Consider the following 288,358-nt stretch of genomic DNA (forward strand, 5'->3'; position numbering starts at 1 on the left):
TCGTGTCAATACATGCCAAAAATCTTTTGACAAAATTCAACACCCATTTATGATAAAAATGCTCTAGAATGTGGGCGTAGAGGGAACATACCTCAACACAATAAAGGCCATATATGACAAACCCACAGCAAACATCATTCTCAATGGTGAAAAAGTAAAAGCACTTCCTTTAAGATCAGAAACAAGAAAAGGATGTCCACTCTTGCCACTATTATTTAATACAGTTTTGGAAGTCCTAGCTGTGGCAATCAGAGAAGAAAAAGAGATCAAATGAATCCAATTTGGAAAAGAAGAAGTAAAACTTTTACTCTTTGCAGATGACATGATACTATACATAGAAAATCCTAAAGATACCACCAGAAAAAAACTAGAGCTAAACAATGAATTTGGTAAAGTTGCAGGATACAAAATTAATGCACAGAAATCTCTTGCATTCTATACACTAACAATGAAAGATCAGAGAGAGCAATTAAGGAAACAATCCCATTCACCATTGCAACAAAAAGAATAAAATACTTAGGAATAAACCTACCTAAGTTGGTAAAAGTCCTGTACTCAGAAAACTATAAAACACTGTTGAAAGAAATGAAACATGACACAAACAGATGGAGAGATATAACCATGTTCTTGGATTGAAAGACTCAATATTGCAAAAATTACTTTACTACCCAAAGCAATCTACATATTCAGTGCCATCTCTACCAAATTACCAATGGCATTTTTCATAGAACTAGAACAAAAAATCTTAAAATTTGTATGGAGACACTGAAGACCCAGAATAGCCTAAGCAATATTGAGAATATAAAACAGAGCTGGAGGAATCAGGCTCTGTGACTTCAGAGTATAATACAAAGCTACAGTAAACAAGTCAGTATGGTACTGGCACAAAAACAGAAATATAGATGAATGGAATAGGATATAAACCTCAGAGATAAACCTACACACCTATGGTCAACTAATCTATGACAAAGGAAGCAAGAGTAAACAATGGAGAAAAGACATCCTCTTCAGTAAGTGGTGCTGGGAAAACTGGACAGCTACATGTAAAAGAATGAAATTAGAACAGTCCCTAATTCTGTACACAAAATCAACTTAAAATAGATTAAAGACCTAAATGTAAGACCAGACATTATAAAACTCTTGGAGGAAAACATAGGAAGAACACTCTTTGACATAAATCACAGGAAGATCTCTTTTGACCCACCTCCTAGAGAAATTGAAATAAAATACTAATTAAACAAATGGGACATAATGAAACTTAAAAGCTTTTGAACAGCAAAGGTAACCATAAACAAGATGAAAAGACAACCTTCAGAATGGGAGAAAATATTTGCAAATGAAGCAACTGACAAATAATTAATCTCCAAAATATACAAACAGCACATGCAGCTCAGCATCAAAAAAAGTAACAACCCAATCCAAAAGTGGGAAGAAGACCTAAATAGATATTTCTCCAAAGAAGACATACAAATGTCCAAGAGGCACATGAAAAGATGCACAACATTACTAATTATTAGAGAAATGCAAATCAAAACTACAGTGAGGTATCATCTCACACCAGTCAAAATGGCCATCATCAAAATAATCTAGATAAATGCTGAAGAGGGTGTGGAGAAAATGGAACCCTCGTGCACTGTTAGTAAGAATGTAAATTGATACAGCCACTATGGAGAACAGTATGGAAGTTCCTTAAAAAACTAAAAATAGAATTACCATATGACCCAGCAACCTCACTGCTGAGCATATACCCTGAGAAAACCATAATTTGAAAAGACACATGGATCCCTATGTTCATTGCAGCCCTATTTACAATAGATGGGTCATGGAAGCAACCTAAATGCCCATCAACATACGAATGGATAAAGAAGATGTGGTACATGTTTACTATGGAATATTACTCAGCCAGAAAAAGGGGATGAAATTCGGTTATTTGTAGAGAAGTGGATGGACCTAGAGGCTGTCATACAGAGTGAAGTAAGTCAGAAAGAGAAAAAACAATACTGTATATTAACGCATATATGTGGAATCTAGAATAATGGTACAGATGAACTGCTTTTCAAGGCAGAAATAGAGACACAGTTGTAGAGAACAAAAGTATGGACACCAAGGGGGAAAAGGGAGGTGGGATGAATTGGGAGATTGGAATTGACGTATATACACTAATATGTATAAAGTAGATAACTAATGTGAACCTGCTGTATAGCACAGGGAACTCTACATTGCTGTACAGCAGAAACTAACACAACCTTGTAAAACAACTACACTCCAATTAAAAAAAAATAACCATACTTAGTAAAACTTTTTTGCCATGTGTTTTAAAACTGAGCAAACTTGTGCACCTACTTATGAAATTATAGTCAAAATAAAGAAGGTAATGAATATTGAATGCATATGTTAAATATTTGATGTAATAATTTTATGCATGTATTTTTTAAACTCTCTGGAGAAATTTATGTTATTATATTTTATTTTTCTATTGGAGAATAGTTATTTACAGTGTTATATTAATTTCAGGTATATAATTTAGTAATTCAATATTTTTATAGATTATACTCCATTTAAAGTTGTTACAAAATATTGGTTATATTTTCTGTGCTTTACATTACATACTTGTTTCTTACTTATTTTATACTTAGTGTTTTTTACCTCTTAATTACCTTCCCTTTCCTTGCAATTCTCCCCACCCCACTCTCCACTGGTAACCACTACTTTGTTTTCTGTATGTATGAGTCTGTTTCTGTTTTGTTATATTTATTCTTTTGTTTTATTTTTTAGATTCCACATATAAGTGAAAACATACAGCATTTGACTTTCTCTGTCTGAATGACTTAACAAGCATAATAACCCCCAGGTCCATCCATATTGTTGCAAATAACAAAAGTTCATTCTTTTTTTTTTTTTTTTGCGGTATGCGGGCCTCTCACTGTTGTGGCCTCTCCTGTTGTGGAGCACAGGCTCAGGACACGCAGGCTCAGTGGCCATGGCTCATGGGCCTAGCCGCTCTGCGGCATGTGGGATCTTGCTGGACTGGGGCACGAATCTGTGTCCCCTGCATTGGCAGGTGGACTCACAACCACTGTGCCACCAGGAAAGCACCAAAAGTTCATTCATTTTTATGGCTGAGTAAATTTCCATTGTATATATATATACCACATCTTATTTATCCATTTATCTGTTGAGGGACACAGGGTGCTTTCATAACTCGACTATTGCAAATAATGCTACTATGGACATTGGGGTACATATATCTTGTCAAATTAGTGTTTTTGTTTTCTTTGGATATATACGCAGGAATGAAATTGTGGTATCATATGGTAGTTCTATTTTTCATTTTTTGAGGAATATCCATACCATTTCTATGGTGGCTGTAAGAATTTTCAACCCACCACCACTGAACTAGGGTTCCCTTTTCTCCACATCGTTTCCAACATTTCTTATCTGTGGTCTTTTTGAAAATAGCCATTCTGACCGATGTGAGGTGATATGTCATTGTGGTTTTGATTTTCATTACCCTGGTAATGAAAGATGTTGAGCATATTTTCATGTGGCTGTTAGCCATCTGTATGTGTTCTTTGGAAAATATCTATTCAGGTCTTCTGCTCCTTTTTTAACTGGGTTATTTTTAATTTTTTGATATTGAGTTGTATGAGCTGTTTAAATATCTTTGATATTAAGCAATTATTGTTCACATAATTTGCAAATATTTTCTCCTATTCCATAGGTTGGCTTTTTGTTTTCTCAATGATTTCCTTTGCTGTGCAAAACCTTTTAAGTTTAATTAAGTCGCATTTGATTATTTTTCCTTTTGTTTCACTTGCCTGAGGAGACAGATCCAAAAAAAATATCGCTAAGACATGTCAAAAAGTGAACTATGTTTTATTCTAGGAGTACTATGGTTTCTGGTCTTACATTTAGGCCTTTAATCCATTTTGAATTTGTTTTTGTATATAGTAGAGAAATTTTTCTAATTTTATTCTTTTACATGTAGCTGTTCAGTTTTTCCAGCACAACTTATTGAAGAAACTGTCTCTGCCCATTGTATATTTTTGTCTCCTTTGTTGTAGATTAATTGACCATATGCACATGGGTTTTTTTCTGGGCTGTCTATCCTGTTCCATTGATCCGTGTGTCTTTTTTTTTTTTTTTTTGCATGTAACATAGTGTTTTGATTACTGCAGATTTATGGTATAGTATGAAGTCAGGGACTGTGATGCCTCCAGCTTTGTTTTTTTCCTCAAGACTGCTTGGCTATTCATGATCTTTTGTAGTTCCATATAAATTTTAGGATTATTTGTTCTAGTTCTATGAAAAATGTCATGGGTATTTTGACAGGGATTTAATTAACATGTAAATTGTTTTGCAAGTATGTACATTTTAACAATATTAACTCTTCCAATCCATGAACACAAGATATCTTTCCATTTTTCTGTATCATCTGTTTCTTTCATCAGTGTCTTATAGATTTGAGAATATAGGTCTTACACCTCTTTTGTTAAGTTTATTCCTAAGTATAATATTCTTATTGATATGATGGTAAATGGGATTGTTGACTGTGCTTTCTCTTTATGATAGTTCATTATTATTGCACAGAAAAGCAACAAAGTTCTGTATATTAATCTTCTATCCTGCCACTTTAGTGAATTCATGGATCAGTTCTAATAGAGTTTCAGTGGAAACTCTAGGGTTTTCTATATATAGCATCATGTTATCTGTAAATATAACAGTTTACATATTCCATCCAATTCTGATGCTTTTCATTTTTTTTTCTTGTATGATTGCTCTAGCTAGGACTTCCAATACTATGTTAAATGGAAGTGGCGAGAGTGGGCATCTTTGTCTTGTTTCTGATTTTAGAGGAATACTTTTCAGGTTTTCACCATTGAGTATGATGTTAGTTGCAGTTTGGCATAAATGACCTTTATTATGCTGAGATATATTCTCTCTATACTAACTTTGTTGAGCGTTTTATCATGAACAGGTGTTTGATTTTGTTAAATGCTCTTTCTGCATCTACTGAGATGAACATGTGATTCTTATCCTTTGTTTTGTTAATGTGATATATCACAATTATTGAATTGTAGATATTGAGCCATCCTTGCATCCCTGGAATAAATCCCACTTGGTCATGGTGTATGATCCTTTTTATATATTATTGAATTTGGTTTGCTAATATTTTGTTTAAGATGTTTACATCTATATTCATCAGGGATATTGGCCTGAAAATTTCTTGCTTTTTAGTGTCTTTGTATGATTTTGATATCAGAGTAAGGGTGGCCTCATAGAATGAATTTGGGAGTGTTCCCTCCTCTTCAATTTTTTGGAATATTTTGAGAAGTATAGAAATGCACTCTTCTTAATGTTTGGTAGAATTCACCTGTGAATCTATCTAGTCGTGGACTTTTGTTTTTTGGGAGTTTTTAAATTGCTGATTCAATTTCAGTAGCAGTAATTGGTCTGCTCAGATTATCTATTACTTCCTTATTCAGTATTGAAAGATTGTTTCTAGACATGCATCCATTTCTCCTAGGTTGTCCAATTTGTCTGAATTTAACTGTTCATAGGTTTCTCTTGTGATTGTTTGTATTTCTGTGATATTGTCCATAATTTCTCTTATTTCATTTCTTATTTTGTTTATTTCAGCCCTTTCTCTTATTTTCTTAATGAGCCCAGTTAAAGGCTTATCAATAATGTTTATGTTTTTAAAGATACAGCTCTTTGGTTTCATTGACCTTTTCTATTTTTGTAGGGTCTCTATTTTGTTTATTTTCCCTCTCATATTTATTAATTATATCCTTCTGCTGAATATGATCTTTGTTTTTTTTTCTTTTTCTCATTCTTTTAATTGGTAGTTTCGGTTGCTTGAGATTTTTCTTGTTTCTTGAGGTAGGCCTGCCTCACTACAAACTTCCCTCTTAGAAGTACTTTTGCTATGTCACATAGATTTTGGAAAGTTGCACTTTTATTTTCATTGGCCCCAAGACCTTTTCTGATTTCCTCTATGATTTCTTTGTTGACCTATTGGTTTGTTAGTAGCATGCTGTTTGTTCTCCACATATTTACTTCTTTTTTCCATTTTTCTTCCTGTAATTTATTTCTAGTTTTATTCCATTGTGGTTGGAAAAAAATGCTTGATATAATTTCTATGACCTTAAATTTGTTGAGACTTGTTTTTTTTGGACTAGCATATAATCTGTCATGGAAAATGTTCCATGTTAACTTGAAAAGAATGTGTTTTCAGCTGTTTTTGAATGCAATGTCCTGTAGATATCTATTACGTCCAACTGGTCTATTCTGTCATTTAAGACCATTGTTGCCTTATTCATTTTCTGTCTGGATTATCTGTCCTTTGATGTCAGTGAGGTGTTAAAGTTTCCTACTATTATTGTATTTTCAATTTCTCCCTTTACGTCTGTTAATATTTGTTTTATGTATTTAGGTTCTCCTATAGTAGGCACATACATGTTAATGAATGTTATAGCCACTTCTTGTACTGATCCCTTTATCATTACATAACGTCCTTTGTTTTTTGTTATAGGCTTTCTTTTCAATGCTACTTTGCACTTCTTTTTCACCTCCATTTGCATGGAATATCATTTTCTATCCCCTCACTTTCACTCTGTCTGCATCTTTAGGTCTGAATTACATCTCTTGTAGACAACATATGGATGGGTCATCCATCCATATGTTGCTTACAAGAGACATATGGTCACCCACCCTATGTCTTTCGGTTGGGCATTTTGTTCATTCACATTTAATGCAGTTATTGATATGTATGTACTTATTGCCATTTTGTTATTTGCTTTCTGGGTGTTTTTGTAGTTATTTTTTTCTTTTAATCTATCCCTTTGTAGTTTGATTATTACCTTTACTGTTATGTTTTTGTTCCTTTCTCTCTAGTTTTTGTATATCTATTGTGGTTTTTTTTTTACATCTTTATTTGAGTATAATTGCTTTACAACGGTGTGTTAGTTTCTGCTTTATAACCAAGTGAATCAGTTATACATATACATATGTTCCCATATCTCTTCCCTCTTGTGTCTCCCTCCCTCCCACCCTCCCTATCCCACCCCTGCAGGCGGTCACAAAGCACGGAGCTGATCTCCCTGTGCTATGCGGCTGCTTCCCACTAGCTATCTACCTTACGTTTGGTAGTGTATATGTGTCCATGACTCTGTCTCTTGCTTTGTCACAGCTTACCCTTCCCCCTCCCCATATCCTCAAGTCCATTCTCTAGTAGGTCTGTGTCTTTATTCCTGTCTTACCCTTAGGTTCTTCATGACATTTTTTTCTTAAATTCCATATATATGTGTTAGCATATGGTATTTGTCTTTCTCTTTCTGACATACTTCACTCTGTATGACAGATTCTAGGTCTATCCACCTCATTACAAATAGCTCAATTTTGTTTCTTTTTATTCCATTGTATATATGTGCCACATCTTCTTTATCCATTCATCTGATGATGGACACTTAGGTTGTTTCCGTCTCCGGGCTATTGTAAATAGAGCTGCAATGAACATTTTCATACATGACTCTTTTTGAATTATGGTTTTCTCAAGGTATCTGCCCAGTAGTGGGATTGCTGGGTCATATGGTAGTTCTATTTGTAGTTTTTTAAGGAACCTCCATACTGTTCTCCATAGTGGCTGTACCAATTCACATTCCCACCAGCAGTGCAAGAGTGTTCCCTTTTGTCCACATCCTCTCCAGCATTTATTGTTTCTAGATTTTTTGATGATGGCCATTCTGACTGGTGTGAGATGATATCTCATTGTAGTTTTGATTTGCATTTCTCTAATGATTAATGATTTTGAGCATTCTTTCATGTGTTTGTTGGCATCCTGTATATCTTTGGAGAAATGTTGATTTAGGTCTTCTGCCCATTTTTGGATATTGTAGGTTTTTGATTTGTGGTTACCATAAAGTTCATATATGTTGACCTAAAGCTATATCTACTCTTTTAAATTTATAGTCATTTAAGTTCAAACACATTCTAAAAGCTCTATTTTTTTACCCCCCCCCCAACTTTTGTGGTTTTTATGTTATACTTTACATCTTTATGTCTACCCCTTAAGTGTTTATTTTAGTTATAGTTGATTTTAAAATTTTTGTCTTTTAACCTTCGTATGATCTTATTTAAGTGGTTGATTCACAGCCTTTTCTATGTATTTGCTTTTACCAGTGGGATTTTTGCTACAGTTTTACCTGTTATTTCTTATTGCTTGTTGTAGCACTTTCCACTTAAAGAAGACCCTTTAACACTTCATGTAAGGTTGCTTTAGTATGGATGAACTCTTAAGTTTTGGTGGTCTGAGGTTTTTTTTTTTAATCTCTCCTTCAACTGAATGGTAATCTTTCTGTGTAGAGTATCCTAAGTTTAATTTTTTTCCGTTTCAGTGCTTTAAATAAAACATGCCAGTTCCTCCTGGCTTGCAAAGTTTTCTGCTGAAAAATCAGCTGATAGCCTTATGGGTTTTTTTTCTTGTATGTGACATTTTTTTTTCTCTTGCTGTCTTTAAAATTCTCTCTTTAACTTTTGCCATTTTTTTTATGATATATCTTGGTGTGGGTCTCTTTGGGTTCATCTTGTTTACAACTTTCTGTGCTTCCTATTTCTGGATATTTGTTTCCTTCTTCAGGTTCAGGAAGTTTTCAGCCATAATTTCTTCAAACACATTTTCTACTCTTTTCTCCTTCTCTTCTCCTTCTGGGACCCCTATAGTGCAATGTTAGTATGCTTGATATTGTCCCAGATTTCCTTAAACTATTCTAATTTTTTAAATAATTTGTTTTCCTTTTTTGCTGTTCAGATTGTGTGATTTACCTCATTGTATCTTCCAGATCACTTATGCTTTCTTGTTTATCACCTAATCTGCTGCTATCAATCTGGTGTATTTTTTCTTTTCAGTTATTGTATTCTTCAGCTCTGACTGGTTCTTTTTTATATTTTCTAGATCTTTGTTAAAATTCTCACTGAGATTATCTATTCTTTTCCCTAGTTCAGTTGGCATTCTTAGTACCATTGCTTTGAAGTCTTTATCAGTCAACTTATTTATTTCTGTTTTATTAAGTTTTTTTTTCTTTTTCAGTTCTTTTCTTGTCCCTTAACTTGAAACATATTTCTTTGTCTTCTCATTTTGTTTAATTTTCTCTATCTCTATGAAATTAGGTGAAGCAGTTACCTATCCATCCCACTCTTGAATATGTCCTTGTGTAGGAGCATCCCTATGCAGTCTGCATGTGAGCATGGACCATGTCTTCCTCCAGGGTGTGTTGACAGACACTGTCTTAGTAGGAGGAAGGGCTGGAGATGGAGATGCTAGTGCCAGAGCCAGATGCAAACCAATCTTTCTTCTATGATAATTAACCATCATTCACACCCCATCAGTAGTGTGGTCTTGGTCCATGGGGCTGGAGCAAGAGCCTTAAGGAATTGTAGTTTCTCCTGGCTGAATGGCAGTCTCCTCTTTATTTTGTGATATTGCTGAGGCCGGAGGGCTTGGGGCTGCACCTGTGCTGGTTTCACTTTTTTCCAGGTGTTTTTGCCTTGGTTAGAGACTGGGTCAGGGCTGGAGAGGTTGTTGCTATTTCACTGAGCTGGCCCCACCCTCTCCCATATGTACACAGGGATGCGTGCTCTGAATATGGAAGTCTCCAACCTGGATCTAGTCTCACTCCCTTCTGATAGTGTGCAGGGTTGTGTGATCTGGCAGTTGTGGTCTCCACCCTTTAGCTTGCCTTGCTCCCTTCCAAGTGTGTGCACCAATGTGAGTACTGGCAATGGCTGCTTCCACCCTGGTCAGTGTCCAAGCCAGCTATATTCCATCCATATGTGCACTGTCTCATTGGCAATGGAAGCCACTGCCTTAGTGGGGAGCAGCACCAGAGCAAGAGGGCCTGGAGCAAGAGGCTGGTGCAGTCAGAGCGGGTGTGCTGGGAGGTTCTGGCATACTAGCCAGAGCCCCAGGCAGTTTTCCATTTGCTGCCCCCATGTTATGGCTGAGAGTAAGCAAGTCTCTGTGTTCTTTCAGGGTGGAAGTTAGCTTTCTTACAGACCTCTGGTAAGCCCCACTGGTTTTCACACCAGCTAAGGGGGCTCATATTTCTCATCAGCGCATCTCAGGGCTGAGGTGCCCAATATGTGGCTTGAACCTCTTGCTCTCCAGGGAGAATCCCCAAGCCTGTGATATCCTCCTCCTCTTCTGTGTCCTCTGTGAGGAGTGCAGGTCTTGACCAGATTGCTTCTTTACCCTTCCCATCAGACTCCGTGTGGATCTTTCATTATAGTCTTGGTTGTAGAAGAGCTGGTCTGCTAGTCCCCAGGTTGACTTCAGTGAGAGTTGTTTTACATGTAGTTGCACTTTTGATGTTTTCATGAGGGAGGTGAGCCCAGCATTCTCCTACTCTGCCATCTTGATCTCTTCATTGGTGTACTTAAACGATTGATGTTCAAAAAGGTTATTGATATAGTTGGATTAATTCTTTAATATTCTTTACTGTTTTCTAATTGTTGCCTTTATAGTTTGAACCTATGTTTGTTTTCCCCTCCTTTTCTTCATCTTACGGTTTTAAACTCACCATTTAATATGATTCCATTTTTCTACTTTCTTAGTGTATAAGTTGTACTTATTTTTTTAACTTTTCTTAGTGATTACCATAGAATCTGCATTATACATCACACCTAATCCAAGTTCAAATAACACTATTACCACCTCATGGGTAGTGTGTGTACCTTACAACACCAAAATAATTCTAATTCCTCCCTCTTTTTCCTTGTACCATTGCTGTCATTTGTTTCACTTATTATAAACATGCACAAGAACACATAATCAAATATATTATTTTTTTCAACAAACTGCTTCTGTTAGATAAATTAAGAGTAAGAAAAATAAAATTTTTATTTTACCTTCACTTATTCCTTCTTTGATTCCCTTCTTTACTTCATGTAGATCCAAGTTTCTGACCTATATATTTTTTTCTTCTCTGTAAAGAACTTATTTTAACATTATTTTGCAAGTCATCTCTACTGGCAACAAATTCCCTCAATTTTTTATATGTCTGAAAAAGTCTTTATTTCTCCTTCACTTTTGAATGATAATTTCTCAGGGTAGAGAATTCTAGCTTGACAGTTTCTTTCTTTCTCTCTCTCAACACTAAGTATTTCTCTCCGTTCTCTTTTTGCTTATATAGCCTCTGAGAATTTGGATGTGATTCTAATCTTTTACATTTATAGTTGAAGTGTTGTTTTTCCTGTAGCTTCCTTCAGGATTTTTCTTTATCTTTGATTTTCTGTAATTTCAAAATGGTATGGCTCAGTGCAGTTTTGTGGCATTTATCTTAATTTGTGTCCTCTGAGCTTCCTGAGTCTGTAATTTGTTGTCTGATATTAAGGAATTTTTCATTCATTATTGTTTCAAATATTTCTTTTCTTTCTTTCTTTCTTCTCTTTCTGATATTCCCATTACACGAATGTTACATTTTTTTTTTTTTAGTTTTCCCATAGTCCTAAATGTTCTTTTCTTTTCAGTCTTTGTTCTCTTTGCTTTTCAGTTTTTGAGGATTCTATTGCATTATTTTCCACCTCAGAGATCCTTTATTCAGTTGTATCCAGTCTACTAGTGAGCTCATCAAAGCCATTCTTCATTTTGTTTGTAGTGTTTTATTTATTTATTTTTAAACTCTAGCATGTCTGTTTTGGTTCTGTCGTAGGATTTTCATCTCTTTGCTTACATTTACTATCTACTCTTACATGCAGTATACTTTACCACTAGAGCACTGAGCATATTTATCATTGTTGTTTTAAATTCCCAGACTAATTCCAACATTCCTGCTATGACCTGTCCTGATGCTTTTGCGTGTGTGTTTGCAGGGGAGAAATGTTTGCCTTGGTACATCTTATAATTTTTTCCTTAATAGCCAGACTTGTACTGGGTAAAAAGAACTGGGTAAAATGTAAATAGGCCTTTAGTAAAGTGGTGTAAGGTGTGGGGGTAGGGAAAGTATTCTGTAGTCCTAAAATTACATATTAGTTTTTTAGTGAGCCTATGCCTATGCTTTTAGACTGTTAAATTCACAAATGTTTCTCAGGTTTTTTATTTCCCCTTAGTTGAGTGAGAATGGCTTAGAATGGGCTGGAATTGGGTATTTTCCTTATTTCATGTGGAAAGCTAGATTCAGCTATAGTTGGGTATTTCCCTTCTCCCAGATCAGTTAGGTTCTGATAATACCCCAGCAGGTTAGATTCTCATTAACTAATTTGCTCTGGTGGCAGGCTTTTTTTTAGAAGAACAGATTGTTCTGGCATATTTCAAAATGATTCATTTTTCCTGTCCCCTACTATAAGCAAGATTATATTTTTCTCCAATATTTACTGTTAGAACTTTGTTGAGTTACTGGAGTTAAATCTCACAGTATTGTAAAGGACCCCGTCTGATTTTGTCCCAATTGAGTTTTCAATTTCAGAGTTGTCCACACTGAGCTTCCAGCGATTCATCAATTACAGTTCAGGTAATTGGTTCCCAAGTGGATTCTGCTCATGAGTCTCTGCTCAGGCAAATCATGACTCCCTGTATGTGCCTCCAGTCTTGGGTACAAGCAGCTTGCCCAGTGCTCTCCCATTCTAATAGATCCAAGAAGAGTTGTTGATTTTTCAGTCTGTTCAGCTTTTTACTTGTTGATAGGATAGAGTGGTGATCTCTAAGCTACTTATATGAGGAACTGGGACCAGAAGTTTGATATTTTGACTCCCTCCCAGCTTTTTTGATGTATTACAAATAAAATTTGTACAGATCAAGATGGTGACATAGTTTCCCTCATGGGAAGACCAACTAGCAACTATCCATCGAAAAGGCACAAGAGTGAAAATCCTGGAACCCAGGGGTGAGGCTGAGGAAACCCCAGGACCACAGAGACTGAGAAGGACTGCTTTGGAAGGGTAAGAGGGGTGGCTACACTCTGACCACATCACCTCCCCCAAACCCCAGGCCAGCACAGAAACATACCAAGAGGGCTCTACTGAGCCTATGGGTTTCTCCAGTGGGAAATAAAGAGCCCAAAGTGGACATAGAGCTTTCCCAGCATTGTGGGTCACTTCCTAGGAGGCCCACTCATGTCTAACCTCATGGGGTGGCAGTAAAATTTTCAGGGCTTGACCACTGTAGATAAGACTGTGACAGAGAAGTGAGTGGAGCTTACAGCAACCACCCTTCATATGTTGGCAGCTATGTCCCATGGATGCTGCTGGTTCCACAGTCAGGTCTGCATTTGGTAGGTCTGTTACCAAGGGTGTTTAAGGGTTTGGCTTCCACTGGGTCCCTTATTGTTCTCCTGGTGGGTCTCTAGGTGGGCAGGCCTTCCTTAGGACTACAGTAGAGCATGGCTAGAGGTGGGTCACAGGACTACTTCAGGAATGACAGTCAGTCCAAGGTCAGAGGCATGTGTTACCAGGGGCACAGAAGAACATCTATTCTCATGGGTCCCTTGGAAGAAGGGGCTGATGGCAGGCTCATGGAAAAGCAGACTGGAGCCAAGTCTACAGGAGGACAGAGAATTTCACATTTGCAATGACCCATTGTTTTTCCACCTCTGCACTTGTTGAGGGGGCCAAAAGTCACCCAGAGCAGCGCTCAACTTTAACATTCACATGAATCTCCTGAGTGACTTGTTAATGTGCAGGTTCTGATTCAGTAGGTCTTGAGATGATCCTTGAGATTCTGCATTTCTAACAATCTTCCAGATGACATTGTTGCTGCTGGTCCACAGATCACCCTTTTATTAACAAGATTCTAGGACAATGGCCTTGGACCCTGACCCTGATATTTAGAGGCTTCTCTACTAAATGCCCCAAGGAGGTCCTCAGTAGCTACAACATGGAGGTGACTGCAGCAACCACTCATTATTCACCCAATGGGGCATTAGCACACCAACAGCCTTATAGCCCCTTATTGTGCCTAGATCCTGTTGGAATTTGAGAGAAAGGTGAGCTCTGTAGGGCAGATCAGTCTAACCATTTTCCAGGAAGGTCTCACTTCACCCACATTGGTTTCCCCATATCTCAGCTTTGTATGATTTGTCCATCAATCCAATCCCATATGCCTACTGTCTTCCAAAAAATCCTCAAACTTCCTGGTTTGTTCTTTGTACCCTTCCTTGTTGTCCAGCACTGCTATAGACTATTTTAAATTTTACACTGTTTTTGTCATTTCAGTGAGATCTGAGAAGGGTAGGAGAGAAGAATGTATGGGATCAGTTTGTCATCTCAGAGCAGAAGTCCTACTTTTGATTTCATAGTAATTGAAGTCTCTTCTCCCACCTACTATTTGAGGCCTGATTTGTTCCGATAGAAAAAACAATGTGGCTAGTTCCCGTTCTGAGCCATTTTCAGGAAAACAACAACAACAAAAAAAACAAAAAACCTGAGAGCAGATACAAATGGAGAAGGTTATAGGAGAAAGCCACTTCCCTTCATAAAAATCAACTCAGAATCTTTAATTGCAGGCCTTGGCAGGGAAATGGCTGCTTATGAAGTGGCCCAAATCTACCCACCCCGTTTTACTTTACTTCCAGGGCATGTTTATTTCAATTTCCATTGTCATCACCATACCTGACCCCAGGGTGACATTGATTCTCCTTGGACACTCTGATCCAAGTATAGACAAATTCCTATGCCTTGGTTTCCTCAGTAAGTAGTAGTATCAATAGCAATAACAGTAATTATGACAACAGTTTCTCTTCTTTACCTTTCTTATATGCCAGGTACTGTGCTAGGAACTTGAGATGAATTTTCTAATTACTTCCTCTTAGTTATCCTGGAAGGTAGCTAAGGTTATTATCTCCATTTTGATGAAACTAAGGTACCATGAGGTTAAGTAGCCTACTCAGGTAGCAACTCGCACAGCCAGAGTTAGAACCCAGGTCTCTGTGAGCCCAGAGTCACAAACTTAATCATTTTGCTAAACTGAATATTAAAATATCCCAGCTCACCTGTATGTAAATATATTACCATTAGCTCCTGGATTCCCACTTGACGGGCTGACATCCTCCCCAGTGACTGAGGCCAGCCAAAGCCTCTACCTCCAGGAATAGAGGATCTGTGACTCTAAGAGAAATAGTGGAAAGACCCCATTTGCCAAATGGATTCAACTCAAATACTAGACATACCTGATAAAAATGTATCAGCCTAAAAAATATAGACATGATGTGGGACTTTGTGGATGACAATCCTCTATTTTACATTCAATCAGCAGATTTATATTCTTCATTATTCTTAAAAGTCCATCTTTTGCTTCCAAACAAGTAAAAAGCATATTAAAGAAACCCAAAGTTCACAGGTTACTAACTCAGCACTCAATCTGTTGTGTTCACTGTTTTGTAAATTAACCATGACACTAAAATCTCTCTATGCACTGGTTGAATCACTTTTAATTAATATGACAGCAGTAGGTTCTTCAGAAAAACAATACCTCCACTTATCAAAATGTGGTATTCTTCCAAAGGAAGTGAATATCATGTTCAAGGCATCTGTTCTCTTCACAAAACAAAACATTTTGAGGGAGCTGTTTTTCCCATAGTGACAACATGAAGATTTGAATAACTTCATCAGAGCAGGACTTCTCCTGATCAGCTAACCTAAAACCACTCAGAGAAGGCTGTGATGAATTTTCACAATGGATCCACTTTTCCAGATATTTGAGTTTGCTTTGTGTGAACAATCAGAGCCTCTGAGGTGAATGCATAGATCACATGAACCAGTAAACGGACTTTGCAACGTGAATGCTATTCCCACACTGAAAAACTTAGCAATTTTTGTTTTTGTTTTTTTCTTGTGGAGTTTTGGTAGGAAATGAGATGAAGTAACTATAATAGGAAAAAATTCATGATATATAACTGCCATATTTTTTGACAGAAATCTGCCAAATATTCTTTACCTTAAAAGGACACTATAAAATGCCATAATCATTTTTTAAATTGACTTAATTAGAAAAGACCAAATGTATATACAAAGGATAATGCATGGATCCATCAATTTGTTTTCTGACGCCTGCTGGCAAGGAAGACAACAGAGGGTTGATGGAGAGAAGGCTGGAGGCCAGGCAGAGGAAAGAGGAAGGTCACTGTCATTTATTTGAGAAAATTCTTTCATATAGGCATGGGGTTGGGGGCAGTGGAACAAGGGTTTCTCCTTGAGGCAAATTTGGAGAGCTGTGTTGTGGAATTCTTCAATAGCATAGGAGGAGGAAAGTGTTGCATTAAGGCCACCTTCTTTTTATCTGTAACAGCTTTATTGTGATATAATTCACATAACATAAATTTCAAACTTTAAAAAGTATACAATTCAGTGCTTTTAGTATATTCACAGAATTATGTAATCACTAACACAATCAATTTTAGATAATTTTTATTACCCCAAAGGAAATCCATTAGCAGTCACTCCCGTCTACTTCCCAGCCCTTGGCAACCAGTAATTCACTTTCTGTCTCTATGGATTTGCTTATTTTTGATATTTCATATAAATGGAACCATAAAAAAGCCTTTTGAGTTTGGCTTCTTTCACATAGCATAATGTTTCATCCATTGTAGTATCAGTATCATATCAGTATTTCATTTCTTTTTATGGTTGAATAATATTCTGTTATAGAGATATAACACATTTTATCTATCCATCACTTGATGGACATTTGGTTATTTCCACCTTTGGCAATTATGAATAAAGCTTCTATGAACATTTATGTACAAGGTTTTGTGTAGACAAGTTTTCATTTCTTTTGGGTATATCGCTAGGAATGGAATTGATGTTGATATGGTAACTGCATGTCAAACTTTTTGAGAAACTGTAAGGCCCCACTTTTAACAATTTGAGTGTTTACTATGTCTTAGGCATTGTGGTATTTTCCATGTTAGCTGTAAACTGATTTACTCCTTATAACACTTGTGCAAAGTAATTACTAACTACTCTTATTCCCATATGACAGGTGAGGAAAATGAGGCTCAGAGAGGGGATGCCATCTGTTTATGATCCCACAGCTAGGAAGTGGATGATGGAGCTGGGATTCGAACTCAGGCAGTTTGGCTCCAGAGTTTTTGGAGGAGGACATGGCCAGACAGAAATAAAAATTCTTGCTCTGAAAAAAAATGATGATTTCAGATTAGCATATTTGTTTTATAGCAGAGGTTTGGAATTTGGCTTTCACTGACTAATCTTTTTAGTTTAACCAAGTGGTTAAAAGTGCAAACCCTACAGCCAGATGGCTTGGGCTTGAGTCCAAACTCTGTCACTCACTACTTGTATGACTTTGGACAATTTACTTAACCAATATGTGCCTCAGTTACCTCATATGCAAAATAGTTAAATAATGGTATTTTTCTTATAGGGCTACTGTGAGGATTAAATTGATTTAATACATGTAATGCACTTAGAATAGGGCTTGTGTATATGGTAAGTGCTCAGTAAATATTAATGAAATATGGACAAGCATTTCCAAACTTTTTTGATCCTGTACCCCATCAGTAAAACATTTCTGAGCACAATTTCCCAATATAGGTGTATTTATTATAAGCATGTGCTACTGACAGTCCATTTTAATTATTGGGACAGATTAAGTTCCTTCTGATTTTTTAAATAATAGAGAAGTTTTAATATTTTCTTCTGTATTCCTCATGGATGATCTTGTGTCCTTTACTCTGACCATGTACCCTGTCCCAGATGGAGTACCCAGGTCTGGAGTGAGAGAAGAACTGACTTATCCCAGGTTTTTAAATATTGCTATGATACAGGGTTTCTGGACCTGTGTCTCTACGTATGTGGGTAGGGGAAGGGATAGGAGCAAGCAAGATGAAGAAGGAACTTCTAAGGGTTACAAGAATGAGCTCTTTCTATTAGGGGTTTCCTCTGGGAGAAGGGGAGTGTCTGGTTACCTATAAAACAATGAGAGGTTTCCATTTTATAGACAAGTACACCCTACCAGGTAAACGGAATGACCTCAATCTCTCTCTGGGCAGGTATAAAATTCAGGTGAGTACTTGCTGTGTTGGGCTCCTTTTAGTCCTCAGAACTGAGGACAGCAGAAGAGGCCAGAAAGGCTCCCTGTCTCAGCTATGTTGGGCTTCTGGTCTCAGTGAGCACAGAGGACATGCTGAACCCAGAAAGAACAGAGTGAAACTTTCAAGATTCCTCTAGACCATTCTGCCTCTCCTTTCAGGGAAAAGGGAGCTGGACAGGGATTTAGCAGAATTTGAGTCACCCCTCTCCTTCAGTTTAGAGAAGAGGAAACTATGATCCTGGAAAACCTCCTTCACTCTTTCCCTTCTCTGAACCTCACAGTGATTTAGTGTAATAATAATAATAATAATAACAGCCTTCATTTTACTGAGCTACTACTGTTGTAGTTGCTTTACATGTATTAACTTATTTTATCATCATAACAAATTCCTATGAGCAACAGACATGCTTTTGGCCTCAAGTGAAATCAAACTTATCTAACTGTAATCTAATTCAATGGGCGTTTCTTTTCTTCACATAATAATCCAGAGGTAGGTGGTTGCTGAATATTTCTGTAATTTACTAATGTCATCAGGGACCCAGTCTCTTATCTTTTTTTGCTACCATCCTTAGTATGTATAGATCTTTAGCCTCATGCTTGTTACTTCATGGTCACAGATGGCCACCCTATCTCAAGGTATCACATCTGCATTCAAAATAGGGAAAAGAAAAGAGGTGTTGGTGCCAGCTGTATTTCATCCCTTTATCAGGAGACAAAAGATTTATCAGAAACCAGCCCCCTATCAGCAGACTTTCGCTAACATTTCCTTAGTTAGGTGTTGGTCACATGGTTACCTTTTGCTGCAGGAGAGGCTGGAAAAATATTTAACTGAGCACATTGTTGCCTCAAAATTGGGGTTTGAGTTGCAAGTAAGAAAGGATAAATGGATACTAGAAAGGTAATCAACAATTTTCAGTAATATATAAGTACTATTAGAATCCCTATTTTACAGATAGGGAAACTAAGGCATGGAGTAGTTAAGTAACTACCCAAGGTCACACAGCCAATTAACAGTAGAGCTATGATTTGAACGCAGGCAGTCTGGCTCCATACCAGTGTTTCTGGAACATTCTTTGTGACAACCTACCTTTAATATTGACAAGCTACCTTTAATATTTAATACCTTTAATATTGCATCCCAGTATACATACCTTTCAAATTCAAAACACTACATACATTTTCTATCTACAATATTCTATTCTATTTTCTATTCTATTCTATTCTATTCTATTCTATTCTATTCCATTTCATTCTATTATTTCATTTTTTAAAATGCTGGTCATGTTCAACTAAACTGATTTCTTGACCTGCAATTTGAAAATAATTTTACTGCATTGCTCTTCCAAAACCACCATTTCCCTAATGGGATTTCTGGGGTACCAAGAAAAACTTCCTGGTGCTATGTCACTCTCTCAAGTCCTGCCTGAAATGCCACTATTTCTTTTTTCCCCTAGATATTTGCCTCTTATTGAGTCTGATCCAAGAAGGGGATGTTTTGAGGGTTCCTGTTTTATACAGCCAGACACAATTCTGAAATCATAAAATCACCAATGCTTCAGTGAGAATGGTAGCACTTCACATGATACACAGTGAGCACTAATTCATGTGTATTAGCTGAATCTCCCCAAGAAGCATATCCCCTGATACAAGGGGATTAGGGAAGTGATGCAGGGAGGTGAAAGCAGGAAATATGGGGTGTGTTATTAAACCAGCTGCTACAGTGGGCAACTGAAGCTTAATCCCTGGGGAAACTCTGGGGAAAAGTGTCAAATAAAATTTTCAATTATCATCCCTGAGGAGCAAGGGAACCAGGACATTTATACCCTTCCCCCATCAGTCATTGGTTAAGGGCTATTCCCAGTTCCCAGGTACTTCTGGCCTGCTATATTCTGGACAAAGTGGGTTCTATCAGCCTGAGGGACGCCTTCCAACAAAGACACAGGTTCTGGATATTGAAAGTTAGGTTGGTGTGTAAGGAAATGGTAAGGGAGATAGATGGAACAGCAACAGCATCTGCTACAACATGTTAGCTTGCATCCTTATCAATATTATCCTCAGTTCTCATATATATTCAACAGTTCTTGAGTGTTTGGTCTATTGCCATGTTGCTGCAGTAATGGATGACACGGTGTTGTAAGAACCTCAAGTGGGGCAAGTCTGAGTTTTAAGCCCAGCTCATGTGCTGTGACCCTGATCAGTAAAATAGGGAAAATATTTATACCTACCCCTTAGGATTATGGTGAGAGCCTATCACAAAGCTTAGCATATTAGCAAGTGCTCCATAAGTGCTAGCTAGTATTTATTAATAATAAAAAGGATTTTCAGTTGATCATGTTGTTTAACCTATGAAATGGGGACAGTACATATACCTATAGGTATGGGGCTGGAAATAAATGTGGACTGCCTTAGCTAAGGCTGAACAGGAGACAGAGGGTATGGAATCTGGTGACCAGGAAGCTGGACAGCTAGGAGGTGTCTCGTTGAAGCTATACTTGTGGTTGGTTTGCTACCAGAGCTTGGAAGTTCCCATCTCTCTCCCCAGGAATACACACTTACAAAGGAATTTGTACTTATGATTTACCACTCCATAAGCACCATGCAGATAGGAATACTATCTAATTTGTTCACCTCAAGCATGCAAGTAAATATTTGTTGGATTAATAAACAAATGGGGCTTCCCTGGTGGCGCAGTGGTTGAGAGTCCGCCTGCCGATGCAGGGGACATGGGTTCGTGCCCTGGTCCGGGAAGATCCCACATGCCGCGGAGCGGCTGGGCCCGTGAGCCATGGCGGCTGAGCCTGCTCGTCCGGAGCCTGTGCTCCGCAACGGGAGAGGCCACAACCGTGAGAGGCCCACGTACCGCAAAATAAATAAATAAATTAAAAAATAAACAAATGAATACAAAGTCATATACAGAGACTCTGACCTTATCTACCAGGATTTTAGTTGTGCTATTCCCTCCACTTTGGCATACCCTCGATTCCTCTTCCCAGTCCCTGCCCCGTGCCTTTTCCACATGTGTGTAGTAAAAACTTTATCCTAGCCCAAAGACAGGTCTGACCTTTGCCCTCAGCTTCTGGGAAGTAATCTCTTAGCCCTTGAAATGTCATGTCTGATAGGAGTATTTTTGTTTGCCTGGGGGCCTTGGGTCAACTAATAGTCTAACAATGTTATTTAGGATGGGGTTTTGGGCCACATCAACAATGTGATTTAGGGTGGGGGCTCTGAGTTACCTGGTATCAGCTCATCTTCTGAGAAGACTGGAGATGGGGATCAGCCAGAGGGGCAGTGATGGAGCCCCAACAAAATCTTTAGAAGCTTGGGTGTGCTTTCCTGGTTGGCAATACTCCATGAATATTGTCACATATTTATGCTGAAAAGTAACATTGTCCTGACTCCACAGGGATAGGAAAACTGAAGCTCCCTGTTTGGTACTTTCTTATACTCTGCTCTGTGAGCCTTTCTGGTGGATTATCGAAGCTAAGGGTGTTATTTGGGACTCCTGGACTTTCAGTTGGTGTCAGAAGGGAGGGTTGTCTTGTGTGAACTGTTTCCCTTAACTTCACAGTTGCTCAAACGTTAACATGGTAGAAATTTCCCTGTCTTCTGAGACTTAGTTCAAACATTTCCTTCTTTGGTAGAGATTTCTAATGTTCATCCATATCTAGTTCTCCTGCCCTTCTGAGTTCATAGGACTTTTAGTTTTCTGTTCCCTTGAAGTTGGATGAAGCCATGTGATCAGTTCTGGCTAGAGAATTTACCTGTAAGTGAGAAACAATCTAGGGCTCTCTTTCCAGCTGTGATGATTATGGAAATATGTCTTGAGATGGAGTTGTAGTAAGGCAGAAGCAGCCCAGATTGTGTACTATCACATAGGTGATAGCTGCCCCAGAGAGTCACCTGGACTCACAGCAGGATTTGTATGAGCAAGAAATAAGTTCTTGTATGTTAAAGCCATTAAGATTTGGGGAAAAATCTGTTACTGCAGCACAACTAAACTTATCCTGATTGCAAAGATCTTCCTCAATCACAATTAACCACTCCATTTTTTGAGTGCTTCCAGGCCCACATCCATCCTTGTTATGGTCCATGCTTATATGTTCTCACTAAATTCTGAGTGACTGTAGATATTTTATTTTAGTCATCTTGGTATTTCTTGTGTACCTGGCCCAGATTACATATTCAGGATATGCAAGTTGAATCTAATTCAGCTGGTTGGCAGCATGGCTGTTGTGGAGATGGACATAAACCTGCCTAAACAATCTGCCTTAAATGATGTACTGGTGAGCTAAACAGAAGTAATAGAGGCTTCTGAAGAACACAGGAACACTCTATGGCCATGTACCATTCCTTTCTTCCTCTTCCCCAACTATATGAGAAAACAGTGTCCATGTGATACTCATGGCCTACTGGAGAAGGAAGTCACAGTTCAAGAGAGAAATGGGAGAGATGGAATCAGAATAGAGTGCTTCCAGGGAACATGAATTTTACCTCCCAACACCCCCTCTAACTGTGTTGCAAACCCAGATGGTCTAATCTACCTATGGTCAGGCTGAACTGTTGCCCTGCAGGTGGTTGGACTTGGTGGAATGCTGAGGTCTCATTTTGTTATCTTGGGCCTGGTAGGTAAAGGCCTGGGCAAGCAAGATTTACCTCACCAGTCCCGTATCCTATTCAGGACAGAAGTCTCTGGGAGCCAGGGGTAAGAAGGTCATCATAAATAAGGAAATCCCAAAAGGTCTAAAAGTTAAGTGGGTCAAGCAGCAGAGTGGTGGTCTCTGTGACTGAAACACTGAAGTAAGCCAAAGCCCACAGCAGAGACCTTAGGCCTCCTCCCCCTTGCTCTTGGTACTAGAGACAAAAGGACCTATGGCTGTAGTCACCTGTTGGAAGCCTAGGTTAGAAAACTTAAGATACAGGGCTCTCAAGGAGATTATAGAGAGTGATACATTCATGTGCTAGTATCAACCTATTCCATATTCTTGCTTCCAACCCCCCTCAACCCATGCTGCACCCAGGAACTCTCTGATAGTAGGCAACTCTGAGATCAATTTGAAGGGGGTTGGGAGATGGGTGAAGAATAAGTATTTTATTAAGGTCAGTGTTTATTTCTTCTGGAGAAAGGCAGGTTAAGTAGTATCAGAACATACAAACTATTGTGTCTCTAATGGGCAGCATAAGATACCACATGGGAGCCTTGTGGGCAGCAAGGAGCATGTATGTGCAGGAGACACCATGATGAAAGAAACAGTAAGGTCACTCCATCCACTTTGGGGGATGGATAAAGAATATGTCTACCTCTGAGGAGACAGGACTGGAAGCATTAGGAAAGAACTGGAGGTGGGGGATTCCTAAGTGATATGGATTCTGGTTAGGTCCCAAAAGCAGCTTTTAAGCTCATGTGAGAGTACACAGGGCAGGTGCTGGACTTACAGCTGCAAGGAAAAGGAGCAAGGTCAGGAATGGGCCTTCAAGTCTTGTGAAAGAGCCAAGTGACATGAAGGATAGTCCCACCCATGAAGACATTTGAAGCACCCCTGGTTACAGGATCAAACTTGATTCTTGTGGCCCACTCTTCCAGAAAAGACATGGAAGGCCACAGACAGACCATGGAAAGCCTGGCAATAGAACAGCAGGGCTGGCAGGCCAAGACTAGGCTGGTGTAAGCTGTCCCTGCCAGGCAAATTCCCTTTATTTCACAATTGGTAAAACACACACACAAACACACACACAAAATGGCATGAGAGCTATGCCTGGAGGTGTCTTTTTACTTCTTTTATTGAACTCCATAAATATTTTCATAAGGCTTTGTGTCATTACAACATCATATTTTTGTTAAACATTTTTTTTTAAACACACAACTTTGACACTTGTTTGACAGGGTCAAACAGTCAGATAGAAGAAATGAAATAATAAACTGGCAAGTGCAGAGCAGCAGGGGTAATCAAAATCACTGTTGCCCATCCATCCACCCCAGCCCACCCCATCCCCAAAACACTAAAAATCACTATTTGGCTTCACACTAGAATTGTTAGAACTCTCTTGTTGCTGTCCTTATAAATCCTTTAGAGATATACACATAGAAGGGACAAGAGGGAGAGAGAGAAAGAGGAGGTGGATTTCTGGGTTAGGACCATCCCACAAGAGGGCCCATAGAATATATTAGCAAAGCCTTTTTGAGCAAATCCAGGTCTCATTGAGTTGAGGAAAGGGGATCTCTGGGCCATGCAGAAACAGAGATTTACAGAGTTCTTGTGGATAGCATCGCTATGGGAACACAGAATAGGCTTGGATCCTAAGCCCAGGTAATGGGGTTCCCCTTGGGGCTGTTGGCCACCGGTCTGCTTTTCTGTCATAGACTGGGGGAATATTCCAAGCAATGGTGAACAGATTTCTTGTTGTTTTCATAAATTATTGGCATCTGATGAGGCCAGTGGGTTGGGTGGATGAGAGGTGGGTGGAAAGAGGTGATAATCCCTGATTCTGGAGCTCTGGGCACAGCCCCAGGGGAGCAGGAAGTGGGAGTGTGAGTGAGCTTGGCCAAGAGAAGTTGTAGGTCCAGGGACCTGTCCATGCATCCCCACTTGGTGTGCCCCCAGGCCCTGGAGAAACAAGTCAAGGCCAAGCCTAGTGAGAAGGAATTGAAAGTAGGAAAATAATGTACACTCAAGGGAGGCCTACACAGCCAGACATTCTGTTTGCCAGGGAAGCCACTTTAGCTTAGGCACTGGGTACCAGGCTCCTTGTCAAGTGGGCTTAAGTAGCTGGGTCAGGTGCTGAGCAGTTGTGGCCAGTCCCGAGCCCTGGCCTTCTGCCCAGCTCACACTTATCCTTGGCTAACTCCTCAAGTCTCATTTGGGTGTGGTGGAATGGGAGCTTAAACAGCTTGTAATTTGATTCCCATAGAAGAAAAATTCCCAGGCTGGGCAGGGCCTGGTCTGGGTCAGGAGGCGTAAGAGCAGCAATCAAGCCAGCTATGCTGTGTCCCATGCAGCCATGAGTCCTTTCATGATTAAGTCTTCTCCCACAGGGTCCAGGATAGACTCAAAATCTCCAGATTCCTCACTAGAATGGCTCTCCATAGTAGGGCCCATTCTTACTCCTTTGTACTCCATTCTCCTTGCTGTTCAAGGTCTATCTATCTGAGGGGCTATGTGGAGAGGAGGAATAGGGAGTACTCATAGGGAGTCTGTCTCTTTGTGTGGAAAGTTAGTTTTTCCTAAGTGTAAAGCCTACCAAAAATGAGCCTGAGGGTAGCATCTCTGCCTCAGATCCTTTCTCCACAGGGAAAAGTCCCCTAGGCTCCTCGCTTGCTTACTTCAAATGTTGTGGGATGGGAGAATGTTGGAAACAGGGCAGTCTTTGAGTGCTAGAAGTGCTTTAACTATGCCCATACCAGCAACCCTCCTGTGCAGGGGAGAGCAGGAGAAAGAAGGAAGACAGGAAGAGGGGAAGGAAGGAGCCATGGAAGATTATCCATGCAATCGGCTAACAATGGGGGAAGTTTCACATAAGTTAGGAACTGTAAGTACATATCTTGGGCTGAGGTTGTCTCTTTCATGCCCATCTTTGTTCTTTCTTATAAGAGGTTACTATCAGCCTTTGATTCTGTCCAGGTCAATAATTTGAATACAGTTGATGATCTTGGTGAGGTGGGCTCTGTCTTGACCTCTCACAGATTCCAGCAATGCTGCCTAAACAATCTGCCAATGGGGAGCAGGTACAACCAGGTCCCCGATTGCAGTGGGGAGTCCTACTCTGAACCTGCTTGGTACTGGAGGCAGTTGAATCCCTCCTCCAGGAGGCAGAGTCTCAGCCTCTTTACTTCTAGTTCAGATTTTTTAGTTTAGGGGAGGGACAAGCCTAGAAGAAACACCATAACCAAAGTGGCATGAAGAAGAGAAAAACTGACCCAAAAACCCCAGATACAAAACTGGCATGACCCAGCAGTGCTGCAACATGGGAATCCCCAGTGCTAGCAGAAGAAATAGCCCAAATGCAGAATGCTCCCTGAACAGAAGTCTTCTCCAGCATCATTACTCTGACATTCCCTTGCTTCTGTTTAGTTTCGATCCCTCTACAACACCTAAAACACAGTGAAAGCAATAGAAATATTGAGCACTTATGTCACAGGGCACAACAGAGCATGTCCAGACTGGCATGACTGAGGACAGAAGATGCAGGGAAAAGGCTATTTGGGGCAACTGCAGGGCTGCAGAAATAATTCGCAGATGATCAGTTGAGGGAGTGGAGGAAGGGGATCCTCCCTTTACCCAGTGAAAAGGAAAAGGAAAAAAAGAAATTCAAAACTCCCAAACTCCACCACATCAAATTAAATTCAAAAGTCATCAGCATCAGTATCATCAGGTAACTAAAAAACAATACAAACACATCTATGTTAATAATGACAAGTCAATGAATCACTCACAGGAGAGCAAAAAGATTATCTCAACAAGAAAAGGAACAAATAGAAATGTCATTTTCTGAAAGTAAAGGGGAGGGGGACAGGGTAAGAATGGAAAACATTTTAAGAAGGGATCATGTGTTTGGAATTCATTGGTACTTCTTCCTACCAACTACAGATTTTACTTCCCCAAAACAACAGAAAACATTTTTGGTCCTTCTGCGTGTGTGTGTGTGTGTGTGTGTGTGTGTGTGTGTGTGTGTGTATGTGTGTGTGTGTGTGTACACTCAAGGTCCTGTGTGCGTCTGTGTATGCGTGTGTGTGTATGTGTGTGTGTGTGTGTGTATATATATATATATATATATATATATATATATATATATATAAATTTCAACAGTGCTTCTCCGAAAAAAGGTCCATCTATAAATATAATTTTATTTACTTTATTTTAAAATTATCTGCCTCCCTGTTGGTATTATTTTTTGAAGGGGGTTAACCTGCTGAAGTTTTGCCAGAATGGTGACTGGCTGCGCTTGGGTTCGGTGAACTCAAAGACCTGCGACTGAGCGATGCCATCAGGGACCAGGTACTGGCCCTGGTTTAACGGGTCCTGCGGTGGTGGGTAGGAAGGAGGAACTGAGCGAGCAGAGGTGACACCTAGAGTAGACGGGAGATCAAAGGGAAATGGTATAAATTAAGTAGTAAGGGGATTCTAAAAGCACCTAGTGCCCACTTTTAATCCTTATCTCTATTCAGAACAGAATAGGCTGAGGAACACAGCATATGATTCAGAATGCAAGGGTGATCTCTCTGCTGCTCCCAAATACCTTTCTCATCTGCTGGTCAGTGTCTGAAATTTCAACATTATAGTTTCTCTGTTTGCCTTTGTTTGATGACTTGATCCCATTACTCTGGAAGTAGTATCATATTAAGCCATCATATAACATATTAAGACATTCACACTTCAGTGGGAAGGAACCACTTCTTTTCTAAAAGCCAGTATTTTGTTGTTTTGTTTTTGTTCTTGTTATTGTTTTCCAGCTTTATTGAGATGTAACTGACATACAATGTTGTGTAAGTTTAAGGTATGCAATGTGATAATTCATTATACATATATATTGTGAAATAATTACCACAATAAGGTTAGTTAGCACATCCATCACCTCACACAATTACCTTAAGTATACAATAGCGTATTGTTAACTACATTAACCATACTGTACATTATATCTCCAAAACTATTTCATCATATAACTAGAAGCTTGTGCCCTTTGACCAACATCACCCCACTTTCCCCAACCCCAACCCCTGGCAACCTACTTTCTGTTTCTATAATTTTGCCTTTTTCAGATTGCTTATATAAATGACATATTGTATTTGTATTTTTCTGTCTGACATTTCACACAGCATAACTCCCTAAAGACCATCCATATTTCCATAAATGGCAGGATTTCCTTCTTTTTATGGTTGAATAGTATTCCACAGTGTGTATGTGTGTGTGTGCGTGTGTGTGTGTCTTTTTTGGGTGTATGGTTTATAAAAAAGTTTCTCCCATTGCATAGGTAGCCTTTTCATTTTGTTGATTGTCTTTTGCTATGCAGAAGCTTTCTAGTTTGATGTAGTCCCACTTGCTCATTTTTGATTTAGGTGTCATATTCAAAAACTCATTGCCAAGATCAATGTTGAGGAGTACAGGGAAAACCCTGTTTTCTTCTAGGAATTTTATAGATGTGGGTCTTACACTTAAGTCTTTAATCAGTTTTGAGTTAATTTTTGTGAGTGGTGTTATATAGGAGTCCAATACAGTCCTTTGCATGTAAACATTCAATTTTCCCAATACCATTAATAAAAGAGACTATCTTTCCCCCACTAAATATTCTTGGCCTCCTGACAAATATTAGTTGACCATAAGTGTGGGTTTATAATTGGGCTCTTGATTCTGTTCCATTGATCTATATGCTGTTTTTTATGCTAGTACCATACTTTTTTGATTATTATAGCTTTGTAATATAGTTTGAAATTGGGATGCATGATTGCCCCAGCTTTGTTCTTCTTTAACAGAACTGCTTTGGTAAATTGGGGTCTTTTGTGGTTCCATATGAATTTTAGGAGTGTTTTGTCTCCTTCTATGAAAAATGCCATGGAATTTGAGATAAGGATTACAGCAAGTATACAGATGGCTTTATATAGTAAGGACATTTTCACAATATTAATTCTTATCATCCATGAATATGGAATATCTTTCCATTTATTTGTGTCTTCTTCAATTTCTTTCATAAATGTCTACTAGATTTCAATGTGCAGATCTTTAACCTTCTTGGTTAAACCTATTCCTAAGTACTTTACTATTTTGTGCTATTGCAAAGGGGATCATGTCCTTAATTTCTCCTTTGGATGTTTGTTGTTAGTGAAACACAACTGATTTCTGTACACTGATTTTGTATCCTGAAACATTACTGAATTCCTCTATTATTCTAATATTATTATTTCTTGGGATAGTCTTTAGAGTTTTCTATGTATGAAATCATATCATCTGTAAACAGAGACAATTTGACTTCTCACTTTCTGACTTTAATTGCTTTTTATTGCCTGACTGCTCTGGCTAGGACTTCAAGAGCTATGCTGAATAGGAGTGGTGAGGTTTGGAATCCTTGTCTTATTCCTGAACTTAGAGGAAAAGCTTTCAAACTTTCACCTCTGAGTATTGTTATTAGCGGTGAGCTTGTCATAAAAGGCATTGATTATATTGAGATATGTTCTTTGTATACCCAATTTATTGAGAATTTTTATCACGAAAGATGTTGAATTTTGTAAAATGCTTTTTCTGCATCTATTGAGGTGATCATGTGATTTTTATCTTTCATTCTATAAATGTGGTGTGTCACATTTATTGATTTGCATATGTAGACCATGCCTGCATCCTAGAGATGAATCCCACTTGATGATGATGCATGATCCTTTTATGTGCTGTTGAATTTGGTTTGCTAGTATTTTGTTGAGAATTTTTACATCTATATTCATCAAGGATATCTAGTAATATCTTTATCCAGCTTTGGTATTGGGGAAATGCTAGCTTCATAAAATGAGTTTGAGAGTGTTCCTTTTAGGTTTTTGACTAGTTTGAGAAGGACTGTTGTTAATTCTTTTTAAAATGTTTCATGTAATTCACCAGTGAAACCATCTATCTGTTCCTGGGCTTTCCTTTGTTGGGAGGTTTGACTACTGATTCAACCTTCTCACTTGTTATTTGTCTGCTCAGATTTTGTATTTTTCCCTAATTTGAGACAATAATAGACATATTACATTGTATAAGATTAAGGTGTACAACATAATGATTTGATATATGTATATACTGCAAAAAGATAAGCACATTAAGGTCACTTAACATCCATCACTTCACATAGTTACACGTTTTTTCTTTTGATGAGAACTTTTACAATCTACTCTCTTAGCAACTTTCAAATATACAATACAGTTTTGCTAACTTTAGTCTTCATGCCGTATGTTACTTCCTCAACCTCATTTATTTTATAACTGAAACTCTACCTTTTGACCACATTCACCTATTTCCCCAACCCAAAACCCCTTGCATGTGGCAAACATCAATCTTCTCTGTTTCTACAAATTCGGTTTTATTAGATTCCCCATATGAGTGATATCATACAGTATTTGTCTTTCTTTGTCTGAATTATTTCATTTAGCATAACACCTTCCAGGTTAGTCCACAATGTGGAAAAGACAAGATTTCCCTCTTTCTACAGCTGAATAATATTCCATTGTGTGTGTTTGTATATATTTATTTTATCTATTTATCTGTCAAAGGACACTTAGGTTGTTTCTATGTCTTGGCTATTATGAATAATGCAGTAACAAATATGGGGTACAGATAGCTCTTCAAGATAGTTATTTCTTTTCTTTAGATATATACCCAGAACTGGAATTGAATTATACGGTAGCTCTATTTTTAATTTTTTAATGAACCTCCATACTGTTTTCCATAGCAGCTGTACCAACTTACACTCCCACCAACAGTATAAAAGGGTCTCCTTTCTCTACATCCTTCCCAGCACTTGTCTTTTGATAACAGCCTTTCTGAAAGGTGTGAGGTAATATCTCATAGTGGTTTTGATTTGCATTTCCTGATGATGAATGATGCTGAGGTACTTTTCGTGTACCTGTTGGCTGTTGGAATATTTTCTTTGAAAAATGTCTACTTAGGTCTTTGGCTTATTTTTTTTTTTTTACATCTTTATTGGAGTATAATCGCTTTACAATGGTGTGTTAGTTTCTGCTTTAATAACAAAGTGAATCAGTTATACATACACATATGTTCCCATATCTCTTCCCTCTTGTGTCTCCCTCCCTCCCATCCTCCCTATCCCACCCCTCTAGGTGGTCACAAAGCACCAAGCTGATCTCCCTGTGCTATGCGGCTGCTTCCCACTAGCTATTTTACATTTGGTAGTGTATATATGTCCATGCCACCCTCTCACTTTGTCACAGCTTACCCTTCCTCCTCCCCATATCCTCAAGTCCATTCTCTAGTAGGTCTGTGTCTTTATTCCTGTCTTACCCCTAGGTTCTTCACATTTTTTTCCCTTAAATTCCATATATATGTGTTAGCATACGGTATTTGTCTTTCTCTTTCTGACTTACTTCACTTTTATTGGAATATAGTTGATTTACAATATTTTGTTAGTTCCTGTTGTATAGCAAAGTGAATCAGTTAAACATATACATATATCTGCTCTTTTTTAGATTCTTTTCCCATAAAGGTCATTACAGAGTATTGAGCAGAGTTCCCTGTACTATACAGTAGGTTCTTATTAGTTATTTATTTTATATATAGTAGTGTGTATATGTCAGTCCCAATCTCCCAATTTATCTCTCTCTCCCTTTCCACTTTGGTAATCATAAGTTTGTTTTCTATATCTGTGACTCTATTTTTGTTTTGTAAATAAGTTCATTTGTACCATTTTTTAGATTACACATATAATCAATACCATATGATATATGACTTACTCTGTCGGACTTACTTCACTCAGTATGACAATCACTAGGTCCATCCATGTAGCTTCAAATAGCATTATTTTGTTCTTTTTTATGGCTGAGTAATATCCCATTGTATATATGTACCACATCTTTATCCATTCATCCATTGATGAACATTTAGGTTCCTTCCATGTCCTGGCTATTGTAAATAGCACTGCGATGAACATTGGGGTGAATGTTTCTTTTTTATTTTTTTAACATATTTATTGGAGTATAATTACTTTACAATGGTGTGTTAATTTCAGCTTTATAACAAAGTGAATCAGCTATACGTAAACATATATTCCCATCTCTCCTCCCTCTTGCATCTCCCCCCCACCTCTCCACTAACAAATGTAAAATAGATAGCTAGTGGGAAGCAGCTGAATAGCACAGGGAGATCAGCTCGGTGCTTCATGTATCTTTTTGATTTATGGTTTTCTCTGGATATATGCCTAGGAGAAGGATTGCTGGATCATATGGTAGCTCTATTTTTAGTTTTTTAAAGAACTTCCATACTGTTCTCCATAGTGGCTGTACCAATTTACATTCCCACCAACAGTGTGGGAGGGTTCCCTTTACTCCACACCCTCTCCAGCATTTGTTTGCAGACTTTATGATGATGGCCATTCTGACCGGTCTGTGGTAATACCTCATTGTAGTTTTGATTTGCATTTCTCTAATAATTAGCAATGTTGAGCATCTTTTCATGTGATTTTGGCCATCTATATGTCTTCTTTGGAGGGATGTCTATTAGATCTTCTGCCCACTTTTTGATTGGGTTGTTTGTTTGTTTATTTTTTTTGATAGTGAGCTGCATGAGCTGTTTGTATATTTGGAGTTTATTCCCTTGTCAGTTGCTTCATTTGCAAATATTTTCTACCATTCTGTGGGTTGTCTTTTTTTTTATGGTTTTCCTTGCTGTGCAAAAGCTTGTAAGTTTAATTAGGTCCCATTTGTTTATTTTTGTTTTTATTTTCAGTACTCTAGGAGGTGGATCCAAAAAGATATTGCTGAAACTTATGTCAAAGAATCTTGTGCCTATGTTTTCCTCAAAGAGTTTTATAGTATCTGGTCTTACATTTAGGTCATTAATCCACTTTGAGTTTACTTTTGTGTGTGGTGTTAGAGAATGTTCTAGTTTTATTCTTGTACATGTAGCTGTCCAGTTTCCCCAGCACCATTCATTGAAGAGACTGTCTTTTGTCCACTGTATTTCCTTGCCTCCTTTGTCGTAGATTAATTGACCATAGGTGCATGGGTTTATTTCTGGGCTTTCTATTCTGTTCCACTGATCTATATTTCTGTTTTTGTGCCACTACCATACATTTTTGGAAATGATTTTTTAACTTTTTGTTTTATATCGGAGTTGATTAACAATTTTGTGTTAGTTTCCGGTGTACAGCAGAGTGATTCAGTTATACACACAGATGTATCTATCCTTTTGCAGATTCATTTCCCATTTAGATTATTACAGAGTATTGATCAGATTTCCCTGAGCTATACAGTAGGTCTTTTTGATAACTTTAGTTTTGTAGTATAGTCTGAAGTCAGGGAGCCTGATACCTCCAGCTCCATTTTTCTTTCTCAGGATTACTTTGGCTATACAGAGCCTTTTGTTTCCATATAAATTAAAAAAAATTGTTCTAGTTCTGTGAAAAATGTTATTGGTAAATTAATAGGGATTGCATTGAATCTGTAGATTGCCTTGGGTAGTATAGTCATTTTGACAATATTGATTCTTCCAAACCAAGAACATGGTATATCTTTCCATCTGTGTCACCTTCAATTTCTTTCATCAGAGTCTTATAGTTTTCAGAGTACAGGTCTTTTGTCTCGTTAGGTAGGTTTATTCCTAGGTATTTTATTCTTTTTGATGAGATGGTAAATGGGATTGTTTCCTTATTTTCTTTCTGATTTTTGCTGTTAGTGTACACAAATACAAGTGATTTCTGAGTGTTAATTTTGTATCCTGCAACTTTATTAAATTCATTGATATGCTCTAGTAGTTTTCTGGTAATGTCTTCAGAATCATCAATGTATAGTACCACGTCATCTGAAAACAGTGACAGTTTTACTTCTTTTCCAGTTTAGATCCTGCTCATTTCTTTTTCTTCTCTGGTTGCTGTGGCTAGGACTCCCAGAACTTGAATAAAAGTGGTGAGAGTGGACATCCTTTTCTTGTTCCTGATCTTAGAGGAAATACTTTCAGCTTTTACCATTGAGTGTGATGTTAGCTGTGGGTTTGTTGTATATGGCCTTTATTATGTTGAGGTAGGTTCCATTTATGACCACTTTCTGGACAGCTTTTATCATAAATGGGTGTTGGAATTGTAAAAAGCCTTTCTGCATCTATTGAGATAATCATATTTTTTTATACTTTTTAATTTGTTAATGTGGTATATCACAGTGACTAATTTGGGGATAATGAAAAATCCTTGTATCCCTGGGATAAATCCCACTTGATTGTAGTGGTTGATCCTTTTAACATATTGTTGGATTTGTTTTGCTAGTATTTTGTTGAGGATTTTTCCATCTATGTTCTTCAGTGATATTGGCCTATAATTTTATTTTTTTGTGGTATCTGCATCTGGTTTTGGTATTAGGGTGATGGTGGCCTCGTAGAATGAGTTAGGGAGTGTCCCTCCTTGCTATATTTTGGAAGAGTTTGAGAAGGATAGGTGTTAACTCTTCTCTAAATGTTTGACAGAATTTGCCTGTGAAGCCATCTGATGTTGGACTTTTGTGTGAAGTTTTTTTTTTTTTTTTTCAGTACGCGGGCCTCTCACTGTTGTGGCCTCTCCTGTTGCAGCGCACAGGCTCCAGATGCACAGGTTCAGCGGCCATGGCTCACAGGCCCAGCCGCTCCGCAGCATGTGGGATCCTCCCGGACCAGGGCACGAACTCGCTTCCCTGCATTGGCAGGCGGACTCTCAACCACTGTGCCACCAGGGAAGCCCTGAATTTTTAAAAATAAGTTTCAATTTCAGTACTTGTGATTGCTCTATTCATATTTTCTATTTCTTCCTGGTTCAGTCTTGGGAGGTTTTACCTTTCTAAGGATTTGTCCATTTCTTCTAGGTTGTCCATTTTATTGGCATGTAGTTGCCTGTAGTAGTCTCTTATGATCCTTTGTATTTCTGTGTTGTCCAAAGTAACTTCTTTTTCATATCTAATTTTAGTGATCTGAGCCCTATCCCTTTTTTTCTTGATGGGGCTGGCTTAAAGTTTATCAATGTTGTTTATCTTTTCAAAGAACCAGCTTTTAGTTTCACTGTCTTTTCTCTTGTTTTCATCATCTCTATTGCATTTGTTTCTGTTCTGATGTTTATGATTTCTTTCCTTGTACTAACTTTGGGTTTTGTTTGTTCTTATTTCTCTAGTTGCTTACGGTGTAAATTTTTGTTGTTTATTTGTGATTTTTCTTGGTTCCTAAGGTAAGACTGCATTGCTACAAACTTCACTCTTAGAACTGCTTTTGCTGCATCCCATACGTTTTGGATCATCGTGTTTTCATTTTCGTCTGTCTCTAGGTAGTTTTGAATTTCCTCTTTGATTTCTTCAGTGATCCATTTGTTGTTCAGTAACATATAGTTAGCCTCCACATGTTTCTGCTTTTTGCAGTTTTTTTTTCATGTAGTTGATTCCTAATCTCAACATTGCAGTTGGAGTGCTGGCTTGATATAATTTCAATTTTCTTAAATATAATGAGGCTTACTGTATGGTACACCATGTTATCTGTCCTGGAAAATGTTCTATGTGCACTTGAGAAGAATGTGCATCTTCTCCTTTTAAATGGAATATTCTATAAATATCAATTAAGTCCATTTGTCTAATGTGTCATTTAAGCTTTTGTTTCCTTATTGATTTTCTGTCTGAATGATCTGTCCATTGATGAAAATGGGGTGTTAAATTGCCCCGATATTATTGTGTTACTGTCAATTTCTCATTTTATGGCTGTAAGAATTTGCCTTATATATTGAGGTGCTCCTATGTTGGGTGCATAAATATTTACAATTGTTATATCTTCTTCTTGGATTGATGCTTTGCTCATTATGTGGTATCCTTTTTGTCTCTTGTAACAGTCTTTATTTTAAACTCTATTTTGTCTGATATGAGTATCACTACTCCAGCTTTCTTTTGATTTCCATTTGCATGGAATACCTTTTTCCATCCCCTCATTTTCAGTCTGTATGTGTCTCTAGATTTCATGTGGGTCTCTTGTAGACAGCATATATGTGTCTTTTTTTTTTTAATTTGGATATAGTTGTTTTACAATGTCATGTTAGTTTCTACTGCACAGCGAAGTGGAGTTCCCTTTGTTATACAACAGGTTCTTGATAGTTTTCTATTTTATACATATTAGTGTATATATGTCAATCCCATTCTCCCAATTCATGCAACCCCCATTCCCCCTTGGTGTCCATACATTTGTTCTCTACACCTATGTCTCTATTTCTGCCTTGCAAACTGGTTCATCTGTACTATTTTTCTAGATTCCACATATATGTGTTAATATATGATATTTGTTTTTCTCTTTCTGACATACTTCACTCTGTATGACAGTCTCTAGGTCCATCCATGTCTCTACAAATGACCCAATTTTGTTCCTTTTTATGGCTGAGTAATATTCCATTGCATATATATACCACATCTTCTTTTTCTTTTTTAAATCAATTATGCCAGTCTATGGCTTTTTGTTTGAGGATTTAATCCATTTACATTTAAGATAATTACTGATCTGTATGTTCTTATTGCTATTTTGTTAATTGTTTTGGATTAGTTTCTGTAGTCCTTTTTTCTTCCCTTCCCTTTTTGTTCTCTTCTCTTGTGATTTGATGACTATGTTTATTGTTGTGTTTGGATTGCTTTTTCTTTTTTTGTGTGTTTGTATCTGTTCTAGATTTTTGCTTTCCGCTTACCATGAGGTTTTGATATAGCAGACTACATATATACAAGGTTTTTTAAAGTTGCTGGTCTCTTAATTTTAAATGGATTTCCAATATCCTGCATTTGTATGCTCCTCTTCTCACTATTGCTGTTTTTGTTATCATATTTTGTGTGGATGCTTGCCTACCTTTACTGTATGTTTGCCTTTACTGTTGCACTTTCCCATTCATAATTTTCTTGTTTCTAGTTGTGGTCTTTTCTTTTCCATCTAGAGAATTCCCCTTAGCATTTGTTGTACAGCTGGTTTGGTGGTGGTGAATTTTCTTAGCTTTTTTTTGTAAAGCATTTGTTTTACCATGGAATCTGTATGAGAGCTTTGCTTGGTAGAGTATTCTTGGTTGTGTTTTTTCCCTTTCATGGCTTTAGATATATCATGCCACTCCCTTTGGGGCTGCAGAGCTATTGTTGAACAATCAGCTGATAACTTTATGGAAATTCCCTTGTGTGTTATTTGTTGCTTTTCCTTTGTTGCTTTTAATATTTTCTCTGCCTTTTTTGTCAATTTTATTAATATGTGCCTCAGTATGTCCCTCCTTGGGTTTATCCTGTATGGGACTCTCTGCACTTCCTGGTCTTGAGTGGGTGTTTCCTTTCCCATGTAAGGGAAGTTTTTGGCTATTATCTCTTTAAATATTTTCTCAGGACCTTTCTCTCTCTCTTCTCCTTCTGGGACCCCTATAATGCAAATGTTTTCGCATTTAATGTTGTCCCAGATGTCTCTGAGTCTGTCCTCATTTCTTTTCATTCTTTTTTTCTTTATTCTGTTTTGCAGCAGCAATTTCCCCCAATCTGTCTTCCAGCTCACTTATTTGTTCTTCTGCCTCACTTTTTCTATTGATTCCTTCTAGTGCATTTTTCATTGCAGTTATTGTATTGTTTAATCTTTGTTCTTTTAAGCTTCTAGCGCTTTATTAAACATTTCTTGTATCCTATTGGTCTGTGCTCCATTTTTTTTTCTGACATCTTGAATCATCTTTACTCTCATTACTCTGGATTCTTTTCCAGATAGGTTGCCTATCTCCACTTCACTTAGCTGTTCTTCTGGGGTTTTATCTTGTTCTTTCCTCTGGAACATATTTCTCTGCCATCTCATTTTGTTTAGATTTCTGTCTTTGTGGTCTCTGTTCCTCACACTACAGGATTGTAGCTTTTCTTGCTTCTGGTGTCTGCACCTTGCTGGGTGAGGTGGGACCAGTGGCTTATACAGGCTTCCTGGTGGGAGAGACTGGTGTCTGCCCACTGGTGGGTGGAGCTAGATCTTGTCCCTCTGGGGGTAAGGCCATGGCAAATGGTGTGTTTATAGGTGGTTGTTGGCTCAGGACAACTTTAGGCAGCCTGTCTGCTGATGGGTGGGGCTGTGTTCTCACCATGTTCATTGTTTGGTCTGAGGCATTCAAGTGCTGGATCCTACAGGCTGTTGTCCAGGTCTTGGTGTCAATATGATGACCTCTGGGAGAGCTCATGATGATCAATATTCCTTGGAGACCCCACCACCAGTGTCCTTGTCCCCACAGTGACCCACAGCCGACCCCTGCCTCCCTAGGATACTCTCCAAGGCCCGCAGGTAGGTCTGACCCAGGATCCTATGGAGTCACTGCTTTGCCCTGGGTACCAGTGCATGTGAAACCTTGTGTGCTCCCTCCAAGGGTGTAGTCTGTTTCCACCAGTCCTGTGGAACTCCTAGACTCAAGCCCACTGGCCTTCAAAGCCAAATGTTTTGTGTGCTCCTCTTCCCATTGCCAGACCCCCAGGCTGGGGAGACTGATGTGGGGCTCAGAACTCTCACTCCTGTAGGAGAACCTCTGTGATATATTAATTTTCCAGTTTGTGGGTTGCCCAGTTGGTGGGTATAGGATTTGATTATATTGCAGAAGCACCCCTCCTACCATCTCGTTGTGGCTTCCTCTTTGTCTTTGGGTGTAGAGTGCATATTTTGGTAGGTTGGGGTCTTTTTTGTCGGTGGTTATTCAGCAGTTAATTTTGATTTTGTTGTTTTTGTGAGAGGAGATAAGCTCAAGTCCTTCTACTCTGCCATCTTGTCTCCTGCCCCTGTCATATTTTCTTCTTCACGTTTTCGTGTTACTAATTAGCATACTTTCATTTCAGCTTGAAGAACCTTCAGCATTTATTGTAAGACAAATCTAGTGGTGATTAACTCTTTCAGCTTTTTTTTTTTTTTTTTTTTTTTTGGTCTGGAAAATTCTTTTTCTCTCCTTTATTTCTGAAGACAACTTTTCTGGGTACAGCATTCTTGGTTGGGTGTTATTTTCTTTCAGTACTTTGAATATATCATTCCACTCTCTCCTTGCCTGCTAGGTTTCTGTTGAGAAATCTGCTGATAGCCTTATGCAGGTTCCCATGCATATGAGATTCGTTTTTTTCTCTTGCTGCTCTTAACCTTCTCTTTTTGTCTTTGATTTTAGACAGCTTTATTATAATGTATCTTAGAGAAGACCATTTTGGGTTGAATTGTTTGGAGACCAGTGAGCCACATGAACTTAGATATTCAAATATCTACCCAGAATTGGGAAGTCCTAGTCATTATTTATTTAAATGATCTTTCTTCCCCTTTCTCCCTCTCTTCTTCTGGGACTCCAATATTTTGTAGATTGTTAATCTTAATTTTATCCTATAAGTCACACAGGCATACTTCACTCTTTTAGATTCTTTTTTTTTTCCTACTCTGACTAGTCAATTTCAAATGATCTTTCTTTGACTTCACAGATACTTTCTGCTGGCTCATCAGGTCTGCTATTGATGCTGTCTACTGTATTTTTCATTTCATACATTGTATTCTTCAGCTCTATAACTTGTTTGGTTCTTTTTATGATTTCTACTCTGTTAAATTTCTTATTTTGTTCATGATGTTTTCCTGATGTTGTTGAATTGTTTCTATTGTAGCTCATTGAGCTTCCTTAAAACAATGATTTTGAATTGTTTATCATGCAAATCACAGATCTCCTGGTCTTTGTGTGTCAGCTTCTGGAAATTATTGCATTCCATTGATGATGTCTTGTTTCCTTGATTTTTCATATTCCTTCTAGTCTTGTGTTGCTGTCACCTCCTCCAGTTTTTATTGACTGGCCTCATCTATACATCCAATCATAGATTATTTGGTCTGGAACTTCTCCACTGGACTCCCAGACTTTTACAAAAAAACTCTCATCTGTTGGTGAAAATCTGTGTTCTTTAGGGAGATGACAGTAGAAAACTATTTTGTCATTTTGAGGATGTTGTCAGTTTTCAAAGGTGGTAAGTGTCAAAAATACAAGTGTTCCAGAGGCCAAACAATTATATGTAGATATTAGGGAGGGAATTTGGGGAGTGCTCATTTTATTTCTTAAATTAAGCTTTTTATTTTGAGATCATTGTAGATTCACATGCAGTTGTAAGAGAAAATATAGAGATATACCTTGCACCCTTTACTCAATTTCTCCAATGATAGCATTTTGCAAAACTATATTACAATATTACAGCTAGGATATTAACATTGTTACAGGATACAGTCAAGAGTCATAACATTTCTATCATCACAAGGATTACTCGTGTTATTCTTTTATAACCACACTCACTTCTTTCCTTTCCCTACTCCCTCCTTAACCCCTGGCAAGCACTAATATGTTCCCTATTTCCAAATTATATCATCTGAAGAACGTTATATAAATGGAGTTATACCATATGTAACCTTTGGATGTTGGCTTTTCTCAATCAGCATGAATCCTTAGAAATTCTCCCAAGTTGGTTTATGTACCAATAGTTGGCTCCTTTTTATTGATGTGTTATATTCCATGGTATAGATGTACCAGAATCTGCTTAATTACACCCATTGAAAGACATCTACGTTGTTTCTAGTTTGGGCTATTATGAAAAAGCTGCTATGGGTATTTGTTTAGAAGTTTTTAAGTGACAATAAGTTTTTGTTTCTCTGGGATAAATGCCCAGATGTGTCATTGCTGGGTCATTTGGTAGTTGTATGTTTTATGTCTTAAGAAACTACCAAACTATTACATAAAATAGTGGCTGTACTGTTTTACATTCTCACAAGCAAGGTATGAATGATTCTGTTTCCATGCACCCTTGCCAACATTTGGTGTTTTCACAATTTTTTTCTATTTTAGCCTTTGTAATAGATATGTAATGACATCTCATTGTGGTTTTAATTTACATATTTCCAATGATTAATAATGTTGAACATCTTTTCATGTGTGTAACTGATATCCATATATCCTCTTCAGTGAATTATCTGTCTTGCCCATTTTCTAATTGAAGTGTGTAGTTTTGTTTGTTTGTTTTTACTATTGAGTTTTTAAAATTTTATTTATTTATTTATGGCTGTGTTGGGTCTTAGTTTCTGTGCAAGGGCTTTCTCTAGTTGCGGCGAGTGGGGGCCACTCTTCATCACGGTGCATGGGCCTCTCACTGTCGTGGCCTCTCTTGTGGAGCACAAGCTCCAGATGCACAGGATCAGTAGTTGTGGCTCATGGGCCTAGTTGCTCCGCGACATGTGGGATCTTCCCAGACCAGGGCTCAAACCCGTGTCCCTTGTATTGGCATGCAGATTCTCAACGACTGTGCCACCAGGGAAGCCCTTACTATTGAGGTTTGAGAGTTCTTTATATATTCTAGATACCAATGTTTTGTCAGATACGTGGTTCGCAAATATATTCCCTAGCCTGTAGCTTGTTTTTTCATCCTCTTTACATGGTCTTTCATGGGGCAAAATTTTCTATTTTGATGAGGTTAATTTTATCAATTTTTTATTTTATAGTTCAAGCTTTTGGTGTCAGTTCTAAGAACTTCTTTGCCTAGACCTAAATCCTGATGATCTTCTCCTACTGTTTTCTAAAAGTTTTGTAGCTTTAAATTTAAGTTCATTATCTATTTTGAGTTAATTTTTATAGGGTGTGAAATTAGGTTGAGATTATTTTTACTTTCGGCCTGTGGAAGCCCAATTGCTTCAGTGCCATTTGTTTAAAAGGCATCCTTCCTCCACTGAATTGCTTTTGTACCTTTGTGAAAAATCAGTTGGGCATATTTGTGTAGGTCTGTTTTTGGTTTCTCTATTCTGTTCCATTGATCTAACATGTCTATCCCTCTACGAACACCAAACTGTCTTGGTTATTGTAGCTATATAATTAGTTTTCAAATCAGGGTAGACTTATTATTCAAACTTTATTCTATTTCAAGTTTATTTTAGTTATTCTGGGGTACTCATTTGATTTTGAGCTGGCCCTAAAGCCTCTGGAGATTGGGACTGTACTCATGGCCCTAGGGAGCTCCATGATGACAAACTGAAATGGGTTGATGAACCAGGAATTAGCAACCAACTCTCAAGAAGTTATATATCAATTCTTAAAAACAATGCAGTGTAAAAAGGCAAATGTAAAGTGAAAAGGCCTCCCTTGGAGCTAGGCTCTGTCCTCTCTGCTTTTCTTCCAGCCAGGCTTCCCCTTCTCTAGAAGAGTAGACTGAGTTAATAAGGTCCCATGGCATTACAGATTGTGTTGGAATCTGTATTAAATCTGAACTAGAGAAATCCTAACAACAATGCTCCCCATCACTTCCAGGAAGGAGTTATTGGCAGGATTAAGAAAGCTGGCTTTCTCAGGTATCTGAGAGAACTCCCTTCTTGCTCTTCCTATGTATATGATAAAACTATTGTACTACTAAGCTGTACAATCACTTCTACATGTGTAGTGCCCTTGAGTCTCAAAATATATCAGTTACCACAGCCCTGGACTAGGAGAGCCTTGAAAACTCGAAATAGAAATAAGGGAATCAATTTTTAGGAATTCTGTGAAGTTTGAGACTAGATAAGTTTCTTTGAAGACTTCAGGATTGCTATTAAACATGGAAAGCTGTTTAGGTGAACCATTGTTTAAATATTGGGAGACAAGAGGAGACATGCAAGGGATAGCCTTGAGACAAGGCAGAGAAGGAACCTGACACAAAGGTTTGGTATGAGCGAGTAGGATTGTTTTCTAGTTCGTTGCTTTGTGCATGTTCCTCTGCTTTATGGTTTCTCAGTGAAAAGATAAGCCAGTCTCAGATAGACTTGAGGGAACTTGGGCTGAAGTAAAGGAACACCATCCCATCATGAAGGTTAGTGTGGTAGAGACAGTGGAGGAATTCAGAGTGAGAGAAGCTCAGGAGGTGAGAGCCTCCAGGAGACAGATGTGGGCCAGTAGGACAGTAACCACTTTGTAACCTGAGGACTGTCCAGGTGGCTGGGGCTCATATCTCTAAGGAAGAAGCACATTCTCTCAAAGGATTCTACTATTCATACAGATCATAGACTTACTGTTATGAACTCCAGATTACTTTCTAAATTATCATGTTTTCATGCCTAAGAAGTTAGAAGTGGTTGCCTTTAATTCCCTATCTAAAGTGAATCATATTTCCATGATGAGGGAAAGTGCCAGTGAGGGCCTCCCAAGAGTAAGAAGCAACAAACAGTTGGAAGGAAGGCCATGTCTAGCCAGAGGCCCAAGCCAGGTGCACTCAACTGGAAATCAGATCTTCACAGGCACTCAGCCTCCTCAATGAAAAGGAACCTCATTAGGAATAATTAAGGGTGCTTTATGTGGCTGCTAGAATTTCAGGCAACTTGAATCTGATCATTTTATATGGTGACTCATTCTGGACCAAACAGCCCTTTAAAAGAGCACAAGGGAGGACCTAGGGAAAGTGAAGTCTCATTAAGAGTCATGTACCAAAATGTTCATTGCAGCTCTATTTACAATAGCCCAGAGATGGAAACAACCTAAGTGCCCATCATCAGATGAATGGATAAAGAAGATGTGGCACATATATACAATGGAATATTACTCAGCCATAAAAAGAAATGAAATTGAGCTATTTGTAATGAGGTGCATAGACCTAGAGTCTGCCATACAGAGTGAAGTAAGTCAGAAAGAGAAAGACAAATACCATATGCTAACACATATATATGGAATTTAAGAAAAAAAATGTCATGAAGAACCTAGGGGTAAGACAGGAATAAAGACACAGACTTACTGGAGAACGGACTTGAGGATATGGGGAGGGGGAAGGGTGAGCTGTGACAAAGCAAGAAAGAGGCATGGACATATATACACTACCAAACGTAAGGTAGATAGCTAGTGGGAAGCAGCCACATAGCACAGGGAGATCAGCTCGGTGCTTTGTGACCGTCTGGAGGGATAGGGAGGGTGGGAGGGAGGGAGGTGCAAGAGGGAAGAGATATGGGAACATATGTATATGTATAACTGATTCACTTTGTTATAAAGCAGAAACTAACACACCATTGTAAAGCAATTATACCCCAATAAAGATGTTAAAAAAAAAAGATTGCCTACCCTGGGGACAATGATAGTGGCTGTCAGTAATAGAAAGAGTTGTCAGTAATTGAGGCAAGACAAAAAAGTGAGCTGTGCTTTCCCATCATGGAGGATCATCAGAACCCTGAGATGGAGAGGAGAGATCAGAGGACTTGGAGTCAAGCTGACTTAAGTTCAGAGTCACTTTATCCCAAAGATCCTCAGTTTCTTCATCTGGAAAATGGGGCTAATAATGCCTGCCTTTTCAGGGGTACCATAAAAATGAAATGAAGGAACTTATATAGAATGACTGGTACTGAATAGGTTCTCGAAAAAAAGAAGGGATAGTTCCTAGCTTTTGTTTAATTAAGCATTTTAATTTTTTCTAGTTCAGGAAAATGAGAAAATAAAGCTTCATTTCATATTCAGATTGATCCCCAAGGTATTTTTCTTTTTTAAATACTTTATGGTTCAAAAAGAGAATAACTATCTGAATCTTCTGTCTAGGTTCAGTTTGAAGTTGTCCATTCTGATTTGGGGTTCCTGATTTCACAAATGCTCCCAAACCAATGAAAGAATTGTTATGCACATAACCCTAATATATTTATACATATTAATAAATTCTACAAATTTACTATTGTCCAACTGTTTCAAAATTGTTAGTAAAGTTTAGTTTCTCTCTTTTATTTAAGTGAAAATAAAGGAAACAGAGGTTCTATTTTTACCTGTACCCAATGCACTATCTTTGGACATGACTGTCTTAAATTATTCACTCCTAAACCTTAAGTCTTTTAAGACAATTTGCCAACTGTCATCAGGGACACCTGGGTATCTGGTCATTTCCCACCACCCCAAGTGAACTTTAGCATGGAAACAAGCCTAGGAATATGCAAGCACATAGCCTATGGCTTCTCAGTCTCACAACGAGAGTGGGTGAGGTCAGGGAGTTTGTAGTTAAAGGCAGTTTTACCTTTTTGTTTCGGGACTTTTCTCACAGTCATTGCAGCCTGCCTCTTCTGATTTTCAGAAATTTCAAAGCCTATAACATAAAAAATACATGACTTTGTTATGAGAAACATAGACCTTTCTTAAATGTATAAATTAGTACAAATTTTCTGGAAGAGTAATTTTGCCAAGATATATCAAAAGTTTTGAAAAGCAAAAAAAGGAAAGTGGTCAGAAACTTGGACAAAGACTTACAACAATGCATTTCAATGTATAGAGGGGCAAAAAAAGTGAGATCATGAGTTAAGAGGCTGTTAAATGGAGAATGGTTGAATAAAATATAGTATAAAGTGGAAAGATATTTCACAACCAAAAGCAAAAACACAAAGAAAAGAAAAAAAATGAGTCAAAGATAAGTGATTACAACAGAAAATGTATATAGACTTAACGAAACTTTCAGAAGAAAAAAAATTGAATGGCAAAAAGTAAGTAATTAATGAAATAACCAAGATGTCTGTGCAAGTTCTTTGTGAATTTTTTAATTGAGTTACTTGGTTTTTGGCTAATTGAGTTGTAGGAGATCCTTATATATTTTGGAAATTATCAGATATATGGTTTGCAAATATTTTCTCCCATTTAATAGGTTGTCTTTTTGTTCTGTTGTTTCTTTCCTTTGCTGTGCATAAGCTTTTTCGTTGTATGTAGTCCCACTTGTCTATTTTTGCTTTGCTGTCCATGTTTTTGGTGTCATATTCAAGAAATCATTGCCAAAGAACAATTTCAAGAAGTATTTCTCCAATGTTTTCTTCTAGTATTTTTACAGTCTCCAATCATATGTTTAAGCCTTCAGTTCACTTTGAACTGATTTTCATGTATGGTATAAGGTAGGAGTTCAATTTCATTCTTTTGCATGTGGATATCCAGTTTTCACAACACCATTCATTGAAAAACTATCCTTTCCCAATTGTGTATTCTTGGGACCCTTGTTGAAGATATGTTGAATATATACATGTAGGTTTATTTCTGAGCTCCCTATCCTATTCCATTAGTCTATATGTCTGTCTTTATGCCAGCACCATACTGTTTTAATTACTGTAGCTTTGTAATATATTTAGAATCAGGAATTGTGATGCCTCCAGCTTTGTTCTTCTCTCTCATGGGTGTATTGTGGATCCTCGTGAATTTTAGGATTGTCCTTTTTTTCAATTTCTGTAAAAAATGTCATTGGAGTTTTAATAGGATCATATTGAGTCTACAGATGGCTTTCAGTAAAATGGATATTTTATCAACATTGTCTTCTGTTCCATGAACACAGAATGCCTATTTATTTGTGTCTTCTTTAATTTCTTTCAGCAATATTTTGTAGTTTTCCATGTACCAGTCTTTTACCTCCTTGGTTAAGTTTATTCCTAAGTATTATATTCTTTCTGATGCAACTGTAAATGGGATTGTTTGCTTAATTTCTTTTTCAGAGAGGTTGTTGTTAGTGTATAGAAACACAACTTCTTTTTTGTGTTGACTTTGTATCCTACTAATTTACTGAATTCATTTATTAGATGTAAGAGCTTTTGGTGGAGTCTTTAGGGTTTTCTATACATGAGATGATGTTATCTGGAAACAGGAATAATTTTACTTCTTCCTTCCTGATTTGGAGACATTAATTAATTAATTAAGCCTAATTGCTCTAGCTAGGACTTCCACTACTATTTTGACTAGAAGTGTTGAAAGTGGGCATCCTTCTTGTACCTGATCTTAGAGAAAAAGCTTTCAGCTTCTCCCCATTAACTATGATGTTAGCTGTGAGCCTTCCATACATGGCCTTTATTATGTTGAGGTAATTTCCTTCTATACCTTGATAGTTTTTATCATAAAAGGGTGTTGAATTGTGTCAAATGATTTTTCTGCCTCTATAAAGATGATCGTGTGATTTTTTTCCTTCATTTTGTTAGTGTGGTGTATCACATTAATTGATTTATATATATTGAACAATCCTTGTATCCCAGGGATAAATCCCACTTGGTCATGGTGTATGATCCTTTTATTGTACTGTTGAATTTTGTTTACTAGTGTTTTATTGAGGATTTTCCCATGTATTTTGTTAGGGATATTGGTCTGCAGTTTACTTTTCTTGTAGTGGAAGGCTTAATGTTGTTAAATGCCCATTCACACCCAAAGTCATCTACAGATTCAATGCAATCCAATCAAAACCCCAATGGCATTTTTTAAAGAAACAAAAAAATCAATCCTAGAATTCATGTGGAAACACAAAAGACCCATAATAGCTAAAGCAATCTTGAGGGAGAAGAACAAAGCTGGAGGCATCACAATTCCTGTTTCAAAATATACTATGAAGCTACAGTAATTAAAACAGTATGGTGCTGGCATAAAGACAGACATATAGACCAATTGAACATGAGGGAGAGCCCAGAAGAAACCCACACATATACAGTCAACATATCTTTGACAAGGCTGCCAAGAGTACACAATGGGGAAAATATAGTTTACTCAACAAATGGTTCTGTGAAAAGTGGATATCCACATGAAAAGGAACGAAATTGAACTTCTACCTTACACCATACATGAAAATCAATGCAAAGTGCACTGAAGACTTAAATGTATGACTTGAAACTGTAAAACTCCTAGAAGAAAAGAGGGAAAAATCTTGACAATGATGTTTGGATATGATACCAAAAGCATAGGCAACAAAGCAAAAGTAGAAAAATAGGACTACATCAAACTAAAATGTTTCAGCACAGCAAAGGGAAGAAACAACAGATTAAAAATGCAATCTATGCAATGGGAGAAAATATTTGCAAACTATATATCCGATAAGGGGTTAATTTCCAAAATATATAAGATACTTCTATACTCAATAGCAAAAAAACAAATAACTTGATTAAAAATAATGGGCAAAGGACTTGCATAGACATGTCCTCAAATAAGTCATATAAATGGCCAACAGGTATATAAAAAAGGACATCACTAATCATCAGGGAAATGCAAATCTAAACCATAATAAAATATCACCTCACTCCTGTTTAGAGAGCTATTATCAAAGAAACAAAAGATAATAAGTATTGGCAGGAATGTGGAGAAACTGGAACCACAGTAAACTGTCGGGAATTAAAATGATTTAGTCATTATGGAAAACATTATGGAGGTTCCTCATAAAATTAAAAATAGAACTAACATATGATCCAGTAACCCACTTCTTGGTATATATCCAAAATAACTGAAATCAGGATCTTGAAGAGATATCAGTACTCTTAGCTTCATTGCAGCATTATTCCCAATAGCCATGATATGGAAACAATCTAAATGTCTGAGGATGGATAAAGGGATAAAGAAAATGTGGTATGTATTTTTGTACACACACACACACACACACACACACACACACACACACACACATATAGGAATATTATTCAGCCCTAAAAAGGAAGGGAATTCTGCCATATGTGACAACATGGATGAATCTGGAGGACATTTGCTAATTAAAATAATGCCGTCACAGAAGGACAAATCCTGTATTTGTATGAATATGAAGCATCTAAACTAGTCAAACTCATAGATACAGAGAGCAGAATGGTGATTCTAGAGGCTGGAAGGAGGGGAAAATGGGAAGCTGCTTTTCTATAGCTATAAAGTTCCATTTACACAAGATATGAATAAGTCCTAGAGACTTGTTGTACAACAATGAGCCTATGGCTAACATTACTATATTGTGCCCTTAAAAATTTGTGAAAAGTATAGAGCTCATGGTAAGTGTTTTTGCCACTTAAAAAAAAAAAAAACAAGAAAGGCTGAGGTCTCCCCCAAGAGAAGAAATTTTGCCACACAGCTTCAGACTTACAAGCCCTATAGATGACAGCTTTGGCCTATGCTCATGAGTTCAAGCCTGCCCATGATCTTTGATTCCTGACTGCCTGGAGTTGCTTAGCCAGGCTTCACAATCACATAAGGCAATTCCTTATAATAAATCTCTTAATAATAATACATCTCCTATTGGTTATGCTTCTCTTGTTGAACCCTGACTGATACAATGAGTTATATTAGATTCTGTATTCTTCAACTGGAGAGTTACTTATGATAAATTATGTTTGAAAAAGCAAGTTACAGAGTAATATGTATAAAGATAAGCAAGTTGAAAAAGCAAGTTAAAGAAAAAGCAAGTTACAGAGTAATATGTATAATATAATGTATAGTATAATATAATTTTTCTAAATAAAAATAAAGTCTTATGTGTATATATGTTTATATGAGCTTAAGATTAGTACAGAAAGAGGCACACCTAATTAATACTGATTATCTCACACAGCTTAGGAGCAACAGAGAAGGAAAAAGAGTGCTAAACTTTATTACATTTCCATATGTGTTTAAACATTTATTATGACCATGTATTTATTTTATAATTAAAAAATAAAAAACATAAAAAATTATGGTAAATCCATATGACAACCATAAAACATAATAATTAAAATAGTAAATGATTTAGAGAAATGATAATGATATAATTTTTAGTGAAAAATAAGGACATAAAATTATATCTATCCATCAAGAAGTGGCAGAAGTTGAAGGAGACAGATATAAAGATTCAGCCACCCTAGTTTTTTGTTGTTGTTGTTGTTTTTAGACACATAGAAAAAAAAAGATGGGAAGGAAATATATCAAAATGTTTACAAAAGTTATCTCTGGGTAGTATGTTCATGTGTGATTTTTAGTTTTTTTCTTGTATTTTTTGTGTTTCTTTCCCCAAAATTGCTTACAATGAAAATGATTTACTGTTATAATCAGACCAAAAACCTTAATATTTTTAAAAAGATGAACATAAGCTGTCAGGAAGTAATTTCTGGAAGCTTTTATATTGTGTGGGAACCAGAGGGAATGGTATGAATCTTCAAATTGATCTAGGGTTTGCAAAAAGCACACTAAGGCAATTCCTCTAATAGCACTAACAACCTAGACAGGGTCAGAAGTTGCTGGCGCCTGCCATTGGGAGAAGCAGCCAGTAGCATTTCTGTAATGATTCCACATTATGTCCCAAAGCAGTGCCCATAGACTGAAAGCAAATTGACTCCAATGGGACTTAAAGTGAATTATCAATATGCACTCTACCCTAAACCTGAGAAGACTAGGATAAGACTAAGCAGTGTCTTTCTGATTATCCTTCCTTGCCTCTGGACCATTTCAATCGTTAACACTTCAGATAGGAGAATACATTTGCACAAGGGCTCAAATGGTAGGCCCATTTTTCTAGAGGCAGTTTCTACCAACTTGAACATACAGGTGTTTTAAGGTATAATTCTCCTCCCTTATAAGTGAGTCAAAACCAGAAATTCTAGTGTCTTCTCATGAACTTTCAATGCCTGGCTGTTTGGTATTTTTATGCCAGAAAGGCAGGACCATGAGTAAGAGACCAGATAGTACTTTGTAAACCACAAAGCTAAAGCCTAAATCCCACAGTTGGAAAGCAGCATAAAAAGTATCTCTACCAGCTATATTCCCTTTGGAAAGGAAAACAACTTATTTCAAGCCAAAGAGTATAGTTTAGTATGATTCTAAATCGTGCAAGTGGTCATGGTTTTAGACCCTGTTATATTTTCTATAATTTACTTTAAAAGACTTTCATAAAGAGTGCATGATATACACATGCACATTAATTTTAATCTATACTCTAGGGGCATTTAGTTAACATCTAAAATGCCCTAATCTGGAATATACACTCAAGAGGAGCAGTTCAGTCACCTTAATGCAGGAGGCCTAATTAGCCTAATACATGTTAAAAATGAATTTTCACTGATAAAAAAAGAATGCTGTGCAAGATGTGCCCTGGCCACAAAAGTCTTACAGGCACTTTAGCCCTCACAAGAACTAGGTATAAGAATTCGGTGAACCCTACAGCCTATACATACACTTCAGAAGGAAGCCTGAAGTTTAAGATTGAAAATGGGTACTATATTTTGGCCCTTGTCAGAGGATTTTGTCACTAGACTCTGACTAGGAACTTAGCTGAATCCTATATGTTACCAAATCTGCCTCGACTAACCTAACCCTTTTACAGAAGATGCTGTTTGTTATGTATCTAAGGACAGAGTTGGGACTTCACTGAGAATGCAGAACAGGCTCTATGATTGCTTTTGTGTTTGTTTGCTAATAAATTTTTGTATGTTTGGGAGAATAGAGCCTGAGGTTTTATTTCAGTGTAATAATCTTATCTAGTAATGAGAATGTAGGGGAGACCAACCTCTATCACTTAACCTTGACTAATAGAAACTATTGGTATCTACCAAAAATAACCTAATAATAGGGGACCACCAAAGTGGATTAGGTTAGTTTGCAACAAAAATCTTCTCTGCCTCTGAAAAAATGAAAACTAATTTAACTCACTATGTTCTTCATAGCCATATTCTTCTTTCTCCTCTCAGGTCACTTACCGATTTTTTCATCTTCCTGCACCATTTTCCTCTCTTCTCTGAAAGCCCTGAGCCAGCGTATCTTCTCCTCCAACTTCTTGGCAAAGAATAGGTGAATCTCCTCAGTTTCCTTGTTATGAAGCTTGAAGGCATTTTTCATGCTGACATTGAAGTCATCATCTCTGCCATCTTCAATGTCAACTACCTCATATTTATCCATATCAATGCGGCCTTTGTAGTACAGGATGTCTCTCCGGATCAGGTCCTAGGTAGCAAGAAAGAGAAGGCTTTTTGTTGAAGGTATGTGGAGAGTGGGTACCAGGAGACTCGGCACATGGGTGTAGCAGGATGCTAACGTTGCCATTGTTCTGGAGTATCAATGAGGGGTGGTTTGGTCTAAATTTGGGCAGGTTAGCTTAGTGTATGACACTAATAGTTGGTTAACTAGATGCTCTTAGAGAAAGCCTCTGGCTTACATCCATAGGGTTTGTCTCAGACCTCAGCCTCAATCCATGTATGTGTTTGCAAGACTGCTGATGGGAAGTAGGAAGCAGTAAGTCACACAAGCACAGTTAGCAAGGGCTTTTCCTCTTTCACAATATTTGCAAGCCTTCCAGAAGTATGAAATGAATTGGTTGGTTGCGTGCAGTATACTCAGGAATCCAAGCAAGCCAATGAGACTTACATATCAGAGGGGAGATGAGTGATAATAGTAGCTAGGTGGCCACAGGCTGCTGGCCAGGAAAGATTACTTAGGGAAGGTTGAACATTTAGCACTCTGGGGAGTTTTGGAGAAGGCCTAGTCTAGCAGGAGAAATGGGGGGAAAGTGAATATAAAGCTTCATATATTGGCATGGATGAATCTCACAAATCTTATTCTGTGAGAAAAATAAAAGTTGTAGTTGGATACAAATAGTATATTTCCTATCTGTTATGATTTTTGTTTTGTTCTTGGGTACGCAGAAGTGAATCCCAATTCTCAGTCCATGAGACACTCATCATTACTCAATGCATAGTGCTCTGATTTCTCTATTTATTTATTTACTTACTTACTTTTAATGATGTATTAACTTTTGGTGAACCCACTGCTCATTCCAAAAGCTACGACGCCAAGGCAACCTCCATATTGAATCACATGCTCATCATTCCCCTGGTTTCTTTTCTATATAGCTTTATCTCATCTATATCTATTCCATTTATATAAGGTTTAAAAACATACAAAACAATGCCATCTAATGTTTAGGCATACATACATATGTACAATAATTATGTAAAAATATACAACAATGATACATGCCAAATTCAAGAGAGTACAGAGAGGAGAATGGGGACAAGTGAGAAAGAAGGAAAAGGAAGGGAAGAAAAGAGGGAGAGGATAAAGACTGTATTTGTAATGATTTATTTCTTAAGTTGGATAGTAAGTGCTCATTATATTGTTTTTATATCTTTTTGAATATCAAGAATTTCATAAGTTAAAAAAAGAAAAACAGAGAGGTGGATGAAATGACCTGTGGGTCTGTGGAATGTAAGGTCTGATAAGTAACTGTCTCACAATGGTCTTTCAGCCCCTCCTCCTCTCAGCACTGCCCTCAGCTTCCCTTGAAAACACACCTACTGCTGCATGTGATGTGGCTGAGTCTGTCCAAGGAGGGCCCCAGTGAGCCCTGCTCTGACAGATGTCTTCTACTAGTAGCAGGGGCCCTTTCTGGCCAACTCTCCCTCCTCTCTGCTTATATTTGGCCTTCTAGACTATCTGATAGAGTCAGAAATGTTCATTAATTTTTATTACCATTACATGGTCTGGTTAAACTATTCCCATTTTACTGAATTGTCTGACATGCCTCACAGTCCGCAGCTGCAGGTTACCTGCAAAGAATTTGCCTTTGGCCACTCACATTCCCAGTCCTAACTCTTCACACTGCATGGTAAACTCCACTTTTCTGTAGGGCTGGGGAAGGCTGTCTTTAAGGATTCCCAGCATAGCTCTATCAATCTCAAAGCCCCAGGCTGGGAAATACAGGTGTTGATAAATTACTTTGCAAAAAATAACAATCATGGTGTTCTTCTTCCTTTCATAGTGATTATGCATATAAATAGGCTTTTGAGTACAGATGGGTTCTGATCTGTTGGGTAACCTTGGCATCAAGTTTATAGGAGAGAGAGGTCTGCTGTATGGAGTGGGACAATGTAGCTCCAAGCTTGTTTCAGAGCCTGGATTCCTTTCACCATGCTCAAAGTGGACAAGCTCAGTCCTGCCAAAAGGATGTGGTGGCGCCCATGCGCTGACTTCCATAATCCCCAGGAACACTTTGTGAAACATATGCATAAAAAGTAGGCCCTGTCAGGCTAATATAACTACAAAAGCAGAACAAGCTGAGGAGAATGGATCAATGTAAACTACTTTGATCTTGTAAAGTCTTGAAACCTGCCTTACAATACATAATACAAATACACACAGACCTGGACCACACAGCTAATAGGTGGGTGTCCACCTGGCTAGAACATGGGCAGGCTCAACCTCCCTCTATTCCTAACTTCAGCCTGCAGCTTCCTTTCCCTCTGAGTTGGAACGTCATAATCATTGTTAGCCTTAAAAATCTTTACTAGTTTCCAAAAATGGAAAGAATGTATACGATCTTGGAGGTAAATTTAAAGCATCAACTGAACCTCCTATTGTTTCTTTAGGTATTTAACGATAATAAGGAAAGAGAAAGAATTCAATGTTTGTGGCACGGGAGCAGGGCTAGAGGGATGTGTCATTAAAATTCTCCCTTTGCCTGCCCTTTCTGGCTCCCCAGCGTTGAATGTGAGTTTTCAGGCATCAGATTAGTCATAAAGCCAAGTGTAGAAATGTGATAGGAATGATTAAGAATGATCCACTGTTCAGAAAATCCAACCAGAAAGGGTAGCTAAGGCCACCAAGCAGCATGGAATGGTGGAAATAACATGAGTTAGAGCCTGAAGTTCTGAGTTTGAATCCTAGCTGCTTAACCAACTAGCTGTGTTGTACTGGGCAAATGAATTAACCTCACTGAGCCTCGATTTCCTCAACTATAAAACTAGGAGAGTCATTCTCACCTTGTAAAATTGTAAAGCTCAAATCTAAACATTCAGTTTCCAGGTCATGAGGCCAGCCTTGTCTGATAAACATGGTGCTGAGCTTTCTTTCTTCTAGATCAGTGTTTCATAGCTCTTTAAAACTCCTTTTGATAAATCTAAAAATCCCACTGCCTCCTTTAATTCATTTAAACTTTCAAAATAAGTTAAATATTGTGACTGAAAAAAAAAACAGCAAAAGTAATTCTGAATATTTTAAAATTTACATAGCTACCCCACTGTCTCTGGAAATTCCATATACCCTTTCAGTGTAGGGGTGGTGGTAGTGGTGGATGGCAAATACTGTTTGCCACTCACTCACCAAAATCACAGATCTATACTTAGGTTCACACTAACATCCCCTCTCTGCCCCCAAAGAAGCCTCCTATTTCAATCCTTCCAGCCTTCAAGATCAAAGTCATACATTCTTCTTCCTCAAAGCAGCCTTCCCTGATTGCACCATCCAGCTCAAGTTACTATGGTTTTCCTTTTTTGAATGCTAGCACTGACTATGAAGACCCTTATACAATTGGCACTCAGTTACCACACTAGTGAATTTGCATTAGTTCTGTTTTACAGCTTTTAATTTTTTCTGTCCATTCAGGCTGTGCCCAGCACTGAGCCTTCCTTGGTTTTTCCTCACTTAGGAGTTATCCAGGGAAGGACAGCTGATAAAGTTTCAGAGGTTTTTCTGCTCAGCTTCTACACATAACAAGGGGGCAAAGCCCTCCTGAGCCCTAGTTACCTGTGGTACTACTGGGACCAGAATGCCCAAATGCCAATTGTTAATTGTGGCCTGAGTGCTTTCAAAGGGACATGGTGAATAGGTGCTCATCACAGATGCTATTTGGGTCATCACAAGTTATCTGCCTAAATGGGATTGTTTCTAATAGGATGGCAGCCTTCCTCCATTTCCTTTCCACTCATCCAAGTTGGAGGAGATTAAGGGAGCTAGTGCTTCTCTAGTAGGGCCCTGGCAGTCTGCAGCCAAAGTACTCTGGCCCTGGCCCTGGCCCTGGCCATAGCCCCAACAAGGAGCCCACCCCTGTCCCTCACATTACATGACTGAAACAGCTGGGAGCTGTTTGAATTTGGCCTCACTGGGTATTCATGGGGTTTAATAAAACACTGCAGGACATTTTATACAAATGACAGATGCTACAATCTGGAGAATGCAACTCTTCAGGACTGCAGACTGCCTCACTTGCTTGTCAGTAAGGTTCTCCCTAGCTCTTTAGAGGGGGCCCTGGCTACTCACCCCTAGCCTGACAACCTGGTTTTATCTCAGATACTAGGGAAGGCACATGGTGCTGGGACTGGATTTGTCTTTATCATTATTGTATTCCAGCATCTACAGTACATACTTAATAATAACAAAATAATAACAACAACAATGGCAACAGTGAACACTTAACCAACATATATTATGTGCCAGACATTATTCTAAATGCTTTGCATTTCCCCCCAGCTTTACTGAGGTATAATTGACAAAACTGTATATATTTAAGGAGTAATATGTGATGTTTTGATACATGTATGCATTATGAAATGATCACCACAATCAAGCTAATTAACATATCCATCATCTCACATAGTTACCTTTTTTTTTTGTGATGAGAACACTTCAGATCTATTTTCTTAGCAAATTTCAATTATACAATACAGTGTTGCTAACTATAGTCACCATTTGTACATTAGCTCTCCAGAAGTTATTTGTCCTACATAACCGAAAGTTTTTACCCTTTTTACCCAACATATCCCCATTTCTGCCACCCCCATGAGTCCATGGCAACCACCATTCTACTCTCTACCTTTATGAGTTGGCCTGTTTCAGATTCCATATATAAGTGAGATAATACGGTATTTGTCTTTCTCTGTCTTATTTTATTTAGCATAGTGTCCTCCAGGTTCATCCATGTTGTTGGATATGGCAGACTTTCCTTAGTTTTTAATGCTGAATAATATTACATTGTGCGTGTGTGTGTGTGTGTGTGTGTGTGTGTGTGTGTGTGTATGACGTTTTCTTTATGTGTTCATCCATTGGCAGCTACACTTTGCATTTATTAACTTAAATCATTCTCACAACAATCCTACAAGTTAGATTCTGGTATAACCCGATTTTATGAGGAACTGTGGACATAGAGCAGTTAAGAAACCTGCTGAGGAATAAAAGCTACCATTTATGGCACTGCTGGGCTTTGAGACTAGGCTATCTGGCTCTAAAAATCTGTGCTTGTTTTAACCATTGTGTATACTGCCTCCCGATAAAAATGTGCTGAATGAATGATTAGTAACACTGCATATACAGTAATCAATGGCTAATATTTATTAAGTTTACTGTGTGCCAGGCACTGCAACTGTACTGTCTCATTTACCCCTCACAACCTCCCTTCCATGTAGATACTATTATGGTTCCCACTTTGCAAATGAGGGGATAATAAAAGGCACAGAGAATTTGTCCAAGGTCACACAACTGATGGGAAAAAGGAAATTGGTGGCCTCTTGTCTGGCCCTAGAACCCATGCTCTTGACATTATACTTTACTACTTCCCAATACTTCAGGTGATTCTCCTCAAAGCCTCCTGAGATGAATTCTGTCATCAGCCTGATTTGACACTGATAAAAATAAGGAGTTAAAGAACTGGCCCAAAGTTAGACAAATTAGTAAGAGACAAAGTCTAGGACTCAGGTGTCCTGGTTTTACAACCCCTGGTTTTAAAGCAGAAATCTTCTTTCTGCTCTATTCCGTCACTGATGCTACTGTTGCATTCCTGAGTTGTCCTGAATGGCTCATTCTCCAAGTCTGGCCCTTTAGTGCACAAAGAAATGGTCCAAATGCAGAAAGTTCCATGAATAGAAGAAATCCTCTCTCCAGCATCTTTATACTCTGTTTAGTTCTGATTCTCCCAGTATATGGTGAAAGTGACATAAATACTGAGCAGCTATGACACAGGGGACAACAGAGCATGTCCAGACTGGCACAATTGATGATAAATGGGGAAAAGGCTGTTAGAGGCAACTGCAGTGTTGTAGGAATATTGGCGGATGATTGATTGAAGAGAGGTAAAAGGGGCTCTCCTCTCTTCCTCAGTAAAAAGTGAAAGGGAAGAAATGAAAAAAGAGATAAATTCCCCAAAGCAACAAAGTAATGTTCAATATAATCATCTCAGGAGGAAAATAACAAAATACATTATTAACCAAAATAGCAGGGCAATAAGATTCAGGGGAGCAGAGACATTAAGGACACCATAAAGGACAAGAAGAAAGAGAAAAAAGAGTCTTATCAGGTTTTACAAAAGAAAAGTGACAAACAAAGAGGGAAGCGGCAAAAATTAAAGAAAGGATCACATACTTAGAAGCCACTGGTGTCATTTCACACCTACTATAATGGTCACTTAAAAAGTATCTTCATATATATATTCACACACATACATGCACACTCTGAAACAAGCTACAATTTCTTCAAGCTGTTCTAAGTGGTACATGCAATCCCAACTTCCAATGTGCAAAATGGGGAAGTTTTGGCTTAACTTATTGGGAATTAAGAGAATCTTAAGACTGGATGAGAATTTAGTAACTGGGCCAAATGATCTCAGGGATCAGATGGGTCTATCGCTCTCTCATACTATTTCTGGCAGGAAATCATCTAGCACATTTGGGGTTACATCTAGTGACAGAGACCTCACTATCTTACAAGGCTGCTTAGTTATTTATTGGGGTGGGAGAAGACTAAGATTAACAAGTACCCACTAGGTGTCAGGCCCTCTATCAGGCATTTTACATGCATTGACTTCATTTAATCTTCACAACAATCCTGTAGAGTAGTTATTATCTTCATTTTACAGATGATAAAGTGAAGGTGGAGAAAGTGAAGTCATTTGCTTGAAGTCATGTAGTTAGTGAGCACTGGAACTAATGAGCCCAAAATTGTCTGAACATAAATTTTATGCTTTTCTACCACTCCACATTGCTTCTATCTGCAAGGAAACTGAAGAAAATCTGAAGTGCCAGGGTGAAATCCTGATATCTTCTGTCTAGTGCAACCCTCTCATCAACTAGTCTAGTTACTGGCAAGATAGAAGCTGGATTTTATGTGACATGACCTGCTCTTAGGAAACCAATGGAGAGTCCCTGTCACTGTACCTCCTTTTAAATGTTCACAACTCTTTAATAATCTATTATAGGAGGGACTGTAAAGATGGCAGAGGAGTAAGATGTGGAGATCACCTTCCTTCCCACAAATACATCAAAAATACATCTACATTGTGGAACAACTCCTACAGAACACCAACTGAATGCTGGCAAAAGACCTCAGACTTCCCAAAAGGCAAGGAACTCCCAAGGTACCTGGGTAGGGCAAAAGAAAAAGCAGATACAAAAGAATAGGGATGGGACCTGCACCTCTGTGAAGGAGCTTGAAGGAGGAAAAGTTTCCACACACTAGGAAGTCCCTTCACTAGCTGAGACGGGAGGTGGGTGGGGGGGAAGCTTCAGAGCCATGGAGGAGAACACAGCAACAGGGGTGCGGAGGGCAAGGCAGAGAGAGTCCCACACAGAGGATCGGTGTCGACCAGCACTCACCAGCCTGAGAGGCTTGTCTGTTCACCAGCCAGGGTGGGTGGGGCTGGGAGCTGAGGCTTGGGCTTTGGACATCAGAACCCAGAGAGAGAACTGGGGTTGGCTGCGTGAACACAACGTGAAGGGGGCTGGTGCTCCACAACTAGCCAGGAGGGTGTCTGGGAAAAAGTCTGGAACTGCCTAAGATGCAAGGGAACATTGTTTCAGGATGAGCAAGGAGAAGGGATTCAGAGCACCACCTAAACCAGCTCCAGAGATTGGCGCAAGCCACGGCTATCAGCTCGGACACTAGAGATGGGCATGAAATGCTAAGGCTGCTGCTGTAGCCACCAAGAAACCTATGTGCAAGCACAGGTCACTATCCACACTTCCCCTCAGGGAGCCTGGGCAGCCTGCCACTGCCAGGGTTCTGGGATCCAGAGAAAACTTCCCTGGGGGAACACACAGCATGCATCAGGCTGTTGCCATGTCCCACAAGCCTCTGATGCCACAGGCTTGTGCTGCATTCCGTACCCCTCCCTCCCTTGGCCTGAGTGAGCCAGAGCTCCCTAATAAGCTGCTACTTTAACCCCATCCTGGCTGGGTGGGGAACAGACACCCTCAGGTAACCTATGCGCAGAGGCGGGGCCAAATACAAAGCTGAACCACAGGAGCTGTGCAAACAAAGAAGAGAAAGGGAAATCTCTCCCAGCAGCCTCAGGAGCAGCAGATTAAATCTCCACAATCACCCTCATGTACCCTGCATCTGTGGAACACCTGAATAGACAACAAATCATCCAAAAATTGAGGTGGTGGACTTTGGGAGCAACTGTAGACTTGGGGTTTGCTTTCTGCATCTAATTTGTTTCTGGTTTTATGTTTATTTTAGGTTAGTATTTAGAGCTAATTATCATTGGTAGATTTGTTTATTGATTTGGTTGTTCTCTTCATTTTTTTGCATATATATTTTTTCCTTTTTCTCTTTTTGTGACTATGTATGTGCATGCTTCATTGTGTGATTTTGTCTGTATAGACTTGCTTTTACCATTTGTCCTAGGGTTCTGTCTGTTGGGATATTTTCTTTTTTTGCATAAATTTTAGCACTTGTTATCATTGATGGATTTGTTTTTTGGTTTGCTTGTTCTCTTCTTTCTTTCTTCTTTTATATTACTTTTTAAAATAATATTTTTTATTTTAATAACAATATTTTTTTTCTTTCTTCCTTTTTCTCCCTTTCCTTCTGAGCCAAGTGGCTGACAGGGTCTTGGTGCTCAGGCTGGGTGTCAGGCCTGAGCCTCTGAGGTGGGAGAGCTGAGTTCAGCACACTGGCCCACCAGAGAACTTCCAGCCCCACGTAATATAAAAAAGCGAAAGTGTTCACAGAGATCTCCATCTCAACACTAAGACCCAGATCCACTCAACAACCAGCAAGTTACAGTGCTGGACACTCTATGCCAAACAACTAGTAAGACAGGAACACAACCCCACTCACTAGCAGAGAGGCTGCCTAAAATCATAGTAAGGTCACAGACACCAAAAATCACACCATTGGACGTGGTCTTGCCCACCAGAAAGACAAGATACAGTCTCACCCACCACAAGACACGCACCAGTCCCCTACACCAGGAATCCTACACAACCCACTCAAGCAAACTTACTCACTGAGGGCAGACACCAAAAACAACAGGAACTATGAAACTGCAGCATGCAAAAAAGAGACCCCAAACACACTAAGTTAAGCAAAATGAGAAGACAGAGAAATACACAGCAGATGAAGGAGCAAAGTAAAACCTCACCAGACCAAAAAATGAAGAGGAAATAGGCAGTCTACCTGAAAAAGAATTCAGAGTAATGATAGTAAAGATGATCCAAAAGCTTGAAAATAAAATGGAAAAAATACAAGAAATGTTTACCAAGGACCTAGAAGAACTAAAGAGCTAACAAACAATGATGAACAACACAATAAATGAAATTAAAAATCCTCTAGAAGGAATGAATAGCAGAATAATTGAGGTAGAAGAATGGATAAGTGACCTGGAAGATAAAAGAGTGTAAATAACTACTGCAGAGCAGAATAAAGAAAAAAGAATGAAAAGAATTGAGGACAGGGAACATATGTATATGTATAGCTGATTCACTTTGTTATAAAGCAGAAACTAACACACCACTGTAAAGCAAATATACTCCAATAAAGATGTAAAAAAAAAAAAAGAATTGAGGACAGTCTCAGAGACCTCTGAGACAACATTATCACACCAACTTTTGTATTACAGGGGTCTCAGAAGAAGAGAAAAAGAACGGGACTGAGAAAATATGTGAAGAGATTATAGTTGAAAACTTCCCTAATATGGAAAAGGAAATAGTCAGTCAAGTCCAGGAAATGCATAGAGTCCCATACAGGGTAAATTCAAGAAGAAACACAGCAAGACACATATTAATCAAACTAACGAAAATTAAATACAAAGAAAATATATTAAGATCAGCAAGGGAAAAACAACAAATAACATACAAGGAAACCCCCATAACATTAACAGCTGATCATTCAGCAGAAACTCTGCAAGCCAGAAGGGAGTTGCAGGACATATTTAATAAATTGATGAAAGAGAAAAACCTACAATCAAGATTACTCTACCCACCAAGGATCTCATTCAGATTCAATGGAGAAATTAAAAACTTTACAGAGAGGCAAAAGTGAAGAGAATTCTTCACTAAACCAGCTTTACAAAAATGCTAAAGGAACTTCTCTAGGCAGGAAACACAAAAGAAGGAAAACACCTACAATAACAAAGCCAAAACAATTAAGAAAATGGTAATAGGAGGATACATATAGATAACTACCTTAAATGTACAAGGATTAAATGCTCCAAGGAAAAGACATAGAGTGGATGAATGGATACAAAAACAAGACCCGTATATATGCTGTCTACAAGACACCCACTTCAGACCTAGGGACACATACACCCTGAAAGTGAGGGGATGGAAAAAGATATTCCATGCAAATGCAAATCAAAACAAAGCTGAAGTAGCAATTCTCATATAAGACAAAATAGACTTTAAAATAAAGACTATTACAAGAAACAAGGACACTACATAATGATCAAGGTATTAATCCAAGAAGAAGATATAGCAATTGTAAATACATATGCAGCAAATATAGGAGCACCTCAATACATAAGGCAAATGCTAACAGCCTTAAAAATGGAAACCGACAGTAACACAGTTATAGTGGGGGACTTTAACACCCCACTTTCACCAATGGTCAGATCATGCAAAATGAAAATAAATAAGGAAACACAGCTTTAAATGATACATTAAACAAGATGGACTTAAATTATATTTATAGGACATTCCATCCAAAAACAACAAAACACACTTTCTTCTCAAGTGCTCGTGGAATATTCTCCAGGATAGATCATACCGTGGGTCACAAATCAAGCCTTGATAAATTTCAGAATATTGAAACCGTATCAAGTATCTTTTCCAACAACAGTGCTATGAGACTAGATATTAATTACAGGAAAAAATCTGTAAAAAATATAAACACATGGAGGCTAAACAATACACTACTAAATAACCAAGAGATCACTGAAGAAATCAAAGAGGAAATCAAAAAATACTTAGAAAAAAATGACAATGAAAACATGATGACCCAAAACCTTTGGGATGCAGCAAAAGCAGTCTGAAGAGGGAAGTTTATAGCAATATAATCCTACCTCAAGAAACAAGAAAAAAATCCTCAACAAAACACAAGCAAACAGAATCCAAGAGCACATTAAAGGGACCATACACCATGATCAATGGGGTTCATCTCAGGAATGCAAGGATTCTTCAATATATGCAGATCAATCAATGTGATACACAATATTAAAGAACTGAAGGATAAAAACCATATGATCATCTCAATACATGCAGAAAAAGCTTTTCAGAAATTTCAACACCCATTTAAGATAAAAACACTCCAGAAAGTAGGCATAAAGGGAACTTACCTCAACATATAAAGGCCATATATGAAAAACCTACAGCCAGCATCATTCTCAATGGTAAAAAACTGAAACCATTTCCACTAAGATCAGGAACAAGACAAGGTTGCCCACTCTCACCACTATTATGCAACACAGTATTGGAAGTTTTAGCCACAGCAATCAGTGAAAAAAAAGAAATAAAAGGAATCCAAATCGGAAAAAGAAGAACTAAAACTGTCACTGTTTGCACATGACATGACACTATACATAGAGAATCCTAAAGATGCTACCAGAAAACTACTAGAGCTAGTCAATGAATTTAGTAAAGTAGCAGGATACAATATATATGCACAGTAATCACTTGCATTCCTAGACACTAATGATGAAAAATCTGAAAGAGAAAATAAGGAAACACTCTCATTTCCCACTGCAACAAAACGAATAAAATACCTAGGAATAAGCCTAACTAAGGAGACAAAAGACATGTATGAAGAAAACTATAAGACACTGATGAAATAAATTAAAGATGATACAAACAGATGGAGAGATATACCGTGTTCTTGGATTGGAAGAATCAAAATTGTGAAAACGACTATACTACCCAAAGCAATCTACAGATTCAATGCAATCCCTATCAAACGACCTATGGCATTTTTCACAGAACTGGAACAAAAAATTTCTCAATTTGTATGGAAACACAAAAGACCCCGAATAGCCAAAGCAATCTTGAGAAAGAAAAACAGTGCTGGAAGAATCAGGCTCCCTGGCTTCAGACTATACTACAAAGCTACAATAATCAAGACAGTATGGTACTGGCACAAAAACAGAAAGATAGATCAATGAAACAGGATAGAAATCCCAGAGATAAACCCACGCACATATGGTCACCTCACATTTGATAAAGGAGGCAAGAATATACAATGGAGAAAAGACAGCCTCTTCAATAAGTCGTGCTGGGAAAACTGGACAGCTACATATAAAATAATGAAATTCGAACACTCCCTAACACCATGCACAAAAATAAACACTAAATGGATTAAAGACCTAAATGTAAGAGCAGACACTATAAAACACTTAGAGGAAAACATAGGCAGAACACTCTATGACATAAATCACAGCAACATCCTTTTTGACCCACCTCCTTGAGAAATAGAAATAAAAATAAACAAATGGGACCTAATGAATCTTAAAAGCTTTGCACAGCAAAGGAAACCATAAACAACATGAAAAGACAACCTTCAGAATGGGAGAAAATATTTGCAAATGAAGCAACTGACAAAGGATTAACCTCCAAAATATACAAGCTACTCATGCATCTCAATATCAAAAAACAACCCAATCCAAAAATGGGCAGAAGACCTAACTAGACATTTCTCCAAAGAAGATATACAGATTGCCAACAAACATATGAAAGGATGCTCAACATCACTAATCGTTAGAGAAATGCAAATCAAAAGTACAGTGAGATATCACCTCACACCCGTCAGAATGGCCATCATCAAAAAATCTACAAACAATAAATGCTAGAGAGGGTGTGGAGAAAAGGCAACCCTCTTGCACTGTTTGTGGCAATGTAAATTGATACAACCACTATGGAGAACAGTATGGAGGTTCCTTAAAAAACTGAAAATATTACTACCATATGACCCAGCTATCCCACTACTGGGCATATACTCTGAGAAAACCATAATTCAAAAAGGGTCATGTAGTACAATTCTCATTGCCGCACTATTTACAATAGCCCGGACATGGAAGCAACGTAAGTGTCCATCGACAGATGAATGGATAAAGAAGATGTGGCACATATATACAATGGCATATTACTCAGCAATAGAAAGAAACAAAATCGAGTTATTTGCGGTGAGGTGGATGGACTTAGAGACTGTCATACAGAGTGAAGTAAGTCAGAAAGAGGCAAACAAATACCGTAGGCTAACACATATATGTGGAATAAAAAAAAAATTCGGTTCTGAAGAACTTAGGGGCAGGACAGGAATAAAGACGCAGACATAGAGAATGGAATTAAGGACACGGGGAGTGGGAAAGGTAAGTTGGGACGAAGTGAGGGAGTAGCATTGACATATATACATTACCAAATGTAAAATAGATAGCTAGTGGGAAGCAGCTGCATTGCACAGGGAGATCAGCTTGGTGTTTTGTGTCCCCCTAGAAGGGTGGGATAGGGAGGGTGGGAGGCAGACACAAGAGGGAGGCCATATGGGGATATATGTATACATATAGCTGATTCACTTTGTTATACAGCAGAAACTGACACACCATTGTAAAGCATTTATACTCCAATAAAGATGTTAAAAAGTATCTATTATAGAATTCTGACAAGCTCAATGACAATAATGACATAGAGGTTACTAATGAAGAATTTGGAGTCAGCTTGCCTGGATGCAATTCCTGGCTCCATTGCTCACTAGACATAATATCACCTTGGGCAAATTATATAACTTCTCTGTACCTCACTTTACATATATTTAAAATGGGAAAAATAATAGTACCTACGTCATGGGTTTGTTGTAAGGATTAAATTGAGTTAATGAATGTAAAGGCCTTAGAACAGAATCATAGAGGTGCACAGTAAATGTTGATTCATTATTATTTTATTGTCAATCTGTATTTCCTAGAATCTTTTATATTTTGAAAACTGGTACATTTTCCCATCTATAGTGTTGTCATAGATCTCCTGTAACTCATTACTCCGTTGAGTTTACCTACAGCAATTCTGCTGAGGACATCTGAGTATTATTTCATTGCCCAGTGATGTATGTATTTTTAAATTACATTACACTTAAATTCCATTAGTCTACAAGCTCTAAGAAGGCAGAGCTGACTGGCACAGAGCAGGGGTTCAATAATTATAGCATGAAAGAATGAATTCAGAGCACTGAAGTGCTTTCTTACAACCTCAGATACCTTAGGTTTAAATTGCCCCTCAACAGGTTTATGCTCTTTTTCCCTTGACAGAGGTTTTAAGTTCCTGTGTTAATAGTAAATTATTTGTCCCTAGAAGGGAGTTGCCAGACTACAGTCTCTTTTTCCCTTGACAGAGAGGTTTTAAGTTCCTGTGTTAATAGTAAATTATTTGTCCCTTGAAGAGAGTTGCCAGACTACAGACTATCACTTCTTTTTTCTTCTTTTTTTTGAAAAGATCTTTTTAAATCATTGATATTGTCTTAGAATCTTTAAAAACTAACTTTGACTCATTGTAAGATTCATGAAACTAATCTTTGTCACTCCTATTAAATATCCTATACATATAAAATATTACATATGAATATCCACTTGCTACAGGCCCATGTTTTGTCCTCCTTTTTATATATGAACTCATCAGAAAGCTTTATGCAGCCACATTTGATTACGTAGCTTTCTTGTCCCCTTTCTTCCCTGTAAAAAGGATTACTGTGCTTTGGAGCCTCCTTTTTAACTCTGTGCCTGAGGTGAGTGTCTTACTCGCCCAGCTCTAGTCCTGGCCCTTTTCCTCTGTAGATTTCCTTTGCCAAAGGATTCTTCATATCCAGGAAGATTTATCCATTTCTTCCAGCTCTACCTCAAGAGGAAAGGCTTTTATAGCAATGGCAAGAGGTCCCTCAACCATCCAGCAGACCAAAGACCTTGTCTCTTTCTATACCTTATTTTGGTGCCATGGTCATTTCTCAAACGTTTACTCCCAGGGCTTCCCTGGTGGTTGAGAGTCCACCTGTCGATGCAGGGGACACGGGTTCGTGCCCCGGTCCAGGAAAATCCCACATGCCGCGGAGCGGCTAGGACCGTGAGCAATGGCCGCTGAGCCTGCGCGTCCAGAGCCTGTGCTCTGCAACGGGAGAGGTCACAACAGTGGGAGGCCCGCGTACCGAAAAAAAAAAAATTTACTCCCTATTGCTGAATAGAAAGGCCTATTGCAGGTACCAAATAGAAATCCTCAACCATAGCCTCAACACAAACATCAGATTTAGTTTTAATAGGCTTTGAAAAATCAAACTGTAGCTTCTCATGCTCTGAGAAACCAGAGTCAAGAAGGCCCAGGTATATGGATAGCTTTTTTCTGGAAGGGGAGGCCATGGTTCTTGCTAGAACAAGAAGGCTCCCATTGGAAGAAAGCTATGCTAGCTTCAAGGTTTCTCTTGTTTTTGTCATCCTTTTTGCCTGCTACACCCTGCCCGCTTGGCTGGCTTGGCTTCTGGTTTCTCCTTAATCACTGGCTTCTACTAGCTGGCCTGGAGCTGACTCTCATTCCATTTTAGTTTTCTGCTGTCCCCTGGCTCCTAAAATTAGCTCACTGTCCATGTTGTTTCTTCCCTTTATTTCTAGCCTTTGCCTCACTATTTTGTGTTCTGGCTCCTGGCCGTGTCTCCTATAGCTACTACTTTGCAGAGCTGAGTTTCACATTTTCCTTAAAGTAATCTCAGCCTTGGCTGACAGATGCTTAAATTAACAGGGTGTGAGTGGTGGGCAACGCTAAAATAAACCAGCTTCCTAATCTCTTTTCTGTGTCTCTCTACAACTGGTTGTTCTGAGTGTAAGCATGGCTCAGTGGGAAGAATGAGCACATGCCTATTGGTGACATGACTGATATGCTGAGAATTTCCTTGGCTACATAAGTTAACCCTCAAAAATCCTGCCTCCTGATTTGATGGACGTCTAAGGAAGAGTTGGGGGTAGATAATAAGAAGGCTGGGTGTTTGGCCAATTTCCAGATTCATAAAAGTTCTCTCTTCCAGGGCCAGGTCCAGACCAAGGCAGTAATTTTCTCCATTAACTAGTGTGCTATCAGTTCTAGAGCTGGCACTTAAAGCTTATTCTCAAATATTGAGGCAGTTTGACTTGAAACTCAATTTGTTCCCTCAATCCACTGTCAAAGGCAAATAGCCAGAGATTTAATGCAAGATGTGGTATACACAGAGAACAGGGGGCTTAAAAACAAATGTGTGGTTCCTGTTCCACGCTGGAAAAGATGGCAGTGTTTAACCTGGTGCTTCATGATTTAGTATTCCCTTTCAGAGGTATTTGCTACTTGGTGAGGAAGAGAACAAAGGGAATGGCTTATGGAGAAAGAGCCAAGGGTAGGATGGTGAATTTAAAAAGTCACTTTAGGGCTTCCCTGGTGGCGCAGTTGTTGGGAGTCCGCCTGCAGATGCGGGGACGCGCATTCGTGCCCTGGTCCGGGAAGATCCCACATGCTGCGGAGCGGCTGGGCCTGTGATCCATGGCCGCTGAGCCTGCGCGTCCGGAGCCTGTGCTCCGCAACAGGAGAGGCCACGACAGTGAGAGGCCCACATACCGCAAAATAAATAAATAAATAAAAAGTCACTTTAAGCATTCTTTGGTTTTCCCCTCCTCTTTTATTTTCCCTGGTCCCAAATTCTCCCCAGCCAGTCCCTGGAACTAAAAGTGATCTGAACTCCCTATCCTAAGGGAGGAGGTGGAGGAAACAGTATCCCATCAGGAGGAATCAGGCTGAGAACATATGCCATCCTCCTGCCTGCCAAGGAGAAGATACCAAGAAACAAACACTCATGCTGAGTTAATCACAAGAGCAAGACCTTTTCTCAAATGGATTACAGAGAAGGGAGGGTAAAGAAGAGCACAGCTGAGAGTTATAGGGATGTGACACAACTTGTATAGGAAATGGGTAGGGGAACAGGGAAAATTCCTGTATCACAAAGGTAAGGCACCTTACCTGTAAGAGTAAAGTAGGAGGTCCCTTGTTGGTTCCTAGGGCAGTAAGGGGCCAGATGGTCAAAGCCATTAGAGTAGAAATGAGGGGAGGTGCTCAGGGAAGCCACTTATTCACCAACTGGGATAGAAATATTTCAATATTTTTCACAACTGGTGCAAATCAGCAGGCTATCAGCTCTGGGTCGAAAAGAGTGAGAAAGATCGCCATGAAGGGCAGGAGGGAAAAGTGTATAAAAGATACCAACACAAACTTTACCAATTTCAGAATTTCACTGCCCATAAGCCAGCCCTGCTTGTGATATTCATGCCATACCAGTGATCCTGATATGGAATTGCTGCCAATATATTGTCTTGTTTTTGCCCAGCAGGGTTAGCCCACTTTGTTGGGAACTGGGGATGATGGAGAGGAAGGGTGTGGTGCCCCCTGGGGTGCCCATATCCCTCAGGGAAGAAAGGGGTGGGGTTACCTTCTTGCAGAGGACCATCTGGTGGTCAAACAGGAAGAAGACCCGTTGCTGGTTGCGGCCGTAGGGCTGGTAGATCCACGCCATCTCCCCAGTGTAGATCAGCTCCGAGCTCCTGTCTAGGATGTCCTCGCCCTGGGAAGGACATGTGATAGTGAGAGGCAGCCAGGCAGGAGGGATGGCCCCTTCACTTGCCTGGAGGCACCTAGAGCTCGGCATAGGCTGGGACAGGAGGAGGACAGAAAGGGCCCGGTGAGGAAGAAAGGATGGAGGGAGGGACCTCTGGGAATCTCTGAAAGGCTCCATGAGCTATAAAGACCCATACTCTTGTTTACCCTGAGGCCAAATGAGCCCCACTACCCAGGACTGCTATAGTCCTTCTTTGCCAGTTGCTCTCTGGCCCTAGAGGCACCAGCTGCCATGAGGTGTCTGTCTATCTGTCTCTCTCTCTCTTATTCTCCCTCTCTCTTTTTCTCTAAATCTCTCTTTCTGCCCCAATCTTTCATCCTAGTTCTAGACTTTTAGTCTCTTTCTTGTACCTGAAGAGTAAAGCCTGAGCAGGTGCTAGAAGTCTCTCTGCTTCCCAGACAAGTAAAACAAGACAGGGAAGGACAAGAAGGAGATGATGTTTGAAGGAGAGAAAGAGAATCCATTCACCCTCTCAAAATTGTTTTTCCTTCCTTTCTCAGTTCATTAAAATCACTGATTAAACAGGAAATTTCATCACCTTGGTCTGTTATCCAGAAAGCCTGAATAACTTGCTTATATTTCTTGCTATGTAGAATCAGACACACACACCAAAAACACCGAACATCTAGCTAATTCTATTCTACAGAGTTTCCAAGGGCCTCTTATTTATGGGAACTCTGATATGTGGGGGTCTATGTCAGATGCCAAGCCAGACTTTGCCCTGTTATCGAGGAGCTTACATGTCAGCAAAGGAGTCTAATATAGGTATGCTCAGAACTCATGGAATGCAAGGCAAACCATGGGGACAAAAAGAAGTGGCCCCCTGACTCAGGAGAATTAATACTTATCGAGCACCTACAGGGATCAGACATTGTGCTACATACTTTCACTCTGTCTCTTCTGAGCATCACAGTAGCCCTGGGAGGTAGATAGTCTTGCTGTCATCTTTATAGTCTGAGGTACAAAGAAGTCAAGTGATCAGCCACAGTCACCCAGCTAGTTAGCCAAAGATCCACAATCCAACCACAAGTCTGCAGCTCCAGAGAGTGTGTTCACTTTTGCCACTATGTTATACTGTCTCTAGGCCAAAAAGTCACTGGAGAGTCAGTCCCTTCCTCTCTCTGGGTCTCAGTTTTCCAGCTGTTAAATGAGGTATGTGAGGATGATCTCTAAGGTCTTAGCACTGATACTCTAATGCTAAGGTCTCAGCCTTGTACTGAAAAGCTTCAAGTCAACTTTAGAGATGGGGGTTCCCGCATCTCCCCAGAAACAATCAGAGGTAAACAGTCTAGGCAGGGCAGTGGCCCAAAGAGAAGGGTATCAGGAAATTGTATTCTTGAGCATATCACTTTTTTTTCAGTCTAAGGGATGGAAAGAAAAAGGGGAGCTCAATGGAAATATTTTCTAATAATACAACCTCAAAAAGAAAGCTCAACTTGAGGACACAGGGAGGGGGAAGGGTAAGCTGGGATGAAGTGAGAGAGTGGCATGGACATATATACTCTACCAAATGTAAAATAGCTAGTGGGAAGCAGTCACATAGCACAGGGAGATCAGCTTGGTGCTTTATGACCACCTAGAGGGGTGGGATAGGGAGGGTGGGAGGGAGATGCAAGAGGGAGGAGATATGGGGACATATGTATATGTATAGCTGATTCACTTTGTTATAAAGCAGAAACTAACACACCACTGTAAAGCAATTATACTCCAATAAAGATGTTAAAAAAAAAAAAGAAAGCTCAGAGATACTAGTGTGACTCCAGACTACACCTCAGGGGTTCCCTGGAACTTTGGTAAACACTCCTCCTTGAGGGGCCCACATACTAGCACAGAACTTCTGGAGGCCCAGTGCTAGGAGAAGAATCCCTCAGAGTGTGGGGGTCATGCAAGGTTTTCCTGTTGGAGGGATGGGAAGCTGAACATGGTACCAGTTGGCCATGCCCCACCTTGAGGCAGGCCAGGAAGATGTACTATAGTCCATTTTGAATATGTATGAAGTGAAAGAACGCTATAAAAGGGGCCAATGCTATACAAAGATGGCCAGTATGACTTTTAAAGGCACAACTTGCTAAGCTGAGAATGATCAGACCAGGAGGACTACTCAGTGGCATCTGGTCTACACACTGCACCAGCTAGGAGCAACCCAATTCTATCAATTCTGTTTTAAGTACTTGCCATAAAATGCCACTTGATGCCACTCTACCAAGAAAAAAAAAAAACTTGAAAAAATACACCTCTATGCTCACCAAGGTGATTGTTGTCAGTTAACTCATCTTCTCTGTTCCTCAGTTTCCTCATCTTTAAAATGATGATAACATTACCAACCTCATTTGGCTGTGGTAAGGATTATATAAGTTAACATATATAAAGTGTTTACAAAAGTACACATCACACTGTAAGCTCCATATAGTGATAGTTATTACCTTGATTATTACTGTGTACCCTAAATCCTGTGCCACATATTCCTATTAATACAACCCAATAAGGGATGTAGTGCTATTTGTCCCCAAACCAGTGTCAGAGAAATTGGAAGTAATATGCCGAAAGTGGCAGAATCCAAGAGAGAGTCGCTCAAAAGTCCATGCTCTAAACCATCAAACCACAGCAAAATAATGATCCCTTAATGGAAAAAGCAGCTGCTTTGGAAATTTCTAAGGTAAGAACCTCAAAGACTTCAGTTCTGGGCCCAGTGCTGCCGTCAACTCATTTCCTTCAGAAGTAGCTTAATCACAATCTGTTTCCTCATTTAGACAATGGGGCTAATTCAAAGGTTCCTGTTTGACTCAAATCACATGGCTGCTTGAGAACATGAAATAAGCTCATGTAAGGTAGAGGGACCTCTCAGAGTTTAGAGCAATCAGACTTTGCCCTCTCTGCCCCACTGCACTACACAGTTCTTTGCCTTGACCCCTCAAGTGCAATCTCTTCCCACCTCCCACTCCTCCACATGCCTTCTGTTCTCTTCCATTCTTCCAGAATTTTGCTCACACTGTTTTCTCTGCCTGGAACATACTTGCCCTCACTGGATAGTCAAGGCTACATCTCATTCATTTCAATATCCCAATGCCCAGCACCTCATTCTAATTATAGGCTGATTATCTGATGTAGGGTTGTGCCCTGAGCACATCAAGGGAGAGGACAAAGGAAATGCTACCCTTCTCAGAGTTTATATTCAATTCTGCCTGCTAGGAGGAAAGCAGGGAAATAACAAATCTATCCCTCCACATTTGATCTCCTGGTCCAAAGAGTATGCCTCATCAAGTCATTTAGCTTTAAAAAGATGTTTTTGCTGCTGTCATCACGTTGGGCTTTTGTGTTTTCTCCAACTTCTTTGGATTCAAACGTCCAATGGTAAACTGGAACATGCTATTGAGTATTATACAACCAGGCTATGGGGGAAGGGTGCTATGAGGAGGAAATCACAACAACACACAATCAAGTTCTCAAATATGAGCTGCAAACTTGGGATCCTGGTAAAAATCTCCAGAAAAAAAAAAAGATATAAAAGAAGCTGTCAGGGTTACAGCTACATGTAAAAGAATGAAATTAGAACACTTCCTAACACCATACACAACAATAAACTCAAAATGGATTAAAGACCTAAATGTAAGGCCAGACACTATCAAACTCTTAGAGGAAAACATAGGCAGAACACTCTATGACATAAATCACAGCAAGATCCTTTTTGAACCACCTCCTACAGAAATGGAAATAAAAATAAACAAATGGGACCTAATGAAACTTAAAAGCTTTTGCACATCAAAGGATACCATAAACAAGAGGAAAAGACAACCCTCAGAATGGGAGAAAATATTTGCAAATGAAGCAACTGACAAAGAATTAACCTCCAAAATTTACAAGCAGCACATGCAGCTCAATAACAAAAAAACAAACAACCCAATTCAAAAATGGGCAGAAGACCTAAAGAGACATTTCTCCAAAGAAGATATACAGATTGCCAACAAACACATGAAAGAATACTCAACATCACTAATCATTACAGAAATGCAAATCAAAACTACAATAAGGTATCACCTCACACCAGTCAGAATGGCCATCATCAAAAAATCTACAAACAATAAATGCTGGAGAGGGTGTGGAGAAAAGGGAACCCTCTTGCACTGTTGGTGGGAATGTAAATTGATATAGCCACTATGGAGAACAGTATGCCGGTTCCTTATAAAACTAAAAATAGAACTACCATATGACACAGCAATCCCCCTACTGGGCATATACCCTGAGAAAACCATAATTCCAAAAGAGTCATGTACCACAATGTTCATTGCAGCAATATTTACAATAGCCAAGAAATGGAAGCAACCTAAGTGTCCATCAACAGATGAAGAATGGATGAAGAAGATGTGGCACATATATACAATGCAATATTACTCAGCTATAAGAAGAAATGAAATTGAATTATTTGTAGTGAGGTGGATGGACCTAGAGTCTGTCATACAGAGTGAAGTAAGTCAGAAAGAGAAAAATAAATTCCATATGCTAACACATATATATGGAATCTAAAAAAACCCAAAATGGTTCTGATGAACCTACGGGCAGGACAGGAATACAGAAGCAGATGTAGAGAATGGACTTGAGGACATAGGGAGGGGGAAGAGTAAGCTGGGACAAAGTGAGACAGTAGCACTAACATATATACACTCCCAAATGTAAAATAGATAGCTAGTGGAAAGCAGCTGCATCGTACAGGGAGATCAGCTCGGTGCTTTGTGACCACCTTGAAGCGAGGGATAGAGAGGGCGGTAGGGAGGCAAAAGAGGGTGGGGATATGTGGATATACGTATTCATAGAGCTGATTCACTTTGTTATACACAGAAACTAACACACCATTGTAAAGCAATTATACTCCAATAAATTTGTTTTAAAAAATCTTGCAAAAATAAAAAATAAAGAACAATTAAAGAATGGAAAAAAACAAAATAAGCTGTCAGGGATATGTTCCTTCCCCTTACCTTCAAGTGGATCTAATGCATGTGAAGGGTAGCAATGTGAGAGCATAAACAAACATCAGCATCAGAGAAATTAGAAATTTCCTAGAAACTGCAATTCGTGAGAACATGTTCTTCTTCCTGATGCTCCCCTAAGCTGATTGAAGGCACTTATTATTATTTAGAGGTATAGGTGGTACTTTCACTCATCCACTGATTTTTTAGAAGCCCTAGGGGGTAGGGCAGAGCATGGGGGACTCCATGAACTCTAGTACACATAGGCTGGCAGGGAGCAAGGATGGAAACTGGAGGTGGGCAAATAAATCCAAAATGTTCATTGAATAAACTGAGGGCCGGTAACGTGTGGTTACAGTACAAGGTCTCCTGCTCTCTAGCAAAATGCTCTGATTTACTGAGCAGGCACCAATTGCCGGTGTGGTACTAACTCTCCACCCTCTTTCATAATTCCTTTTCAAGGGAGATTAAGTTGTGAAGGTTTCTTCTATGATTCTTGTTTTTTCTTTAAATTAATTTATGTTTTTAAACATCTTTATTGGAGTATAATTCCTTTACAATGGTGTGTTAGTTTCTGCTGTATAACAAAGTGAATTAGCAATACATATATATATATATATATATATATATATATATATATATATATCCCCATATCTCCTCCCTCTAGCGTCTGGCTCCCACTCTCCCTATCCGACCCCTCTAGGTGGTCACAAAGCACCGAGCTGATCTCCCTGTGCCATGTGGCCACTTCCCACTAACAATCTACTTTATATTTGGTAGTGTATATATGTAAATGCCACTCTCTCACTTCGTCCCAGCTTACCCATCCCCCTTCCCGTGTCCTCAGTCCATTTTCTACATCTGCGTCTTTATTCCTGACCTGTCCCTAGGTTCGTCAGAACAACTTTTCTTCTTATTTTTGGTTTCCATACATATGTGCTAGCATACAGTATTTGTTTTTCTCTTTCTGAGTTACTTCACTCTGTATGACAGACTCTAGGTCCATCCACCTCACTACAAATAACTCAATTTCATTTCTTTTTATGGCTGAGTAATATTCCATTGTATATATGTACCACATCTTCTTTATCCATTCATCTGTTGATGGACACTTACGTTGCTTCCATGTCCTGGCTATTGTAAATAGAGCTGCAATGAACATTGTGGTACATGACTCTTTTGGAATTATGGTTTTCTTAGGGTACATGCCCAGTAGTGGGATTGCTGTATCATAAGGCAGTTCTCTTCTTAGTTTTTTAAGGAACCTCCATACTGTTATCCATAGTGGCTGTATCAATTTACATTCCCACCAACAGTGCAAGAGGGTTCCCTTTTCTCCACACCCTCTCCAGCATTTATTGTTTGTAGATTTTTTGATGATGGCCATTCTGACTGGTGTGAGGTGATACCTCATTGTAGTTTTGATTTGCATTTCTGTAATGATTAGTGATGTTGAGCATTCTTTCATATGTTTGTTGGCAATCTGTATATCTTCTTTGCAGAAATGTCTATTTAGGTCTTCTGCCTATTCTTGGATAGGGTTGTTTGTTTTTTTGATGTTGAGCTGCATGTGCTGCTTGTAAATTTTGGAGGTTAATTCTTTGTCAGTTGCTTCATTTGCAAATATTTTCTCCCATTCTGAGGGTTGTCTTTTCCTCTTGTTTATGGTATCCTTTGATGTGCAAAAGCTTTTAAGTTTCACTAGGTCCCATTTGTTTATTTATTTTTTTATTTCCATTTCTGTAGGAGGTGGCTCAAAAAGGATCTTGCTGTGATTTATGTCATAGAGTGTTCTGCCTATGTTTTCCTCTAAGAATTTTATAGTGTCTGCTCTTATATTTAGGTCTTTAATCCATTTTGAGTTTATTTTTGTGTATGGTGTTAGGGAGTGCTGTAATTTCATTCTTTTACATGTAGCTGTCCAGTTTTCCCAGCACCACTATTGAAGAGGCTGTCTTTTCTCCATTGTATATTCCTGCCTCCTTTATCAAAAATAAGGTGACCATAGGTGCATGGGTTTACCTCTGGCTTTCTATCCTGTTCTATTGAACTATATTTCTGTTTCTGTGCCAGTACTGTGCTGTCTTGATTAGTGTACCTTTGTAGTATTGTCTGAAGTCAAGGAGCCTGATTCCTCCAGCTTCGTTTTTCTTTCTCAAGATTGCTTTGGCTATTCAGGGTCTTTTGTGTTTCCATACAAAGTGAGATTTTTTTTGTCCTACTTCTGTGAAAAGTGCCACTGGTAGTTTCATAGGGATTGCATTGAATCTGTAGATTGCTTTGGGTAGTAGTCATTTTCACAGTATTGATTCTTCCAATCCAAGAACATTGTACATCTCTCCAACTGTTTGTATCATCTTGAATTTCTTTCATCAGTGTCTTATAGTTTTCTGCATACATGTCTTCTGTCTCCTTAGGTAGGTTTATTCCCAGGTATTTATTATTTTTGGTACTATGGTAAGTGGGAGTGTTTCCTCAATTTATCTTTCAGATTTTTCATCATAGTGTATAGGAATGCAAGAGATTTCTGTGCATTAATTTTGTATCCTGCTACTTTACCAAGTTCATTGATTAGCTCTAGTAGTTTTCTGGTAGCATCTTTAGGATTCTCTATGTATAGTATCATGTCATCTGCAAACAGTGACAGTTTTACTTCTTCTTTTCCGATTTGAATTCCTTTTATTTGTTTTTCTTCTGATTGCTGTGGCTAAAACTTCCAAAACTATGTTGAATAACAGTGGTGAGAGTGGAAAACTTTCTCTTGTTCCTGATCTTACAGGAAATGGTTTCAGTGTTTCACCATTGAGAACTATGTTGGCTGTGGGTTTGTCATATATGGCCTTTATTATGTTGAGGTAACTTCCCTATATGCCTACTTTCTGGAAGGTTTTTTATCATAAATGGGTGTTGAATTTTGTGAAAAGCTTTTTCTGCATCTATTGAGATGATCATATGGTTTTTCTCCTTCAAATTGTTAATACAGTTTATCACATTGATTGATTTGTGTATATTGAAGAATCCTTGCATTCCTGGGGTAATGCCCACTTGATCATGGTGTATGAACTTTTTAATGTGCTGTTGGATTCTGCTTGCTAGTATTTTGTTGAGAATTTTTGCATATATATTCATCAGTGATATTGGCCTGAATTTTTATTCTTTGTGACATCTTTGTCTGGTTTTGGTATCAGGGTGACTTTGGGAGTGTTCCTCCATCTTCTATACTTTGGAAGAATTTGAAAAGGATAGGTTTTAGCTGTTCTCTAAATGTTTGATCAAATTTGCCTGTGAAGCCATCTGTTCCTGGGCTTTTGTTTGTTGGAAGATTTTTATTCACCATCTCAATTTTAGTGCTCGTGATTGGTCTGCTTATATTTTCAATTTCTTCCTGGTTCAGCCTCAGAAGGTTGCACTTGTCTAAGGAATTTTCCATATCTTCCTGGTTGTCCATTTTATTGGCATTTAGTGGCCTGCAGTAATCTCTCATGATCCTTTGCATTTCTGCAATGCCAGCTGTTACTTCTCCTTTTTCATTTGTAATTCTGTTGATTTGAGTCTTCTACCTTTTCTTCTTGATGAGTCTGGCTAATTGATTATCAATTTTGTTTATCTTCTGAAAGAACAAGCTTTTAGTTTTACTGATATTTGCTATCATTTCCTTCATTTCTTCTTCATTTATTTCTGACCTAATCTTTATGATTTCTTTACTTCTGCTATCTTTGGGTTATTTTTTTGTTTTTCTTTCTCTAATTGCTTTTTGTGTAAGGTTAGGTTGTTTATTTGAGATGATTCTTGTTTCTTGAGGTAGGATTGTATTGCTATAAACTTCCCTCTTAGAACTGCTTTTGCTGCATCCCAAGAGTTTTGGGTCATTGTGTTTTCATTGTCATCTGTTTCTAGGTATTTTTTGATATTGTCTTTGATTTCTTCAGTGATCTCTTGGTTATTTAGTAGTGTATTGTTTAGCCTCCATGTGTTTGTAGTTTTTATAGGTTTTTTTCCCTGTAATTGATATCTAATCTCATAGCATTGTGGTTGGAAAAGATACTTGATGCAATTTCAATTTTCTTAACTTATCAAGGGTTGATTTGTGACCCAAGATATGATCTATCCTGGAGAATGTTCCATGAGCTCTTGATAAGAAACTGTATTCTGTTGTTTTTCATTGGAATGTCCTATAAATATCAGTTAAGTCTGTCTTGTTTAGAATATCATTTAAAGTTTGTGTTTCCCTATTAATTTTCATTTTGGATGATATGTCCGTTGGTGAAAGTGGGGTGTTAAAGTCCCCTACTATGATTGTGTTACTGTCGATTTCCGGTTTTATGGCTGTTAGCATTTGCCTTATGTATTGAGGTGCTCCTATGTTGGGTGCATCAATATTTACAGTTGTTATACATTCTTTTTGGAATGATCCAATGATCATTATGCAGTGTCCTTCTTTGTCTCTTGTAATAGTCTTTATTTTAAAGTCTATTTTGTCTGATATGAGAATTACTACTCCAGCTTTCTTTTGATTTCCATTTACATGGAATATTTTTTTCCATCCCCTCACTTATTGTCTGTATGAGTCCCTAGGTCTGATGTGGGTCTCTTGTAGACAGCGTATATACGGGTCTTATTTTTGTATCCATTCAGCCAGTCTATGTGTTGTGTTTGGAACATTTAATGCATTTACATTTAAGGTAGTTATCGATATGTATGTTCCTAATAACATTTTCCTAATTGTTTGGGGTTCGTTATTGTATATTTTTCCCTTCTCCTGTGTTTCCTGCATAGAGAATTTCCTTCAGCATTTGTTGTAAATCCAGTTTGCTTGTTCTGAATTCTCTTAAGTTTTGCTTGTCTGTAAAGTTTTTAATTTCTCCTTCAAATCTGAGTGATATCCTTGCTGTGTAATCTTGGTTGTAGGTTTTTCCCTTTCATCACTTTAAATATGTCCTGCCACTCCCTTCTGGCTTGCAGAGTTTCTGCTGAAAGATCAGCTGTTAACTTTATGGGGATTCCCTTGTATGTTATTTGTTGCTTTTGCCTTGCTGCTTTTAATATTTTTCCCTGTATTTAATTTTTGATAGTTTGATTAATATGTGTGTTGGCATGTTTTTCCTTGAATTTATCCTGTATTGGACTCTATGTGCTTCCTGGACTTGATTGACTATTTCCTTTCCCATATTAGGGAAGTTTTCAACTATAATCTCTTCAAAAATTTTCTTAGTCCTGTTCTTTTTCTCTTCTTCTTCTGTGACCCCTATAATTTGAATGTTGGTGCGGTAATGTTGTCCCAGAGGTCTCTGAGACTGTCCTCAGTTCTTTTCATTCTTTTTTCTTTATTCTGCTCTGCAGTAGTTATTTCCACTCTTTCACCTTCCACATCATTTATCCATTCTTCTGCCTCAGTTATTCTGCTACTGATTCCTTCTAGAGAATATTTTTATTTCGTTTATTGTGTTTCTCATCATTGTTTGCTCTTCAGTTCTTCTAGGTTCTTGTTAAATGTTTCTTGTATTTTCTCCATTCCTTTTTCAAGATTTTGGATCATCTTTACTATCATTATGATGAATTCTTTTTCAGCTAGGTTGCCTATTTCCTCTTCATTTGTTTGGTGTGGTGGGTTTTTACCTTGCTCCTTTGTCTGCTGTGTTTTTCCCTGTGTTTTCATTTTGCTTAACTTACTGTGTTTGGGGTCTCCTTTTTGCAGGCTGGAGGTTCGTAGTTCCCACTGTTTTTGTTGTCTGTGCCCAGTGGTTAAGGTTGGTTCAGTGGGTTGTTTCGGCTTCCTGGTAAGGGTCTGGCACCTGTGTTCTGGTGGATGAGACTGGATCTTGTCTTTTGGTGGGCGGGACCATGTCCAGTGGTGGGTTTTGCGGTGTTTTGACATTTGCATGATATTAGGCAGCCTCTTTGCTATTGGGTGGGGTTGTGTTCCTGTCTTGCTAGTTTTTTGGCATAGGTTGTCCAGCACTGTAGCTTGCTGGTCATTGAGTGGAGCTGGGTCTTAGCATTGAGATGGAGATCTATGGGAGAGCTTTTGCTGTTTGATATTATGTGGAGCTAGGAGGTCTCTGGTGGACCAATGTCCTAAACTCAGCTCTCTCTACTCGGAGGTACAGGACTGACATGTGGCTGGAGTACCTAGACTGTTTCAGCCACACATCTAGAAGAAAAGGTAGAGAGAAAGAAAGAAAGAAAGAAAGAAAGAAAGAAAGAAAGAAAGAAAGAAAGGAAGGAAGGAAGGAAGGAAAGAAGAAGGAAATAAAGAGAAAAAAGGGAAAAATAAAATAAAGTTACTAAAATAAAAAATTTAAAAATTATAAAATTTAAAAATTATTAAAATTAAAATAATATAAAAATTATTTAAAAAATGGAGAGACCAAACCCTGGGGAAAATGGTAAAAGCAAAGCTATACACACAAAATCACACAAAGAAGCATACACATACACACTCAGAAAAGGAGAAAAAGAAAAAAAATATAGATATTTATATATATATAAAAAAAGAAGAGAGAAACCAAATCAATAAATGAATCTACCACTGATAATAAACTTTTAATACTAAACTAAGATAAACGTAAAACCAGACACAAATTAGATGTAGGAAGTGAACCCCAAGTTTGCAGTTACTCCCAAAGTCCGGCACTTCAATTTCGGGCTGATTCGTTGTCTATTCAGGTATTCTGTGTATGCAGGGTACATTAAGATGATTGTCGAGATTTAATCCACTGCTCCTGAGGCCGCTGGGAGAAAATTCCCTTTCTCTTCTTTGTTTGCACAGCTCCTGGGGTTCAGCTTTTAATTTGGCCCTGCCTCTGCCTGTATGTCGCCTGAGGGCATCTGTTCTTCGCTCAGACAGGAAGGGGCTAAAGTAGCAGTTGATTAGAAGGCTCTGGCTCACTCAGCCCAGCGGGAGAGGGAGGGGTATGAAATGCAGCGTGAGTCTGCAGCGGCAGAGGCTGGTGTGACATTGCAACAGCCTGAGGCATGCCATGTTTTCTCCCGTGGATGTTGTCCCTGGATCACGGGACCCTGGCAGTGGTGGGCTGCACAGTCTCCTGGGAGGGATTGTGTGGATAGTGACTGGTGCTTGCACACAGGCTTCTTGGTGGCTGCATCAGCAGCCTTAGCATTTCATGCTCATCTCTGGTGTCCATGCTGATAGGCGTGGCTCGCACGCAGCGCTGGAGTTTGTTTAGGCAGTGCTCTGAATCCTCTCTCCTCGTGCACCCTGAAACAATGGTCTCTAGCCTCTTAGGCAGTTCCAGACATTTTCCTGGACTCCCTCCTGGCTAGCTGTGCCGCACTAGCCCCCTTCAGGCTGTGTTCATGCAGCCAACACCAGTCCTCTCCCTGGGATCCGACCTCCGAATCCATAGCCTCAGCTCCCAGCCCCCACCCGCCCTGGCTGGTGAGCAGACAAGCCTCTCAGGCTGGTGCGTGCTGGTTGGCACTGATCCTCTGTGTGGGAATCTCTCCACTTTGCTCTCTGCACCCTTGCTGCTGTGCTCTCCTCCATGGCTCCAAAGCTTCCCCCGCCACACCCCGTCTCCACCAGTAAAGGAGTTTCCTAGTATGTGAAAACTTTTCCTCCTTCACTCCTCCCTCCCAGAGGTGTCGGTCCCATCCCTATTCTTTTGTCTCTGTTTTTTCTGTTTTCTTCTGCCCTACCCAGGTACGTGGGGAATTTCTTTACTTTTGGGAAGTCTGAGGTCTTCTGCTAACATTCAGTAGGAGTTGTTTCACATGTAGATGTATTTCAAATGTATTTGTGGGGAGGAAGGTGATCTCCATGTCTTACTCCTCCGCCATCTTGAAGGTCTCCTGACTCTTCTTTTTCATTTGACAAATCAAACTGAAATTATTATGTAGATGCTTTTGATACCCACCCTGTTTATTCAAACATGTGGAGGAGGCAAGTGAGTGGCAGAGAGAGCAAAGCACTGCTTCATTTTCTTGATTTGCAAGGCTTGTCCACAGCTGCACCCACCAAGCTGGCAGGACTTCTTTCTGAATGTCCAACTGCTTGGGTAGGTGGAACATAGAAAAAACCTATACCAGGGAATCAGTGAGGTTGAGCCACCCAAGCCAATAGCCAACCAGCCATGGAATGGACATATCCTATTGCTTTCTGTGGGAGGCTCCCCAGCACTCATCTACCTTTAGCCTTACCGGGAGTTGGACTTCCCCCCAAGGCAGTCTTACTCTCTTGCTTAGATATGGACACTTTACTGCAGAAACAAGTCCCTGCAATATCATAAAGGGAAGCAACTGGGCTGTAGGAAGCAGAAGGCTGGAAGAGTATGTGGTGCAGCAGTGTAAAGAATATCCCCCAGGGAATCTGGAGACTAGATTCAAGTTTTAGTTTTGTCATTGACTTGCTGTTTGGCCTCAGTCAGGAATAGGCTTCTCAGACTTCCACCATCATTACAAGGTTTGCATGTGTGCACGTGTGTGTGCGCACACACATGTGCATAAACATGGCCAGAGATGTTCTTTGGGGAGTTCCCTAAAAGACCTACTGACTCTGACATTTTAGAAATATTTAAGACTAGATATGGCACACTTGATCGAAACTTTGGTCCTGGCCTCTGAAATGTACCCATCAGGCCTTGCTAAAGAAAATGCTTCATAGAGGGCAAACCTTCTGAAGCTGGTCAGTTGCACAGTGACCTCAGAGTCTGAAAAGTTAACCACAAGGAATTTTTCTTCTTACTAACTTAAATAAAGAAGGACTTTGTCAAGCAGGGTTGTGTGGGCTTGGATGAGATTAGAGGACCAGTCAATCATGCTAACAAAGGAGGCAGAAAGTAACTGCCTCCTATTCGAAAGACTTTCCTTTGTTTCCCAACCCCCAACTATAGACAAACACAAATAAAATTCCTTCTGAGATGCTGAGTCTTTAAATCATAGTTCAGTGCTTTCATGTTAGGTGTTAGTGAAGCTCCCTGAACAGGCCAAAGAATTTTAAGCTATTCTTGGTCTCCCATGGCCCCAGCTGCAGGGACTGGAGGCCAAGAGCCCATGGAGGGATTAGAAGGTCTTCCAGGTATTGGGAAGGGGAAAATTGTTTCAGGGAATAGAAAGACAACTGCTGCTGGGAACATCCTATTACAGAGAATCCCCACAGGGGTAGAGAAAAAGAGGCCTGCTAATCAGCCACAGTTTCAGAGTGCCTGAGAATTAGTGATCTTTCTAGAGGTCATTTGATCCAGCCCTCTTATCAGGAAACTATCCAAAGCAAACCAGACACAGGGGAAGGAAAATCCATGATTTCCTAATAAGTCTGTGCCAGTGCTGTTTTCTTCTTATGAGCAAGAAGATCTCTTTATATAGATTCCTTCCTCTCCTTGCATCTCAAAGAATCACTGCTGTTTTCTACTCTGTATGGGGACATTATCCTTCAAATAAGACTCAAAAATATGCCAGCTGCTCAGAACTGTGGACATTTCCAGCCATGTACATTAAAGAGGAACAGAAGTAGCAGAATAAAGGAAAGATGACTTTTTCTGGACATTGGTTAAGTAACTGTAAGGCTGTTTCATTCCCTTGGAATGTGCTAAACTATATGACAAGTTAGAGAGCTACTAGCTCTCAAATTACAAGAAATTATACCTGTGTGGAGGCCAGAGGAATGGGGAGCTGACTCAACTTCTACACTATGATCATGAAGCTTAAGATTGCCACCTCCTCCCTGGTAGCATGTCCTGCCTCTCCTATCTTGGTTATATTAGCTGTGGACTGTCAGATTTCATAACTTGGGTCTGAGAGATAAATGTGAAATGTCATTACTCCTGGTTCTCTTGATGGGCACAAGAGAGAAACAATAAATAGTGTACTTAACACACAGGTACCTGTGAGGCCTTAAAGTTCACAGCTCTTTTTTCTGTTTAACAGACACCTCAGGAACTTCAACAGAGCAGTGGCATAAGAGGCAAAAGCTCCATTTATTTGTTAGGCTGTGTATATCCTCTGAAAGTTAGCATCTCAGAAGACAATGCTTTAGTGAAGGCTTTCTGAGTTCAGAGAAGTCGTGACCAATTCCAATAGAATGGAAGGCTCAGGGATTATTTTTATAAGCAGATAATTAAAAAATAGAATTTGGCCTGTCAGTTGGGCAGGGATGATAGTTGTGGCCTGAAGTGTGCAGGCTTGGATAGAACTAGTAGATATGTCAGGGTGAGGTGATCTCACCAAGAGGAAAAGAAGAAGTATGTTGGCTGGCCTGCATCAGAGAACCAACCTTGCACTCTGTGTCTGGGAGTGAATTAGTACCTATTACTCCTCATCCAAGTGTTCATCTGGTGGTGATAAAATTCCAGGACTTGAAAGAGCTTTGAAAGGCTACTGAGTCAACCCAATTATTTCTTAGAAACACCCAAATAGATGAATCTTTCCTTTCCTAATGAAATATTGCAACCGAGATTTCTCCAACCTTCTTAGAAAGCTATTCAAGTACACAACACCTCTTATTAGCAGGAAGTTTTGCCTTGGCTCTAATCTAAATCCTTTCTGATGCTCTTCAAATATAATTACTCTTTGCTCATCTTTGGCTAAGATGTGAGGTTCTGGCTAAGGTATTCAGACTCTCCAATGTCCCTGTTAGTAAGGGTCCTACCTCCCAGTCTAGGACAGAGGCCTGCCACTGGGCAATCTTGTCAATATTCTCCAAGCGCCGCTTGCGTTCATTGATCTGCTGAGTCACATTTCTCATGACAGCCAGAGCAGCTGCCACATACCTGTAGTCACTGTGAAGACACAAAATTACAAGTTGGATGAGTCAATGTGCCATTGAACCAATGTGCTGGGTGCCAACACTAACATCCATTCTCCTCTTCCTACTTAGCAAGAGAGCCCGGATTTTAGATAGAATCCATGCCACATGGTACAAAAGACTACATTTTCTATCCTTCTTTACAGTAAGAGGTGACTTATATGATCAAGTTCTGTCCAGTTATATGTAAATAGAAATGTTGGGTAGAACTTTTGAAAAACTACCTTTAAGGAAAACAGCATGTCCTTCTTTGGTCCTTACTTAAACCTGACGCTTAAGAATATTTAGATGTGATGGCTGAAGTTCTAGCAACCATCTTAGACCATAAGGACAAGGTCCATACTCCTAAGGATAGGATAAGAGAAAACTGGAAGGAGTCTCTGATAATCATGGAGCCAGCAAGGCAGCCATAAACTGCCTACCTGCAGGCGTTTTCTCTATGAAAGAGAAACAGACTCATCTTTGCTATGCCATTATTTTTGTACCTATCTGATACAACCAGCCAAGGATGAGGAAGGGAGCCTCACACATGGCATGGTCCAGAGAACTTTACCATCTGTTCTAGCACCTATTTCTAGGGAACTCTGCCCAAAGTCACAGTAAAATAACATCCAAACCTTTCCTCCTATACAATATAGAGATAGGATGTAGCATTGTGGTTAAGAACAGAGACTGGAGCCAGACTCCTTGAACACAAACCCTAGTTTAGTCACTGACTAGTGGTGTGGCCTTTGACAAGTCTCATTCTCCTTCTCAGTGACTCAGTTTCCTCATCTGTAAAATGGGGAGAATTACAGTAGAATTTGCTGAAGTTTTAATAATCCATGAAAACTGTTTTACTCTTGGCTCACAGCAAATGTCTGCAGTATTATTAATATAAAACAAACATTTCTCTAGTATAGACATTATATGGGTTGTCTCTCAAAACCTCTAACTCCAGAAGTACAATCCTAGGCCCCATTTTCCTGGGACTTTGGATGGCCCACTTGTTGAAGGTTATACCATCCTGCCCAGTTTTCTGTTTGTCTGATCTAATTTCCAGTCAAATGGCTCCTGTGAAAAGAAGATTGAAAGTTAGATCCCAGACATTTGGTGGAATAATTAGTTGAGAAGGCAGGAGGATGAGTTACAGTTCAGTCTTAACAAACTTTTCCTTAGAGAAGCTGAACATGCTTTGTGGTCACTAACATGCTCACTGTCCCTGCACCAACTTGAAAGAAGAGAAGAGAAAAAGAAGAGCAGGGCAACTGTCTTTTTCTTCCCTAATACATTGAGGTGTGGGGTGGTGGACCAATCATAGGAACAGAAGAAAGGGAGTTCTAACTGCTAGGGCAGATGAGACACAGCACCTCCTCTTAGCTGGCCTCCCTGGCTCCAGTCTGTTCTCTGCACACCTGCCAGACCATAGTCTTCAAACGTTACTACATTTTATCACCTACAGTGACAGGATACTCAGTACAAATCCTAACCAGTCTATTCTGTCTCAAGACAACTCTGTTAACACACACACACATACACACACACACACACACACACACACACCCCAAAACTTCTTTATCCTGAGCCTTAATGAATGTTAGCTGTTACCAGTTTTTCTTGTGGATCTCACTTCTGACTCATACTGAACTTATGATCAACCAATACTTCTTAAATTTCTTTAAAATATGCTGTCTAGAAGCTGTATGTCTCTCAGTCTGTCCTTGAATTGTTGATTTCTTAGACCAAACTACAGAATATTACATTTGTTTCTGTTACATTTCATTCTTTTACAGTTACTTGCTCCAACCTGTGGGGGAGTTATTGTGCTCTGTAAAACTGTCAAAGTTTTTCCCTGGCAAGACTATCTGAGCTTGCCATTTAGAAGCAAGGTAGGGTAATGACAGAAGGGGTGGTTGCAGTGCAGAAGTTGCTGACGTAAATAAGCACCCCTGTTCTTTAGGTCCTTTTTCTGTCTCCCATGCTATTCCTCCCTGATTTGAGAGCATCAGGAAAATGCCTTAAGCCACTTTCTAGGAGGTAAAGCATAGAGTTACACTGTCAAATATGGTATCCACTAGCCACATTTAATTAGAATTAAATAAAAATTTAGTTCTTTAGTTGCATCAGCTACATTTCTCAGTACTCAATAGCCATATGTGGCCAGTGTCTACTATATTAAACCACAGAGATATGGAACATTTACATCACTGTACAAAGTCCTATTGGAGAGTGCTGGCATGAGAATGCTTATTACCTCTGCCTGACCCCATGTACTACTTAGCCATGAATTTATCACTGCCACTGTGCCATACTGTCAGTCAACCTTTGCCATTTTTAGCTGGCTGCCTTTCTCATGATGGTTAGAGGGGGGTATGTCACCATCTCTAACCTTCCCCACTAGCTTTAGGAGTGGGTGAGAGAAAAAAGTAAATAGCTGTGGTCTAGCCTGAACCCTGCTCAGAGCCCTCAGGCTTCCAGATGAGGTCTGAGCCCAGCACCCTAGTGAGGAGACTGACTGAACCAAGATTGTCTTGTTCCAGGCAGGTCAGCTAACCTCCCTCTCGTAGTCTTTCTTCTTAGCAGCTTAAGCAAGGTTGGGTGGGGGGGTGGGGACATGTCACCCATCTGTAAACAATGGTAGTATTATTCTCCATTTACCACTCTCTATCCACCTAATCTTCTCCCTCAGGGACTACTCTGCCTGCTTGCATTTCAGACCTACCTATCTGAACACCTATCAACCTAAGTCTTCAACCTGGCATTAGCCTCTAATTGCCTTCAAACCCAAGCTACTTTGGCATGCATCACAGGAGCTATCACCTTGATAAAGCTTTCTGAGGCCTGCAAGAAGGAGTGGCCCATGGCCTGGGGATAGTGCTAGGCCCAATGGGTCACCCCAAATGAGGACAGGGATTGATGTAGCCTGCGACTGCCTGAGCCATTCTCTCAGCACCCCTGAGCCTAGGGGTGGAAGGAGAGGGGACCAGAGACCCAGAGGATAAGAAGGCCTTGATGCAGGGGTTCCACTCACAAGGTGAAGGTGCACAGGAATGGGAAATCCCAGGGAGATATGCTATCTTGTTGGCTCCCACTAAACCCAAAAGGCCCTGGGGTTGCTTTGGTCTAAAAGACAAACATAATTTTTGGCTGTGCTTTAAAATCGGTCCTTGGGGGGCTCTTAAAAACATTTATGTAAATACATAATTTACCTAGTTAATATCATCAGTCCACAAGTATAATTTTTAGAGCAGACACTCAGGAGTAGGTGGAGATGAGCTGTGATATAAAAACATTTGAGAATCACTCTTTAAATATACTGGTTTTAAAACCACTGGTCTGAAAGCAGCTCCACTGAGATTTAGGTGCAATAGTGGCTGCTTCTGGTCACTTAGCACCTTGAAGTATTCCTGTGGAGGTCATTTAGATTCATTACAACATGGGATGGCAGAACTAGAAAAGGCCTTCCAGACTGGCTAGTACAATGGCTCACAAATCTTCCTTGGCATGAAAATCACCTGGAGCGCTCTTTAAAAAGTTAGGTTCCCAGACCACTGTCCATACTTTGTGTCCCTGCTTTGCCACAGACTTGCTCTTTGTCATTTTCCCTTTCTGGGACTCAGTCTGTCTAGCCATAGAATGAATAAGTCTGACTAGAAGACCTTCCTCTAAGGCCCTTTCCATTTTAGGTGCCATAAATGTTTTCCATTTTTATTTTTAAAATATTAAGATATTTTAGTTGGGGTTCTTTAACATCCTATTAGCTCTCACAAGTTTTCTCCTTAGAAAACTTGGGACTCAGTTTTGGCAATGGGTTGTATTAAATATTTTAAGTGAGATTTAGCCACCTCCAAATTTCATGTCTAATTAGTACTCCCACTATTCCCCAGCTAGTAAACAGACTCAGGGAGAAGGGAACAGAGTCCTCCTTTGCAAGGTCCTTCTACACCTGCCTCGCTCACAGCCAACAGAACAAGGAAGGCAGAGTTACCACTGGTGGTGTTACTCATACAAAGGGAGAGTCCACTGCTACTACATTTGGTTTCAAATCTGAAATCTGTCCAGGGTTTCAGACCACTGAAGCACATAACCCATGATATGCTAAAGAACAACATCAACTTAAAAATGAACCTAGGGATTGGCCTAGAAGCTTGACATAAAAAAAACCAACCGACGCATACCGATGGCCTTATGCAACTAGGTCTGGAAGTCAGATCCAAGGAAACCAGGCAGTGGAGCCAAATGAAAGTACGAAGCAGGCCTGATGAGAAGCAAGCAGAAACTAAGGGAAATTGAGCAAAGGCCTTCTTTATTCTTATAGTGATCAATCAGGAAGAGAGCTGAGAGCTGGGGCAATAAACCTAAGGTCACGGATTTAATACCAATTAAAAGCAGGCTATAAATAGGCTGGGGGCTCTAGGTTATGAAGCAAAGCACATGAAAAAATAGGGGATGGTTCACTGTAGACCATTCCCATTGTTGGAGATGACTCCCAGAATATACCTTACTAATAGAGGGTTAGGAGTGTCATTTCCATTCAGAGAAAGATAAGCTCCTTCATCCTTTTTGGGTTGGTTTTCTTGAAAATACTGAAAAACTTTGAGAAAACTTCAGGGGAAGTCTCAAGTCTATTTTCCCCCAGTCATGCTGTGTGTCTAAGGGGAAGGTACAGTTGGGATGAGGCAGAGGAGGGTGTAAAAGACTAAAGAAGACCAGGGGTGTAGCCTTTCAGAAGAAATCTAAGGTCAGTACAAGTAGGGCAGTCTGTTACCAGGATATTTGACTCTATTGAGCAGAGTAGAATAAACAGTTGATTCACTTGGCTGAACTCAGGACTAAGGACCAGGCTATAAGCTCCCTGAAGGTAGTGTCTAAGTGGTACAATAATGATGAACACTGATTTTGTGTATATATTGATTTATAAGTTTATAAGCAACTGATAAGCATTGTCTCACTTTATATACACAACAGTCTTCAGAGGTAAGCAAGAATATGTCATCATCCCATTGTGTATATAAGCTAACAGAAATTCAGAAAAGGCAAGAGGACATACATTCTCAATAAGGATTAACATGTAGAGGAGGCTCTCTCCTTCACTCCTGCCTCCCTCAATCCCTTACCTATGGTCCTGGGCGGTATACTTGAGGAGCTCAGCCAACTGTAAGGGATACTTGCAGATCTTCTGCACTGGCGTCAAAAGGAAACCATCAATGGCAATGTCAATCATCTGCTGCAAGAGGCGACAGGCCTCAAAAAAGTGCTGGTAGCGGCTGTCCTTCATCAGTTTGGAGAGCTCCATACAGGCGTCCAGGTGGTTGTTACAGTACTCAGAGTATATCCAGAATCCATCTTGCTGTGAGCAGAGGAAAGATAGAGAGAAAGGGAAAGGCTACTGAGAACTCCAAAAGAAGTTCTGGAGAAATGGGAAAACAGACCCTCTACTTATGTAGAAATATAAAAATGATAATGTCAATCTTTCCTACATTGATTCATAATTTAATAATAAAGAAATTATTTGGGAATTAGACAACCTGTAAAAATTCATATATAAAAATAAATAAAAGAGACCTTCAAGATGGTGGAGGAATGAGACATGGAGATCACCTTCCTCCACACAAATACATCAAAAATACATCTACATGTGAAACAACTCCTACAGAACACCTACTGAATGCTGGCAGAAGAGCTCAGACTTCCCAAAATGCAAAAAATTCCCCATGTTCTTGGGCAGGGCAAAAGAAAAAAGAAAAAACAGAGACAAAAGAATAGGGATGGGACCTGCACCACTGGGAGGGAGCTGTGAATGAGGAAAAGTTTGCACACACTAGGAAGCCCCTTCACTGGTGGGAACAGGTGGGGGAAAAGCTTCAGAGCCATGGAGGAGAGTGCAGAAACAGGGGTGCAGAAGGGAAAGTGGAGAGATTCCCGCACAGAGGATCAGTGCCAACCAGCACTCACCAGCCTAAGATGCTTGTCTGCTCACTCATCGGGGTGGGTGGGAGCTGAGAGCTGAGGTTCAGGCTTTGGAGGTCAGACCTCAGGGAAAGGACTGGGGTTGGCTGTGTGAAGACAGCCTGAAGTGGACTAGTGTACCACAGCTAGCCAGGAAGGAGTCTGGGAAAATGTCTGGATCAGATGGAGAGGCAAGAGACCACTGTTTTGGGGTGTGCGAGGAGAGGGGATTCCTGCTCCTTGTGCCCACAGAGGGCAGAGCACCACCTAAATGAGCTCCAGAGACAGGAGTGAGCCACAGCTATCAGATTGGACCACAGAGATGGGCATGGACCGTTAACACTGCCACCACTGCCACCAAGAATCCTTTGTGTAAGTGCAGGTCACTACCCACACTTCCATGGATACCCATGCAGCAAACCATGGCCAGGGTCCCATGATCCAGGGACAACTTCCCTGGTAGAACACATGGTGCACCACAGGCTGTTGCAATGTCATGTCAGCCTCTGGTGCTGCAGGCTCACCCCCACATTCTAATTCTGACTACCATACTTTTCCCTCTCCCTGGCTGGAGCGAGCAACAGAGCCCTAATCAGCTGCTGCTTGAACTCACTCCTGTCTGGGTGGGGAACAGACACCTGAGGGTGGCCTACATGCAGAGGCAGGGCCAAAACCAAAGCTGAATCCCAGGAGCTGTGCGAACAAAGAAGAGAAAGGGAAATTTCTCCATGCATCCTCAGGAGCAGTGGATTATATCCCCACAATCAACTTGATAAAACCCTGCATCTGTGGAGTAGCTGAATAGACAACAAATGTTCCCAAAATTGAGGTGGTAGACTTTGGGAGAAACTGTAGACTTGGCGTTTGCTTTCTAAGTCTGATTTGTTTTTGGTTTTATGTTTCTCTTAGTTTAGTTTTAAGTGCTTGTTATCACTGGTGGATTTGTTTATTGGTTTGGTTGTTACCTTCCTTTATTTTAAATTTTTAAAATATTTTTATTTTTAATTTTTCCCCCTTTTTCTCTTTTTGTAAATGCATGTATGTATGTATCTTTGTATGATTTGGTCTCTTTAGGTTTGATATCATTTGTCCTAGGGTTCTGTCTGGTAGTTTTGTTTTGTTTTCTTTTTCTGCTCTTGTTGTTTTTTGGTTGTTTGTCTGTTTTTTATGAGTGTGTGTGTGTGTGTGTGTGTGTGTGTGTGTGTGTGTGTGTTTGCGTGCACACATGGGTACGTTTCTTTGTCTGATTTTGTCTGTTTCGTTTTGTTTTTACCATTTGGTTTGGGGTTCTATCTGTTTGTTCTTTTTTTTCCTTCCTTTACTTCCAAGCTGTGTGGCTGGCACGATTTTGGTGCTCCAGCTGGATGACGGGCATGAGCCTCTGAGGTGGGAGAGCCAAGTCCAGGATATTGGACCACCAGAGACCTCCCAGCCCCATGTAATATCAATAAGCAAGAGCTCTCCCAGAGACTTCATCAACACTAAGACCCATTCCACCCAATGGCCAGCAAGCTCTGGTGCTGGATGCCCCACAGCAAACAACTTGCAAGACAGGAACAAAAACCCACCAATTAGCAGAGAGGCTGCCTAAAGTCATGCTAAGTTGACAGACACCACAAAACACCACACCGGATGTGGCCCTGCACACCAGAGAAACAAGATCCATCTCCACCAACCAGAAGAAATGCACCAGTCCCATCCACCAGGAAGCTTACATAAGCAAATAAACCAATCTCACCCACTGGGGGCAAAACAAAAATAATGGGAACTACAAAGCTGAGGAAAAGGAGAGCCAAAACACACTAAGTTAAACAAAATGAGAAGACAGAGAAATATGAAGCAGATGAAGGAGCAAGGCAAAAACCCAGCAGAACAAACAAATGAAGAGGAAATAGGCAGTCTACCTGAAAAACAATTAAGAGTAATGATAGTAAAGATGATCCAAAATCTCAGAAATAGAATAGAGAAAATACAAGAAGTGTTTAACAAGGACCTAGAAGAACTCAAGAGCAAACAAACAGTGATGAAGAACACAAACAAAGAAAGGAAAAATACTCTAGAAGGAATCAATAGCAGAATAACTGAGGCAGAAGAATGGATAGGTGAGCTGGAAGATAGAATACTGCAAATACCTGTGGCAGAGCAAAATAAAGAAAAAAGAATGAATAGACACTTCTGGGGCAACATTAAATGCAACAAAATTCAAATTATAGGGGTCCCAGAAGAAGAACACAAAAAGAAAGTGTCTGAGAAAATATCTGAAGAGACTATAGTCGAAAACTTCCCTAACATGGGAAAGGAAATAGTCAATCAAGTCCTGGAAGAGCAGAGAGTCCCATACAGGATAAATCCAAGAAACATGGCAAGACACATATTAAGGAAACAATCAAAAATTAAATACAAACCAAAAATATGAAAAGCAGCAAGGGAAAAGCAAAAAATAACATACAAGGGAATCCCCATAAGCTTAACAACTGATCTTTCAGCAGAAATTCTGCAAGCCAGAAGGGAGTGGCAGGACATATTAAAAGTGATGAAAGGGAAAAACCTACAACCAAGATTATTCTACCCAGCAAGGATCTCATTCAGATTTGATGGCAAAATTAAAACTTTTACAGACTAGCAAAACTTAAGAGAATTCAGCACAATGAAACCAGCTGTACAAAAAATGCTAAAGCAACTTCTCTAGGCAGGAAACACAAGAGAAGGAAAAGACTTACAAAAAATAATTAAGAAAATGGTAATAGGAACATATATATCGATAATTACCTTAAATGTAAGTGGATTAAATTCTCCAACCAAAGGACACAAAATGGCTGAATGGATACAAGAACAAGACGTGTGTAAATGCTGTCTACAAGCAACCCACTTCAGACCTAGGGACACATACAGACTGAAAGTGATGGGATGGAAAAAGATATTCCATGCAAATAGAAATCAAAGGAAATCTGGCATACCAATACTCATAACAGACAAAATAGACTTTAAAATAAAGACTATTACAAGAGACAAAAAAGGACACTACATAATGATCAAGGGATCAATCCAAGAGAAGATATAACAAGTGTAAATATTTATGCACCCAACATAGGAGCACCTCAATAAATAAGGCAAATGCTAACAGCCATAAAAGGGGAAACTGAAAGTAACACATTCATACTGGGGACTTTAACACCCCACTTTCACAAATGGACAGATAATCCAAACTGAAAATAAATAAGGAAACACAAGCTTTAAATGATACACTTAACAAGATGGAATTAATTGATATTTATAGAACATTCCACCCCAAAACAACAGAATACACTTTCTTTTCAAGTGCTCATGGAACATTCTCCAGGATAGATCATATCTTGGGACACAAATCAAGCCTTGGTAAATTTCAGAAAATTGAAATTGTGTCAAGTATCTTTTCCAACCACAGTGCTATGAGACTAGATATCAATTACAGTGAAAACACTGTAAAAAATACAAACACAGGAAGGCTAAACAATACACTACTAAATAACCAAGAGATCACAGAAGAAATCAAAGAGGAAATCAAAAAATACCTAGAAACAAGTGACAATGAAAACACATTGACCCAAAACCTATGGGATGCCACAAAAGCAGTTTTTAAGAAGGAAGTTTACAGCAATACAATCTTAACTCAAGAAAAAAGAAAATCTCAAATAAACAACCTAACTTTACACCTAAAGCAATGAGAGAAAGAAGAACAACAAAAAAACGTTAGCAGAAGGAAAGAAATCATATAGATCACATGAGAAATAAATGAAAAGGAAATGAAGGAAACTACTGTTTCAATATATGCAAGTCAATCAACGTGATACACCATATTAACAAATTAAAGGATAAAAATCAAATATCAATAAAACTAAAAGCTGATTCTTTGAGAAGGTAAAATTGACATACCAGTAGCCAGACTCATCAAGAAAACAAGAAAGGACAAGACTCAAAGCAACCAAATTAGAAATGAAAAAGAAGTAACAACTGACACTGTGGAAATAAAAGGGATCATGAGATACTACTACAAGCAACTATATGAAAATAAAATACACAGCCTGGAAGAAATGGTAAAATTCTTAGAAAAGTACAAGCTTCCAAGACTGAACTAGGAAGAAATAAAAAACATGAAGAGACAAATCACAAGCACTATAATTGAAATTGTGATTAAAAATCTTCCAACAAACAAAAGCATAGGGCCAAAAGGCTTCACAGGTGAATTCTATCAAATGCTTAGAGAAGAGTTAACACATATTCTTCTCAAACTCTCCCAAAATATAGCAGAGGGAGGAACACTCCCACACTCATTCAATAGGGCACCATCACTCTGACACCAAAAACAGACAAAGATGTCACAAAAAAAGAAAACTACAGGGCAATATCACTGAACAACATAGATGCAAAAATCCACCATAAAATACTAGCAAACAGAATCCAACAGCACATTGAAAGGATCATACACCATGATCAAGTAGGGTTTATCCCTGGAATGCATGGATTCTTCAATATATGCAAATGAATCAATGTTATGCACCATATTAACAAATTGAAGAATAAAAACCATGTAATAATCTCAGTAGATGTAGAAAAGGCTTTTGACAAATATCAACACCCATTTATGGTAAAAATTCTCCAGAAAGTAAGCATAGAGGGAACCAACCTCAACATAATAAAGCCATATATGACAAGCCCACAGCCAACATCGTTCTCAATGGTGAAAAACTGAAACCATTTCTTCTAAGATCTGGAAGAAGACAAGGTTGCCCACTCTCACCACTATTCAACATAGGTTTGGAAGTTTTATGAATGGCAATCAGAGAAGAGAAAGAAATAAAAGGAATCCAAAATGGAAAAGAAGTAAAACAGTCACTGTTTGCAGATGCCATGATACTATACATAGAGCATCCTAAAGATGCTACTAGAAAACTACTAGAGCTAATCAATGAATTTGGTAAAGTGGCATGATACAAAATTAATGCCCAGAAGTCTCTTGTATTCCTATACACTATGATGAAAAAATTGAAAGAGAAATTGAGGAAACACTCCCATTTACCATTGCATCAAAAAGAATAAAATACCTAGGAATAAACCTACCTAAGGAGACAAAATACCTGTATGCAGAAAACTATAAGACACTGATAAAAGAAATTAAAGATGATACAAACAGATGGAGAGATATACCGTGTTCTTGGATTGGAAGAATCCACATTGTGAAAATGACTGTACAACTCAAAGCAATCTACAGATTCAATGCAATCCTTAAACTACCAATGGCATTTTTCACAGAAGTAGAACAAAAAAAATTCTCAATTTGAATGGAAACACAAAAGACCCTGAATAGCCAAAGGAATCTTGAGAAAGAAAAATGGAGCTGGAGGAATCAGGCTCTCCTACTTCAGACTATACTACAAAGCTATAGTAATCAAGACAGTATAGTACTGGCACAAAAACAGAAATATAGATCAAAGGAACAGGATAGAAATCCAGAGATAAACCCATGCATCTATGGTCACCTTATTTTTGATAAAGAAGGCAAGAATATACAGTGCAGAAAAGATAGCCTCTTCAGTAAGTGTTGCTGGGAAAACTGGACAGCTACATGTAAAAGAATGAAATTAGAGCACTCCCCAACACCAGACACAACAATAAACTCAAAATGTATTAAAGACCTATATGTAAGGCCAGACACTATAAAACTCTTAGAGGAAAACATAGGCAGAACACTCTATGACACAAATCACAGCAAGATCCTTTTTGACCCACCTCCTAGGGAAATGTAAATAACAACAAAAATAAAGAAATGGGGCCTAATGAAATTTAGAAGCATTTGCACAGCAAAGGAAAACATAAACAAGACGAAAAGACATCCCTAAGAATGGGAGAAAATATTTGCAAATGAAGCAACTGACAAAGGATTAATCTCCAAAATTTACAAGCAGCTCATGAAGCTCAATAGCAAAGAAACAAAAAACCCAATTCCAAAATGGGCAGAAGAGCTAAGTAGACATTTCTCCAAAGAAGATATACAGATTGCCAACAAACACGTGAAAGAATGCTCAACATCACTAATCATCACAGAAATGTAAATCAAAACTACAATGAGGTATCACCTCACACCAGTCAGAATGGCCATTATCAAAAAATCTACAAACAATAAATGCTGGAGAGGGTGTGGAGAAAAGAGAATCCTCTTGCACTGTTGGTGGGAGTGTGAATTGATACAGCCAGTATGGAGAACAGTATGGAGGTTCCTTAAGAAACTAAAAAGAGAACTACCATATGACCCAGCAATCCCACTACTGGGCATATACCCCGAGAAAACCATAATTCAAAAAGAGTCATGCAGCACAATGTTCATTGCAGCTCTATTTACAATAGCCTGGACATGGAAGCAACCTAAATGTCCATCAACAGATGGATGGATAAAGATGTGGCACAAATATACAATGGAACATTACTCAGCCATAAAAAGAAGCGAAATTGAGTTATTTGTAGGGAGGTGGATGGACCTAGAGTCTGTCATACAGAGTGAAGTAAGTCAGAAAGAGAAAAACAAATACCATGTGCTAACACATATTTGGAATCTAAAAAAAAAAAAAAGAGTCATGAAGAACATAGGGGCAGAACGGGAATAAAGATGCAGACCTACTAGAGAATGGACTTGAGGATACAGGTAGGGGACGGGTAAGCTGGGACAAAGTGAGGGAGTGGCATGGACATATATACACTACCAAATGTAAAACCAATAGGTAGTGGGACGCAGCCGCATAGCACAGGGAGATCTGCTCCGTGCTTTGTGATCACCTAGAGGGGTGGGATAGTGAGGGTGGGAGGGAGGGAGACACAAGAGGGAAGAGATATGGGGTTATATGTATTTGTATAGCTGATTCACTTTGTTATATAGCAGAAACTAACACACCATTGTAAAGCAATTATACACCAATAAAGATGTTTTTAAAAAAATTATATAAACCATAAATGCTGGAGAGGGTGTGGAGAAAAGGAAACCCTCTTGAACTATTGGTGGGAATGTAAATTTATACAGCTACTATGGAAAACAGTAAGGAGGTTCCTTAAGAAACTTAAAATAGAACTACCATATGACCCAGCAATCCTACTACTGGGCATATACCCTGAGAAAACCATAATTCAAAGACTCATGTACCACAATGTTGATTGCAGCTCTATTTACAATAGCCAGGACATGGAAGCAACCTAAGTGTCCATTGGGAGATGAATGGGTAAAGAAGATGTGGCACATATATACAATGGAATATTAATCAGCCATAAGAAGAAACAAAATTGAATTATTTGTAGTGAGGTAGATGGACCTATGGTCTGTCATACAGAGTGAAGTATGTCAGAAAGTGAAAAACAAATACTGTATTCTAACACATATATATGGAATCTAAAGGAAAAAAAAGGTTCTAATGAACCTAGGGGCAGGACAGGAATAAAGATGCAGACATAGAGAATGGACTTGATGATACGTGGTGGGGAAGGTTCAGCTGGGACCAAGTGAGAGTGTAGCATTGACATATATACACTACCAAAAGCAAAATAGGTAGCTAGTGGGAAGCAGCTGCATAGCACAGGGAGATCAGCTCCGTGCTTTGTGACCACCTAGAGGGGTGGGATAGGGAGGGTGGCAGGGAGGCTCAAAAAGGAGGTGATATGGTGATATATGTATACATGTAGCTGATTCACTTTGTTATACAGCAGAAACTAACACACCATTGTAAAGCAATTATACTCCAATAAAGATGTTTAAAAAATAAATATATAAGTAGGAAAAGCTGGTAAATTCTCTAAAGGAAGGGTAATGAGAGATGACTGGCCCTGAAAATAGTAAAACACAAGTGGCAAAAAATTATGGCACTGGATCATAAAAAGTGATAGTCAGAGGTTCTATTTCTGGTAGCGGCAGACTAAATAGTTTTAGAAAATCTTACCACTGAGAATAGTTAGAAAAGATTGAAAAATATAATAAATTTCTGTTTGAAAGAATCACATCATCCAGAGCCTCAAATTGTCTCCATAGAATGTTCCTTAGGAAATACACTTTGGACTATTCAGGGGTAAAGATTACTGATGTATGCAAGTTAAACACAAATGACTGAAGAAAAAACATATACGTGTATATATGTGTACGTGTGTTTGTTTGTGTGTGTGTGTGTATGTGTGTAAATGTAGAGAGAGGGGAGGAGGGGTTAGGAGAGGGTGAGCACATTCAAGTGATTCATCAAAATCAGTAGAATGCTTTTTTTTTTAATTGGGATATAGTTGTTTCACAATGTTCTGTTAGTTTCTACTGCACAGTGGAGTTTCCTGTGATATACAGCAAGTTCTCATTAGTTATCTATTTTATACATATTAGTGTATATATGTCAATCCCAATTTCCCAATTCATCCCACCACCATCTTCCCCCTGCTTTCTCCCCTTGGTGTCCATATGTTTGTTCTCTACATCTGTGTCTCTATTTCTGCCTTGCAAACCGGTTCATCTGTACCATTTTTCTAGATTCCACATATATGTGTTAATATACAGTATTTGTTTTTCCGTTTCTGACTAACTTCACTCTGTATGACAGTCTCTAGGTCCATCCACGTCTCTACAAATGACCCAATTTCCTTCCTTTTTATCGCGAGTAATATTCTGTTGTATATATGTACCATATCTTCTTTATCCATTCGTCTGTTGATGGGCATTTATGTTGCTTCCATGATCTGGTTATTGTAAATAGTGCTGCAAGGAACATTGGGGTGCATGTGTCTTTTTGAGTTATTTTCTCAGGGTATATGCCCAGTTGTGGGATTGCTGGGTCATATGGTATCAAAAAAACAAACAACCCAATCAAAAGATGGGCAGAAGACCTAAGTAGATATTACTCCAAAGAAGACATACAGATGGCCAAAAGGCACATGAAAAGATGCTCAACATCACTAATTATTAGAGAAATGCAAATCAAAATTACAATAAGGTATCACCTCACACCGTTTAGAATGGGCATCATCAGAAAATCTACAATAAATGCTGGAGAGTGTATGGAGAAAAGGGAACCCTCTTGCACTGTTGGTGGGAATGTAAATTGATACAGCCACTATGGAGAACAGTATGGGGGTTCCTTAGAAAACTAAAAAATAGAATGTTAATATTAGGTGAATCTGGGTAAATGGTATACAGGCATCCTTCATTTCATTGCACTTCACTTTACTGCACTTCACATTGTTTTTTACAAGTTGAAGTTTGGGACAATCCTGGTTGAGCAAGTCTATTGGCGCCATTCTTCCAACAGCATTTGCTCACGTCATGTCTCTATGCCACATTTTGGCAATTCTTGGAATGTTTCAAGCTTTTTCACTATTACTATATTTGTTATGGTAATCTGTGATCAATGATCTTTGATGTTAATGTTGTAATTGCTTGAGGGTGATACAAACCTCACCCAGGTAAGAAGGTGAATTCAGTGTATAAATGTTGTGTATTCTGACTGCTCCACTGTTGCTCCATCTCTCTCCCACTCCTTGGGGCTCACTATTACTTGAGACACAATATTGAAGTTAAGCCAATTAATAACATTACAATGGCCTCTAGTGTTCAAGTGAGAGGAAGCGACACATGTCTCGCACTTTAAATCAAAAGCTAGAATAATTAAACTTAGTGAGGAAGGTATGATAAAAGCCGAGATAGGCTAAAAGTTAGGCCTCTTGTGCCAAACAGCCAAGCTGTGAAGGCAAGGGAAAAGTTCTTGAAGGAAATTAAAAGTGCTACTCCAGTTAACACACAAATGATAAGAAATTGAAACAGCCTTATTGCTGATATGGAGAAAGTTTTAGTTGTCTGGATAGAAGATCAAACCAGCCACAATATTCCCCTAAGTCAAAGCCTAATCCAGAACAAGAATCTAACTCTCTTCAATTCTACAAAGGCTGAAAGAGGTGAGGAAGCTGCAGAGAAAAGAGTGAAGCTAGCAGAGGTTGGTTCATGAGGTCTAAGGAAAGAAGCCATCTCCATAACATAAAAGTGCAAGGTGAAGCAGCAAGTGCTAATGTAGAAGCTGCAGCAAGTTATCTAGAAGATCTAGCTAAGATAATAAAGGAAGGTGGCTACACTAAACAACAGATTTTCAGTGTAGGCAAAACAGCCTTCCATAAAAAGAAGATGCCCTCTAGGATGTTCACAGCTAGAGAGGAAGTCAGTGACTGGCTTCAAAGCTTAAAAGGGCAGGCTGGGGCTTCTCTGGTGGCGCAGTGGTTTAGAGTCTGCCTGCTGATGCAGGGGACACGGGTTTGTGCCCCAGTTCAGGAAGATCCCACATGCCGCGGAGCGGCTGGGCCCGTGAGCCGTGGCCGCTGAGCCTGTGCGTCCGGAGCCTGTGCTCCGCAACGGGAGAGGCCACAACAGTGAGAGGCCTGCGTACCACAAAAAAAAAAAAAAAAAAAAAAAAAAAAAAAGGCAGGCTGACTATTTTGTTAGGAGCTAATGCAGCTGGTTGATTTTAAGTTGAAGCTAGTGCTCATTTACCATTCCGAAAATCCTGAGGCCTTTAAGAATTATGTTAAATCTACTCTGCCTGTGCTCTATGGATGACAGCAAATCTGTTTACAACAACATGATTTACTGAAAATTTTAGGTCCCCTGTTGAGACTTACTGCTTAGAAAAAAATTCTTTGCAAAATATTACTGCTCATTGACAATTCACCTGGTCACCCAAGAGCTCTGATGGAGATGTACAATGAGATTAATGTTGTTATCATGCCTGCTAACACAGCCCATGGATCAAAGAGTAATTTTGACTTTTAAGTCTTATGATTAAGAAATACATTTTAAGGCTATAGCTCCCATAGACAGTGATTCCTCTGATGGATCTAGACAAAGCAAATTGAAAACCTTCTGGGAAGGATTCACCATTCTAGGTGCCATTAAGAACATTCGTGATTCATGGGAAGAGGTCAAAATACCAACGTTAACAGGAGTTCAGAAGAAGTTGATTCCAACCCTCATGGATGACTTTGAAAAGTTCAAGATTTCAGTGGAGGAAGTAATTGCAGATGTAGTGGAAATAGCAAGAGAAGTAGAATTAGGAGTGGAGGCTGAAGATGTGACTGAATTGCTGCAATCTCATGGTAAAACTTTAATGGATGAGAAGTTGCTTATTACAGATGAGCAAAGAAAGAGGTTTCTGAAGATGGAATCAACTTCTGGTGAAGATGCTGTGAAGATAGTTGAAATGACAACAAAAGGTTTAGAATATTAAATAAACTCAGTTTCTAAAACAGTGGCAGAGTTTGAGAGAATTTCCATTTTGAAAGAAATTCTGCTGTGGGTAAAGTACTGTCAAACAGCGGTGCATGCTACAGAGAAATCATTCATGAAAGGAAAAATCAATTGACAGCAAACTTCATTGTTTTATTTTAAGAAATTGCCACAGTTACCCCAACCTTCAGCAACTAACACCCATTTCAATAATTTCAATAAGCATTTGATAAAATACATTTATGATAAAAGCCATCAGCAAACCAGGATTAGAAAGAAACTTCCCCAATGTGATAAAGGGTGATCGTGAAAAACTTAAAGTTAATATCATTCTTAATAGTAAATGCTGAATTTTTGTCCCTAAAAATCAGGTACAAAACAAAAGATGCCTGCTCTTACCACTTCTAGTTAACACTGTAGTGAAGGTCTTGGCTAGTCCAATAAGAGAAGCAAAGGAAATAGGAGTCATACAGATTGAAAAAGAATAAATAAAACTGCCTTTATTTAGAAATGACGTGATTGTATATGTATACAATCCTAAGGAATCTAAAAAAAAAAAAAAATAGACCCAATTATTGAATTCAATAATGTGCCAGGATTCAAAGTCAATACAGTTGGCCCTCCATATTGGCAGGTTCTGCATCTGTGGATTCAACCACTGCAGATGGAAAATATTCAGAAAATAAATCTAGAAAGTTCCAAAAAGCAAAACTTTGTTTTGCATGCCAGTAAAAATTTATATAGCATTTACATTTTATTTACAACCATTTACATAGTATTTACATTGTATTAAGTATAATAAGTAATCTAGAGATAATTTAAAGTATATGGGAGTATGTGCATAGGTTATATGCAAATATTATACCATTTTATATAAAGGTCTTGAGCATCTGTGGATTTTGGTATCTGCAGGGTGTCCTGGAACACATCTCCTGCAGATACTGAGGGACAGCTGTAAAAAAAAAATGAGTTGCATTTCTATATCATAGCAACAAACTATAGGAAATTGAAATAAAAATACAATTTATAAAGCAGCAAAAAATTAATTACTTAGAAATCAATTTTAAAAAATAAGATCAAGACCTATACAAGTGAAAACTAGAAACAATGCTGGGAGATTTAATGTAATCCTAATCAAAATGCTGGAAGAATTCTTTTTTGTTGTTGTTATCCTTGCTTTTTGGTAGAACTAAGCAAGCTGATTCTTCCCACCACCCCCCCAGTTTTATCCAGAAATAATTCACAAACATCACTGTATAAGTTTAAGGTGTACAGCAAGATGGCTTGCTTTACATATATTGTGAAATGATTACCACAATGTTTATTTAACTTCCATCATCTCATATAGATAAAATAAAAAGAAGAGAACAAAATTCTCCTTGTGATAAGATAAATTTATATAGAAATAGAAATCACCTAAAATAGCCAAAATTGTTTTGAAAAAGTATGAATTTGAAGAACTTTACCTGCTTTCAAGACTTGCTATGAAGCTACATTATTCAAGACAGTGAGACAAAAAAATTGTAACTATGTATGGTAATAGATGTTAACTAGACTTACTGTGGTGATCATTTCACAATATATATAAATATTAAATTATTATGTTGTACACCTGAAACTGATATAATGCTATATGACAATTATATCTCAATTAAAACAAGAAGAAAACACAGTGTGGTATTACTATATAAATAGTCACATAGATCACTGGAACAGAATAGTGTTCCTAAGAATAGAACTACACATATACGATCAATTGATTTTTGACAAAGATGCCCAGGTAATTCAATGGAGAAATTAATAGTTTTTTCAACAAAGGTGCTGGAATGACTGAATATCCACATGGAAGCAAATTAACCTTGAACCTTATTTTGCACCATATATAAAAAGTACCTCAAAAATGATCATAGCCTAAATATAAGAAATAAAACTACATAATTTCTATAAGAAAACAGTAGAAAAGCTTTGTGACTTTGGGTTAGGCAAAGATTTCTTAAATAAGAAACAAAAAAACATGAATCATGAAAAAGTAATAAATTGAATTTCAACAAAATTAAAAGTTTATGCTTTTCAAAGACAATGTTAAGAAAAAATGAAAGACTAAGCCACGACTGAGAAAACCTTTGAAAATCACATATATGACCAAGGACTTGCAAACAGAATACAGAAATAACGCTTGGAACTAAATAGTAAGAAAACAGACAACCCACATGGGCAAAAGACAAGGACACTTCACCAAAGGTTTTATACAGATGGCAAATAAGCACATGAAAAAAATGCTCAATACCATTAGCCATTAGGGAAATGCAAACTAAACCCACAATGAAATGCCACTATGCACCTATTAGAATGCCTAAAATTAAAAATACTGATAATACCAAGTGCTGACAACCATGTGGAACAACTGCAACCCTTATATATTAGAAGTGAGAATGCAAAATGATACAGTAACTTTGGAAAACAGTTTGGCAGTATCTTATAAAATTAAACAAATACCTACAATGCAACCCAGTAATCCCACAGATGGAAACAACCTAGTAAACAACCCAGATGTCCTGGAATGAACTGGTGAATGAGTGGTATATCCACACAATGGAATTATCGCTAAGCAATAAAAAGAAAAATAACCAACTACTAATACATGCAAAAATATGGATGGATATCAAAGAAATTAAGTGAAAGAAGCTAAACAAAATATCACTATTGCATTATTCCATTTATATGACATTCTAAAAAAACAAAATTATGGTGACAGAATGCAGATCAGTGTTTGCCAAGGGCAAGGGTGAGAGCAAAGACTGACAACAAGGGGAGAACATTAGAACTTGATGAAGTGATAGAGATGTTCCATATCTTGATTACGGTGGTAGTTACACAACTATATGCACCTGTCAAAACCCATCGAAGTAGACATTTGGTGAATTTTATTGTTTGTAAATTATACCTAAACCAAGATGATAAAGAATGAAATCCTAAAAAAAAATAAATCCTAGAACTGAATTAAGAGAGGGTAAACAATCTAATATTTTTTAAAAAGCAAACTAATACATAAAGAAGGATAATACACCATGATTAGGTGGGGTTTATCCCAGCAATACAATGTTCATTTAACATATGAAAATTATTCAAACCAAATTCACCACATTAACAGATTACAGTGTAAAAGTATATGATCATTTTAATAGATTAGTGGTTCTTTTTTGTCCCTCGGTAAAGTTGACAATGTCTGGAGACATTTTGGGTTGTCACAACTAGGAGGTTGCTACTGGCCTCCAGTAGATAGAGACCAGGAATGCTGTTAAACACCCTACAATGCACAGGGTAGACTCCAATTGAGAATCACTATTCCATATTCTACTTTCCCAGCTCAAGACTATATTTATATTTACACACATTGCTATTGGGTACATACAACTAGTCTCTTGTTCCTTGCTATATAATACCTTACAGTAAGCATCCCCCATTATGTTTCTCATCCATACCCTGGTGATAAATACCTAAGCTGTTTCTAACTGCACTCCACCATACACAACACTGCCATGCAATCAACAGCCTTGTAAATGTTCCCTCGTGGACCTCTATGAGAATTTCTCTGTGATATATATTCATGAATGGAACCCAAGATCATACACATGCTTAACTTTGATAAATACTACCCAGGTGCTTTCTGGAATGGCTGAACCAGTTTAATACTGTGCAAAAAAGAGTTAACATATCAGGCCTGAGACTGCTATCCCTAAAAAGGCCTGCTTGAAAGGTTGGCCCTTGGCTGGCATCTTGGAACTTGGATCTCAAGAGATTTTTCACCATTCCCTGACGAGAGTGGCTCACTGTGCCTAAACTATTTGTATGAACAATGTGGTTTATGCAGAATACTTGCTTTCCTTCTGGGAGTCTGGAATTTTGGTACATGCTAGGCAGAGGGTGCCTACATGACCAGCCACCCATAGAAATCTTGGGCACTGAGTCCCTAATAATTTTCCCTGGTGGACAACATTTCAAAAGTGTTGTCACAACTCATTGCAAGGGGAATTAAGTGCATCCTGTATGACTCCACTGGGAGAGGACTCTTGGAAACTTACACTTGGTTTCCTTCACACTTTGCCCCATGTGCCTTTTCCTTTTGCTGATTTTGCTTTGTATCCTTTAGTTGTATTAAATCACAACCATGAGTATGACTATATGCTGAGTCCCGGGACTTGTAGCAAATCACTGAACATATGGGTGGCCTTAGGGTTATCCCCCCACTACACATTCCCATAGTAAAAGCAGGAGAATTTGCAAGAAAACTTACTCTTAGTTGCACACTTTCATGTGTCATTTGAATTTTATACCATGTGCATGTATTATCTCTTTAAAAATAAATACTTTATAAAACGGGGGAGAAGAGTTGTCAAAACAACTAGGTCACCTGTGAATAAGACACAAAAGATATTAGAGAACCACAGAGGTATAAAGTGAAACCTTCTTAAATCCATGTGAGGAAGACCAAAGACGGTAAGGAACTTACCCAAAGTTACCCAGACAATCATTATAGACAGGACTCACATCCTCACTTCCCTGTTTCCTAGTGTTCCTTCCTCTAAATCATGTAGCCCCTTTTCCTACACTTGTCACTTCCCCTACCCTAGTGTTCTCCCTTAAATGCCTTGCAGGGGTCTAGTTTCATGCTGACCATGGTCTCTCCTTTCTCAGATTCCTGGAATATATGAATATGTTCAGAGTCCCTCCCAAAGCACTGGGTCCCATGGAAACTGAGCCCCATAGGAGCAGAGAAGAGAAGTTGAAGAAAAATCCTACTGATAATTATCTGGAAGGAGAAAAAAAAGGCATGGAGAACAGTAAAGAAGAAGAGTCCTTGGACAAATCACAGTACCTTCCTAAGTCCTCATACTCTAGCAAGGGGATGAACATCAGGGTCAGAGAGGAATCCATCCCCTACCATGGGGCAAAGCAACTGAGCAGAACCAAATAGCTCAGAGACTCCTTCCATGGCTTCCAAACATCTCTCAAAACCCTCCCCAAAGGGGAAGATGCTTACGTGCTCCAGGAAGCAGGGTCCTATCTCACTGAGGTGGGGGTCATCATTGTTGTACTGTTTCTCCAGGTCTCTTACGAAGCCCATCTGAAACCTGTAGATGTCTTCAATGTTCCCAAAGATCACCTTCAGTTGCTCATCACTGAACATGTCCCTTCTCTTCCGGCATTGCTTCAGGTAGCCCTGCAGACAAAGCAAAAGCCCAGGTTGAGGATGCCCTTCACTCCCTGGGGGCTTTACCACTTCCTGAGCATTTGGGAGCCTTATTTCAGTATCATGAAGTAGACAGGGAATAACCATTTACACTTTTCATACAAGAAGATTGGAGTTTAAAGAAGGAAGTCACTCCACCAGTGAATAATTAGGAAAGATGGATCTCAAGCAAAGGTCTTCAGACTGCAGACTCCAGAGCATAGAGCCTTTTATGACAAGGACCCCCAAAAGTCATAGGACCCTTTATCAGAATCTGGTTAAACACAAACATTTTCACTTGCTTTAGTAGTGAGTTACTGGTTTAGCTGGATTGATTCACAACTCTAATGTTCTATTTCTTATAGGACCAATCCAAAAGGTCAGGTAGGAAAACTTCCCAAAAGGGAACAGGAATTGACAAAACCAAACCATTCTTTAAAGTGGGTGTCTTAGCCATCTAAGGTAGCTGGCTAGGAGAGAGAGTTTGGATGAGCTTAGCCAGCAAGTTCACAAGTGGCCAGGCATGGTGTTTTTAACAGGGTAAGTATTTAGGACACATTTGTGAATAAATGGATGAATTAATACAGCTAGCCACTGATGAAGGAAGAATCAATGAAAGAGATTCTTGGTCTGATAAGAGAGCACCGAGATAACACAATCAGACTCAGGACACATTGTAAGTCAGGGCAAAAGAAACCAAACACAGTGTTCCGTTCTAAAACTACTGGTGTAGATTTTTAACTAATGGCCACTGTCCTCATTAGAAATCATTAGCATGTGAAAATGTTCTGGTGAGAATGAATTATGGTCAATTGCTTTCATCCAAAAGCTAAATGTGATTATTATAACACTTGTTGGGCCCCTAATGAGGAGCATTTATGGTGAATGACTTATCACTTCTGGTCCTAACTCCATTTTGTCTCCTCTAACACAGCTTGCAATGAAGTCATTTAGGCATACTCCAGGAAGATCCTCATCCCTGGCTTCAATGCCCTTTACCAACCCCTACCAAAATCTCACTTACCTTAGCTCTTCTTACCCTCCAATTCAGCCATCAATGAGTGTCTTTAAAACAGTTTGCAAATTAATAATTTGTGCCAATAATGTGTTGACATTTATTTATACTACTATTTATTGTTTTGATTCGCATTTCTCTAATGATTAGTGATGTTGAGCATTCATTCATGGGTTTGTTGGCAATCTGTACATCTTCTTTTGAGAAATGTCTATTTAGGACTTCTGCCCATTTTTGGATTTTTTTTTTTGATATTGAGTTGCATGAGCTGCCTATAAATTTTGGAGGTTAATCCATTGTCAGTTGCTTCATTTGCAAATATCTTCTCCCATTCTGAGGGTTGTCTTTTCATCTTGTTTCTGGTTTCCTTTGTTGTGCAAATCTTTTAAGTTTCATTAGGTCCCATTTGTTTATTTTTGTTTTTATTTCCGTTTCTCTAGCAGGTGGGTCAAAAAGGTTCTTTCTGTGATTTATGTCATAAAGTGTTCCGCCTATGCTTTGCTCTAAGAGTTTTATACTGTCTGGCCTTACATTTAGGTCTTTAATACATTTTGAGTTTATTTTTCTGTATGGTGTTAGGGAGTGTTCTAATTTCATTCTGTTACATGTAGCTGTCCAGTTTTCTAAGCACCAATTACTGAAGAGGCTGTCTTTTCTCCACTGTATATTCTTGAATCCTTTATCAAAAATAAGGTGACCATAGGTGCGTGGGTTAATCTCTGGGCTTTCTATCCTGTTCTACTGATCTATATAGCTGTTTTACTGCCAGCACCATACTGTCTTGTTTACTGTAGCTTTGTAGTATTGTCTGAAGTCAGGGAGCCTGATTCCTCCAGGTATGTTTTTCGTTCTCAAGATTGCTTTGACTATGTGGAGTTTTTGTGTTTCCACATAAATTGTGAAATTTTTTGTTCTAGTTTTGTGAAAAATGTCATTGGTACTTTGATAGAGATTGCACTGAATCTGTAGATTGCTTTGGGTAGTATAGTCATTTTCACAATGTTGATTCTTCCAATCCAAGAACATGGTATATCTCTCCATCTGTTGGTATCATCTTTAATTTCTTTCATCAGTGTCTTATATTTTTCTGCATACAGGTCTTTTGTCTCCTTAGGTAGGTTCATTCCTAGCTATTTTTTAATTTTCATTGCAATGATATATGGGATTGTTTCCTTAACTTCTCTTTCAGATTTTTCATCATTAGTGTAAAGGAATGCAAGAGATTTCTGTGCATTAATTTTGTATCCTGCTACATTACCAAATTCATTGATTAACTCTAGTAGTTTTCTGGTAGCATCTTTAGGATTCTCTCTATATAGTATCATGTCATCTGCAAAGAGTGACAGCTTTACTTCTTCTTTTCCGATTTGGATTCCTTTTATTTCTTTTTCTTCTCTAACTGCTGTGGGTAAGACTTCCAAAGCTATGTTGAATAATAGTGGTGAGAGTGGAAAACCTTGTCTTCTTCCTCATCTTAATGGAAATGGTTTCAGTTTTCACCATTGAGAATGAAGTTGGCTGTGGGTTTGTCATATACAGCCTTTATTAGGTTGAGATAAGTTACCTCTATGCCTACTTTCTGGAGAATTTTTATCATAAATGGTTGTTGAAGTTTGTTGAAATCGTTTCCTGCATCTATTAAGATAATCACATGGTTTTTCTCCTTCAGTTTTTTAATATGGTTTGTCACACTGATTGATTTGCATATATTGAAGAATCTTTCCATGCCTGGGATAAACCCCACTTGATTATGGTGTATGATCCTTTTAATATGCTGTTAGATTCTGTTTGCTAGTATTTTGTTGTGGATTTTTGCATCTATGTTCATCAGTGATATTGGCCTGTAGTTTTCTTTCCTTGTGACATCTTTCTCTGGTTTCAATATCAGGGTGATGCTGGCCTCATAGCTTGGGAGTGTTCCTCTCTCTGTTATACTTTGGAAGAGTTTGAGAAGGATACGTATTAGCTCTTCTCTAAATGTTTGAATAGATTCTGCCTGTGAAGCCATCTGGTCCTGGGCTTTTGTTTTTCGGAAGATTTTAAATCACAGTCTCCATTTCAGTGCTTGTGATATGTGTTTATATTTTCTATTTCTTCCAGGTTCAGTCTTAGAAGGTTGTGCTTTTCTAAGAAATTGTCCATTTCTTCCAGGCTGTCCATTTTATTGGCATATAGTTGCTTGTAGTAGTCTCTCATAATCCTTTGTATTTCCACAGTGTCAGTTGTTACTTCTCCGTTTTCATTTCTAATTCTATTGCTTTGCATCTTTTCCCTTTTTCCCTTGATGACTCTGGCTAATGGTTTATCAATTTTGCTTATCTTCTCAAAGAACCAGCTTTGGGTTTTATTGATCTTTGCTACTGTTTCCTTCATTTCTTTTTCATTTATTTCTGATCTGATCTTTATGATTTCTTTCCTTCTGCTAACTTTGGGGGTTTTTGTTCTTCTTTCTCTGATTGCTTTAGGTATAAGGGTAGCTTGTTTATTTGAGATGTTTCTTGTTTCTTGAGGTAGGATTGTATGGCTATAAACTCCCCTTTTAGAACTTCTTTTGCTGCATCCCATAGGTTTTGGGTTGTCATGTTTTCATTGTCATTTGTTTCTAGGTATTTTTTGATTTCCTCTTTGATTTCTTCACTGATCTCTTGGTTATTTAGTAGTGTATTGTTTAGCCTCCATGTATTAACAAACTTTTTTCCTGTAATTGATATCTAGTCTCATACCATTGTGGTCAGAAAAGATACTTGATACAATTTCAATTTTTGTAAATGTACCAATGCTTGATTTGTGACCCAAGATATGCTCTATCCTGCAGACTGTTCCATGAGCACATGAGAAGAAAGTTTATTCTGTTGTTGTTGGATGGAATGTCCTATAAATATCAATTAAGTCCATCTTGTTTAATGTATCATTTAAAGTTTGTGTTTCCTTATTTGTTTTCATTTTGGATGATCTGTCCATTGGTGTAAGTGTGGTGTTACAGTCCCCTACTATGATTGCATTACTGTTGATTTCCCCTTTTATGGCTGTTAGCATTTGCCTTACGTATTGATGTGCTCCTATGTTGGGTTCATCAATATTTACAGTTGTTATATCTTCCTCTTGGATTGATCCCTTGATAATTATGTAGTGTTCTTCTTAGTCTCTTGTAATAGTATTTATTTTAAAGCCTATTTTGTCTGACATGAGAATTGCTATACCAGCTTTCTTTTGATTTGCATTTGCATGGAATATCTTTTTCCATCCCCTCACTTTCAGTATGTGTGTGTCCCTAGGTCTGAAGTGGCTCTCTTGTAGACAGTATATATATGGCTCTTGTTTTTGTATCCATTCAGCCAGTCTATGCCTTTTGGTTGGATAATTTAATCCATTTACATTTAAGGTAGCTGTTGGTATGTATGTTCCTATTACCATTTTCTTAATTGCTTTGGGTTTGTTATTGTAGGCCTTTTCTTTCTTTTGTGTTTCCTGCCTAGAGAAGTTCCTTTAGCATTTGTTGTAAACTGGTTTGGTGGTGTTGAATTCTCTTAGCTTTTGCTTGTCTTTAAAGGTTTTAATTTTTTTGTCGAATCTGAATGAGATCCTTGGTGGGTAGACTAATCTTGGTTGTAGGTCTTTCCATTTCATCATTTTAAATATGTCCTGCCACTCCCTTCTGGCTTACAGAGTTTCTGCTGAAAGGTCAGCTGTTAACCTTATGGGGATTCCCTTGTATGTTATTTGCTGTTTTTCCCTTTTAATGTTTTTTCTTTGTATTTAATTTTTGACAGTTTGACTAATATGTTTTTTGGCATGTTGCTCCTTGGATTTATCCTGTATGGGACTCTCTGTGCTTCCGGGACTTGACTGACTATTTCCTTTCCCATATTAGGGAAGTTTTCAACTATAATCTTTTCATATATTTTCTCAGTCCCTTTCTTTTTCTCTTCTTCTGTGACCCCTGTAATTTGAATGTTGTTGCATTTAAAGTTGTCCCAGAGGTCTCTGTGACTGTCTTCAATTCATTTCATTCTTTTTTCTTTATTCTGCTCTGCGGTAGTTATTTCCACTATTCTATCTTCCATGTCACTTATCCGTTCTTCTGCCTCAGTTATTCTGCTATTGCTTCCTTCTAGAGAATTTTTAATTTCATTTATTGTGTTGTTCACCATTGTTTGTTTGCTGTTTAGTTCTTCTAGGTCCTTGTTAAACATTCCTTGTATTTTTTCTATTCTATTTCCAAGATTTTGGATATCTTTACTGTCACTATCCTGAATTCTTTTTCAGGCATACTGTCTATTTCCTCTTCATTTGTTTGGTCTGATGTGTTTTTACCTTGCTCCTTCATCTGCTGTGTGTTTCTCTGTCTTCTCATTTTGCTTATCTTACTATGTTTGGTGTCTCCTTTTCACAGGCTGCAGGTTTGTAGTTCCTGTTGTTTTTGGTGTCTGCCCCCAGTGGCTATGGTTGGTTCAGTGGGTAGTGTAGGCTTACTGGTGGAGGGGCCTAGTGCCTATGTTGTGGTGGATGAGGCTGGATCTTGTCTTTCTGGTGGGCAGATCCACTTCTGGTGGTGTGTTTTGGGGTATCTGTCACCTTTTATGATTTAGGCAGCCTCTCTGCTAATGGGTGGGGTTGTGTTCCTGTCTTGCTAGTTGTGTGGTATAGGGTGCCCAGCAATGTAGCTTGCTGGTCATTGCATGGAGCTGTGTCTTAGCATTGAGATGGATATCTCTGGAAGAACTTTCGCCATTTGATATTACATGGAGCTAGGAGGTCTCTGGTGGACCAATGTCCTGAGCTCAGCTCTCCCACCTCAGAGGTACAGGCCTGACACCCAGCCAGAGCACTAAGACCCTGTCAACCACACAGCTCAGAAGAAAAGGGAGAAAAGAGAAAGAAAGGAAAAAAAGAAAATAAAATGAAATAAAGTTATCACAATAAAAATAAAAAGTAATTAAAAAAAGAAGGAAGAGAGCAACCAAACCAAAAATCACATCCACCAATGATAACAAGTGCTAAAAACTATACTAAAAAAAAGCAGACAGGCAGAACCCTAGGACAAAGGTTAAAAGCAAAGCTATACAGACAAAATCACATAAAGAAGCATATACATACACACTCACAAAAAGTGAAAAAGGAGCAAATTATATATGTGTGTATATATATATATATATATAAAAGGTGGAAGAGAACAACCAAATCAATAAAGAAATCTATCAATGATAATAAACTCTAAATACTAAACTAAGATAAACCTAAAGTCAGGAACAAATTAGATGCAGAAAGCAAACCCCAAGTCTACAGTCGCTCCCAAAGTCCACCGCCTCACTTTTGGGATTATTCATTGTCTATTCAGGTATTCCAGAGATACAGGGTACATCAAGTTGACTGTGGAGATTTAAAGCACTGGTCCTGAGGCTGCTGGGAGAAATAACCATTTCTCTTCTTTGTTCACACAGCTCCTGGGGTGCAGCTTTGGATTTGGCTCCGCCTCTGCATGTAGGTCGCCTGAGGATATCTGTTCTTTGCTCAGACTGGATGGGGTTAAAGTAGTAGCTTATTAGGGGGCTCTGGCTCACTCAAGCTGGGGGGAGGGAGGGGTACGTAATGCGGGGCTAGCCTGCAGCAGCAGAGGCCTGTGTGACGTTGCACCAGCCTGAGGTGTGCCGTGTGTTCTCCCTGGGAAGTCGTCCCTGGATCATGGGACCCTGGCAGCAGTGGGCTGCAAAGGTTCCTGGGAGAGGAGTTGTGGATAGTGACCTTTGCTTGCACACAGGCTTCTTGGTGGCTGCAGTAGCAGGCTTAGAATTTCATGCCCATCTCTGGTGTCTGCACTGATAGCCGTGGCTTGCGCCCGTCTCTGGAGCTCATTTAGGCGGTGCTCTGAATCCCCTCTCCTCGTGCTCCCCGAAACAATGTTCTCTTGCCTCTCAGGCAGTTCCAGACTTTTTCCTGTACTCCAATCAGTCTAGCTGTGGTGCACTAGCCCCCTTCAGGCTGTGTTCATGCAGCCAACCCCAGTTCTCTCCCTGGGATCTGACCTCCGAAGCCCGAGCCTCAGCTCCCAGCCCCCACCAGCTCCAGCGGGTGAGCAGACAAGCCTCTTGGGCTGGTGAGTGCTGGTCAGCACCCATCTTCTTTTCTGGAATCTCTCCACTTGGCCCTCTGCACCCCTGTTGCTGCACTCTCCTCTGTGGCTCCGAAACTTACCCCCCGGCACGCCCTGTCCCCATCAGTGAAGGTGCTTCCTAGTGTGTGGAAACTGTTCCTCCTTCACAGCTCCCTCCAACAGGTGCAGGTCCTGTCCCTATTCTTTTGTCTCTGTTTTTTCTTTTTTCTTTTGCTCTACCCAGGTACGTGGGGAGTTTCTTGCCTTTTGGGAAGTCTGATGTCTTCTGCCAGCGTTCAGTAGGTGTTCTGTAGGAGTTGTTCCACATGTAGATGTATTTCTGATGTATTTGTGGGGAGGAAGGTGATCTCCATGTGTTACTCCTCCACCATCTGAAGGTCTCCCCCCAAGGGCATGTAAGTTAAGATGAGTTGGCAGTAGAATATGACTGCCAAAAAAAAAAAAAAAACTAATGTCATTTTCAGTTAGGGATGAAGAAGAAACAGATTGAGAGGGTGGAATGAGAAGTCATAGGAAGGTAATCACACCCCTGCAGGGGAGCAGCATTCAATTCTGAGCCCTATTTTCAGAGGAACATGGAGTAAAGGATACAGAGACAGTGGGAAGTCAGCAGGGTAGAGAGATCCCTGAAAAGCAACACCATGAAGAATGGTAGAAGGAACCAGGGCTGTTTGTCCTGGAGAAGAGAAGACTCAGAAGACCTCTGAAGGTCTATTACAGGGCATAGGGAGCAGAAGGGGTCTATAGATATTACTGTTAAGCATGCTTCAAATGCCCTCTAACTCCATCTGCACAGTAAAAGAGAATAGGGTGATATGGCAGTGGGTGTGAACTGATTGAACAGAGGTAGTTTTTGAGAGCCTCACCTGTCCTAGGAGTAAAGTGGGCATGAGTATGAAGGCATTACAGTAGGCGTTATCAAATCAATCACAAAAGGCATGAATTAGCCCTGGGACTGCCATGGTAATAGGCAAGGAAGGTTGACTATTTATTTCACTCTGTTTCAAAACCCACGAGGGTTGATTTAAGTCTAGATCTAATGCGTTGAGCTATTGGATTGGCCAAAATGTGCCTTCGGTTTTTAAGTAAAAATAAAAGACACATTTTTCATTTTCCCCAAGAACTATTGAACAATGTATTCACCCTTTTGTTCCACTACCACCTGCCATTTTTCAGACAACTTCGTAATTCTATCTTCCCAAATCTTTTTATCTTTTTGAGCAAAGAACTGTTCCAGGTGCCTCTTACAGTCTTCCAGGGAATTGAAATTTTATCCATTAAGAGAATTTTGTAAAGACAAAAACAAATGCAAATCCAAAGGTGTAATGTCTGGTGAATTTGGCAGATGAATCAGAACTTCCCAGCCAAGCTGTAACAGGTTTTGCCTGGTCATCAAAGAAACAAGAGGTCTTGCATTATCCTGATAGACGATTATGCATTTTCTGTTGACTAATTCTGGATGCTTTTTTGTCGAGCGCTGCTTTCAGTTGGTCTAACTAGGAGCAGTACTTGGAATTAATCGTTTGGCTTTCTGGAAGGAGCTCATAATAGAGGACTCCCTTTTAATCCCACCATATACACAACGTCACCTTCTTTGGATGAAGACCAGCCTTTGGTGTGGTTGGTGGTGTTTCATTTCACTTGCCCCACGATCTCTTTCATTCCACATTATTGTACAGTATCCACTTTTCATTGCCTGTCACAATTTGTTTTAAAAATGGAACATTTTCATTATGTTTAAGTAGAGAATCACAAGCAGAAATATGGTCAAGAAGGTTTTTTTCACTTAACTTATGTGGAACCCAAACATCAAAGCGATTATAACATAACCAAGCTGGTGCAAATGATTTTCAATGCTTGATTTGTATATTTTGAGTATGTCGGCTATCTCCCACGTGGTATAATGTTGATTATTCTCAATTAATGTCTCGATTTGATCGCTATTAACTTCAACTGGTCCACCTGACCATGGAGCTTCATCCAGCAAGAAATCACCAGCACAAAATTTCACAAACCATTTTCGACACGTTCAATCAGTCACAGCAACTTTTCCATACACTGCAAAAATCTTTGCGTGTTTCAGTTGCGTTTTTACCTTTCTTGGAATAATAAAGCATAATATGCCAAAAATGTTGCTTTTTTTCTTCCATCTTCAATATTAAAATGGCCACACAAAAATTCACCAATTTTGATGTCTTTTTTAAAATGTACACTGATATGACAGCTATCACATACATTCTAACAAAATTGTTTCAAATTATGTTAAAGACAACTAAGTGCTACTAGAGCCATCTTATGGATAAAATGAACGAACCTTTTGCCCAAACCAATAGAATTAGTGCCTTGATATGGGATACAAATTGACCCCATGACCTCCAGGGAAGATTCCAAAGATCGCAGGGAAATAAGGTGGATCAAAGAACCTCTGGATCACCTAGGGTTTGAAAAACCCTTTAGGGAAAGGCTCTTGCAAGTCTGGACTTCAGTGTCCCCATCTCTAAAATGCATATATCAGAAAAGATTTCCAGGGCCCCATTCAGCTCTTGACTCTCTAGAGATATCATGTACTGTTTTGCCTGGAAGCCTAAGACCTGACAGGGGACCTGATAAACGTCTTGAAAATAATTTTAATAAAACTAGGGAATGATGACCATGGTTGTTCTGTTCACAGCTGTATCTCTAGAGTTTAATATAGTACCTGGCATATAGTTGCTGCTCAATAGATATATGTTGAATAACTGCAAAATGACTAGCTCTTCTCATGCTAATGATGACAAAAGGTAAGTTAGCAGCAGAATTCTTAAATTGTTAGTTTTCTTTTCTTCTTTTATTCAGGATGTCTTTTTTTCAAATTAAACAAAACCATTAAAAAATAAGAGGATGACAGGAAGAAGACTATTTGCAACTTGGAAAACTGACAAGGGATTAATATCTGGAATATACAAGGAACTCCTATAAATCAGCAAGAAAAATATGAGAAACAATGGGAAAATGGGCAAAGGATGGGAACAGGGCCTTGAATGTCCAGGTGGTATAGATAGGTAGGGCCTAGAGCAGCCAGAAATCCCTGGGCTGGTCACTTCAGGCCAATGAGCTGCCTCATCCTTTTACTTTAGTATGCTATACAAATATTACTGTTTTATACAATGTATTATTTTCGATGTATACACCAAGATGTAAAGACCATTGGAAATCATCAGAATAGGCAATTAACAGAAAGAAAAAAAAACAGTAAGTTTGAAAACTCCAGGCTTAAACATATCAAATGCAAATGTCTTGAAGCTATAGTATGATAAACTCTATTAGACCTAGCAAGAATTTCTTGATGGTGAAGGGTATAAGACAGTAATACGAATGACTGAGGAAAGCTAGTTCCAGCTTTTCTGGACGCATTTGAGGACAGAATTTATTTCATAGATATCAGATGACTGAGATGATCTTCCTCAGAGAGGCAGATGAGGCAACTTTATAAGGCATATTTAACTTTGCTTGCCCTGTGTCTCAGTCTCCCTGATCATAATATTATTTCTAAGATTACAAGAGGTAATATCACCAATCATTGGTCCAGGTGACCTAGAATTAAGCCAGTACTCTTTTATCCCACTGTCTGGATTTAGAAAGAAGAATGTCATCTTTTCAGAGAACTCATTAAAAAATATATTTTCTTTTACTGGCTTCACTGAATAACTTTGATAAAAATAACTCTATTTCCTACTTCCTCATTTGTAAAATGAAGGTATTGTAACTTAAATGTTTGTGAGGCATTTTCTGTTCCCAGGAGTAATTAATAAATGAATGAATGAATAAATAAATAAATTAATAAATATTTTCTAATAGATAGTGGCTTTTTCCTATACTGAATGCAGTATTAAGTGATCTCCCTTAACCTACAGAAAGAGTAGATTATGCCTTGTTAACACATTCATGCCTGAGTAAAACATGCCTCCATGGGTATCAAGGAGGAAATGGCAAAACATGCAGAATCATGGATCACTACCACAGCGTTCTTTAGTGAAAGCATACCTAGATCTCACAGAATCAGAGAAAGTAAGAGTCAGACAACACTTAAAGAGCAACTCTACCAACCTGCTAATTTTAGAGTTGGGGAACAAGGTCCAGGATGGAAAAGATTCACCTGACATTCCTCAGTCAGTTTGTGACTAAGGTGGGACCTGAACCTGGAACTCCCAATTCTGGTTTTGATATTCTTCTTATAAATCATATTGTTCCTCATAGCTTTTGGTTTAGGTAACACAACCCTGAGCTAAAATACTGCCTTCTGGCCCATCAACACACAGCTTTCTTTACCCTTCTTTTGCTCTAGCTAAACGTTCCTTTGACATCTGTGGTTGAAGGATGGGACAAAGAGATACTTCCCATTCCCATTTAAACACTTAGCTTCAGCATCAAGAATAATAAAGAGATATGAAACTTGCAGAACACCAACAAAAGCTTTGCTTAGGTTGGCTGGATTAGGCAATTCCTCAAAACAGGGTCATAGCATTCTCTCTTTTGGAAGGATAAATACTTGCATTGCTGTTCTGAGCCCATGCCCTGTAGGAAGAGGCCAAGATGTTTGGTAGTTGGGAACAAAATCCTTCTAAGACTAAGACTCCCACTGGGTCAGTGCCTGAGAACTCTGGGAAAGTAATTTTGCCTATTAGAGACTCAGACTGTTGATCTAGAAAATAGGAATAACAATAACAACCTATTTCCTGTCTGAAAATCAAATGGCATAAGATGTGAATGTACTTTGCCAAAATAGTACATGCATGTGAGTACTTATATTTAATTCCAACTTCCAAAAGTAGTTATTGAGCATCTACCATCTGCCAAGCACTGTGCTAGATGTTGAGGATGTATCAGTAAATCAATAAAAAAAAACCCTTTCCCTCATGGAATTTACTTTCTAGTAGGGGAGAAAGGCAATAAACAAAACATAAAAGCAAAATATATAATAAGTCAGAAAGCAGTAAGTGCAATGGAGAAAAATAAAACAAGATAGTACATGGTTACAATTTTAGATAGAATAGTCAGGGAAGGTCTCAAGGCGATGATATTTGAGTGAAGCCTTGAAGGAGGTGAGAAATGGAGCCACATAGACATTTGAGGGAATAGTGATTTAGGCAGAAGGGAAAGCCAGTGGAAAGGCTATGAGGGGGGAGTGTGTCAGGCCTTTTTAAGGAACAGCAATTAGGCCATGTGGCTAAAGTAGTGAGAGCATGTGGGAAAAGAGCAAGAGATGAAGTCACAGAGGTAAGGAAGGGTTGATCACACAGGGCTTTGTAAGTAATAATGGGAATTTTGGCTTTTACTCAGGAAGGAAAGGTGAGCCATCGGAAAGTTTTAAGCAGAGGAGTGATATGAAGGACTTAGGTATTGATACCATCCCTTGGCTGCTGGGTAAAGACCAGACTGTACTAACTTGTATTATAGACCTTATGACATTATAAGATAGCTATCATTTAAAAAAGTTTTTTATTGAGGTATAGTTGATTTACAATGTTGTGTTAGTTTCAGGTGTACAGCAAAGTGAATCTGTTATACATATACATATATCCACTCTTTTTCAGCTTCTTTTCCCATATAGGCCATTACAGAATATTGAGTAGAGTTCCCTGTGCTATACAGTAGGTCCTTATTAGTTATCTATTCTATTAGTAGTGTGTATGTGTCAATGCCAATCTTCCAATTTATCCATCCCCTGCCTTACCCTGCAGTAACCATAAATGTATTTTGTACACCTGTAACTCTATTTCTGTTTTATAGATAAGTTCATTTGTAGCCTTTTTTAAGATTCTACATACAAGTGATATCATATGTTGTTTCTCTTTCTCTGTCTGACTTACTTCACTCAGTATGACAATCTCTAGGTCCATCCATGTTGCTGTGAATGGCATTATTTCTTTTCTATGGCTGAGTAATATTCCATTTATATATGTACCACATCTTCTTTATCCATTCCTCTGTTGATGGACATTTAGGTTGCTTCCATGTCCTGCTATTATAAATAGTGTAAGATAGCTACCATTTTACAGCAGTGCTCCTCAAACTTTAATATGTATTGTAAGTCAAATGTGAACCTTGTTAAAATGTAGATTTGAATTCAGGTCTGGAGTGGAATTAAAGATTCTGCATTTCTAACCAGCTCCCAGGTGATTCAGATGCTATTGGTCTAAGGCAGAACAGTTTGAGTGTAGGAGCTATGTCCAAGGCCTAGCATGGAGCAGAACTCCACTAAATGTTTGTGGAATGAATGACATATCAGCGGTTTGATGCCCAATGCCACGTAACATATTCGAGAGGGTAATTAAAAAATATATCAACCATTTGTATGGAGGTAGGAGGAACAGAAAAAGATAAAAGAGAGACAATGATGGATAGGTGAATAGATGAAAAGGGAAGGAAGAAAAGGAAAACTACCTTTTCCCAAATACTTACAATATTAGATTTACTTCATTTCCTCAATAAAGTTAAGAGGTTGGTAAAATGAAGCCTACTGGACAAGTCATAAAATCAAAGGTTAGAGGAGTTAAGAGGCACCTTCAAGGCCACAGGGTTAATTAGTGACTAAGTTAAGATGTGAAAGCCAGCACTCCATGTCCACAGAGCCCTTGTTCTTTCTACCCTACCTTACTGCCTTGGGGAAGGGGGAGGAGATAACCTTTAACCTGTCTGGAAGGGGTGAAAAAATGAATTTAGGTGAAGAAAGTTAAGGCCCAAAGTCCATGGTCTTGATCTTTTCAGAGCTGCACTGTCCGATGTGGTTGCTATTAGTCACGTGTGGCTATTTAAATTAAAATGAAATAAAATTTAAAATTCCATTTCTCAGTCATACTAGCCACATCTCAAGTGCTCAACAGCCACAGATATCTGATCAGTGGCTACTGTAATGGAGACTGCAGATACAGAACATTTTCATCACTGCAGGAAGCACTGCTTCCTATTAGGCAGCACTGCTCTAAAGAAACAAGAACTTTGAAAAATGTCAGAGCTATACCATTGATTACAGAGTGGGTCCTGGACCTAATCAGTAGGTCTGGAGGACAGAAAGTAGGACCTGATCTCTTATCTGGAATAAAGGGGATGAAAATATTCAAGGTAGAGTTTTTCACTGGGTCAAGCATAACGCTATAGTGTGTGTGTGAGAGAGAGAGGGAGGGGGGGAGAGAAATCCTTCTAAAAACATTATTTTCTCTATCTCTCATTGGTTTTCTCATACCGTTTAGTAAAAGGTCCTTTGAAAATGCCAACTTGTCTCTGCTGGACTCAAGGCAGTGTGAGAAAAAAAAGGTTCTCATCCTCACTCAGGTCAGAAAGATGGAAGGGATGGAGTTAGACAATGTGGAGCCACAGTCCCTGGAGGGCAGAGTGGCATAGTGGAAGACAAGTATTACCAGGGATACTTGCAAAACATAGAGATTTCGTGTTTTATCCCAGGCTGAGAATTCACAACTTTGCGTGGGGGGTGGGGTCAAAGAGGGCTGGAATCTGCATGCTTAACAAGCTAGCCCAGGGACTTTGGTGCACACTCAAGTTTGTAAACCACTGGCTTGGCAGGAAATGTGTTTTGCTGTAATGAAGTCAGGCCCTTACATGGGGTGGCAACAACTGGATCAGAAAACAAGAGGATAGGGATAGAGTTTCCGGCAGAGGGGACAGAGGGAGGCAGAGAGAGAGGGTGGGGAGAGGGAATATGAATATGAAAGTTAGACAGACAGGTAGATAGCAAAAAGGGGAGAAATAAACAGAGAGACTGAGAAACCCCAAGGGAGGAGTCTCACCCACAGAACAGAATCTACGAGGTTAGTCAAGCTGTGTTTCCTAATATCTTGGGATTTTCACAGGTACGGCCCAGGAAGCTTGTCATTTCTTCATGGAAGTGCCCTCTACCCCACCCTGAGTGCCCTCACATGCACCATCATAGCTGGGCCTACCTCACAAATGTCCTTTAGGTGCTTGATGTAATGACGCTCGGTGCTCATGATCTCATTGATTACGTTGGCTCGCATCTGGTCCCGGTTTTGGAGTGGCCGGCCCAGACAAAGGCAGTCTGAGTTGGGGTCCAGGTGCCCATTCTGAACGTCACTGGGCCCTTCCTCCACCCCATCCTCCTGGTTCACCCAGAGCTGTAGAGGCAGGCAGAAGAAGAATAACAGGTCAGCTTCCTTCTTTGAGAAGTTTTCAGACAAGAAGAAAAAGGACAAACTAAATTATTCAGGTATTCAGAGAACCTTCAATCAGAGCCCTATTAAACTGAATGCCTGGCCTGGCTCTAGGGTGACTTGCTGGTCCTAGGCATGAGTCTATTCCTCTCTAGGCCTATGGTGACCTATCCATAAAATGGAGGGTGGAGAAGAGTAGGACTAAACCATCTATAAGTGTCTTCCTGGCTAGGAAGGTTTCAGAGGAGAAAAGAGTTATGGCAAGCAGAACTCATTCATGCTGGAGCATATCTAGGCAACACAGCTGTGTCAAAAAATATGTATTAAATTACACATCTTGGGAGGAGAGGTGTCCAAGATAGTGACATAGGAATACCCTTAGCTCACCTCCTACCATAGACACACCAAATCTACACCTATATAGAGAGCAATTCTTGAGGGCTGATTGAACAGCCATTGCACATAAAATGACCAGATAGAAATGAGAGGTAAAGGTGGAGACATGGTATATGTGGGAACCACACCTCTGTAGTAGCAATTTGCAGTAGGGATAGGTATTGCTGGGGGGCATAGGCACAGACTCACCTACCTTGGGAAACAGCAAAAACATAAAACCCAGCAGGTTAAAGAGCAGACTCACAGTCTTAGAAAACAAACTTATGGTTACTGGGGGGAAGCGTTGGGGAGAGGGATAGATTGGGAGTTTGGGATTGACATGTACACAATGCTGTATTTAAAATAGATAACCAACAAGGACCTACTGTATAGCACAGGGAACTCTGCTCAATATTCTGTAATAACTTAAATGGGAAAAGAATTTGGAAAAGAATAGATACATGTTTATGTATAACTCAATCACTTTGCTATATACCTGAAACTAATGCAACACTGTTAATCAAATATACTCCAACATAAAATAAAAATTAAAAAAATAAAAATAAAATAAAGAGCACCTAGACTGTATAGTAATGAAAATTCATTTACTAACACTAGAACTTCTGCCAAATGGGCAAATAACTGTTGGAACCCCCAGAGGCAGTGCAACTAAGGAACACAAACAGAAATCTTTCTGTGCAGCTGCACAAGCCACAGATTAAATCCCCGAGATCAGCTTGGTAAATCCTGTGTCTGTGGAATACCTGAATGGACGAGTGGTCCCACAACAGAGACTGGTCTAGGCTTCCTAGGAGTGGACTATGGGGGGTAAGTAAACGTGGGAGTCGGGCCAGGTCAGAGTGTGAGCTGGCCCCACAGTGCCCACAGCAGGTCCAGAGACCCACCTATAGGTATTGGAGGGCTTCCAGGGGAGGTGGAGATTGGCTCTGGCTCACTGTGGGAGCAAGGACGCTAACAGAGGAGGCCCCAGGAAAATATGATTATTACTATTATTCATTTTTGTTTGTTTCATTTTATTCAGTTGTTGGTGGTGTTGCATTTATTATTTTTTCTTTTATTTTTAATTAAAAAGTTTTAAAGATATATGTTAATTTTTCTATTTTTAATTTACTTTTTTGTTGTGTTAGAGTTTTTTTCTTGTGTTCTTTGTTTTTTATTTATTTTTTTTGGATTGTTTTATGTGTATATTTTATGTTTTTTTGCATTATTTGTTTGCTCTATATTTTTATTTTTAATTTTTTGTTTATGTTAGTCTAGTCCTAACTGTTCTCATTTTTAAATTCTTTTGTTTCTTTGTTCTATTGGTATTTTTATTTATTTTTTTCTTTATTTGTGTGTGTGTGTGTTGTATTGTTGTTGCTCTGCTGTAGGTTCGAGGTAGTTTTTGCTATTATTTTTAACATCTTTATTGGAGTATAATTGCCTTACAATGTTGTATTAGTTTCTACTGTATAACAAAGGGAATCAGCTATATGCATACATATATCCCCATATCCCCTCCCTCTTGCGTCTCCCTCTGTCACTCCCTATCCCACCACTGTAGGCGGTCACAAATCACAGAGCAGATCTCCCTGTGCTATGCGGTGGCTTCCCAATAACTATCAATTTTACATTTGGTAGCATATATATGTCAATGCTACCCTCTCACTTTGTCCCAGCTTACCTTTCCCACTCCCTGTGTCCTCAAGTCCTGTGTCTGCATCTTTATTCCTGTCCTGCCCCTAGGTTCATCAGAATTGTTTTTTTTAAATCCATATATACGTGTTAGCATACGGTACTTGTTTTTCTCTTTCTGACTTACTTCACTCTGTATGACAGACTCTAGGTCCACCCACCTCACTGCAAATAACTCAATTTCATTTCCTTTTATGGCTGAGTAATATTCTATTGTATATATGTGCCACATCTTCTTTATCCATTCACCTGTTGATGGACATTTAGGTTGCTTCCATGTCCTGGCTATTGTAAATAGAGCTGCAATGAACATTGTGGTACATGACTCTTTTTGAATTATGGTATTCTCACAGTGTATGCCCAGTAGTGGGATTGCTGGGTCATATGGTAGTTCTATTTTTAGTTTTTTAAGGAACCTCCATACTGTTCTCCATAGTCATGTATCAATTTACATTCCCACCAACAGTGCAAGAGGCTTCTCTTTTCTCCACACCCTCTCCAGCATTTATTGTTTGTGGATTTTTTGATGATGGCCATTCTGATTGGTGTGAGGTGATACCTCATTGTAGTTTTGATTTGTATTTCTCTAATGATTAGTGATGTTGAGCATTCTTTCATATGTTTGTTGGTAATCTGTATATCTTCTTTGGAGAAACGTCTATTAAGGTCTTCTGCCCATTTTTGGATGGGGTTGTTTTATTGATATTGAGTGGGATGAGCTGCTTGTATATTTCAGAGATTAACCCTTTGTCAGTTGTTTGGTTTGCAACAATTTTCTCCCATTCTAAGGGTTGTCTTTTTGTCTTGTTCATGGTTTCCTCTGCTGTGCAAAAGCTTTTAAGTTTCATTAGGTCCAATTTGTTTATTTTTGTTTCAATTTCCATTTCTCTAGGAGGTGGGGTGGGTCAAAGAGTCTCTTGCTGTGATTTATGTCATAGAGTGTTCTGCCTATGTTTTCCTCTAAGAGTTTGAGAGTGTCTGGCATTACATTTAGGTCTTTAATCCATTTTGAGTTTATTTTTGTGTATGGTGTTAGGAAGTGTTCTAATTTCATTCTTTTACATGTAGTTCTCGAGTTTTCCCAGGGCCACTTAAGGAAGAGGCTGTCTTTTTAACATTGTATATTCTTGCCTCCTTTATCAAAGATAAGGTGACCATATGTGTGTGGGTTTATCTCTGGGCTTTCTATACTGTTCCATTTAACTATATTTCTATTTTTTGTGCCAGTACCATACTGTCTTGATTACCATAGCTTTGTAGGATAGTCTGAAGTCAGGGAGCCTGATTCCTCCAGCTCCATTTTTCTTTCTCAAGATTGCTTTGGCTATTCAGGGTCTTTTTGTTTCCATACAAGTTGCAAAATTTTCCATCCTAGTTCTGTGAAAAATGTTATTCGTATTTTGATAGGGATTGCATTGAATCTGTAGATTGCTTTAGGTAGTACAGTCATTTTCACAATGTTGATTCTTCCAGTGCAAGAATATGGTATATCTCTCCATCTGTTTGTATTATCTTTAATTTCTTTCATCAGTTTTTTACAGTTTCTTTGTATAGGTCATTTGTCTCCTTAGGTAGGTTTATTCCTAGGTATTTTATTCTTTTTGTTGCAGTGGTAAATTGGAGTGTTTTCTTAATTTCTCTTTCAGATTTTTTGTCATTACTGTATAGGAATGCAAGAGACTTCTGTGCATTAATTTCATATTCTTCTACTATACCAAATTCATTGATTAGTTCTAGTAGTTTTCTGGTAGCATCCTTAATATTCTCTAGGTATAGTATCATGTCATCTGCAAACAGTGACGGTTTTACTTCTTTTACGATTTGGAATCCTTTTATTCCTTTTTCTTCTCTGATGGCGGTGCCTAAAACTTCATAAACTATGGTGAATAATAGTGGTGAGAGTGGGCAACCTTGTCTTGTTCCTGATCTCAGGGGAAATTGTTTCAGTTTTTCACCATTGAGAAAGCTGTTTGCTGTGTGTTTGTCATATATAGCCTTTATTATGTTGAGGAGGTTCCCTCTATGCCCACATTCTGGAGAGTTTTTTATCATAAGTGGGTGTTGAATATTGTCGAAAGCTATTTCTACATTTATTGAGATTATCACATGGATTTATCTTTCAATGTGTTAATATGCTGAATCACAATGATTGATTTGCTTATATTGAAGAATCCTTGCATTCCTGGTATAAATGTCACTTGATCCTGCTGTGTGATCCTTCTAATGTGCTGTTGGATTCTGTTTGCTAGTATTGTGTTGAGGATTTCTGAATCTATGTTCATCAGTGATATTGGCCTATAGTTTTCTTTTTTTGTGACATCTTTGTCTGGTTTTGGTATCAGGGTGATGGTGGCCTCATAGAATGAATTTGGGAGGGTTCCTCCCTCTGCTATATTTTACAAGAGTTTGAGAAGGATACGTGTTAGCTCTTCTCTAAATATTCGATAGAATTCACCTGTGAAGCCATCTGGCCTTGGGCTTTTGTTTGTTGGAAGATTTTTGCTCACAGTTTCGATTTCAGCGCTTGTGATCGGTGTGTTCATATTTTCTATTTTTCCTGGTTCAGTCTCGGAAGGTATTACTTTTCTAAGAATTTTTCCATTTCTGCCAGGTTTTTCATTTTATTGGCATATAGTTGCTTGTAGTAATCTCGTGATCCTTTATATTTCTGCAGTGTCAGTTGTTCCTTCATTTTCATTTCTAATTCTGTTGATTTGAGTCTTCTTTTCTGTGTGTGATGAGTCTGGCTATACGTTTATGAATTCTTTTTTTCCCAAAGAATCAGCTTTATGTTTACTGATTTTTGCTATTTTTCCCTTCATTTCTTTTCATTTCTGATCTGATCTTTATGATTTCTTTCCTTCTGCAAACTTTGTTTTTTTTAATTTTTGTTCTTCTTTCTGTAATTGCTTTAGGTGTAAGGTTAGGCTGTTTATTTGAGATTTTTCTTGTTTCTTGAGCTGAGATTTTATTGCTATAATCTTCCCTATAGAACTCTTTTGCTACATCCTGCAGGTTTTGGGTCATCGTGCTTCACTGTTATTTGTTTCTGGGTATTTGTTGATTTCCTCTTTGATTTCTTCAGTGATCTCTTGGTTATTTAGTAGTGTATTTTTAGCCTCCATGTGTTTGTAATTTTTACAGTTTTTTTCTTGCAGTTAATATCTAGTCTCATAGTGTCGTGGGCTGTAAGCATACTTGATACAAATTCAAATTTTCTTAAATTAACCAAGGCTTGATTTGTGATCCAAGATATGATCTATTCTGGACAATATTCCATGACCACTTGACAAAAAAGTGTATTCTGTAATTTTTGTATGGAATGTCTTATAAATATCAATTAAGTCCATCTGGTCTAATGTGTCATTTAAAGCTTGTGTTTCCTTATTTATTTTCATTTTGGATGATCTGTCCACTGTTGAAAGTGGGGTTAAAGTGCCCCACTATTTTTGTGTTACTGTTGATTTCCCCTTTTTGACTGTTAGCATTTGCCTATGTATTGAAGTACTCCTATGTTGAGTGCATAAATATTTACAATGGTTATAACTTCTTCTTGGATTGATCCCTTGATCATTATGTAGTGTCCTTCTTTGTCTATTTAATAGTCTTTATTTTAAAGTCTATTTTGTCTGATATGAGAATTGCTACTCCAGCTTTCTTTTGATTTCCATTTGCATGGAATATCTTTTTCTATCCCCTCGCCGAGTGGTATTACATGGGGCCAGGAGATTAGTGGTGGTCCAATGACCTGGACTCGGCTCCCCACCTCGCAGGTTCAGGCCCAACACCCAGCTGGAGCACCAAGACCCTGCCAGCCACATGGCTCAGAAGAAAAGGAAGAAAAACAAACAAACAGATATAACCCCAAACTACATAGTAATAGCAATACTAAACAGACAAAATCACACAAAGAAACATACACACATGGAATAGCTTCAAGATGGTGGAAGACTAAGACGTGGAAATCACCTTCCTCCCCACAAATACATCAGAAATAAATCTCCATGTGGAATAACTCCTACGGAACACCTACTGAACACTGGCAGAAGTCCTCAGACTTTTCAAAATGCAAGAAACTCCTCACATACCTGGGTAGGGGAAAAGAAAAATGAAAAAAAACAGAGACAAAATAATATGGACAGGACCAGCACCTCTGGGAAGGAGGTTGAAGGAGGAAAAGTTTCCACACACTAGGAAGCTCCTTCACTGACTGAGAATGGGGCTGGGTGGGAGGAGGGGAACTTTGGAGCCAGGGAGGAGAGCTCAGCAACAGGGGTGAAGAGGACAAATTGGAGAGATTCCTGCGCAAATGATCCCTGGTGACCTGCACTCACAAGCCTAAGAGGCTTTTCTGCTCACCCGCCAGGGTAGGTGGGGGCTGGGAGCTGAGGCTCAGGCTTTGGAGGTAGGACCCCAGGGAGAGGACTGGGGTTGGCTGCATGAATACAGCTGGAAGGGGGCTGGTGCTCCACAGTAGGCCAGGAGGGAGTCCGGGGAAAAGTATGGAACTGCCAAAGAGGCAAGGGATCATTGTTTTGCCAGGCGCAAGGAGAGAGGATTCAGAGCACCACCTAAACCAGCTACAGAGTCAGGCACATGCCATGGCTATCAGTGTGGACACCAGAGATTGGCATGAAATGATAAGGCTGCTGCTGCAGCCACCAAGAAGCCTGTGTGCAAGCACTGGTCACTATCCATAGTTCCCCTTCCAGGAGCCTGTGCAGCCCACCACTGCCAGAGTCCCGTGATCCAGAGATGATTTCCCCAGAAAAGCACAGAGTGTGAATTGTCATGCTAGCCTCTGATGCCACAGACTTACACCCAATTTCGTACCCCTCCCTCCCATGGCCTGAGTGAGCCAGACCCCCTAATCAGCTACTATTTTAACCCCGTCCTATCTGTGTGGGGAACAGATGCCTCAGGCGACCTGCATGCAGAGGCAGGACCAAATCCAAAGCTGAACCCCAGGAGCTGTGCTAACAAAGAAGAAAAAGGGAAACCTACCCCAGTAGCCTTTGGAGCAGTGGATTAAAACTCCACAATCACCTTGATGTACCCTGCATCTGTGAAATAACTGAACAGATGATGAATCATCCCAAAATTGAGGCGGTGGACATTGGAAGCAACTGTAGACCTGGAGTTTGCTTTCTCCATCTAATTTGTTTCTGGCTTTATGTTTATTTTAGTTTAGTATTTAGAGTTTATTATCATTGATAGACTGGTTTATTGATCTGGTTGCTCTCTTCCTTTTTTTAAAATATATATATATTTTTTCTTTTTTCTATTTTTGGGAGTGTGTAGGTGCATGCTTCTTCATGTGATTTTGTCTGTATAGCTTTGCTTTTACAATTTGTCCTAGTTTCTGTCTGAAGTGTGTTTTCTTTCTTTTTTTTTTTTTTTTTTTTTTTTTTTTGCTGTACGTGGGCCTCTCACTGCTGTGGCCTCTCCCATTGCAGAGCACAGGCCCCGGACGCACAGGCTCACCGGCCATGGCTCACAGGCCCAGCTGCTCCGCGGCATGTGGGATCCTCCTGGACCGGGGCACAAACCCACTTCCCCTGCATCGGCAGGTGGACTCTCAACCACTGCGCCACCAGGGAAGCCCCTTTCTTTTTTTTAAAAAAATATTTTAGCACTTGTTATCATTGGTGGATTTGTTTTATCGTTTGGTTGTTTTCTTCTTTCTTTTTTTAATATTTTTTATTTTAATAATTTTATTTTACTTCTTTCTTTCTTTCTTTTCTTTTCTTTCTTTCCTTTTATCTCACTTTACTTCTGAGCCATGTGGCTGACAGGGTATTGGTGGTCTGGCCGGGTATCAGGCCTGTGCCTCTGAGGTGGGACAGCCGAGTTCAGGACATTGGTCCACGAGAGACCTCCCATCACCACATAATATCAAACAGCGAAAGCTCTCCCAGAGATATCCACCTCAACGCTAAGACCCCACTCCACTCAATAACCAGCAAGCTACAGGGTTGGACACCCTATGCCAAACAACTAGGAAGCAGGAACACAACCCCACCCATTAGCAGAGAAGCTACCTAAAATCATAATAAGATCAGAGACACGAACACACAAAACCGGATGTGGTCCTACCCACGAGAAAGACAAGATCCAGCCTCATCCACCAGAACACAGGCACCAGGCCCCTCCAATAGGAAGCCTACATAACACACTGAAGCAACATTAGCCACTGGGGGCAGACACCAAAAACAACAATGATTATGAACCTGAAGCCTGAAAAAAGGAGACCACAAACACAGTAAGTTAAGGAAAATAGAAGCCAGAGGAACACACAGCAGATGAAGAACCAAGGTAAAATCCCACCAGACCAAACAAATGAAGGGAAAGTAGTCAGTCTACCTGAAAAGAATTCATGGTAATCATAGTAAAAATGGTTCAAAATCTTGGAAATAGAATGGTGAAAATATAAGAAATGTTTAACGAGAATCTAGAAAAAATAAGGACCAAACAAACAAGGATGAACAACACAATAAAAGAAATTAAAAATCCACTAGAAGGAATCAATAGCAGAATAACTGTGGCAGAAGAATGGATAAGTGACATTGAAGATAAAATAGTAGAAATATATACTGCAGAACAGAATAAAGAAAAAAGCATTGAGGACAGTCTCAGTGACCCCTGGGACAACACGAAATGCACCAACTAGCGAATTATAGGGGTGCCAGAGGAAAAGAAGGGGACTAAGAACATATTGGAAGAGATTATAGTTGAAAACTTCCCTAATATGGGAAGGAAATAATTAATCATGTCCAGGAAGCACAAAGAGTCCCATACAGGATAAATTCAAGAAGAAACACACCAAGACACATAATACTCAAAGTATCAAAAATTAAATACGAAGAAAAACTATGAAAAGCAGCAAGGGAAAAACAATAATAACATACAACGGAATCCCCATAAGGTTAACAGCTGATCTTTCAGCAAAAGCTCTGCAAGCCAGAAGGGAGTGGCAGGACATATTTAAAGTGATGAAATGGAAAAACCTACAACCAAGATTACTCTGCCCACCAAGGATCTCATTCAGATTCAATGGAGAAATTAAAATATTTACAAAGAAGCAAAGCTAAGAGAATTCAGCACCACCAAACCAGCTTTACAACAAATACTAAAGGAACTTCTGTAGGCAGGAAATGCAAGAAAAGGAAAAGACCTACAATAACAAACCCAAAACAATTAAGAAAATGGTAATAGGAACATTCATATTGATAACTACCTTAAATGTAAATAGATGAAATGCTCCAACAAAAAGACATAGACTGGCTAAATGGATACAAGAACAACACCTGTATATATACTGTCTATAAGAGACACACTTCCGACCTAGGGACACACACATACTGAAACTGAGGGGATGGAAAAAGATATTCCATACAAAGGGAAATCAAAAGAAAACAGGTGTAGCAATTCTCACATCAGACAAAATAGACTTTAAAATAAAGTCTACTTCAAGAGACAAAGAAGGACAGTACATAATGATCAAGGGATCAATCCAAGAAGAAGATACACCAATTGTAAATACACATGCACCCAATATAGGAGCACCTGAATACATAAGGCAAATGCTAACAACCAAAAGGGGGAAATGAACAGTAACACAATAATTGTAGGGGACTTTAACACCCCACTTTCACTAATGAACAGATCATCCATAATGAAAATAAATAAGGAAATACAAGCTTTAAATGTTACATTAAACATGCTGAAATTAAGTGATATTTATAGGACATTCCAACCAAAAACAACTGAATACACTTTCTCCTCAAGTGCTCATGGAACATTCTGCAGGATAGATCATATCTTGGGTCACAAAACAAGCCTAGGTAAATTTTAAAAATACTGAAATCTTATCCTGTATCTTTTCTGACCACAGCACTATGAGACTCGATATCAATTACAGGAAAAAAATTGTAAAAAATACAAATACATGGAGGCTAAACAATACACTACTTAATACACAAGAGATCACAAGAAATCAAAGAGGAAATCAAAAAATACCTAGAAACAAATGACAATGAAAACACAATGACCCAAAACTGATGGGACGAAGCAAAAGAAGTTCTAAGAGGGATGTTTATAGAAATACAATCCTACCTCAGAAAACAAGAAACATCTCAAATGAACAACCTAACCTTCACCTCACGCAATTAGAGAAAGTAGAACAAGAAAAACCCAAAGTTAGCAGAAGGAAAGAAATCATAAAGATCAGATGAGAAATAAATGAGAAAGAAATGAAGGAAACAATAGCTAAGATCAATAAAACAAAAAGCTTGTTCTTTGAGAAGATAAACAAACTTAATAAAATATTACCCAGACTCATCAAGAAAAAAGGTAGAAGACTCAAATCAACAGATTTACAAATGAAAAAGGAGAAGTAACAACGAACACTGCAGAAATACAAAGGATCATGAGAGTTTACAACAAGCAACTATATGCCAATAAAATGGAAAAGCTGGAAGAAATGGACAATTTCTTAGAAAAGCACAAACTTCTGAGACTGAATCAGGAAGAAATAGAAAATATAAACAGACCAATCACAAGCACTGCAATTGAGACTTTGATTAAAAATCTTGCAGCAAACAAAAGCCCATGACCAGACGGCTTCACAAGCGAATTCTATCAAACATTTAGAGAAGAGCTAACACCTATACTTCTCAAAATCTTCCAAAATATAGCAGAGGGAGGAACACTCCCAAACACATTCTACGAGGCTACAATCACCCTGATGCCAAAACCAGACAAAGATGTCACAAAGAAAGAAAACTACAGACCAGTATCACTGATGAACATAGATGCAAAAATTGTCAACAAAACCGTAGCAAACAGCATCCAACAGCACATTAAAAGTATCATACACCATGATCAAGTGGGGTTTATCCCAGGAATAAAAGGAGTCTTCAGTATACACAACTCAATTGATGTTATAAGGCACTTTAAACAAATTGAAGGACAAAAACCATATGATCATCCCAATAGATATAGAAAAAGCTTTCGACAAAATTCAACACCCATTTATGATAAAAATCCTCCATAAAGTAGGCATAGTGGGAACTTACCTCAACATAATAAAGACCATGTATGCCAAACCCACAGCCAGCATCATTCTCAATGGTGAAAAAGTGAAACCATTTCCACTAAGATCAGGAATAAGACAAGGTTGCCTATCCTTACTACTATTATTCAGCATAGTTTGGGAAGTTTTAGCCACAGCCATCAGAGAAGAAAAAGAAATAAAAGAATCCAAATTGCAAAAGAAGAAGTAAATCTATCACTATTTGCAGATGACATGATATTATAAATAGAGAGTCCTAAAGATGCTACCAGAAAACCAGTAGAGCTACTCAATGATTTTGGTAAAGTATCAGGATACAAAATTAATACACAGAAATCTCTTGCATTCCTATACACTAATGATGAAAAATATGAAAGAGAAATTAAAGAAACACTCCCATTTACCATCTCAACAAAAAGAATAAAATACCTAGGAATAAACCTACCTATGAATACAACAGATCTTTATACAGAAAACTATAAGACACTGATGAATGAAATTAAATATGATACAAACAGATGGAGAGATATACCATGTTCTTGCATTGGAAAGATCAACATTGTGAAAATGACCATACTACCCAAAACACTCTACAGATTCAATGCAATCCATATCAAATTACCAATGACAGTTTTCACAGAACTAGAACAAAAATTTTCACAATTTCTATGGAAACACCGAAGACACAGAATAGCTGAAGCAATCTTGTGAAAGAAATATGGAGCTGGAAGAATCAGGCTCCCTGACTTCAGACTATACTACAAATCTACAGTAATCAATACAGTATGGTTCTGACACAAAAGCAGATATATAGAGCAATGGAACAGAATAGAAATCCCAGAGATAAACCCATGTACATACGGTCACTTATCTTTGATAAAAGAGGGAAGAATATACAACAGAGAAAAGACAGCCTCTTCAATAATGTGCTTGGACTATGGATAGCTACATGTAAAAGAATGAAAATAGTACACTCCCTAACACCATACAGAAAAATAAAGTCAAGGTGCATTAAAGACATAAATGTAAGGTGAGAAACTATAAAACTCTTAGAGGAAAACATAGGCAGGACACTCTATGACACAAATCACAGCAAGATCCTTTTTGATCCACCTCCTAGAGAAGTGGAAATAAAAACAAAGATAAACAAATTGGACCTAATGAAACTTAAAAGCTTCTGCACAGCAAAGGAAACCATAAAGAAGATGAAAGGACAGCCCTCTGAATGGGAGAAAATATTTGCAAATGAAGCAACTGACAAAGGATTAATCTCCAAATTTTACAAGCAGCTTATGCAGCTCAATATGAAAAAAACAAACAACCCAATCCAAAATGGGCAGAAGACCCAAATAGACATTTCTCCAAAGAAGACGTACAGATTGCCAACAAACACATGAAAGGATGCTCAACATCCCTAATCATTAGAGAAATGCAGATCAAAATTATAATGAGCTATCACCTCACACTAGTCAGAATGGCCATCATCAATAAATCTACAAACAATAAATGCTGGAGAGGGTGTGGAGAAAAGGGAACCCTCTTGCACTGTTGGTGGGAATGTAAATTGATACAGTCACTATGGAGAACAGTAGGGAGGTTCCTTAAAAAACTAAAAATAGAACTACCATACGACCCAGCAATTCAACTACTGAGCATATACACCGAGAAAATCATAATTCAAAAGAGTCATGTACCACAATGTTCATTGCAGCTCTATTTACAATAACCAGGATATGGAAGCAACCTATGTGGCCATTGACAGATGAATGGAAAAACAAGATGTGGCACATATATACAATGGAATGTTTCTCAGCCATAAAAATAAATGAAATTGAGTTATTTGCAGTGAGGTGTATGGACCTAGACTCTGTCATACAGAGTGAAGTAAGTCAGAAACAGAAAGACAAATACCATATGCTAACACATATATATGGAGTTTAAAAAACAAAAAAAAAAGTGGTTTTGAAGAACCTAGGAGCAGGACAGGAATAAAGACGCAGACATAGAGAATGAACTTGATTACATAAGGAGGGGGAAGTGTAAGATGGACGAAGTGAGACAGTGGCATGGACTTATATATACTACCAAATGTAAAATAGATAGCTAGTGGGAAGCAGCTGCATAGCACAGGGAGATCAGCTCAGTGCTTTGTGACCCCCTAGAAGGATGGGATAGGGAGGGTGGGTTGGAGATGCAAGAGGGAGGAAATATGGGGATATATGTTTATGTATAGCTGATTCACTTTGTTATAAAGAAGAAACGAACACACCATTGTTAAGCAATTATACTCCAATAAAGATTTTAAAAAAGAAATATACACACACTCATAAAGCTAAAAAAACCAAACAACTAAAAATTAAAAAATAACTAACAGACAGAACCCTAGGATAAATGGTAAAAGCAAACCTAAACAGAGAAGATCACACAAAGAGACATAAACATACACACTCACAAAAAGAGAATAAAGGTAAAAAATAAAAATATATTTAAAAGATAATAAATTTAAAAAGTAAAATTAAATTTAAAAAAAGGAAGAGAGCAACCAAACCAATAAATAAATCCACAAATTATAACAAGCACTAAAATCTAAACTGTGATAAATGTAAAACCATAAACCAATCAGACGCAGAAAGCAAACCCAAAGGCTAAAGTTGCTCCCAAAGTCAACCGCCTCAATTTTGGGAACATTCTTTGTCTATTCAGGTATTGTTCAAATGCAGCATTTTTCAAGTTGATTGTGGGGATTTAATCTGCTTGTCCTCAGGCTGCACGAAGTAATTCCCCCTTCTTTTCTTTGCACAGCTCCTGGGTTTCAGCTTTCGTTTTGGCCCTGCCTCTGCATTTAGGCTGCCCTCAGGCATCTATTCCCCTCACAGACTGGAGGGATTAAAGCAGCAGCTGATTAGGGCTCTATTGCTCACTCAGGCTGTATTGAGGGAGGGGTATGGTAGTTATAATTAGAATGCAGGGAGAACCTGTGGTGGGAGAAGCCAGCATAACTTCGTCACAGCCTGAGGCACGCAGTGTGTTCTCCAAGGGGAAGTTTCCCTGGATCACGGGACCCTGGCAGTGGCATGCTGCACAGGTTACCAGGGTGATGTGGGTAGTGACCTGTGCTTTCACACAGGATTCTTGGTGGCAGCAGCGGTGGTGTTAGCCATCCATGCTCATCTTTGCAGTCCGAGATGTTAGCCACATCTTGCACCCATCTCTGGAGCTTGCTTAGGTGGTACTCTGCCTTCTGTGGGCACACAGTGGGAATACTCTCTCCTTGCTCACCACTAAACAATGGTCTCTTGCCCCTCCAGCAGGTCCAGACTTTTTCCCGGACTCCCTGCTGGCTAGCTCTAGCACACTAGCCCCCTTCAGGCCATCTTCATGCAACTAACCCTAGTCCTCTCCCTGGGGTTTGACCTGCAAAACTTGAACCTCAGGTCCCAGCCTCCACCTGTGGTGGTTGGTCAGAGATAATCATCTCAGGTTTGTGAGTGCTAGTTAGCACCGATCCTCTGTGAGGGAATCTCTCTGCTTTGCCCTCTGCACCCCTGTTGCTGCACCCTCCTCCATGGCTCCAAAGCTTCCCCCCTGGCCACTCTTCATCCCCGCCACTGAAGGGGCTCCCTAGTGTGTGGAAACTTCTCCTCTTTCACAGCTCCTTCCCAGATGTTCAGGTCCCGTCCCTGTTCTTTTTTCTCTGTTTATTTCTTTTTTCTTTTGCCCTGCCCAGGTATGTGGGGATTTTCCTCTTTTTGGAAGTCTAAGATCTTCTGCCAGCTTTCAGTAGGTGTTCTGTAGGAGTTGTTCCACATGTAGATGTATTTGTGGAGAGGAAGATGATCTCCATGTCTTAACCCTCCACCATCTTGAAGGTCCTCTCTGTTTTTGCTATTTGTCTTGGGTTTCATTTGTTTGTTTTCATTTTTTTTAATTTCATTTTTTTTCTTTTTTCTCTGGCCGCACTGTGCAGCTTATGGGCTCTTGGTTGTAGAGCCTGGGATCAGGCCTGAGCCTCCATGGTGGGAGCACTGAATCCAGGACAGTGGACCACCAAAGAATTCATGGGCACAGAGAATATTAATCAGTGTGCATGCTCCCAGAGGTATCCATATCATCACCAAGACCTGTCCCCACACAGCTGCTTGCAGGTTCCAGTGTTGGACACCTAATGCCAAACAACCAGCAAGACAGGAACACAGACCCATGCATCAGCAGACAGGCTGCATGAAGTGGTATTAAGCTCATAGACACCCCAAAACAGTTCACCTGATGTGGCCCTGGCCTTCAGAGGGAAAAGACTCAGCACCACCCACCAGAGCACAGGTAACAATCCCTCCCACCAAGAAGCCTAAACAAGCCCCTGGACCAACCTCACCCACAAAGGGGCAGATACCAGAAGCAAGAAGAGCTATGACCCTGCAGCCTGATGAAAGGAGACAATAAACACAGTAGCTTAGACAAGATTAGATAACAGAGAAATATGTTGCAAATGAAGGGGCAAGGTAAAATCCCACAAGACCAAATAAATAAAGAAGAAACAGGCAATCTACCTGAAAAAGAATTCAGGGTAATGATAGGAAAGATGATCCAAGATCTCAGAAATAGAATGGAGGTTCGGGTTGAGAAGATACAAGAAATGTTTAACAAGTGCCTAGAAGAACTAAAGGACAAACAATCAGTGGTGAATAGCACAATAACTGAAATGAAAAATAAAATAGAAGGAATCAATAGCAGAAAAACTGAGGTAGAAGAATGGATAAGTGTGTTAGAAGATAGAATGGTGGAAATCACTCCCACAGAACAAAGAAAAAAGAATGAAAAGAATTGGGGACAGTCTCAGAGACCTCTGGGACAACATTAAATGCACCAACATTCGAATTATCGGGGTCCCAGAAGAAGAAGAGAAAAACAGGATCTGAGAAAATATTTGAATAGATTATAGTTGAAAACTTCCCTAACATGGGAAAGGAAATAATCAAGTCCAGAAAGAACAGAGAGTCCCATACAGGATAAACTTAAGGAGAAACATACCAAGACACATATTGATCAAACTAACAAAAAATTAAATACAAAGAAAAAACATAAAAAGCAGCAAGAGAAAAGCAACAAATGACATACATACAAGGGAATCCCCATAAGGTTATCAGCACATTTTTCAGCAGAACCTTTGTAGGGCAGAAGAAAGTTACATAATATACTTAAACTGATGAAAGGGAAAAACCTACAACCAAGATTAATCTACCCAGCAAGGATTTAATTCAGATTTGACAGAGAAATCACACGATATACAGAAAAGCAAAAGCTAAGAGAATTCAGCACCATCATACCAGCTTTACAACAACTGTTAAAGGAAATTCCTTTAGCTCTCCAAGAGCCAAAGGAACTTCTCCAGGAGGGAAACGCAAAAGAATAAAAAGATCTACAAAAATGAAGCCACAATTAAGAAAATGACAATAGGAACATACAAATCAATAAGTACCATAAATGTAATTGGATTAAATGCTCAAACCAAAAGATACAGACTGGATGAATGGATACAAAAACAAGACCCATATATATGCTATCTACAAGAAACCCACTTCAGACCTAGGGACACATACAGACTGAGAGTAAGGGGATGGAAAAAGATATTCCATGCAAATGGGAATCAAAAGAAAGTTGGAGGAGCAATACACATATCAGACAAGATAGACTTTAAAATAAAGACTATTAAAAGAGACAAGGAAGGACACTACATAATGATCATGGGATCAAGCCAAGAAGAAGATATAACCATTGTAAATATTTATGCACCCAAACTAGGAGCACCTCTATAAATGAAGCAAATGCTAACACTTATAAAGGGGAAATCAACAGTAACACAATAATAGTGGGGGGGCATTAACACCCCACTTACACCGATGGACAGATCGTCAAGACAGAAAATGAATAAGGAAACCCAAGCTTTAAATGACACAAGAGACCAAATAGACGTAATTTATATTTATGGGACATTCAAACCAAAAGTGGCAGAACACACTTTATTCTCAAGTGCTCACAGACCATTCTCCAGGATAGATCACATCCTGGGTCACAAATCAAGCCTCAGTAAATTTAAGAAAATTGAAATTGTATAAATCATCTTTTCCTACCACAATCCTATGAGATTATAAATCAATTACAGGAAAAAAAGAACTGTTAAAAATACAAACATATGGAGGCTAAACAATATGCTATGAAATAACCAAGAGATCACTGATGAAATCAAAGAGGAAATGAAAACATACATAGAGACAAATGACAATGAATACATGATGACCTAAAATGTACAGGATGCAGCAAAAGCAGTTCTAATAGGGAAGTTTACAGCAACACAATCCTACCTCAAGAAACAAGAAAAATCTCAAATAAACAACCTAACCTTACACCTAAAGCAATGAGAGAAAGAAGAACAAACAAAACCCAAAGTTAGTAGAAGGAAAGAAATCATTAATATTAGAGCAGAAACAAATGAAATAGAAATGAAGAAAACAATAGCAAAGATCAATGAAACTAAAAGCTGGTTTTTTGAGATGATAAATGAAACTGATAAACATTTAGCCAGACAGACTCATCAGGAAAAAAAAATGGAGAGGACTCAAATCAATAAAATTAGAAATGCAAAAGGAGAAGCTACAATTGACACCACAGAAATGCAAAGGATCATAAGAGACTACTACAAGAAATTATATGGCAGTAAAATGGAAAACCTGGAAGAAATGGACAGTCTTAGAAAAGTACAACCTTCCAAGGCTGAGCCAGGAAGAAATAGGATATATGAAGAGACCAATCACAAATAATGAAATTGAAACTGTGATTAAAAATCTTCAAACAAACAAAAGTCCAGGCCCAGATGGCTTCACAGGAGAATTCTATCAAACATTTAGATAAGAGCTAACACAGAGCCTTTTCAAACTATTTCAAAAATCTGCAGTGGACAGAACACCCCCAATTCATTCTATGAGTCCACCATCACCCTGATACCAAAACCAGACAAGGATATAACAAAAAGAGAAAATTACAGGCCAATATCACTGATGAACATAGATGGAAAAATCCTTAACAAAACACTACCAAACCAAATCCAACAACATATTATAAGGGTCATACACCATGACCAAGTGGGATTTATCCCAGGAATGCAAGAATTCTTCAATATATGCAAATCAATCAATGTGATACACCATATTAACAAATTGACAAATAAAAACCATATGATCACCTCAATAGATGGAGAGAAATATTTTGATAAAATTCAATACACATTTATGATAAAAACTCTCCAGAAAGTGAGCCCAGAGGACATATCATTCCTATAGGTGAAAAACTGAAAGCACTTCCTCTAAGATCAGGAAAAAGACAAGGGTGTCCATTCTCACCACTATTATTCAACATAGTTTTGGAAGTTCTATCCATGGCAATCAGAAAAGGAAAAGAAATAAAAGGAATCCAAATTGGAAAAAACGAAGTAAAACTGTCACTGTTTGCAGATGACATGATACTATACATAGAGAATCCTAAAGATGCCACCAGAAAACTACTAGAGTTAATCAATGAATTTGGTAAAGTAGCAGGATACAAAATTAATGCACAGAAATATGTGACATTCCTATATACTAATGATGAAAAATCTGAAAGTGAAATCAAGAAAACACTCCCATTTACCATTGCAACAAAAATTGTAAAATATCAAGGAATAAACCCACGTAAGGAGGCAAAAGACCTGTATGCAGAAAACTATAAGATACTGATGAAAGAAATGAAAGACAGTACAAACAGATGGAGAGATATACCATGTTCTTGAACTGGAAGAATCGATACTGTGAAAATGACTATACTACCCAAAGCAGTCTACAGATTCAATGCAAACCCTATAAAATTACCAATGGAATTTTTCACAGAACTAGAGCAAAGAAAAATTACATTTTGTATGGTAACACACAACAACCCGAATAGACAAAGGATTCTTGAGAAAAGTGGAGCTGGAGGAACTAGGCTATGTGCCTTCAGACTATATTACAAAGCCAAAGTAATCAAGACAGTATGGTGCTAGCACAAAAACAGAAATATAGATCAATGGAACAGGATAGAAAGCCCCCAGATAAATATACACACCTACTAATCTTTGACAAAGGAGTCAAGAATATACAATGGAGAACAGACAGTCTCTTTAATAAGTGGTGCTGGGAACTCTGGACAGTTACATGTAAAAGAATGAAATTAGAACACTCCATAACGTGATACAAAAAAATGAAAAAAAATGGGTTAAAGACCTATATGTAACACCTGACAGTATTAAACTCTTAGAGGAAAACATTGGCAGAACACTTTATGACATAAATTGCAGCAAGATCTTTTTGACCTACTTCCTAGAGTAATGAAAATAAAAATAATAAATAAACAAATGCAACCGAATTCAACTTAAAAGCTTTTGCACAGCAAAGAAAACCATAAACAAGATGAAAAGACAAGCCTCAGAATGGGAGAAAACAGTTGCAAATGAAGCAACTAACAAAGGATTAATCTCCAAAATATACCAGTGGCTCATGCAGTTCAATATCAAAACAACAAATACAACCCTATCAAAAAATGGGCAGGGGCTTCCCTGGTGACACAGTGGTTGACAGTCTGCCTGCCGATGGAGGGGACACGGGTTTGTGCCCCAGTCAGGGAAGATCCCACATGCCACAGAGTGGCTGGGCCTGTGAGCCATGGCCACTGAGCCTGCACGTCCAGAGCCTGTGCTCCGCAATGGGAGAGGCCACAACAGTGAGATGCCCGTGTACGGCAAAAAAAAAAGAAAAAAGAAAAAAAACACAACATGCAGATGGCCATAAAACACATGAAAATATGCTCAACATCACTCATTATTATAGAAATGCAAATCAAAACTACAATGAGGTGCCACCTCCCACTGGTCAGAACAGCCATTACCAAAAAATCTACAAACAATAAATGTTGGAGAGGGTATGGAGAAATGGGAACACTCATGCACTATTGATGGGAATGTAGACTGAGAGAGCCACAGTGGAAAAGAGTATGGAGGTTCCAAAAAAAAACTAAAAATAGAACTACCATATGACCCAGCAATCCCACTACTGGGAATACACACTGCGAAAACCACAATTCAAAAAGACACATGCATGCCAAAGTTCACTGCAACTCTATTTACAATAACCAGGACATGGAAGCAACCTAAATGTCCATCAACAGAGGAATCAATAAAGAAGATGTGGTACATCTATACAATGGAATATTACTCAGCCATAAAAAGGAACAAAATTTGGTCATTTGTAGAGACATGGATGGACCTAGAGAGGGTCATACAGAGTGAAGTAATTCAGAAAGAGAAAAACAAATATTGTATATTAATGCATATATGTGGAATCTAGAAAAATGGCATAGATGACCCTCTTTGCAAAGTAGAAACAGAGACACAGAGGTAGAGAGCAAATGTATGGACACCGAGGTGGAAAGGGGGATGGGAGGAATTGAGAAATTGAGATTGACACATATACACTATTGATATTATGTATAGAATTGATAATTACAGCCAATATCGTCCTCAATGGTGAAAAACTGAAAGCATTTCCACTAAGATCAGGAACAAGACAAGGTTGCCCACTCTCACCACTCTTATTCAACATAGTTTTGGAAGTTTCAGCCACAGCAATCAGAAAAGAAAAGGAAATAAAAGGAATTCAAATCAGAAAAGAAGAAGTAAAGCTGTCACTGTTTGCAGATGACATGATACTATACATAGAGAATCCTAAAGATGCTACCAGAAAACTACTAGAGCTAATCAATGAATTTGGTAAAGTAGCAGGATACAAAATTAATGCACAGAAATCTCTGGCATTCCTATACACTAATGATGAAAAATCTGAAAGTGAAATCAAGAAAACACTCCCATTTACCACTGCAACAAAAAGAATAAAATATCTAGGAATAAACCAACCTAAGGAGACAAAAGACCTGCATGCAAAAAATTATAAGACATGGATGAAAGAAATTAAAGATGATACAAATAGATGGAGAGATATACCAGGTTGCTGGATTGGAAGAATCAACATTGTGAAAGTGACTATACTACCCAAAGCAGTCTACAGATTCAATGCAATCCGTATCAAACTACCACTGGCATTTTTCACAGAACTAGAACAAAAAATTTCACAATTTGTATGGAAACACAAAAGACCCCGAATAGCCAAAGCAATCTTGAGAACGAAAAGTGGAGCTGGAGGAATCAGGCTCCCTGACTTCAGACTATACTACAAAGCTACAGTAATCAAGACAGTATGGTAGTGGCACAAAAACAGAAAGATAGATCAATGGAACAGGATAGAAAGCCCAGAGATAAACCCACGCACATATGGTCACCTTATCTTTGATAAAGGAAGCAGCAATGTACAGTGGAGAAAGGACAGCCTCTTCAATAAGTGGTGCTGGGAAAACTGGACAGGTACAAGTAAAAGTATGAGATTAGATCACTCCATAACACCATACACAAAAATAAGCTCAAAATGGATTAAAGACCTAAATGTAAGGCCAGAAACTATCAAACTCTTAGAGGAAAACATAGGCAGAACACTCTATGACATAAATCACAGCAAGATCCTTTTTGACCCACCTCCTAGAGAAATGGAAATAAAAACAAAAATAAACAAATTGGACCTAATGAAACTTCAAAGCTTTTGCACAGCAAAGGAAACCATAAACAAGACCAAAAGACAACCCTCAGAATGGGAGAAAATATTTGCAAATGAAGCAACTGACAAAGGGTTAACCTCCAAAATTTATAAGCAGCTCATGCAGCTCAATAACAATAAAACAAACAATCCAATCCAAAAATGGGCAAAAGACTTAAATAGACATTTCTCCAAAGAAGATATACAGACTGCCAACAAACACATGAAAGAATGCTCAACATGGCGTGCACCTGGCGAGCGATGGCGCCGGACGCGGGCGCCCCGGGATAGCGCGGGCTAGGTGGCGGCGCCCGGCTGGGGCAGCAATGGAGCTCCTTCGGCTGCTGCTCCTGGCTGTGTTGGCGTCGGAACCGGCGGCGGCCGCCGGAGCCGAGACCGTTGGGAACTCCAGCGAGGACTCTCCTTCCCAATGCCTCGGGAACAGGCACTGACAAAGGACTGGTTTTCATTCTTAAACCAGAGCAGAGTATATGCACTTGGCACTTGGAGACTTCAGACCCTGAGCCTGTCCAAAATGTGGCCATTCCACTCTCCTACTCGGAAAGCGATCCTATCCCTGGTGGTTGTAATTTGGAGTTTGATTTAGATATCGATTCCAACATTTACCTGGAGTATAATTTCTTTGAAACAACTATCAAATTTGCTCCAGCAAACCTAGGTCATGCGAGAGGCGCAGATGCTCCGCCGTGTGACGTCAAGACGGGCCAGGACTCCAGGTGGAGGTTACAGTATGACGTCTATCAGTATTTTTTGCCGGAGAACGACCTCACTGAAGAGGCATTGCTAAGGCACCTGCAGAGGATGGCCGAGGTGCCTCAGGTGCAGGCCAATGCTCTCAAGGTGGTTACCCTAACAGCTGATCATAAGACAAGTGTTTCTTTCTCCTCCCTCCGTGGACAAGGTGTCATTTACAACGTCATCGTTAGGGATCCATTTCTAAATACGTCTGCAGCTTACGTCCCTGCTCACACGTACGCTTGCAGCTTTGAGGCAGGGGAGGATAATTGTTCTTCCCTTGGAAGAGTATCTACCAAAGTGTTCTTCACTCTTTTTGCCCTGCTTGGTCTCTTCATCTGTTTCTTTGGACACAGATTCTGGAAAACAGAACTATTCTTTATAGGCTTTATCTTCATGGGATTCTTCTTTTATATACTGATTACAAGACTGACACCTATTAAGTATGATGTCCGCCTGGTTCTGACAGCCGTTGCCAGAAGTGTCGGTGGGATTTTCTTGGTCGCTGCTTGGTGGCGATTTGGAATCCTCGTGCTCTGCATGCTGTGTGTTGGACTGGTGCTGGGGTTCCTTGTCTCATCAGTGACTTTCTTCACTCCACTGGGAAACCTAAAGATTTTCCGTGATGACTCAGTGTTCTGGGTGACCTTCTCTTGTATAGCTATTCTCATTCCAGTGGTTTTCATGGGCTGCCTAAGAATACTGAACATACTGAGTTGTGGATTCATTGGCTCCTATTCGGTGGTCTTGGCCGTTGACAGTTACTTGTACACAAGCCTTTCCTACATCACTTTGAACGTACTGAAGAGAGTGCTCCACGTGGATTTCCGCAGAGCTTTCATAAATGTGCCTTTTCAAACGAATGACTTTATTATCCTGGCAGTATGGGGCATGCTGGCTGTAAGTGGAATTACTTTACAGATTCGAAGAGAAAGAGGGCAACCGTTTTTCCCTCCCCACCCATACAAGTTATGGAAGCGAGAGCGTGAGCGCAGAGTGACGAACATCCTGGACCCCAGCTACCACATCCCTCCGCTGAGAGAGAGGCTCTACGGCCGATTAGCCCAGATCAAAGAGCTCTTTCAGAAGGAACAGCCAGCCGGTGAAAGAACGCCCCTGCTTCTGTAGATGCGGAGGGCTTGGTCAGTGCAATCTTGAAGTACAACCCAGGTACCGCCTCAGATTGGGTGTTGCTGCCTTGCTGCTTCAGCAGTCTCTGGGGTAAGTCTGCTAAGAAACCAGCTTCTGTGTCCGTGCTTTGTACAGTATTGTGGTCTCCTTACTGATACAGGGTATACCAGGGAGATGACAGTAATTCTAAGTGAGAGGGAGAAAGATGGCCAAAAAGTTGGTGGTAGGGAGGTTCTTCCTTATCATAAAATACGTAAGGAGTTACCTTTTGGTTTACAAATATATGTCAACTTATTCCATTAAATAGATACACTTAAAAAAAAAAAGGAACTTGAAAACAGTGGTTCTCTTGTAAAGCCCTGGTGTTTTTTTGTTTTTTTTAATAACACCTTGAACAATTCTGTCACCTGAGTCTGTCCAAACTCGGGGGCCAGGACATGGTGAGTGGTTTAATTTAAGGGTTGGATTGAACTTTTATTTGTCACTGTGTTTGGAGCTTTGGGAATTTGAAACTGGGCCTTTGAACTTCGGAGTACAAAACAGGGAAAACTAACTTATTTTCTTACTAATAGCAGTCTGATTACTTAGTTGCATCTTTCTTAGTATTATATATTATCAAAAAGTACCCTTCTTTTGTTTATGGTAAAATACATATTTACTGTATCGATCATTTTTTAAGTATATAGTTCAGTAGGTACCCCTCGTCTTTGCCTTTTATTGCTTAAAATGGTATTTTAAATAGCTAAATTATTCCAATTATTTGAAAGTAGCTCCATTTATATAGACAACAGAGCTTTTATATGGATGATTTATTTATATTCCAGATTAAAAAATGGCCTTTTTTTTTTCTTTCAAGACCTTTTAAAATAGTGTTGACAGCTGATCTCTAATTGAAACGGCATTCAATGACGTATGAATTGTTTTATTTTTAGGAGACAGATTGGCTCCTAGCTTCATCCATAATCCCATTAATAGGGAAACCTTTAAAAATTTGCATTTTGTAGTTCTTTCTGCTAAATTAGTTGTTAGAGCATTGGCACAGTTTCAGAAAATCTGTGCATGAAGCCTTTGTTTGTCCTGTCTGTGTTGTAAAGCACTGAGGAGGGTGTCAGAAAGGACTCAGGTGTTTAATAGAGCTGCTTTCAGTGACTTGGACTCTGTAAGGAGAGTCCCTTCAGTTTTGACTTTGTTCCACCACGAGAAAGTGCCCGATGCCCTGGGCTGCATCCCTTCTCCTCACGGCCTTTTAACTGTCAGAGCCTCTGCTGAGGAGGTTCTGCCTTGCATTTAGAGCTGGGGACTCTGACGTGCCTGAGTGGCCTTGAGGTCGGTTGTGGTTGTTGCATTCCCATTTGTAAGTTAACCGCTGTTTAAATGATGCTGCTTTTCAGAGGTTTTCAATGGACAGTAGGTTTCTGAAGTTTCGGGTAACTGGAAAATTTTCAACTTTCGCTCTTAAAAGTGTTCTGGTAAGGTTGAAACAAAATGAAAAAATGTATGCTAATCATTTCTTGCATTGAAAAGTTATACACAGGTGTTTGTTTACTATTTATTTTGTAATCTTCACTGTTTATATAACTTCAAAAACACTTAAACTTGAAGAAAAATGTGTTTTCTTAATAATTCGCTGTAGGGATTCTGGATTCTGCTGTATTGTTGTAAATTCTAACAAAGTTATATGGAATATGTGTGAATTTTTTCCTATACCATCAAAATGCACTGACAGTAAAGAGTATAAAGACAAAACACACTTTCTTGGAGGGGGGAGACATATTGTTTAAAATTTTTCATGATAATTTTTTTTTGTGAGTAATAAGTCAGTTCGTATAATTTTTTAATAATAAATACCTATTTTGAAAAAAAAAAGAATGCTCAACATCATTAGTCATTAGAGAAATGCAACTCAAAACTACAATGAGATATCATCTCACACCAGTCAGAATGGCCATCATCAAAAAATCTAGAAACAATAAATACTGGAAAGGGTGTGGAGAAAAGGGAACACTCTTGCACTACTGGTGGGAAGGTGAATTGGTACAGCCACTATGGAGAACAGTATGGAGTTTCCTTAAAAAACTACAAATAGAACTACCATATGACCCAGCAATCCCACTACTGGGCATATGCCCTGAGAAAACCATAATTCAAAAAGAGTCATGTACCAAAATGTTCATTGCAGCTCTATTTACAATAGCCTGGAGATGGAAACAACCTAAGTGTCCCTCACTGGATGAATGGATAAAGAAGATGGGGCACATATATACAATGGAATATTACTCAGCCATAAAAAGAAATGAAATTGAGCTATTTGTAATGAGGTGCATAGACCTAGAGTCTGTCATTCAGAGTGAAGTAAGTCAGAAAGAGAAAGACAAATTCTGTATGCTAACACATATATATGGAATTTAAGAAAAAAAAAAGGCATGAAGAACCTAGGGGTAAGACAGGAATAATGACACAGACCTACTAGAGAATGGACTTGAGGATATGTGGAGCGGGAAGGGTGAGCTATGACAAAGTGAGAGAGAGGCATGGATATATATACACTACCAAACATAAAGTAGTTAGCTAGTGGGAAGCAGTCACATAGCACAGGGAGATCAGCTCGGTGCTTTGTGACCACCTGGAGGGATAGGGAGGGTGGGAGGGAGGGAGATGCAAGAGGGAAGAGATATGGGAACATATGTATATGTATAACTGATTCACTTTGTTATAAAGCAGAAACTAACACACCATTGTAAAGCAATTATACTCCAATAAAGATGTAAAAAAAATAATTGATAACTAGTGAGAACATACTGTATGGAACAGAGAACTCTATTTTATGTACAGTGGTGACATAAATGGAAAGGGAATCCAAAAAAGAGCAGCTATATGTATATGTATAGCTGATTCATTTTTCTGTACAGTAGAAACTAACTCAACATTTTAAAGCAACCATACTCCAATAAAAATTAATTAAGAAAAAAGAACCAATGGGCCAATGTAAAAATCAAAGATGAAAATTTAAAAATACCTTGAGGGCTTCCCTGGTGGCACAGTGGTTGAGAGTCTGCCTGCCGATGCAGGGGACATGGTTTCGTGCCCGGGTCTGGGACGATCCCACATGCTGCAGAGCAGCTAGGCCTGTGAGCCATGGCCACTGAGCCTGCGCGTCTGGAGCCTGTGCTCCACAATGGGAGAGGCCACAACAATGAGAGGCCCGTGTACCACAAGAAAAATAATACAATAAGAAAATTATAAAAATACCTTGAAACAAATAAAAATGGAAACACAACTGTACAAAATATATGGGATGAAGCAAAAAAGTGTTCTAAGAGTGAAGTTCATACTGATCCAAGCAATAAATTCTCATATAAACAACCTAACCTACCAGCTAAAGGAATTAGAAAAATAAGAACAAATCCCAAAGTCAGCAGATGGAAGAAAATAATAAAGATCAAGCAGAAATAAATGAAATAGAGATTTAAAAAATAGAAAACATCAATGGAACTAAAAGCTGTTTTTTTGAAAAAATAAACAAAATAGACAAACCTTTAGCCAGAGTGATCAAGAAAAAAAAAGAAGGCACAAATAAATAAAATCATAAATAAAAGAAGAGAAAATACAACTGACATCACAGAAATGCAAAGAATCATATGAGAATACTATGATCAATTATATACCAACAAATTAGACAACCTAGAAGAAATGGATAAATTTCTAGAAACGTATTACCTTTCAAGACAGAATCATAAAGAAATAGAGAATCTGAATAGACTGATTACTAGTAACAAAATTGATTCAGTAATTTTCAAAACTCCCAAAAAGCAACTCCAAATCCAGATGGCTTCACAGGTGATTTCTACAAAACATTTAAGGAAGAGTTAATCACTATCCTTCTCAAATTATTCCAAAAAATTAAAGAGGAAGGATCACATCCAAACTCATTTTCTGCGGCCAGCTTTACCCTGATAGTAAAACCAGACAAAGATACCACACAGACACACGTGTGCATGTGAGCACCCACATCCACACACAAATTACTTGCCCCAATCCCTGGTGAACGTAGATGTAAAAATCCTCTACAAAATATTACAAACTGAATTCAACTTTACATTAGAAGGATTATACACCATGATTAAGTGGAATTCATTCCAGGGATGCAAAAAGGTTTTGAAATTTGTAAATCAATGTGATACATCATATAAACAAAAAGAAAAAGAAAAATTATATGATCATTTCAGTGGATGCAGAAAATCATTTGGGGTACACCTGAAACTACTACAACATTGTTAATCCACTATACTTCAACATAAAATAAAAATGACAAAAAAATTTGGTTTTGATGTTGACAAAATTCATTATCATTTTAACATAAAAACTCTCAACAATGTGGGTATAGAGGGAACATACCTCAACATAATAAAGGCAATATATGACAAACCTACAGCTCACAAAATATTCAATGGTTAAAAGCTGAAAACTTTCCCTCTAAGATCAGGAACACAACCAAAAAAAGCAACACTTGATGTTTTACTCAACATAGTATTGGAAGTCCTAGCTACAGCAGTTAAGCAAGAGAAAGAAATGAAAAGTATCCAAACTGGAAACAAAGAAGTAAAAATATCATTATTTGCAGATGACATGATACTATATATAGAAAACCCCAAAGACTTCAGTAAAAATCTCTTAGAATTAATAAATGAATTCAGTAAAGTTGCAAGATACAAAATTAACACACAGAAATCTGTTGCATTTCTATAAACTAATAACAAATTTTAAGAAAGTGAAATGAAGGAAACAATCCCATTAACAATTCCATCTAAAAGAATAAAATACCTAGGAATAAATTTATCAAAGGAGATGAAAGACCGCCTGTACTCTAAACACTATAAGCCATTGAGGAAACTGAAGACAACACAAATAACTGGAAATATATACTATGCTCATGCATTGAAAGAATCATTATCATTAAAATGCCATACTATCCTAAGCAATCTACAGATTCAGTGCAATCCTTATCACATACCAATGACATTTTTCACAGAACTAGAACAAATAATCCTAAATATTGTATGTAACCACAAAAGACTCCAAATAGCCAAAGCAATCTTGAGAAAGAAGAACAAAGCTCAATGTGTCAAGCTCCCAGACTTGAAACTATACTACAAAGCTATAGTAAACAAAACACTATGATACAGGCATGAAAACAGACACAAAAATCAATAGAACAGAAGTGAGAGTCCAGAAATAAACCCATGCTCATATGGTCCACTAATCTATGACACAAAGTCAAGAATATATAATAAGGAAAAGACAATCTTTTCAATAAATGGTGTTTGGTAAACTGGATGGCTTCATGCAAAAGAATGAAACTGGACCACCTTCTTATAGCATATACAAAAATAAACTCAAAATGGATTAAAGCCTTAAACATTAGACCTAAACCCATAAAACTTCTAGAAGAAAATAGGCAGTACATTCCTTGCATTGGACTTAGAAAGATTTTTTTGGATATGTCTCCTCAGGCAAGGGAAACAAAACCAAAAGTAAACAAATCAGACTACATCAAACTATAAAGCTTTTTCACAGCAAAGGACTCTACCAAAAAAATGAAAAAGGAGAAGGTATCTGCAAACAGTACACCTGATAAAGGGCCAATTTCCAAAATATAAAAAGAACTCATATAAATAAGCAGAATTCAAAGATGGCTGCCCTTCAAGGTTTCCCACATCCATGGTGTACATGCCCTGAATAATCCGTGTGACTCTGAATAGAACAGATTTTGTCACCATGATTAGGTTATGTTATATTACATGGTTGGCTCTAAGAAAGTAAGATTATCCAGTTGGGCCTGACATAATCATATGAGTCTTTAATGGAAGACAGTTTTCCAGCATGAAGTTTCCTCAAACAATTAAAACTAGAACTACCATACAATTCAGCAACTGTGCTTCTGGGTATTTACTGGAAGAAAACAAAAACACTAGTTCAAAAAGATATATGCATCCCTATGTTCACTGCAGCATTATTTACAATAGCCAAGATTTGGAAGCAACCTAAATGGCTGGGTAAACCAGCCTCTGCAGAACATCTGAATGGACAATTAATGTTCCCACAACTGAGACCACTCTAGTTTTAGCAACTGTGGACTTTGGGGGCACGTACATGTGGGAGTTAGGTCAGGTCAGAGTCTCAGGTACTCCACAGTGCTCACTGAGTCCAGAGACCTAACAAGAGGTCTTGGAGGGCCTCCTAGGGAGGCTGGGGATGGCTGTGTCTCAATGTATGGGCAAGGATGCTGATAGCGGAGGCCTCAGGGAAGTTTTGTTTTTTAATTTATTTTTTAAGTTTTAAATATAATTTTTATTCTTTAATTTTTATTTTATTTTGTATTGTTATTTTTATTTTTGTTGTTTTTTAGCTTTTTAAATTTTTTTCTATTTTGTTTTTCTCTTTTTTATGTTTTGTGTCATTTTTGTGTGTTTGCTTTCCGTTTTCATTGCTTCTTTTAGTTTGTTTTTGTTTTATTTTTTGCCTTTTGTTTTAGTTAGTTTTGTTTTTACTGTTTGTTTTGGTTTTTGGATTTTTTGTTTGATTGTTTTCTTGATTTTGGGTTTTCATTTTTTCTTTGATTGTCTTTGTTTTTATTATTTGTCTTTGTTTTTCTGCCTGTTTGTTTTGTTTTCTTTTCTTTATTGGCCATGTCACACAGCTTGCAGGGTCTTGGTTCCCCAGCTGGGGGTCAAGCCTGGGTCCCCGTCGTGGGAGCACCAAGTCCAGGCTGCTGGACCACCAGAGAATTCCCACTCCAGGGAATATTAATCTGCATGAGCTCTCCTGGAGGTACCCATCTTGGCACCAAGACCCGGCTCCACCCACAGCCTGCAAGCTCCAGTGCTGGATGCCTCGGCCCAAACAACCAGCAAGATAGAAACACAACCCCAACCATCAGCAGACAGGCTGTCTAAAGTTGTACTAAGCTTACAGACACCCAAAACACACTCCGTGACATGGCCCTGACTGCTGGAGGGACAAGACCCAGCTCCACCCACCAGAGCACAGGCACCAATCCCTCCCACCAGGAAGCCTACATAAGCCCCTGGACCAACCTCACCCACCAAGGGGCAGACACCAGAAGCAAGAGGAACTACGACCATGCAGCCTGCAGAAAGGAGACCATAAACAGTAAGTTAGACAAAATGGGACAACAGATAAATATGTTGCAGATGAAGGAGCAAGGTAAAAACCTATAAGACCAAATAAATAAAGAGGATATAGACAACCTACCTGAAAAAGAGTTCAGAATAATGATAGTAAAGATGATCTAAGATCTTAGAAATAGAATGGAGGCATGGATCAAGAAGATACAAGAAATGCTTAATAAGGACCTAGAAGAACTAAAGAAAAAACAAAGTGATGAATAATAAAATAACTGAAATGAAAAACACACTAGAAGGAATCAATAGCAGAATAATTGAGGCAGAAGAACAGATAAGTGATGTGGAAATCACTACTACAGAACAGAAAAAAAGAATGAAAAGAAATGAGGACAGTATCAGAGACTTCTAGGACATTAAAGCATCAACATTCAAATTATAGGGGTCCCCAAAGAAGAAGAGAAAGAGAAAGGGTCTGAGAAAATATCTGAAGAGATTACAGTTGAAAACTTCCCTAATGTAGAAAAGGAAATAGTCACCCAAGTCCAGGAAGTGCAGAGTCCCATACAGGATAAACCCAAGGAGAAACACACCAACATACATATTAATCAAACTACCAAAAATTACATACAAAGAAAAAATATTAAAAGCAAAAAGGGAAAAGCAACAAATAACATATAAGGGAATCCCCATAAGTTAACAGCTGATTTATCAGCAGAAACTGCATATCAGAAGGGAGTGGCATGAAATATTTAAAGTGATGAATGGGAGAAACCGACAACAAAGAATACTCTCCCCAACAAGGTTCTCATTCAGATTCGATAGAGAAATCAAAAGCTTTACAGGCAGGTAAAGCCAAGAGAATTCAGCAACACCAAATCAGCTTTGCAACAAATGCTAAGGGAACTTGTCTAGGTGGGAAATACAAGAGAAGAAAAAGAGCTACAGAAAGAAACCCAAAACAATTAAGAAAATGGCAGTAGGAACATATATATCAATAATTACCTTAAATGTAAATGGATTAAATGCTCCAACCAAAAGACACAGACTGGCCAAATGGATACAAAAACATGACCTGTATATATACGGTCTACAAAAGACCCACTTCAGACCTAGGGACACATACAGACTGAAGGTGAAGGGATGGAAAAATTTATTCCATGCAAATAGAAATCAAAAGAAAGGGCTTCCCTGGTGGCGCAGTGGTTGAGAGTCCACCTGCCAATGCAGGGGACATGGGTTTGTGCCCTGGTCCAGGAAGATCCCACATGCCATGGAGCGGCTGGGCCTGTGAGCCATGGCTGCTGAGCCTGCGCATCCGGAGCCTGTTCTCTGTAATGGGAGAGGCCACAACAGTGAGAGGCCCGCATACCGCAAAAAAAAAAAAAAAAAAAAAAAAGCTGGAGTAGCAATATCAGACAAAAATAGACTTTAAAATAAAGACTGTTACAAGAGACAAGGAAGGACACTACATAATGATCAAGTGATCAATCCAAGAAGAAGACATAACAATTGTAAATATATATTCACCCAAAATAGGTGCTCCTCGATATATAAAGCAAATGCTAACAGCCATAAAAGGGAAAATTGACAGTAACACAACAATAGTGGGGGACGTTAATGTCCTACTTACACCAATGGATAGATCATCCAGAGAGAAAATTAATAAGGAAACACAAGCCTTAAATGACACATTAGACCACACAGACTTAACTGATATTTATAGGAAATTCCATCCGAAAGCAGCAGAATGCACTTTCTTCTCAAGTGCACACAAAACATTCACCAGGATAAATCATATCTTGGGTCACAAATTAAGCCTTGGTAAATTTAAGAAAAATTAAAATCATATCAAGGGCTTCCCTGGTGGTATAGTGGTTGAGAGTCCACCTGCCATAGCAGGGGACACGGGTTCGTGCCCCGGTCCGGGAAGACCCCTCATGCCATGAAGCGGCTAGGCCTGTGAGCCATGGCTGCTGAGCCTGTGTGTACAGAGCCTGTGCTCCACAATGGGAGAGGTCACAACAGTGAGAGGCCCGCACACCGCAAAAAAAAAAAAAAAAAAGAAAAGAAATAAAAAGAAAAAAACATCATATCAAGCATCTTTTCTGACCAGAACACTATGAGATTATAGGAAAAAAAAATGTAACAAACACATGGAGGCTGCACAATATGTTACAAAATAATCAATGGATCACTGAAGAAATCAAAAAGGAAAAAAACACCTAGAGAAAGAGAAAAACAAATATTGTATATTAATGCATATATGTGGAATCTAGAAAAATGGTACAGATGAACCAGTTTGCAAGGCAGAAAGCGAGACAGATGTAGAGAACAAATGTATGGACACCAGGGGGGAAAAGGGGGCCTGGAAGTTTTGGGAGATTGGGATTGACATATATACACTAATACACATAAAATAGATAACTAAAGAGTATCTGCTGTATATCACAGGGAACTTTATTTCACTTCGCTGTACAGTAGAAACTAACACAACATTATAAAACAACTATAACCCAATAAAAATAAATAAAATCTCAAATAAACAACCTATCCTTACACCTAAAGAAACTAGAGAAAGAAGAACAAGCAAACCCCAGAGTTAGAAGAAGGAAAGAAATCATGAAGATTAGAGCAGAAATAAATGAAATAGAGATGAAGAAAACAATAGCAAAGATCAATGAAACTAAAAGCTCGTTCTTTGAGAAGATAAACAAAATTGATAAAACTTTAGCCAGAGTCATCAAGAAAAAAAGGGAGAGGATTCAAATCAATAAAATTAGAACTGAAAAAGTAGAAGTTACAATGGACACCACAGAAATACAAAGGATCATAAAAGATTACTACAAGCAACTATATGCTAATAATTGGACAACCTGGAAGAAATGGACAAATTCTTAGAAAAGTACAACCTTCCAAGACTGAACTAGGAAGGAATAGAAAATATGAACAGACCAACAAATTTAAAAACTCCCAACAAACAAAAGCCCAGGACCAGATGGGTTCACAGGAGAATTCTATCAAACATTTTAGAGAAGAGTTAACACCCACCCTTCTGAAACTCTTCCAAAAATTGCAGAGGAAGGAACACTCCTAAGCTCGTTCTATGAGGCCACCATCACCCTGATACCAAAACCAGAAAAAGATATTACAAAAATGCAAAATTACAGGCCAATATCACTGATGAACATAGATGGAAAAATCCTCAACAAAATACTAGCAAACAAAATTGAACAACACATTGAAAGGATCATACACCCTTATCAAGTGGGATTTATCCCAGGGATGGAAGGATTCTTCAATATTCATAAATCATTCAATGTGATACACCACATTATCAAATTGAAAAATTCAAACCATATGATCATCTCAGTAGATGCAGAAAAAGCTTCTGACAAAGTTCAACATCCAGTTCTAATAAAAACCTCTCCAGAAAGTGGGCATAGAGGGAACATATCTCAACATAATAAAGGCCATATATGACAAAACCACAGGTAACATCATACTCAACTGTGAAAAGCTGAAACCATTCCTTCTAAGATCAGGAACAAGAGAAGGATGTCTAGTTTCACCACTTTTAGTCAATGTAGTTTTGGAAGTCCTAGCCATGGCAATCAGAGAAGAAAAGAAATAAAAGTAATCCAAATTGGAAAAGAAGCAAAACTGTCACTGCTTTCAGATGACACGGTACTATTCAGAGAAAATCCTAAAGGTGCCACCAGAAAACTACTAGAGCACATCAATGAATTCAGTAAAGTTGTAGTATACAAAATTAATACACAGAAATCTCTTGCATTCCTATACACTAACAATGAAAGATCAGAAAGAGAAATTAATGAAACAATCCCATTTACCATCCTATCAAAAAAAATATATATACCTCGGAATAAACTTACCTAAGGAAGCAAAATACCTGTACTCTGAAAACTATAAGACACTGGTGAAAGAAATCAAAGATAACACAAACAGATGGAAAGATATACCATGTTCTTGTATTGGAAGAATCAATATTGTCAAAATTACCCTACTACCCAAGGCAATATATAGATGCAATGCCATCCCTCTCAAATTATCAAAGACATTTTTCACAGAACTGGAACAAAATATTTTAAAATTTGTATGGAATCACAGAAGACCCTGAATAGCCAAAGCAATCTTGAGAAAGAAGAACAGAGTAGGAGTAATGAGGCTTCCTTACTTTGGACTATAGTAGAAAACTACAGTCATCAAAACAGTCTGGTACTGGCACAAAGATAGGCTTATAGATCAATGGAACAGGATAGAAACAAACCCATGCTCCTATGGTCAATTTATCTATGACAAAGGGGACAAATATATATGATGGAGAAAAGACAATATCTTCAATAAGTGGTGATGGGAAAACTGGACAGCTCCCTGTAAAGGAATGAAATTAGCACATTCTCTAACACCATACACAAAATAAACTCAAAATGGATTAAAGACTGGAAACCATAAATCTCTTAGAGGAAAGCCTAGGCAGAACAGTCTCTGACATAAATCACAGCAAGATCATTTTTGATCCAGCTCCTACAGTAATGAAAATAAAAACAAAAATAAACAAAAGGGACATAAGTAAACTTAAAACCTCCCTCACAGAAAAGAAAATCATAAACAAAATGAAAAAACAACTCTCAGAATGGGAAAAAATATTTGCAAATGAATCAACTGGACAAGGGATTAATCTCCAAAATATACAAACAGCTCATGTAGCTCAATATCAAAAAAACAAACAAGCCAATCCCAAAATGGGCAGAAGACCTAAATAAACATTTCTCCAAAGAAGATATACAGATTGCCAACAAACACATGAAAGGATGCTCAACATCATTAATCATTAGAGAAATGCAAATCAAAACTACAATGAGTATCACCTCACACTGGTCAGAATGGCCATCATCAAAGAACCTACAAACAATAAATGCTGGAGAGGGTGTGGAGAAAAGGGAACCCTCCTACTCTATTGGTGGGAATGCAAACTGGTGCAGCCACTGTGGAGAACAGTATGAAGATTTCTTCAAAAACTGAAAATATGGGCTTCCCTGGTGGCACAGTGGTTGAGAGTCCGCCTGCCGATGCAGGAGTCGTGGGTTTGTGCCCTGGTCCTGGAAGATCCCACATGCCGCGGAGCGGCTGGGCCCGTGAGCCATGGCCGCTGAGCCTGCACGTCCGGAGCCTGTGCTCCGCAACAGGAGAGGCCACAACAGTGAGTGGCCCACGTACTCAAAAAAAAAAAAAAAAAAAAAAACCTGAAAATAGAGCTACCATATGATCCACCAATCCCACTCCTGGGCATATATCTGAAGGAAACCATAATTCAAAAAGATACATGCACCTCAATGCTCATTGCAGCACTGTTTACAATAGCCAGGACATGGAAGCATCCTAAATGTCCAATAACAGAAGAATGGATAAAGAAGATGTTGTACATATATACAATGGAATATTACTCAGCCATAAAAAAGAGCAAAATAATGCCATTTGTAGTCACATGCATGGACCTAGAGATTCTCATACTGAGTGAAGTAAGTCAGACAGAGAAAGACAAATATCATATGATATCACTTATATGTGGAATATAAAAATGGGGTACAAATGAAGTTATCTGCAAAACAGAAATAGAGTTACTGATGTACAAAGTAAACTTATGGTTACTGGGGGGTAAGTGGGGGAGGGATAAATTGGAAGATTGGGATTGACATATATACACTACTATATATAGAATAGATAACTAATAAAGACCTACTGTATAGCACAGGGAACTCTACTCAATACTCTGTAATGGCCTATATGGGAAAAGCAGCTGAAAAAGAGTGGATATATGTATATGTATAACGGATTCACTTAACTGTACACCTGAAACTAACACAAGGTTGTAAATCAATTATACCCCAATAAAAACTTTTTTTCAAGTCTTGCCATTTGCAACAACATTGATGAACCTAGAAGTTATTATGCTATGTGAAATAAGTCAGACAGAGATAAACAAATACTATATGATTTTACTTATATGTGGAATCTAAAAAACAAATGAACAGACAAAACAAAACAGAAATTGACTAATAAATACAGAGAACATATTGGTGGTTGGCAGAGGGGAGATAGGTGGGGGGGACAGACAAAATTAATAAATAGTATTAAGAAGTACAAACTTCCAACTATAAAGTAAATAAGTCATGGGGATATAATGTACACATAGGGAATATAGTCAATAATAATGTAACAACTTTGTATGGTGATGGACTGTAACTGGTCTTAATGCAGGGATCATTTCATAATGTATAAAAATATAGAATCACTATACTGTACACCTGAAACTTAATAATGTATACTAATTATAATTCAATTTTTGAAAAGCTATACATCTTGGGTTCCACATCTGGATTATTGTCAAACACACCTACATGCTTGGAGACCAAAGTTAGATACTAGAGTGGGCATCTCAATACAGGGCCTTCAGTGTAGATTTCCATCAAATGTAAAAATAATCTTTACATTTTGACCGTAAAACTCCTTGGTTATGTAACGATCTTTACTTCCTGAAAGTTGCAGTGGAGATGGCAGAATGTTCCCACACTACATAATAGCAACAGCTTTTTTGTGTGTGTGTGGTACGCGGGCCTATCACTGTTGTGGCCTCTCCCGTTGTGGAGCACAGGCTCCGGATGCGCAGGCTCAGCGGCCATGGCTCACGGGCCCAGCCGCTCCACGGCATGTGGGATCTTCCCAGACTGGGGCACAAACCCGTGTCCCCTGCATCGGCAGGCGGACTCTCAACCATTGCACCACCAGGGAAGCCCTAGCAACAGCTTTTGACTGAGCACTTACTATATATCAGTCACTATGCTAAGAGCTTTCAATGAACTATATGATTTAGTCCTGCAGGCAGGTACGTTAGTACCACCATTTCACAGAAGAGGAGACTGAGGCTCAGAAAAGTGACAGAATTTGTCCCAAGCCACACAGGTAGGAAGCAGAGGACCTGGAATAGGGGCCAGGCAGTCTGACTCCAGAGCCTGTATTCTTAACCACTGTGCTAGTGCCTTTGTACTTCTGGTTCTAAGGGAGAGAGAATTCGGCCCAAAGTGAACTGAGAATTGTTAGAATTACCAGAAATGGGTATAGTTGATAGAGATTGAGACTGTTCATTCCAAATCATGAAGGTAAAGGGATGCAGGAAAAATCTTTGGCAAGGGTGGTTGAGATTTCTCTGGGTTTATGATGATGACTTCGCTTAAATCTGGGAGATGGCTCATTTCATCCCAGGCTTAGGAAGGAGGAAAACCAGATGCAGGGAGAAAAGGAAGGGTGGGACCCTAGGAAGAATGGTTAAAATCTGCCAGGGGAATTAGCCAAAGAGCTTGTCAGTTGTGTCAATATCCTTAATCAACAATCCATCTATCCCCTCCATACCCCCCCAGCTTTTCCCACACTCCTGCCTCAAGAAGCTGAGATTAAGCAATTTAGATGCATCCCTATTTCTGCCACTAGAAAAGCCTGTTAGTGGGTGGTCTTAGGGGACAGAGGCATTGGATGAAGCTAGAGGGACAGCAGTTACTTCCCTACTCTGTGTATTCTCCCCTCTCCCTCTGCCTCAGAGTAGGGAGCATGGTTACCACCTAGTAACCTAGGGATGTCACTAGCATATAGTCTACTTATTTTCCACAGGCCACAGGAAGTAGGGCTCACTCAACTTTAAAATACATTTTGCATACACAGCTAAGTGTTCAAAACTGTATCTATACCCAGAACCTATCAACTTCTGCAAATGCTCTATTGAAAATCTTTCCAGCTTCCAAAGGTCAGCTTTATATCTTTGAGATGCTAATAGCTTCCATTTAATAAAATCAATAGTCAGTAATGTGGGAGGATTACTTAAGGAACAGGTCTGTTCAAAAGTGATCCTTTTTTGGCATTGAAACAAACACATTATATACATCATGCTACCTACTTATGACAATAAAAGCCTCATCCTCTAATAATCCATTAGCTTTTCCCAGCTTCTCACAAAGCAAGCTAAGTCGTGCTATGAAAAGGGCACCATGGGCAGGCCTTTAAGAGATAAGAATCATTTCTTTTCTTCTCAGAAGTTTAAGAAAAGTCACATAAAAAATGTTGGCTTTTGGATGGTTTGAATGAAGTGACTCTTTGGAACAGTTCAAGTGGGAAGGAGCAGAGGATATTAGCAGGGGAGGGCATGAGGGGAAATCAAGGCAAGATAAAAATCATATTTAGCTTCAAGCCATACTCCAAATAACAATGAGAGGGCAGGAAGGCAACTGCAACCCAGTAGATGCAGATTCCTCACACAGAACTTGGTGGAGGAATCCATTCTGGCTAGATCATTCATAACAATCTTCTCAGAAGACAAAACCTTTATTTACTACATTGCAACAACCCCAGAAGCCCAATACTTGGGTTAAGTTGCTGCCTTAATCTAAAAGGACAACTGGCAGATTCATTCATTCATTAAATCTGTTAAGTGCTTACTGTGTACCAGATACTGGAGATACAGCAGCAACAGAAAAACATCTCTGCCTTTTATGGAGCTGACATTCGAGGGTAGATGTTTCTTAGCCTGGAAAAATGTGTCAGGTAAGACCCAATTATTGTGCCCCCTACCAGGACCAGGGTCTCATCAAAGATCCCCTGAGTGGGAGGCTATGGCTTTCTGGTCTAACCTCTAAGTCCTCTGCTCTTGAAAGCATCCCTGTTCTATGTAGATAAAGGCCCTTTTCTGCTTGCACATCAAAGTCCATTGATGAAGGTCAGCCCATGAGCTCATCTTCTCTGGGTGTGATGAGTAGCCAGAGTATCATATCAATTCGCTGCTCAACAACTTGTGCAGGGTGTTCACAAGTGTGACATCAATACACTATTCATCAACACTGCAATGAGCACACATGGGCTCCTGGGTGACAACTAAGAAGATAGTAAGTAAGTAAGAAGATAGACAATGCCCTGAACCTGGTAAATTGGAAGGCTTTCTTGGAAGTCCTTTCAGAGTACTTGAAGCCTGTTTCCTTCAGCCTTCATTGAACTCTAAGCAAGCCTGTGTGAATGTAATTCAATTTAACAAATATCTATTTTGAACTTATTCTGTGCCTAACCACTATGAGTGACATGGGGTAAGAAAGATAACTGACTCTTCCCTCTTCCCTCAGTTCTAGAGAGTGTTTTCCAAATCAGAAAAGATCTCTGATCCTCATCGCTTCCTTTTCCATTTCCACTGATTTGACCCTCACTTCCTGGGTGATTTCCCTGGGTGATCACCTAGCTCTAATCCCTCCCCACACACCACTATCAGGCCAGATTCCTTGACCAACACTTTGATTGGCTACTCTCACACCCCCAAATTCTCAATAGCTCCCAATTGCCAAGTCCAAATCTCTCACCCTGGAATTCAAACATTACAATAATCTGGCTTCAGTCTACATTTCCGTCCTTACCTTCTACTATGCCCCTTCAGAACTACTGGGTTCTTCTCAAACTGTTCTTTCTGTCCAGAAATATTCCCAACTATGATTTTAATCCCATACTTGAACATGGAAATAATATAGTCCAGAGGCTTTCAACTGCTTCAGCAACTATAGACCAACATCTCAACTTCTTAATAAAGAAACTGGAGCCCATAGAGAAGAAATGACTACCAGGGAGTTAGCAAGATACCTAGATTGCCATTTTTATATGTCTTTTTATTTTTTATGTATCTTCCATTTTTTTCTGTTTTTTTAAGTTATACAGTTGGTAGAGGAATACATTTGTTTTGTAAAAAGTTAAAATAGAAAAAGGGGAGAAGACTCCAATTATTAAAATCAGGAATAAAAGAGGAAATATTAATACCAATCTAGCAGAAATAAAAAATATTCAAGGAAATACTATGAACATACCAACAAATTAGATAACCTGATAAAATGGACAAATTCCTAGAAAGACACAAATGACACAAACTACAGAAACTGACTCAAGAAGAAATAGAAAATCTAAATAGACCTACGACAAGTGAAGAGGTTGCATTAGTAATCAAAAACTTCCCACATGGGAAAAACTCAGGACCAGATGGCATCACTAGTGAATTTTACCAGACATTTATAGAAGAATTAACATCAAACTTTCACAAGCCCTTCCAAAAAATAGAAATGTAGAAATTTTCAAGAAAATACTTTGCAAATCAAATCCATTAGCACTTGAAAAAAATCCTTCACCTTACCAGATGGGATTGATCCCAGAAATGCAAGGTTGGTTCAACATAAAAATCAGTCACTATACTATAACATATTAATGAAATAAATGTTAAAAAAAAACACATGATCATCTCAATAGACATAGAAAAAGCATTTGGCAAAATCCAACACACTTTCATGGTAAAAAAACACACAAAACACTCAACAAATTAGGAATAGAAAAGAACTTCCTCAAACTGATGATGGATATGTATAAAAAAAACATAGTTAATATACTTAATGGTGAAAGACTGAATGGTTTCATCTTACAATCAAGAACGAACATCACTTCTATGTAACATTTGTACTGAAGATTCTGACTAGAGTAATTGGGAAAAAAGAAACAAAAAGGCATTCAGATTAGAAAGCAAAATAAAACTATTCACACATGACATGTTGGTATATAAAAATTCGTAAGGAATCCACACACAAAACAACCCCTTTTATAACTAATAAATGAGTTCAGCAGTGTTACAGGATACAAGATCAATATACAAAAGTCAATTGTATTTCTATACACTGGTGATAAACCATCTGAAAATGAAATTAAGAAAACAATCACATTTAAGTAGCATCAGAAAGAACAAAATACTCAGGAATACATTTAACAAAAGAACAGCAGGACTTGTACACTGAAAACTGCAAAACATTGTTGAAAGAAAGTAAAGGAGACCTAACTAAATAGAAAGATACTTCATATTCATGGATTGAGAGATTTCACATTGTTAAGGTGGTAATACTCTGCAAAATGATTTAGATTCAATACAATCCCTATCAAAAGTCTCAGCTTGCTTCTTTGCAGAAATTGACAAGTTGATTCCAAATTTCATATGGAAATTCAGGAGATCCAAAGTAACCAAAACATTTTGAAAAAGAAGAACAAATTTGGAAGACTCATACTTCCTGGTTTCAAAATTTACCACAAACCCTTAATAACCAAAGAGTGTGGTACTGTCACAAGAATAGACATAAAGATTAATGGAATAGATGAAAGTTCAGAAATATACCATACATTTATACTGAATTAAGATTTTTTCAAAGTTGTCAAGACAATTCAAGGGGGAGAGTATAATCTTTTCAACAAATGGTGCTGGGAAAATGGTATAGCTACATGCAAAACAATAAATTTGTACTTATACCTCACACTATATATAAAAATTAATGCAAAATGGATCAAAGAACTAAATATCAGAGGTAAAATTATAAAACACTTCAAAGGAAACTCAGAAGCAAATTTTCATGACCTTGGATTAGACTAGTTTCTTATACGTGACACTTAAAGCACAAGTAACCAAAGGGAAAAAATATAAATTAGGCTTCATCAAAATTAAAAACTTTTGTATTATAAATAAGAACATCAAGAAAGTGAAACAGGTGCTTCCCTGGTGGCACAGTGGTTAAGAACCTGCCTGTCAACACAGGGGACACAGGTTCGAGCCCTGGTCCGGGAAGATCCCACATGCTGCGGAGCAACTAAGCCCATGTGCCACAACTACTGAGCCTGCACTCTAGAACCTGTGAGCTACAACTACTGAGCCCATGTGCCACAACTACTGAAGCCCGTGTGCCCAGAGCCCATGCTCCACAACAAGAGAAGCCACTGCAATGAGAAGCCTGCACACCACAAGGAAAAGTAGCCCCCACTCGCCACAACTCGAGAAAGCTTGCATGCAGCAATGAGGACCCAATGCAGCCAAGAATAAATAAATAAAAATTTTTTTTAAAAAAGAGAGAAAGTTAAACAACCCACAGAATAGGAGAAAATATTTGCATATCTTATATCTGATAAGGATCTAGTAACCAGAATATCTAGAACTCAACAATAAAAAGGCAAATAACCCACTTAAAATGGGCAAAGCATCTGAATAGACATTTCTCCAACGAAGATATATAAATGGCAATAAACACATAAAAAGATACTCAACACCATTAGCCATCAGGGAAATACAAATCAAAATCTCAATGAGATACCAATTCACACCCACTCGGATGGCTGTAATAAAAAAGAAAGGACAATAATATGTATTGATGGGAATGTGGAGAAACTGGAACCCTCATATACTGCTGGTAGGAATATAAAATGGTATAGCCACTGTGGAAAACATTTTGGCAGTTCCTCAAAAAGTTAAACACATAGTTACCATATAATCTAGCAATTCTATTTCTAGGTACATACTCAAGAGAACTGCAGACATATGTTCACACAAAAACTTATATGCAAATGTTCATAATAGCATTATTCATAATAGCCAAAAAGTGAAAACAATCTAAATGTTCATTAACTGATAAATGGATAAGCCAAAACATGGTGTACATATATATATATATACATATATATACATATTTATGTGTATATATATTAAATTGTACACTTTAAAATGCTAACTTTTTGCATGTACATTACATCTTTATAAAATAAATAAAAAGTTAAGACAGTCTAGATAAGGTGAAATTTCCCCTTTGACTACTCTCCATCCTAGTTATTTTCCACCTTTCCTGAGGAAACCATGGTTATGGTTTTTGGGTGTAATCCTTGCTGATCTTTTTTAATGCCTTTATATAAATATATACACGCTACAGTGGATTCATCACTGTTCCATATGTTAAACTGATGTTCACTCATCCCTTGGTACACATTCTTCAGCATTTTTAGTAGCCCTTCCCTCAAAATTGATTAGAAGTTCTTACTTAAAGAAGAAGTGCTATCACATCCATTCCATAGTTCTCTCAGTTCCTGTCATGATGTCTTAGCACCTGTGAATAGTTCTATAAAGGCTCGAGCAGTGTCATAGGAAGCCAGCCTACCCCTGGATCTAGCAGTATGATATTTCTGAGAAGAAAATGGGTAAGCGATATTGTCTAAATGTCACTTCAATATTTCCAAAGTCCAAATCTAGCCAGCTAGAGAGGAATGAAAAGTGAGCCATCCTCTGAGAAAGTGAAGGGTTACTGCCAGTCACATTAAATAATAGAATCTCAGAGCAGTTGAATCAGAGGAGTTACAAAGGAAGTGGAAGGTTGGCCAGTCCATACCACCACCTGACCCCTAATCAATACATAAACTCCCTTGACAACATCTGCTGCCGGCAATTTCCCAGCCCATCTGCTTAAACACAACCAGTGATGAGGAGATCACTATCTCCCAAGGCAGCCCTTTCCTTTTCCAGATAACTAATCATGAGCAGAACCCTCTAATCTGCCCCTATTTTATGAAGGCATCAGTCAAATAGCCCAGCAAACACTGCAAAAAAGGCAAAACATAGACAAGGGAATTAGATCGGAGGAAATAAAGTCTCCTATAATAACAAAGTCCTCCTATAATAACAAAACGTCCTTCTCTACCACTATAGTTAAGCAATAGCAATGTGTGGTTGCAAAGGTGGATGTAGAGATCTAAAAGAAACCTGGTTTGCTGCAGGCACAGCTCCCACTTTTTGCACACACATTCCCATTTCTGTTCTTAATTCTCAGACCCAGCTTCCAGGAAAATCAAGTATGCTTAGAGATTCCTGAACATGCATGCCAAGAAGCATTTAGCACTCCTACCTGGCACAAAGCCAGTCAGCATGGCGGGTACAGTCAAGCACAGAAAGCATTCCTTTGCCTCTCAGGGGAAAGAGATTTAATAACTGTCACTAATTACATGAAAGATCATTATAAGAAGGCTGCTAACACATTGTTTTCCTTTCCCAGCATAGACACATTGAGCAATAATGAGCTTAAACCAAAGCAATGAAGATTTTGGCTACACATCAGACAAAAAGAAGGAAGGAGGAGGAGGGGGAGAGAAGGAGAAAGGAAAGGAAAAGATATGAGACAAGACCTGTGTAGATATCCTGTATCAGCATTCAAGGCCAACTATCAGCATGTTAGAATGGGCCTGGCCCTCTGAGTTCCATTCCTCCCCAACAAAGAACCATCATATCAGTCAGGCCACTCTTTCCAGTCATTCCAACACATCCTACTTATTCTCACCTCTACCTCTGTATCCTTCTAATGGCTGCCCTCTACCATCTGTACAAGAAGCCTTCCCCTACTCTTTTCTATCATTCCTCTCTTGTCCCTGGCTTCCCTGAAAGAACAGTGCCTTCCCACAAACTCTCTTATTTAGGCTTCAAAACAGTCCTGTAAGGCAGACAAAGCAGCCTTTATTATTCCCACACTGTACTTCAGAAATCCAAGGCCATACTGTATAACACAGGGAACTCTACTCAATACTCTGTAATAACCTATATGGGAAAAGATTCTGAAAAAGGAATCGATATATATATCCATATATATATATATATATATATATATATATATATATATATATATATATGCTTGACTTTGGTGTACACCTGAAACTAATACAACACTGTAAATCTACTATACTCCAATAAAAATTAAAAGGAAAAAAAAGAAATGCAAGGCCAGAGAAGGTGATGCCTCACAGTGAACAGGTGGCAGTCAGGACTGAAGCAAGGTCTCAAGACTCTTAGGCCAAAGTTAGGAGAGACAATCTATGACAGTACTGAAGGGTACAGATGTGGGAATCTGGGTTGAAGTTCTGGCTCTACAACTGCCTTGATGAGTAATTGTAGAATAAGTTACTTAAACCTTTCTGATCCTCTGTTTCCTCATCTATAAAATACAGAGAATAATATCAATCTACCTCATGGGGGCTGTTGTGAAGATTAAATAAGGTAATGCACGTAAAACCCTTAGAACAGCTCCTGGCAAGGTGTCAAATATTAGATGTTATTATTATTATCCTCTAAGTTGGTATCATTTTCTCCTAGAAACACGAGGCAACACGGCATCTGAGAAAAATTTTTCTCTCTAGTGAGGAAAGGGATATCAGAGGTGCTTTTGTAATTACCCTCATAAATTCCACAAGTCTCTCACATTCCAAATGCCAGTTCCTTGACAGCCAGACACTAAACAGTCCTCACCAAAGGGAGATTAAATCTGGGTTGAAAATGTTGATGTCCCTTGCTTCCTAAGGTGAGAGCTCAAGCCAGAATGGGGGTGGGGTAGGGTGGAGGGAAGCCCTTTATAGATGACATAGTTTCCCTGCCAGTCAAGAAAACCAGATGCCTTTGGCAAAGTTGGTAGATGCCAAATCAATATATAAAAGTTAACTGCATTTCTGTAAATTAGCAAATATCATATAGGAAGAAAAGATGATTTTACAAAAATATCATTTATAATCTTAAACAACATATAATTCCTAAAAGTAAATCTAAGAAAATATATATAGGCCCTTTATGATGAAGACTATTAAGCTTTTTTGAAAGATATTACAGCTGAAATAGAGAGTAAAACCATGTTTTTAGATAGTCTCAATATTGTAAAAATGTCAATTCCCCTTATCTTGACCTAGTGACTAAATTTATCCATACAAAAATCTCAATAGGGATTTTGGAACACTAAGAAGCTCATTATAAAATGTATAAATAAATAAAGGACGAAGAATAGCTAATACACACCTGAAAAAATCAAGGTGAGATGAATTACAAACATATAATAAAACTATAGTAATATAGATAAGCTAACTAGAAAGTACCAAAAGCTCAAATATATATGAGAACATGACTCATGAAAGATCTGGCTTTTTGAATTATTGAGAAAATAAAGATATGTCCAACAAAAGGAATAAAATAAAATCAGATCTTTTCTTCACACCATATATAATAAATTCCCACAGGATTAAATATTTATAATTAAAAACAAAACTATAAAAACTTTCAGAAAACAATTTAGAGGAATGGCTTTATAGACTTGGAGTAGAAAAAATTTCTTAAATAAGAAAAAAAACATAAACAAGAAAGAAATTAATTAATTTGACCACTTTTAGTAAGAACTTCTCTCCAAAAGGTTATCATAAATAAAGTGAAAAGACAAGCTATAAACTGGGAGATGTTTACACAAATGATTATTCTCCAAAATGTGCAAAAAAGGCCTTTAAAAATAATTAAAGAAAGACCAACAACCCAAAAGAAAAAAGTAGAAAAATCTTAACACACATGTCACTAATGAGGAATTATGAATGGCTCACAAACATAGGAAAATATGCTCCATCTGTTTAGAAATAGGAAAAATGAGATATGAGATGATATTTTACAGCCATCAGATTTGCATTCATTAAAAATTTGACAATAAGAGTGTGAAAGATGTGGGGGAGGAAAAGAAAACTAGATGTCTATGACAGAAATCTTATTTAAATAAATAGCTGAAAACTTTCCAAATCTGGGGAAAGGTATGGACATCCAGGCACATGAAAGTTCAAAGGTCCCCAAACAGGTTGAACCAAAGGAAGACTTCACTGAGACACATTATAATAAAAATGTCAAAAATCAAAGACAAAGAAATAATCTTGAAAGTGCAAAAGAAGCCCATCACATACAAAAAAAAAGAAAAACAATAAGTTTAAGGATAAGTGGATTTCTCAGCAGAAACTTTGCAGATGAGGAAGGTAAGATGATGTTCTCAAAACACTGAAAGAAAAATATTGCCAACCAAGAATACTTTACCTGGCAAAGCTATCAAAAACATTTGAAGGAGAGATAAAGACATTCCCAGACAAACAAAAGTGGAAGGAGTTCATCACCACACCTGTCTTATAAGAAATGCTAAAGGGAGTTATTCAAGGCAAAAAGAGAGAATGCTGACTAGTAACATGAAATCATGTGAAAGTATAAAACTCACAGGTAAAGGTAAATATATAGTTAAACTAAGTATTCAAATATTGTAATATAGTGCTGTGTAAATCATTTAACTTTAGTATAAAGGCTAAACAACAAAATAATTATAAGTACCTATAGCTACAATATTTTGTTAATGGATTCACAGTATAAGAAGATGTAAAGCATGATATCAAAAACATAAAAGGTATATGTTAAGCTATTGTATGTGGACAAATTTAAGTTGATATCAGCTTAAAATAGACTGTTATAACAATAAGATGTTTTGTTTAAGTCTTATGATAAACACAAAGCAACACCTATAGTAGATATACAAAATATAAAGAGAAAGGAATCTAAGCGTATCAGTATAGAAAATCATCAAACCATTAAGGAAGAGAGCAAGAGAGGAAGAAAGGGAAAAAATCTATAAAACATGAAGAAAACAATTAACAAGTTGCCAATAGTAAGTACTATCAATAACTACTTTAAATGAAAATGGACTAAAATCTCAAATTGAAAGGCATAGAGTGGCTGCATGAATACAATACAATACCTGACTGTATGCTGCCTACAAGAGGTTCACTTCAGCTTTAAGGATATACAAAAGCCGAAAGTGAAGATATGGAAAAAGATATTCCATGCAAATGGAAATCAAAGAGAGAAGGAGTAGATATACCTATATCAAACAAATTGATATTAAGTCAAACTGTAATAAGAGATAAAGAAGGTCATCATATAATCATAAAGGGGTTAATTCATGAAGAGGAATAACAATGGTAAATATATATGCACCCACATCAGAGCACCTAAATATATGAAGCAAACATTAACAAATCTGAAGGAAGCAATAGCAATACAATAATAGTTAGGGACTTTAATATCCAAGTTTCAACAATTTATAGATCATCTGGGCACAAAACCAATAAGAAAACATTGGGCCTGAATGACACTTTGGACCAAATGTATCTAACAGACATATACAGAACATTCTATCCAACAGCAGCAGAAAACACATACTTCTCAAGTGCTCATGGAACATTCTCCAGGATAGACCATATGTTAGGCCACAAAAGAAGTCTTAACCAATTTAAGTAGACTGAAGTCATATAAACTATCTTTTCCAACCACAATGGTAAGAAACTAGAAATCAGTAGCAGGGAAACCTGGAAAATTCACAAATATGTGAAGAGTGAACATCATGCTACTGAATAATCAATGGAGCAAAGAAGAAGTCAAAAGAGAAATAATTTTTTAAAAACTTGAAACAAACAAAAATTGGCATACAACATACTAAAACATATGGGATGCAGCAAAAGCAGTTCCAAGAAAGAAGTTTATAGAAATAAATGTCTACATTAAGAAAAAAGAAAGATCTCAAATTAATAATCTTACTTACACCACAAGGAACTAGGAAAAGAAGAACAATCTCAGCCCAAAGTTAGTAGAAGGAAGAAAATAACAAAAATCAGAGTAGAAATAAGTGAAATAGAAACTAGAAAGAAAAAAGAAAAGATCAATAAAACTAAGAATTGGTTTCCTAAAAGATAAATAAAATTGACAAACCTTTAGCTCTAGCTAAAGAAAAAAAGAGAAAACTCATATAAATAAAATCAGAAATGAAACAGGGGACATTACAACAGATACCACAGAAACACAAAGGATCACTGAGTACACTGTGGACAATTATAAACCAACAAACTGGACAACCTAGAGAAAATGGATAAATTCCTAGAAACATAAAATCTACCAAGACTGAATCATGGAGAAATAGAATATTTCTCAAAGAACAAAGAAAAGAAAAGAACAAAGAAAAATCAAGGACGAGATAGCTTCTCTGGTGAATTCTACCAAACATTTAAAGAATAAATACCAACTCTTCTGAAAATCTTCCCAAAAAAATGAAGAAGAGGGAACACTTCCAAACACATTTTACAAAGCCAGCATTACTCTGCTACCAAAATCAGACAAGGACACTATAACAAATGAAACTTACAGGCCAATATCCACAATGAACACAGATGGAAAAATCCTCAACAAAATACTAAAAAAAAAAAAAAAAAAAAAAGAATTCCACGGTACATTAAAAGGATTATACACCATGAAAAAGTCATATTTACCCCTGAGATGCAAGGGTGATTCAATATACCCAAATCAATACATGTGATTTACTACATTAACAAAATGAAGGATAAAAAATGAATCATTTCAATAGATGCAGAAACAAGCATTTGACAAATAAAAGTTATACATGGCAAATCCATAGCTAACTTAATACTCAGTGGTGAAAAACTGAAAGCTTTTATTCTGTGATCAGAAAGAAGATAAAGGTGTCCACTCTAACCATTTTTATTCAGTATAGTACTGGAAGCTTTAGCCAGGGCAATTAGGCAAGAAAATGAAATTAAAGGCATCCAAATTGGAAAGGAAGAAGTAAACCTAGAGGGGTGGGAGGGAGGGAAACGCAAGAGGGAAGAGATATGGGGACATATGTATATGTATAACTGATTCACTTTGTTATAAAGCAGAAACTGACACACCAGTGTAAAGCAATTATACTCTAATAAAAATGTTTAAAAAAGAAGTAAACCAGTCTCTGTTTGCAGATGACATGATCTTATATATAGAAAACCCTAAAGACACTATCAAAAATACTGTTAAAACTAATAAAGGAATTCAGTAAAGATGGAGGATACAAAATCAACAAACAAAAATTATATGTACTTCTATACACTAACAGTAACCTAGCTAAAAAAGACATTAAGAAAACAATTCCATTTACAATAGCATCAGTAAGAATAAAATACTCAGGAAAAAATGTAACTGAAGTTAAAGATCTGTACACTGAAAACTATAAAACATGGATGAAAGAAATCAAAGAAGACACAAATAAATGGTAAGATACCTCATGCTCCCTCATGGGTTACAGGAATTAATATTGTTAAAATGTCCAGTTTACCCAAAGCAATCTACAGATTCAATGAAATTCCTATAAAAATTCTAATGACTTTTTTTACAGAAGTAGAAAAACAATCCTAAAATTTGCATATGACCACAAAAGACCCCACATAGCTAAAGTAATCTTGAGTAGGAAAAATAATGCTGGAGGCATCACACTCCCTGACTTTGAACTATAATACAAAGCTATATTAATCAAAACAGTATAGTGTTGGCAAAAAAGAACAGACACATGGATTAATGGAACAGGAAGGTTCAGAGATCAACCATGCATATATTGTCAACTAATTTTCAACAAAGGTACCAAGAATACACAACAGGGAAAGGATAGTCTCTTAAATAAAAGGTGCTGGGAAAACTGAATACGCAATGTGAAAGAAAGAAACTGGACTCTTATCTTACATTGTATACAAAAATCATCTCAAAATAGATTAAAGAATTAAACATAAGACCTAAACCATGAAACTCCTAGGTGAAAACATAGGGGAACAACTCCTTGACACTGGTCTTGGCAATGATATTTTGGAATATTTTTTCTAATTATTTTATTTTATTATTTTTTAAACATCTTTATTGGAGTATAATTGTTTTACAATGGTGTGTTAGTTTCTGCTTTATAACAAAGTGAATCAGCTATACATATACATATATCCCCAATATCTCCTCCCTCTTGCTTCTCCCTCCCACCCTCCCTATCCCACCCCTCCAGGTGGTCACAAAGCAACTGTGTTTTTAGTGTCAGGTGCTTTGAGCTGATCTCCCTGTGCTATGTGGCTGCTTCCCACTAGCTATCTATTTTACATTTGGTAGTGTATATATGTCCATGCCACTCTCTCACTTCATCCCAGCTTGGAATTGACACTAAAACCACAGGTAACAAAAGCAAAAATAAACAAGTGGGACTACATCAAACTAAAAACTTTCTATACAACAAAGGAAACAATCAATAAAATAAAAGGTAACCTATGTAATGGGAGAAAATATATCTCATAATGGGCTAATATCCAACATATATAAGTAACTCAATACAACTCAAAGGCAAAACCACAAATAGCCTGATTTTAAAATGGGCATAGAACGTGAATAGATATTTTTCCAAAGAAAACATACAAATGGTCAACAGGTATAAGAAAAGATGCTCAACATCACTAATCATCAGGTCAGGGAAGTGAAAATCAATACCACGACAAGATATCACCTCACACATGTTAGGAAAGCTATTACCAAAAAGTCAAAAGATAACAAGTGTTGGTAAGGATGTGGAGAAAAGGGAGCCCTTTTGGTGGGAATGTAAATTGGCACAGTCATTATGGAAAATGGATTCGCAGTAACTCAGAAAACTAAGAATGTAACTTCTGGGTATATTTCCAAGGGATACAAAATCCCTGTCTCAAAGAGAAATCTGCAGTTTCATGTTCAATACAGCTTTAGTCAAAGTAACCAAGATATGGAAACAATATAAATGTCAGTCGATAGACGAATGGATAAAGAAAATGTGATATATATATATACTCTCACAGATTTGCTGAGAGTAGATCTCAAGTGTTCTTACCAGAAAAAAAAGAGTTAACTATATGTAATAGTCACTTCACAATGTCTACATATATCAGTACATCATGTTGTACACATTAAATATATACAATTTTTATTTGTCAAAAATAATTTTTAAAAGAATGTTTAAAATTTTTCAAGTCAAATTAAGTATTCTTAAATGTTTTAAATAATTTAAATAGTATAATATTCAATATGTATATATTCAAATCTGTATTTAATAGTATAACTGTTACCAGAAAAACCTAGATGCCTCTGACACCAACTATACTTCCACTCTACCCCTAAGTCTTCTCCTTGTGTTTATTTTCATGGGCTCATCACCTGCTTAGACCTTGATAGAATTTAGGTTTGTATTAGTCAAATAGCCACAAAAGGAATACTTGGATCAGTTAAACCAAACCACCCAGAATTTACTTCTAAACTATTGTGTGCAGGGCCCTGTGCCCTGGGGATGGGGAGGGAGGCAGATGAATAACCAACAAGTAATGTGTAGATGTATAGATATTAACTGACTCTGCCAGAACATTTAGAAGTTCACTTTTCTCTGAAATCTACTCATCTCCCCAGAAAGGTCACAATATTTGATAGACATTCAGAAAAGCTATTTCAGGGTGGTGACCTGGCAAAATACTAGCTTTGGAGTCAGACGTGTTATGTTGTCTAGGCTATACCACTTGCTACTCTACCGGTAGGGTCTCACTCACTATCTGATCCTGTAAAACTGTACCAGTGCCCCAAATCTGGCCTGCTCCTTGTTTATGGTTCTCCTGCAATATCTGCCTTGTATTTCTAACCTCTTCTAGTTCCTATCCAGGCTGAAGTATTCTCCTGTGGCTACTCATATGCCTCTTCCTTCCTACTACTGAACTACTGAACCACATCCCTTCCTTAACAATCCTCTGCCTATTACCGGCTGACCTGTGTACAAATGTTATAGAGTCCAGGGGCTGTGGCAAGGGAGAAATGGGGAATGACTGTTAATGAGTATGGGTTTCTTTTGGGGGTGATGAAAAATTTCTGGAACTAGATAGTGGTGATGGTTTTACAGCATCCTAAATGTACTGAGCTGTACACTTTAAAATGGTATTTTATATACACTTTAAAATGGTTATGTGTATTTTACGTCAATATTTAAAAGTATAGAGTATTGATTAAAGGGTTCTTGGAGTTTATCTAGTCTAACCTCTCCATCTTCTAAGGGAGAAAACTGAGACCTGGGAAAGAGAAAGGACTTGACTAAGGTCACAGAACTTAAGCAAGTCATTTTCCTCCTGTATAAGTTTTCATATCTACTATCACACTCTTGTAGGATGGGCTCCAGGTCTAAAGTACTTCTGTACCTCCTCAGTACCACTTGATGATCATCTGTTGGAGGAATTAATTTATAACTAAGCACTTCATTCTACAGATGAGAAAACCATTATTAGTTCATTGCACACTGCCTGCCTCTGGATTCCCAGTCACCTTATTGGAGCACAGCCAACAACTCTATGCTGGACCCACTAATACCAACCACTTGCCATGGCAACAAGGCCACCCTCTGTCTGCAGCCTACTGACACTGCACTCTCCCTACTGGGCTGTACTTTCCTCCAGTGTGTACAGTTGGAAGGGTCCTCACTCATCTCACACCCTCAGCCAATCCCAACACACATGGGAAGGTGAACTTCTAGGACCTGGCCTCAGTTTAAGTTTACCTGACTGTACTGCAACTTCAGGGGTACTGCTGGCCCTGTCTCATGTGTAACACCATTATTAACTGTGCTCATAACAGTAAGCTATGCTTACCTAATATGTAACTGAATATGGGCATGATTCTACTTCACACATGGGCCTCAGGCCCAAGCTCCACTACCTTAATAAGCTTATCAAAACAACTAAAGAGCTGGACTAATGGGCAGAATTTACAGGTCTAATATTATGGTTCTTTTCTGTAATACATCGTACAAAAGATGAATAGCAAAGTGTTCCACTATTTATTCTTTAATAAATGAGGACTAACTGCTGATGTACAGCCCCAGTAACATTATTATGCCTATTGGTAGAAGCCAGAGCAGCCAAGAATGTATAGTTACATATTTGGAAGGCTCATTAGTTAGCTTTGAGAGTCTGGCAATATCAGCATGTCCAGGCTTCCATGTGGCCCATGTCCTCACACAAGTGGCTGAATGGGGTGGAACAGAGTCTTGAGTGCCCAAATGGTCTCTGCATAGCTAGATACACTTAGGAGTAGCAGGAAGCTGATGCAGGGGACAGGACAAAAGCCCAGAGGCCTGGAGAACAATAGAGGCTTAGCAGACCTCATCTCACGCTTCAGAACTCTGAAAGGCCGCAGATAGGTAGAGGGTCAGTGTATTCCCAGGGGATGGGGGCGTATAACAAGGACACTACTTCTACTATTAATTCTGAAAGTTTGCTACTAATATCATGAATATTATTATTGAGTACTTCCTAATGTGTCAGAACCTATTATCAGTACTTTTCTTGCATAATTCTGTTTAGTTCTCACAACAACTTAATGAGGTAGGTACTATTATATCATCAAATTACAGATGAGGTCACTGAAACACAGCAAGTACATGTGACTTGCCCATAACTACATTATTGTTAATAAATGGGAAGGCTATGATTTTAATCCAGAAAGATTATCTGCAGAGCTAGTGCTCTTAGCCACTTATACCTTCTCATGAGTAGGAGTTCTAGCAAGACAGATTTCAGTTCAACCTAAGGACAAACTCTCTCAGAACTGTCCTGAACTACAACCAGTGGTCTGAAGATGTAGGAAGCCACCTAACAGTGGAGGTATAAAAGCAGAGACTGAATGACCACTTGGGAAGCAGGGATATTTTAGGCGCATTCAAACATCAGCAAGGAGGCTGAACTAGATGACTTTTAAAATCTCCCCAAGACCTAAAATTTCCTGGCTATGTGAGTCAACAACAACTGCTCGCAGGCCATTTTAAGAAGAATCAACAAATCCAGGCCTTTTGGCTGGATCCAATCCAACAAAGTCCAATCAAACACAAACTTAAGCCAGAATGACCTTCCTTATGCAGGGCCCAGGGCCTATGGACCAAGGGTCACAGAGAATGACTCTTAGAGCCTTAATAAGAACAATACACTGATAACATACTGATGCTGAAGGCTTTTCATTGATGATCCATGTTAGCAAATAAAAGGCTCATAAGACATATTATTAGTACAAGTGAGATTCAGGGAGAATATTTATGCTGTTTAAAAGAAAATCCTGTTTACAAGCATCTTCAAACAGAGCAAAAACTCCTAGTAGGCAATGTGGTGTCACAGAAACAACATTGAGCTAACAACCTGAAGGGCTAATTTACAGATCTGGTTCTGCTCTGCGACTTTAACTTGCTACAGAACCTTAGATAGGTCATGTCCCATCTTGGAGCCTCAGTTCCCTCATCTCCTGTCTGCAATGGGGATGAGAAGGGCTAATGATGAGAGGCTTTTGTGAGACAGGATATGTCAAGTGATTTCATAAAGGTTTAAAGAAAGTCCTTAACTAATGAAAGGAATTATCATAAAAAACAGGTTTCTTCATTATGACATCTGTTTAGCTAGTAAAAGTAATGAGAGGATGTGATTCCAGGCTGGGGAAGTATTCTTTTTAATTGAGCTTTGCTAGAACTGTGGAGAGTCTGGTAGTAAGGAGGGGCTCAAAAAACACTCGGTTGTAATAGCAGTAATGCTGAGAGTGATGAAAATACTTCCAGACTTTCTTTCCCTCTTTCCCTTTCCATCCCTTCCCTCTCCTTCCCTCCTCTTCCCTCCCCCGTGGGCTCACTCTACTCCTTCATCCCCCACCCTCTGTCCCTGTCATGATTCAGTTCCTATCTTGTATTTAGCAAAGCCAAGAAAGCTGATGAAGTTATTTTACTGTTCAGAGGCAATTTCATCTTCTAGGTCTTCTGCTCCTGGGCGGGGGGCAGTGGGTGGGTGGTGGGATGGGTGGTTGTGAAGTGGTGATGGTGGAAGGAAAGGAGAGGTAGGAAAGTTAGTTACCCCAAATGTCTTCTTCAACTATTATTAACAAAGAACTCCAGGCCCCCACCACCTCAAATGGATTTCTCCTTGTATAATTGCGTCTTCTACCAGCAAAGAGGGGAAAAAAGCAAAGTGAAACAAGAAAACTGGTCATTTATGAAGTAGAAAAGGCCTTCCTTTCACCTTTAAGGAAGTCACCTGAAATTATGATAGGCTTTGGTTTTGCCTTCTCCAGCACCATCCCTACAGAAGGATCAAGGGGAAAGCACCTTAGATGTGCCACTTTAGATGTTCTGTTATATAAAAAATCTTACCTTCAGCTTTCCTCTCAATGCCTTAATACCTCATCCAAAGACAGCCATGTCAGTCCAATGTCTTATGTGAGGAAACAGAAATTAATCTAAGTGAATATGCCTGTCAGCTCTAGTTGTTTCTATTCCAAAGCTGGAGGGTTGTATTTGTGGATGGGGTAGGGGAATGAGGCAGGGAATAGTCTCCAATCTGCCCCAATCAAGAAAGAGAAATGGAGGCTAGAAGTAAAGCTCTTGGAAAAATAATAAAGTCCAAAGGGAAGAGAATGGTTTGGTCAGTTGTCCCTATGTTATATAACTCCATTGGATGGCATCTCATGACTATTGAGTGTTCTGAGTTCAGTCAGTCAATGCAAGAACCTAAGGGAGGCAGCCCCATCTTGAACCAGTAAGTGCTGCCCAGGGGTTCGAATTCTAGCTCTTTGAGGCTGGCAGAGATTCAGTACTCATCCTAGTCCTGGCATATTGTGGTCCCAACCCAGCCTGCACCTGAGTTTGGTACTTACTTGGGACAGCAGCTCACCTGACCAGATGCACTGCTCTGGAGAACAAGTTGTTTCAATAACTGAAGATTGGTAAGACCAAGTAAGAGAAGGGAAGATAAGAGAGAAACACGTACACTCTAAAGCCAAACTTCGTATACTTGGAGATTTCACAGCTACTCTAAGATGTTTCCAGATCACTCTGAGGAGGTCAAGTAAGGGAAAGGCTGGCCCTTGCAGAGTCATAAAGAGGTCTGGAGACTAGCAGCCTAGATAATATTGCCAACAAACCTGGTTCTTAGCCGGGGGTACTTTGGCCCTAGGCTAGTCCGGAAACTTGCCATCAGTAAGTAGGATCTAAGAATCCTTTCATCTTGGAACTGGAACTGGAGGACAAATAAGAGCCAAAAGAGAACTGCCAGGGCCAAGCTATCATGAGCAGGTGGCCTTGACAGTACCAGGGACATTCCTTTGCTCGGTAGCTTCCTTCTTCACTGATCTGACCCTCTGCCTTACTTGTGGTCTCTCCCCTTCAAGAAAGCCAACCCAATCTTCAAGCTTCCCTCAGGGTAAAAGCAAGTCTAATCTCTCATGGGGGCATAGACTTCAGAGTTGCTAAAGTCCTTTCACATGAACTTTTGAGCCCCACAATGGTCATGGGGAATGCAGAAGGCACTGGATTGTGAGCCCCCAAGAAGCTTAGGCTTTAGGTACTACTCCGAGTGGCCTGGGTCTCTGAAGAAAATAGTCTCTCTTTGCTCTGGTTTTCAGCTATAACCTCTGCCCTGCTCTACTAGCCTTAGAACTCTCTATATGAGAGAGGGCAAATTGTGCCATATCAAACTGTAGCATGCTATTCAAATATTAGGGTCTGATATTTAAGGAATATCAGGGCTCACTGCCCCGTTTTACAGGTGAGAAAAATAAAACGTTTGAAGATATGAAGAAATTATTTTAAAGATCACACTGCTCACAAGTATTTGAATATAAGATGTGAAGTCAGTTCTATCTGATTCTCAGGCCAGTGCCCCAGAATTCAAAATAGTTCCTAAGGGGCATGAAGTCCCTGTGGAGGACCAGCTAGCTCCAAGCAAATGGAGGTGCTAAGTACGTATGTTTGCAGCTCTCCCTTTCCATGGTATTTTGTGTTTCTTTCCACCTTTTTCCCTCATCTACCGTTTTTTTTTTTTTGTTTGTTTGTTTTTGGGTTTTGGTTTCGCTTACTTCATTTCCTTGCTTCCTTCATGGTCCCTTCTCTCCTCCAAATCATTCTCAGGCAAAAGTTTGATATCAATAATTAACACTTCAGTATGAATAGGCTGAAGCCTTCTCCTCTCTTCTCTGGAGTCTGGATCCTAAAGCAAAGTTGTAATTATAAAATGAAAGGCGATTAATTGGGTTATTTGTTTTTTGATATTGGATTAATCTCCAAAATATGCAAACAGCTCATGCAGCTCAATATCAAAAAACAAATAACCCAGTCAAAAAATGGGGGGCGGGCTTCCCTGGGGGCGCAGTGGTTGAGAGTCCGCTTGCCGACGCAGGGGACACGGGTTTGTGACCCGGTCCGGGAGGATCTCACGTGCCGCGGAGCGGCTGGGCCCGTGAGCCACGGCCGCTGGGCCTGCGCGTCCGGAGCCTGTGCTCCACAACTGGAGAGGCCGCGGCAGTGAGAGGCCCGTGTACCGCAAAAAAAAAAAAAAAAAAAAAAAAAAAAAAAAAAAAAAGGGTGGAAGATCCAAATAGACATTTCTCTAAAGAAGACATACAGATGGCCAAAAAGCATATGAAAAGATGCTCACGCTAATTATTAGAGAAATGCAAAGCAAAACTACAATGGGGTACTACCTCACACCAGTAAGAATGGCCATCATCCAAAAATCTACAAACAAAAAATCCTGGAGAGGGTATGGAGAAAAGGGAACCTTCTTGCACTGTTGGTGGGAATGTAAATTAATACAGCCACTATGGAGAACAGTATGGAGGTTCCTTAAAAAACTAAAAATAGAACTACCATATGACCCAGAAATCCCACTCCTGGGCATATACCATAATTCAAAAAGATTCATGCACCCCAGTGTTCATTGCAGCACTATTTACACTAGACAAGATATGGAAACAACCTAAATGTCCATCAACAGACGAATGGATAAAGAAGATGTGGTACATATATACAGTGCAATACTGCTCAGCCATAAAAAAAGAACAAAATAATGCCATTGGCAGCCACATGGAATGACCTAGAGATTCTCATACTGAGTGAAGTCAAACAGAAAAAGACAAATATATGATATTGCTTATATGTAGAATCTAAAAAAAGGGGTACAAATGAACTTATTTACAAAACAGAAGTAGAGTCATAGATGTAGAAAACTTATGGTTACCAGGGGATGAGGGGAGAGGGATAAATTGGGAGATTGGGATTGACATATACTCACTACTATATATAAAATAGAAGGACCTGCTGTATAGCACAGGGAACTCTATTCAATACTCTGTAATGGCCTATATGGGAAAAGAATCTAAACAAAAAGAGTAAATATATGTATAACTGATTCATTTTGCTGTACACCTGAAACTAACACAACATCATAAATCAACTATACTCCAATAAAATTTTAAAAATTTAAAAAACTAAAATAAAATGAAAGGCTCTGATTCCTAATAAAGAGCATCCTGGCTTTAGAGAAATAGTGGGAGAGATATATTTAAGGAGATGAGCCTGGGGCCTGGATATTTACACCTCAGGAATCTCCCTACTCAATTGACACAGGTAGCTCTGTAGAGATCAAAAACAAACAGTCTCTTAATTTAGAGTGTAGCTGCTCAAAGGACAGGAGGACACAGCTTCTGAGCTGAACTGCTTCTTTACACAACCTTGTGTCATCTTCCTCGTGGTACCCACTGGCTGGTGCCTCACAGAAACAGCCTTACCACCTGGGGATGGGGTGTTACCACCCTCTACTCAATAGCTGTAGTGCAAAGCCAAATCCTTTCTTCTCCACTGGAAAGCTCCATCAAACCAATCTGATATACTATTCTAACTGGATGCAGGCACTTAACAGATGATCTTGGTTATACAATCATGGAAGAAGCTCAAACTGGTGCAGACAGGGCCTTTAGAAACCACCTGGTCCAATTCTCTGAACTGTTAGTTGAGACTGAGGCCCAGAAAAGAAAGGTCCCTGCCTGACATCCCCGAGAGAATAAGCAGCAGAGCTGGCCCTTAAACTCAGATCTCTGACTTCCCAGCCCAATGCTCCTGCTACCTTCACTGTGTTCTTGTGTGGAAATCTCTAAAGTGTTTCCTTTCTCTATCCCCAAGGAGCTTTATCATTCCCTATTCCTCCACAGAGAAGTCCTCCTGTTCAACACACACAAACTGATCTTTGATACACCTACATAGCACATTTCCAATAGAGAAGGGCCACCCAATCTTAAAAGGCTAGAAAAATTTCTGGCCAAAGCTCCCTATTCATATGCCTCTCCTGCCCTCTTAGCATCATTCACCTACTCTTTCACTCCTCTAAGGCAAAAGCCTCAACAAAGGTCACCTTGCAACTCAGATCTCACTGGATCTGAGTTCTAATCCTAGTCAAGGCAAGGGAAGGATAGTTTTAGGTCCCTTAACCTAAGTACTGACATGCTCAACTGATCAGTCCAGTCCACCATACTCAGAGAATACCATTCTCAGTGAGGGAGTCTGGTTTCTTGCTTAAGGCCCTGGCCTACTTTGCTTTGTCCCTGTCCTATTGTAGAAGAGAAAATGTCTCTGAAAGGCAATGGTACCTATTTGTATTTAGGCCAGGAGGTATCAGACTCCATTGCTGGCTGGATCTCTAACAGGAATGGTACACACAAGGCCTGAGCCCTCAGACCCTTTGCCTGTGGCTCATAGCCTAGAGATTGGCAACCAGTCTTCATGTCCTCCAGAAATGATCACCCTGAGTTAATCTAAGGGATCAAACCCATTCTGGGAACAGAATTAAAGAAAAAAATGTCAATTCTCTCATTCAGCACTAAGGCATTCCCAAATCAAGTTCTTCAGAGAAGACTCACTTCTGAAAACCAAAAAAGAAACCCATGGGCATCTGAGTATGGTTTTTATGGTGACTCTCTAATAAGCAGGACAAGGTTCCTGGGAGGAGGCCTCTCAAGATGCCAGACATCCTCAGCCCTTGTCTACCTGGCTCAAGGTTGTAGCTTTGCTAAGTGCTGGACAGTCACTTTTGTTCAAAGATTAGTAAATACTGGTAAGGAGATAGTAACAGCAGTAGTAATAATAAGAAGAAAAAGATAAGAGGTTTACCCTGACTCATAATTACATCAATAATGACAGAAAATGAAATATATGCATATACAAATATATATATACACAATTATCATGATTTTCCAAAATGTCATACTTCCCAAAGAGCCTCAGAAACAGACCTTATCTCCAAGCACTCAATCAGTCATGGTCTTTCTCTCCTCAAGTCATCAAGATCACCAAGATAGTGTAGACATGGTACCAGGGAGGCCCAAACTGATCCCTAAATGAACCTAGGGGTTATCTACACAGAGAAAAACAGACCCTAGGCCTCAGATCATAGTCTTAAACTCAGGCAGCCAACCAAATTTCCAATTCATGTTATGGATCAAGAGCAAGGCCTTGGAAGGAAAGCTCCATCATGAAGGGAACAATTCAGAGTGACTTCTACTGGTGCCAGCTCTTAAATATCATCTGCCTAGTGCAAAAAGCCACATGCTTAAAGAAATTGGCTTAGACTACAACATAAGGGCTAACAGCCTTAATCAAGGAAGTAGTTTAGGCTTTGCTGACAGATGCCCGCCAGGTTCGCCAAAGTCCAGGATAATTTAATTATAATCCTGCCTGGAGGCTGGGGGATAGACTGTATGACCCTCATGGTTGTTTTCAATTTGGAGATTCTGAGACAGACCTACAGGGTGACCTACTTAATATGGAGGAAATCACCTGGGTCAGGCACCAGCCATATTTAAGGTTATCTCTGAGCTGGGTGACTCCATATTAAAAAAAAAAAAAAGAAAATTCCCCACCAATTAGATAAAGGATGTACTGGATAATGTCATCCAAAGTGTGTACATAGTGAGAGGCCATTAAGATGGATCATGTGAATGCAAATGAGTGCTAATAATACCGTTTGAAACTCTAGTATGAAGGAGAGAAATTTCTGTAATCCAGGGAGAAATGTCCTCTCTGCTAATGTCATCCTCAATTCACAGATCCTGTAATGAGTCAACTCTAGCATCACAAATAAGACTTTCTGCATAGATGGTTAAGGCTAGAGGTCTTTGTCCACCTGAAGCTTGAATGGATAAAACAAGGGCTGGCATGTCTGAACTCATCTCAAGAAATCAAAACACAGTTGCCATTAGCCTGAAATGGGAGGTAGGTCCTCAAGTGTTAACAGTCTTGTTAGCAGCCCATGCATACCTTTTCCTGACTGTTCTGTAGCCCAGAAAGCACAGGATTAAGATTCAAGAGGGGGTAACATCACTAAAAGTGGCAGATTAGGATGCACAAAGAATCAGGCCCTCTACTGAAACAACCGTTAGCTGGCAAAGACTGACAGACCAACTTTTTCAGAATTCTGGAATCTAATTCGAAACTTACAGGAACCAAGGAACCCTTTTATAAAAAAATTTTATTGGAGTATAGTTGATTTACAATGTTGTGTTAGTTTCAGGTGTACAGCAAAGTTCATCAGTTATACATATACATGCATCCACTTTGTTTTAGATTCTTTTCCCATATAGGTCAATACAGAGTATTGAGTAGAGTTCCCTGTGCTATATAGTAGGTCCTTACTAGTTACCTATTTTATATATAGCAGTGTTTATATGTCAATCCCAATCTTCCAATTTATCCCTCTTGATGCAGAAAAGAATGGCTAAAATTTGGTAAGAGAATTTTGAAGCATTTTTGCTAATTTGTCTACCGTTCCTGATTCCCCAGCAGCTAAGAGAAAGGTGGCCCACATTCCTCCTGCAGGTTGCTGATGCCAAGGGACTAAAGACCTTGTTTTTAAAATGTTGTGGCTGTGTGTTTTGATCTGTTTGGTCCTTGAGGGCTAGGCACAGAGACTGGCCTTTGTCTTGTACCCCCCACCCCCTAAGGCTAAATTGGCTTTAGAGGTTGTGACTGCCTCTGTTGAAAGACTTAAAGACATACACTGCCCCTGTCCACCCAGGGCAAGGGATAGTAGAAGGGGCAAGCAGCAAATGAATCCAATACCACAGGAAGGAAGAGACTGAGGAAAAAGTTTCTTGGGAGAATAAAGACTTAGAAGGGCCACTGTGCATACGGAGGAAGTCAGAGTGAAACACACATGCCCCGGACCAGACGCATGCTCAGAAAAAGGCTGAGCAGATTGTAGGCTTGCACTTCTGGAGAATCTGCAGGTTCCATGAAATCAGGAGAGTAGGAGAAGAAGACTAAGGCAGAGCTGTGGGCAGTCTGGATTAGTGTTGAAGGAATGCCCCAGCTCTGAGCCAAGTTGCAAAGACCAGGATAGTAGTTTCTTTGTTTTGGCTCCAAGTATCTAAAAGCAATCCCTGTCAGGTCACTGGCTGACCAATGACATAATGGAATAGAGATTTCCATTACCACACATGACAAAGAAGGCAGTCTTTGCAAAAAAAAAAACAAAAGATTTGGAAAAGTCACTAAACAAATGGACAACTGTATCCCTCAACAAACAACAGCAAAAAACTCTGGGGAAGGAGGAGAATCTTATTTCCAGAGTTATCACACTATAATATTCAAAATGCCCAGTTTTCAACACAAAATTACAAGGCATACAAAGAAACAGGACATTATGGCCCATTCATAGGAAAACAGTAAACTGACAGAAACCATACCTGAAGAAGTCTAGACATTGTACTTACTAGACAAAGACTTTAAATCACCTGTCTAAAGTAAGATTCAGGAGGCCTGGGTTCAAGTACTAGCTTTGTCACTAATTCCCTACATGAGTGAGAAAGTCAATTGCATTCTCTGAGCCCATGTTTCCTCAGGATTTATAAAATGAAGAAATTAGGATGAGCAGTGGTCACAAGCTGGGGTTACAATTTAGCCTGCTGATATGTTCAGTTTATTCTTCACAGTGTTTCTTTTAAAAATGTGAATTACTGGTCAACATTTCAAAAATATGAATAAAATCCAATTCCTGGCTTTTCTTGAAAAATCTGGAAGATCTGAGTTCACTGGACTTCCCTACTTCCTATAACCTATCCCACCAATGAGAACCATCCAAGTCACTTTTGCTCCCTTTATATAGGGCATAGATTTCCCAGCTGGATACAGGCTCCCACTTAACCCTGGTACCAGACTGCTTTACTCATGTAAGTTACCTGCCTGGCCCTGTAAACATCTAAGTCAGCTACTCCTGGCCAAGATGGGTCTTTCCAGCTGTAAATCTATTGTGAGTAGGGTTTCATACAGGTGAAAAACTTTCCCCAAGTGCAAACAAAAATAGACACTATATAATTAAAAGCCAAGTAACACTCTGGAGCAGTGGGTTTCTCTATGAACAGTACAGGTTTAATTTCTGTTACATCTAATCTGTACAACTGTAAGGAATGATGGTAATGACCTGATTAGCTCATCCTTTCATCTCCTGCATCCATGTAGTCCAGAAACCAGGGAAATCTAGAATTTGAAGAAACAAGGACAATATGTTCTGATGGCATCTGAGTAGGCTCTTTATTTTCTGAACAAACCCATATCTTGTCCCTCAGGCCTCACCTACCACTGACAATAGCAGGTTGTCATGTATTCTGTACAGAGCCTGCCCTCAAGTGGGTAGTAAACTGTCCCCAGGCCATGGCCCAAAGTCAGAGCAAAGGCCAATTTTTACATGGTGATAAAAGAAATGGACCTGGGGCTTCCCTGGTGGTGCAGTGGTTGAGAGTCCGCCTGCCGATGCAGGGGACACAGGTTCGTGCCCCAGTCTGGGAAGATCCTACATGCAGCGGAGCGGCTGGGCCCGTGAGCCATGGCCACTGAGCCTGCTTGTCCGGAGCCTGTGCTCCACAGCGGGAGAGGCCACAACAGTGAGAGGCCCGCATACCGCAAAAAAAAAAAAAAAGAAATGGACCTGAATGATTTGGAGTTAGGGCCAGCATGCGAAAGGAGGGCCACCACAGGGATGGGATTTTCTACTTAGAGACACAATCATATCCCAGCAGTCTGCTCTCAGCTCCCAAAGGGGAAACTGGCCCAGGAAAGCAGCTGAAGATGTCAACAGTTAGATGTGAGGACTAATATTCAGCAAGCTGTAATTCACTTAACCTGACCATTTGCTGGGAAGGTAAATCAACTCCTGTATTGCTCCTGTGAAGTCATATTCCCAGTACAGAAGAAAGAGACTTTCAGAACACACACAATACATGTATATACATACAGAATGAAATTCTGAACAACAGGAGAGGCAGATATTTGACTGAATAGAAGATACATAAACCCAGCAATTTCTTGTACAGTAACCAAAGTGGTATCACACTTCCTATTTACAGGTATCCAGCATACCTCAGGTTACAAAGGATTTTTAAAAGACTTAATTATCCCCATTTTACAAGGAGGAAAACTGGGCTTCAAAGATGTACAGGAAGCTGCTCAAGCTGCATACTCAGCAGACTGAGGCAAGAATCTGGGTTTCTCAGATTCCACATTGGTTTTAAACCTGATTAACAACAGGTATGGCTAGCTTGGATAGAACAGCATTAAGCACCCTGGATTATCCATCCTAGGGCTGGGATGTTCACACAGCAATGAGTCTTCCAGATAGGAAATGGAGATGCTCCACTATGTCAGCGACCAATTTGGTCCAGTGATCCACAAAGGTGTCCGGTTGGTATAGAGTTAGGAGGAAAGTCTTTTCTTTGCCATTATACTTTCATGTTATATGTCAAATAACCTAAGGATGATATTCTCAAGGAGCTACTGAATCTTAGCTCAGGATGAGTCTGGATAAACAAGGGAACTATACAACATATAGGTACAGCCTCTCAGGAAACCACCTATCTACCTACCAATAACATCAGTACTAATGAAGATTCAACAGTTCAGTGTGACTCATCGCTATGTCTTACCTAGACATTGTCAGAGCTTGAATAGATTCTAGAGAATGCTTCAGAGGTGAAGGAGAAACTAAAAGCAAATTATCATATGTCAAATGTTGTAGAGAGCCAAATTAGAACTCAGGTCTCTCATTTTCTAATATATCTAGCACTGCCTGCACAATACCATTCTATCCTCAACCAAAATCAGTGTAGAAGAATGGAAATAGCAATTCTACTTTTAAATATCTACTAGAAAAGCCTACATAACTTCCATCATTCAGTTCCTTGAGGAACACACAATCTTACCAGAAATGTAAACCTACACATAAATGCTCATTCATGAGAACTGAAAGGTCTAACTTGGAGTCAATTTTCACATCATTCATGCAACAGTTTAACCCCATTTCTTTTTACTGGTGACACCACAACAGCTGGCCACTAAGGTTGCATGGTACTCTCCTTTAGAGATCTGAAGACCATTCAACTATTACTTAAAAAAAAAAAAGGTTTGCAATGATCAAATGTTCGTTCTGAATACAATCTGAGGCAACATGGAATGCTATCTTAGTTCCTCAAAGAATAAACACTGGTAAAATAGAATAGAATAGAATAGAATATTGGAGCTGGTATAATAGAATATTGGAGCTCTAACTTATGATTTAGGCTCTGTCATTAATGCTCCTGGTCTACTGTCACAGTCCTCAGTCTCGATATGTGTTATCTAATAGAGCGACTAGCCACATATGGCTAATGAACACTTGAAATGTGACCAGTATGAATTGAGATGTGTATAGAAACACATCAGATTTCAAAGACTTAGTAAAATATATTATTAAAAAATTTATAGTGATAATATATTATATTTTATCATAATATTTTAGATATATTAGGTTAAGTAAAATACATTAAATTAATTTCACTGTATCTTTTTAACTTTTTTTTAGTGTGGCTACTAGAAATTTTTAAATTATATTTGAGATTTGCATTTGTAGCTCACATTATATTTCTTTTTTAAAAAATATTTATTTATTTATTTATTTTATTTGGCTGTGTGGATCTTAGTTGCGGCATGCAGGATCTTCATTGTGGCATGTGGGATCTTTAGTTGCAGCATGAGGGCTCTTAGCTGCAGCAAGTGGGATCTAATTCCATGACCAGAGATCGAACCCAGGCCCCTGAATTGGTAGCACAGAGTCTTAACCACTGGACCACCAGGGAAGTCCCTCACATTATATTTCTATTGGACTGTACTGGCCTAGGCCAAATCGTTCTCAACATCAAAGACTGTGATTTAACTAGCCTAGAGCCTGGGTTTTAGTGTTTGTTGTTTTTTGTTTTTTTTTTTTAAGATTCCAAGTGAATTATTTCATTGTGAAGCCAGGATTGAGAACCACTAGGCTAGACTCTATACTATGCATGCCTGGCCCAGCCAGTGGTCTTCTCAAAGGTCAGCTTCAGCCCATCCAACAGGCTGCTTGGGCTGTGTGCTTGGAAAAACACTCCTCCTGGACTTGGATGTAGGAAAATCAATGCCAGTTCATTGATATTCTGAAGGTTGATTCTGTCATTCACCTCCTGGGGTCATTCTGCCTTGCTCAATATTTTGTCCCACCCCTTGAATTACAGTTTATTATAAAAATGACATTTCACTATAGGTGAAATACACGCAGATGTGGGTGATTTTGTCACTGGGTGCAGTTTAATCCTTCTTTTAAAGGGAGGGCCGTCAGCCTAAGACACACAAGCTGTCTGTGTACGGGGCCCCTTGTTAGTTCCAAAGGCCCATGGTTATTGATGTGTTCTTTCTAACTACCCCTGGGACCAGTTCATCAACTAACAAAGCTGAGCTTGGACACACAGCATGTGGAAACTCTGATGGAAGACTCCATATAGGTAGAGGAGAAAGGACTGGATATTTCATTAAGAAATTCTCAGGATAGAGGGGATGAGAGGCTATTTTGTCTACTTCCTTGCTTCTGAGCAGTGCCCTCACCTAAATTGCTCTAACTGGATAACAGTGCTTCCTACATTTGCAGCCCTCCAAGGAAGGAGGCCTCTTTCAACCACTATGACCAGCCTTCATACATAGACCTTATTGGAGTTAATAAGGTGGAGGTGGTGGTGGTGATGATGAGGATAATGATAATGATAAAGCAAGTTACCATTTGCTAAGTACCCACTATGTGCCAAGCACTGTGTCGGATTCTTTACTCACATAGTGATCTCATTTAATCCTCATAAAAAGTCTCCTATTCCTATTTTTCAGATGAGGAAATAAGGCTCAGGAAAGATAAAAGTCTTGCCAAAAGCCACAGAGCTAGGAGGTAGTAAAGCTGAAACTGCATCTGCATCTCAGATTATCTGATTCCAAATGCCCTGCTCCTTCCTTCATGTCACACTTCTATCCTTCTTATCCTGAGACCCTTCTCCAAGGGCCCAAGGGCCCAAGCCACTCTGATCTTTTGTTTGGGGTCAGGACTTCAGTCTTATATTACAAAAGAAACTAACAAAAGATGATAGGCTGTGGTAAGGATGGTCATAAGACATCCTGATGTGGCTTTGGTACTTGTATTGCCACAAATCTGTTTTAATGTACATTATTTAATTCACTGTGATATCCCCTGTCATGAAAGAATTGCCAACACCATTTTGCATATGGGGAAAATCAGAGCTCACAATTGCCAAACAACTGATTCTAGCTCATAACTCCAAGGATGGCCAAGAGCTGGAACACCAGGCCAATGTTCTTTCCCCATTAGCATCCTGCTAATGGGTGACCCAGAGGAAGTGGAAACTGCTAAGGAGCCCCTTCCCAAGAGCCCCTTCTTTTAACGGCCAGGTTTTTCATGGTACAATGTCAAAGGGGCCAAGGACTTGCCAGCACTATCAAGCTGCCTGCTTCCCACCCTGGACACATCTTAGTTCCCAGCCACCTTGCAAAAAGTAAGATTTGCAATGAGTAAACTCCAACCCCTGGGAGGGTAGAGAGCCCAGACGCTTACATTCACAGCTGTAGACAATCATAAGACAACACGCAGGGGTGTTCACACTTCCCTAAATGAGAGAAAGGAGGCAAAGGAAGCAGAGAGGAGTGGGGAGGGGAGAAAGAGGGTGGGAAGAGATCTATAAAAAGAAAGGATTAAAAAAAGAGGAGGCAAGGAAAAGAAAGAAAACAGAAAAGAGAGAGAAGAAAGGTAAAATTTCACAGCAATATAGAGTTAAAAGCATCTTCAAAACCATCAAGGCAAAAAGGGAAGTGATTTGTGCAAAGTCACAGTGGGTAGAAGGTGGGAGGCAGGAGGTGGGGATTGTTAAAATAAACAAGATAAAAAAGTCTCAAAACTAGAAGGGCAAAGATTAAAGGAAGCCCGGGCCCTGGGTAGGTGACCAAACACATGGGGAAAAATGTGAGGAGTCACAAGAAGGGGAAGGAGGAGAACAAGGGCTGGTGAAGGGGAGGCCAGGGGCAAGTAGCCAAGGAGACAGGAGAGGAGAGTGAAGGCTGACACTCACCCTCACAAAGCTGGCAGGAAACCATCCCTCCTCATCGTCGATCTGGCCCCACCACCAATCCTTGTTGGAAGCATCCAAGACTTTGATGACGTCGCCAGCCTTAAATGCCAACTCCCGGTTGGCCATGGTGACGTGATCCCATACTGCCTCAGCACTAACGATGGAATCTCCAGTGATCAGCTTAGGAGACAAAATAAGAATGTGTTCAGTCCACACGTCTAGCTACCTTACTTGCCCCCCTCCCCAAATCTCTACTACTTATGGAAAAACTCACATATTAGTGATGAAGGGTAGGGTGATGGAGATGACATTGGGAGAGCAAGCTCCACTGGACTACAAGACAAATAATACTATCAACTCTCCATTAGCCAGTGGGTAGAATGACCCAGAATGTGTATATGGACTACACAGACCTCATGATTTTATCCCTACTCAAGATCTCCTTCCCTAGAGAAGAAAAAGCTCCAATCCATTCTCCTTGGTACTTCGAGGCAGCCCTGGAGCTGGAATGGGCAGAGAGTCTGAAACCAATGGCTAAAATGAGGCTCGAGCATATTTGCTATAAATTCTCTGTGCTCCTCCCCCTTTCTTCTTCTTCTTTGGAACTGTCCAATTGAGAGTTGGTGATACATTATTTAATCCTACTGTACCCCACCCTCAGGAGTTACAGACCACAGCATTCCTCACATATAATGGACCCCAGTCCTGCAGCCTCCTGTTCTCACCCACACATGATGCTATCCAGAGAGGTCATGTGTTCATAGGTATGAAAGAATATGGCGTTCTGTGATGCCTTGCTCCCAAGAAACTCGACATTGTCACAGATTCACTCAGTGATATAAACAACCACCCTGTAAGATACACAGGGAATCTAGGTTGACTTCTACATCTGATAGATGGCAAAACTGAACCATAAGCAAGTTAAGGGGTAAGCTCAGTTTCAGTCAGCAAGGCAGGGGCTATGCACAGAGCCTAACCTTGGTCCTTAGAATTTGTGGCCAGCAGGACTTGGCTCCACATAGCGCCAGGCAGACATCTATGCCACTGCCACATAAACATACACACACATATGTTCATGACACTTGTCTATGCACAGTGATGAGGATGGGTGTTGGGGAATAGTTAGTTTCTCTCTGGCTACCATCCTGACCACTGTGTTATGTATTCTTCTTTTTCCCCTAACTGGTTCCAGCCTGTATGGGTCATCAATCTTTCTGGCATTTGGAGGAACAATTTCCAGAATAGAGAACATATGTCCTGTCAGGCAAAGGACTCAAACATTCCCTCCCCAGAACTGAATTGCTGAACATGTCCTCTAGAAGTCATCTTTTCCATTAGCCTACTTTGAGGAAGGACCCCAAGGCAATTATGGCTCCACAAGACTGAAGTCAAAACAATTTAAAGATAACAGAGACAGAATATGGAACATGCATCCTCTCACACAGGTCTGCCTTCCAACATACCAGCCAGAGAATACCCCTATGGTCATGATATTAATGCATAACACATCACACACAGGAGAAAACACACACACTGATCTTTTGACTTAGTTAGGGCATTCTGTTGGTTAGCTTCTGCATGAGGCATCCTTCATTGCTCAGGGGTCTAGCCATTGTGCCTTCTATAGAAGGCATAGAGGGAGCTCCTCAGCTTGGATGTAAAAGAGATTTCAAATAGGACCTTTTGTAATAACACATTTAAAGTACCTCATGCTTTACTGTTCACAAAGTGTTTTCACATCTACTGCATCACTTGATCCTTACTGAATGAGCTGGATCTATTACCCATATTTTAAAGATAAGGAAACTGAGGCTCAGAGTGGTGGCCTGGTCCTTTGGCCAATCACACATGTAATAAATTATGGAGCTCAGTCTTCTGACTGTATATGCACTAATACCTATCATGCCATACTACCAATGTTTACTAATAAGCTAAAATGAACTCACAGAACTCCATTCATAATATCATAAACAAGATGGCTCCATTCTTCAACCCCAAAGAAAGAGACTTGGACAGCCACCTTCAGTTACTGGTGCCCCTGACTAAGAGGAGATTTATTTATATGTTGAATTTGCTTTCTTCCAATTACACTAAAAGTCAATATCTTCTTGTTCTGGCCTCAGTGGAGAAGAAGAATTGCTGGTCACTGACCTCAATAAAATAAGTATTTACAGAGAAGTCTCCCCTGTCCTGCCAAAGATGGGTACCAACAGGGTGCTGCTAGAGCTCGATAAGCACATACAGGCCCAACTCAGAGCACCATGAGGGCTTATAGTCTAAAGATATATCATTGACTTTTTATCAAGGGTCAAAGAGTGATCTTGGCATCACTTACCAATGCTCTTCTCAGGACTCTATCTGTGATGCTGTTTGAATTACCCTAGTCCCAGTTCTGGCTGATTCCACTGCCTGTATTTTTTCTACAGTGCAGTCTTCTTTTGAGAGACTCCATGCTTGGATTCTCCCAGCAGCACTTGGCTCATTCTTGTCCCCATTTAGTCCAGTTGACATGCCTGGGTACTCAGGTCACAAAGTCCAGCTATGCCCTGGACAAGGCCAATCCCTGGATAGGACCCAGTGGCCACAAACCAACTGGCAAGCCTGTTGTCACTGCCTACTTGGAATCAACGACAGAACTAGGCAGCACTTCAAAGATCATCACCCTTAATCCCTCATTTTATAGATCAGGTATAATATAGCAGGAGTGACTTGCCTAAGGTCACAAGATGGCCAGCCTAGTGAACCATTTTTTCCCCAACATAACACCATAGATAGAGAAGGTGGAAAAAGAACACTTGGATTTAAGACCTTGCTAAAGAAGGGATGATAAAGATGATAATATTAGCTAATATAGAGCACTAAATATATGTAAGGCACTATTCTAAGCACTTTACACACATCAACTCATTTAATCCTCACAGCAACCCTTTGAGGAAACACTATTATTATCCCTATCCTACAGACGAGGGAACTGAAGCTCTGAGAGATTAAATAATTTGCCCAAATTCAAACAGCCAATAAGTACTTAAGTCATAATTCAAATGCAGGCACAGTCTGGCTCTTATAGAGCCTCTGCTCTTATAAACTATGCTGCCTCTGAGTCTCACTTTCTTCATCTGTTAAGTGAGGATAATTCTACACCCCCACCTGATTCACAAGCTGTAAGACACTGAACCAAGAGTTGACAGATGTGTGTGCAGATAATGAGAGAAGGGCAATCCAGAAGTGGCTCGTAGCTGTATAGGGCTCCTGTGTTCTCTAGTCACAAATGCAAGCAGGAATAAGGGAATGTTCTTCCCTATCTTCTGAGATGTTTTAAGTTTGGGCTGCTGGAAATTGGTTTTAAATCTCCCCTTTGTATACAGGATTGACTTTTAACTTGCTACAATTTTTCATAAATATGACTTTGCTCATCCATTTTCCACCCAACACTCATTGAGTGCATTCCCACTGTGTGCAGGGATCTGCTTACTGTGATTCAGCCACAGTCCTTACCTGAAGATCAAGGGCCCTTTGGGTACCAACAGTGAATGCCCTTCAAGCAGTATGCAAAGGTGGTTAAGGGCAAGCAAATCTAGCTTCCATTCTGGGCTTTGCTACTTTAGAAAGTAACAGTGACAATGGGAGGTGAAGAGTACAAGAGGAGCCACATAAATAAACCAAAATGGAACTGTCAGCATGTAAGGAGTACAATATCACAAAAGCCATGGATGAGACTTTCAAGCTATACAACCCTTGGTTTCAGTTTCTTCATGTGCAAAATGGGGATATTAATACCTGCCTCACAGGCAGAATTGTAGAGAAGGTGAACTGAGTTCTGGATGTATAGTGCCTCATACAGTGCCTGGTATACTCTGGCCTAGTACAAGACTTCAGAGGAAGGATCATGTGTGGCTATTGGACTCTAAAACAGTTTTATGGGGCACTGAAATAGGCCTTAAAGAAGAGATATGGGAACATATATATATGTATAACTGATTCACTTTGTTATAAAGCAGAAACTAACATACCATTGTAAAGCAGTTATACCCCAATAAAGATGATAAAAAAAAAAGAATGGGTAGGATTGTTACAGAGTAGGGAACAAGAAAGGCATGTGAGGCAGAGTAAAGTGTCAAAGGTGAAGGCTATGGGAAATTTGATGGTAAGTATGTAGTGGAGTTGGAAAGGGCTGGGAAGAGTGGGATTGAACGGCAGCTAGAAAGATGGATTGGAGACCTGTTTGAAGGTATTTAGATCTCCTTTGAGTAAAAGGAGGAGGCCAAAGTTGATTTGGCAGAGGGAGTGCAATCCTAAGTGTGATCATTAAGGCATGAGGGTAAGTTATGAGGAAATGTTGGTTTTGGAAGGGGAGAAGAGATGATAAGTTTTCTCTTTGATATGCTGAATGTTGGGGGCCAGCAGGACATGCAGGTAGATTTGAAGTTCAAGAGAGATCAAGGGAGATAGTTATACAGGTTTGGGAGTCAATGGCCCAGAAGAAATTGTAGAAACCAAGGAAGTTTGCCCTGGAAGAAAGTGCTAAGAAAGAAGGCCAGAAACGTAGGAAAACAATAATGGGAAGCAAGGAAGAGAAGAGGAGCCAGAGAAACAAACCAAAATGGAGCTGTCAGAACATAGTTAGGATACCAAGGGGTGCAATCTCATAAAAATCAAGGACAAGAGTTTCGAGTAGCAGGAGCTGATCAAATTATCAAATCGTACAGAGCTACCTATAAGAGGAAGAAAGCCAAGAAAAGTCCATTTGGGAGTGGCTATATCAAGACTTAAGTTCTTTATTTCTTGTTTATAACTGGTTTATTCACCCCCCCCCAAATTCCTAATTTCCCAACTATCCCAACTTCTTCATCTTGCAAGCCCAACAAAAAGCCAGAAGGTGGTACTGGGTTACTCCAGCAACGTACCCAAATAGCTCTTGGCCTTGGGACAGTGCTGATGTGACTTCTAAAATAATTCCCAATCCTCAGGGCATTTCGAGTACAGGACTAAATATAGGTTGGTTCTTGCTCAGACTTACCAGTGAGTGGGACATACAGTGTTCTGCATCCCCAAACCAAAGACAATTTTGGACATGAATAAGAAGATAAAGGGGGGAAGAGTCATAATATTGATATAATTCTTAAAGAAGGAATGATATCGGGCTTCCCTGGTGGTGCAGTGGTTGAGAGTCTGCCTGCCAATGCAGGGGACACGGGTTCGTGCCCCAGTCCGGGAAGATCCCACATGCCGCGGAGCAGCTAGGCCCGTGAGCCATGGCCGCTGAGCCTGTGCTCCGCAACGGGAGAGACCACAACAGTTGAGAGGCCCGCGTACCGCAAAAAAAAAAAAAAAAAAAGAAGAAGGAATGATATCCAATTCGTTTTTATCTATATTTCCCAGGAATTCTAATTTCAAATATTCTATCCCATTGTCCTACCCATGTGCCCTGACTTTTAACCTGGAAATATGATCACTGTACCCTGTAGGCATTGGGAGTTTGATCTCTTAGGCTGGTCTCTGATAAACAATGAGGAATGTGCCTACAGCTAACTTGGAGTGTCCAGTGGGCCCTTTCAGGAGGAAGGAAAGAAGGCAAGGAAGAAGGGAGGAAGAAAGTAAAACAGGGAGAAAGAAAGGGAAGGAGGGAGAAAGAGAAACTTACACTTGTTGCAAACATATGCCAGGCATTGGGTAAGAGACTTTCTTTTGTGATCTTAGTCTCTATGGCTCTCCAAGGTAAGCATTAACATCCCCATTTTTACTGAAGATAACCTGTGATATTACCAAGTAGCCCACAGTTACCCAGTTAGTAGGTGGTAGAGCAGATTTGAATCTCTAGCTGAGCTTATTGTATAGCTTTGCTTTTGCCCATCCCCAACGCTACCTGCCAAGATAGCAGGGAGAGAGGTCTCCCAGCTGGTTTCTCTCTCCAGGGAGACCAGCCCACCCTGTAAATGACCTAAAGCAGTAGTTCTCAATCCTCTAGAAAGCTTGTTAAAACACAGATTGCTAGGCCCCATGAGTCTCTTATTCAGTAGGTCTGAAATGGGGCTTGAGAACTTGCATTTCAGACAAGTTCCCAGGGGATGCCTACGATGCTGGTTCAGGAATCACACTTGGTGAACCACTGCCCTAGAGAATCTTTCTAGCCTAGGCTTTAGCCATGCCTCTCCTGATGCCTCATTCTCCCAAGGATCCCCATGCCACCCCCACAGGTTGGGCTCCCTGCCTGTCTAGGAGGCATTCCTCAGTGGTTGGTATGTCTGAGAATGGGTATTTTGGGTCATGTAAGGAGGATTCCCAACGCCAGGCCTTGCCAACACAGAAATAAAGCCCTCACCAGTTTTCCAGAGCTGTACCACTTGCCTTCCCCTCCATATTCTTGCCCTCTAGCTGAGCAATACCACCCCCAAAATAGTTGTTTAATTAGCCTGGGTGGCTGCCAGAAATACTAGAATTTTAATGGCAAGAAATAGAAGAGGGAAAGGTTAAAGAAAGTGTTGTTCAGAATAGCATATGTTCCAGTTGCCATGAAAGTAGCTGAGCCAGGCCTGCATTTTGAGAAGCTTCACAAGGGGACAAGGAGGAGTATGAAGGAGTTTTGCCTTTCTGTAAGGTTTTCTCAGTTGGTACCTGCCCCCATCCTCTCAGAAGGTCCCCTCCCTCAACAGCTAGGCATGGACAAGAGCAAGATTCCTTCCTTTGTTCCCTTTAAGCACATCTAAAATAGGCTGGGATTTTATTCTCTCTCCTGAATAAACTAGATGTCCTTTTCATATGGCCTTGTAAACAGACTCTGGTTATCTTGCCCAAAGTGTTCAAGGACAACAATCTCACCCACTTCTGGAAAGATGTAAAGCAGACTGTTCCAACAACAGCGGGGAGGTACCAAAAGACTGGCTACTGGAGGAAGTTCTGCCAGTAACTCATTGAATCACCTTGGATAGGTCCATTTACCTGTCTCAGTTTCTTTATCCATCAAGCTACAGACTTGAATCAAATAGATGACTTCTGAAGTCCTTTCCAGCCCTGGCTTTCTATTGAGGGTAACACTTGAGCTTTGCAGAGGACAGGAATTTCATTATTGCAGCTTATTTCTTCTCACCCATCTTTGTGCTTGCCAGTATGCTTTCTTTGCTCTCCACTCAGGAAAATGAGAACTTGGCACTGACTAGTCCCTTCTTGAATATAACTCACTCAGGCATTGTTAGTGACACATTAAAGCACAGGCCACTCAGACTGGCTGGGAAAACTGAGGAATGGGTTTCCCACTTTAGCCCTTGACTGCCCTATTCAAAAGTCAATGGGGACATTTACTCTTTGTTCTCTCCATGTAGCTCCTCAGATAAATCATCTTTCTCATGACATTGGCTCTTAGTACCTCCAGTTCCATATTTCCCACTACCTGTTCCACATTTCCCTGGGGGCCTGCTACTGCCTCCAATAAAACATATGTAAAACTCATAATAAGGCCTCATTCCCCTCCTTCCTCATTTTTCCCATTTCTGATAACTTTTCTGGGTGTGCTGTTTCTTTCTTCTACATGTATCTCTCTCAGATAAAACCCTTTATCTTCTATTTCAATGCCTTATCCTAGGTCTGGCCCTTATCACCTCAAGTTGCCTCCCAACTGGCCTTCCTGCTACTCACAGGTCTCTTTCCTCCTCAAGCTACTCAATAATTGTACTTCACAAAACTTCTTTGCTGGTGCCACTATCCATGCTCAAGAAGCCTCAAGAACTCTCTACTGTCAATCTCTCAAAATTCTCCTTAATTTAGCCCCATCTATGGATCCAATCCTTGTCTTGAACCTGGCAGGGACCTTCCACTCTAGTCAAACTGAGTCTCTTGCAGGAAGATAACTCCTACCTCTGTGCCTCTGATTCAGCCATTCCCTTGGCCATGGTTAAGTGTAGGGACACTGGAGCTATGCTGCCTCTTCCTTGCCGTAGGATCTTGGCCCACCTGCTCCTTAATCCTGTCTCTGATGACTCCAGCCTGTATTTTCTCTCCCTTGACTCTTTCACTAATTTCTACCTAGGATAAGAAGAAGATATTAGACAATGTGGAGTTATTCAAGTTATCAACCAGGGTGTTATTCTCCAGACTGTACACTTGTGAACAGTAAATCTAAAACATCTGCTTAATCTTTAATGAACAACATTGTTTTTAGCCTCTAAAGTTCTATGACCAGAGCCCTAAAACCAGGCAAGCTCAGAGGAAGAACACAGCAACAGAGTGAGCATTTCTGTTCAGGTTGCAAAATACTCTATGGGGCCAAAGAAATTGTTTGCATAACATGTACCAGGTGGCCTATAGGCCAATCCATTGCCGGTAGGATTTATGACCAGGCGGCTTCTGGGGTGGGCTGGTTTTTGCTGAAGATCTTCGCAGATGCTCAGTGGTCATCAGGGAAAGAAGAAGAGATGTCAGGTAAGAAAAAACAACATGAATTAAAAAAAAAAATCATAAGGATTGCTTTTTTTTTCCCTGTGACTTAATAGTTCACACTTAGCTAGTTTCAGCTTTAATCAGGGTATTGCTATCACCCATAACTAAATAATTTCATTTCTGAGCAGAATAGTTAATGCATTTAAGTGATGATGGCTCTAAATGCACTAAAAGGAAATATGCAAATACTGTCACTTTTCATGATATGATCATCTTTTTCCTAGTTTGGGCATGTGATTTGTGAGTCATTAAGCGTTGGCTTTCTTCAATATCTCATTGTACCATCCATTTTTCATTTTAATAAAATGAAGGTTGGCTTTAGCCACACCTGGGAAACATGAACCCCAGCTAGGCTGGCTTGATTTGAAAGGTGATCGTAGATGCAGGTCGCTCAGCAAGAGCAAGACAGACCACCTCATCCAGACGCCAATATGTCACAAGCCAACTCACACCTGTCAGCCACTAAAAGCTTGGGAAACCCAGGCAAGCATCTTAAGATATGAAGCCATCCAGGACATTTTGTCATTCATCACAGACTAATAACAAAGGATAACACCTCTTTCTAAACCTCTTCCAAGAGAAGTTACAAAGTGATCTCAGCTATAACGGTGACCAAACATATGAGGTAAGGGAAGTTGCTTGTTTGGTGTAGACCTTAGCAATGGACTTTTCTGGTATGAAACTTCAGCCACTAGCTCAACCTAATGGGCCCAGGAGTTTCTGAAGTAAGACCCAGCTGCTGCCCCAAAGTTCATGACGTTAAGAGTTTGGTCTTGTTGAAGGAATAAGTCCTTTAGAGAAAATGCAGCCAACTGGGCCAAGTATTGCACAGATCAGAGAGAAGAAATGTTTCCAGACCACCAACCATGATACTGTTGGCTGGAGAAGTCTCCCATACCAGAATAGTTCCCAACCTGATAAGCATCAGCTTGCACCTTCAAAGCATCTTGGGAATAAAAGTTAGTCAAGCTGTTTTGGGTTATTTTGGCACTATTCAGGTGCCTCTGATTCATTACACCAGTTTGATTTGTGGTCCCCAGACCCTCTGCTCAGAATCACCCCAGCATTTTTAACAAGGAGCCCAAGTGATTCTAAATCATATATCATACTGAGACCAAGAGTCTTTTAAACTTTCTAGAGCCAGAGTTTGAAGTACAAGAATTTCCTGTTACTGCACTGGCCCATTCAGAAGAAACCAGAATCTCTGAAACTCTGTCTCCTGGCTTCTCCTTCTTGTGTCAGCTTCCAGGCAGGCTAAGGAATTATAACAGTTTGTCTAGGAGGATTTTCCCTGTCTGCTTCAAGAGACTATCTGCACCTGCACACCCCCTCCCACCCCCATCCTGACCTTCAACACTGAGGCCCCCAATGGCCCTAATGGAAAATACTTGCAGCATCTCTCTACACTACAATCTAGAAACAATTTCTTAGAGCTGTGTTCAATCTACCCAAGTCAGCTCCCAATATTTTAAGAGACAAATTATTAGCAAAAAAATTGACTCAGCAATGTACTCTCCATGAGTTGAGTCAGAAGCAATTCATCCCAAGCTGGAGGTTACTCTGACCCCAGTCTGTCTCTGCCTTGAGTCAGACTAGGCCATATCTCCAAAATATTCCTGCTCTGGGCATCATGCCCTTCTTGGACTTGCTGTGGGTACTAAGTTCCAGCCACCCATTTGGGTCTCTTGTTGCCTTCATACCTTGAAAGATGGCCAGGGCAAGCCTAGGGGATAGGAAGAGGGCTCAAAAAGCCCCAAATGCCTGAGGTGACCTAGACCCATCTTGGGCCCTGCACCTGGGTTCTTGAATTTCTTTATGTGATTCAACGGGGACCAGCCCTGGGAGCCTTAAATTTCTTTGGACTGTGACTTGAAGGCCAGCCTTGGCGTTCCTCCAAGGGGTGGGGGTGGGGCTCCTCTAGGTTTACAGAAGGGTAGGAGGAGGGGGCTAGAACTACATGAAGAATCTGTCCTCCGTGCCTCCCACATGTATAGTTCTATACTCATCAACACCACAGCCAGAGGGTGGGTGGGCAAGGCAGAGAGAAGAAGGGAAAGTAATTTTTTATCCATTTGACAGATGTCGTGTTAAAATCTTGTAGGGGAAGGAGGACTGTAGGTGGGGGGAGGAGCAGTGGAGGAGATAGGTTGGAACTAATAGTTCTAATGTTGTATTAAATGTGGCCATCTGGTCTAAGGTGATGAGAACAGGAACAGCATTTAGTAAGGCGCACTGTGACATGCTCCTATATCTGGAGAAGAGAGAGGAAAAATAAACATATTTCAATCAACTTAAACCACCTTGAAGTCTACTGAGCATGCCCACCCAGGACACAGGCTTGCAAAGGCTCTAGCCTTGGCAGGCATTCCAAGGAGAATGTAATTGTCTCCTGGGGAGTCCTTATGGCCCAAAAGAGAAATCTGCATTTAAACAGTCCATCAGAAAGTGAAAGATGGTTTCCAGTAGCTTATTGATTTCCCTCTTCTCCTTTGCTCCCTGAAAGAGAAAAGACATTGGCCAAGGCATTTAGCAGTGTTTCTGGTCCTTATCAGGAGCATTTCCTGTTCAGGGGTGGGTCATGTTTCTCCTGACAAAGTCTAGCATATTCCTGGGTTCCCAGCAGACATGAAAAATGGTGGATGAGCAGGAGTGGTCAGTGAGCATTCACTAGATCAGGCCACAGGGGACTCAAATTAGCTGAGCTGGCTCCCCTTCACACTGTGTCCTTAAAGACTACGGAAAGAGGGATGCAACATCTAAACCTAGGCTGCCAAAGAGGACACATGAGAAGCACAATCAGACCCACCCTCAGGGCCCAGGAAGGATAGCATCCGGTTTGTGTCTGCAGGAAAAGTGATTGTGCTTATAACAAAAGAACTTCAAGTAGGTCAGGCAGGCTTATATAAGAGATCCTCTGCTTGTCTGGGCTAGGTGGAGGAGGTGGGGGTGAAGAAGGGAAGGGACCCAGGGAAGCTGACTGAGGGATAAAGCATCCAGTAAGATGCTAGGGCTTGAACCAACTCTTCTTGACTCTGTCTCGGGCTCAAAAGCCTGAAAGAGTAGATTATTATACTCAGAGAAGGCCAGGATTGGAGACTCCCAAGAGCTAGCACACCTAGTTCAGTCCAACATTTTACAGATAAGAAAACTGAGGCTCTAGTAAGAGGAAGTTACCTAATGTGTCAAGTTAGTCAGCAGCAGAGCCAAGATTAGAAAATAAGCCTACAGTCTTTTAGAAGGACAGTTGTCAATTGTTTTGATTAAAAATTGTCAATTGGTTAAAAAAATAAACACCTACCCCAGTATCTAAGTGCTACTAAAGTAGTATGTGTTTTACAAAAAATCTCCACAAAAAATAGAAATTAAATGATGAGATTAACTATTTAATATATAAAGAACTTCTAATATTTTCTCCATGAGCTTCATTTTGGAAATCAGTTTTAGACATTTTCTGGTGCTCTTTCCTCCCTCTGCTCTACAGATGTCACCCCTTGAATACTACATCCAGCACCTGCCTCACGCTCCTCTCAGGGCCCCAAACAAATCTGACCCTCCCTGGAAATGAAGGGGTAAGAACACCTCAGTATGAAGGCTAGGTGGAGACACTTCCAGTATCACCAAATGTCTTTGCTAAGGAATCTGAATTTCAAATTTATACTAAAATGAAATGCTAGTGAAAAAAGTGGGATGGGAAGAATGGGCTCCAGGCTTGGCTTGATTGCTGACTTGCAGTATTGAACTTAAGCAGATATAACTCCTCCCTGAGCTAGTTGGGCTAGGTTATCTCAAATGGAAAGTTAGGGTTGTCTTTGACAGATGCTGCTGCCTTGCTTCTAAAAGCAGGTTTTGTCAAGAGACAGAAGGGAGTTGAAGGAGACATGGAAACAAGGAAGGCAGAAGAGGGAGGGGGTGGGATAAGAAAGGTCAGAAGACAAAACTTGACTATTTCAAATTTTTGTCATTGGCTACCTCTACCCAGAATAGAACTCTAGTACAGTAATGGCCTTTGGGTTCCACTGCCAGAAGGAAGAATACTGCTTTCTCCACACAGTTCAGGCCACTGGGTTCAAGCCACCTAAAGCAGCTTCCAGAAAAGAGTAAGCAGCACCCCTACCATGTGCTAAACACATTATAGTTCTAGGTTGTTTTCATATTCAATTCACATTCATAAGCTCACTAGATCCTCCCAGCAACTCTGGGAGGTAAGAAGAGTAGGGATGAGACCTCGTTTTAAAGATGAAGAAACAGGATTGGACAAAGGAAGTCCCTCAGGTAACGCAGGAGCAGAGGCCAGAAGAGAACCCAAATCTTCCGACTCACAGTCCAATATTTTTCTAATAATAAAAAATGGCTATAATTTACTGAGTGCTTAGTGTGTATCAAAGACAAATTTAAGTTTTTACATATACTAACTTGTTTGATCCCCATTTTAAAAATGAGAAAACCATAGTTCAGAAAGATGAAGTGATTGCTGAAGGTCATACAGGGCCAGAAGCAAAACCCAAGTAGTTTTGCTCTAGAACCAGGGCTCTTAACCTCTGTTCTCCACAGCATATCCTCATGCTCCTACAGGATCACAGAACCTTCAAGGTATAGCAAGGTATAGAACAGTGTGTATATTACCATAAAAAAGAGAAAAAAGAATATATTCATATATGTTTATATATCCATAGAACATTTCTCTGGAAGGACTCACTGATGGCCTCTGCAGAAGAAGCCAAGTGGCTGGAGGGCAGGGCTAGAGTGAGACTTTTCACTGTGTACCCTCTTGTACCTTTTGAACCATATGAATGTATTTCCTTTTCAAAAATAAAGTCATTTTTAAATGAGGTATCTAGGGTCAAGAGAGCTGAAGAAACTGTGTGGCTCCTTCTTGGCAGGGCTTTGGCGACTAACCGTTCCCTATTCACCTCTCTGGCTTCTCAAACTTGAAGAACAGAAGGTGTCTCTCTCCTTTCTTCTTCCAGTTTCCTCACCCTTGACATTGCTTGTCCAATCCCCCAGAAAGGCCAATACTGTAGTCATTATACAGATTTTAGCAGCACAAGTGAAAATAGCAACAGTTTGGGTTAGGCTCCCACAGCCAATCTGTGAATTACAGGAAAATAATGTATTAGCGGCAGGACAGATGATAAAAGACACAAAAGGCCTTCTTCCCCAAGGCCTGAGCTCCACATACTCTTCCATCTCCTTCCTCTCACCACTGTGTCTCATTGTACCTACCCACCCTTCTCCCGGGCTGAGAAAGCAAAAATAAACAAGCTAGAAAGGCTCTAGGAAATATGGCCTAGCTTGTGAGTCTGTGGTGTACAAGGAAGAGCACACTAAGGGAGAAAAAGTCAGCCTAGCTGGGTTTAAATGTCCACATCAAGGCCAGGTGAGAGTCAGCCCAGATGGTCTCAAAGGACCCTCCCAGCTTTGGTTTTTGGATTTCCACTATCATCCCTCAAGAGTTGGCAAAATACTCCACAGATCAAGGCCCTTAAACATTATTTCTTCAGATACCTTTAGGCCCAACCCCTTAGGCAGGTCAGTCACACAGGGCTTCTGTACCCAGGAAGCTGTGAGGAGGTGGGGGTGGCCAAGGTAGATCAAGTGCCTTCAGGGATCCTCCTGAAGTGAATTAAATGGGCAGCACAATTCCCTCTCACAACAGCTTAGCATCTTCTCCAACGCTTCACTGCTTCCAATATGCAAGAGACAAGTAGGACATGAGCTGCTGTGGAAGGGATGACAGGTCAGTCAGTGTGCCTCTCGTGGGCAAGCAGGACACTTCTGGGCAAGGCTGGGTCCCAGAGAGCCCCCATTCCTTGCTACGTGTCAGAGACAAAGCTAAATTTTTAACATATGTTAAGTTGCCACCAGCAGCTTCCTTTTAGCACTATAATTCATTGGGTGGTAGCTTGGGGCCATAGAAAGAACACTGAATATAATCTGAAGGCATGGCTTCTAGACCTGAATCCACCACTACCTAATCCTGTATCTTCAGGCTGGTCCCTCCTTCTCTGAGACTCAGTATCCCCATCTGCAAAATGGAGACAATACTACTTTAAAAAGGGTAGGGGTAAGGAGTTGAGAAATAGACTGAAGATAAGCTCCTAGATTACCTCCAAAGTACCTGTAATCACACCCTGGTTGAACTCTTAATAATAGTAAAACATGTTCAACATTTTACAAGGCACTTTTCACATACTTTGTCACCATGAATTCTTGCACCCCACAATCCTGAAACTTAACAGTTAAGCCCATTTTACAGACCAGAAAACAGACTCAGAAGAAATTTGCCCACAATTTATGGGATGAGGAGAAATCTGAACTTGTGCTACATAGTCTAGTTCCCGACCCACCCCCTTCAACAAAGCAGGTGAAATGGCCCTGGGCACAGAACTTAGAATAAGACACTTTATCAGAGCCAGTACTGGCACTCGAGGCTACTTCCTCTGGCAGGTGGCAGGTACAGGCCATCTGAGATTGCCTTTTCTAGTTTAGGAAGGAGACCCTATTTCTGATGCTCCCCACTTTCCCTACATAGAGTTCCTGAGGAGCCAAAGCTATATGACCACCTAAATGTTGCAAACCTGTGTTCTGGGAAAGGATTGACCTGGCACTGAAAAGCATCTGTATGAGTGAGGGTGATCCAAGAATGACTCTGACCAACCTGACATCATGAGGTTGCCTCTCCCTGGCCCCCTTTTTGGCCTTTTTTCTACTGCTACTCTGTAAGTCAGGCTCAGTAGCTGGCATGCATCGAGACCAGCTTAGGGATAGGGTAAGTACAGATCTGTTGGTGAAGAACAAATACATCTGCAAAGCATTTTCTCAATTCTGAGCCTTGCCAGCGTCTGAGAGACAATACTGACGATTTTACCTATAGAACAAATAAGACTCAGACAGAGGAAGGAAACCTGACTGAGACATACCCTAAGTGGCAGAATAGCAACTGAAATTTGTTTTTCTTGATCTCAAGTCCAAAGTTCAAAAACAGATATGAGGCTGTCACAGTCAACAGTAATCCACTGGGGCTCTGAGGTTGCTGCTCCAGGGCAGACCTGGCATATTCTAGCCACCTGTCTCACTGCTTCCCACCCTTCACCCAGATCCAGTCTAGGGCCCCCTCTTCCAGCTCCAGCCTTTGGTACTAAGGGCCAGAAAGGCCTCCCCAGGACACCCCGACCTGGTTTCTAGCTTGAGAAACTCTAAAAATAGCCCTCATTAGTGGGGCCAGATGGCCTAAGCTGGTATGCCTAGGGGCAGGGCTGTGGTCATTAAGCATGTGGCTATTCTCTCCTACCACCACTGGCCAAGGAGAGGCTGAGCCTCTGCCCCCCTTTATGCATCCTACTACTTCCCCTCACACCCTCCCACCCACAATTTAGATATACTTACTCTGGTCCAAGTTGTTACTTCATTCCCAAGAAAAACAAACTTTAATATTCAGTTACTTTAGGTTTTCTAGGATATTACTTCACAATCATATCATTCCCTAATGGTCTGTAACTACATTGGGGGATAGAGGAGCAGGCTCAAGCTTTCTGCATTGATCAGTGTCAATTTATCTTCTCCATCTGCCTGTTAACATCTCAGGGCTCAGTTCTAAGTTTTGTTTGACTGGTGGAGCCTGCTATAACACATGCTGCCTTGAGTATCCATTTTATTCCTGAGCTCACTGCCCTCTGAAGCCTGATTTCAGGGATAAAGGTGCAGAGCAAAGTGATAGAGGCCCACCAGATGGGGCCAGTGCCCTGTTTTGCCCACTTGGAAGACTGAGACAGCTGGCCTTAGAATGTGTTCTGCATCAGAGAGTGTCCCATAGGGATGTGTGGGGCATGTGAGTGTGTCCCATAGGTGTGTTCAAATGTGTCTCAAGGTGGGAGAGTTGTTTGTCCATGTAAGTCGTTAGGAGTGTGTGCTTGGGGGTAGAAGTATATCTGAGTATGCATCTCAGTGTGCCCTACATGTGAGTGTACAGTTATGTTTTACATGTATCCATGTGTGTCCACAAACAAATTTGCATAAGCATGCCTCACATGTGTCTGTATATATGTACCCTACCTGTGCCAAGTGTGTGCAAGTGAGTGTGCCCTATGGTTAACTGAATGTGTGTGCTCCAAGTGTGTCAATGTGAAAGCATACCCCACATGTGTATCCCATGTGTATCCCAAATATACTGGACATATGTCTGAGTGTGTGCATCACATGTGACCTATAGTGTGTGTGTGTACATGTGGGTATGGGTAGAGGGCATGGATAGACAGCAAGACTGAACTAATTTTCCTCCTGCACAATTTGTTTCTAACAGGTGTCCTCTAAGACACTTGGATTAATCTGCTCCTAAGCAGGTCAGAGGACATGGGTTTGAATTTCATCTGTCACTTTCTGAATATGGTGTTCATAGGTGCTTTCCCCAAGAGGGTTAGCCACCACTCCATTTATCCAAGAGGCCTCAAAAATATGAGGTCTAGCAGCCAAGAATTGAACAGAGAGACAAGACAAGGATCAAGGACCAACTATGAGACTTTGGGCAAGTCCTTGACTCTCCCCAGACAGCAGGTTCCCAAGCAGTACTGTAAGGGAGTGGGCTTATGGGTTCTTCCTCATTCTCATCCAGTGACTTTCTTAGTTTAAGCATCATGGACTAACATTGGTCCCTCCCACCACCACTACCACCACTACAAAAAGACAGTGCACAGATATGTGCATATGGATTAGCACCTACAGCTGTCTCGTTCTAGCTAGGTCCCCTCTAGCTCTGGACAAGCTACTGGTTGGCTCCCTACATTTGTCATTCCACACTCATTTTTCCAGTGTCCTGAGCCACCTGGAGTAAAAGGGATAAAGTCCTAAAGGCATACAATCTTCACTAAAGCTCAGGCAAAATGAGATGGGGTTTACCCAAAGCATTCCTTCCCCATCCTTTGGGATGACTGTGGGAACTACTGATGGTACTAAGCCAGCTTTTAGGCTAAAGGCACGACCAGATAAATCTACAAAGAGAAAACCTCCAAACAGGGCACGAAGGGCCACAGGATCTAGGGCCACTCTTCTGCATTTGGCAAGGCCTTTCATGCATCCCTGGATGATATGTGGGTGGACTTATCATAGGTCAAATAGATGTACCTGAGCTGCCTATTAGTGGTTCAGTGCCAACCTAGCCAGAGCTATATAGTGACATCTGCCTAGTTTTCTCTGCTATCTTGATTAACTTTTATAATAAGACATAGATAGAAACAAAGTGCAGAAGGCATCTTTAGAATGAACTCCTTGCCCAAGGCCATTTGGTATGGGTGGGTTGATAACAGCTAACTATATATGCTATGCTCTTTCTAGTACACCACTGCTTTTAAGAGGAAACACTGATAGTTTCAATTTACTTAGCCATAAAATGGGAAGAATCCTGGCCTTGCTCACCTCATAGAATTGTGAGAAAAGACAAATGTGGCAGGAATAAAAAACTATACAGTAGTCTTTATCTTCTTGCCCTGTCCCCGGGGCAATGAGAATTTCCCAAACAAAATGATACAGATAAAGGTGAAAAGTGCAGATTTGTTCTAATTAGGTCATTTGTCCACAGCCTTCAATTTCTAACATAACTCTTAATCATATCATGAAATCCAGTAATGCTCATCACAAATTCTAGCTAAGGACCTGGGAGCAAAGAATTGTTTTTTAATTTCCAAGTGCCTAGGTGATTCTGGCTTGATGGACTTGAAAAGGCACTAAATAAAAACACAATTAACTTTGGCTTTCTTCCACATTCCTCTTTTATCTTTTCAGGAGATAGGGAGAGAGAAAGCTAGTCTGGTATTCATAGCGCCATGTGTGGCCAGGTTGCGAGGTGGGTGGAGCTGGGGGTAAATAAAAGAAAGCTTCTTATAAAGAAAAAAAATCCCAGCTTCCCACCAATGACCCACGACATGGGCTGGGACGTAGGGATTCTATCCTTCCAAGGGAGGAAAGTAAAAGAGGCCTCCAAGTTGTAACAGAGAGAAATGAGGCACAAAGACAATGGGATTTGTTCAAGGTCACCCAGCAACTAAGTTCATATTTGCGGTTCCTCTTTATTCATGTGTAAGCCTTTCACTAACAAATCCTTTCCAGAGAGCCTACCAAGTGTCAGGCCCCTCCACTATAGCAGTCACCCAGAGATTTCAGCCTCAGAAAGTTCTCAGGGATTATCAGCCTCAATTAACAGAAAAGAAAACCAACTCATAGAGGCTAAGTGACTTGCCCAAGGTCACAGAGCTAAACAACTACAGACAACTAGTTCAGTGATCCTTTGCTTTCTATCACACCATATAGAGTTCCCTTACCATCCCTGAAAGACAAGAGCAGCTTGCAAGTCTCATGGGTCCAGGAACTCACATCCTTGCAAGGCAATGCTCTAGCTCCAGTACTGCTTCAAACATACCGTGTTTCCTTGGGTGAGCCCTTTCTCATTCTGAGCCTAGTTACCTAGCCTCCAAAATGAGGGAATTGGACTCAAGACAGCTGTAACACCCCTTTTCTAGAAGATACAGCTGTCTGGAATGATTTTAAATGGCACTGTAACTTCCAGAGCTTGAGCCCAGATCAGGCAGTATATGACGATACATCCCTGAGCCTCATTTTTCTCATCTGTAAAATGCAGGTAATCCCAGTTTTACCTACTTCACAGGGCCACAGAGAAGATCAAGTGAGACAATGTGAAAAACCCACTGAAAAGTTTAAGTTTAAGACAATGTGAGAGAGAGAGAGAGAGAGAGAGAGAGAGAGAGAGAGAGAGAGAGAGAGAGAGAGAGAGAGAGTCAAGAATCAAGCGAACATCCACTAGCCCCAGTTGCTTTTCTCTAAATCCAAGTAGAGAAAGTGTCTATGCATGTTTTATCCAATAAATCTTCCTGAGCCCTCCTATGCAGTTCAATCTGGATTCTCAAGACAAGCACCTCAGGTGGTTGCAAGGTCCAAAGGAAATTAATAAATCCCTCCGCTCCCTTTAGTCCCTAAACACGAAGGAGTCTAATCATTTTGCCTGTTCTGAGACTTCCCACCATGCCAGCTCTATCAAAGCCTCTCCTAGGGATGCCTGGCTCCACCATGCCTCTTTCCCAGTGCCAAAGCACCCACTGCCCAGCCCTCCTGCCAACCAGCATGGTTCACAGAGGGAGGAGGAAGGAAGAGAGTGGGCAGAGGAGAGGCTGTGGGAGGTACAGCTAAAAGTAGATGCTGCCTTTAGGCACCACACTCTGAGGGGGTGGGGGTGGGCTCAGCACATCCTTCCTGCAGCCAGCTGGGCACGGAGGTGCATCCTTTCTCTCCTCTAATGAAGGCAGGCAGACAAAGAGATCAGAGCTGCCAGAACTATTCCCAGAGCTGACTATGGACGCACAGTGCTAGCCTCCTCTGGGCCCCGAGGGTGGATGGCTGAGCAACACTGTGCTGCTTCCAGGGCTCCCTGCCTCAGAAGAACTGATGTAGTCTGCAGGAGATTCGGTGCTCCCCCCACCCCATCTGACTGCCTGGCACCCTAAGGGCTCTGACAGGCCTGTTCCCCTTTAGGAGGTTACATAATACTCTTGTTCTCTCAGCCTCTCTGTCAGCTCTCTCTCTCCAACCGAACCTGAGAGAGCATTCAGGTCTCTGATACAGCCAAGAGAGCATAGAGCCAGAACACTATAGCAGAGGTAGCAGGCTATAGGGGGCAAGGGCCTGATTTGATGACTCAGGAACACAGACCCATCACTGCAACCTTGGATAAGTCCCTTTTCCCTTCAGTGCCTTAATTTTCTCACTTGTAAAACAGGAAGGGGAAAAAAAAAAAAACAGGAAGGGGAGAGGCATGCAGATCTCCAAGGTACTCTAATCTCTGCCCCTATGTGATTCTCTATGTGAATCCTGGCCACATAAATGAAAGACAACACCCCAACCTGCCTCTTACATCCAAGGTTGTCCTATCTTCCAAGTAATCTGGCTGAGCTGGGCAGATCCTTCCCCACTCTTCTAATTCTAATTCCCCTAATGAATAAGGTCTGCACTTGCAAGTCTGGAACTCTAGACTCTGTCTGCCACTTCTGTCCCAGGCCCATTTCAACCAGACAAGTTCTGCTTTTTCAGGTTTTATAGAGAAGCTACTGGCTCCAATTTCATTTGAGAACATGATTCTTCTACTAAATCTACTCCTCATTTTAGTGACATGGAAACTGAGGCCTAGTGGAGAAGGGTTTTGATCAAGTTCTGGGAGCAAGGTAGGTACAGAGCCACAGCTTGCTCTTAGGGGGCCCAAGGCCATTTTTTTCTCCTACTAAAGAACTGCCTTCCATATGCTGTCTCTCTGTCATGCATGCATAATTTCCTCTCTTCACTACTACTAACTCTCAACCTTGATGCTCAAAGACCAAATGCCCAGTTCTTGTCAGAGGCCTGAAACTAGCACAGAAGACTGATAAGAACAAGAAAGAACTGGCCTCAGACAAATCCCTCCCTTAATGTCTCCTTTTCCACCAGGTTGTCCCTTTGTTCCTTTCTTCAAAGTTTCCTCTTGAGTTCTGCTCTATGTCAGTGGTGGCTTTTCAATTCTCAGAGTCATGACCATATTCTGACCACAGAGTCCACTATGCAGCCTACACTGGAAGAACTGCAAAGATCTGCTGTCAAGAGGCCTGGGTTCTAGGCCAGAAATTACCACTTTCTGAATGTGTGACCTTGAGTAAGTCACTTAATCTTACTGTGAATCAGTTTCCTCAACTACTTCCAGATTTGAGGAAAAAGCCAATGAAATAACTAGGAAACTTTATTCATTTAAATTCTTATTAACAGTAGTAGTAGTATTAATTAAATGAATGGCTACTTAAAATTCTGCAGGAAGGGGTTCTGGGGTGTCAAAGCAGCCTGCCCCTTGCCTCCTAGGCTTTCCCAGAACTATGAGGCTGGTATTTTATCTATAAGAGGCAATTCTCAATTATCCATGCAACATGTATCTTTAACAACAAATACTAAATCCCATAGTAGCATCCCCCTGACACTCAGTTCACTGTAGGGCTCCCTTCCTTGTGGGCAATCAGTGTGTGCTCAATGAATACAACCTCCAGTTCAGTTGTCCTAGAAGAAACCTAAGCTAAATACAATTAGGAAGGCAAGTCTATTACCCCCTAAAATCACCCTGTGCACTCCAAACCTGCTATAAGAGATCTTTGGATTACCTACTGGTTTTGAATAATATGCTTAATCTTTTTTTTTTCGCTGTATGCAGGCCTCTCACTGTTGTGGCCTCTCCCGTTGCGGAGCACAGGCTCCAGACGCGCAGGCCCAGCGGCCATGGCTCACTGGCCCAGCCGCTCTGTGGCACGTGGGATCCTCCTGAACCGGGGCACGAACCTGTGTCCCCTGCATCGGCAGGCGGACTCTCAACCACTGCGCCACCAGGGAAACCCTGTTTAATCATTTTGATCATTAGTATTAATCACAAAGTAAGCACAGATCATTAAAGCTGGAAGAAATCTTTGAAGCTCTCTAATCCACCTGACTTTATTTTACAGATGAGGAAACCAAATTTCAGAGGGGAGAGGTAATTTGACCAAGGTCACCCAGAAAATGAACAGAATCTTCTGCACTACTATAGAAAATGCATAGGGACTATTTTCCTGAAAGGTTCAAACCATCTCACAGCTGATAATTTAAAATCCAAATAGGTCCTCAGACTACTCACTCTCTAGGGTTGAGTCCTCCTTTTTAAGGTGGACACAAGCCCCTAGAATTCATCAAGGCCCCCACAATCCTAGAATAAAATCTCACCATCTGTGAAGCCTGCCTATTCACGTGTGTGATAAGCCAGATTCAGGCTGAGCTGACATTTCCTTTGAACATAGCAGTCATTCTCATCCCTGGCTGAACATTCCTGTCACCTCAGGGAGCTTTTAAAAAAATATTGATGCCAGGGCCTCACCATGACCAACTCAATCAGATCTCCCCCAGAGATTTTAGGAATTGTTGTTAGTCTTGTTAACTCCCCAGGTGATTCCAATGTGCAACCAAGGCTGAGAACCACAGTGTAAATGGAAACAATTCAGCCAACCAAGAGAAACACACACAAAGAGTTTCCTAAACTGTTTGAAAACCAAATATATTCTTTTTTTTAAACATCTTTATTGGAGTATAATTGCTTTACAGTGATGTGTTAGTTTCTGCTTTATAAAAAAGTGAATCAGCTATACATATAACCAAATATTTTCTTTTAAAGCTAAATCTATGATGCCCCGCTTTTCCAAAGAGGGGAAAAGAAAGTGATACACAAAACCTACAGTTGTGGCACTGACCCTCAGGCAAATTCTGGACTCAATTAGGAAACATATGGTTTGGGGGTACTGAAAAACTTAGGGAACCCTGGAGCCTGCAACAGGATTTACCAGGGGTAAGATGCCAAGTGACTCATATTCCTTTTTTTGATAGGGTCATTGCCTTGGTAGATGATCGCTATGAAACTAGCATACATCCTGATGTCCACAAAACATACAACAAATCCATCATGCCGCATTATCCTCATGAACATGTTGACAGGATAGATGATGTTAGCACCCAGTGGATTCTGCACTGGCTGACCAGATATACACAAAACATTACCAGCTCCAACTCCAAGAGGCAGCTCTGATGAGTTGCCAGAGGAGCTAGCATTAACCCTATTATATTAAACATTTCTTTGAATCAACAACTTGGATGATACTTATTCAGTTTTCAAATAATGCAATGCTAGAAGAGACTGCTAATCTGTTTCATGGCATTAAGGGGAAAGAAATTTAAAATGCCAAACGCTAGAATAGACCAACCAAAAAAATAAGCTTAACTGATGCAATGCTAGAAGGAACTGCTAAGTTTTGGCACAATGAAGCAAAATTTTAAAAAAACCATAAAAGGCTAGGGTAATGGATCAACCAAACAAAATTCAATGAGTTTGGTTCAAAAAAGCCTGAAGTTTGGTTCAAAAGGCCCAACTTCACAACAGCACAGAGGACTGGACTAGACAGCAAAGGCTTTGTGCCTACAGCCCAAAAGGCTCTTAACCCTGGCTGTATGTTTGAATCATCTTGGGAGCCTTAAATATAATTTTTAAAAAAAAGCTGCCTGGGACCAATCCCGTGATAATTAAATCAGAATCTCCCAGAGTGGAGACTTGGCATGGGTACTTAAAAACTCTCCAGCTGATCTGTATGTTCACTGAGGATTGAGAACCAGTAGAAGACTGCAATATTAAATATTTCACAGACAGATCAAAGTCCTTTTGTCCTTGATCCTGATCAGGTGGCACCTGGAGTAGCATGATCAGTTCTGGGCAGCACATTTAAAATATATATATAGAAAAATTAGAGTTCTTTAAAAGGAAGGACAATTGTATGAAAACTGTAGTTCCTTCAAAACATTCTGTATTTTAGACTTCACCAATTCACACTGCCTTTCTCCTTGAAGATCCCAAATAGTGAGTTTTCATAAGACTAAAGGGAACTATTTGATGTATATTCAAGATTAAAAGGCAACATTTTATTGAATAAAGAATTCTGTGCAAAATTGCTATATAAATGAAAGGTATGAAAGAGCACTAAAAATGAAAGCAAGTAGCTGAGGAAGCTAGTATGACTTCAGGGGTGACTCACACTCTTCCCCTTCCACCTGACTCCATTCAGCTTCACACTAGCTGGGAACGATCAACTCTGACTCTCTCCCACTCTCCATTTGAAAGGCAGACCCACTGTCCCATCCCACCAATCTCTCTTTTACTTCTCTCATCTGTAAAACCAGGAATAACAAGTATCCCTATCCACTTCACAAGGCTGATGTGATGCTCAAAATTAGAAAAGATATGGAATTTCTCTGTAAACCCTATAGGCCCATGCACTGACAAGGGATTATTAGTATTGTCATTACTGGACTGTTTCCTGAGTCTTCTCTCTCCACTAGACCCTTCCCCCTTCTAGTTTTTCCATTCAGTACTTTGGTGCCAGGGCAAAGCACCATACCAAATACTCTTGAGTATCTATACCCACCTAATGACAGGAAATACTCTGGGTAGACATGAGAAGAGCTAAGCTTTGATCAAGGATTCCAGGAAAGCCAGAGACTCAGTTGGCCTAAACAAGTTGCAGAGCTAGAAATAAGAGCTCAAGAGTCTAAGATTCCCCACCTCCATCCCACTTCTTGGGGCAAAGCCACTGGGACTGAAGCCAGATGGTCTGTGGGAGGTCTTCTGAGGAGGCAGTTATTTTTGGAGAACAGGCTCAATTCCCAATCATGTCTCTGTCCAGAGCAAGTACTCCACAGGCCAAGGAGAGCAGAGGCCAAGATGGCAAACAGAGGCAAAAAGAAGGACATGCTTTAGCAGCATCCCTGCAACTGCCAGAGTGTTTCCTCTGATCACAGCCAAGCACTCTCAGTCTGGGCCTCACCATAGGGCAGAAGAGCACCTCACCCAAAGGCTCACTGGGATCCCTCAGGTCCCTAGCAACTTAATCACACACTCACATACACACTCACACACACACACACACACACACAAACATACAAGTGGATGAGAAAATCTGAGTCAGGGCCCAAGCCCTGTTCACCAAACCAATAATCAAACTGGCCTCTCCAATTTGCCCAGCCATCTCAGCTGGAAACTATTCAGAGACCAGCAACATAGAAACAACAACAACAAAAATAAAACAACAAAAAAAAGCAAATTCCACACTGCAGCTGGGCTGGGCAGGGTTCTCTAGCCACAAACAAAACTGGGGCACAGTGCAGAGGCAGATGTTACAGGTTCTGACAGATAGAGCCTGTCTCAGTGGGGGGTAAAGCACTGCTCAGTTTGTTCCCACCACGCTATCCCTTCACCGCCTCCCTGTGTCAGCCAAAAGGCATGGTTAGACAAAAATATTTTTCAGGGCCTGCAGACCTCCTTGCACTAAAGCTAGGCTGTGAAATGGCTCATTTAATCTTAAGGAGAAGGCGGTGACTACAGAGGGATTTGAACCCAGGAGCCTTCCAATAAACAGTCCCATGGCTGGGATGCAGCTAAGCTCTGTAGGCCTTCTGTGGATATGTTTTCTAGGTCTTTGCAGGCAATGAGGATCTTGCTCTCTATTTGTCCCCTCCCCAAAAGCACCTCTTCAAGTCCTGCTTGCCAGCTTCCCCCTTGCTCCAGAGGCGTTGGTGCCTGGACATTTAAAGTGTGGGCTCTGGAGCTCAGCAGGAGCTGAGTGATGCAGGAGTTGCTAGGATACTGGTTGAGGACATTTTCTTGAATCCCCTAGTGGGGAGCTGGGAGCCAAAATTCTTGAGCTGGTAGCAAAAAGTTATCCTCTACAAAGGAGTCAGAGAGGAGGAAAGGGAACAAGGAACTTTGTCAGGAATAGTTGGGTCACATCAGAGAGGAAAAGCCCTCTTCCTTCTAACCCACTTACAGTAGGGATGGTCGGGGAGAGAGAGGAGGCTATATCAAGGGAGGTAGGAATGTCTTAGAAGGGGGAAGATGAAGAGGCAGGAAAGGAAAAAAAAAGTCAAAATGCAGAGTGTTCCACTCCTCTCAGCTGCATTTTTCATTTTCTCCCACTCTTTTCTCTTTGTGCATACCCTCACAAGTCTGAAGTAGAAATGCCAAACCTTTAGGATTCACACAAGTAAAACGTCACCCTGCTCTCTACTCCCTAAACTCCCTTTTAGCTGCTCTAGGGTGGCCTGCCATCTGGCTAGCAGCATCCCCTTATTTGCCTAGAAATAAGTTAATTTGAAAAATATTTACCCATTTCACAAACTAAATTACTGATGAAAGGGCTCTTTCAAGCCACCCCTTTACTCTGAAGCTGTGTGTGGCCGGGGGAAAGCTGGTATGGGGGACACTCATCCATCCTGGCACCAGTCAAATCCTTATAGGCCATAGCACAAGGAGGCCTTTCAGAACTGTGAAACTGCTGTTTCTCCTCATTCCTAGCACAACCAACCCCCATCCACATTCAGGAGTGTGCACCCCTCCCCCCCCACATACACACACAGAGTAGGGTGTGCACACACACCCACCACGTACATACTGTCACACAACCTACACACATACCTTCCCAAAGGCTTTCTGCCAAGGGTCTGTCAGGCACCCAGAGGTGAAGGCTGTGGCATTTCATGACACATAATTTGTCATAAACCTGGCTCAAAGACCAGCCTTGGAGAACCCTTTCCCCCTTGGGGGAAAAAATCAAAAAGCATTCTATTGTTGTAGTCCAGTTTTCTTCCCACGTAACTAGGTAAAAAATCTCTTAGATAAAGCTTAAGTTTCTCCAGATACCAGCAAACAGATATTTCCTCCCTCCCCACTCCCATCACCCCTTAATTAACATTTCATTTGCCTTTCACTTGTCTTTCCAGTTCACCAGCCTCTGATTTCAACTGCCTATGGACACCCAAAATCACAGAAGGCAAGAACATAGTCCAACCATCCCCAAATGCCAGTGTTATAGGGAATCCCAAACTTACTGAGGAGGAAAAAATTGCTCAATGTCAAACAGTCACTGAACAGAGAGGACCAAGGTCTGCAGCTGCCCATCCTAGAGCCTTTCCTCACTCTCCAACACTGTCTCAAAACAAAGTGCCCAGCTAAAATATCAGTTTACTTTAGACAATACTGTTAGAGCAAATGCAGGGAGGGATGGGGAAAGGGACTCACTAGATTCTCTTTGCAAAAAACAAGTTCTTAGTTCAACCCAGGGGCTCCCACAAAGGGACTAAAGAGTAAATAATAAGAGTGAATGCCAGCAGACTTCCCAGATCATGCTTACACCATGGTACCAACTGAATTAAAAAATCAGTTGCTCACCCACACAGAACCATTGAGAGCACACCCTGAGGCTCAAAACCTCTTCTAAAGCCATAAAACAATACTCTTTGGGTCCTGAGGTCAGGACAATTTCAAGAGCCCCCTTCACAGCCTTCAAAGTCATTTCCAAAGAGTCTGAACAACAGTACATGGAACTTGAGAGCACAATGCCAGCAGATTTGCACATCACTCATGAACAGCCGCCCACATGGGTATAGAGGGAACATGTGTGTGGATGTGTATGTGCCCTGATTCATTGCTACATGAGACATAATTGGCACTCTTTCAAGTCAGGTAAGAAACAGAATGAAGAAGATCTGCCTACATCAGTGGGTGGGGGGTGAGGGGTATTATGCACGCTGGCATCAGAGACAGTTTTTTTCCTGGCTTTGCCAAGAGCTTTCTTAGGGGAAACAGAAATATACAAATAATAACAGTAGCAATATTAACAGCAACCACCACCACTACCACCAGATACAGACATGCAAATAAGTGTCAAATTGGAATGCTGCTTTTAGCTCATGTTTTCCAGAGCTTTCATCCCATTCCATCCAGACTTTTTTTGGGGGGGGTGCTCAAAACTCTCAATTTAGCATGATACATACTTTCATTTTGTCATGGAAACCTTCTAATTAGAAAGACTTCTGATTTTAAAGAACAAACAAGGAAGCAAACAAAACCACTTTCTCATTAGCACTAGCAAGTTCTATTTAAAATGTAGTTCAAGAACATCTTTGCAAATGAGATTACCCCAAAGAGGCATATCTAAATACATTATTCCCAAGGTAGGTAGAGAGCTGGCTTTTGTTGTTTTTTGGAGGACATACAGAGAAAATCCCCAAACTCAAATTCACAGGTACAATCTTTGGGAAAAAGAACCAAACAGTTACTGTCAATGTCTTCTCTTGCTAATTCATAAAAATCAGAGAACGTTTTTATACCCCATTCCATGATTCCAAAGAAATTGACATTTAATGATTTAAAAAATGTTTTAAAGGTGGCTTCTTTCCAAATTGGAAATTGTAAACCCTGTACAGCAAATTAAGATTCAGAGAACACAGTCACCAACTGCCAGCACAACGCACCCCACCACATCACTTCCCAAATTCTCGCTTCTCATTAGAGACTGAAGAATCATTCTCCCTAAATTCATTCCTTGCATCAATTTTTCCCTCTAAACATCTAGTGCAATACTGTTTTCCCTAAGATGCCAGAAATTCATCATACTCTTCCCACAACCCCCCTTGCCCCAAACAAACCCAAATGCGCTTCTGATGGCAAGAGAGAAATTTTGACTGAAATTCTGTGATGGAATTTAAAGGTAGTTTTAAAGAAAACGAATTGACAAGACACCACAATCAGCAAAGCCATTGTGTAAGGACACAGAGCTTGCTTCATGAACGTCACATAGGTGGAGAATGCACACACACACATGCACACATAAATAGAAAGCATTTCTTTATCAACAGTTTTACTCAAGCAATAAGCAACTACACTCACAGGCATACTTAAAAGACAAGACATAACAAAAGATTTAGGGAGAGATAATATACCAACGTCATACATATCACAGCGAGGCCATGTTGAAGCTCAAAACGCTTTCCCCCCTGAGTAAGAAAGCTTGCTCTTTCTCTCCCTCTCTTTCCCTGTCTCTGTCTCTGTCTCTGTCTCTGTCTCTCTCTTTTTTTTTTTTTTTTTTTTTTTTTTTTTTTTTTTTTTTTTTCCTTGGAGGTTCTCGGGATGAAATCAAAACGAGAGTTCGAAACAGCTCAGGTGGCTGGACTCCATTCAGCGCGTTCCCAGGAAAAACATGAGTATGACATTTACAAGCAGGAGGACTACAATCACGGCAAAAACGACTACAGTTTGCACATCCAGGGTCATGGTGCAATGCAGAACACTGTAGTGTTCCAGATGGGGGGCCGGCAGATTGGGAGATGTCAGTCTCTGTTCTGTCAGACTGTCCATACAGCCACCATGCTAGAAAGGAGAGGAGGAAGTCGGGTGGTTGGGGAAGGGCTGGGTTTGGCGCCCGAGTTTGATATGGGAGGGGGGGAAGGGGGAATGGGGACAGGGGTGCTTGCTTCCCCCCTTCTCAGAACTGAGCTGATCCTTCTTCCCTAGCTGAGAAATCTTAGCTTGCGCTGAAGTCGGCAGAGTCCAGCATTCTCTCTCGGGCGCCACGGAAAAGGCAAAATCCTGGCTTTCAAAGGGAAAGGCGGGGGGAACCAGAGCGAGGTTCTCCGGCGCCTGCTCAGTCTGTCTGTCCGGGGGTGCGTCCGTCCACCTGCCTGGCTGGCTACCGGTCAGTCTCGGTCTCCCCTACTCCTAATTCGCTCGCTTTCCTACGCTCTCTCTGCTCGCGGAGCTCCCGGCTGCCAGCCACTCTTTCGATCCCTGCCTCGCTGGCTCTCTTCCTCTCCTCTCCCCACCCCCCAATGCGAAGACTACGTTTTTATTCTCCGAGCGACTGCCGGCGCCTGCGTGAGGCACAACCCAGGCTGCTGACAGGCCCGCCGGCCAATAGCAGGTGCCGCAGAGGCGCGTTTACTCGCCGGGGGGCGGTACTTGAGCTGGCGTGCTACCCGCGGCAGCCAATCGGAGAACCCACGGTTCCCTCAGCAGGCCCGCTTCATCCAGCCCAGCTGGAGGCCCTGGCTGCCAGTTCTAGCGTGGGGGTGGGGAGCATGTTGTGGATGGGTTGATGCAGATGAGGGGAGAGAGGAGGGAAAGGATTGGGAAAGAGGGAGGGATCGGACATAAGGGGCCAAAGGGGAGAGGGCATGGCAGGGAGGGAGGAGGGAATGAGGAGAAGACCATGAGAAGCAGGAGGAAGAGAAAAGGAAAGATGGGAAGGAGAAAGAAGAAATAGGGGGATACGACGATGAAGAAAGAGAACGGTGGAGGAAAGGAAGGAAAAAGGGTGGGGAGGAGGGAAAAGGAACGGGGGAAAAAGGAATCCTTTGCAGCCACTTTGGAGCCTGGGCCAAGGAGGAAGCAACGATGCCTTTAGGCCACTGTCTAAGTATTTATAGGCTACTCACAATTAGCTATATAAGTTCAGCAAATCAGTGCTGTGTACAGAACCACAAGGACACTCAACAAATTATCCAAAATCCAATTATGTTTGTCTTTCTCTGATATCTCTGCACTTGCAGGTCAGATTTCCTTTCCTACTTATGGTTTCTTTACACTATTACAGCTTGCACTCTTCCAGCATACTGGGTACTAGGAAGAGAAGACAGCTTTGCAGTGGAAAACCCTCTACAAAACTTGCAGTCTGCTTGAAATCACTTCCCTGTTCTGTGTTGGTGACCTGGTGTCCGAAACTTGGGGGAAAGCCCTGGACTAGAGAAAGGAAGTTTTCAGATTTACTCCTAGCCCTACCTCAAGCTTGCTGTATGACTTTTGGGCAACTCCATTCCCCTCTATGGGCCTCCATCTCCCTTCTGCCACATGAGGACTTAGACCTATCTGAGAATTCAGTGAAACCTCTGAACCCTCACCTCAGAAAAAGAAAGAAAATATAGCAGGCTCCTTGGCCCTCAAAAATCCAGGACTAACTTATACAGAAGATCTCTAAGGGCCCTTCTTACTCTTACATTCTAGGACTGTAAACATGAACACATAGATATTGGTGGAGAGGGGCAAGAAACTAGATTATCCAGGGATAGAACAAATTAATTTCTGGAATTTCTAGCATACTATAGACTCGAAGAGGAATGAGAATTGCTCTCTATTCTCTAGAAATCTTTGAGTCTAGGACAGTCACCCATTTTAACTACGTGACTGGAAATTCTGAGTGAATGCAGGTCATAAGCAAAATGGCCCCTAGCCTTACAAGATAGAATAAAACCTAAAGAAACGTTCACTTTAAAATTTTGACTCATCACATCACCTACGAATGATTTGTGCCAAAACAACAAAAAATCCTGAATCAGATCAAGCTTCTAGATCCAGCTATCAATTTATAGGCCACACAGGAGACAGAAAAACATGTTAAATTGGAATACGGGGATACAGACTGTAAAAAACTACAGGAGGTTTTTTAGCAAGTAAATAGGGAGAAAAAAGTGTGATTGATTCAGGTGAAACTTGTGTATGCGTGCATACACACACATTTGTGACATTTATGAGATAAATGGGAATTTGAACCACCTGATAATATTAAGGAATCACTATTAATTGTAAATGATATTGTGGCTAAGTTTAACAAAAGGGGGAGAATGGGGTATATCTTTGTGACCTTGGATTTGGTAATTGTTTCTTAGATATGACATGAAAAGCACAAGCAACAAAAGAAAAAAAAAATAGATAAATTGGACTTGATCAACATTAAAAAACTTCTGTGCTTTGAAGGACAATATCAAGAGTATGAAAAGAGAATCCACAGAATGGAAGAAAATACTTGCAAATTATATATCTGATAAGGGGGCTTGTATCTAGAATACATAAAGAGCTCTTACAACTCAATTATATAAAGAAAAATAACTCAATTTAAAAATTGGCAAAGGATCTGAATAGCATTTCTCCAGAGAAATAGTCAATAAGCACATGGAAAGATGCTCAATATATTAGTCATCAGGAAAATGCAAATCAAATACAAGAAATGCAAATGAAGGATATTTACTATAGCGTATTTGTAATGGGACACCACTTTACACATGCTAGGATGGCTATAATCAAAAAGCTAGATAATAAGTGTTGGGAAGGATGTGGAAAAATTGGAACCTTCATAACACTGCTGTGGGAATGTAAAATGATGAAGCCACTTTGGCTAGCAGTTCCTCAAAAACTTAAACATGGAGTTACCATTTGACCCAACAATTCCACCCTTAGGTATATACCTAAGGGAAATGAAAACATGCCCACACAAAAACTTGTACATGAACATGAATAACAGCATTGTTCACAATAGCCAAAAGATAGAAAGAACTCAAATGTCCATCACCTGGTGAATGGATAAACAAAATATGGTATATGCACACAATGGAATATTATTCAGCCATAAAAAACCCAAAGTACTGTTATATGCTAAAACATAGGTGAACTTTAAAAATATGCTAAGTGAAAGAAGCTAGACACAAAAGGCTTTTATATGATTTCATTTATATGAAATACCCATATAGTTAGGATAAATACTGTTTATTGAAGCTTTTGTTTTATTTACATATAAATATAAATGTTCTAGGTTGTGATGTAAAATATATTTCTTACAGCAGGCAATGGTCAACATAGTTTGAAAGCCACTCTTCTAGATTATGTTGAGACAGATACTGGTAATCAGGACAGTACCATAATGTAAACAATTAGAATCTTTCTCCTTGCCTTTGAAAGTGCAATCTTAGCCTTTCTCCACATCACCATCTATTGACCCTTCAACCCACTGCAGCCTGACTTTCACTCCCATCATCCCATAAGAAACTGCAACTTCTTGTGAATATAAACAAATGACCAACTTGTTGCTATATCTCATGGCCAATTTTCCATCTTTATCTTCCCTGAATTTTCTCCCTCTTGACTCCATTGATGCCTTCCTCCTTCCTGAAATGCTCCATTTGCCTTGGGGACACCATCCACATGACCTGTCTGGTTATATTGTCTTTACTTCCTGCTTGGGTTCTTCATTTAGTCATTAAGGGCATGATTTCTCAAGGTTCTTCTAATCTCAGCCCCCTTTTTTTCTCATTCCATACTTGCACTGAATGATGGACCTATCCATTCCCAAGGCTTTAACTACCTACCACCTACATTACACACTGATATACCTCCTTTCAACAAAGTTACAGGACACCAGTGGGGGAATAAAACAGATATAAGTCCTTGCCTGCAGGGAGCTTACAACTCTCTGCTGATAACTCCTAGGTAGCTCTCTTGAACTCCAGAGATGAATCTCCAGCTGCCTTCTGGACATCTCCTCCTGAATATCTCACAAGAATCTCAGACTTGATAAGTCCAAAAGTGAAGTCATCTTCTCCCACCCCTGCCAGCTTCCTCCTTCCCCTGAGATCCCTGTCCCTTAGGAATGTCGCACACAGAACTAACCTAAAACCAAGGAGGTATTCATAGGTCTTGCTTCTCCCTCACCTTGCTACTAGCCAACCAGTCTCTAAGTCTCGATGATTCTCTTTCTCTTTAAGGAATGTATCCTCGCTCTCTCTCCCTGCTGCCAGCACTGTGGTCTCTTGCGCAGCTCTCTCTCCCCAATTCAGCTTCTACTCTCCTGAACAAATTATCTATTTCAAAAGCAGTTCTGCTCTTATCAATTCTATGGTGGATACTATATATTGGTTGCTGTGGATCCATGCACCCCCCTTCTAGCTTGCCTCCCTATATTGCTGAAAAGCTAAAAACCAAAAACTACAACAACAACAACAACCTGTCATTTCTCAGACTCCTTTGCATCCAGTGCTCTGGATGTTATTTATTTCTGCCAATCATATGCATATGCACAATATTTGGAAGAAAAGTGATGATGCAGAAACCATACTTCTGCTGTTTCTGATGGCAGGTAGAGTGGTGGGGGTTTAGGGTTTTCTGCAGCCGTGCTACATTTCCATAGGTCCCAGTATCTGGACACTGGCTTTGTGTCTTTGTACAAGCAGGGAATGAGACTTTTAAAATTATTTATTTATTTATTTATTTTGCCACTGAGGATTTGGAAGGCATAATGTTACTCTAGTCAATAGTTAAGGCAGCACAGCAAAGGAAACCATAAACAAGACCAAAAGACAATCCTCAGAATGGGAGAAAATATTTGCAAATGAAGCAACTGACAAAGGATTAATTTCCAAAATTTACAAGCAGCTCATGCAGCTCAATAACAAAAAAACAAACAAACCAACCCAAAAAATGGGCAGAAGACCTAAATAGACATTTCTCCAAAGAAGATATACAGAATACCAACAAACACATGAAAGAATGCTCAACATCATTAAGCATTAGAGAAATGCAAATCAAAACTACAATGAGATATCATCTCACACCAGTCAGAATGGCCATCATCAAAAAATCTACAAACAATAAATGCTGGAGAGGGTGTGGACAAAAGGGAACACTCTTGCACTGCTGGTGGGAATGTGAATTGGTACAGCCACTATGGAGAACAGTATGGAGGTTCCTTAAAAAACTACAAATAGAACTACCATATGACCCAGCAATCCCACTACTGGGCATATACCCTGAGAAAACCATAATTCAAAAAGAGTCATGTACAAAAATGTTCATTGCAGCTCTATTTACAATAGCCCAGAGATGGAAACAACCTAACTGCCCATCTTCAGATGAATGCATAAAGAAGATGTGGCACATATATATGATGGAATATTACTCAGCCATAAAAAGAAATGAAATCGAGGTATTTGTAATGAGGTGGATAGACCTAGAGTCTGTCATACAGAGTGAAGTAAGTCAGAAAGAGAAAGACAAATACCGTATGCTAACACATATATATGGAATTTAAGGGAAAAAATGTCATGAAGAACCTAGGGGTAAGACAGGAATAAAGCCACAGACCTACTAGAGAACAGACTTGAGGATATGGGGAGGGGGAAGGGTGAGCTGTGACAAAGTGAGAGAGAGGCATGGACATATATACACTACCAAACGTAAGGTAGATAGCTAGTGGGAAGCAGCCACATAGCACAGGGAGATCAGCTCAGTGCTTTGTGACAGCCTGGAGGGGTGGGATAGGGAGGGGGGAGGGAGGGAGACGCAAGAGGGAAGAGATATGGGAACATATGTATATGTATAACTGATTCACTTTGTTATAAAGCAGAAACTAACACACCATTGTAAAGCAATTATACCCCAATAAAAATGTTAAAAAAAATAGTTAAGGCAGTGGCAGATTCCTAATTCCTAGATTTCAAATCAGGTGGAGTGTTCCCAAAACTCCTGATGCCTCACCTTCCTGCTCGTGGCAGAAAAAACAGCTCCTGTGGTGTTGTTCTGGGAGTCATTCCTGGAGGCCCAGTCTAAACCTTGCCCCTTCAGCCCTTCAACAAATTTTGTAAGCACCCAACTTTCTATATTAAAACTCTGCTGAAAAAACTAGACCAATTTAATTTCTGCAGCTGAACCCTGGGTTATACAGCTCCTCTGCTCAAAGGCCTTCCATGGCTCCCCACTGCCTTTAAGGGAAATTCTGCAGCATGGTATACAATGCTTTGTCAATCTGGTGTCCTTTGCCTGACACTTAGCAGGTGCTTCATAAACATCTGTGAATGCACGAACGTCTCCTTCATCCACTTGTTTCTTCTCAGAGAATTATATCTTCCAACCACAGAAGGCAAGACATGATGAGACCTCAGAGAAAATGTACTCTAAACCCTCATGTTCTAGGTTAGGAAACTGAAGCCCAGAGAATGAAAGTAAGCTACACAAGATTACACAACTAATTGCTGGCAGAGCAGAAACCAAAACTCTTATTTCTTGAATCTCAAAAGTACTTCTGAGAGATTTTAGACTTTGGAACATGACATTTGATCCCAGCCTATTTGCAGTTAGCTTTCTGCATAAGGTGACCATTCAACTCTGTTCACAATTTCAAAAAATTAGATGAGGCTCCCACATTTCAAGAAGCACTGCCCCACCAACAGGTGTATCCACAGAGAGCTGACCATATGAACACAAAGCAAGAAGGCGGCCATCTGCAAGCCATGGAGAGAGGCCTCAAAAGAAACCAACCCTGCCAACACCTTGAACTCAGGCTCAGAACTGTGAGAATATACATTTCTGTTGTTTAATCACCCAGTCTGCAGTACTTTGTTGTGGCTGCCTTAGCAAACTAATGTAGAAAAGCTATCAACATCTTAGTGATCAGTTTGGCATATACTGGAATAACATTAATAGTCACTTTAATAGTTGTATTAAAATTTATTCTGGATGTCTAAAAAAAAAGGATAACCAACAAGGATCTACCGTATAGCACAGGGAACTCTGCTCAATATTCTGTAATAACCTAATTGGGAAAATAATTCGAAAAAGAATAGATACACGTATATGTATGACTGAATCACTTTGCTGTACGCGTGAAACTAACACAACATTGTTAATCAACTATACTTCAATATAAAATAAAAAGTTAAAAAATAAAAAAGCACTGCCCCAACCTCAAAGGCAGCCCCTCTGCTTGCTAAGTATCAAGGAATCACAGAATCTCTTGGTATAGCAAAACCCCAATTCCATCCTTCAATCTTTTCTGCAACATCCTCATCCAGTTTTAGGTCCAACACACACAACAATGGTGAGGTTCCTCTCTCCTAAGACAACCTGTTAGTCTTTGGGACAATCTCAGTTGGTGGAAAGTTCTTTCATCTCTTTGAGCCAGATGCTATCACTATTTCTATCACAGCCACTGCTGAGGAGCTAATCACTCCATGAGATAGTCTGGAATATAAATGTTCCCAAATTCACATTGAAATTACTATAAGCATCCAGTATATTTCTCAGGATCCAAAGGGCCCTCATTAGATAATAATAATAATAGTTAACACTTATAGAGTGCTTACTCTGAGCACTGTTCTAAGCCCTTTACATATATTAATTATTTTAATTCTCACAACAACCCTATGAGGAAGATACTATTATCTTCCTTATTTTACAGGTGAGGGGACTGAGGCATAGTGTTTAAATAACTTGCCCAAGGTCACATGGCTAGTCAGTGGTAGCGCCCAGATGCAAACCCAACCCAGTCTGGCTCTAGAGCCTATGTTTTTCAACACTATGCTGTATAAATGCCACTAGGTGACACATGTTCCACCTTCCAATAGCATCTGACATGATGTCTCCTGGGTCACAGGAATAAACTGTTTCAATGTCCTGACTGGAGTCCCAGTGGCCTGCCACCCAGGTATAAGATATCTAGGTCTTAAATATTTGCCTTCTCTCAGGGAAAAGCCAATACCTGGTTGTTCTTTGCCCCTCATGGTTCAAACAGCTCCCAAAGCCCCACTTCTATCAGGAAGCACACCCAAGGAATGCTCCACATTTTGTCCTGACCCCTACTGCTACTCGCTTATTTGCCATCCAACTCCCACCTCAGCCACCTGATAATCCCTGATATTTGCCACAGGCAGCCTGAAGATATTGAATCCTGTCTGTTCATGTTCTTGGTTACCTATATGACTAGATGCTCTTGCACATTCATGAATGTCAGCTCTGTTTAGGAGAATCAGTTCCTTGAGGACAGGAACTCTTGGATAGTTCAGTTATTCAGCACAGAGATCACCACACCCCCCAAATCAGTTAAATTCAATAAGCAGTTATTTTGACAGCTAAGGGGTACAGAGAGCCTCTCGGGAAACTTACAGTCTAGTAGGGAAAAGAGTCACAAACACACAATTTCAATGTCATACAGTAAAATATCCTAAGCACAATCAGATAATGAATAAAGTTGTTGCTGATGATTATAGAACAAATCATAGAATTTCATACTTGAAATGGGGAAAAAAAGGTTATTTCCTTCCAACCTCCCTTTGTAGGAATTCTCTCTACAGTATATGTGATGGGGTAGGGGGAGTGGAGGGGGAGGAGGAACCATCTACTTTGGGCGAGCATGGTGCTAGGTTTTTCAACATGTCATTTTATTTAATTCTTCCCAGAAGCCTGAAAAGAAGTAATTGTTATTGTTATTTTAAAGAGTAGAAAACTAAGGTTAAGAATGTTTACATCATTTGCTCATAGACATACAAGTAGGATGTAGCAATTGCAAGGTTTAAACTGAGATCTATTTCCAAAGCCCACCTTTTTTTCTCCACTCTCTCTGATGAGTTTTGTTCAGCAGCCACTGGAATATTTTCAGTAACAAAAAAGAACTCACCCTGAAACTTCCAAAGCCATTATTCATTTTGAGCTAAAATTCACTATACTATGGTTTCTGTCCATTTGTTAGAGTGCTATCCTCTGGGCAATGCAAAAAAGGTCTATCCTTCTAAGCAATAGTCTTCTTAAGTGTTTGAAGACATCTATCATGGGTTCAAACTCTTATTCCTCCTGAACGCCCACCTTACACACACACACACACACACACACACACACACACACACACACACACACATTTGTTTTCCAAGATAAACATGACCATTTCTTTAAGCTCTTCCACTTATGGCATGGTTTACAGTCCCCTCCCCAGGCTGGTTGCTTGTCAGTTTGTCCACACATCCCTAAGAATACATATCCAGGTGGGAGTGACAATGGGGAGTATGGTGAAACTGTCACCTCCCTTATTCTAAACACTGGACCTTAGGAAGAGCTACCTGTGAACTCATGTTCACCTAAAATGGCTGATACTTGCATGTGCTGCTGTGCCCCCACAATGCCTTGAGAAGCCCATGGCAAAGTGAAATAAGCAGTGGAAGAAAAGCTAAAACTTTTGGATGTAAATCCAGCCTCTGCTTCTTGGTAATCGTATGACCTCAAACAAGTCCTTAAACTTCCTTAAAACTCAAAAGTCTATGACTTGTTTTCAGTTGTAACTTAAAATAAAGCATTGGTTGTTTTAAAATTTCAACAGCCTTGCCCAAGTTGTGGCAGGCCTGGAGTTGGTCCCAAGTGGGGTACTCTGAGGAAAGGGTGATGAATGATTAGCTTAAGTTAAAGAATAAAGTTGCATATAACTGTGTGGTTGTGGGGGTGGCATTTTATGGGGAAAATAAGACATAGGACTAAGAATTTGACTCTGCCTGAGGACTTTTCTCCTAGCTATCTAGAAGTTTAGCTCTAATTACATCTCTTCAAAAGGAGTCCATCCCTGACCACCCTCTCTAAAACTGAACCACACCATCACTCTCTATTCCATTATCCTGCTTTTCTTTCTAGCCCTGAAATTTTATATAATTATTGGTTTATTTGTTTATTTTCTCCCTTTATAAAGTGTAAGCTCCATGACGGTAGAGACTGTTTTGTTCATTGCTGTATCTCTAGCACCTAGAACAGTGCTTGGAATTCAATAAATATTTTTTAAATGATTAAATAACTAAATGCTAAATGAATGAATGAAGACCAAAGCACAGTCCTGCTGATTCACAATGTAGGACATAGAGGAAATGTATCATGGAATTATTCTCTGCTGTGGCCTGTGAATACCAACCTTTGCACTGCCTCCCCTCCCCCAAGGGCCTTTGTTAGTCAGAACTTCTCCAAAAGGGACTGAAAGTTCCAGATTACAGGCTGAGAATTTCAGGACCTCTTTGGTTTTCTGTTCCTTGTTGGCAGAAGCCATTCTAGACCGCCACTAAGAAGGAAGCCCTTCCCTCAAGAAAAATTGCCTATACCACCCTCCTGTGTCCAAAGACTGAATACATCTCTGAATAAATAACCAGGAACAACAATTTCCTCCAGTTCCTTTGCATGCATCTATTTCAGGCCTATTTCTTTCTCTCTTTTTGGGGTGGTGGGGGAGGTGCTTATTGCAGTTCTATTTCAAGCAAACTAGTGGGTCAAACAACCTGCCTCTACTCAGGTTAGAAAAGACTGGTTGGAAAAGAGCAGCGAGTCTAAAAGCCCCTTCAGAGGAAGTACAATGCTTTCATATCAGGCTCGGTATCTTTCTGGGAAAGCCAAACCCAATAATACATCAATTCAAGGTTGGGATGGGCAGTGAATGCTTCCCTGAGGACTAGTGTTTAGTTTTGGAGCCTAATCTCCTGGACAGTTCCATTTTGGGGCCTCATGACTCATTCAACCAGCTACCCTTCTGACTCCTATGTCCAAGTTTATTTATTTACAGGCTTCATTTAAACTGAAAACTGCTGAGCAGTAAGGACACTAAGCATTCATCATCAAATTAAACATGGAGTTTTGCTCAGATTAGATGCCTGACAAGCATTACATAGATAAGCAGGTAGATTGGTAGGTAGGTAGGTAGATGATAGGAATAAGTTGAAACTGCAGTAGGAGAGGAGGGGGTTAGTTCAACTAGGGAGTTTGTAAGATGCTAGATTATGTGTCAGAGGGAGTCTAAGGATTTGACTTAGGAACTGTATTTTCTGTAGAAGTCCAAGGTAGTCTAGAAGTGAGGCTCTGAGTGAAGATGTAAAGAGAGTTGGACACTACCAAAGATTGGTAAAGAAAAGATGTGTGCAGGATACACAGATGGATAGAGGCTTGTAGAGATTTGTGAGGGCCAAGATGAGACTTCTGAAGCTCTCTGTGGACTGATATGGAGAGATCTCAAAGATACATTATGTGCAAAAAAGAAATATGCAGAATTAATATGGTTACTATTATCCAAGGCAATCTACAGATTCAATTCAATCCCTATCAAAATACCAATGGCTAGGGCTTCCCTGGTGGCGCAGTGGTTGAGAGTCCGTCTGCCGATGCAGGGGACACAGGTTCGTGCCCCGGTCCGAGAAGATCCCACATGCCGTGGAGCAGCTGGGCCCGTGACCATAGCGGCTGAGCCTGTGCGTCCGGAGCCTGTGCTCCACAACGGGCAAGGCCACCACAGTGAGAGGCCCGTGTACCACAAAAACAAACAAACAAACAAACAAAAAAACCAATGGCATTTTTCACAGAACTAGAACAAATAATTCTAAAATTTGTATGGAAACACAAAAGACTCTAAATACCCAAAACAATCTTGAGAGAAAAAGAACAAAGCTGGAGGTATCACACGCCCTGACTTAAAACTATACTACAAAGCTACAGTCATCAAAACAGTATGGTGCTGGCATAAAAACACATACATCAATGGAATATATTGGAGAGCCCAGAAATAAGCCGACGTTTATATAGTTAATTCACCTACAACAAAGGAAGTAAGAATATACAATGGGGAAAACAACAGCCTCTTCAAAATGTTTCTGGGAAAACTAGACATTTACGTGTAAAAGAATCAAACTGGACTACTTTCTCACACCATATACCAAAATAAACTCAAAATGGATTAAAGACTTGAATGTAAGACCTAAAACCATAAAAATTTTAGAAGAAAACATAGGTGGTATGCTCTTTGGCATCAGTCTCAGCTATATTTTCTTGGAGATGTCTCCTCAGGCAAGGGAAACAAATGCAAAAATAAACAAATGAGGCTACATGAAACTGAAAAGCTTTTGTGCAGTGAAGGAACTATCAACAAAACGAAAAGGCAGCCTACTGAATGGGAGAAGATGTTTGTAAATTAATTATATATCTGATAAGGGGTTAATATAAAAATATACAAAGTACTCACAAGACTCAATATCAAAAAAAAAAAACCAACTTGATTGAAAAATGGGCAGAGGACCTAAATGGACATTTTTCCAAAGAACACATACAGATGGTTCACAGATACATGAAAAGATGCTCAACATCACTAATCATCAGGGAAATGAAAATCAAAACCACAGTGAGATATCACCTCACAGTTGTCAGAATGACTGTAGTCAAAAAGACAACAACTGACACTGTTGGCAAGGATGTGGAGAAGAGGGAATCCTTGTGCACTGTTGGTGGGAATGTAAATTGGTAAAGCCACTATAGGAAAAAGTTCCTCAAAAAATTAAAAATAGAACTTCTATGTGGCCCAGCAATTTCACTTCTGGGTATACACCCAAAGAAAAAAAAGCACTGATTTGAAGAGATATATGCACCCCTATATTCATTGCAGCATTATTTAGAAGAGCCAAGATATGGAATCAACCTAAAGTGTCCATCAATAGATGGACTGATAAAGAAAATGGGGAATATTACTCAGCCATGAAAAAATGGAATCTTGCCATTTGTGACAACATGGTTGGACCTAGAGGGTATTATGCTAAGTGAAATAAGTCAGACAGAGAAAGAAAAATACTGTATGATTTCACTTATATGTGGAATCTAAAAAACAAACAAATGAGCAAACATAACAAAACAGAAACAGACTCATAGATACAGAGAAAAAAACTGGTGATTGTCGGAGGGTGGAGAGGGGAGGGGGGAGGGGATGAGTGAAATAGGTGAGGGAGATTAAGAGGCACAAACTTTCAGTTATAAAATAAATGTCATGGTGATGTAATGTACAGCATAGTGAATATAGTCAATAATATTGTAACATTATTAAATTGTATGGTGGCAGATGGTAACTAGACTTACTGTTGTGATCACTTTGTAAAGTATAAGAATATTGGATCACTATGTTGTACACCTGAAACTAACAAAATGTTGTAAGTTGATTATACTTCAATAAAGGAAGTAAAAAGAAATATGCTGAATAGTATATAAAATGTGTGATTTTGGGGGTGAAAAAGAAAGAAAATAAGAAAATATTTTTGTATCTGCTTATATCTGCATAAAGAAATTCTGGTGAACTCTAATGGGGGAACCTGGGTGGATAGGGGTCATCCATTGTATACATATTAATAGTTTGATTTTTTAAACCATATGACTGTTCTATTCATTAAAAATTAAATTTTAAAAATGTTAAATATGCTTTGTGATCTTAATAAGCTCCCTCCCCCTTTCTCTTTCTCTCTGCTTCAATTAACCCGATTACAAAGAGCCCTACACTTAGAAGGAAGCAGTATAGCTTGAGAGTTCAGAACACAGGGATTAGAGTCAGCTTGCTGAGTTTCAACCTTAGTTCTGACAATTGCTGGTTGTATGACCTTGAGCACGTTACTTAATGTTTTTGAGTCTCACTTTTCTCATCTTTAAAATGGGGAGAATGGTATAATGCCCTGGTACTCATTCTGCCCTTCACTTTAAGCAAGCCCCAGACTCTCAGTACTGCAGTTTTCTCACATGAAAAACAGGGAGATTCTTATGGTTCTTGGTGAGGATTTAATGAGTGAATACATGTAAAGTGCTTAGAACAATGCCTGGCACATAGTAATGCTCAGTAAATGATAACAATTACTATTATTCGAGAGTTTGAATATTATCTTTGCCCCCAACTTTAGGCAAAAACTATATTTTCTGAGCCTCAGTTTCCTCATCTATAAATAGAAGAAACAAATAATGCCTACCAAAAAGATGATGAAATCATGAATTTGAAAGTGCTCTATGAATTAAAACATTTGGTTAAGAAAAGAAGAATTGTTATAGTAGAAAAAGGTGAGGGGGATACTAAATGAAGATTCTACTTATTCAATGCTCCCTACCTCACCTCCAGCATTCTGAATGAGGTCATATCTAAGCAGCAAGTGGAGGTCTTTAAAAGTCATGAGTCACTTCCGTATTAAATGTCAGAAGATTAGTCCTGGTTCCCACTTCTCTAAAGCAGAGTGGCGAAAAGGGGCTGCACACCAGTGGTTGCCACTCCATCATGAGATGCTAAATGTTTCTGTATAAGTGTTCTTATTTCTAGGAGGTGCTGAGGTTCATTGATTCCTCTGCTATCCTTAGCAGCTTCTGTGAAAGGAAAGAAAGTTGCACTCAGTCCTGAAGGCTCACTCTCCCCCCTTCATACATATAACCAGTTTATGAAGTACAAAATAAGTCACTTAAGCAGGAGTACCCATTCTCCAGATCACAGCAAACGGCACTTACAGCCTCATTTTATGATATTATCTGGTTTGCACCTCACAACAGCCCCAGAAGGCTGGCAAGGAGTGAGGGGTAATAGTTCCCACTTTACATAAGGGGAATACTCTACTTCTCAAAAGGAAAGTGACTTAGCTCTCATCACTTCGTGGGAGAATGGAAAGAACAAATAATTTAAAGCCAGAAAACCCAGTTCTTGGAAAAGTACTTTAGAATCTTTAATGTTCTATATATTTGGGATTTTTAATAAACTGTCAGGCCAGGGCCAGGACTATAACCCGAGTTTCTTGTCCTCTAGACCAGAACTCTTACTGAACTGATGATGGAAAAGAGAACAGCAAATAAGGATCAAGAAAAATTATCCCCCAAGAATAACTGCAGCTTACATTTAAATAGAACTTCACAGTTTCTTAAATAGGCCTTTTATCACATTTCAACCTCATTGCAACCTTGTGAGGGAAGTGCAGCTAGAAATAGGAAACTAAAACTTTAACCCCCCCTACACATACTTCTTATCCCTCTTCCCTGCTGTATTTTTTCTCCTTAGCACTTAGAACATAGTATATGCTTTATGGAATCATTTGCTTAGCATGTATCTGCCCTAGTAGAAAATCCATTCCACAAGGACAGAATTTTTGTCCGTTTTGTTCACCATTCAGTGTCTAGGACAGTGCCTGGTACATAGCAGATGCTCAATAAATATTATTAAGTAAGTGAATGAAATATCTATGTGGCTGTGTGCATGTGTGTGGGGGAGAGAGAGAGAGGGAGGAAGGGAGGGAGGGAGCGAGAGAGGGAGGGAGGGAGCGAGAGAGGGGGGGGAGAGAGAGAGAGAGAGAGAGAGAGAGAGAGAGAGAGAGAGAGAAGGGCCCCATTTTGCATATTAGTAACCTGATATCCGGATTAGTTAAGCAATTGTCCCAGGAAGGACTTCTGAAGCTTCCCATTTCAGCCTGTTCCCTTCACCTAACTGCCTGGCTGGTTCAGGGACATCTTACCTCTGCAAAAAGGAACATTTACTGCAAATGCCTCTGCCTTTTCTATGACCAGCTTCAGGCATGGTTGGCTACAGGCAGCCTGAGGTTCTTCTCCTTCATCAGTTCACTCATCCATTCCACAAATATTCACAGGAGTGCCTGCTATGTACACAAAAGGCATTCTGCCAGGCTTCATTGACCTTTACACACCCAAATACATTTGTCTCACAAACACTCAAATGGCTTCCCTGAGTTTTCACAATCTCTGGTATTTATAATGGTGAGGGAGGAAGGGGCAAAAGTCATTTGAGTTCTCAGCATGTGGCCTGAGGGTCCTGCTCTCTTCCACAACCTACCTGGCAGTTTCATGCCTACCTCATAGGATTGTTGGGAAGATTAAACTAGATACACATGCAAAAGACTTAGAGCAGTGCAGTGCTTGGCACAAGGTGAACGCTGGCTTGGTAAATGTTAGCTATTATCCTTAAGCCCTACTGCATTCGTGATCTTATTGCTGATACCCCTTACCTCTGGAATGAAGGAGACCAAGCAAAAATCCACTCCTGGCAAGCGGGGAGAGTAACGCTCAAGGAACTACTGTAGAATTACAGATCTATTTCTCATCCTGGCTCTGTTTGAAGATAGATGTGTGGAAAAGATACTTCATCTCTCCCAGTCTTAGTTTCCCCAACTTTTAAGTATAAAGAGTGTTGTGATGCCCACATAAATTCACATATGTGAAGGTGCTTTGAAAATGCAAAATACCAAAAAAAGTGAGGGATTATTATTGTATTAAAATAATAAAGATGATTATTAATTGAACCCTTGCTATGTGAAATACACTGTACCAAGTGCTTTACATAGATTAGTTTAATATTTACAATAGTACCAATGACCAGGTACTACTATTGTTTCAGTTTCACTGATAAGTTGTGATAGTTAATTGTATGTGTCAATTTGTCTGGGCCACAATGCCCAGATATTTGGTCAACATTATTCTGGATATTTCTGTGAAGGTATTATTTTGGGTGACATCAACATTTAAATCAGTGGACTGTGGGTAAAGCAGATTATACTTCACAATGTGGGTGGGCCTCTTCTAATCAGTTGAAGACCTTAATAAAACAGAGACTGACCTCCCTCTAGCAAGAAGGAATTCTGCCAGCAAACTGCCTTTGGACTCAGACTGCAACTCTTCCCAGCTTGCTGGCCTACCTTACAGATTTGGGATTTGCATCTCCACAATCACGTGAGCCAATTATTTAAAATAAATCTCTCTCCCTCTCCCTGTCTCTCTGTCACCCTCTGTGTGTGTGTGTTGTGTGTGTTTATTTATTTATAAAGTTGACTCTTGAACAATGCAGGAGTTAAGGGCGCTGAGCAACAGCACAATTGAAAATCCACCTATAACTTTACAGACAGCCCTCCTCTGTATCCACAGTTCCACATCCATGGATCATATAGTACTGCAGTCCGTATTTTTGGGAGAAAACAAAATTCACATATAAGTGGACACACATATTTCAAATCTGTATTGTTCAAGGGTCAACTGTGTGTGTACACACACACACACACACACACACACACACACACACACACACACATATCCTGCTGATACTGTTTCTCTGGAGAACCTTGACTAATATATAAGGAAACTAAAGCTTAGAATGGTTAAATTCCTTGCCCCAAATCACACAGCTAGTCAGTGGCAGAGCCAGAAACCTAGGGGCCATCTTCCATATTTCCTCCCTGTTCTATACCTCTCTCACTCAATCCAGCATCAATTTCCATTGATTCTATCTCCAAAATTGTTGTCCAATCTGCCCTCCTCTCCTCAGCTCCAGTGACTTCATTTCTGCAGCAGTATCTCAACTGGGCTTGCCATCTCCATTTTCACCCTCCTCAATCCATTCTCTATAGCCTGCAAAAGTCAACTTCTCAGATCATAAAGCAGATCGCACCATTCTACTGCTACAAATGCTTCCTATTGTACTTAGAATAAATAGCACTTGTCAGTGCCCAGCACTATCACACACACTGCGAGCATAAATCAGTCTTCACAATAACACTATGGATAGTACCATTATTATCCCCATTTTTCAGAGGGCATAACTGAGGTACAGAAAGGTTAGGTAACATGTCCAAGGTCACTTAACTAATAAGTGGAAGAGTCAGAATTTGAATCTAGGCAGTCTGGTTGAGAGTGTGCTATTAAACACAGAGCTATACTGTCTTTGAGTATAGCTGATACACACCTTCCCTGGGCCTGCAAGCTCCCTGGGCCTACAAGGTCCCATGTGAGCTGGTCCCTGTCTGACTTTCTGCCTTCCTATCATGCCACTTGCCTCCTTTTCTGCCTGTGCTCCAGCCATACAGGCCTTCTTTCTATCCCTCAAGCATACCAAACTATCTCAACTTTAAGGACTTTGCACATGCAATTCCTGTTGCCTCTCTCAAACTCCCCACGAACTTCACTATCTCATCTTTTATTTTTTATTATAATCCAAATTTGTTAGGATTTTTCCCCTACATAGCTGACTCAACTTCAATGTCACTACCCTGGTATGTCACTACCCTGGTATGTCACACGGGCCCTTTGACAAAATGTTTCCTCATGGCAATAGGACTTCTTAGAGCTAGCTGAATGCATTTATTTCCCCCCATTGCCTGGTTTCCATTACTGAACAGTTTAATCACTTGCAGAACTAGTCATATTCTAACACACACACACATAAAACGCCCCCCCACACCAAAAACAGCACAATGAGCAAACTTCTCAAAACAACGGGCTAAGAAGAAGCTCCTCTCATCATGTCATGGGGCTGTTTGGGGGCCTTTTTCAGTCCCTCCTCAAGCAGAGAATTCAGGAAGCCTTGGGCTGGGGTGGGAGTGATATTTCCTTGTGAATGAAATTCCTGTTGGATCTCTTGGCACTCAGAGAAGAGTAAAGTTGGGTCTCATCTTCTGAGGGCTGAATTCAGGGCAGTAGAAAAGATCATATTCTACCCACCCAAGGGTATATCCCCTCTGTACTGTTAGGAATAATAATTCTTCCCCATATGGGTAGAGAACAACAAAGTTCACACAGCCCCTTTCTGTCTACACTCACACATATGATTCTCACAGCAAACTGGGAAGATAAGTGAGACTATGTGATGGTTAATTTTATGTATCAACTTGACTGGGCCACAGGGTGCCCATACATTTGGTCAAAAATTATTCTGGGTGTTTCTTTTCTTTTTTATTTTTAATTGAAGTATAGTTGGATATGGGGATTCTTTTCCCAGTTATACTCACTTTGTGGTCTTGGGTAAAGCACCCTCCCTATCTGAGACTCAGTTTTCACAATCTATAAAATGAGTGGTATTAAAACATTTTGTGTGGGAGGTAGGGAGAACACAGAGAAAGCAAAACCCTTTTCCAAAGTCGTAAGCAACAACCTAACATATGAAGCCAAAACCCAGGTGCTCTGGATAAATCAAAAGTGGGAGACCCAAATTTCTGCCTGCCCCTGCCCCCCTCCCTTGAGGCACTGTCATGGTAACCCTAGGGCTCTGAGGCAGGGGACCTGCAAACCTTTTGTGTAAAGGGCTAAATAATAAGTATTTTAGGCTTTGCAGGTCATATGGTCTCTGTCACAACTACTCAAATCTGCCTTTGTATCATGAAGGTATAATGAGCATGGCTGTGTTCTAATAAAACTTTATTTATGGACACTGAAACTTGAATTTCATATAAATTTCCATGTAATTTCATATACGTGTATCACAAAATATTGTCCTTCTTTGAGTTTTTCCCAACTATTTAGAAATGTAAAAACCATTCTTAGTTTGTGGGCTGGATTTGGCCATCAGGCTATAGTTTGCTGACCCCTGATCTAAGGAGTTAGGCTAAATTATACCCAACGTCATCCAGCTTGAACATTAAAGCTGAGGCAGCCCAGAAGCAACATGAGCACTGTAGAAAGTAAAGCCTGAAATTATACTGTTGCCATGGAAATTCCAGAAAGTAGATAACAGAGTGGACTGGGTCTGCTCAAGGGTAGGAGACTACCATAAAAAGGAGAAGGCTCAAATTCTGATCTAACAGATCTAAACCCCTCACTTCCCCAGGCTGATCTGTATTTTAAACTACTTGGTGGTTCATCTACAGTCAGAACTTCAACTGTGACCAGTGCCTCCCAATCTTCCTCTGAGCTCAATATGTAGATCACCAACTGGCCTATTGGATATCTCCTATTTGAAGCTGTTCAAACATCTCAGACTCAACTTGGCTCAGACTATACTTGTCATTTCCCCTCTATAAATGCTTCTCCTCATTTTACATTCCCCATCTCTGTGAAGGATATCACCATCCACTTGGTCTCACAAGAAGACTGTCACTGGGGGGAAGTTAAGGGAGACTAGGGCACATCAAGTTTTGATTAATACTTCACCAGATTGATGACAGTATTTTTACTATTGGCCACATCTGTCAGGCTGTGGCTCATAGTCCAAAGCTGAGTTCAAGCCCTAAGTTTCTGCATTTCTACACTGGCACACATACATGTGGATTAACTGTAACAATAACTGCAGGTTGTCTTCCAATGGCCCCTTCTTCCTTTGAATCAGAAACCTTGCCCCTGATTGTTAGCTGTGCACATAACCAGCCAGTTTACATAACTACATTTCCAAGTTTCCCTTGCAGCTGGGAGCATCCATGTGACTCAGTTCCTACCAATTAGATGTAAGGAGAAGTATTAAATAGGACTTCCTGGAAGGCTTCTTTCAAAAGGAGGGTTAAGCCCTTTTCCTCCTCTTTTACCCTCCCTTCATGCTACCTAGAATGTGGATGTTAATGTTCTGGAGCTTCAACACCCATCTTGGATCATGGAGCAGCCTCAAGAATAAAAGACAAATGCTAAGGATGGTGGAGCAGAGAAGTCCCTAAAGACTTTCTGAAGGTACCATATTGGCTCCGATATGCCTATATTCTGACTTATTTTATGTGAAAGAATAAAACCTGTGTGTTTTAAGCCAGTGTGAATAGATTTCTGTCATTTATACCAGAATTAAATCAACCATTAAACTTACCAGTTGTCATTGTATCTTACTTATGCAGAGATTTCCACCAACTCAAATGCTGTGGCTTTTATATAGGTAACATGAAATTTGGCATGGAATTAGTTCAAGATTCCATATTCTCCAAAGCGGTGCCATACCAAGGGTGGAGCAATAGGAGTAGGAAACCCTTAGTGCAGGCAATGAAATAGTGTACTAGCTATAGAATTTTTTTAAGACTAAAAGTCAAAGTGTACTTTTATTATCACTATGTGCCAGCAATTTTAAATAATGCCAGTAACAAAATACTCCTCCTTGAAAAAAATCTTTTGTTGGTCAAAGCTCTAAACAATTGTTGTTATTACTGAGTTTTAGTAATATATTCAATACATAAAGTTTCAAATTATTACATTTGATTACTTATCCTTTAATAATATTGTATTCTACATGGAAGTTGATTCAGAGTCGATTCAGCTGATTCCAGTTATACATTTGCCACCCTCCCACATACACACAGATTTTACATGTGTTCCCTCAGTTCATTTTACTTTGGAAAGGTTTAAGACCATTCAAGGTAGCTTTGGGTGCATTTCATGTCTGCAAATCCTTCTGGCACTATATGTTCCAGAATTTAAATAGTAGATTTGAAGTAAACAATGATAGCACTACAATTGTAAAGTCAAAGAGACAATGTAATTTATTTCAATTCTGTCATCTATGTGACCAATTGGAGTTTTTATTTGTGCTTAAAATATAAAACAGAGAAGATAATATGAACTGTAAAGTGTAGTATTTTTGTTCAATAAGTACACATTTTAGATCATATATGAGACGTTACTGAATCTGAATATCTTTAAAATTGAAGTTTATTCTTCTTTTTCATTGTTAATTATTTGAAAATTTAAAAAACAAATCAATAAAATAATTATTAGTACTGATTAGTACATGATTATTACTGAAAATAATCTTGTCACATAGAGGAGAGAGTATTAAAAATGAGCCATTCCAGATGTCACATATGTTAAGTGTATCGTATCTTCAAAGTACTAATAATATACTTAATATTCTCCAGAATCCCAGAAAGCAAGAGATTGGTTCATTGGTAATCCACACAGAATCAACCCTCAATTAGCCTCACTAGAGGCCAGGAGCCCAAAGCAGATCATTGGATCATTGACATAGACACAAAATTCCCTTGTACGCATCCACCCACTCTGTGTTCATTCTAGCTCCACACTCAGTCATTCAAGATTTGGATGGGTGGTCAGAAAGGAGAAAGACACAGACCATCTACAATGCTGACTACAGCCCTTTCATACAGATTATCATCACCCTGGTCTAAGCCACCATCGCCTCTAGCCTGGACTATTCTAAGACCCTCCTCACAGGTCTTTCCTTTGCCCCACTACAATCTATTATCCTCTTAAAATTTAAGTCAGATTATTTCCCTATCTGTTCAAAACTACCCATCTCACTCAGATTAAATGTCCCCAGGACATTGGCCTCCTTGTGTTTCTTAAACAAACCAGCTGTGCTCTCTCTCTCTCTGCTGTTTCTTATGGCTAGCACTCTCCTCACCTAAACATCCCCACAGACCTTGTTCCTTCACTTCACATCTCTGCTCAAATGTTCCTTAGTCAGAGAGGCTCTGACTGATTTATCTAATATATCATCCCAGCCCTATCTCTCCCTATTCTCTTACCAGATTTTCTTTTTCTTCTTAGAGCTTAGCATCTCCTGACATATTGTGTAGTCATTTGTGTAATTGTTTAGTGAGCTCCCTTGACCCTCAGAATGTAAGATCCATGAGAGCAGAGAATTTCTTTTTGTTCACTGCTGCCCCCAGCACCTAGATCAGTGTCAATTCATAGTAGACTCTAGGTTTTTGTTGAATTAATTAATAAGCTCAATAGATCCTATGAGATAAGTTACCTTGTCCCCATTTTATGGGTGAGAATACTGAGAATGGAAGAGGTTTGACAATTGTCAAGTGTTTCAGAGCTGAGAAGTGTAAAAGCCAGGCCCCTCAATGTCAGACTTGTGATTCTGAAACCAGCTTGCTTTCCACTCTAGGCATACTGCCTAACCCAGCACAAACTGCCATTGCAGACACAAGCTATGAATAAATACACCGAACAATTTACCATCAAAAGTGAACTCACAGTATTTTTTAACACTGTCTACTGAGATGGAGTTTATTCTGTAAAATGCCAACTGATGTTTTACTGTTCAAGGACCTTTGTGTAACATGTGACCCTTGCAATCAGTTACAATAGTCAAATGTTCAACAAAAAAAACTCACTGTTATGAAGAGCTCAATCTGGATTTCAAGGGCTTTGCAAATGAAAGAACAAGGAGCAATGACCTTTTGACTAGCCATATTATAAAATTGTGGCTAAATATATACTCCTATTTTTTCCTAACAAACCACTAGTTAAATTTTACCCAACATTTACTTCTAGGACACTGAGAATCTCAGACCTGGAAGGAATTTTGGTAATCATTAATAGCCCCATTTAATAGGTGAGAAAACTGAGGCTCAAAGCACTCCTGTTAAACATCAGTGCCAAGGTTAGAAGTTTCCTGCCTTCCAGGCTATAATAGAATTTACTACTCCTATCTCTTGAATTCTGGCAAATAGTTAAATAAATGTTTTCATCATATAATATTCACTACTTCAGTCTCCTAAAAATATTATGAGATTTCTCCATCAATCTCTTTAATTAGATAGTCTCCACAAGTTTTCTGTTACTCTCTCCTTTCTCACACACAATTGGCAAAACTTCAGATTTCTCCATTAACTTAATCTGTTGTCAATGGGTGGCTCTGGACCCCTATACTACAATATATTTAGGAGAGGAAGGAGGTCTCACCTAGACCCTGCTGCTAGAAATACTAGGACTGTCATGGGTTTTATTCAGGCAAAATTCATGGCATTAGTTCATCATGAAGGAAGTCCTTTACCAAGATCATGACTCTTTGTTCCTTTCTGCCTTTATCAGCATTATTTGATGATTCTGTGTAGCAGTGGAGAGGGACAATGACAGAGAGTCAGGAGACTCCTTTGCTGGACTCAGTTTTGCCTTCATGGAGCTGTGTGGCGCTGGGCAAGTCTCTCCCACTCTCTGGGTCTCAACTTTCCTGGATGGACAACAAGGATTTAAATGTCTTTTCCTGCTCTATGGTTTTCTGGTTCTACAAACATTTGAAATAGCTTTATGGGACTCCAGGGAAAGAGGGAGATATGAGAAGAGTCTCTTGAAGTCCTGGCAAATACAAACTAAATGACTTCAAGAAACACTGAAAGAGAGGTCTAAGGAAACTGCAAGGAAGGGAAGAGGACAGCTCCTCTGAATACAGTCATAGCCCACACCAGATTCCCTGCTCCTTTCCAGAATGGGAGCAAAAAAAGGAGTTAAAGATCAATTTTTGCCCAACAGCTTCAGGCTACTTTCCTTCAGCTGTAAGTTATGGGTTGCAGTTCAGAAGTGTGGGCTGGCATTGCCATCAGTGCCTGATGACCCAACCCAACTGCCCTCCAAGACCCTCTTGCCCATGCCTCCCAGCTGAGGACAAAGGCATTGTGGCCTCCCATGCCCCAGAGTCCCTGATCAGACTTGAGCTACCCCTGGCTGAGTCAGAGAGGCATCAAGATGCAGCCACCACTTCCTCTCTGCAAAGGAAGTCATTCCAAGGTCTCCAGGTGGAGAACGGAGCATCATGGCATACAATGAACTGTTGGAGGATGATACTAAACACACACACAAGCACACACTCCTTGGATGGGGGGGGGAGCTCCCCTAACTGAATGGGGCCCAGATCCATTTCCAGGATGGCAGTTTCTGTAGCTGTCTCTCCTTGACAAAGCCCGAAGTGTGGACAGGGTGACCCCAGCCAGGCAAGGAAGGGCTTCAGGACTCCCCCAAGCAGCTTCCCTGAGAATGGCTCTCTGGCTCGTCCCAGGAAGGGGATACACGCAGCTCTCCCATACTGCCCCCTCCACAATCCCAGGCTTTGTGACTACCCCTCCCTCCCAACCCCGTGCCATACCCCCCAATCCCCCCACCCTCCTGCGAGACTAACTGCTCCCAGAGAGCCCCTCTACCAGCCGCCTTGCCTCTCTGGTCTTCCAGGTGACCCCCCCCCACTCGGGGGTGTTAAGAACGGGGACGGAGAAGGGAGGGGGCTTTCCTCGCAGGCAGGCAAGCAAGGGCTCCTAAAATGGCCACAGCAAGCTTGCTGGTATCTCAAGGACAGCGGAGAGGGCGGTGGGCAGAGACTAGGGGGCTCACTGCCTGGCGGCTGGTGAAGGAGCTGGGGGTGGGGCTAGGGGACTGAAGCTCAAGCTGGGGAAGCTGCGGTTATGTGCACTCACCATTCCCGATCCACCCCTTATCCACTGCATGGTGCTAATGAAGTCCGGCTTCTCCAAGGCCCCGGTGGCTGGCGCGGGTTGTCTCGGGCTGGCTGGGCTGGCAGGGCTGGAGCAAGCGAAAGCCCCAGCGCCCCCTCCCCCTCGCCTCCTTCACAGCCTTACAGCCCAATCCCCTTCGCTGCGGACCTCGCCTTCATTCACGTTGTTCCATCCCTGCAGGCAGGCTCTGCCTTTCTGCCCCGCAGCTCCCGAGGTGCTTGGCCTGGGGAAACGTGGGAGGGGGGCTCCCCACCGACTGCCTTTGTCCCCTGCTGAGGCTTGAGATCTGGGAGGTGGGGTGCACGGAGAGGATGTGGGTGAATAACCTCCGCCCAGGAGAAGGCAGCTGCCACTTCTGCTTGCCTCCGGCTGCGCTGGAGTTAGATGCTGTTTATTGTGGGGCTCCCCAATTGTGTCGAGTCAGCAAAAAGTCCTTTCCAAAGTTGCCAGAGGTGTTGGGCCAGCCTTTTAAATAATAAGATCCTGCCCGAATGGAGCTATGCCAGCACTCTCCCGCTTCCCTACCTCCAGGACTCTCTCTACATAGTCCCCTGGGGTCTTCTCTCCTAGTGCTACTCTCTTGGGGATTTCATCCTCATTATCACTTTCACTTCTCAGAGCAACCTTGTGGAGGCAGGCATTAGTATCTCCATCTTACAGATAAATAAATAAATAAATGATGGAGGAGACCTATCTAAGGTCACATAAAAAAGGTAAAGTCTCAACTTTACCCTCTGCTGCTTTCCAGGCTTCTTTTTGCTATCATTCATACACACGCACACACACACACACACACACACACACACACACACACACACACACATACACACACATACCCTCAGGATTCTTCCTCACACCCTCAGGAATATAAAAGGTAGCTTGTTGATGAATGAATTTTCCATTTGCTTATTTTGCTGAGAATGAGTCAAACGAACATCAGCAAAACAGGCAAACGGAGAAACCACCCACCTCATCATGATGCCTCTAACTCTGGGCAATTCAACCCAGGCTGGCCTCTTTGCGTCTGCTGGGAGTTGATGCTGTTGGTCACATTCACACCCATTATCATTGCATATAGTCTTAAAATAACCTTGTGAGGAAGACATGACAGGGAGTGTTAATTAATTAGTCCCCTATTACAGACATGAACACTGAAGCCCTGAGATTGAAAAATATTTGCCCATGGTAGCACAACCAAACAGGACAAGAATCCAATGCTCCGGGCCCACAGGGAAGTTCAGGAAAGAAAGGGATTACAGAAAGAGGTTGCAGCTACAGCAAGAAGGAATTAAAATATGACATCAGAAAGAAGTGCCTGAAGGTGAATGGTATGAAGACATCACTGGCCCCACACACCACCTTATTGTCCTCTACTTCCTAACAAATTCTCCCCTCTTCATCCAAGCCATTGTTTTGGCCAAACAGCTGGCCAAATATCGAAGCAGCTGCCTTAATGAGCACCCTGTCCTGGGAGGGGTATACGCAGAAGCTGAATTGTCCTTTGGCAAGGGATTCCTGAATCAAATGGGAGCTTAGCCTGGGTGACCTTTCAACTTCCTCCCAAGTCTGATGGTTCAGTAATCAGAAATTCTGCAATGTCTCCTCACTTTCTCACCTTGGGGCCTTCATTCACGCTGAGCCTCTTTGATGCACCGCCCCTGCCAACCAGCCCATTCAAGCTGTCATGACTCTTTAAGATCTCTTTAAGACCTGGCACTAAGCACCCAGCCTCTAGAAAGCTTTCCCGGAATACCCTAAAACCTGATTTTATCATCTTTCATCTAACTTCTGTAGCACCACCATTTAGCTTTCTCAACTGAAAATGATCTTTTACTTGTTATAGGCTGAATTGTGCCCCCTCCCAAATTTGTATGTTGAAGTCCAAACCCCAATGCCTCAGAATGTGACTATATTTGGAGACATGGTCTTTAAAGGGGTAATTAAGTAAAAATAAGGTCATTAAGGTAGGCTCTAATCCAATATGTCTTGTGTCCTTATATGAAGAGAAAATTTGGACACAGGTTGGTATAGAGGGAAGACCATGTGAAGACAAAGGAGAAGACAGCCATTTACAAGACAAGGAAAGAGGCCTCGGAAGAGACCACCTTGATCTTGAACTTTCTAGCCTTCAGAGTTGTGAGAAAATAAATTTATGTTGTTTAAGCCACTCAGTCTGTGGTACTTTGTTATGGCAGCCCTGACAAATTAACACACTGGTCATGTATATACTTTTCTTTTTATTGTCACTTAAGTGGAAATATAAGTTATTTTTTTTTAAACTGGGGGCAATGAATTACTAACCTTGCTATCTCCTACAACAGTGACTGGCACATAGGTGATATCCAATAAAACCTGGATTGTCTTTTAATAGATACATTCATTCAACAATATTATTGAGCTCCTATGTGCCAGGCATTGGGATAGCTACTCAAGATACAAGACAAAGTTTCTCACGGACTTTAAAATGTACTTAAATTGGAAAAGAGATAAACAAAAAATAAGTATACAAACAAGATAATTAAAGGTTGTGACATATGCTCTGAAGCATATAAACCAATTTATGTGGTAGTGAGAAGCACTGGGATTATAGAAGTTGTCTATATCAATCATGATCCAGTCAAGAAAACAGAAGCCACTCTAGGTCTTTTTTTTTTCCTTGGGACGTGGGCCTCCCGGACCGGGGCACGAACCCGTGTCCCCTGCATCGGCAGGTGGACTCTCAACCACTGCGCCACCAGGGAAGCCCCCACTCTAGATCTTTTAGAGAGAACATTTAATACAGGGAACATATCACACTGCCAAAACAAAGAAACCAAATAGGGGATGGTGAGGCAAGCCAGCATTTAGCAACCACAGAAAACTGCTACCACTCCTAGAGATAGATGGTTTATGGGAAAAGGTAATGTTGCCAGAACCCAGAAACTGGTGCTAAATTGAAGCTAAAAGCATGGAGTGGGTGGTCTGATGGTGCAGATGCCATGATTGGAGGAATTGTCCAACAGAAGCTAGAGTCATTGACGAGAAATAGCCACTTCCAGAATATACCTCTCTGAAGCCGGAGGTGAAGGAAACACCCTGGCTTCTTCCCTCTTCCTGGCCACTAATCTCCCACAGGTGTCTCCCATTGGACAAAATAAGTGAGACAACAAGGGAGCATAAGAAATTCAGTTTGCAGGAGAAGAATGGAGAATGGATCTGAGGGCAAACATTCCAGTGTTAATGTATATGCCTAGAGACTCTTATAGAAGAACAGATGTTGATCCCATAGGCATAGACACTATTGAATCCATTATGTCTGGAGTACCTATTTGCCTAAAACATATGAGCAGTTAGAGGTGTTATAATGTAGAAGGTAAGAGTATAAGATCTGGGGCCAGAACTGCTTGAATTTTATTGACTTTGGTACTTACTCAGGCAGGTATTTAATGTCCTGCATCCTGATAGTTTTCTTATCTGTGAAATAGGGGTAGTAATATTGTTCTACTTCACAAGATTGTTTTGAAGATTTGATAAATTTGTCTATGGAAAGAAAGCACTTAGCACAAGGCCTAGCAACCAGTAAGCGTTCAGAACAGGTTAATAGAAATATGGAAAAAGGGTTTCCACAATCTCTGTGCCCCAGACCTCTCCCTTGAAGGCTTGTGATCTCTCAGAAGCCTAACTGGTATTTAGCCTGGCATCAGCTCTCAGTGGACAAGTGCCAAATGCTGTCCTTTTTTCAGCCATGAGCAGCATGAGGAGAGAGACACTCTTAGGTATGTCTCCAGCCTAGTACATTCTCTTTATTTGAGTCCATTGTGATTCAAGGAGCCCAGAAGCAGGCTTCTGAGGGCAGAGGCACCAGCCCAAGCTGGTCTCCATCTGCTGTGGCTGTGGCTTTGGGCAGAGTTGAGTAAAAACTGAATTCACTACAGTTGGGTAACCTGGGGCAAGGGCCCAGCTTCTCTGTATCTCAGGTTTCCCAATTATTCAATGAATACACTAATTGTCATTTACCTAATAGTGTTAAACAATCACTTATCAATGGATATCAAAGTTGGCAAAGATCTTCAAGATTATCTCCTCCAACATTCTCATTTTGTAGACAATAACATATAGCCCCCAGGAGTAAATGGGATTCCCAAAGTCACAGAGTAATTTAGCGGCTAAGCTGGAATGAGGCTCAGACCTTTGATTCTCAAGAGTGAGTGGAATGCAGCAGTGAAAAAGGATAAAAATTAAAAGTATACAACTACTATAATGCTAGTATTGACAGCCTAATGCTAATATCCAGATTATAACCTGTGTTGTCTTGACAAAATGATATTAGGTACATATATCACTACCTATTCTTATTTACTCATTTGTAAATTCAATAAACATGTGTGTGTACTATGTGCCAGGCATAGTGTGTTAAGCACTGATTATATAATAACGAACAAGACAGATACCATCCATGCCTTCACTTCTATCCAATAAACAAGTAAATGAGGTCAATAAATATGCTAATACAGATGGTGATAAATTCTATGAAAGAAAGTGAAAGAATAGAGAGTAACTGTGGGGGAAGTAAAGAAGACCTCTTCAAGAAGACATTTAAGTTGAGGCCTATAGGCTTAAAGTGAGCCAACCATGTAAAGAGGTAGGGGGGAAGTATTCCAGGCACAGAAAACAAAGTCCAAAAGTCCGAAGGATTGAATAGGCTTAGAGTGTCCCAGGAATTGGAAGCCCAGTGAGGCTGAAATGGTAGAGAGAAGGTAGAAGAGTTGTAGGAGATATATTTGGTAGAAACATGTCATATAAAGCCTTGAAAATTATAGTAGAGTGTTTGTATTTTATTTTGAGAACAACAGGGAGAGAGTGGAGGGAGTTGAGGGGTTTTAAGCAGGAGAATGAGTTGGTCTGATTTACATTTGTAAAAGAGCACTCAGGTTGTTATATGATAAACAAATTGAAAGAGGGACAAGAGGTTGAAGCTGTTGTAGTCATCCAGGAGAGAAATGATATAACTTGGGATGGAAAGGCTGTGAAGATGATGAACAGAGGTAAAAATATTTGAGATATATTTTAGAGGTAGAAACAACAGAACTTGGTGATGGGTTGTATGTAGAGTGTGAGGGAAAGAAAGGAGGAATTAAGGATGACTCTAGTTTTTTGGCTTGGAACAACTGGGTAGATGGTAGTACCATTTGCTGATGTGAGAAGACTGGAAGAAACACAGATTTGAGGAGGGAAGGAAATCAAGACTTCTATTCTGGATGTAGTAAGTGTGAGCTGTAGTTTAGTCATATTATTAGAGGAGATGTCAGAAAGACAAGTGGATACACAAGCCTAGAGCTCAGGAGTGAAGATCTGCCAGGAGATATACATTTTGGAGTCATCCTCATGTAGATGGGATGAGATTATCTAGAGAGAGAGTGTAGGTAGAAAAGTGTCCTGGACCGAGTCTTGAGGCTTTCCGACAATTAGACTAAAGTTGAGTAGAGAGGGAGGAGTCAAAAATGGAGACTGAGAAGTAGTGGTCAGTAAGGTAGAAAGAAAACCAGAAGAAATCTCATTCAGGTGAAAAAAGTTTTGAGAAATGACACTAAATTGAATGGATGATGATAGAGATATGACCATTGTATTGGTAACACAGTCATTGGCCTTGACAAGAGTAGTTTCATTAACACGAGGGTAACAGAAGTCATACTGGAGTGAGTTGAGGAGTGAACGAAGGAAAAAAAGAGTTAATGAAGGTAAAGAAGTGGAAAAGAGTATAGATAACTCTTTGAAAAATTTTGCTCTGAAGGGAATAAGAAATAGGGTAACATTTGGACAGGTATATGAAGTCAAGGAAGTTGTCCTTGTTTTTCAGTTTAAACAAGAGTTTAAGAGCATGCTTATATTATGATGGGAATGAGAAGGAAAGGCTGATAATATAGGACCTTGCTACTTGAAGCATGGTCCACAGACCAACAGCATTATCATCATCTGGACACATTACAAACACAGAACCTCAGGCCCCATCTCAGAGCTACTGAATCATAATCTGTATTTAACTAGATCCCCAGGTGATTTGCATGTACATTAAAGTCTGAGAAGCACAGGTGCAGCAGAAGGGTTACTTGCAGGAGTAAAGTCTTCAAGAAGATGATAGGGCTGACTTCCGGGAAGATGGCGGAAGAGTAAGACGCGGAGATCACCTTCCTCCCCACAGATACACCAGAAATACATCTACGCGTGGAACAACTCCTACGGAGCACCTACTGAACGCTGGCAGAAGACCTCAGACCTCCCAAAAGGCAAGGAACCCCCCACGTACCTGGTTAGGGCAAAAGAAAAAACTAAACAGAGACAAAAGGATAGGAACGGGTCCTGCACCAGCGGGAGAGAGCTGTGAAGGAGGAAAAGTGTCCACACACTAGGAAGCCCCTTCGCGGGTGGAGACTTCGGGAGGCGGAGTGGGGGAGCTTGGGAGCCGCGGAGGAGAGCACAGCAGCAGGGGTGCGGAGGGCAAAGCGGACAGATTCCAGCGCGGAGGATCGGGCCGACCGGAACTCGCCAGCCGAGAGGCTTGTCTACTCGCCCGCCGGGGCGGGCGGGACTGGGAGCTGAGGCTCCGGCTTTTGTCGGAGCGCCGGGAGAGGACTGGGGTTGGCGGCGTGAACACAGCCTGCAGGGCGTTAGTGCACCGCGAGAGAGTCCGGGGAAAAGTCTGGACCTGCCGAAGAGGCAAGAGACTTTTACGTCCCTCTTTGTTTCCTGGTGCACGAGGAGAGGGGATTAAGAACGCTGCTTGAGAGAGCTCCAGGGACGGGCGCTAGCCGCGGCTGGAAGTGCGGAGCCCAGAGACAGTCATGAGACGCTAGGGCCGCTGCTGCCGCCACCAGGAGGCCTGTGTGCGAACACAGGTCACTAGCCACACGCCCTTCCGGGGAGCCTGTGCAGCCCGCCACTGCCGGGGTCCCGGGATCCAGGGACAACTCCCCCGGGAGAACGCACGGCGCGCCTCAGGCTGCAACGTCACGCCGGCCTCTGCCGCCGCAGGCCCGCCCCACACTCCGTGACCCTCCCTACCCCCCGGCCTGAGTGAGCCAGAGCCTCCGAATCAGCGGCTCCTTTAACCCCGTCCTGTCTGAGCAAAGAACAGACGCCCTCCGGCGACCTACACGCACAGGCGGGGCCAAATCCAAAGCTGAGCCCCTGGGAACTGTGAGAACAAAGAAGAGAAAGGGAAATCTCTCCCAGCAGCCTCAGGAGCAGCAGATTAAAGCTCCACAATCAACTTGATATACCCTGCATCTGTGGAATACCTGAATAGACAACGAATCATCCCAAATTAAGAAGCCCTGTGGATGAAAGGCTCTTGGGGCCGCAGCCAGGAGTCAGTGCTGTGCCTCTGAGGTGGGAGAACCAACTTCAGGACACTGGTCCACAAGAGGCCTCCCAGCTGCACATAATATCAAACAGCAAAAATCTCCGAGAGATCTCCATCTCAACGCCAACACCCAGCTTCACTCAACGACCAGCAAGCCACAGGGCTGGACATCCTATGCCAAACAACTAGCAAGACAGGAACACAACCCCACCCATTAGCAGAGAGGCTGCCCAAAATCATAATAAGTCTACAGACACCCCAAAACACATCACCAGACGTGGACCTGCCCACCAGAAAGACAAGATCCAGCCTCATCCACCAGAACACAGGCCCTAGTCCCCTCCACCAGGAAGCCTACACAACCCACTGAACCAACCTTAGCCACTGGGGACAGACACAAAAAACAACAGGAACTACGAACCTTCAGCCTGCAAAAAAGGAGACCCCAAACACAGTAAGATAAGCAAAATGAAAAGACAGAAAAACACACCGCAGATGAAGGAGCAAGATAAAAACCCACCAGACCTAACAAATGAAGAGGAAATAGGCAGTCTACCTGAAAAAGAATTCAGAATAATGATAGTAAGGTTGATCCGAAATCTTGGAGATAGAATGGACAATAGAATGGACAAAATGCAAGAATCAGTTAACAAGGACCTAGAAGAACTAAAGATGAAACAAGCAATTATGAACAACACAATAAATGAAATTAAAAGTACTCTAGATGGGATCAATAGCAGAATAACTGAGGCAGAAGAACGGATAAGTGACCTGGAAGATAAAATAGTGGAAATAACCAATGCAGAGCAGAATAAAGAAAAAAGAATGAAAAGAACTGAGGACAGTCTCAGAGACCTCTGGGACAACATTAAACGCACCAACATTCGAATTATAGGGGTTCCAGAAGAAGAAGAGAAAAAGAAAGGGACTGAGAAAATATTTGAAGAGATTATAGTTGAAAACTTCCCTAATATGGGAAAGGAAATAGTTAATCAAGTCCAGGAAGCACAGAGAGTCCCATACAGGATAAATCCAAGGAGAAATACGCCAAGACACATATTAATCAAACTGTCAAAAATTAAATACAAAGAAAACATATTAAAAGCAGCAAGGGAAAAACAACAAATAACACATAAGGGAATCCCCATAAGGTTAACAGCTGATCTCTCAGCAGAAACCCTACAAGCCAGAAGGGAGTGGCAGGACATACTGAAAGTGATGAAGGAGAAAAACCTGCAGCCAAGACTACTCTACCCAGCAAGGATCTCATTCAGATTTGATGGAGAAATTAAAACCTTTACAGACAAGCAAAAGCTGAGAGAGTTCAGCACCACCAAACCAGCTTTACAACAAATGCTAAAGGATCTTCTCTAGGCAAGAAACACAAGAGAAGGAAAAGACCTATAATAACGAACCCAAAACAATTTAGAAAATGGGAATAGGAACATACATATCGATAATTACCTTAAATGTAAATGGACTAAATGCTCCCACCAAAAGACACAGATTAGCTGAATGGATACAAAAACAAGACCCTTATATATGCTGTCTACAAGAGACCCACTTCAGACCTAGAGACACATACAGACTGAAAGTAAGGGGATGGAAAAAGATATTCCATGCAAATGGAAACCAAAAGAAAGCTGGAGTAGCAATTCTCATATCAGACAAAATAGACTTTAAAATAAGGACTATTAAAAGAGACAAAGAAGGACACTACATAATGATCAAGGGATCGATCCAAGAAGAAGATATAACAATTGTAAATATTTATGCACCCAACATAGGAGCACCTCAATACATAAGGCAAATACTAACAGCCATAAAAGGGGAAATCGACAGTAACACATTCATAGTAGGGGACTTAAACACACCACTTTCACCCATGGACAGATCATCCAAAATGAAAATAAATAAGGAAACACAAGCTTTAAATGATACATTAAACAAGATGGACTTAATTGATATTTATAGGACACTCCATCCAAAAACAACAGAATACACATTTTTCTCAAGTGCCCATGGAACATTCTCCAGGATAGATCATATCTTAGGTCACAAATCAAGCCTTGGTAAATTTAAGAAAATTGAAATTGTATCAAGTATCTTTTCTGACCACAACGCCATGAGACTAGATATCAATTACAAGAAAAGATCTGTAAAAAATACAAACACATGGAGGCTAAACAATACACTACTTAATAATGAAGTGATCACTGACGAAATCAAAGAGGAAATCAAAAAATACCTAGAAACAAATGACAATGGTGACACAACGACCCAAAACCTGTGGGATGCAGCAAAAGCAGTTCTAAGGGGGAAGTTTATAGCAATACAAGCCCACCTTAAGAAGCAGGAAACATCTCGAATAAACAACCTAACCTTGCACCTCAAGCATTTAGAGAAAGAAGAACAAAAAAACCCCAAAGTTAGCAGGAGGAAAGAAATCATAAAAATCAGATCAGAAATAAATGAAAAAGAAATGAAGGAAACGATAGCAAAGATCAATAAAACTAAAAGCTGGTTCTTTGAAAGGATAAACAAAATTGATAAATCATTAGCTAGACTCATCAAGAAAAAAAGGGAGAAGACTCAAATCAATAGAATTAGAAATGAAAAAGGAGAAGTAACAACTGACACTGCAGAAATACAAAAGATCATGAGAGATTACTACAAGCAACTCTATGCCAATAAAATGGACAACCTGGAAGAAATGGACAAATTCTTAGAAAGGCACAACCTGCCAAGACTGAATCAGGAAGAAATAGAAAATATGAACAGACCAATCACAAGCACTGAAATTGAAACTGTGATTAAAAATCTTCCAACAAGCAAAAGGCCAGGACCAGATGGCTTCACAGGCGAATTCTATCAAACATTTAGAGAAGAGCTATCACCTATCCTTCTCAGACTCTTCCAAAATATAACAGAGGGAGGAACACTCCCCAACTCATTCTACGAGGCCACCATCACCCTGATACCAAAACCAGACAAGGATGTTACAAAGAAAGAAAACTACAGGCCAATATCACTGATGAACATAGATGCAAAGATCCTCAACAAAATACTAGCAAACAGAATCCAACAGCACATTAAACGGATCATACACCATGATCAAGTGGGGTTTATTCCAGGAATGCAAGGATTCTTCAATATACGCAAATCAATCAACGTGATACACCATATTAACAAATTGAAGGAGAAAAACCATATGATCATCTCAATAGATGCAGAGAAAGCTTTTGACAAAATTCAACACCCATTTATGATAAAAACCCTGCAGAAAGTAGGCATAGAGGGAACTTTCCTCAACATAATAAAGGCCATATATGACAAGCCCACAGCAAACATCATCCTCAATGGTGAAAAACTGAAAGCATTTCCACTAAGATCAGGAACAAGACAAGGTTGCCCACTCTCACCACTGTTATTCAACATAGTTTTGGAAGTTTTAGCCACAGCAATCAGAGAAGAAAAGGAAATAAAAGGAATCCAAATTGGAAAAGAAGAAGTAAAGCTGTCACTGTTTGCAGATGACATGATCCTATACATAGAGAACCCTAAAGATGCTACCAGAAAACTACTAGAGCTAATCAATGAATTTGGTAAAGTTGCAGGATACAAAATTAATGCACAGAAATCTCTGGCATTCCTATATACTAATGATGAAAAATCTGAAAGTGAAATCAAGAAAACACTCCCATTTACTATTGCAACAAAAAGAATAAAATACCTAGGAATAAACCTACCTAAGGAGACAAAAGACCTGTATGCAGAAAATTATAAGACACTGATGAAAGAAATTAAAGATGATACAAATAGATGGAGAGATATACCATGTTCTTGGATTGGAAGAATCAACATTGTGAAAATGACTCTACTACCCAAAGCAATCTACAGATTCAATGCAATCCCTATGAAACTACCACTGGCATTTTTCACAGAACTAGAACAAAAAATTTCACAATTTGTACGGAAACACAAAAGACCCCGAATAGCCAAAGCAATCTTGAGAACGAAAAATGGAGCTGGAGGAATCAGGCTTCCTGACTTCAGACTATACTACAAAGCTACAGTAATCAAGACAGTATGGTACTGGCACAAAAACAGAAATATAGATCAATGGAACAGGATAGAAAGCCCAGAGATAAACCCACGCACATATGGTCACCTTATCTTTGACAAAGGAGGCAGAAATGTACAGTGGAGAAAGGACAGCCTATTCAATAAGTGGTGCTGGGAAAACTGGACAGCTACATGTAAAAGTATGAGATTAGATCACTCCCTAACACCATACACAAAAATAAGCTCAAAATGGATTAAAGACCTAAATGTAAGGCCAGAAACTATCAAACTCTTAGAGGAAAACATAGGCAGAACACTCTATGACATAAATCACAGCAAGGTCCTTTTTGACCCACCTCCTAGAGAAATGGAAATAAAAACAAAAGTAAACAAATGGGACCTAATGAAACTTAAAAGCTTTTGCACAGCAAAGGAAACCATAAAGAAGACAAAAAGACAACCCTCAGAATGGGAGAAAATATTTGCAAATGAAGCAACTGACAAAGGATTAATCTCCAAAATTTACAAGCAGCTCATGCAGCTTAATAACAAAAAAACAAACAACCCAATCCAAAAATGGGCAGAAGACCTAAATAGACATTTCTCCAAAGAAGATATACAGAGTGCCAACAAACACATGAAAGAATGCTCAACATCACTAATCATTAGAGAAATGCAAATCAAAACGACAATGAGATATCATCTCACACCAGTCAGAATGGCCATCATCAAAAAATCTAGAAACAACAAATGCTGGAGAGGGTGTGGAGAAAAGGGAACCCTCTTACACTGTTGGTGGGAATGTAAATTGATACAGCCACTGTGGAGAACAGTATGGAGGTTCCTTAAAAAGCTACAAATAGAACTACCATATGACCCAGCAATCCCACTACTGAGCATATACCCTGAGAAAACCATAATTCAAAAAGAGTCATGTACCAAAATGTTCATTGCAGCTCTATTTACAATAGCCCAGAGATGGAAACAACCTAAGTGTCCATCATCGGATGAATGGATAAAGAAGATGTGGCACATATATACAATGGAATATTACTCAGCCATAAAAAGAGATGAAATTGAGCTATTTGTAATGAGGTGGATAGACCTAGAGTCTGTCATACAGAGTGAAGTAAGTCAGAAAGAGAGAGACAAATACCGTATGCTAACACATATATATGGAATTTAAGAAAAAAAAAAATGTCATGAAAAACCTAGGGGTGAAACAGGAATAAAGACACAGACTTACTAGAGAATGGACTTGAGGCTATGGGGAGGGGGAAGGGTAAACGGTGACAAAGCGATAAAGAGGCATGGACATATATACACTACTAAACGTAAGGTAGATAGCTAGTGGGAAGCAGCCGCATAGCACAGGGAGATCAGCTCGGTGCTTTGTGACCGCCTGGAGGGGTGGGATAGGGAGGGTGGGAGGGAGGGAGACGCAAGCGGGAAGAGATATGGGAACATATGTGTATATATAACTGATTCATTTTGTTGTGAAGCTGAAACTAACATACCATTGTAAAGCAATTATACTCCAATAAAGATGTTTAAAAAAAAAAAAAAAAAAAAAAGAAGATGATAGGGAAGGATCCAGAGCATAAGAGATGATACTTGCTCTTGATAGGAACAGAGCCACTTCCTGTACTCTAGCAAGAAGGAAGACAAAGAAAATGGGTGAGGGCGCAGGCGCTGCTGGGCCTGTATATTTGGTGAATGAAGAGAAGATATGAAGCTGAGAGAGGGATATGGAAGGAGGAATCATTGGAAGTTATAGGAGACAGGAGCAACTATGAAATAGTCCTCTAAGAGCAATGGTTCTCAACATTGGCTACACACTGGAATCACAAGGGGAGCTTTAAAAAACACTGCTATCTAGATCTCACCTTCAGGGATTATGACTTAATTGAAATGAGGTATATCCTGGGCATCAGTATTTTTATAAGATCCCTAGATGATTCTAATATGCGACTAAAGTTGAAAGCCACTCTCTCTAAGACAAGAAAGTGAAAAAGCAAACATATTAGGGATATGTATTAGTGTTTTCTGGAAGTGTTGAGTGCCCAATTGAGTCTTGTGGTAAAGAAAAGTCAATCAGCTCAACTGTGGGACTTTTCCTCAGTCTCTTTTGCTGCTCAAGCACAGGTATAGAAAAGATAGCTGGTTGGGTGAAATCTGGGGTAGATTTTCCAGGAACACACAATGGGAAAAGAAATGGGAAATAACGTTGAAAGTATTTTCAAGGGAGTGGTCACAATAATGGACCAGGGAATCTAAGCTGGACAGAAGGGGAAAAGAGGACATGAGAAGGGGTGATGAGTATTGGGTTAGCTTAATGGGATGGTGGGGTCAGTGAATTGGAGATCTTGATGATGGGGAAGAATTGCTGGAGTAGAGGCCCCAGAGTAAGTGAGCTGGAATAACAGGACAGTGATCAGAGGGGAGATGCCTGAAATTGAGATTCTGGAGGCAATTCATTTAGTTACTTGCTATAACAAGATGCAGGATGTTATCACAGGAGTTTTCTGACTGAGGTAGGGTGAAAGTGAGGCCAGGATTGAATAGGCCATCTACAGGACTGTTGAGGTTAGACAGACCAGAGAACGATGAAGACAAGTGATGTTTCAGGAGCTAAAGTCTTCAATGAGTAAGGAGGAATGTCCAGAAAGACACTCTGTCAGCCAAGAATTATGCTTAAAGCACATACTATGTGGCAAGTTCTGTTCTAGATACTGGGGATGCAGCAGTTAACAACACAGACTGGGTCTCTATTCTCAAGAAGTTTATATTATAATGGAGATATTTAGACATTGAACCCCCAAAACAATAAAGTAATATTAGGTACTGAATAGTTATTATGAAAGTAATAAACAGGGTGATATAATAGAAGATAACTGAGGAAGGAGGACACTGTTTTAGCTAGGTGGCCAAGAAAGGCCTTTCTGAGGAGGTGACATCTGAGTTGACACCAGAATGATGAGAAGAAACCAGCCATGCAAAGATCTGGGGGAAGAGCATTCTAAACAGGAAGGGACAACAAAAGCAAAGGCCCAGAATTGGAAATGAGACTGATATATGTGAGGGGCAGAAAAAGGTCAGCATGGCAGACTGTAGTGAAGCATAAGACAGTGGTGAGAGATGATGTCAGAGAAGCAGGCAGGGCCAGAATATCAAGAGATGAAAGTAAAAAAGAAGGGACAGTCAGTAGCAGAGGCAGATGGCTTGTGCTTCCAAGGAGCTGAGAGTTGTGAAGTCAGGAGAGGAAGAAATGATAAACATGATAGATGTCATGCCAAATAAGCTAACACAGGGTAGAATTTAAAGCAAGATGTTAGTGCAATAGGAAAGGTGTATATAGGTATATACCTAAATATAATCTGGCCTAGACTTTGAGAAGAAAAATCCAACTGGATAAATTTTTAACCTCGTCTATACCCTTGATACTACTCAAAGTGTGGACCTCAGACCAGTGGCATCAACATCACCTAGGAGCTTATTAGAAATGCAGGATCCCATGTCTACCTCAGACCTACTGACTTAGCACCAGCATTTTTACAAAATTCTTAGTGATTCACATGCACATTAAAGTGTGGAAAGACCACTCTAGACCAAACTCCTGTCACTATGTTGGAGTCATTGAGGTAATTTTCCTTGCTAAAAAAGGATAGGAAACATTTTCATCTATATTTGGATGCATAATTAATAGTCAGAAATGTTGAGAACAGGTAGGGTTCCTGATTTGGGGAAGGTTTGCTGAACATGTGGACTCCCATTTCTTCTGTGGGAACATCATATAAGATAGTCATTTGCCTAGGAATGTAATTCCTCATCCTTAAGTTCCCCAAAGCAGCTCCCTGACCTTGCAGACCTGAGCCAGAGAAGAGACCCAGTGGATCCCAGAGACACTTGAAGTAAGCTCTTAAAGTAGCTTCAAGCAGCCCAGGGAAGAGCAGGAAGGAAGTGGCCACACTTGCCTTTCTTCAGGTCTCAAGAGGCAGAGCCCAGGGACAGGGTTCAATGAGCTGCTACAAAAAGCACCACCCTGGAATGTAAGAGTACTTGGCCCAACTGCCTTTCCCCAAGGCCACTTTAGCTTGATAACAGGGGCTAGCCAGATGAAAAGCCTGTTCCTTCCTCTGTGGTAAAGACCCATTAGTTACTCACCTCCTCTAAGCTCTCCATGAGCTCTTTACTCTCAAACTTGGATAAATGAAGTGACTTCAAGTTCATCTCAGCCATCCCCTTTTCCTAGCACTCACCTCTTTCCTCTTTGTCTCCCTCTTCTCTTTTTCCCATGCCATGCCTTTCAGCCTCAAACAACTTCTTATTTATCTAAGGAATTTGCTTTCCAGTCCAATATTCAATTTTAGTACAAAGGCAGGAACTGAAATAACCGCATGAGGAGTTACAATTGGATGAGTAGAATTAATCCCCATCTGAACAGAGGTATTTCTTAAACAACTTGGGTGGATTCAGGACCTTGCAAAGCTCATGAACGATATGTATCTGCTCAAAGATTCTCTGGCAAGCCAAACTCACATGTTAATGTCCAAACTTATGAAGTGATGAACTTCCAGTGATTGAAGGCATACAAGTAGAGTCTGGAAGAGTACCTGCCAGAAATGCTGTAGAATGACTCTTCCATCCATGGAAGGCTGTGTTAGAGAACAATGCAAAGAAGTCAGTGAGCCAAGATGAAAAAAGCACTGGACTGGGAGTCGGATGAGTGCTGAGTTACTGTGTGACCTCTGGCAAGCCACTTGGTCTTTTCATCTGTCAAATAGTGTTGTTAGAGTTTCTTAATGCTTTTTGACCTGCGCTTTTATAGAGTGTAGAGAGGATCCTTCAGAGGCCTGCCCTCTAGAGCTCTCTGACCTTTAGCTTCTCTACCACTCCATAGTTCCAGACAAATTCATATTGGTATGCTGTAGGAATGGTTGTGTCTGTGGAGGGATGTAGTCCATGCAGAGCAGTGCTTTTCAAATTTTAATATTCATGGATGGTCTAAATGAATATTCTGTTTTAGTTAGGTCTGGGGTGTGACATGAGGTTCTGCATTTCTAACAGACTACTAGGTGATACAGATACTGCTGGCCCATGGACCACACTTATAGAAGTTAGAGGCCAATAGAAAGAGCAAAGAAGCAAGAGCCATGGCCTCCAGCCCCAGTTCCCACTGAGAGCTTCTTTGAGGAAACTACTAAACGTTCTCTTCAACAGGCCTGCTAAACCATTCTCCACGGGGGTGATAAAAGGGCAAGAAGAGACTCTTCCAGCCAGAGAAGTGCTTCACCAGGAAAAGCATTACAAAGAAAGCCAGCAAGGTGTCCATTTAATGGAAGGTAAGGTTTCTTTCAATAGAACCTGCTCCCCCACCCCCATCAACCTGGATGACTTGAGTCACCTCTCAGGTTCCAAGTTCTGACTCCTGAACTCCAAGGGAAACTTGTTTTGTTAGTGAAGGTGCTGAGGAGGGTCAGAGGGAGAAGAAACGGATGGAGAAGTAGAGGGAGAAAAAGAAGAGGAGGAAGATGAAGAGGATAAGTAGGAAAGGAAGAGAATGAAGAGGAGAGGTAAAAGGAGGAAGTGATGGAGGGAGAACAAGAAGGGTAAAGAAGGAAGAGGAGGAAGCAGTAGTGGATGAGGAGGAAGGAGAAAAGGGGAAGAAGAAGAGGGAGGAGGAGGGGGAGAAAGAAAATGAGGAGGAAGGGAAAAGAGGTGAGCTTAAAAGATCAAGGTTAAAACTTTTCCTAAAGTCTCCTTCCTTGCTAGACTCCATCCTCATCTGGCTCCTCCTCACAGCAGGACAGCCTCACAGCAGGATCCTAAGGTCCCTTTCTGGCTCTAAAATTCTATGATCTTCTGAAATGCTATGGCAACACGATGAGGTGACTCCATCCAGCCTGGCCTCCTGGCTTGCCTATGATGAACTGTCTCTTTTCCTCACCTGTTGCCCAGCAGAAGCCACCCACCCATACCCATGCTTCCTCTTTCTGGTACAGGTGGATTCACAGAGTTCATCAGGCTTCTGTGGAAGCCCTGGGGTGAAGGGCAATTCAGGAAAGAAGATAGAAGGCCTCACCTCTACATACATACATATAATTAGTTGCCAAGTCCTGTTGCCTCTACCCTTACGGCACTTCCTCTGTATCCCCTCCTTCCCATACTTATAACAGCTGCTTCAGGTCAGGCCTTCATTTATTTCTCTCCTGACCATCATATCAGCTGCCTAAGTGCCAACATATCTCCATTTTTGCTGCCCTCCAAACCATTCTCACACTGCTGCCAGAGTTAGAACTCTAAAGCATTACTTGATCCTCCTCTGATGAAACATTTTTAAGATGAAGTTCAAACTATTTAGCAAGATATTAACAATTCTCTATAACTTGGCCCTAAATCTTCTTCTAAATACTCTTTAGTCTCTCTACATATCTACATTTTCCAGCTCACATACTTTTGAAAAAATATATCATCTGAGAAATCTTTCCCCTACTTCTGCTTGTCTAAGTCTTAGCCATCTTTCCAGGCCTGGTCCAAAAGCCATCTCTTCTATGAAGCTTAAACCCAAGTTGAAATCCATCTCTCTTTCTCTGCATGCTCACGACATTTTACTGGCACCCTTTTTCTGTCACTTGCTACTGCTTGTTTTACGTAGTTAGATGTTTATTAGCTTGTCTCCTCCACATAATTTTGCTTCCCCACAGCCTCTGGCAGAGCACTTTGTGTTGAGGGCTCAGAAAATGTTTGCTGAATGAATTGATGTTCAGATATGGGATAAAAAATGTGCATGGGTTCAGAGAAAGGCAGATTCTGAACCCATGTGGGGTCCAACTTTCACTGGGCACCCTCAGGCATACTAGGGGTGTCTCCATATCCCACTGACAAATGCTTCTCTTGATTCTTCACACTCCATGAATAGAATGACACCCCTTTGGAACTGGAGACATTTTGGAGGTCTCTGAGAAATGCAAATAGCCTTGAAAGGGGACACCCACCCTAAAGCACTGATTTTCAAAGGGTAGATTGCAAGGCTTTAATGAACTAAAGTGGATGATTTGGGTAATAAAATCAATTAGGAGTGTCCCAAATAGCCTTTTTTTTTTTAACTGAAGAGAAAAGTCAGACTACAGGGCAAATAATAAGGGTATTATTCTATGAAAAGTTTGTTTCAATTTTGTATGTTAGTTGTGATGTTGAATATATATATTTTTAATGTGGGTCCCAGTCAGAGCAGTTTGAAATATGTTTTCCTAAACCAACATTGGCTGGAAGCAAGATACACACTTGAGCTAGTTACTTTATCTATTTGGATCTCAGTTTCCTCATCTGGAGAACAAGAATACTAATAGTACCTATATCAGAAAGTAGCTGTGAGGAGTAAACTAGTGATTACACATGAAGTCTTTAGCACAGATCCTGGCACATGTTAGCTCTGAAGATGGTGATTAACTGTGGGGTGCAAGTAGAGGATAGGGTTGAAAAGATTGTAGTAAGGATCTCTAAGGATGGTGAAAGACCTCGACAGATCCATTGTAGACCACATGAACTGACACTCATACATAGTGGGGACAGATATGATGCAGACTATATATAGTCAGACACATACAAATACACACACACACACACACACACACACACACATACACACCCACACTTGTACACTGAATAGCCCCACACAAACTTTAGTCTCTACCAATAGCCAGGTGTGCCTGTCACTTTGCTCCTGTGAGGAATCTGAGCCTGTCACAAAGCAAGGTGTTTGGGGTCTAATATCCAGGATGGACAGGAGGAAAAGGGGGCCTAGGATGGGGGGAAAGTTGTGTTAGGAGCAATGAAAATATCCTAGTCCCCAAAGCCCAGAGCATACATTGAAAGAGCCTCATGAAACCTTGGCAGCCAGACAAATGAAATACAGGTAGGCATAAGACCACTTGCTTATTTTCCATCACTCTTTCTCTCCTTTTGGGGTGTGATTCTTCTGTGAGTCTGCTGCTTTGTCTTCTCAGGATGTGTAGGTCTGGATTATATTCTTGGGGAGAGGGAAAGAAATATAAGGATGCAGTGGGGGAGAGGAATTCTTATCACTTATTTATTCAAAGAATATTTATTTGGTACCTTCTATGTGCTAGGCACTTCCTGTTCCTGGCATTGGGGATATTTTGGTCAATGAAGCAGTCAAAAATCCTTGCTTTCATGGAATTTATATTCTAGCAGGAGAGACAGATAACAAGGATAAATAAATAAATAAAATTTATGGTATGTCAGATGGTTAAAACTGCTGTTGGGGTAAAAAAGCAAAGAGGAGGATGGGAGTAGCAAGTATGTACTTTTTAAAGGATATCCAGTGACAATCTCACTAAGAAGACATGTGAACCAGACCTGATTGGAGTGAGAAAGCAATGCAGACATCTGAGGTCAGAGTGTTCCAGGTGAAAGGAACATCAAGCAAGGCCTAAGACTGGAGTATGCCTGGTGGTTCTGAATAGGAGAGGGAAGGGCAGTGTAACTGGAGTGGAGAAAGCAATGGGAGCCTATGGTGGGAAATGAGGTCATGGGGGTAATGGGGGCCTGATCATGTACGGTCTAATAGATTATTGTGAGAATTAGGCTTTTACTCTAAGTGAGATGGGAGACAAATGAAGAATGTTGAGCAGAGGAGTGACATGTGACATGATTTGACTTAAGTTTTAACAAGCTCACACTGGCTGCTGTGTAGAGAATTGACTGTAGGTGGTTAAGGGAGGAAACAGAGAGAACAGTAAGAAGAATAATGTAGTAATAGTGAGAGACGATGGTGGTTTAGACTAGCATGGTAACATGGGAAATAGGGAGAAGTAATCGATTCTACATGAATTTTGAAGGTAGAACTAACAGGATTTCCTGACAAATTGGATGTGGGATGTGAGAGAAAATGAGTCATCAAGGATTTTGGTCTGAGCATCTAGAAGAAAGTAGTTGGGAGTTACTATTAACTGTGGTGGAGAAGAGTACAAGAGAAGCAGATATGGGGTTTTATATCAAGAGATCAATTTGGGACATATTAAGTTTGAAATGCCTATTAGATATCCAAGTGGAAATGTTGAATAGGCAGTTAGATACGTCCAGGGAGGCCAGGATGGACATATAAAATTGGAGTTATTAATGTACAAATGTTATTTAAATCCATGAGCCTGGATGAGGAATTCACCAAAGAAGGGAATACAAATGGAGAAGAGAAGAGGTCAAAGGACTGAGCCTTCCAAAATTTAGAGCCTGGGGAAATGAGGAGTAAAGAGCAGAGAAGTCTGAGAAGGAGCAGTCAGTGAGGTAGGAGTGAAACCAGAAGAGGGTGGTGTCCTGGAAATCAAGAAAGACAGAGTTTCCATGATAAAAAATAGTCAACTTTGTCAAGTGCTGCTGAGAGGGGTTCTTTTAGGGGTTAATAAGGAGGCTAGCCCCATGGCAAGCTGATGTAATGGTGGTACATGTTTTTAGGGAAGGGGAAAGGTTTGCTCCCCAGTTAACAGCTCCCTGAGTGATCTATGTAGGCGCAGTGTGACATTAGGTTTCTGGTCCAACAGGCACATGGAACTGCGTTGGATTGGCCAGCAATCCTGTGTGTTTTGTGTGTTATATGAGACATTTAATACAGAGGGCAGAGCAGCTCTAGTAGTTAGCCATGTAGCTTACCAACCAAGCTCCTATAGGCACCTGTGATTTACTTCTCCCTTCTTAAACCTCACTGCATTCTCCCAAACAAGTGATAGAAGCTCCCTTCCCAGGGTTCCCAGAAGGAAGATGGGCTGAGGAGGCAGAGCCATGGACTACTGTAACAGGCTTGTTTTTCACTCTTAACAGTTGTGGTATAGAGACAAGTTACCTATCAAAAACCCATTTTCCCTTATTTTTGAGTATGAATTTGTCTAGCTTCTTTTGCTAAGATTTGTCAAATAAGAGGACAGTGGAAGCTCTTGGATGGGAGCTTCCAGGAAAGCTCCTTAAAAAACTGGCAGGGGGGAAGACCTTCAAAATGGCAGAGGAGTAAGACGTGAAGACCACCTTCCTCCCCACAAATACATCAGAAATACATCTACATGTGGAACAACTCCTACAGAATGCGTACTGAATGCTGGCATAAGACCTCAGACTTCCGAAAAGGTAAGAAACTCCCCACATACCTGGGTATGGCAAAAGAAAAGAGAAACACCAGAGACAAAAGAATAGGGATGAGACCTGCACCTCTGGGAGGGAGCTGTGAAGGAGGAAAAGTTTCCACACACTAGGAAGCCCCTTCACTGGCTGAGATGGGGAGTGGTGGGGGGGAAGCTTCAGAGTCACAAAGGAGAGAGCAACAACAGGGGTGCAGAAGGCAAAGCAGAGAGATTCCCGCACAGAGAATTAGTGCCGACCAGCACTCACCAGCCTGAGAGGCTTGTCTGCTCACCTGACCAAGGTCAGGTGGGGCCTGGGAGGTGAGGCTCCAGCTTTGGAGGTCAGATCCCAGGGAGAGGACTGGGGTTGGCTGTGTGAACACAGCCTGAAGGGGGCTAGTACGCCACAGATAGCCAAGAGGGAGTTTGGGAAAAAGTCTGCAACTGCCTAAGAGGCAAGAGACCATTGTTTCAGAGTGCACGAGGAGAGAGGATCCAGAACACCACCTAAACAAGTGCCAGAGATGGGTGTGAGCCACTGCAATCAGCGTGAAAACCAGAGGCAGGCATGAAATGCTAAGGCTACTGCTACAGCTACCAAGAAGCCTGTGTGCAAACACAGGTCACTATACACACCTCCCCTCCCAGTAGTATGTGTAGCCTGTCACTGCCAGGGTCCCGTGATCCAGGGACAACTTCCCCCAGAGAAAACACGTTGCACCTCAGGCTGTTGCAACATCATGTCAGCCTCTGCCAGCTGAGGCTCACCCCACATTATATACTCCTCCCTCCTCCTGGCCTGAGTGAGCCAGAGCCCCCTAATCAGCTGCTACTTTAACCCTGTCCTGTCTGAGCAAAGAAAAAACGCCCTCAGGTGACCTACACACAGAGGTGGGGTGAAATCCAAAGCTAAACCCCAGGAGCTGTGAGAACAGAGAAGAGAAAGGGAAATTTCTCCCAGCAGCCTCAGGAGCAATGGACTAAATCTCCACAATCAACTTGATGTACCCTGCATCTGTGGAATACCTGAATAGACAATGAATCATTCCAAAATTGAAGCCGTGGATTTTAGTAGCAACTACAGACTTGGGGTTTGCTTTCTGTATCTAATTTGTTTCTGGCTTTATGTTTATCTTAGTTTAGTATTTAGAGTTTCTTATCATTGGTAGATTTCCTTATTGATTTGGTTGCTCTCTTCCTGTTTTTACATATATATATATATATATATATATATATATCCTTTTTCTCTTTATGTGAGTGTGTATGTGTATGCTTCTTTGTGTGACTTTGTCTGTATAGCTTTGCTTTTACCATTTTTCTTAGGGTTGTGTCTGTCTATTTTTTTGTTTTTCACTTTTTTTAGTATAGTTTGTAGTGCTTGCTATCATTGGTGGATTTCTTTTCTGGTTTGGTTGCTCTCTTCTTTCTTTCACTTTTTTCAACTTTTCTTTAATACTTTTAAATTTTTTTATTTTTAATAATTTTTTATTCTTTATTTTAATAAATTTATTTTATTTTATTCTTTCTTTTCTCCCATTTATTCTGAGCCATGTGGCTGAAAGTGTCTTGAACTCCAGGCAGGTGTCAGGTCTGTGCCTCTGAGGTGAGAGAGCCACGTTCAAGACTTTGATCCATCAGAGACCTCCTGGATCCACGTAATATCAAATGGTGAAAGCTCTCCCAGAGATCTCCATCTCAAAGCTAAGATCCAGTTCCACTCAACGACCAGCAAGCTACAGTGTTGGACACCCTATGCCAAACAACTAGCAAGACAGTAAAACAACCCCACCCATTAGAGGAGAGGCTGCCTAAATCATAGTAAGGTCACAGACACCTCAAAACACACCACCGGACATGGTCATGGACAACAGAAAGACAGGATCCAGACTCATGCACCAGTACACAGGCACCAGTACCCTCCACCAGGTAGCCTACGGAACACCACTGGGGGCAGACACCAAAAACAATGGGAAAAAAGAACCTACAGGCTGCAAAAAGGAGACCCCAAACACAGTAAGATAAGTAAAATGAGAAGACAGAGAAACACACAGCAGATGAAGGAGCAAGATAAAAACCCACCAGACCTAACAAATGAAGAGGAAACAGGCAGTCTACCTAAAAAGAATTCAGAGTAATGATAGTAAAGATGATCCAAAATCTTGGAAATAGAATGGAGAAAATAAAAGAAAAATTTAACAACCCCCTAGAAGAACTAAAGAGGAAACAATGATGAACAACACAGAAAATGAAATTAAAAATTCTCTAGAAGGAATCAATAGCAGAATAACTGAGGCAGAAGAACGGATAAGTGACCTGGAGGATACTACAGTGGAAATAAATAATGCAGAGCAGAATAAAGAAAAAAGAATGAAAAGAATTGAGGACAGTCTCAGAGACTTCTGGGACAATATTAAATGCACCAACATTTGGATTACAGGGGTCCCAGAAAAAGAAGAGAAAAAGAAAGGGACTGAGAAAATATTTGAAGAGATTCTAGTTAAAAACTTCCCTAATATGGGAAAGGAAATAGTCAACCAAGTCTAGGAAGTACAGAGAGTCCCATACAGGATAAATCCAAGGAGAAACATGCCAACACATATTAATCAAACTGTCAAAAATTAAATACAATGAAAAAATATTAAAAGCAGCCAGGGAAAACCAACAAATAATCATCAAAGGAATCCCCATAAGGTTAACAGCTGATCTTTCAGCAGAAACTCTGCAAGCCAGAAGAGAGTGGCAGAACATATTTAAAGTGATGAAAGGGAAAAATCTACAACTAAGATTACCCAGCAAGAATCTCATTCAGACTTGATGGAGAAATTAAAAACTTTACAGATAAACAAAAGTTAAAAGAATTCAGTACAACCAAAACAACTTTACAACAAATGCTAAAGGAACTTCTCTAGGCAGGAAAGACAAGAGAAGGAAAAGATCTATGAAAACAGACCAAAAACAATTAAGAAAATGGTAAAAGGAACATACATATCGATAATAACCTCAAATGTAAATGGAGTAAATGCTCCAACCAAAACACACAGACTGGCTGAATGGATACAAAACCAAGACCCACATATATGCTGTCTACAAGAGACCCACTTCAGACATAGGGAAATGTACAGATGGAAAGTGACGGGATGGAAAAAGCTATTCCATGCAAATGGAAAACAAAATAAAGCTGGAGTACCAGTACTCATATAAGACAAAACAGACTTGAAAATAAAGACTATTACAATAGACAAAGAAGGACACTACATAATGATCAAGGGATCAATCCAAGAAGTAGATAAAACAACTGTAAACATTTATGCACCAACATAGGAGCACCTCAATACATAAGGCAAATGCTAACAGCCATAAAAGGGGAAATCAACAGTAACACAATAATAGTGGGGGAATTTGCCACCCACTTTTACCAATGGACAGATCATCCAAAATGAAAATTGAAAAGGAAACACAAGCTTTAAATGACACATTAGACCAGATGTACTTAATTGATATTTATAGGATATTCCATCCAAAACCAACAGAATACACTTTCTTCTCAAGTGCTCATGGAACATTCTCCAGGATAGATCATACCTTGTGTCACAAATCAAGGCTTGGTAAATTTAAGAAAATTGAAATCATATCAACTATCTTTTCTGACCACAAGGCTATGAGACTAGATATTAATTACAAGAAAAAACCTGAAAAAATACAAACACATGGAGGCTAAACAATACACTACTAAATAACCAAGAGATCACTGAAGAAATCAAAGCAGAAATCAAAAAGTACCTAGAAATAAATGGCAATGAAAACATGACGACCTAAAACCTGTGGGATGCAAAAAGAAGTTCTAAGAGGGAAGTTTATAGCAATAGAATCCTACCTCTCTAAACAAGAAAAATCTCAAACAACCTAACCTTACAAGCAAAGCAATTAGAGAAAGAAGAACAACAACAAAACCCACAAAATTAGCAGAAGGTAGTAAATCATAAAGATCAGATCAGAAATAAATGGAAAAAATGAAGGAAATAATAGCAAAGAACAATAAATCTAAAAGCTGGTTCTTTGACAAGATAAACAAACTTGATAAAACATTACCCAGACTCAAAAGAAAAAAAAGGAGAAGACTCAAATCAACAGAATTAGAAATGAAAAAGGAGAAGTAACCACTGACACTGCAGAAATACAAAGCATCATGAGAGATTACTACAAGCAACTATATGCCAATAAAATGGACAACCTGGAAGAAATGGACAAGTTCTTAGAAAAGCACAACCTTCTGAGGCTGAACCAGGAAGAAATAGAAAATATAAACAGACCAATCACAAGCACTGAAATTGAAACTGTGATTAAAAATCTCCCAACAAGAAAAGCACAGGACAAGATGGCATCACAGGCAAATTCTATCAAACATTGAGAGACGAGCTAACACCTATCCTTCTCACACTCTTCCAAAATATAGCAGAGGGAGGAACACTCCCAAACTCATTCTACAAGGCCACCATCACCCTGATACCAAAACCAGACAAAGATGTGACAACACAAGAAAACTACAGGCCAATATCACTGATGAACATAGATGCAGAAATCCTCAACAAAATACTAGCAAACTGAATCCAACAATACATTAAAAGGATCAGACACCATGATCAATCAGACTTAACTCATGAGTTTTCAATATATGCTAATCAATCACTGTTATACACCATATTAACAAATTGAAGGATAAAAACCATATGATAATCTCAATAGACAGGAAAAGCTTTTGACAAAATTCAACACCCATTTATGATAAAACTCTCCAGAACGTGGGCAACCTACCTCAACATAATAAAGGCCATATATGACAAACCCACAGCCAACATCATTTGCAATGGTGAAAAACAGAAAGCATTTCCTCCAAGATCAGGAACAAGACATGGGGTTCCCAGTCTCACCACTATTATTCAATGTAGTTTTGTAAGTTTTAGCCATGGCCATTAGAGAAGAAAAAGAAATAAAAGGAATCCAGATCAGAATAGAATAAGTAAAACTGTCACTGTTTGCAGATGACATGATACCATACATAGAGAATCCTAAACATGCTACTAGAAAACTACTAGGGCTAATCAATGAATTTGGTGAAGTAGCAGGATACAAAATTAATGCACACAAATCTTGCCTTCCTGTACACTAACAATGAAAAATCTGAAAGAGAAATTATGGAAACACTCCCATTTACCATTGCAACAAAAAGAATAAAATATCTAGGAATAAACATACCTAATGCGGTAAAAGACCTGTATGCAGAAAACTATAAGACACTGATGAAATAAATCAAAGATGACACAAACAGATAGAGAAATATACTATGTTCTTGGGTTGGAAGAATCAATATTGTGAAATGTGACTATTTACCCAAAGCAATCTTCATTGTGAAATGTGACTATTTACCATTGTGACTATACTACCCAAAGCAATCTACAGATTCATTGCAACCCCCATCAAACTGCCAAGGGCATTTTTCACAGAACTAGAATAAAAATTTTTACAATTTGAATGGAAACAGAAAGACCTTAATAGCCAAAGCAATCTTGGGAAAGAAAAACAGAGCTGGAGCATCCAGGCTTCCTGACTTCAGACTATACTACAAAGCTACAGTAATCAAGACAGTATGGTAGTGGCAGAAAAACAGAAATATAGATCACTGGAACAGGTTAGAAAGCCCAGAGATAAACCCACGCACATATGGTCACCTTATGTTTGACAAAGGAGGCAAGAATATACATTGGAGAAAAGATAGCCTCTTCAATAAGTGGTTCTGTGGACTTCCCTTGTGGTGCAGTGGTTAAGAATCCACCTGCCAATTCAGGGGACATGGATTCGAACCCTGGTCTGGGAGGATCCCACATGCTGTGGAGCAACTAAGCCCATGTGCCACAACTACTGAGCTTGAGATCTAGAGACCGTGAGCTACAGTTACTGAGCCCACAAGCCACAACTACTGAAGCCTGCTTACCTAGAGCCCATGCTCCACAGCAAGAGAAGCCTCCACAATGAGAAGGTCATGCACCACAATGAAAAGTAACCCCAACTCGCTACAACTGGAGAAAGCCCACGGGCAGCAACGAAGACCCAATGCAGCCAAAAATAAATAAAATAAAATAATGAAAAAAAAAAGTGGTACTGGGAATACTGGACAGGTACATGTAAAAGAGTGAAATTAGAATACTTCCTGGGCTTCCTTGGTGGTGCAGTGGTTGACAGTCCACCTGCCGATGCAGGGGAAATGGGTTGGTGCCCCGGTCTGGGAAGATCCCACATGCCGCGGAGCGGCTGGGCCCGTGAGCCATGGCCACTGAGGCTGTGCATCCAGAGCCTGTGCTCTGCAACAGGAGAGGCCACAACAGTGAGAGGCCCGCATACTGCAAAAAAAAAAAAAAAAGAACACTTCCTAACACCATACACAAAAATAAACTCAAAATGGTTAAAGACCTAAATGTAAGGCCAGACACTATAAAGCTCTTAGAGGAAGACATATAACATAGATCACAGCAAGATTCTTTTTGATCTACCACCTAGAGTAATGGAAATAAAAACAAAATTAAACAAATGGGTCCTAATGAAACTTAAAATCTTTTACACAACAAAGGAAAGCATAAACAAGGCAAAACAACAACCTTCAGAATGGGAGAAAATATTTGCAAATGAAGCAACTGACAAAAGATTAACCTCCAAAATATACAAGCAACTCATGCAGCTCATTTTCAAAAAAAACCAAACAACCCAATCCAAAAATGGGCAGAAGACCTAAATAGACATTTGTCCAAAGAAGATAAACAGATTGCCAACAACACATGAAACGATGCTCAACATCACTAATCATTAGAGAAATGCAAATCAAAACCACAGTGAGGTATTACCTCACACCCGTCAGAATGTCTATCATCAAAAAATCTACAAACCATAAATGCTGGAGGGGGTGTGGAGAAAAGGGAACCCTCTTGCACTGTTGCTGGGAATGTAAATTGATACAACCACTATGGAGAGCAGTATGGAGGTTCCTTAGAAATCTAAAAGTAGAACTACCATCTGACCCAGCAACCCCACTTCTGGGAGTATACCCTGAGAAAACAGACATCAACCACAATGCTCATTGCAGCACTATTTACGATAGCCAGAACATGGAAGTAACCTAAGTGTCCATTGACAGAGGAATGGATAAAGAAGATATGGCATATATACAATGGAATATTACTCAGCCACAAGAAAATATGAAACTGAGTTATTTGTAGTGAGGTGGATGTACCTAGAGTCTATCATACAGAGTGAAGTAAGTCAGAAAGAGAAAACCAAATACCATATGATAGCACATATATATGGAATCTAGACTTCCCTGGTGGTCCAGTGGTTAAGACTTTGCCTTCCAATGCAGAGGGTGCAGGTTTGATCCTGGTGGGGGAGCTAAGATCCTACTTGCCTCCCGGCCAAAAAACCAAAACATAAAACAGAAGCAGTATTGTAACATATATATGGAGTCTAAAAAAGAAATTTCTGAAGAACCTAGGTCAGGACAGGAATAAAGATGCAGATGTAGAGAATGGACTTGAGGACACAGGGAGAGGGAAGTGTAAGCTGGGACGAAGTTAAAGAGTGGCATGGATATATATATTCACTACCATATGTAAAATAGGTAGCTAGTGGGAAGCAGCTGCATGGCACAGGGAGATCAGCTCGGTGTTTTGTGTTCAGCTAGAGGGGTGGGATAGGGAGGGTGGGAGGGAAATGCAAGAGGGAGGAGAAATGGGGATGTATGTATATGTATAGTTTATTCACTTTGTTATACAGCAGAAACTAACACACCATTGTAAAGCAATTATATTCCAATAAAGATGTTAAAGAAAAAAGAGAGAACCAAGTGAGGAAGATTAAATTCTCTGTGAAGGAAAAAGTTTCAGATATCCTATCATTAATATTCATCACAAGAAGATTGGGGAAGCATTGCAGAACCTTGGAAGCATCAATGATTTTGTAGCCATAGTTCAAGATCTACCCAAAGTATCAATCTTTCATGTGGCCAAAATAATATTTGTACATGAAAGGACTTACAAAGTTTAATACCCACAGACTCCTGTGATTGATTTTTATCAGAAAACAAAAACTAGAGTGTTAAATATCAATTAAATGCATTAATATGTAAAGTATTTTATCTAGCATTTGTAGAATGTACCCTGAGATGTGAGTATTGTACATTCTGATAGCAATAAAATACAATTTTGCTAAAAGAAATAAAATGATGCAGACATAGAGAATGGACTTGAGGATGGGGGTGGGGGAAAGGGGAAGTTGGTACGAAGTGAGAGAGTAGCATGGATATATATACACTACCAAATGTAAAATAGATAGCTAGTGGGAAGCAGCCGCATAGCACAGGGAGATCAGCTCAGTGCTTTGTGACCACCTAGAGGGGTGGGATAGGGAGGGTGGGAGGGAGGCTCAAGGGGGAGGGGATATGGGGATATATGTATACGTATAGCTGATTCACTTTGTTATACAGCAGAAACTAACACAACATTGTAAAGCAAGTAAACTCCAATAAAGATGTAAAAAAAAATTAAAGAATTCTAATGGATACCCTGATGTCTTCATAAAACTGTTAACAACACATCAACAGTGAGTTAACTGGTGAATATCTTCATAATTGGTATCATTTCTGTCTGAAATATTGCTGGCTTTTATTTTTTTTTTTTAGTTTTGAAACTTTATCTTATATATTGAACAGTTGTAGAATTACAAGGATAAACTAACAGAGACAATATATTAGAGATCTTTAATGACTTCTCTTGACTTCCTGGTCAAATAAGTAAAATATAAGTAAGTATATAAGAAAATAGGAAAAATATAGTTTATTTATAGATTTACATACCAAACAATTGAACTTGCAAACAGAAAATACTCATTCTTTCCCAGTGCCCACTGAGGATTTACAACTAAGCACACATTTGACTACAAAGAAACTCTCAAATTATTCCAAAAAGCAGGAAAAGCAACTAAGTACACTGCAATTAAACTAGAAATTAATAAGTATAAATAAACAAGAATCTAACCATTTGAGTAAACAAGCTTTTAAAATTCTATTGTTTACTTCCCCAGTGTTTCGCATGAATATGTGCCTCTCAGGTTCCCTACTCTAAAGAGCATATTATGGCCAAGGACCCTGACTGCTGTGCTCAAAACCCATCACCATCCGTTTCCCACAAAATCATCAAGCCCAGACACTTTCAGAAGTAAAGCTACCAAATCCTTAATGAACAGATAGTTATAATGCTCTTTAAACTGATTCAGAGCATAGAAAAAGCAATTTCCAAATTATTTTAATCAAGTCTGTACAACATTGACTACAAAATCTGAAAAAGATCGCACAAAAAAAAGGATTCCAAAGTCTGAAAAAGATTGTCCCTGGAGACTAATCTCATTTATAAACATTGAGAAATATTGCTGGCTTTTAATCTACATTTTCCAGATATAAGGAAATACTTCCCTTCAAGCTAATTATGACTTACAGAAATTTTGTAAATTATACACTGGTAAGCAGAATTGAAACATTTATCTATTGTCTCTACCTGATCCCTCCAGCGACTGGAAACTCTTAGGTTCCCAGGCTTATCAGGTGAATAAAGAAGACCATATCCTGACAGGTACAGGAATCTCAAGATATTTGGGGAATCTAAAGAAGAGAGGAATTCACCCAAATCTATAGACATTGCATGTGGAATCTGATGGCAAGCCCTTGGTGTGTCTTTCCTGGCTTTGAGAACTCTTCTAAAGATTCAATCTGAGATTCCTTATAAAAAGTTCCAGCAAAGCCAATTTTAAAAAACCTTGTATGGGGCTTCCCTGGTGACGCAGTGGTTGAGAGTCCACCTGCCGATGCAGGGGACATGAGTTCATGCCCCGGTCTGGGAAGATACCACATGCCATGGAGCAGCTGGGCCCGTGAACCATGGCTGCTGAGCCTGTGTGTCCAGAGCCTGTGCTCTGCAACGGGAGAGGCCACAACAGTGAGAGGTCCACATACCACTAAAAAAAAAAAAAAATTGTATGCTCAACAATATGAATGTAAATAATCAGGCCAAGTTTACTGAAACTAGACGTATTTTGCAAACAAAGTAGTCTTTTTTTTTTTACATCTTTATTGGAGTATAATTGCTTTACAATGGTGTGCCAGTTTCTGCTTCACAACAAAGTGAATCACTTATACGTATACATATGTTCCCATATCTCTACCCTCTTGCGTCTCCCTCCCCCCTACCCTGCCATCCCACACCTCTAGGTGGTCACAAAGCACTGAGCTGATCTCCCTGTGCTATGCAGCTGCTTCCCACTAGCTATCCATTCCACGCTTTGTAGTGTATATATGTCCATGCCACCCTCCCGCCCTGTCACAGCTTAGCCCTCCCCCTCCCCATATCCCCAAGTCCATTCCCCAGCAGGCCCACGTCTCCATTCCCGTCCTACACCCAGGTTTTTCATGACATTTTTTCTTTTTTTTTCTTAAATTCCATATATATGTGTTAGCATATGGTATTTTTCTTTCTCTTTCTGATTTACTTCACTCTGTATGACAGACTCTAGGTCCATCCATCTCACTACAAATAACTCCATTTCATTTCTTTTTATGGCTGAGTAATATTCCATTGTATATATGTGCCACATCTTCTTTATCCATTCACCCGATGATGGACACATAGGTTGCTTCCATCTCCTGGCTATTGTAAACAGAGCTGCAATGAACATTTTGGTACATGACTCTTTTAGAATTATGGTTTTCTCAGGGTATATGCCCAGTACTGGGATTGGTGGGTCATATGGTAGTTCTCTTTGTAGTTTTTTAAGGAACCACCATAATGTTCTCCATAGTGGCTGTACCAATTCACATTCCCACCAGGAGTGCAAGAGTGTTCCCTTTTCTCCACACTCTCTCCAGCATTTATTGTATCTAGAATTTTGATGATGGCCATTCTGACCGGTGTGAGATGATATCTCATTGGAGTTTTGATTTGCATTTCTCTAATGATTAATGATGCTGAGCGTTCTTTCATGTGTTTGTTGGCAATCTGTACATATTCTTTGGAGACATGTCTATTTAGGTCTTCTGCCCATTTTTGGATTGGGTTGTTTCTCTTTTTGTCATTGAGCTGCATGAGCTGCTTGTAAATTTTGGATATTAATCCTTCGTCAGTTGCTTCATTTGCAAATATTTTCTCCCATTCTGAGGGTTGTCTTTTGGTCTTGTTTATGGTTTCCTTTGCTGTGTAAAAGTTTGTACATTTCATTAGGTCCCATTTGTTTATTTTTGTTTTTATTTCCATTTCTCTAGGAGGTGGGTCAAAAAGGATCTTGCTGTGATTTATGGCATAGAGTGTTCTGCCTATGTTTTCCTCTAAGAGTTTCATAGTTTCTGGCCTTACATTTAGATCTTTAATCCATTTTGAGTTTATTTTTGTGTATGGTGTTAGGGAGTGTTCTAATCTCATATTTTTACATGTACTGGTCCAGTTTTCCCAGCACCACTTATTGAAGAAGCTGTCCTTTCTCCAATGTACATTCCTGCCTCCTTTATCAAAGATAAGGTCTCCATATGTGCGTGGGCTTTCTATCCTGTTCCACTGATCTATTGTTCTGTTTTTGTGCCAGTACCATACTGTCTTGATTACTGTAGCTTTGTAGTATAGTCTGAAGTCAGGGAGCCTGATTCCTCCAGCTCCATTTTTCGTTCTCAACATTGCTTTGGCTATTCGGGGTCTTTTGTGTTTCCATACAAATTATGAAATTTTTTGTTCTACCTCTGTGAAAAATGCCAGTGGTAGTTTGATAGGGATTGCATTGAAACTGTAGATTGCCTTGGGTAGTAGAGTCATTTTCACAATGTTGATTCTTCCAATCCAGTAACATGGTATATCTCTCCATCTATTTGTATCATCTTTAATTTATTTCAACAGTGTCTTATAATTTTCTGCATACAGGTCTTTTGCCTCCTTAGGTAGCTTTATTCCTAGATATTTTATTCTTTTTGTTGCAATGGTAAATGGGAGTGTTTTATTTATTTCACTTTCAAATTTTTCATCATTCGTGTATAGGAATGCAAGTGATTTCTTTGCATTAATTTTGTATCCTGCTACTTTACCAAATTCATTGATTAGCTCTGGTAGTTTTCTTGTAGCATCTGTAGGATTTTCTATGTATAGTATCATGTCATCTGCAAACAGTAATAACTTTACTTCTTCTTTTCTGATTTGGATTCCTTTTATTTCCTTTTCTTCTCTACTTGCTGTGGGTAAAACTTCCAGTACTATGTTGAATAAGAGTGGTGAGAGTGGGCAACTTTGTCTTGTTCCTGATCTTAGTGGAAATGGTTTCAGTTTTACCATTGAGGATGATGTTGGCTGTGGGTATGTCATATATGGCCTTTATTATGTTGAGGAAAGTTCCCTCTGTGCCTACTTTCTGTAGGGTTATTATAATAAATGGGTGTTGAATTCTGTCAAAAACTTTCCCTGCATCTATTGAGATGATCATATGGTTTTTCTCCTTCAATTTGTTAATATGGTTCATCATATTGATAGATTTGCGTATATTGAAGAATCCTTGCATTCCTGGAATAAACCCCACTTGATCATGTTGTATGATCCTTTTCATGTGCCATTGGATTCTGTTTGCTAGCATTTTCTTGAGGATTTTTACATCTATGTTCATCAGTGATATTGGCCTGTAGTTCTCTTTTTTTGTGACATCCTTGTCTATTTTTGGTATCAGGGTGATGGTGGCCTCGTAGAAGGAGTTTGAGAGTGTTCCTCCCTCTGCTATATTTTCGAAGAGTTTGAGAAGGATAGGTGTTAGCTGTTCTCTAAATGTTTGATAGAATTCGCCTGTGAAGCCATCTGGTCCTGGGTTTTTGTTTGTTGGAAGTTTTTAAATCACAGTTTCAATTTCAGTGCTTGTGATTGGTCTGTTCATATTTTCTATTTGTTCCTGACTCTGTCTTGGCAGGTTGTGCATTTCTAAGAATTTGTCCATTTCTTCCAGGTTGTCCATTTTATTGGCATAGAGTTGTTTGTAGTAATCTCTCATGATCTTTTGTATTTCTGCAGTGTCAGTTGTTACTTTTTCATTTCTAATTCTGTAGATTTGAGTCTTCTTCCTTTTTTTCTTGATGAGTCTGGCTAATGGTTTATCAATTGTATTTATCTTCTCAAAGAACCAGCTTTTAGTTTTATTGATCTTTGCTATCATTTCCTTCATTTCTTTTCCATTTTTTTCTGATCTGATCTTTATGATTTCTTTCCTTCTGCTAACTTTGGGTTTTTTTGTTCTTCTTTCTCTAATTGCTTTAGGTGCAAGTTTAGGTTGTTTATTCGAGATGTTTCCTCTTTCTTAAGGTAGGATTGTATTGCTATAAACTTTACTCTTCGAACTGCTTTTGCTGCATCCCATAGGTTTTGGGTCATTGTGTCTTCATTGTCATTTGTTTCTAGGTAGTTTTTGATTTCCTCTTTGATTTCTTCAGTGATCAGTTTGTTATTAAATAGTGTATTGTTTAGCCTCCATGTGTTTGTATTTTTTACAGATCTTTTCTTGTAATTGATATCTAGTCTCATAGCATTGTGGTCGGAAAAGATACTTGATAAAATTTCAATTTTCTTAAATTTTCCAAGGCTTGATTTGTGACCCAAGATATGATCTATCCTGGAGAATGTTCCATAAACAATTGAGAAAAATGTGTATTCTGTTATTTTCAGATGGAATGTCCTATAAATATCAATTAAGTCCATCTTGTTTAAAGTATCATTTAAAGCTTGTGTTTCCTAATTTATTTTCATTTTGGATGATCTGACCTTTTGAGAAACTGGGGTGTTAAATTCCCCTACTACAAATGTTTTACTGTTGATTTCCCCTTTTATGGCTGTTAGTGTTTGCCTTATGTATTGAGGTGCTCCTATGTTGGGTGCATAAATATTTACAATTTTTATATCTTCTTCTTGGATCGATCCCTTGATCATTATGTAGTGTCCTTCTTTGTCTCTTCTAATAATCTTTATTTTAAAGTCTATTTTTTCTGATATGAGAATTGCTACTCCAGCTTTCTTTTGGTTTCCATTTACATGGAATATCTTTTTCCATCCCCTTACTTTCAGTCTGTATGTGTCCCTAGGTCTGAAGTGGGTTTCTTTTAGGCAGCGTGTATGTAGGTCTTGTTTTTGTATCTGCTCAGCCAGTCTGTGTCTTTCGGTGGGAGCATTTAATCCAGGTACGGTTAAGGTAATTATCGATGTGTATGTTCCTTTTCCCAATTTCTTAATCGTTTTTGGTTTGTTATCGTAGGTCTTTTCCTTCTCTTGTGTTTGTTGCCTAGATAATTTCCTTTGGCATTTGTTGTAAAGCTGGTTTGGTGGAGCTGAACTCTCTCAACTTTTGCTTCTCTGTAAAGGTTTCAATTTTTCCGTCAAATCTGAATGAGAACCTTACTGGGTAGAGTAATCTTGGCTGTAGGTTTTTCTTCTTCATCACTTTAAATATGTCATGCCACTCCCTTCTGTCTTGCAAAGTTTCTGCTGAAAGATCAGCTGTTAAACTTATGGGGATTCCCTTTGTGTTATTTGTTGTTTTTCTCTTGCTGCTTTTAATATATTTTCTTTGTATTTAATTTTTGACAGTTTGAATAACATTTATCTTGGCATGTTTCTCCTTGGATTTATCCCGTATGGGACTCTCTATGCTTCCTGGACTTGATTAACTATTTCCTTTCCCATATTAGGGAAGTTTTCAACTGTAATCTCCTCAAACATTTTCTCAGTCCCTTTCTTTTTCTCTTCTTTTTCTGGGACCCGTATAATTCGTATGTTGGTGCTTTTAATGTTGTCCCCGAAGTCTCTGAGACTGTCCTCAGTTCTTTTAATTCTTTTTTCTTTATTCTGCTCTGCAGTAGTTATGTCCACTATTTTGTATTCCAGGTCACTTATCCGTTCTTCTGCCTAAGTTATTCTGCTATTTTTTCCTTCTAGAGTATTTTTCATTTCATTTATTATGTTGTTCATCATTGCTTGTTTCTTCTTTAGTTCTTCTAGGTCCTTGTTAAATGTTTCTTGAATTTACTCTATTCTATTTCCAGGGTTTTGGATCATCTTTACTATCATTATTCTGAATTCTTTTTCAGGTAGACTGCCTATTTCTTCTTCATTCCTTAGGTCTTGTGGATTTTTATCTTGCTCCTTCACCTGCTGTATGTTTTTCTGTCTTCTCATTTTGCTTATCTTACTGTGTTTGCGTTCTCCTTTTTGTAAGTTGCAGGTTCGTAGTTCCCGTTGTTTTTGGTGTCTGTCCCCAGTGGCTAAAGTTGGGTCAGTGGGTTGTGTAGGTTTCCTGGTGGAGGGGACTAGTGCCTGTGTTCTGGTGGATGAGGCTTGATCTTCTCTTTCTGGTGGGCAGGTCCACATCTGGTGGTGTGTTTTGGGGTGTCTGTGGCCTTATTATGATTTTAGGCAGCCTCTCTGCTAATGGGTGGCGTTTTGTTCCTCTCTTGCTAGTTGTTTGGCATAGGGTGTCCAGCACTGTAGCTTGCTGGTCAAGTGAAGCTGGGTGTTGGTGTTGAGATGGAGATCTCTGGGAGATTTTCGTCGTTTGATATTACATGGAGCTGGGAGTTCTCTTGTGGACCAGTGTCCTGAAGTTGGCTCTCCCACCTTAGAAGCACAGCACTGACTCCTGGCTGCAGCCCCTAGAGCCTTTCATCCACATGGCTCAGAATAAAAGGGAGAAAAAGTAGAAAGAAATAAAGAAAGAAAGAGGATAAAATAAAATAAAGTAAGATAAAATAAAATAAAGTTATTAAAATAAAAAGTAATTATTAAGAAAAAAAAAATTTTTTTAAGTAAGCAATAAAACCCAAAAAACAGACAGACAGAACCCTAGGACAAATGGTAAAAGCAAAGCTATACAGACAAAATCTCACACAGAAGCATACACATACACACTCACAAAAAGAGTAAAAGGGGAAAACATAATAAATCTTGCTCTCAAAGTCCACCTCCTCAATTTGGGATGATTCGTTGTCTATTCAGGTATTCCACTGATGCAGTGTACATCAAGTTGATTGTAGAGATTTAATCCACTGCTCCTGAAGCTGCTGGGAGAAGGTTTCCCTTTCTCTTCTTTGTTGGCACAGCTCCCGGGGTTCAGCTTTGGATTTGGCCCCACCTCTGCATTTAGGTGGCCTCTTGGTGTCTGTTCCCTCCAAGAGAGGACGGGGTTAAAGAAGCAGCTGATTATGCGGCTCTGGCTCACTCAGGCCAGGGCGAGGGAGTGGCACGGAGTGTGGGGCAAGCCTGCAGTGGCAGAGGCCAGCAGGACATTGCACCAGCCTGAGGCGCGCCATGCATTCTCCTGTGGAAGTTGTCCCTGGATCACGGGACCCTGGCAGTGGTGGACTGCACAGGCTTCTGGGAGAGGATGTGTGGATAGTGACCTGTGCTTGCACACAGGCTTCTTGGTGGCAGCAGCAGCAGCCTTAGCTTCTCATGCCCATCTCTGGGGTCTGCGCTATTAGCCACGGCTCGCGGCCGTCTCTGGAGCCCATTTAAGCAGCGCTCTTAATCCCCTCTCCTCGCGCACCAAGAAACGAAGAGGGAAGAAAAAGTCTCTTGCCTGTTCAGCAGATTCAGACTTTTCCCCGGACTCCTTCCCAGCTAGCCATTGTGCACTAACCCCTTCAGGCTGTGTTCACGCCACCAGTCCTCTCCCTGCAATCCACTGAAGCCTGAGCCTCAGCTCCCGGCCCTGCCCACCCTGGCGGGTGAGCAGACAAGCCTCTCGGGCTGGTGAGTGCCGGTCGGCACTGATCCTCTGTGCGGGAATCTCTCCGCTTTGCCCTCTGCACCCCTGTTGCTGTGCTCTCCTCCGCGGCTCTGAAACTTCCCCCCTCCGCCACCTGCAGTCTCCTCCCATGAAGGGGCTTCTAGTATGTGGAAACCTTTCCTCCTTCACAGCTCCCTCCCACTGGAGCAGGTCCCATCCCTATTCTTTTGTCTTTGTTTATTCTTTTTTCTTTTGCCCTACCCAGGTGCATGGGGAGTTTCTTGCCTTTCGGGAGGTCTGAGGTCTTCTGCCAGCATTCAGTGGGTGTTCTGTAGGATTTGTTCCACGTGTAGATATATTTCTGTTGTATCTGTGGGGAGGAAGGTGATCTCCGTGTCTTACTCTTCCGCCATCTTCCCCCTCTCCTTATGCAGAGATTTTATATCAACCAATTCTTGGGTTTATGGTTAGTTACTTATATCCAGTATTTCTGGGTTACCTTAGTGGACTTCTCCAAGGCCATAATTGGATGGCCCTTAGGAAATTTATTCTAGAAGAAATGAGTTATCACTCTATTTGGGCCATAATTGTTATTACTAGAATGGACTCCCTCAGTTGGCCAATCAATCATACTTGCTCTGACCACGGTGACAAATATGAATTTTCTTTTAAAGTTACTCAAGCTCAGTCACAGCAATGAGCAAAATTCCTGTCAAAGAATATACCCTCCCTCTGTTATGAGGTGGATTTATATGGCTAATATCAGGCTATTATTGTTTAAGTTTAAGGATCCCCCTTATGATGGGAACAATTAAACCATTATAAGGATAAGCAGACTAATAACACTATGAAATTTGGCTGGGTGCTCTAGGAACAATACCAAAATATCATTTCCCTTAAAGATAAGGATTGATATGGAACAGACTAAGTCAGATGACCTGGGGATATACTGGGTCATGGGTAATGGCAGTTCTTGGCTTAAATTCTTACTTATGACTTTACTAATGCAACTAGCTATATTACTTGTATTCTGCCTATGCCTTCTTTTTTGCATTACCAAATGTGTGACTGAGCCTCTGATAAAATGATGACTAGATGACCTGAAATGATTTACCAAATATATAGTTGTATATAAGATCAATAACTGTCATAGTGTAACTCTAAATATGGAAGAAGCTACAAGAGGGAATCATTTCTTGGACCATAACAGACTACTAAGACAGGGTGGTGCAGAGACTTCTGGCTACTGTTAATAGGGTCTAGTCCAGTATTATCACATTGAGTGGCTTGTCAACAAAATCCTTGCCTGATCTAGGAATAAGCATTCCTAGCACAGTAGGACAAAATGGTCATGACATGCCTCCCAAACTAACCATTTATGACTATGAGGGGGCACTGACAACAAAAATATGTCACTTGCCATCTAGTTGTACAAGAAATAAGTCACTAGCCACTGAAGTTGCTAACCTTTAACACACCCTTGAAGGAGTCCGTGGTGGATTTCAGAATGAGGCACTCTGTGCTCTGGGGAAACTGGCAAAATAGGCCTTCATATAGTTAGGTATTTTCAGGAGAAAAAATTTCATGATCCCAAAGTCTTACATCTTCCCATACTTAGAAAAGCACTAACACCATTAATATCTTATGACTAGAAACAAACTTCTACTGAGCTGTGTGCTTGGTTGCAAATACCCCCTTCACCAAAATCACATAGATACTGATCTCCCCACTTACCTCTTCTGAGCCGTTCCTCAGAGCTATCTGAAAGGCTGTCTCCTGTGCTATAGTCTCCAAATAAAACTGAAACTCACAACTTTCAGGTTGTGTGCTTTTTTTTTTTAGTTGACACTTATCAGTGACTTTAAAATATGGAGATTATCCTGGATTATCCTTAAATGTGAAAGATGGATGCACAAGAGCAGGTGTCAGGGTTATGTGATGTGAAAAAGACTTGATCAGCCATTGCTGGCTTTGAAGGTGGACTGTAGCCTTGAGCTAAGGAATGCCAGCAGTCTCTGGAAGCTGGAAAAAGCAGGAAATGTATTCTCCCCTAAGTCCTCCAGAAAGGAATACAGTATCACTGACACCATTATTTCCACAGCTTTTAAGAAAATTAATGTTTGTTGTGTTAAGCCATCAAGTTTGTGGTAATTTGTCCAGCAGCAATAGGAAATGAATACACATGGTAAGTGCTCTATAAGTGATAAATACAAAACTAAATAACTCTTAATCCAAGTTTTTATTTGCTAAAAAAGCAAAGACATTTTTCATTTGATCCATGCAATCTACCCCTATTTTACAGTTGGGAAACTGAGTGAAAAATACGTGACCAGTGAGTTAGTGGCAAGGTGCTTTCCCCTTATTTGCTACTGGCAGCTGCTGAGTGAGTAGTTTGTGACTTGTCTAGCCAGCTCCAGCAGTGGCAGTTTTGCAGACAGACTCCCACATCTGCTGTAACTAAAGTGTGGAAATTAGCTGCTAAGCCATGCAATTGGTTGCTAAGCTTCCTTCCCCCTCTCAGGCCACAACACACTTCAGCAACTGGAAGTTAATAATCTGCCAGCAAATTAAATTTGGTGAAAAGGTCAGACATCATGTTAATTGGGAACCAGGTGATCCAAGCTCATCTTGGAGGACTGTGTGACCTTCTACCAAGTACACTCCTGTGTGAGTTGCTGCTTCCCCACCAGATGCATGAACTCCTGGACCTCTGTGAATCTAAAGGAGGCCATAAGCATTTCTTTGAACTGCTAATGAACATCTTCAGGCTTTTGTCCGAGTGCTTTTCTCTGCCTCAAATGCCCTAAGTTCATGTTTCCCAGAGTGTTGTAGTTAAGGGGTGATTATGCATGGTGGAGGCCTTATTGCATAGGGCAGATGTCCTCACCCCCGGCTATATATGAGAATTGTCCAGGAGCTTTCCAAAGACATGGTGCTGAAGCCCCATTCCAGAGATTCTGATTGAATTGGTCCAGGTGGGGTCTAAATGTATTTAGAAAAAATACCTCCCCATGTGATTCTCATAGCTAGCCAAGGGTGAGAACCAATAGGGTAGTGGTTCAGAATATGGACTTGGAGCTCAAAGCCCAGCTCTGCTATTCATTATTTGTGTAGCTCTGGGCAAGTTTCCTAACGTCTCTGCGCTATGGCTTCTGCATCTGTGAAACAGGGAAGACAGTACCCTTATAGCATAAAAATGTCGCAAGTGTTAAGTGAGTTAGTACATGTAAAGCAATTAGAACGGGATTTATAAGCAATTAGTGTTAGAGCAAACCAGAAGTATTGATTTGCATCACTTAGGATTGCTTCTAGCATGTAGTAAGTACTCAACAAATGCTAGTTATTATTACACCAACAAGATCTTTAATAGATGCTTATTTTAAATGTGTATTTAGGAACAGATAACTAAAATCAATTTAAAGCACCAGTATAAAGCTCTTTTTTTTAGTATCAAACTTCCCAAAAATGGGTCACTTTAAGGTAAAATAGTAAGTAAAATTGTGACTGTAAAAGGCAAAAATTCTGAAGTTTAAGAAACACTGCCCTAACCTCTTCCCAGGGCCTCTCCCTCCACTAACTCGATAGACCCAATCCTACCTCTTCTTCCAAGCCCAGCATAACATATATGCCACCTTTGTCAGAAAGTCTCCTCTGATCTCCTCATCTGAAAATGTTTTTCTCCTGTTCTGAATTCCCACAGCTTCTTTCTTTTATATGCATTTCAAACATAGCCAG

The 288,358-nt window shown here is 39.8% G+C and overlaps 2 protein-coding genes and 1 pseudogene across 6 annotated transcripts; 1 reads left to right on the forward strand and 2 right to left on the reverse strand.

Moving 5' to 3' along the window:
- Window positions 1-16,323: 16,323 nt before the first annotated feature.
- Window positions 16,324-221,095, reverse strand: ARHGEF9 (Cdc42 guanine nucleotide exchange factor 9). Of its 5 annotated transcripts, none has more exons than XM_073799672.1 (10): window positions 220,946-221,065; window positions 192,158-192,337; window positions 122,240-122,431; window positions 106,987-107,166; window positions 89,854-90,086; window positions 84,602-84,731; window positions 68,849-68,980; window positions 51,100-51,343; window positions 44,691-44,759; window positions 16,324-17,119 (listed from the first exon to the last, which is right to left on the reverse strand). In XM_073799672.1, exons 1-10 carry the CDS (start codon window positions 220,952-220,954, stop codon window positions 17,055-17,057), a joined length of 1,434 nt encoding a protein of 477 aa, XP_073655773.1. In that variant the 5' UTR covers window positions 220,955-221,065; the 3' UTR covers window positions 16,324-17,054. The 5 variants fall into 5 exon arrangements, with proteins under 5 accessions (XP_073655773.1, XP_033705449.1, XP_073655770.1 ...); XM_033849558.2 differs by lacking the exon at window positions 16,324-17,119 and adding an exon at window positions 23,805-27,098 and having other exon boundaries at window positions 220,957-221,095; XM_073799669.1 differs by lacking the exon at window positions 16,324-17,119 and adding an exon at window positions 23,805-27,098.
- LOC117310383 (transmembrane 7 superfamily member 3 pseudogene) lies at window positions 137,624-146,295 on the forward strand (annotated as a pseudogene).
- Window positions 221,096-221,180: 85 nt separating the features above from the next.
- Window positions 221,181-221,824, reverse strand: LOC141277658 (uncharacterized). Its single transcript, XM_073799673.1, has one exon. It carries the CDS (start codon window positions 221,358-221,360, stop codon window positions 221,181-221,183), a length of 180 nt encoding a protein of 59 aa, XP_073655774.1. The 5' UTR covers window positions 221,361-221,824.
- Between the last annotated feature and the right edge of the window lie 66,534 nt (window positions 221,825-288,358).

Source organism: Tursiops truncatus, chromosome X (genome assembly GCF_011762595.2).
Source record: "Tursiops truncatus isolate mTurTru1 chromosome X, mTurTru1.mat.Y, whole genome shotgun sequence".
NCBI lineage: Eukaryota > Metazoa > Chordata > Mammalia > Artiodactyla > Delphinidae > Tursiops > Tursiops truncatus.

Coding starts and splice junctions, on each gene's coding strand:
- ARHGEF9 (XM_073799669.1), bottom strand. Junction 90,087..106,986: donor GACCCTGCTTCCTGGAGCAC/GTAAGCATCTTC, acceptor CTCTGCTCACAG/CAAGATGGATTCTGGATATA. Junction 27,099..44,690: donor AAAAGTCCCGAAACAAAAAG/GTAAAACTGCCT, acceptor CGTCTACTCTAG/GTGTCACCTCTGCTCGCTCA.
- LOC141277658 (XM_073799673.1), bottom strand. CDS start 221,360: ATGGACAGTCTGACAGAACAGAGACTGACATCTCCCAATCTGCCGGCC.